Source organism: Canis lupus, chromosome 30, assembly GCF_011100685.1.
Source record: "Canis lupus familiaris isolate Mischka breed German Shepherd chromosome 30, alternate assembly UU_Cfam_GSD_1.0, whole genome shotgun sequence".
NCBI lineage: Eukaryota > Metazoa > Chordata > Mammalia > Carnivora > Canidae > Canis > Canis lupus.
The window spans coordinates 5,478,087-5,712,926 of record NC_049251.1 but is presented as its reverse complement, the minus strand read 5'-3'; the positions used below and the strand labels follow the sequence as shown (position 1 = coordinate 5,712,926).

The 234,840-nt window shown below is 38.0% G+C and overlaps 2 protein-coding genes, 1 non-coding gene and 1 pseudogene across 10 annotated transcripts; 1 reads left to right on the top strand and 3 right to left on the bottom strand.

Moving 5' to 3' along the window:
* Positions 1-18,544: 18,544 nt before the first annotated feature.
* On the top strand, positions 18,545-204,287 carry LOC111093264 (translation initiation factor IF-2-like). The gene is made up of 9 exons (XM_038581101.1): positions 18,545-18,963; positions 20,106-20,179; positions 38,335-38,468; positions 40,167-40,223; positions 142,698-142,775; positions 149,047-149,151; positions 200,744-200,793; positions 203,275-203,367; positions 203,852-204,287. Exons 1-7 carry the CDS (start codon positions 18,545-18,547, stop codon positions 200,789-200,791), a joined length of 915 nt encoding a protein of 304 aa, XP_038437029.1. The 3' UTR covers positions 200,792-200,793; positions 203,275-203,367; positions 203,852-204,287.
* TMCO5A (transmembrane and coiled-coil domains 5A) lies at positions 80,206-99,899 on the bottom strand. Of its 8 annotated transcripts, none has more exons than XM_038580009.1 (12): positions 99,771-99,899; positions 99,160-99,204; positions 98,018-98,167; positions 97,471-97,594; positions 97,045-97,095; positions 96,230-96,301; positions 92,876-92,932; positions 92,427-92,486; positions 91,934-91,998; positions 90,369-90,426; positions 88,542-88,582; positions 80,206-80,465 (listed from the first exon to the last, which is right to left on the bottom strand). In XM_038580009.1, the coding sequence occupies exons 1-12, from the start codon at positions 99,881-99,883 to the stop codon at positions 80,441-80,443; spliced, it is 861 nt and encodes a 286-aa protein (XP_038435937.1). In that variant the 5' UTR covers positions 99,884-99,899; the 3' UTR covers positions 80,206-80,440. The 8 variants fall into 8 exon arrangements, with proteins under 8 accessions (XP_038435937.1, XP_038435930.1, XP_038435932.1 ...); XM_038580002.1 differs by lacking the exon at positions 80,206-80,465 and adding an exon at positions 84,743-84,970; XM_038580004.1 differs by lacking the exon at positions 80,206-80,465 and adding an exon at positions 84,743-84,970 and having other exon boundaries at positions 99,775-99,881.
* On the bottom strand, positions 88,061-88,161 carry LOC119866997. The gene has a single exon (XR_005381941.1). It is a non-coding gene; the product is annotated as a small nucleolar RNA U13 (small nucleolar RNA).
* On the bottom strand, positions 114,632-120,925 carry LOC100687592 (annotated as a pseudogene).
* Positions 204,288-234,840: the final 30,553 nt, after the last annotated feature.

The window sequence follows — 234,840 nt, the reverse complement described above, 5'->3', positions numbered from 1 at the left end:
TAAGTTTATTTATTTATTCATATGGGGGGTGGTTTCTATTAGAATCTCTGTTTTTTCTAGAAAAATGAACAATTAGGACAATTGGATATTTGCCTATCAATACTTGGAACATGTTATTGGAAGTGAGTAATTTTCACTTATCAGAAAGAAAGTTGAGTTATCGTAATGAAAAATAATATAATAATAAAATTAAATAGTATAATATTAAAATATATACTCATGTATTTATATACATCAAAATGCGTATTTAAAGGACTCATTAAAAATTTCCCCTATTCTTGGGATCCCTGGGTGGCTCAGCGGTTTAGCGCCTGCCTTCAGCCCAGGGCGTGATCCTGGAGTCCCGGAGTCCTGGAGTCCCATGGAGCCTGCTTCTCCCTCTGCCTGTGTCTCTGCCTCTCTCTCTCTCTGTGTCTCTCAGGAATAAATAAATAAAATCTTAAAAAAAAAAATTCCCCTATCCTTTCATAGTCTCTGGCTGTGAAATCTTTATTAGGGAACAGTGCTAGTATAATAACGGGATTTCTTTTCCCTTTTGAGGATAAAGTTTCACATGAATATTATACAGTCACTATAGCTTAGGACATTATCATATGACTGCTGGATGATGCAGGATGGATAACTTCATGAGCTGTCCAGCCCTAGCTTATTCATTTTCCTAGTCATTGAAATGAATAGATTTGATATGACTCCTGTTGAGATACTTCCAGAGGCAACCATCCTTGTAATGGATTCTCTCTTTCAGAAAATTGGTCCTGATTTGCCTGTTTTTATTTTCCCTATATAAGAACTTCAGATGGGCTAGGGATTTGTCCTCCAATCAAGGGCCATCAGCTTATAGAAAACGATAACTGAGGACAACAAAATAGTGTTAAGCTGTGGCTTGAATTAAGCTGAACGTTGGATCTAGTTATGAGAGGGACATTTTCTCTTTCTTGTCTTTCTCCATCCAAACCCAGGCATTCACCATTGAGGATGAGGGACTAGTCAGAAAGGATAATTGCCAGAAGTAATAAGTTACTTCTGATTAATAAGAATTATTAACAATAATTAATAAATTAAATAATATATAATTAATAAATCTTTATTTATTCCATGATGTTTAATTAGGATTGAAAATTAGTTGAGAATTGCTTTTCTTTAGACTTTACAAACCACAGTTAACATAAGTGTGTCAAGTTGCCCCAAAATTCTTTGATAATTTCAGTTGTCCACACATGAGTTTTAAATTCCTTATCAAAACTTTCAAGGCCCACCAAATCTGGCTTCAATTTACCCTTCTAACTATTTTTGACTACTCTGGACCTACCTTTCTAACTGTATTTCTCACTTCTCCACCTCACAGACAGGATGCTCCAGCTAATCTAAGTGACTCCATATTTTCAAGGCTGCTTTCTTTAGATATTATCTTCAAGTTCTAGCTCTACAAAGCCTTCCATTATTACCCCTACCCGCAAGTAATTATGTCTAACTGAACTCGCATAGCACTCAATCTATAATTTCTCCTGAGGCATCTCATGACATGATTTATGTTCAAGCCTCTCCCATTTATTTACTCTAAGTTCCTTGAGGGTGGAATCCCTGTTTGATTCATGTTTTGTCCACAGACTGCCTTATATTCTGCTTATCCATATAGAAATCCCATAAATATTTGCAGAAGGAATGAATAAAATCTAGCTACAACATTCAAAATACTTAAATTTCTCTGGACAAGAGAGAACCTCTGTTTTTTTGGTAAAATGAAGATGGGATTTTGACTCCAGATAACACCATTGTTTCTCCCTAAAATGGACTGACTTGTGCCTACCACCCATCCTCAGAACCCAGACAGACTCAGAACCTAGTGCACCATGTCAGGTAATGAGGAATTGTTTTGGTTCTATTACTGGGATAGGGATGAGAATAAGGATGAAGTAGGTAAATTCTTGTGCTAGACGACGAGCAGGTCTGTAGCATTTAGTTTAAAAAATTTTTTAGCAGAATTGCCACCAGATTTACTGTTTGTAGTCTTTTGTTATCTTTTCTTTCCTTTCCTTTCTCTTCTGGCAGATTTTGTCAACTCTGGCCAGCTACTTTGATTTGAATGGGGCCCTGGATAACGAGCTAAGTCAGGAGAATTGGCTTCTAACATTGGCTTTGCTATTGGCTGTGTGGTTTTAGGAAAGAATAAATAAGAATTAATTTCCTCATCTATACAATACTGACAATAAATTCTCTTACCTTTTTCACAGTGTTGTTCTTAGGATTCAGGATAAAAGTTTGTAAGAAACAATATTGAAAACTACGAAGTGTTGTATATTTATACAGGGTTATTATAAAAATTCACAATATGAGAGGTTTCCTCTTGGGATGTCTATTAAATCACTATTCCCATTTGGACTGTTATTACTTAATATGTCTAATTAGGCAAGGTAAAGAGATTTGGAATTTTGGCTCTGCCATTTACTAGCTCTGTGATTCCAGGCAAGTTACCTACTCTCACCCAAACCTCATTTTTCTCAATTGCAATTGGGGATGAAATATCTAGCTCATATGGTCGTGAAAATTATTAGTGTCATATGTCAACTTAGCTAGGTTGAATTACTTTTCCTAGAAATCCCTTCCCTGAATGTGTCTGGTTGGGGTTTGGTCCACGATGGGTTTGGAGGTTGAAAGTGAAACAGCAACCATTCTGTGTTTTAGCTTGGGAAGTTGGGGCAGGAGCTTTTGGAGCTCACGCTGACACACATTGTTGCTCTCTGTTGGTATACCTCCTTGGCACAGAACAGCAGCCACCTCCCCTGGGATCCTGCTTTAAGTTCTCTGACTCTTGGGCCATATGCGTATTTAGTTCTGTGATAAAGGGCCGTGGCTTCTTCAAGGCGTCATGCTTACATCATCAAGGTTAGAGGTTGCTATAAGTGATATAGGTTTCAGTTTGTCCCTATCCTTGTGGGTTCCAGATTGTACTTGCTCACCCATAGTTTAGATCTTGTCTTCTCTTCCTAATGACCTGCACTGTGGACTTCAAGCTCCAGCATCAGATAAAAGACTTACAGAGACTATTTAACCAGTTTCCACCATTGTGAAAGCTCTCCATGACGTCTATTCACCTCTATCACCAAAACACATAACCCCTACCTTCTAATGCTGTGATCATCATTATTAGTGTTGTCATCCAGATGTCAGAGAACTAAGGATCGTCTAAAGGCTCTATATATTCCCTACAGAAGCCCAAAGTCCTCTTTAAGATTTCTCCAAACTCCTGTGGAGTTTATATTTTCATGGTCACTTCTGGCTCACCAAAGCCTTCCCAATCTTCACGAGAAACTTATTCATACAAAGCACTTGTTAGCATAATTGTCCTTACTAAAAATTTTACTGGCATGGGCAAAAGAAGAAAGGTTCATGGTACAACAAAACAATTTCCAATTGAATGTCAGGCACCCTTCTGCAAAATGTTTCTCCATCAGCTCATCCTTAGAGAGTATGCCTAGTTCTCTCACCCTGTAAAAGCCCTAGCCTCACAATATCTCCTTGGGTCCTCCCTCCTCCTTCCCCCTTTTTCTTTTTCTCATCTGCTTTCCCTTTTCTTCCAATCCCCTACCCTCCCGTTTTCAAGTGCAGAGCAGTGCAGCCTAACTAGCTCTCCTTTTTTTTTTTTTTTTTTCCTTTCTTAGATTATTGTAGACATGTGTCTGTGCCCTTCGGATTTCGCTTTCTATTCCCAAAGACTGTTTTTCCAAGAGGGATGCTATTGCAGTTAAGAAAATAAAATTTTGTACCTGGTTACAACAGTGACAAGAGCAGGAAGCATGTATTTAGCACTTATTGTGACCCACGCTCCAAGGACTCTTCATTTGTCTTATCTCATGTGATTTCCACAACACCCTAGTAAGGTGGTCTGGTTTTAGCCTTATTTTTACAACGTTGAAATCAAATCCTAGAAATAACAATAATAATAAAGCAATTAGGAAACCTAAGATGTAGTGAAATTGTTTAGGTCACTGTTCAGACACTGTTTTAAGCATTTGACTTTGGTTTCTTCCTGCATTAATTTCTTACAACTGTACAAGTTCAGTATAATTATCCTCATTTTATAAAGAATTTAAGACATAGAAAACTTGGGAAATCTGTTCAAATTCACACAAGAAATCAAGAGTGCAGCTGTGAATGGAAGACAGGCTGTTGGAATCTAGAGCTCAGGATACTGTTTGAGAAGAATGTGTTTCAATGTTCTCAGATAGCTGGCCTATCTCATCTTGATACCTTTCTTGACTAACCTAATATTTTAACCCATCCCTTACATTTTATATCCTTCATCCCTGTTTTATTTTGCCTCTTTAGCACCTAATACTATTTAATATGTTGTATTTTAATTTATTTGTCATTTTTATTTTCCTACCTCCATCACTAGAATATAAGCTCTGTGAGGGCAGGGAAATTTTTGTCTGTTTTGTTCACAGCAGCTTTCCAAGGGCCTGCAAGAGTGTCCCACACATAGTAGCGCTCAACAAATGGTTACTGTATAAAGAATGAATGAATGAATGAATGAATGAATGGGACTGCTTACATAGAGGTCAAGCCTTCTAATTAGATCATGGAGATACTTAAGTAACTAAACTCTTTTGGATAGAATATGCAAAGGTTCTAAATTGCTGAACTCTAATTATGATTAAACTCTTGAGGAGGCCACCAATACTGTACTTCCTCTCTGTTCCTTTCCTCCCTGTCCTCCCCCTTACGTCTCCCAAGTGCATCTGTTTAACAGTCTTCATCAGTTGAACTGGTTGTATTCAGAAGACAGGTAGGTTGAACTGCCTACCTTATGAGCCTACTCTCAAATACTGAAGAATACTCTGATTTGATAGTTTACTTTCTCCATTTGTGAAATGGAGCTAATTGTATTTCTAATAACTTCAGCAAGATTTGAAAGAGATCAGTAAGATGATGATAGAAAAAAAAATAAGGGGGAATCCCTGGATGGCGCAGCGGTTTAGCGCCTGCCTTTGGCCGAGGGCGCGATCCTGGAGACTTGGGATCGAATCCCACGTCGGGCTCCCGGTGCATGGAGCCTGCTTCTCCCTCTGCCTATGTCTCTGCCTCTCTCTCTCTCTTTCTGTGTGACTATCGTAAATAAAAAATAAAATAAAAAAATTAAAAAAAAAGAAAAAAAATAAGGCATTAAATCTTAGGAGGGTTTTGACTATAGAAACATACATGAAAACTCAAAATATTTTTGTAATGTCTCCATAATTTGAGGCTTTTATCTTAAGAATATAACTTAGTAACATTTGTAGAAATAATGACTTTTGTGGCTTATTGTTTTTTTTTTATTTTGTTTTATTTATTTATTCATGAGAGACACACAGAGACAGGTGCAGAGACACATGCAGAGGGAGAAGCAGGGTGGAGCTTCTCCGATATGGAGTCCGATGTGGGACTTGATCCCGGGACTCCAAGATCACGCCCTGGGCCAAAGGCAGATGCTCTACCCCTGAGCCACCCGGGCATCCTGGCCTACTGTTACTTTGATCTTAAATTTTTTTTTAAACAATTATTAGGAATTACCTAGCATATAAATGTAGATTTATTTATTTATTTATTTATTTATTTATTTATTTGAACTATAGTTGACATACAATATTACATTAGTCTCAGGTGTACAACACAGTGACTTGACAAGTTTATAGGTTAAGCTATGCTCACCACAAGTGTATCTGCCATCTGTCACCATACAATGCTATTACGATATCATTGACTATATTCTCTATGCTGTATCTTTTGTCTCTGTGACTTATTCATTCCACAAGTGGAAGCCTGTACTCCTCCCTCCCCACTACCCTTCATCTATTTTGCCCATCTTCAACCTCCATCTCCCCTGGTGACTACTGGCTTGTTCTCTGTATTTGTGAGTCTGTCTCTGCTTTTTGGTTGTTTGCTTATTCAGTTGTTTTTTTCTAGATTCCAACATATTAGTGAAATCATTCTTATTCAGTTGTTTTTTTCTAGATTCCACATATTAGTGAAATCATAATAGTGTTTGCCCTTCTCTGATTTATTTCACGTAGCATAATACCCTGTTCGTCCATTCACATTGTCACAAATGGTAAGATCTCATTCTTTTTTATGGCTCCATTGTGTATATATACCCCACATCTTCTTCTTCTTCTTTTTTTTTTTTTTTAAGATTTTATTTATTCATAGAGACAGAGAGAGAGGGGCAGAGACACAGGCAGAGGGAGAAGCAGGCTCCATGCAGGGAGCCCGATGTGGGACTCGATCCCGGGTCTCCAGGATCACGCCCCAGGCTGCAGGGGGCACTAAACCGCTGCCCCACTGGGGCTGCCCTACTCCACATCTTCTTAGATCATTCAACTATCAATGGATACTTGGGTCATTTCCATATCTTGGCTTTTGTAAAAAATGCAATAAACATAGGGATGTATATATTTTTTTGAATTGGTGTTTTTGTTTTCTTTGGGTAAATACCCAGTAGTGGAGCTATTGGATCATATGGTATTTCTTTTTGTTATTTTTTTGAGGAACCTCTATACTGTTTTCCATAGTGGCTGAACAAATATATTTTACCCCAACATTCCTTTTTCTCCGCATCCTGCCAGTACTTGTTATTTCTTGTCTTTTTGATTCCAGCTATTTTGACAGGTGTGAGGTGATAACTCACTGTGGTTTTGATTTTCATTTCCCTGATGATTTGTGATGTTGAGCACCTTTTCATGTATCTGTTGAACATCTGGAGGTCTTCTTTGGAAAAGTGTCTATTCAGTTCCTCTGCCCCTTTTAATTGGATTGTTTGGTGTAGATTTTCCCTCTTTAATGGAGAAGTTACTTTTCCAGTTTGATTTTCTACTTGGGTTGGTTAATTGCATTAGAGTTATAACTTGAATTGGGATGCCTGGGCGGCTCAGTGGTTGAGTGCTTGCCTTGGGCCCAGAGTGTAATCTTGGAGCCCCAGGATCAAGTCCCACATTGGGCTCCCTGCATGGAACCTCCTTCTCTCTCTGTGTCTCTGCCTCTCTCCCTCTCTGTGTCTCTCATGAATAAATAAATAAAATCTTTTTAAAAAGCTATAACTTGAATTAACTAAAAAGATTATGTTCACTCATTAATTCAACAAATATTATTGAATATCTATTGTGGCAGACACTGCTGAAGTGTGCAAAACAGCTAATGCTAGTAGCAAAACAGACAAAACCCCGTGTTTTTGTTGTATCATTTGAATGTACCACTCAGAGATGTTTTTAGAGGTTGCCTATTGTATAGGTTTGCTAGGGCTACCATGACAAAATACTACAGACTGGGTAGCTTAAACACAATTTTGGAGACTAGACATCTGAGATCAAGGTGTTGCCAGGGTCAGTGTTTTCTGAGGTTTCTTTCCTTGACTTATTGGATGGCCATCTTCTCCCTGTGTATCCACATGGCCTTCCTGCTATGCCTGTCAGTATCCAAATTTCCTCTTTTTATAAGGACACAGTGATACTGTATTAGGAACCATTTAATGACCTCATTGTAATTTCATTACCTCTTTAAAGGCTCTACAAATACAGTCACAGTCTGAGGTACTGGGAGTTAGGACTTTGACATGAATTTTGAGGGGACACAATTTAGCTCATTATAGATATTCTAAAATATTCCTGAACTCTCTTATAACACATCTGTTATAAACACTGTAGTTGGTGTTTTCTTTGTGGAAATTGATATGTAGAAATATATCTAGTTTTTGGAGAGATGATAATATTATCAAAGGCCATAGATGGACCAAAATTTGCTCAGAGCTACACAAAACCAGCTAGATGGAGAAGACAACTCTTTTTTAAGATTTTACTTTTTTTTGGAAAATGGGTAGCATGTAGCTGGGTATTACCTCAAAGGACTACCAAAATTATTGGATCATACTATACTTTAAACCAGATAGGATTAAAAGTTAATTTTCTTCTGTCAATGAATGTCTAGAAAGTTGGAAGACAAGACAGATGAAACCAGAAATTAGATGAGATCCTGCCCAATCACCATCATCATATCATCATAACTGTGACCATAATTTTTTACCATGTCACATTGGATGTTTTCACTCTTTTATCCTCTAATAGGTCTGGGAACTCTCTGTGGTTAGGAAATATGTCTAGGACTTTTTATCTGTATCCTTTTGTGTCTTGCATGGTGCTGGGCACAGAGCTGGGGCTTGGTAAGCACTAGATGGCCAATTGCACTGACTTCCAGGACTAGTTCCTGAGTGTATCAGTCAGAAGACTGGTGATGGGAGGGTTATAGGGGTAACTGACTGCCATGGCACAGCTGAGAGTGGATACCCAGCTGGTGACGGTACTGTTGGCATTGATTAACCTGTGGGTAGAACTATAGGGTTCTGATGAGGGGAATGGACAAGTGCAATCACATGAACAATGGGCTTCAGAGTTGGATTTCTAAAATTCTAGAAATTATAGACTTGTTATGATTTGAAAAAGAGCCAAGTTATTAGTCTTTTCTCAGCAATGAGGAATACACTGCCATGGGAAATGTAAATGATTTGGTGGTAGGGAGTGGGTAGGGAGAGGAATGGGATCAAAACACAGTTTCTACCTAATTTCCTTTGACAATGGTTATTGTAAAAACATTTTGGCTAGAAAAAGATTAATTTCTGTTTTCAAAAACAAAGCAACATGTGGAAAATATTATGTTGATGCATATTTTGCTGAACAGATGGTGACAGTCCCCAAACTTCTCAAGGATTTCCCTTATAGGATGAAGGGGAAACATTTTAATTCTACCAAGAAAATAAGAGTCATTGAATCTCTATGATTCTGTCTGTTTCTTCTTTTAGAAATTCTCTTTTTATCATCAAACCACAGATTTTTCTTACCAATAATTTTTAATAAGTTCCTTTAAACTGGGCCATCCAATTAGCACCTGAATGTGAATGCTAATTTGCTAGTCTAGCTGTTCCCTGCAGGGAACCCCTTGGCTTTTCATTAAAGATGGGGAAACTGGGATCCCTGGGTGGCGCAGCGGTTTGGCGCCTGCCTTTGGCCCAGGGCGCGATCCTGGAGACCCGGGATCGAATCCCACGTCAGGCTCCCGGTGCATGGAGCCTGCTTCTCCCTCTGCCTCTCTCTCTCTCTCTCTCTCTCTCTCTCTGTGTGACTATCATAAATAAATAAATAAAAAATATAAAAAAAAAAAAAAGATGGGGAAACTGAGGGCTGAAAGTTTCTGTGACCCTCATCAACATTATAATGAGTTGCGGCTGAAGTAAACAATAGACATGGGTTTCTTGACTCTCAAGTCCTTGACCTTTCACTATCCTTTAGCAACTTTGATTCCTACCATACTTGAACCTATTTCACTTATGTATTTTCCTATGTTCTCCTTTTAGAAGACTATAAAGAAGACAAAGGGGAGAGATTTTCCTATATGGCCTCCTACCCTTCCATCCATGTGTTTTGGTTTCCTCTGAAATGAAACCATAGCTTCAAGTAGAACCTCCCAAAGGTTTTCAAGATGAGCCTGTTTCACAGCGGGAGACTGAATGATTGGTTATTAATCAAGCATTTTCTCATGTCATCAGTCATTTCTACATCAGGGGACACTTTTCTGGCTAGAAAAAGTTAAAATCAAGTATAGTAAGCAACAGCCAAACTGTTTACCATTCATTGACTAAGGTTCAGGGATAGAAGTTTACATTTTTAATTACTCCTCTGATTCCAAGCAACTGCCCCCTTTAGTTTTTTAAGATTAAAAAAATATCTTAATGCATCTATTCCCTATCTAGATTCATCTAGACTGCTTAAATAAGTTAGGCAGCCTAATGGACCTGAGTGGACCTGAGCCTGTGTCTCTTATGGTGAGGTTCAGGATCCAGTCCTAACCAAGTAGTGGTGACTTTAGTACACAATAATTTGTGACTCCAGTGCAATCCAAACCTGTGGAGAGGTAGGGAGACTGTGACCTGGGGCTGTGCTAGCCAGCTGATTCTTCTTTCCCTATGTAATGATCCTTACGGATAACTGGAAGATTGTTCTAAATACAATTGACGCTTTTCAATTATTTTATAAATCCCTTTGGCCTTCATTTTTCTTTTTCATTCCTTCTCGCAAATATTCTTGCATACATTCACACTTTGTCTCTTGCAATTTCTACTGAAATTCATTGCTGAAGGCTTTCTAACATTAAGGGTAAAAGAAGAAAGAGATGTTTTGTTGCTATTAAGATAAGCAGCTCAAAATGAATTCAAAGTGCAAGTGTATTAAAACCGAATCACTCTCAAAAATCTCTTTCTACCATCAATTTAGAGTGAAAATATCAGGAGTGAAATGGATAAAAATAGCTGATTTACTGAGTGGGTAGGATATGGTAGGTTATCTGCACAGATCATCTGAATTCAACCTCACCTCTGAGGTGGTTACTATTGTTGGCCTCATGTTTGTAGTCAAGGGGACTATGGTTTAGAGAGATTCAGTGATTTGCCAAAGTTATACAGGGAAGTGGGCTGAAACTAGAATTTAAACCAAGGAGGTCTGATTTCAGAGACCATGAACTTAGGAATGGTGCTATACTTTCTCATGGGAAATTCCATACATTTCTTAGAGTATATTTTAAAAGGTTTAAATGATAAAACCAATATTTTGAGCATATTTAGTATATTTATCATCTGACCCAGATGGTAAATCACGGTAGCTAAGGAAATACTCCATCTTGGAGGCATGCCTTTGCATTTGTTCAAATTACTTTAAAATTGTTAAAACATTAGTCTAGAACCCTATATTTTCCTTTTAGGTCTACATTTGAGTCTTTAAAGTTGCTTCACTCTTAAGGCAAATTGTTCTTTATGCTCAGCATGTAGTAAAGGAAGCTGCCTTTTTTCCCCTAATGTTCAACTGTTAGGAAAGCCAGAACAACCAATTCTGGGTCCTGAGATTGCTTGTAGACCTGATGACCTTTTTTGCTGCAGGAGCACTGTGCATTCCATGCCCTCCCATTGAGTCAGAGGCTAATTATTACCTAAACCTTTCTCACTTCTAGATTTTTAAATTCTAAAAGCAAAGAGGCACTGTGACCTGCATTGAATTCCACTAAATTGCTGTCTTGTCCTAGTGACTTCTTTTGATTTTCTGCTGCTGTTCAGAGGGGAAGTAAAGTGGGATAAAATGCAGGAACCTTACTGGAAACTTCCAGGGTTTCTACACAGCATATAATGTTTCTACATGGTGGGACAGATAAGCACTTCAGAGTGGGATCTCAAGTTGGTTGTCCTTACAACTGAAATGGAAAAGCAAGACACTTTTAAGTCTTGATTAAAGTGAGCTTAAAAAAATAAGAATTTTCTCTGATTTTCCATGTAGCTTTTTTACTGTATGACTTTAAGAAAAATTATTTAATTACCTACTAGGTTGCTTGTTTTTAAAATAGGTATCCTAAGGAACACAGATTTTAGGTATCAGTAATGTTTAATATTTCTGACACAGTACCTGACAGACCCTTCCCCTCTCTGCCTGGCAACCCTCCCCTCATTTTCTGAAGTCAGCACAGATATCACCTACTCTCTAAGGCCATCCCTAACTCATCCAGGTAGTCTTAGTTGCTCTCTTTGCTCCCACAGATTTCATGACTCTTATAGTACCTGTTACATGTAGTTTTTCAAGTCTGGTGTGCATGCCCATGGCCACTTTATTGCACAACTCTAGAGGACACTCTGTACTTCTGCAACATGACACCCTGTCTCCATCAGCTCCAGATACCACCTTGGCAGCCCTCTCGACTTTGTACCCCTAGGACCTGGCATGAAATTTCTAGAACAGAGTTAGCATTTAAAAAGTAGTTAATGGGGCAGCCCCGGTGGCTCAGCGGTTTCCTGCTGCCTTCGGCCCAGGGTGTGATCCTGGAGACCAGGGATGGAGTCCCACGTCGGGCTCCCTGCATTGAGCCTGCTTCTCCCTCTGCCTGCGTCTCTGCCTCTCTGTGTCTTTCATGAATAAATAAAATCTTAAAAAAGTGGACACTGCTGCTATAAACATTGGGGTGCAGGTGTCCCAGTGTTTCACTGCATCTGTATCTTTGGGGTAAATCCCCAGCAGTGCAATTGCTGGGTCATAGGGTAACTATTTTTAACGCTTTGAGGAACCTCCACACAGTTTTCCAGAGTGGCTGCACCAGTTCACATTCCCACCAACAGTGTAAGAGGGTTCCCTTTTCTCCACATCCTCTCCAACATTTGTTGTTTCCTGTCTTGTTAATTTTCCCTATTCTCACTGGTGTGCAGTGGTATCTCATTGTGGTTTTCATTTGTATTTCCCTGATGGCCAGTGATGTGGAGCATTTTCTCATGTGCTTGTTGGCCATGTCTGTCTTCTGTGGAGAAATGTCTGTTCATGTCTTTTGCCCATTTCATGATTGGATTGTTTGTTTCTTTGGTGTTGAGTTTAATAAGTTCTTTATAGATCCTGGATACTAGCCCTTTATCTGATAGGTCATTTGCAAATATCCCCTCCCATTCTGTAGGTTGTCTTTTAGTTTTGTTGACTGTTTCTTTTGCTGTGCAGAAGCTTTTTATCCTGATTAAGTCCCAATAGTTCATTTTTGCTTTTGTTTCCCTTGCCTTCATAGATGTATCTTGTAAGAAGTTACTGTGGCCAAGTTCAAAAAGGGTGTTGCCTGTGTTCTCCTCTAGGATTTTGATGGAGTCTTCTCTCACATTTAGATCTTTCATCCATTTTGAGTTTATCTTTGTGTCTGGTGGAAGAGAATAATCCAGTTTCATTCTTCTACACGTGGCTGTCCAATTTTCCCAGCACCATTTATTGAAGAGACTGTCCTTTTTCCAGTGGATAGTCTTTCCTGCTTTGTTGAATATTAGTTGACCATAGAGCTGAGTTCCCATTTTGGGTTCTCTATTCTGTTCCATTGATCTATGTGTCTGTTTTTGTGCCAGTACCACACTGTCTTAATGATCACAGCTTTGTAGTACAGCTTGAAATCCGGCATTGTGATGCCCCCCCCGACTCTGGTTTTCTTTTACAATATTCCCCTGGCGATTGGGGGTCTTTTCTGATTCCACACAAATCTTAAGATTATTTGTTCCAACTCTCTGAAGAAAGTCCATGGTGTTTTGATAGGGATTGCATTGAACATGTACATTGCCCTGGGTAGCATAGACATTTTCAAGATATTAATTCCTCCAATCCATGAGCATGGAATGTTTTTCCATCTCTTTGGGTCTTCCTCAATTTCTTTCAGTGTTCTGTAGTTTTTAGGGTAAAGATCCTTTACCTCTTTGGTTAGGTTTATTCCTAGGTACCTTATGCTTTTGGGTGCAATTGTAAATGGGATTGACTCCTTAGTTTCTCCTCCTTCAGTCTCATTGTTAGTGTAGAGAAATGCCACTGATTTCTGGGCATTGATTTTGTATCCTGCCACATTGCCGAATTGCTGTATGAGTTCTAGCAATTTTGGGGTAGAGTCTTTTGGGTTTTCTAGGTACAGTATCATGTCATCTGTGAAGAGGGAGAGTTTGACTTCTTCTTTGCCAATTTAAATGCCTTTTATTTCTTTTTGTTGTCTGATTACTGAGGCTAGGACTTCTAGTACTATGTTGAATAACAGTAGTGAGAGTGGACATCCCTGTCGTGTTCTTGATCTTAGGGCAAAGGCTCCCAGTGTTTCCCCATGGAGAATGATATTTGCCATGGGCTTTTCGTAGATGGCTTTTAAGATGCTGAGGAATGTTCCCTCTATCTCTACACTCTGAAGAGTTTTGATCAGGAATGGATGCTGTATTTTGTCAAATGCTTTCCCTGCACCTATTGAGAGGATCATATGGTTCTTGTTTTTTCTCTTGTTGACATGATCTATCACATTGATCGTTTTACTAGTGTTGAACCAACCCTGCATCCTAGGGATAAATCCACTTGGTCGTGGTGAATAATCTTTATTTTTTATTTATTTTTTTATTTATGATAGTCACAGAGAGAGAGAGGCAGAGACATAGGCAGAGGGAGAAGCAGGCTCCATGCACCGGGAGCTCGACGTGGGATTCGATCCCGGGTCTCCAGGATCGCGCCCTGGGCCAAAGGCAGGCGCCAAACCGCTGCACCACCCAGGGATCCCCGAATAATCTTTTTAATGTACTATTGGATCCTATTGGCTAGTATCTTGTTGAGAATTTTTATGTCGGTGTTCATCAGGGATATTGGTCTATAATTCTCCTTTTTGGTGGGGTCTTTGTCTTGTTTTGGAATCAAGGTGATGCTGGCCTCATAAAATGAATTTGGAAATATTCTGTCTCTTTCTATCTTTTGGAACAGCTTTAGAAGAATAGGTATTATTTCTTCTTTATTTTTTATTTTTTATTATATATATATATATATATATATATTTTTTTTTTTTTTTTTTTTTTTTCTTCTTTAAACGTTTGATAGAATTCCCCTGGGAAACCATCTGGCCCTGGACTTTTGTGTCTTGGGAGGTTTTTGATGATTGTTTCAATTTCCTCTCTGGTTATTGGCCTGTTCAGGTTTTCTATTTCTTCCTGTTCCAGTTTTGGTAATTTGTGGTCCAGAAATGCATCCATTTCTTCTAGATTGCCTAATTTGTTGACATATAGCTGTTCATAATACATTTTAAAAATTGTTTGTATTTCCTTGGTATTGGTTGTGATCTCTCCTCTTTCATTCATGATTTTATTAATTTGAGTCTTTTCTTTTTTCTTTTTAAGGTTAGGTAGTGGTTTATCTATCTTACCAGTTCTTTCAAAGAACTCACTCTGATTCTCGAAGTAGGTTTTACTTACTGTTCTTTCTCCAATTCCTTTAAGTGGGAGTTTAGCTGGTTAGCTTGTGTATTTGAGTTTTTTCCAGTTTTTTTGAGGGATGCTTGTATTGTGATGTATTTCCTTCTTAGGACCACTTTGCTGCATCCCAAAAATTTTGAACTGTTGTATCTTCATTTTCATTAGTTTCCATGAATCTTTTAAATTCTTCTCTAATTTCCTCGTTGACCCATTCATCTTTTAGCAGGATGCTCCTTAACTTCCATGTATTTGAGTTTCTTCTAAATTTCTTCTTGGGAATGAGTTCTAGTTTCAAAGTACTGTGGTCTGAAAATATGCAGAGGACAGAGACCAGTATGTGGTCTATTCTGGAGAAAGTTCCATGTGTACTTGAGAAGAATGTGTATTCAGTTCCGTTTGGATGTAAAGTTCTGTATATATCTATGAAATCCATCTGGTCCTGTGTATCATTTAAGGCCCTTGTTTCTTTGGTGATGTTCTGCTTAAAATATCTGTCATTTGCAGAAAGTGCCATGTTGAAGCCTCCTACTGTTAGTGTATTATTATCTAAGTATGTCTTTACTTTGGTTATCAATTGATTGATATACTTTGTAGCTCCCACACTAGGGGCATACATATTCATGATTGTTAGGTCTTCTTGTTGGATAGACCCTTTAACTATGATACAGTGTCCCTCTTCACATCTTACTAGTCTTGGGGATAAACTTTAATCTATTTGATATGAGGATTGCTACCCTAGCTTTCTTTTGAGGACCATTTGAATGGTAAATGGTTCTCCAACCTTTCATTTTCAGGCTGGAGGTGTCCTTACGTCTAAAGTGAGTCTCTTGTAGACAGCAAATAGATGGGTCTTGCTTTTTTATCCAGTCTGATACCTTACGTCTTTTGATGGGGTCATTTAGCCCATTCACATTCGGAGTAACTATTGAAAGATAGGAATTTACTGCCATCGAATACCTATTCAGTCCCTGTTTCTGTGGATTATTTCTTTGGGTTTCCTCTTTCTTTTACAGGGTCCCCCTTAATATTTCTTGCAGAACTGGTTTGGTGGTCACATATTCTTTCAGTTTCTGCCTATCCTGGAAGCTCTTATCTCTCCTTCTATTCTGAATGACTGCCTTGCTGGATAAAGTATTCTTGGCTGCATGTTCTTCTCATTTAGGACCCTGCATATATCCTGCCAGCCCTTTCTGGCCTGCCAGGGCTCTGTGGAGAGATCTGCTGTGAATCTGATATTTTCCCCCATATAAGTTAAGAATCTATTGTCTCTTGCTCCTTTAAGGATTTTCTCTTTATCTTTGGAATTTGTAAGTTTGACTATTAAATGTCGAGGTGTTGAGTGGTTTTTATTGATTTAGGCAGGGGCGGGGGTGTGTGGAGGAAACCTCTATATCTCCTGGATCTGAATGTCTGTTTCCCTCCCTAAATTAGGGAAGTTCTTAGCTATGATTTGTTTAAATATACTTTCTTGCCCTCTGGCCCTCTCAGTGTTTTCTGGAACCCTAATTATACATAGATTCTTCCTTCTCAGGCTATCATTTATTTCGCTTAGCCTTTCCTCATGGTCTTGTTTTCTCCTTTTTTCCTCAGCTTCCTTCCTTGCCATCAACTTGTCTTCTATGTTTCTCACTCTTTCTTCCACCTCATTAACCCAGTTTGGATTGCATCTCATTTAATTTATTTTTATTTTCAGCCTGATTAGATCTAAATTCTGCAGTAACGAAGTCTCTAGAGTCCTTTATGCTTTTTTCCAGAGCCACCAGTAGCTTTATAATTATGCTTCTGAATTGGCTTTCTGACATCAAATTGAAATCCATATTCTGTAACTCTGTGGCAGAGAGCACTGTTTCTGATTCTTTCTCTTGTGGTGAATTCTTCCTTCTAGTCATTTTGTTCAGTGCAGAGTGGATTTATGAGCGGGCTGAATCAAAAATATCAACCATGACCCAAGTAAATTCCACCCTAGGTGATTCTGATGAGGTCAGAGACCAGAAAATGAAAACAAAGATCAGAACAGGGGCAGCCCAGGTGGCTCAGTGGTTTAGCACCTGCCTTCAACCCAGGGCCTGATCCCAGAGACCTGGGATGGAGTCCCACGTTGGGCCCCCTGCATGGAGCCTGCTTCTCCCTCTGCCTGTGTCTCTGCCTCTCTCTCTGTGTCTCTCATGAAGAAATAAATAAAATCTTAAAAAAAAAATCAGAACAAAATAAAAGGACCACTAAAGTCAAAAACAAATTTTAAAACAAAGTAGTAAAAAATAAAAGGTCAAAAACCGCAAAGAAGAAAAAAAAAAGAAAAAGAATAAAAGAAAAAAATTAAAGAGGAAAAAGAAAAAAAATAAAAAGAAAGCAGGGACTGGGGCATGGTGGTGGTGAGGAAGTGGTAGTGGAGGGAGAATGTAGTCTACCTGAGGGATCCTAGAGGCTGATCCTCTTGGTTCTGAATGTAATTTGTTCTGTATATTAGAAGATGCTCAATCCCAAATATATATAAACCAGCAATACTTGTAGAGAGCCCCAATATTGACCACCAAAACATGAACAAGATAAACGAGTGGGGCAGAATGGGAATGAAGAGAGAATATAATCTCACAGAATGAACTGGTACGGTATACCACTTGGTTCTGGGTGCATGCTGGTCATGTTTTAGAAGGTATTAACTTACACCATTGTAGAACAAAACGAGGCAGAAAAAACAAAAAACACAAAACAAAAACCCATATCTCATATATCTCCCCAAGTTAAATTGAATATGTTGAAGGGAATCCAGAAATGAAAACTCTAAGACTTGTAATTGAGAAATATGAAATTCAAAAGGAAAAAACTTAAAAATGAAGAGCTGGTAAAATATTGTAGTTAAGGTGGGAAACTAGAAAAAATACTGGAAATTTTTAGTCTCATATAAAAGAGTTGTAATGGAAAAACGGAAAAAAAAAGGGGCGGGGGAAATCCCTGGGTGGCTCAGCGGTTTGGCACCTGCCTTTGGCCCAGGACACGACCCTGGAGTCCTGGGATCGAGTCCCAGGTGGGCTCCCTGCATGGAGCTTGCTTCTCCCTCTGCCTGTGTCTCTGCCTCTCTCTCTCTCTATGTGTGTCAGGAATAAATAAAAAATCTTAAAAAAAAAAAAAAAACCAACAAAAGGGTTGTGGGGGGACCCTCTAGTTCTATATACTATATTCCCTTGGCATTCCCTCGGTCCTGGAGCTTTCCAGTGCTGCGGGGTCAAGAACTTGCTCTTCCCCGTCCTTCCAGCGGGTCTTCTGGGGGAGGGTCTGCTGTGCCGACTCTCAGGTGTGTCCACCTGGGGAGATGCCCCCCCCACCCCCCGCCCCAGGTGCCGGGCTCAGGTGAGCTGTTGCCCCTGAGGCCTCCTCCCCGGAGGCCCCGCCCCTCCCGGTGACCAGGGGAACCAGGAGGAACAGCCCCACCGCGGCCAGGTCTCCGGCTCTGGAGTCAGCTCCGCCCGGGGAACTAGCACAGCTCCCGGCCCCACCGGCCTAGGGGCTCCCGGGGCGGCACGGGGGTGCTGCTCTGCACAGCCTGGGGGGCCGCGGCCCGGCGCCCAGGGCCCTCCCTGCCTCCCCCCGTCCCCGCGGCGGGAGAGGCCTCCCCGTCCCGCGCCCTCCCTGCCTGGCCCCGGCCCCGTGGCCTCCCCGCCCGGCCTGGGGACCACGGGATCCCCGAGCGGCGTCTCCCCAGGCCCCGTGGGCTGTGCGCTCCGGCCCTTGACCCCGACCCCGGGCGGGCGCCCTCCCCGCATGGCGGCCCCGGGCCCGGAGGCTCCCCGCCCGCCCGCGCTCCCGCCCGCGCTCCCGCCCGCGCTCCCGCCCGCGCTCCCGCCCGCGCTCCCGCCCGCGCTCCCGCCCGCGCTCCCGCCCGCGCTCCCGCCCGCGGCCCCTGCTCAGCGCTTTCCCGCCCGGAAGTCCCGGCGCCGAGCTTCGAGTTCCGCTTCCGGGGCGGGGCTTTCCTGCGCAGGCCCCGCGCTCGCGCTCGCGCTCGCCGCCGCCCAGCGCCTCGGGGCCTCGGGGCCTCGGGGCCTCCCCCGCCCGGGCCCTCCGTGCTGTCGGCCTTTCCGTCTCGTTAGCAGCCAGACGTCCTCTCCGCCGCGGCCCGGGCGTTCTCTCTTCAAACCCCAGGTCGACTTGGTAGCGGCTCAGGGCGCCCTGCGAGTCCCCCGGTGAGCCGGTGGGGCCGGGCGGTGCGCTCCCTACTCCTCCGCCTTCTTAGATTGATAATCTTTAAATATTTGTTTACACTTAATTGTGATCTAAGAGACGTCTGATTTTCTGTTTATAAACACTATGTGTCTCCTTTCGAACTAGGGGACTTACACAAATGAAATGAAACACTTAAATGTATTGAAATGATCTTTCGTAATTTTGTGACTCTCCTAACTGAATATTATTATTATTTTTTAATAGTATTATTTTGAGAAAACATTCAACTTACATAGAAACACTTCCCCAATTTTTTTTAAAGATTTTATTTATTTATTCATGAGAGACACAGAGAGAGGCAGAGACACTGGCAGAGGGAGAAGCTCCCTTTGGGGAGCCTGCTGTGGGACTTGATCTGGGTTCCCAAAATCATGCCCTGAGCGAAGGCAGATGCTCATCTCTGAGCCATCCAGGGGCCCCATCAAATTCTTTTTAACATATGTTTAAATCTTTTATTCCCTAACTTCTGCGATGTTAAAACATCACCTGCTTTGCAGAAGCACTTATTCTTTATTCAGCTTTCTTTTGTAGTTTTCAAGAATAGATACCTTTTTTTGAGACACAATATTATTAAAATTAGGTAATAAGATAATTCATTTCTAGTAAATGGGAGCAGTCATAAGTAATTTTTTTTTTCAGAATTGCTGCTGTGACAGCTTGTGTGGTAGGCGGAATTCCAGGATAGCTCCTTTGACCTTTGCCCCCCTGGAGTTACCCTGGTGATTATATTACTTTACGTGGAGAAAGATATTTTGCAGATGTAACTAATGTTATTAATCATCAGACTATAAAATAGGGAAATTATCAGTGTGGGCTTGATCTAGCCTGTTACCATTTAAGAGTTTTTCTCCAGCTGGTAGCAGAAAAGAAAGTCAAAATTTAGAAGCAAAAGCAGGATTTGACATGTCATTGTTGGCTTTGAAGATGGAAGAGGTCACATGTAAGGACCAGAGATCAATTTTTAGTTGCTGAGAGCAACCCTGAGCTGATAGTCAGCAAGGAGACAGAGACCTCAGTCTAAAAGGGTGGAGCACTGAATTCTACCAACAACATGAATGAACCTATAAGTGGGTTCTTCCCTAGAGTCCAACCTTGATTTTAGCCTTGTGAAACCTTATGCAGAAAAACCAATCAAGACCACTTGGACTGCTGACCTACACAACTGTGAGATGATAAGTGAGTGTTGTTTTAATTTAAATTTGTGATAATTTGTTATGTAGCAGTAGAAAACTAATATAGCTTGTTTTAGGAGTTATAGGTGCAGCCTATAGTTGCACTATGCAATTTGCAAATGGCATGAGTAAAGGTTGGAGAAGGTTGAATTTATTTTTAATTTTTAAAATTTCCACTGGAGGCTCTTGCCAACTTTGTTGGGACCAGTACTGTGACAGACACTGTTGGTTGACTACCCAAATCATTACCTAGCCTTCTTTGCTACCAGGACCCCCATTTTTCCCCCTTAGACATCCTTTGATTTCATTCAAGGTAGACCCAGCCAAGGGTCTCCAGGCAAGCAGGCTTATGATCTAATTCTGGCCAATGTAATTTAAGTAGAAGACTGTTGGAGGGCTTTGGGAAGGATTTTACTTGATACAAAAAGCAGAAGCTGAAAAGAAGTATTTGGCCTGACACTGCTATCGGCTGCCTGCCTTTGAATGTGTTGTGATTTGCTGCAGTCAGGGTGAAAGGATCACAGAGATGCCGATTCAGGCCTTGATGCCTTTGAAGCCATGCCACTACTTACATCTAGATTTCTTATATGAGAAAAGTAATTTTTATTTTATTTTTTAAAAGATTTTATTTATTTATTCATAGAGACAGAGAGAGAGAGAGAGGCAGAGACACAGGCAGAGGGAGGAGCAGGCACCATACAGAGAGCCTGATGTGGGACTCGATGCAGGGTCTCCAGGATCACGCCCTGGGCTACAGGCGGCGCTAAACCACTGCGCCACTGGGGCTGCCCCGTTTTTATTTGTTTAAACTATAAACTATGTCGATTGAGTTTTTAAGATTTTAAATCAAAATCATATATAACTAATATGGAATTTGGGTCATGAAAGTGGAGTGTTGCAAGTAACACCCTTTAAGAGGTTAGAGTGGGCTTTGAGGACCCAGCTATCTTAAGCTGGAAACTTTCGACGTGGCAAAACATTTAAGTAACTAGTTGCCTGATATATCTTAGAATGCAGACCACATGTTGACAGAGGTTGTAGTGGCATGGGAAATAGAAGGAAAAATTCAGGATGTTTATGTGTATTGGCTTTTTTTAGTGGTTGTTAACAAAAAAGCCCTATTTGGAAAGGCAAACTTAAGCTAGATAGCTCATCTTTTAGCAGAAAGGAAGAGTTTTGCTTAGAAAGGTACTCACTGTGACCTCCAATCTCAATGAGCAGAGTTCTGTAGTTTAGGGTTGGAGAAGCTGTCTTTGGTACTTCAAGTTAAAACAAGCAGAGGCGAGAAAGTGGCACCCTTAAGACTGATAAAACTGGAGTGTCTTACCACAAAGACCTGATTATGTGTGTGAAATGCCAAAGGATTTGGAAGAACACAGGATCTAGCAGTAGGGAGATAAAAATTCTTAGCCTCAAAGACTATGTCTAGACAAAATCTTTAGCTGTGGTTTCTAATGCAAGGAATTGACCAGAAGCAAATCGACTGAATCTATCAAGTTTTTGAAAGGAACTTTATTGTTAAAGTTAATGCAAGCCTCATCAACTGCATATAATTGTTGAGACTCGAAGGCAATCCTTATGTGTCTGAACTTGTGATAACATGCAGCGGCTGCCAAAATTAGAGAACTTTCTCCTGAATGCCCATCTCAGGCATGGGGATTGAAAACAATGATGAAAGAATATCACTAGAGGGAGGAACCAGAGGCTAATGGAAGCACAAATAGAGAAATTTTCACAAACAGAACTAAGGACAGATTGCCTAACCAGGGAAATTTCTCCATTGAGAGCATTTTTCACTATTTCTTTCCAATAAGATAAAGCATATGCTAGTATTAACTATTAGTCTTTTCCCACCACTGTGTATTAGATGTGTTTGAGGTAGATAACCTATTCTTTAGAGAAAATTTCCAGGCTATGAGAAGATATATCTGGACCAAAAGAAGAAGATAGAACATCATAGTTTTAACGCCATATTGAAAAGGCAGTTTATACTACAAGGTTAGGATATTGTGAAAGGAATGTTATCAATCAGTAGGAATGGGCCTCAATCAGGGCTAATTGGTAAAAGTATAACTCACCTGGTTTACCTTCTCAGAAAGAGCTCTGTGTGTACATGGCTTAATTATGTGCCCTCAGTAATGCTTGAACAGATTCTTTATTTTGGCCTCTTTTTATACAACTATAAGGTTTGCTTGAAAAGAGCTAAAATTCTGTTCTCCAATGAATAAGATATCTTTTATCAAACTATGAAATATATATAGCAAATTACAAACAAAATATGATAGGCTATAATCTGGTCTTATATATCCTCCTAATTCCTTTAAATTCAGGGATTCACTCATTTATTCTTTTGTTCATTTATTTACTCACTAACAAATAATTTTAAAGAACTAACTATGAGCCAGAAATTACTCTAGGCCAAGGGATACTATAGTGAATAAGAGTCTGTATTGAAGTTTACATTCTACTTGGGTAAATTGGTAATCAACAAATAGCTATTTAAAGCACTAAGTGGTGCTAGTTGTTAAGAAAATAAGGCAAGGAAAGATGATAAAAAGTGATGGGAGTTGGAGGGCAGTGCTGTTTTCTAAGGGTCATCAGAGAAGTCTGCTCTGTGAAGGCCATACTTTGGCAGCGCCCTGAAGAAAAGTAGGAGAAAAGTCATGGTGATATTTAGGGAAAGAGCATTTTAGACAGAAGAAATAGTCAGTGCAAAATTCCTGTGGCAGGAATGTATTGAGTGTGACCCAGAATTATCAAGTGGCTCTAGTGGCTTGAATGGAGCAATAGGGTGGAAAGGCTGAAAATGAGTCAAAGAATAGCAGAACCATAACCAAGGGCATCATATTTAACTCTGGGAGTGAAGGGTATATCCAAGATTGTGGAGTTTGAAATTTTACAATCTTATGGGCCTTCTATACATAAAGGAATACAACATTAGGTACAAACCTAAAGACGATTGGGAATAGAAATGAAAGTTACAAAAAACTACCAGTTTTAAAGCAGTGACAAATACCAATGTAGGAGATCAGAATATGCTGCCCCCAAATATGCTACTTTGGCATAGGATTATTTTGAACTGAAGATAGTGAGAAACAGCAGAGGCAAAAAAAAATCTCTTTGCCTTCCCAGCTCTCATAACCAGGAAGGATATATCATATCAGGAAGGGTAAACCTCTTTTTTGTTTTTAAGATTTTGTTTTTAAGACAGAGAGAGAGAGAGAGAGCCAGAGACACAGGCAGAGGGAGGAGCAGGCTCCATGCAGGGAGCCCGACGTGGGACTTGATCCTGGGTCCCTGGAACCATGCCCTTATGTGAAGCTGAAGCCAGACGCCCAACCGTTGAACCACCCAGGCATCCCTAAATTAAATAAAATTTGTGAATATATTTCCAGGGCCTCAGAAGGGCTATGTGCAAGTGAGGGCCCTGAATCAGCTTTATTAGCTTCAGGTAAAATCTTCCTCTGGTAAAATGTTAAGAGTTGGAGAGTTTTAAGCAAAGTAGTAACATGATATAAGTGATGTTGTAAAAGGACCATTTATTTGGAGAGAAGACTATAGGGGAGCAACCTGGAAGCAAGGAGATCAGTGCAGAGGCTAAAGTTCAGGCTGCAGAGGAAAAATAAGAAAGCAGATGTAACTCATTCTGTGAGTTTCAGGAATACTGACTGTGACCCACTAAGCTATGGATGTTTTTTCCTGAGAATTCATGCCTGCTCATGTCAGACTGGTTTCCTTTCTCAGTTATTGCTTACTCAGTGATTATAGAGAACTTTCTTAATATTTTCTGATGCTCCAAATCTTTAAAGTTCAAATTTCATTGACAATATTTTTATTACTGTAGCTATTTATGTTCCTATTTGCAGCTGCATAGATACCTGCAGTACTGGCTGAATGATCCTTCTTTACCAATACAATTTCAATTCATAATATCAATGTAATCTGGATGTGAGCTGAGAACTACCCAGAAAGACTCTTTACTATTTAGAAACCTTAGAACCTAGCAACTTATCACTTTATATTATCAAATATTCCTTTGCCTGATAAAGAACTTCCTGATTAACATCTTCAAGGCCTTTGGTATTTAATCATTTTATCCCATTTACTTGGGAGTTAATTTTGTGGTGTCTTGCTTTAAAGTGGAGGTTAGTAAACGTATAAATATGTTAGGCTTTGCAGGTCATATGGTCTCTGTCTGAAATATTCACCAATACTGTTGTAACACTAAAATAGCCATTGACATTTTTGCAAAGAAATAGATGTGGCTGTGTTCCAATATAATTTTACTTGCATACACAGGGCATGGGCTAGATTTGGATCTATAGGATGCAGTTTGCTGACCCTTAGAATTTTCCTCTGTTTCATGTTATGTGTCCCAAACCTTAAGCTCATTTAACCTTGATAAGCCTGGTGTCTCTTTCTTCAGAATAAGGATCCTAATAGTGTCTCTATTTTTACAGTAAGGCCCTGTCTACCACATAGCATTGTCATAATGGTCAAATGAGATATTGGTTGTGGAAATCTGTTTTAAATTTTAAAGTAGCATACATCTGCATATTTCTTTCTCTTCTTGTCTGCAGTGCAATACATTTTCTTACTGTCCCCTCCACCAAAAGTACACACATAAACACTCAATCACAAAGGAAAATTATGGTTTCCTACTTTATCTTTACTCCTGGGACTTATGTCAAATACTGGCTTCCTAAAATGTCACCAGAACTACCTCTGATAGCACAAAGCTGAGTTTGTTCTTACCATGGTGAGGGAGAACATAGCCTTGGTAGTCTTAATAGAACCTCAGGAGAGGAAGGGCAAAGTTAGGATATCTGTTGAGATTTTGAAGACATACCTAGGTGAAGATGCAGGGACTTTCAGTGCAGGGGCTTGGTTGGAGTGGATAACAATCATAAGATACTAGTCTACGATTGGTGGACATCAATAAGGTGAAGCTTTTGAAAAGGGAGCTCAAGAGTCTAAGCGTATATACTCTAATACTTTTTATTAAAGAATTGATTCATCTTTCAGAAAGTTACTGGAATGAAGAGTAATATTTGTAACTTTTATTTTGGGGGAAGGTTTTCTGGAATAATAAAGTTATATTGATAAACAGAATATTAGAGTCATACTAAACAGTATGCTGTGTATGTGTAGATGGTTTTGATTTTCACTTATAAGACATAAGTGGTATTTTGTGAGAATTGGGAAAAGTAGATAGGACAGCAAGATTTACTTAGGAGAGCATAGAGAATAAAAAACAGAAGACAACAGATACAGAGAAGACTGCAAAGGGCTTCTCAAGCACTGCTTAAAGAAAATTTTGGAAAAGGACAAAATTTGGGGGATTGTAAGTTATATTGGAAGGTCAACAATTGGAAAAAGGTGACAAACATGCATTGCTTTCAATTAATTGTTCTGACTGGACAGTTTTATTTTTGTATGTGAATCTGTGTCAAGACTAGAAAACGTGTTTTAGAGAGGTTATTATTTTATTTAAAAAATACATACATACATACCTGGGTGTCTCCGTTGGTTGAGCATCAACTCTTGGTTTCGGCTCAGGTGGTGATCTCAGGATTGTGGGATTGAACTCTGTGTCAGGCTATGTGCTTAGTGTAGAGTCTACTTGAGATTCTCTCTTTCCCTCTGTGCCCCTTCTGTTTGCATGCTCACTCTCTCTCAAATAAATAAATCTTTAAAAATATTAAATATATATATTCATAATAGAACATTTTGAATGTACACATAAACAATTAGAATACAAATAACTCCTTTTTAAAGAAGATTTTATTTATTTGAGAGAGAGAGAGAGAGAGATCACAATCAGGGGAGAGAGGCAGATGGAGAAACAGACTCCCTGCTAAGCAGAGACCCTGATGTGGGACTCGATCCCAGGACCCTAGAATCACGACCTGAGCCAAAGGCAGATGCTTAACTGACTGAGCCATCTAGGTGCCCAAAGATAACACTTAATAGGAAAGTGAAATGCCAGTGAAATGGATATGTAAGAATCAGTCAAGAGGAAGAAGAAAGGTGACTTTCATAAAAAATAAATAATTTATTTGGAGGAGAAGAGTAGAGACATGGTATAGAATGATAGAAAAGAAAGGAAAAGAATAAAGACTGACCATGTTGGGAAGCTATTGGCTGGTTTGTTAGAAATGGTTAAAGATTTTTAGGAAGAAGAATCTCTATCTTAAATTTTATTTTTTTTTTCCATTGCCATGATAGTATAGAGAATTTAGGCCAACAATAAAATAGAGGACATGTCCCCATGGCTGTCCTCCCATCTGATACCAACTGCAAGTTTGGAGGATCCCAAAAACCATCTTCAGATTTGATAATTTGTGAGGACTCAGAACTCAATGGAAGTTATTATATTCATCGTTCTGGCTTATTACAGATTAAAATCAACCAAGGGAGGAAGCTCATATGGCAGATTCTAGAAGTACCACATACAAAGCTTCTGTTGTCCTCTCCCTGTGGAGTTGAGACACATCACTTGGCTGGCATTGATCTGTGATAGTATACACAAAACAGTGCCAACCAAAGAAACTCATGTGAGCCTCAGTGTCCAGTTTTTAACTTTTTTTTTTTTTAATGGGTATGACCACATGGTTGATCTCAGTCTCTAGCTCATCTGATAACCCGAAGCCCCCACCCTAAATCACAATGTTAGTCTTTTGCCAGTCTCTCCTCTTACCCCAAGGCTATTTGAGTGGGGCCACCCCCTGTCCTAAATCACAGTTAGCTATCCAGTATGACCCAAGGCTTCGGACAAAGACACTCCTATCTGGAGGGCCCAGAGATTACCTCTGAAGCCAAAGGCATGGACCAGATGTTTTCTTTGAGCAAGGCTAAATTCTTTACTACACAGGTACAAATCCCTTTCATCATCTCAGTATTCAGTAAAGACATCTTCACACATGTGAGGAAAAAACAATTCATCTTCAGTACCATCAGCTTGATGGAAAAACTGAACATTGTGGTATAGATCCTTCTAGATAGATCTTAGATAGGCTAGGCATAAAAATGTAAACTCATCTTTTCTTTATTCTTCCTCAAATTAAAATGAATAGCTATTAGCACAAGTTAGAAAATTATTCAGTAAAATCAAATCACCAAATGTTAGGGTTAGATGAGACCTTGGACTACAGTTGGTCTTTTGGAAAGGTGAAATGATTTGTGCAAGACTAGTGGAGTTAGTGAGGCAGAACTGATGATTCCAGGTCCAGTGGCTTTTCTCTTAAATAAAAGGAAACTCAAGAGACCTCTTTTTGGATCCAAAGGATGTTACTTTTTGAAAATAGTATTGCCTTGTTGACATATGGTAAGATAACCCTAATGGCTTTTTGATTGATTTGGTTTTGCCCCAGAATTTGGGATGCTTTCCAGATCCACATATTAAAGGGTTGTCTAGAAGACAGCTGCTCAACTGCTTGCATATTTTTCTGATTAGTTGTATTGTATATGCTGCTGAAATTGTCGACTGGATTTCATGTTGTTGATAGGAACAGCAGGGGATCTTAAACTGAACACTATCTGTATTTCTCTAGTCCTTTGGAAAATTTTCCCTCCCATTTGCTGCCCTTGTCCTTATTAGTAAGCTATTAAATTTTAATGTTTTTTGGATTCAAACCTGGAACCTAGTTTTCAGCTGATTTCTTATTTCCTCCCAAATTTTATAAACACTTAACTTCAGGAAAAGAATTTTCCTGTGTGTACTTGTTACAGTTAGAGATGGGTCTAAATGACATGAAAAAAGCCAGCACTTATCCTTTTGTTACACAAGTGTGTGGCTTGGGAGGGCACCATAGACTAAATGTTCATGTCCCTGAATTTCATATGTTGAAACCTACTTCCCAATGTGGTATTATTTGGAGATGGAGTCTTTTGGAAGGATATTAGGTCATGAGGACTTTCAAGTATAAGAACCCTTATAAAAGAGACCCCAGAGAACTCCCTTGCCCCTTTTCTATGTGTAGTCACAGCAGTAAGATAGTCATCTATTAGCTAGGAAGCAGGTTCTCCCCAGACACTGAGTTTTCTGGTGCCTCGTTCTGGGGTTTCCCAGCCTCCAAAATTGCAAGAAATAAATTTGTGTTGTTTTTAAGCCACCAGTCTATGGTATTTTTGTTATAGTAAACTGCATGGTCTAAGACAGGGGAAATTAAGCATGGGCACTCATTTTCATGAGCAGAAAAAGCATCATGCATAGGGGTAAAAGCTTACCTGATCTCATTTCAGCTGATGGAAATGACCGACTGTGCCAAACCATTTACACTCTCTTGTGTAGCTTTGCCTTAGCTGTGACATGAACAACGAGCAAATCATTTGGGTTAACCTGATATCTGTTTTAAAAATGCAGAATGCAAAGATGCCTGAGGGGAATTTTTGCACCTTCAGTTTGGTTATCGCTTTTGTATACTTAACTGAGATCAGCTGCAGTGAAGAGATAGAATTCTGATGATGTAAACTTGGAACTCGATGTGGGGTCAAGCCTAGGGTAGAACATCACAGGAATCATCAAGAATGCAGAGAGCATCAGGAGACCAAGGTGGAAGAGACTTAGGGTAGTGGAGATGGAAAGATGTTCTACTTTTTCAGGTGGTGTAGTTTTGACCTGTGAGCTTAATGTAGCATCCTAGTGGAGAATTTATGAAGAGGTGGGCATATGTCCCTTCAACCATTGAGAGGAAAAACATTGTAAATGTTGGAAAAGTGAAAGAAAGGACTAACGTGAGATAAATCAACTATGTACATTATGAAGTACAAGTTCTGATTTTGTTTTCCAAATGCATAGAAATAAAAGTCAACATAGAAATGTAGAAAATGTGAAGAAGCTTCATTGGTGCCATCTCATGGAGTGAGCCACCACTACCATGTCCTAGTATCTCTTCCTTCCTCTTCTACTTTCCTAGTAGAACTAAATACTCTGTGGCTCTGCCTTTCGATTCTAGACAGTGCTGTCCAATAGAAATACAAAATGAACCACATACATATTTTAAAGTTTCTAACAGCTGCATTAAAAAAGCAAACAGGTAAAATTAATTTTAATAGTGCATTTTATTTAATCTAATATACCCAAAGTATTATTTCATTAATAACAAATTGTTAACAAAATATTTTATCTTTCTTCCTCTCCCCCTGCCTTTTGTACTGTCTTTGAAGCCAGGCACTTACACAACATCCTAGTTTGAACTCTGTACTGTTCAGTTGCTCAGTAATAGCTGCATGTGTCTAGTGCTTGCTGGATTGGGCAGTACAACTCTAGATGGAAGATATTAATGCAGGGACACTGTTTCTTAAAGATCATGAAAATATAATAGCTGTAAACGACAGAGTAACCTATTGAGGAAGGGCTGAATTGTAAGGGCATTTACTAGTTACTTAGCAAGGATACGGGAGGTTAGGCATTGTTCAGAGGATTAAAAATGCATCAGGGATCCAGGCTCTTTCTGGCCTTTTACCTCGTGGGTATTCCTTTCCTTCCCTTTCCCTTTCCTTTCCTGATTTTATTTATTTATTCATGAGAGACACACAGAGAGAGAGAGGCAGAGACACAGGAGGAGGGAGAAGTAGGTTCCATGCAGGGACAGGCTGTGGGACTCGATCCCGGGTCTCCAGGATCACGCCCTGGGCTGCAGGCGGCGCTAAACCGCGGAGCCACCCGGGCTGCCCCTCATGGGTATTCTTCAACACACTGGCATTCCTTCTTGTGCTTGTCATTTCATGGTCACAAGATGCCTATAGCTTCTGATATCAAGCCCTAATACCTGGAAAGAGAAAGAGCAGAAGTCTTTCTCTTTTAAGGCTCTTTTCATCAAGGAGGGAAAAGACCCCTCCCCTCCCCCTCTCCTTCCCCCTCCCCCTCCCCCCTCCTCCCCCTCCCCCTCCTCCCCCCCCCCCCCCTCCTCCCCCTCCCCCTCCCCCCTCCTCCCTCACCAGCAGACATGCTCTGACATCTCATTGGCCAGATTTGCATCACATGGTAACTCTTAGCTGTAAAGGGTCTTGGGAAATGGAAAAGTTGCAGAGGAGAAGAGAATGGCTGGGAGGGCTTTGCATTAGAAGATCAGTCTTGATAAATTCCTGCCCCCAGACAAAAATCAAACTTCTATTAGGCTAGATGGAAGAGGCCGGCAGCCAGTGATGTTTGCCCCAGGGGCATTCTCTCAAGGAGAAGCGGACAGAGGATCTTATATTCAAAATGATCTTATATTCAAAAGGATCTTATAATTAAATAATAATAACACTGATAATTGTTTCCATTTACTGAGTATTTATGTGCTATATGTGTTTAATGGATTACCTAATTCACACACACACACACACACACACACACACACAGGTTACCTGTCAGTTGTTGCTGATAGTAAAATCAATGGATAATTGTTAGATTATACTGTGAGCTACCCAAGAGTAGAAATCAATCCATCCTTCCTTTTCTTTCTTTCTTCCTTTCTTGGTTTTCATATCCCATATCACACTATTCATCAATATTTTCTAATGAATGACTCCTCTTATTTACTCAAAGTATTTTATGTCTTTCAAATTTTATTTCTAATCTGTGTCACCTTTTCAAAGGCTAGTGTGTTAATCTTTTTGAAATCACTGGTACCTCTACCCACATTCTAGCCTCAGGCACATGTTCTGGCCCTCACTTCAAACTCCCCCTGACCCCGCAACTCTTCCCACAAGTTGCCAAATGTTCCTATTTGGAAGGTGGTCATGAGTAGAAATCATGACTAGCCAATGACTCAGCAATCTCTTCGCTGGAGTTTTCTTTCTACCTAAACTTACTATGAAGACAATAGGAAAATAAAACTAGTTTCTTCCACACAGAGTTGATGATTCCTGGGCCTGTGTTCTATGATCTCTCTCAGTCTTACACTTTGCTAGTCTCTTTCAGTTGGTAAGGAAAAGGGATAAATCAAGTTTCTTCAATTATTGGGAATTTGTTACATGGGAAAAAAAAGAAAAAAGCTCATCTTTCCACCCATCCAGACCTCACAGAGAATGGGAGTGTTATTCAGGATAAATCAATAACAATAGCTGGGGTAGCTGTAGCAATTTCTGTATTTCATCCCCTTAGAAATAGACATTCAGTGCTTGACCATTGTGGTGACTCAGCCATTTTCTAATTCTGCTCCAATACCACATAATCCCTTTTTCTCCTGCTTACCCCATGGTTTCTGTTTAGTCATAGCTTCCACTGCCTTCAGGTCTCTATGTCATTGGGCTATATGCTGAATTTCTCTGAGGTCTCTCTTTAGTATTCCTCAGGAAGGTATATATATTTGCATTAACCTTCCAGGATTCTTCCATGATCAGTAGTCTTCATTGGTTAGAGAGGCTCCATGCCAAGTTATATATCACTGATAATTATAGATTATGTTTTCTATCAGGTTCCTTTCTCTAGTTTAATCTTCTAACTTCACAGTGATGGAGTCCTAGGGTAAATAATGTATGATCTGTGTATAAATCAAGTATCTTAAAGTTCTGTAGCCTTCAGGTTTACCTAACCTATTATGCCCAATTAAAAATAACTCTGAGGGCAGCCCTGGTGGCCCAGCGGTTTAGCACCGCCTTCAGCTCGGGGTGTGATCCTGGAGGCCCAGGATCGAGTTTCACCTCAGGCTCCCTGCATGGAGCCTTCTTCTCTCCCTCTGCTTGTGTCTCTGCCTCTCTCCCTCTCTCTCTCTCTCTCTCTCTCTCTGTGTGTCTGTCATGAATAAAAAAAATAAAAAAAAAATAACTCTGAGCCTTTTATTTTAGGTGATTTTAGGAAGTCAAATCATTTATTATCTTCCCTTCTCCAGATTTTAGGACCAGAAAGGATACTTATTAATTCTATGAATTCTTTCTATTTGTTATATGTCAATTTTAATCAGCCATATCTTGTTATTGATGTTCCTCTTTCTATTTTGTGAAAGTGGTTTTTATCCAGTGGTTGCCTCTTTGGGATTGGAGGAAGTGGCCCTGAAAGGAACATGAAGGTATATTTTTGATTATAGAAGTTTCATTTATCTTCCAGGGTGTTAGTCACATGGTGTGTGCATCATCAAGAGTCACTAAATTGGACTCTTAAGATCTGTGTGTTTTTAATCTGTGGAAATTATTCCTTAATATTTTTAGTTAACAATAACAACAACAATGAAGTGGTTGTTAGAGCCCTCATAGGAAACAGATAAACATTCATTTTAGTATTTAAAGAGAGTTTAATAAAAGGCCAACTTACAAAAGGGTCAATAGGGTATAGCGCTCTAGAGCTGGGAACTAGGTTCCCATTAGTACTCCTATAATGAAGAGGCAAAGGAAGGGAGAAATGACCAGAATGTTATGTGCCAAATGGAGAAGACCATGCTGGCAGAAGCTGGGATTTTTGGCAATGGATGTAGCCAGTACATCTCAACCCTATGGTGAAGGAACTGGGGGAAACACTGCTCTAATCTCATGTTCATCCTTCCCTCCCTCTGATCTCCTTGGATATACTCAGCCAGAAGCCTGAAGAAAGGAAGCAAATAGACATAGTCTGTATAACTCAGTTTCATAGGGCATAGAGATAGAGAAGGATGGAGACCAGATCTGGAGGGGCAATCAGTAGACAGTATCATGTTTTCTTTTTTCCCTGACTTATTTCACATGTGTACAGTGTCCCTCCTATAATTCTTTAAAACATAAGTGATGTTAAGTAAGGCAATATAATGGCATGTACAATATTTTATGGAAAGCCTGAGGAAAACAGAGGGGTCATAAATGAATAAAAGGCAAATTTTAAACCTCAGGTTGGCTTTCTCAACTCCTGAGCCCATTGGCCATGCCTTGTACAGAGAGTTCCTCACTGCTTTCTTCCTCAGCCCCAGCCATGTCACGTTGAAAGGGCCAGCCCACCTTACCCCAGCAGTAGTTTCATTGATCACTTCCTTCATGTTCAAAATCTGATCCTACTTTCCCAAGAGAGAGGGGGATTCTTTTCCTTTTCTGTTTTTCTTTCTTATCCAGGATGATCAATAGTGGGTGTTAACCTTAAAAGTAAAGCAGCCAGTTATTTTACCAATGACATGGTTTATATGTGAGTAGTAAAGATAATGCAATTCAGGATGAGCTATGGCAAACCTTGGGAGATCTGGCAATCAAAGGAGAGAAGCATAACTTTATAGAGAAAAGCAGGAAGTTGGGAGGGCCGCTTTGAATGAAGTTTGTTGGAGGGAAGCAAGAGTTCAGGGTGGTGATGGTTTTCTCATTGGCCAAGTTTTGGTATTTTCTTATTGGCTAAGCTTGTTACTGGAGAGGGAGAAATTCTTCCTTTCTCCTGCTGGAGTAATAAAGTAGGCTTCCTTCTGCTGGGGTCTGCAATTGACCATGAATGTTAGGGTGTGACATCTCCCCCTTTTGGTCTCCTGACTTCATTTTAAATGAGATATATATTCAGGTTCACACGGGAATATTCATTTCATTTGAAGAAACCATTATCCTCACTATAGGTGATGGTCTGGCAATGGTGCATATTCTTCCAGTCAGCTGTGGTCAGAGTGGTAGTGTCATGAGCTCCAAAAGTTCTGGGTGATGGAGAGTTATGTCAGATTTTGGAAGAATACCAGCACAGCAAGACTGGACCAGGGCCTAGAAGAAGGTAACTGGGGCAAGGACTGTTACTTTGAGGTCTACAGGTAGGTATTCATGGCCTCTCAAGAGTCCCAGGTTGGAAGACCTTGAATTGAATTCCATGTTTATCATTTGGCAGCTATGTGACCTTGGGCAGGTGATATAATTACTCAGAGCTATCATTTCTATTTTCTTCCCACTTCCCAACCCCCTTTTTAAAAAGAGATGATGATGTGAAAATGTATATGAAAACACTGCAAACCTCTATGGTCCAAATGAACATAAGGACTTGCTTTTTTATTAATAGCTGTCAATCTTTTTCTGTTGCCACAATATTCACAATGTTTAATATACTCTCATCATGTCATGTGATAATTTTCAGGGACAAAAGCAAGCACTGGGGAGAGGAAATATGTGTCTAAAGGTGTGTTATGAGTAGGAGCTTGAAAAAGCCCTTCATGGAGATTTTGACATAAGGCTACTCTCCCATATTGCCCTGAACTGGATCATTTGCAGTTGAGAGTCACTTTCTAGACAGAAGGTTACAAACTGGTAGAGGTAGAGAGGGCTAGAAGTCTTGTTTTGTTTGGCTTGTGAAGATTTAAAATTAGATGTCAAAATTTTGAAATCAGGAGATTTCACATAAAAAAAAGTGTCTTCTCTTGAAATAGAGAATTTTTGGCAGAACCAAGACTATACCCTCAAATGCCAAAATTTGGCTGGAGCTAAATAGTGGCTGCCCCTGAAGAAGCAGCATAAGTTCTCCAGCTGTTGTTACCTATTTGTGCCACCTGCCCCTTGACAATTAAGTTTGCCATCCTTGGTCTAGACTGCCCAGGAATCATTGCTATTGCAGCTGGAAGGAACCTCAAGATGTCACTGAGACCTGGCTTTGCTTTTAGTCAGGTCAGATTTTGGTTTCCCCATTTAAAGCAGAAGCCTCCTGGGTCAAATGATATGCCCAGTCTTACCCAGGTTGGGGCAGTGGAGGAGACTGAGCAGAATTGAGGTCAACTCCCTCCCAGTGAAGAGCCTTTTCCTAGCACAGTGTGTTCCTTCTCAAACAGCGTATCACAGTTTCTGAAGTCCAGTCAGTGGAGCCATTGTGAGGAAAGGTCAAACCTTAGATGAGCGAGGTTTCTGGAGTGCAATGCTTCCAACACCGGAATACACACAAGCTCTCGTGTGGCTGACCTTGAGCCCAGCCACCCAGCTCCACTGGAACAAACGTGAACTTCAGAGCAGCGACGGAAGGGCTGTGAGTTTGGATCAACTAGTGTCCTTGACCCCTTGGCAAGGATCCCAGGCTGAAGAAACCCTCTGGGTTTCTTTGGTGTGGGATGGGAAAGAAAGATGAGGGTGAGGAAGGAGGGGAGAAAAACAGGGATACAGAGCATAGCTGTTTTCTTTTCTCCCAGAAATTGAGCTTTTGTGTTCCTGGGCCACATGTGCGCTGAGAGGTTTTCATTTTCATTCTTTATTTCCAGCTCTGGGATTGGTGTGTTGCTGTATTGCTGAGTGTTTGTTTTGGCTGCTAGAGGAAGTATTGACAAAGGAAGTGGGAGAACAAACATAATTTTGTAAGCAGCCGGCCTGAGAGGAACAATAAAGCAGAACTGGAGACAGTATGTCGGGGTTGAGATTCTCAGAGACTGTTTTAATGCCAGCATCCTGGGGCTTACAGCCACCAAAGAGTGGGAATGTGGGGGCTTTTAGAGTAACAGGGGATTCTGTAGAGCTGTGCTTTGCAATTCTGTTTCTGTGCTATGGGGGATGCCTTCTTTGGGCCTCAGCTCCCCCCCCCCCCCCCCATTTCCTCCCATGTGTTAAATAGTAGAGCCACAGGTCTTTTCCAAGGAGGGGATAGTCTATACTAGCAAAATGGTGTGTGTGTGTGTGTGTGTGTGTGTGTGTGTGTGTGTGTATGTGTGTGTGGTTAAATAATAAGATTACGATATGGGATTATGAAGAGGATCCCATAAAAATTTGGTTTTATCTTTAGGAATTTTAAAAACACCTGAAGACTGTCAAAATCCCAAGTGATTATTATTAGTGAAATCTGGAAAGAATACTTTTTTACTTACCACCTCTCTGGGAGGAAATAATTCACACCTTCAAGTGATGGCACCAAGGGACCTTGGTGGGCTTGAGAGATAAGTTCAGGAACTCACTTGTGAATGTAAGTGTACACACAGCATCATGAATATATGATTGAAGAAACCCCCTTTGTTATGGGTTTAGAAAATGGATCAGGGCACATCAGAGGTGGCTGAGGTGCAGTCCACGCTAGAGACAGGGGACAGAATGACTTACCCTTTAATTCTTCCCATAGATAGGAAATGAAAAGGTGGATGAAATCCTATGTGCATGACTGCTGGGAGTTTTAGGTGCTGGAGCCTTGAATTAGGCTGAACTCATTCTCTGGGACTCTGGGTACAAATGTTCCTTAAAATGTTTATGTTTTCTGAAGTATTTTTCTGCAGCGAAGAAAAAGGTTTATTTTTTTCTCTGCAATACACTCAGTAGAAGGCTACCTAGATATTGGGTAACAGCTCTGCATGAAAAGGTGTATTGTTATCTTTGAAAGGCTAGATTAGCTCAAGGTTTATAACATACTTTTATATTTCTTTTGCTTTCATAAGGTAATAAGGGAAGACGGTGAGGTGGTAAGGGCAGACACCAGAGCACTAGGGCATTTACAGTAAATATCATTGCTTTGTAAAATTATAGCATGTTTGTGGTGGCTTAGGCCCCTCAGATGTGTAAAGCCTCTGGTTCACTACTCTTTCTAAGGAGATAATCTTTTTCTCCATATGGGTCTGGGCAAGTGAAAAGATGGATGGATGGAGGTTGGATGGAGGGGGAGGTAGGTTGTGGATGTACAGGTTAATAAATGTGTGGAATACATCTCTCTAAACGAGTATCAGTTTAAATTCATCTCTATATGGTATGAGGAGGTGTGCCCGGCTGACTATGATTTCTGGCACTACTAGTTCTCTGCATCTCTGCTGAAAATGTCACCTTGCAGAGCAGCTGTATCTTATGCTTAAAGGTATTTGGAGCTACTACTGCCTATTGTCCTGCATGAGGAGAGGATAACTTTAGTATGGTCTCTTGACTGTTCTCTTGAATTTTCTCCCCCCCATCTTTTTGAGGTCTAATTTACAAATAAAAAATCGTGTATAGTTAAGATTTAAGACTTGATGTTTAGATACATGAATACTCTTTGAATTTTCGTATTATAAAACACAGAGAAATATCTTTTGGAAAATTACTATTTTTCTTAAAGTGTACTGGTGTCTATTTAATAAGTTAATGGGGGTCAAAGAGGGGACTTCTACCAAAGAATGTGGAAACAGATTCTGGCCCAGCATTGGGGAAAGAAAAAAATGTACTTTTGCGGGGCTTTTGGAAAAACCACTTGCCATCTATATACTTGTTTTCACCTTTTTCATGTCTATGTCATGGAAAGATCTTATTGCAGCATATATTTTCTGAGATGGTCCCAATTTTGAGCATTTATAGTACCTATGAATCATTTAAATACTAGAGAAATGCCAATATTTTGTAATTTCAGTGTATAAATGATATGGCTTAGGATAGTTTTTTAAAATGATATTCTTCTGGGCCTTTAAATTTTTTTAAAAAAATCAGCTTTATTGAGATATAATTCACATACCATAATATTTACCCACTGTATTTAGTATATTCATAAAGTTATACAACTATGATTATAGTCTTAATTTGAAACATTTCATTATCTCATAAAGAAATCTATTAGCAGCCATTCACCATCCTCCCCTCCCTCCAGCCCATGGTAACCACTAATCTAGTTTTTGTCTCTATAAATTTGCCTATTCTGGACATTCCATATAAATGGAATCATACAATATATGGTCTTTTGTGACTGGCTTCTTTTTCTAAGAATAATATTTTTGAGGTCCCTCCATGTTGTAGAAGGTATCAGTACTTCATTTTTTATTTCTTTTTCTTTTTTTTAGAATTGTATTTATTTGACAGAGATAGTACAGGTAGGGGGAGCAGCAGAGGGAGAGGGAGAAGCAGGCTCCCTGCTGAGCAGAGAGTCCACTCGGGGCTGGATCCTGGGACCCTGGGACCCTGGGATCATGACCTGAGCCAAAGGCAGACAGACATTTAACCGACTGAGCTACCCAGGAGCCCCTATTTTTAATTTCTGAATACCATTCCATAGTATGGCTATCCTACATTTTTTTTATCCTTTTTTTTTTAATATTTATTTATTCATGAGAGACATAGAGAAAGAGGCAGAGACACAGGCAGAGGGAGAAGCAGGCTCCATGCAGGGAGCCTAGTGTGGGACTTGATCCCAGGTCTCCAGGATCACGCCCTGAGCTGAAGGCAGACACCCAACCCCTGAGCCACCCAGGTGCCCCTACATTTTATTTATCTTTTCATCAGTTGAAACACTGGATTGTCTTCACTTTTGGGTGTTGTGGATAATGCTGCTATGAATATTCATGTATAGGGTTTTGTATGGACATATATTTATGTTTCTCTTGGAAATTTACCTAGGTGTGGGCTTGCTGGATTATATGGTAACTACATTTACTTGTGGAAGAGTTTCTAGAGAATGCCAGGACCTGCCACCTGGTGACCTCCTCAGTCATCAAGAACTTCTATGGAAGCTGTGTCAGACAGACCCTAAGGTGACTCCTAGTTATTCCTGCCTCCTAGTGCTCACATTTTTTGTCATGTCCTCCCTTTGAGTTGGGTAGGAAATTTGACTTGCTTCTAACCAGTAGAATGTGACAATCATGGTGGATACTCCTTTGGTGACACTGTATTAGGTAAGACTCCATTTTAATAGACTAGAGCTTTTCCCTAAGGGTTTGAAATAAATAGAGATGCTCAAGAAACCCATGTAGCATGGAACTGCAGGTGGTCCCTAGGATGTAAGGGCAGCAGTCAGCAAAAAGCCGGGGCCCCCATCATACAGCTGCAAGGAGATGAATTCTGCCACAACTGGAAGGAACTTGGAAGTAAATTCTTCCCCAGATGAGCCTTTGATGAAGATGTGGCCAAGGTAATACTTGATTTAAGCCTTATGAGATGTTAAGCACAGGACCCAGTTAACTTGTGTCCAAACCCCTGATCCATGGAAACTGAGATAATGAATATGCAGTGCTTTATGCAGTTAAGTTTGCACCAATTCTTATGCAGAACACTAATTCAGGTTTAGGACTTGGTTCCATTATATAATCTGAGCTGGGTGCCACTGAGTTTGTCAAGGCAAGTATCCTCTTTATTTATCTGTATGATTATCATGAAAGGACGAACTGCTATAAAAGTTCAGGTATGTGCTTGGTGTCTATGAAGTAATTGTATTTAAGGTATAATTTCTAGAATGGGGAAAGCATAATGGCAGAAATGAGAAATAGTTCCACTCTGCCTTCTTGACTGATATGGGATACATGCATCTCTAGAAATTTCCTTCTAAGGAGAAACAGTAATCAGAATAATAGTAACTTATACAAAGGAGTGCTGCTGTTTATTAGGGACTATGGAGGTGGGAGGATGAGGATGAACTTGAGGTCATGGCCTAATAGAGTTACGGAATCTCTCTAATTTGTCTAGCTCTCTATGCAGACATAAGCTTAACTTTGATACCAGCTTTCCCTTGCACTTCATTAGCCACATAATAACCAAACAATCCCAGCATGGTGAGCATCACTTCTATTTTTAGAACCCACTAGGACTATTCCATCTTTCTTAGTCATCCCTTTCTATATTTAACAACTCTTACAATCAGAATTTTTAACTTATAGCTCACATAAATCCTTTCTTCTTCAGTTAAAGCCTGCTCCCAAACAGATGGGGACAGCTGATTATGTGAACCTCTTGTCTTTGTAATACCATTTTGTTTTGTTACATTTAATTGCTTACTGACTTAAGTGAAGAGATTGAGTTTGAGGTGGGTTTTATTCTGTAGTACAGACACATGTTAAATGCCTTTTTACTTCCTCTGTGTTCTGACTTTTAATTGCAAACACTGTATGGATGATTCAATGTGCAATAACTAATATAAAAAGTCAAGCCACTTGTAACATACAGCTAGATAACTAACCAGACTTATATCAGATGACTTAGAAGTTTGCTAGTTAGGGGGGAAAAAGCAGTTGAAACTGACAGGAAATGTGATAACCCGTGGAATGAATGATAGAATTATCACTGAAATTTCCATCTTCCCATGTCTCACACTAGTTGTCTCCTACAGAAGCAAATAATTGTTTTGCTGAGAATGGAATGAACTGTGTTTCTCCTTAGATTCACAACAGTGCCATCCATATTTGAGCCATAGGAATAGAGATAAAATGGATAGAATCTTTTTTTTTTTTATTTTTTAGGTGAGGTACATCATAGAAAAAGTTTGCTGGGAAGCAACCAAAGATTACTTCGACATGGTAAGGGTAGCTTTTTCCACAAATAAGATCTTATCATTTTTCTTTGTTTTTATTTTTTATATTGATAAAAGAAATGTGTAACTGCACTCTTACAGAACAAATAGGGATGATGTTTGTATTTACATAGTTGATTTCATTTACTTTTGACAATTATTTTAATTTACAGTTATCAAAAAAACTCTAACAAACCATATTTTTACCTCTCTGCAGCACTGGGACATTATGTTGTGATATTGTTTTATTTCCCCATTCCATTACCCATATCTTTACAATACTCTACAATAGAAGTCCTTGGGTCTGTACTTGCTGTTCTGCATTTATTCCTCTTGGTGACTGGTGGGTGGGAATTTTCCGGATGGTAAATACTATCTTGGCTGCTCTTTCTAGTGTCTGGCTCCTTGGCCCTCTTGAGTTGGGAATATCAGTCTGCCAAGCCCTGTCTCTGTAATTGTAATTCCACATACACTTCACAGATCCTTTATATAAAGGCATATTCTTGTTCATTTGGACTGAAACAGAATTAGTAAATGTAGCATTACAGTTATAAATTATAAAATGTAAAGCAAGGTTTTAAATAAGTAAGTGTACAGGGCATACATTGTAATGAGGATTAAACTGAGATAGCTGATTATAAACATCTTGCTGTTTTTCTCTTTGTCCTAAATATAGGCTGTGTTAGGTAATTTTCATGCCATTAGCTTTGCCTATTCCAGTTCATTCTTTGCTGTTACTTGTTGTTCATGTGTTAAATACCACATTAACACCTCCCTGCTACTTCCACAAGAGACACCAATAACTTAGCTGGTTTTCAACCTGTTTCACCTCTTGGGACCTTCTGGGCCTCAGATTCTGTTTAGCACTATTTTGCTTCTGAATTGCCCTTTTAAGTGTCTCTGCTCAAGTGTCTCTTAAATTAGAGGCAAGTGAGATAGTACATGCCCCAGTTGTTCTTGTTTTACTAAGAGTTGCTCATTTTTGCATTCATCTAACAATCATGCCACTTTGTTTTGTGCCAACCATTGTGCTGGGTGCTCAGAATACAAAGATGAATAAAACATTATTCCCTGACCTGGAAGAACTTTTAAAGGTGGAAAGAATCATGCATGCACCTCATTATGACATGACTTAAGTGCTCTAACAGGGCTAGGAGCCCTGAATCAGCCTGGAGGAGTCAGAAAAGGCGACATGTCATTTGGGTCCTGACAGATGCATAAGAATTTAGCAGATGTGTAGGTATGAGGGGGTGGCAGCTGTAGAAATAATTTCTAGACTAAGGAAACAGCATGAACAACAGTGTGGAGGCATTGAAAAGACATGGTTGGCTTGGAGAAGAGTGAGAAGTTGGGTGTGACTACAGTGTAGAGGGTGTGTGTGTGTGTGTGTGTGTGTGTGAGAGAGAGAGAGAGAGAGAGAGTGAGATGGACTCTAGGAGATGAGCTGGGATGGGGGAAAGTTTGGAAAGAGAGATGTTGTAGGTGGGGTGTGGAATTTCTAACTTGATTTTGTAACAATGGGGGACAGAGGGAGTCTTAAATAGAGGAGTTAAGTTACATGATAGGGAGACAGTGCACACAGAGGTATAGAGGTGAGACATAGAATGGCAGAGATGGGTCAGAGGGAGACTCTAAAAAAGTCAGTTAATGCAGCAGCCATAGAATACTCAGTAATAAAATCTGGCTATGAGGCTCTTGCAGTTGGGCTGAGACTTAATCAAGTCTAGGGAAGAGCAGGGCAGAGGAGGGGCTCCAGCTGAGAAACATTTCAGAGATAGAATAGTCAAGATGTGACTGATGGGGTGAGAAAAATGAGGAAGGGATAGTGAGTGTAAAAATAATATCAAATATATATAATCAAGTAAGTGTTAATAATTAGAGAATAATTCCAGATTATAAACTTTATGAAGGCAGGATAATGCTGGTTTTGATCCTATGTTACATGGTACAGCATTTGGCAAATAGTTGATGTTCCACAAATAGTAACGTAAATATATATGAAAATGGCTAACAAGGAAAAATGCCTGCTATCCTGAAGACATGTGAAAAATGGCCTAAGCTGGTCTGGGGGACAGGGAAAGCTCTTGAGGAAATGCTCTTTCGGCTGATCTATAAAGCAGTTGTCACAGTGACTATAGGCAAAGGAACAGTATGTGAAAAGGCAAGATGGAAGCTGGCATGATTCTGCAATTGAGAGAAGTCTAACAATGGGACCAGAGTGTTATATTAGTTATCTATTGTACTACATCACAGATGACTCTAGAACTTAGTGAGCTACAACATTAGACACTTATTATCTTAGTTTCTGTGGGTCAGGTATCCAAGAGTAGCATAGATGGTGATTCTGGCTCAGGGTCCCTCTTGGGGTCATCTGGAGGGTTGACTGAGCCAGAAAGCGCTTGCCTATGGCTGTTGGTTAAAATTTTGAGTTTTTCACTGACTATAGACCAGAGACTTTGGTTCCTCACCATATGGGTCCACAGAGTTGCTCGTAACATGGCAGTTAACTTTTTCCAGGTAAGTGATTCAAAAGAGAGAGAGAAAACTAGAAGATACAATGACTTTTATGATCTAGCCTCAAAAGTGATATGTTCTCACTTCTACTGTATACTGTTGGTCACACAAACCAATACAATGTGGGTGGACTACATAAGGATGTGAATATCAGGAGGCTGGGCTTATTGGGACCATCCTGAGGCTGGCTACCACAAGTGGTAATGAAACAAAGGCTAGATGGAATAGGATTTGTAGGCCATATTATGGGTCTTAGACTTTAAGAACAATGAGACTTAGAGGGATTTCCAGCACGGTCCAGAAATAGGACTGGAGATTTAGGGGCAAGACTACTCTCCCTGAAGGGTGTAACAGAGTGGGAAGGTGGAAGCATGATCTTATGCCTAGGGCCTAGGTGTGTATTTGTTCATTCAACCAATATTTATCGTAGAGCTTGGATATGCCAGGGTGTGTATCAGATACAAGAATGCAGAGGTGAGAAGACCTACTCACACCCTGACCTCCTGGGGCTTACAGCCCAAGGGCAAATAGAGGCTAGTAAATGAGAGTTACACTCCAGCACAGTGTATTCTATAATAAAGCACAGGTTTCTATGAGAGCAGTTAGAAGGGCACGTTACTCATTTGGGAAAGGAAAGGACTCCTGGAGGAGTTACCATCTAAATAGGGACCTAAAAGATGAGTAGGCAAATGCTAATGTTTCATGCATGAACATAGACCAGGAAATGAGAAAGCAAATGGCTTGTTTGGGGAACCAAAGTAGTTCAATGTGTCTGAAGTCTTGATTGGAGGTGGATGTGGGTGGAGGGGTGAGTTGTATGAAGTCAGTGTGCTAAGGGGAGTTACATCAGGATGAGCTCTTGATTCTTGTTAAGGAGTTTGGACTTTATTTGGGGAGAAAGGGGAATTTACTAAAGGGCTTTAAGAAGAGAATGGGTACTTGAGAATGAATACTTTGGCTGCAACAGAGAATAACTTGCAAGCGTCAAATTTGGAGGCTGGGAGAGGAAACCTGGAGGTTATGATAATAATGTGCGAATTGATGATGGCCCAGGTTGGGGTGAGATTTGGACTTAAGAGATATTTAGGAGGTAAAGTTGCTGAAATATGATGCTTATTCAGTTGGAAGGTGAGGATGCCCAGGATCATGCCCAGGATCATGGCTTAACCTTCTGAATTAAGAGACCAAGACTGACACAAAAGAAGCCAAAAGGGATACAATGATCAGAAGTTTGGTACAAGTTCTGGCCTGGGTGTCTCTGATCAGTTACTGAGATTTAACTATCAGGGGAGAAGGAGATCATCAGTTAAGATTGGCTTTCTTGAAATCTTCTGAAAGTTATATCACAGACCTTGGGAAGAGTGAAGCTTACAAATATAGAGTAACTCCTTCTTACCAGGGAGTTTGGAGGGCAGGAAATAAAATAGTTCTTAAGAGTTATAAAGACTTTGTCCAACTCAAGGGCAAATGAGTAATGAACTCTTATATACCCCAGAAGATAATGGACTGAATTTTTTATATGATGGGAAAGGGAAAGTCAGTTCTTATTTGGGATATTTTACCAAAAACATTCTGTAACAGCAAATTTTCTACAATATGAAACGATGTCCTTTTTATTGGTATAAAATGCACATCATTTCCAGGCATTATGGATGCATAATCAGTTATTCAATACTTTTCTCTTCAAGCTTCTCCATTCTGAGAGAGTCGAATTAGTGTTAAAATCCATTTTACAAGACTGATTTCCCAATTAATACTTCTTGAAATAGTGAATTTTCAGTAGGAAGCCACTGTGTGTGTGTGTATTTGTGTAGATATACATAAACATAATAGCAGCTCTAATTGAGACCTAATTGACATTGAGGGTCAAGAGTTAACATGTTAAACACAGAGAGCCAAATAACTTATTTGACTCCCTCTTCTCTCCACTTTATCCTAGATCATTACTACTCCTACTACTCCTTTTATATATCCAAGCTAGTCTGATTCATCTGCTTCTCTTTCCTTCTTTCCTCCTACAGAAACTGCTAAAATTATTTTCTATTGAGTTATAACAGTATTTCTTCAGAACCCGAAGCTCCACCTTTTAATTCCATTGAGTATAGGCTCAAAGATAAACCTTCATTTTGGATGAATTTTCTGACTTTCTTGCTTTCCTATCTTGTTTGTGTCAAAGAAATTCTTTATGGTCCATTCTGTGATTTTATGAAAGAAGTTTTTGGAGTCCATTAGGATTTACTGTTTTGCACCAAGTGAGCTGAAGACTCTTTACAGGAACTAAAGGCAGTTTTCTTGAACTATTTGCTGTCCTGTTTTTTGCCTCTCACTTTCTCACACCGCTGCTCTGTGGACTCCATCTCCTACTAATTGTTAATGCTTGACTTCCTGCCCTTTTGGAGGAAGCCCTTTATGCAACCAGAATTATCTGGACAGTTTTTTTTAATTAACTCTGCAAATAGACTCTGTGCTGTACTCTCTTCCAAAATATTTGTGTTTGAGATGTTTCATAGAAAAATTAATCTGTGAGCAAAACGAGTTTGCACAGGTAGATGCATTTGCTGATAATTGAAAGGAATGTCAACACTGGCTGAGCCAGTCACTCAAGTCAGAGGCTTGTCCCATGCAGCAGCTGCCATATAATGAGGCTCAAAACAGGATGAATTAATGTGGAGTTAGCAACTCATTTCTGAACTCTTAAGCTTACTTGCTCAGCCTGTTACTATGAAACTGGTCATTTGAGCTATCTTTAACAAATGCACAGACAAAAACAATTCTGTTAAACGCCGCTTAATCATAATCACCACCGACCTTAAATGTCTTTTATGGTGTCTATATATGATGAGGCTTTTTCTCGTTTTACTGTTGAAGAAAGTAAAAAATAGGGGGTTAAGTGACTGGATCTAGTTACTATGTTACACTGAATAAGGAGATGAGATAGTTGGAGAAACCAGTTTGTAAAACTTGCTTAATATTGGATTCCCTAAAACATCCTAAATTAAAATTTTTCTTTTCTTTCAACAATAAATGTTTATTGAGTTCTTATTTGTGAGATATTATGTAAGATACTATACCATATGTTAAGGACAAAAGATGTAGATCCTATCTGCAGGGATCTTATAGCTGTGGAGATCCTGGGGATAATGATATATTTAGAAATAAAATAAGTCAGTATATGTTAAAGATGGTTCTAATGTACAAATACTGTGATCAAGCATATCAGGATGATTAGGAAAAGGATTCTAAAAAAGGTGGAGTGGAGATAAGACATGAGATAAAATCCTTCTATACCATCTTCACACTGGTAGATAGAAACAGATGTTGGTAGGAGGGTTCTGGAGACAAGGTGACTATTTTGGTTGAAGGAAGGATTTACATAGGTTAATTGTGGGAGCTTCTCATCTAGAGGTTAATAGGCCTGACTGCAGAGTCTTCAGTAACAAACAGTGCAAACTTTCCTGTGGAAGTTACTAACAAGCTCCTGAGGATTTTGGACAGCAAAATGATAGCTTTTCAAAATATATTTATGAAGTGACAATTATATATTAGACACTATTCTAGTATAGGGATGCAACATCAAGTAAGACAGAGTTGGGCACTTTTACCAAGCTTGCAGTTTAGTGGAAACAGACAAGTAGACACGCATCTACAGAATAGCATGATAATTCTACAATGAGACAAGTATAGGTAGACCTGGGAACACTTAGAGGAAGGAACCCTAACCCAGATTAAAGGATTAGGAAAGGATTCCTGGAGGAATGTATTAACTGAACTAAGTTTTTCAAAAACACATATTTTACTTTCTCTGAAAAACTAATACACTCATGTTTTGAATATCAAACTTGTCAGGACAGCGAAGTAGTTGTATATCTGCCAGTAATGAGCTGGTGATACCTACACCTGACCTCTTCTCCTGCTGAAGTGCAGAGCCAGGTAAAATAGAGTGTTTCATTAAGATTCAGAGTCTCATAACATCATATCCTAGATACCCAAATTAAAAAAAAAAAATCACATGTCCTATCAACAGCCAGGAAAATCTACTGAATGAGAAAAGACAATCGATACCAAAACTGAGATGAAATATTAGAATCATCTGCCAAAGATTTTAAGGCTGTTGTCATAAAAATCCTTCAGAATAATTATGAACATGCATGAAATAAATGAAAAAAAAACCCTCTCAACAAAGAAATGGAAGATATAAAGAACTAAATAGAAGATATAAAGAAGAACTAAATGGAAGATATAAAGAAGAACTACTGAAAAATACAGTAACTGAAATGAAAAGCTCAATTGATGGTATTAACAGAAGAATGTGGAGGTCAGAGGAAAGAACCAGTGAGCTGGAAAGTAGATCAATAGAAATTGCCTAATCTAAACAACAGAGCACATTGAACAGCATAAATGGAGTATCAGAGACCTGTGGGACTATAACAAAAAATCTAACATTGTATCATTAGTGTCCTGGAAGAAAAGGAGAAAAATGGCAAGGTTTTAAAAGTACTTGAAGAGATAATGGCTGAAAGCTTTCTAAATATAGGGGGAAAAATAAGCTTACAGATTCAAGAAGTTGAACTAACCTTAAACAGGATACACCAGAAGACATACTAACATATGTCATAGTTGTACTTGTGAAGGGCTAAGAGCAAAGAAAATACTGGAAAGCAGTGAGAGGGAAATGATGCCTGACCTGTGAGGGAAGAGCAATTTGAACGATGGAGGTTATTCATCAGAAACTGTGGAGACAAAAGAAATGAATACATTATCTGTCTTAAGTGCTGAAAGAAAAGAACTGTCAGCCCAGAATCCTATATCCAACAAAAATAAAAATACCCTTTAGGAATGAAGTGGAAATTAAAACATTTTTTTGTATATTTTTAATTGAGTTTTATTTGCCAACATATAGTATAACACCCAGTGCTCATCCCGTCAAGTGCCCCCCTCAGTGCCCATCACCTAGTCACACACACCCCCCACCTCCCCTTCCACTACCCCTTGTTCGTTTCCTAGAGTTAGGAGTCTATCTTCTGTCACCCTCTCTGATATTTCCCACTCATTTTCTTTCCTTTCCCCTATAATCCCTTTCACTATTTTTTATATTCCCCGAATGAATGACATCTAAGAGAACTTATTGTCAGCCAACCTAATGCAAAAGAATAGCTTAGTTTTAGTCATCCTTTCTTTTTCCTTTCTTTCTGCCAGAGAAGTGATTAAAAAAAATCTTAGAACATCAGGAAGGAAGAAAGAATATGTGGTAAGCAAAAATATAGGTAAATACAATAGACTTTCTTCCTTTTCTAGAGTTTTCTAATATATTTGATGGTTGAAAGAAAAATTCTGATAAGATTCTCAATGTCCAGAGAAGAGTTATGATAATTATGGTAAGAAGAGAATAAAAGGATAAAATAGTGGTAAGGTTTCTATACCTTACTCAAACTGGTAAAAGGACTAGTAGACTATGTTGTGTATATATCATGTAATATATGTTGTGTATATAACATGCAACCACTAAAAAGGTCTACACAAAGAAATATACTAAAAAATACTATAGATCAGAATGGAATTGTAAAAATTGTTCAATTCGCAGGAAGGCAGGAAAAATAAAATACATGAAAAATAAAGCAGAAAACAAAAAATGATATGGTAGATATAAGCCCTAATATATCGATAATTACATTAAAATAAGCTGTCCAAATGTATCAGTTAAATAATAGATATTGATAGAATGAATTGGAAAACATGACCCAACTACATGTTGCCTATAGGAGATTCACCTGAAATATGACAGTATAGCTTTATTGAAAATAAAAGGATGGAACAAGAGATCTTATGTAAACATTAATTGTAAGAAAGCAGGAGCAGCTATATTAATATCAGATAAAGAGGATTTCCAGCAAAGAAATTTACTAGAGAAAGAAAGGGCCAAACACCAAAAAATCTTTGGCAACCCTAAATATGTATGCAACCCTAAATATGTATGCACCAAACAAAAGAACTACAAAATGTGTGAAACAAAACCTGATAGAACTAGAAGAAGAAATTAATAAATCTATAATTATAGTTGGGGACTTTAACATCTCTCCTTATGATTGATAGAAAAACTAGACAGAAAATCAGCCAAGATATAGAAGAACTCATGAGTACCATCAATCAATTGGATTCAATTGATATTTATAGAACACTTCTCCCAACAACAGCAAAATGCATATTCTTTTCAAGTGCCCATGGAACATATGCTAAGATGGATCATATCCATGGCCATAAAAGAAACCTCAACAAATTTAGGAGACTGGAGATCATACAGAATGTGTCCTCTAGCCACAAAGTAGACATCAATAACAGAAAAATAAGCATGGAAAATAGGCAACATACCTCTGAATAATCTGTAGGTCAAAGAGGAAGTCTCAAGGGAAAAAATACTTAAGAAGTAAACTGAATAAAATGAACGGAATAAAAATATTTAACTGAATAAAAATGGAAACGAAACATTGAAATTTCTGAAAGATAGCTAAAGCAGTAAAAGGGGAATTTATATCATTAAATGCCTACATTAGAAAAGTAGGATAGGTTCAGGGGTGTCTGGCTGGTTCAGTCGGAGGAGCATGCCACTCTTGATCTTGGGATCATGAATTTGAGCCCCATGTGAGAAGTAGAGATTATTTAAATGAATAAAACTTTAAAAAGAAAAAAAAAAGGAAAATAGGATAGGTTCAAATCAGTTATCCAGGCTTTCACCTCAAGAACTCTCATGCCTCCCCACCTCCTGCCAAGAAGAGCAAAATAAACCCAAAGTAAGCAAAAGGAAGAAAAAACAAAATAAGAGCAGAAATAAATGAAATTGAAAACAGAAAAAGAAAGGGGAAAACCAATTCAATAAAAAGTTTAGTTTTTTGAAAAGATGCATAAATTTGATAAACCTCTAGCAAAACTGATTAAGATATAGAAGAAACAAATTAGCAGTAACAAGGATGAAACAGGGGACATCCCTGCACATATTGAAAGTATAATAAAGGAAAACTATGAACAACTGTACAGATAGATTTGACAAGTTATATGAGATGAACAAATTCTTTAAACACAAACTGCCATCCAATATTAAATAGTTATAAACATGGCCTATAACTAATAAAGAAATGGAATTTTTAATGGAAAATTAAAACTAAAACCAACACTCTTCAAACAGAAAATTTCAGGTCCAGATGGTTTTAATGGAGAATTCTACCAAACATTTAAGATTTTTAAATAATTTATTTGTTCATGAGAGACACAGAGAGGCAGAGACATAGGCAGAGGGAGAAGTAGGGTGGGACTCGATCCCAGGCCCTGGGGATCAGGCCAAAGGCAGACAGTGGCTCAACCATTGAGCCACCCAGGCACCTCCCCCACTTTGATTATTTATTCATGAGAATTTACCAAACGTTTAAGTATGAAATAACATTATTTCGATATCATCTTTTCCAGAAAATAGGAGAGGAGGAAGTATTTCCTAATTCATTTTATGAAGCTAGAATTACCCCGATTACAAAACTGGACAAAGATAGTACCAAAGAAGAAAACTATGGACAAGTGTCCCTTATAAATATTGATGTAAAAATCCTCAACAATATATTGGCAAATAGAATTCAGCAATATATAAAAATTATACACCATTTCCAAGTAGAGTCTATTTCAGGGATGCAAACAAATCTGGTTCAATATTAAAAATTCAATCAATGTAATCTGCCTTATTAGCAAGATAAAGAAGAAAAATCCTATCAATTGATGTAGAAGAAACATCTGACAAAATTCAACATTTATTCAAGATAAAAGTTCTCATAAAAGTAGTAGATGTTAAAGAACATTTATAAAAAACCTATAGCTATCATTATACTTAATGGTGAAAGACTGAATATTTTCTGGCAAAGATTAGAAACAAGACTAAGATATCTGCTCTCACCACTCTTACTCAACATAGTGATTAAAGTTCTAACCAGTGCGATAAGGCAAGAAAAAAAGGCATGGAGATCAGAAAAGAAGAAATAAAACTGTCCTTATTTGCAGGTGACATGATTTTCTATGAAGAAAATTTCAAAGAAATTTTCCCTAAAGTTCCCTGGAACTAATAAAGGAGTTCAGCAGGGCAGCAGGTACAAGATCAATATACAAAAATCAATTATATTTCCATATACTAGCAATGAACATATCAAGACTAAAACAAAACATTATAATATTTTAAATCATCTAAAAAAAACACTGAAGGTGCAAATGTAACAAACACATACGAGACTTGTATACTAAATAAAACTACAAAATGCTAATGAGTCAAATCAAAGATTAACTGCATGGAGCAGCATACTCTTTTTATGGATTAGAAGATTCAACAAAGTAAAGATGTCAATTCTTCCTAAATCAATATGCAGATTTAATGTACTCCCTGTTAAAATCCTACTAAGATGTTCTTGTAGAAATAGACAAGATTATTCTAAAATTTATATAGAAAGACAAAAGAACTGGGTAGATAAGACAATTTTGACAATGACAAAAAAGCTGGAGGATTCAGTCTATGTGATTTCAAGACTTATTATTTAATAATAGTAATCAATATGTATGGTATTGGTGGAGGAATAGATATATAAGTCAATGGAATAGAATAGACAGAAAAAATACACATAAATATGTTGAACTACTTTTGACAAAGTGGAAAATGAATTCAGTGTAGGAAAAATAGCCTTTTCAACAAATAGTGCTAGAGTGATTGGTTATTTTTAGGCAAAAAATAAACCTTGAACTAAGTCTCACACCATATACAAAAATGAACTCAAAATGGATCATGGAGTTAAATATAAAATATAAAAACATAAAGCTTTAAAGAAAAAAAAGAAAATCTTTGGGATTTAGTTCTAGGTAAATAGTCCTTAGACTTGGCACTAAAAGCATGATCTATAAAAGGAAATTTTGATAAATTAGGATTAATCAACATTAAAATTTTTCTCCATGGAAGAGCCAATTGGTAGAATGAATAGGTAAGCTACAGAATGAGACAAAATACTTAGAAACCACGTATCTGACAAAAAAACTAGTATCTGGAATATATAAGGAACTCTGAAAACTCAATGGTTTAAAAAAATCCAGTGAGAAAAAAGCCCATGAAGAGACATTTCACTAATCAAAAAGATATACAGATGAAAATAAACTCATGGAAAGATGTTTAACATTATTAGCCATTAGGGAAATGCAAATTATAACCACAATGAGGTATCACTTATACCTATCAGAGTGGTTAAAATAAAATGACATCACCAAATGCTGGTGAGGATGTGGAGAAACTGGATCACTCATTTACCACTAGAGGAAATGTGAAATGTCACGTTCACCCTGGAAAATATTTAGACAATTTCTTAAAAAAGTTAAAGCAAAAACTAAACATGCAACAACCATATGATCCGGCAATTATACTCTTCAAAATTTATCTCAAAGAAATGAAAACTTGAGTTCACATAAAAAGCTTACATGAATATTTGTAGCAGCCATATTCATAATAGAAGAAAAAACTTTAAATAACTCATATAATGTTAATGGGCTAATTGACTGAAAAATCAGTCAATGGATAAACAGACACATCCACTCCATGTAATGCTATTCATCAGTCAAGGAATGAGCTTTTGATACCTGCAACAACATGGATGATTCTCCAGAGAATTATGTTGTGTGAAAGAAGCCAAGTTTTCAAAAGGTTGCAAACTATATAATATCTTTTAAAAAAAGATTTCATTTATTTATTTGAGAGAGAGTGAGCGAGAGAGAGACAATGAGCATACCTAGATAATATCCTTTATATAGCATTCTTAAAATGACAAAATTATAAAAAAGAATAGGTTAGTGGTTGCCAGGGATTTAGAAGGGGCCAGGGGTAGGAAAGAAGTGAACATGACTATCATGGAACAATATGAGGAGGAATCTTTGTGGTGATTGAACTCTTCTGTACCTTGATGGTATCAGTATCAGTATCTTGGTTCTGATACTATACTATCCTTTTGCATGATGTTACCATTGGGTAACACTGGGTAAAGGGGTTATCTTTACTTGGTTATCTCTGCATTGGGTTATCTTGAGTTATTTCTGTATTATGCCTGAAACTGTATGTGAATATACAACTAGTTTAAAAAGTTTAATTTAAAAAATTAAGCTGTTTTGAGATGGCCAAGAGGAGACAGTAGAGAAAGACTTTCTAGAGGCTGAATAAATGGAACTTCAACTAGGTCAGCAAAACTGGATGGAGTGCAGGACATAGGTTGAGGTAGGGGGTGAAATAGGGCTGGAGTGGTCAGGCCAGGCCAAGTTATAAAATTATAAAGAATTCTTTGTCTAAGGAATTTTGAAATTTTCATATTTATTTATTTATTTTAAGATTTTATTTATTTATTCATGAGAGACAGAGACAGATTGAGAGAGAGAGAGAGAGAGAGGCAGAGGGAGAAGCAGGCTCTATGCAGGGAGCCTGACATGGGACTCAGTTCTAGGTCTCCAGGATCAGGCCCTGGGCTGAAGGCGGTGCTAAACTGCTGAGCCACCCAGGCTGCCTGGAATTTGAAATTTTTAAAACATATGAAGAGCCTTTGAAGAATTTTAAGTAGGAGAGTGACACAATCACATTTTTGTTTTCAGTGATAATTGGAGGATGACAGGAAATCCAATTAATAGAAGCAGACAGACTAGGGGAGATGAGAGATTAAAGGCTTGGAGATATTGATGAGGTATAAGAATAGAGGTTGAGAATAAAGAGTAAGAAAAGGTGGGAAGGTGCAATTTGGAAATGGATATGAGGGTTTTGGTTTAAAAGGTGGAATAGTTTTAGAAATAGCAAAGAACTGGATTTGGAATAGCAGATTGCTGAAATAGAGCGGAGAGTAAGGAACTATGACGCCAGATAGGTTGTGCATGTGGACATCAGATTCACCTAGAACCTCAATGATGACAGCACTAGAGAAGAAAGAAAGGAAATAAGATGATCCAGATGCTCAAATCCATAAGAAATATAAATAGTAACTAGAAAGTCAATGGGAACAATGGCAAGGGAAAGAGTGGGAGCTACAGACAGATGATGTAATCCTCAGTGGAGGTGTGTTTATAAAGGTGGAGGGGTAGTAGTATAAAGGCAGCAGTGTAGAACAAGAAAAACATGATGGATCTCCCCTTCCCACACCTGTCCCCCATCATAGGGGCAGTGGGACGATGAACAACCCAGGATCAGTAAGTGGAAGCACACAGGTAGAGGGAGTATTTGAGGGAAAGGTAGAAACTCAGGGATGGTTGGCAAAGAATAAGGATCCTAGAGAGTAACATGAGAAGGGCTGATGGATTTGTCAATAATGGAGGATGAAAGATGGGTCTGGGGTGAAGAAAGAACTGAACTGGGAGGAGAATAGAAGAAAGAACAAATGACCAGAAGAGTTTGCACTTTGGGGCCTGGCAAAGGATGATGATTAGTGACAGGCACAGCTGAACTAACCGGCTTCAAGATGCTCCCTGGATTTCTGCCATGAAATGGTTTTTTAGATTGGCAGAGGCATTAGGCCCTGGTGATGTCTGAGACAGGATGACATTTTTTGTTGGTGTCTTGATCAGTGGTCTGTAGCCTTCAGAAGGCAGTTGGTTTCTGCTGCAGTAAAGCCCAATTCAATGGATGAGAAGTGCAGTTAGGCCAACATGAGATTGAAAAGAATTACCAGCATTGGCAGAACTCTGACTTTGGTAGAGAAGGTAGCTGTGGTCAAGTTCAGGCAGGCTTACCCCTGACATTTGAGGGACCTGGACCAAAAGGACAAATGGAGGTCTCTGGCCTGTGGTTTACCCTGTTGTCTTCTCAGCCCTGGCTTTGCTCTGTACCAGGAGGAATCCTGGGGAATCCCCAGCCCACACATCCAAGTTTTGTCCACTAAATCCTGACAGCTGTCTTGTGGCTGCCATTTAGGTCCAGAGGGAAGGACTCTGTTGGCCCCTGTCTTTGCTCGGAAGGTTCTTCCTGGGAAATCATCCAGACAGTCTGAGTACCCAGAACCTCAGAATTCCATAGTTAGTGGATCGTATATTCTTCCAAATATTTGCATATATTGCACAATAATTGCCTTTTTTTTAGCATAAACATATCTTGGCATGTTTATCAGTTGGTATGCATAGACATAATTTGTAAATTATGCTAAATTGTAGCATAATTTTTGCTGACCGATGGGGTTGCCATTATTTATTTAACTAGCGTTAAGATTACTTCTATTTTTTTCCACTATTACAGTGTTGGAATTTGTTTTTTTTTTTTTTAATTTTTTTTTTTATTTATTTATGATAGTCACAGAGAGAGAGAGGCAGAGACACAGGCAGAGGGAGAAGCAGGCTCCATGCACCGGGAGCCCGACGTGGGATTCGATCCCGGGTCTCCAGGATCGCGCCCTGGGCCAAAGGCAGGCGCCAAACCGCTGCGCCACCCAGGGATCCCCAGTGTTGGAATTTGACCATTCATTTCACATATACTTATTGAACAACTACTGCTTTAAAACTATAATAAATTTTGTGTCCTTTAAGCAAACTGAAATTTTGACATTTATCTGTTACAGCAGCTTAACCTTCTCTAATTAATGCTTTTGGTTTTCTAGGCAGATAATCATGTCATCTGGTAACAGTATTTTAGTTTTATAAGAATAATCATGTCATCTGGTAACAGTATTTTAGTTTTATAAGAAACTGTCAGACTGTCTTCTAAAGTGGCTGTACCATTTTACCTTTCCACTGACAACAAATGAGGGTACCTGTTGCTTCATACCTTTACCAGCAATCGGATTTGTCAATGTTTTGGAGTTTGACCATTCTAATAGATGTGTGGTGGTATCTCATTGTTTCCTGGTCCCATTTTGATACTCTCTGTTCTAATTGAAAACTATCTTTGTCTTGAGAATCTTTAAATACTAGAATTATGTATTACACTTTCCCTCCTGCCATATACTGAGAAGCAGAATGAGAATAAGGAGAACTTGGACCAGGGGGAAATGCAATACGTAAGTTTAGGCTTGTGGGGCAGGACTCTGTGTGTGTGTGTGTGTGTGTGTGTCTGTATGTGTATGCTGAATGGCCATTGCACCTCTGTTTGCACCTCTGTTTATTAATTCAGAAATCCCTCTAACTCTTGGAAGACAATTCAAATAAATATAGGGAGGTTGGTAGAGTAATTGACAGTCTGAAAGAAAGCTTGTGTCTAGTGAATTCATAAACTAATGTATCATCTCCTTTATTATTTAATGAATAGGAATTACAAGGAGGATGAAAGTTAATTAAATAAGTTTCTTAGGAAGAGTAAGAATAGGGGGGCTGAAGAAAAACCAAGGGTATCTTGTAACTTATTTCAGCATCTTAAAAACTGGGTACGTTTTGAGACCCTTTTGTATGAGAAAACATTAATCAAAAATTAGGTAATATTCAAGAGACTTTAATTTTAGGAAGGATTGTATGATGGAATAATAGCCTCCCAAAGACATCCATGCCTTAATCTCTAGAACCTATGAATATGATACCTTCCATGGCAGTAGATTTTGCAGATGTGATTAAGGTCTTCAGGTGGGGAGGTTATTTTGGATTATTTTGTGGGTCCACTGTAATCACAAGGGTCCCTGTAAAAGGGAGGTAAGTGGGATGAATCAGACAGTAAACGTGAGGACAGGAGCAGAGGTCAGAGGGAGAGATGATACACTGCTGGCTTTGAACATAGAAGAAATCGCCATGAGCCAAGGAATGCAGCTCACCTCCACAAGGTGAAAAAGAAAATGGATTCTCCTAGAGCCTCCAGAAGGAACACAGCCAGGAAAAACCCATTTTAGACTTCTGACCTCCAGAGCTATAAGTGAATAAATTTGTGTTATTTTAAATCACTAAGTCTGTGGTAATTTGTTACAGCAATAATAGGCTGTTTTACCCACAACACTTCTATCACCAAATGTGTGGGTTTTCCACACCAAGCAATTCTCCAATTCTCTGTGGACACCAGTTGAGTGTCCTACAATTTAGTTCATTTCTGACACTAACTACTCAGAGTTACTACAGACTCCACAAGTTCAGGGCTCAGACTCAAAGACTGCTGCCGCTTTGGATGCCACTCTCAAGTCCCAGCTACATGTGCTACAGACCAACTAGCTATAAATTGGGGGTTTCCATGACCCTCTCCCCAGATTCCGTAATTTGATAGAATGGCTCACAGAACTCAGGAAAGTACTTTACTTAATAGTACCAGTATATTTTATAGAACGTATTATAAGGCAGGTGAACAGCCAGGTGAAGAGGTGCATTGGGCAAAGTCTAGAAGGGTCCCCAGCACAGGAGCTTCTGTCCCTGTGGAATAGGGGTGCACCACCCTTCCTATGTGTGTTCACCAAATCAGAAACTCTCTGAACTCTGTTGTTTAGAGTTTTAAAGGAGGTTCCATTACACAGGCATGGTTGCTTAAATCAGTGCTCATTGGTGATTAACTCAATGTCTAACTGCTCGCCCCTCCCTTGAGATGGGGGAATGGTGCTAAAAGTTCCAACCCTCTAATCACTTGATTGGTTTCTCTAGTAAAACCAGCCTTCATCCTGAAGCTATCTAGTAGCCCACCAAGAGTCACCTCATTAGCATTAATTCAGGTATGGTTGCTGAAGAGCTTATTATGAATAACCAAAGATATCCCTTTTACCTCTATCACTCAGGAAATTCTAAGAGTTTTAGAAACTCTTATGGCAGGAGGGGGGATGCATATATGTATTTCTTATTATAATCACAATATCATAAACCACATTAGGACTCAAATAAAAGTTGTCTTAAAGATTGGTATCTGGCAAAATAAAATAGAAAAATCTATTAGTGTGAGCTCTTGGAATCTTGATAAATATGTTTTGTTTAATTGCTATTTTCAGGTATTATGTGTTGAAGTAATAGAATGGCACATTGTAACTATCAAACTCAAAATGTTTCATAGATTGAATTAATCAAAGTAGAGAGATACCAAGGCATCATGAAGGAGATCAAGTGTCTGAAAGGTCCCTAGGTGTTAGTGAGTTGGTATTGCTGAGACTAGAGCTCAAGCCTCTTCACTTGGTCATGACCATGTGCCTGTTATTGATGTATTGTTTCTCAGCTCCAAATCTACCTTTTGTTGTCATGCTTGATAGCTAAGATGGATCTTATAAACGTTTCTTTACTTCCTGGCACCATGTTAAATTTTGTCAGTAGGGTGCAAAAGAGGAACAGTGCAGGGAGGGACTTCTCTTCCAGGTTCGGATGTATTTTTCCCTCCTATTTGTTCCTGTGGTGCTTGGCCATCCTGTTGCAGGACAGCCCATGGAAGTGACCTTCAACAAGTGTCAGTGGTTTTAGCTGTAGGCAGCTTCCTGGAAAGCTGCTTTCCAGTGAGCTTTGTACCCCTCTAGTGGGTGCCTTCTGGGTAAGTTCTGTTGGTGCTTCCAACAGCTTCCCAGTGAATTCCTCAGCAGCCTCTGATGGCAGCTTCCTAGTTAGTTTCATTGGCACCCCATCATGGTTCCCTGCCCAGTAGCCTTAGCTACTTCTCTGCCATTCAGCAGGCTGCAACCAAAGCCCTCTAACCAGGTGATTTCAAGCATTGAGGAGGGGACCCCTTCCAAAGTGTGTTTCTTCCTTGGATTCTCTCACTCAGAATTAGGGTAATCTTTAAAGTTCTCTGTTGGTAGCTAATTTCCTATAAGTAGTTAATAATTATTTATATTAAGACTTCTTTGTTCAAATTTCTGTGGAGTTTCTATCTCCCTTGATTGATATTGGACCTGAAGCCAAGAAAAGAATTCATGTTCCACATGGGGCTAAATTCACACTTATCATCTCTTCTCTTCAACATCCTTATCACAATGTTATGTTTCTTTTAGATATTTTTGTTGTTGTTCTAACATGGATTTGGTCTTACAAATGTTTTGTAGTAAGCTGAAAAATAGCTCTTCAAAAGATATTTACATCTGAAAATCTGGAACCTATAAGATGTTACCTTATATGGAACGAGCATCTTTGAAGATGTGATTAAGTTAAGGAGCCTGAGAAAACGTTATGTATGTTTTCGCCAGTACATATTGTGTACTTGGGAACTAATCAGAGTGTCTAAATGCAGTGCACAATGAGCCATAATACACACACACACACACTTACTGCATTAGGAATTGAGATAGTAGACCCTACTCTGACACTAACTAGTGCAAGAATATCAGAGAATGTGAGAGAGAAATTGCTCAGAGCCTCTTCTCTTAGAGGGTTGATTAGGCAAATTTAAGATATTTTCAGCTAGGAGCACCTGGATGGCTCAGTTGGTTGAGTGTCCAGAGTGACTCTTGATTTTGACTCAGGTCCTGATCTCATGGCTCCTGGGATCAAGCCTCTAGTTGGGCTCACATTCAGTGGGAGTCTGCCTGGATATTCTCTTCCTCTGCCCCTTCCTCCATTCCCCCTTCAAATAAATAAATAAATCTTTTAAAAAGGGAGATTTTTCAGCTCAAAGGTTCTATGATGTTTGATCTAAGTGGTATGAACATTCAAACAGCAAAATGTTAGTGAAACAAAAAGGGCAGTTTTGAAAGCTAGTCACAGATTCCAGGGCTGAAGAGAGACATGGGACAGTGAGACATAAGGAATAACTATTGAGAATGAAAAATGTTCTGGGCTGGAAATTGCTCTTTTTGTGCCAAATTCATGGAGATCTAGAAAAATCCTCTCACTACCACTGTGGCAGGTAGAAGCCATTCCTAGGCAACTACATAGCAGATAGTTTTTTCAGAATTAGAGGAGTTACAGAAAATCACACACGGGAATGACATAAAGCTACAGAAATATGGTTGATGCTTCACTTTCATTTTAAAGTCTGTGCAGACCAAAAGCCTGGAGATTTTTAAAATTAACAGTCCTACGTTATGCAACAAGCTAACCAATGTGAATTAGCTGAGTTTAGTACTCAAAAGATCAGCTGATGATGTAAAGCTAGGAAAGCTATAAATAAAAAGATTGTTTGCAATAATTATTCTGGGCAGTTATGGGTCTTAGACCTGGTGAATCACTTCCAACAAAAACAATGCAGCAAATGTAATGGGATGTCACTTCTGAGACTTGGTTGTAAAAGAAGTTGACTTCTATTCGCTTTCTCTTTTTTGATCTCTCTCTGGCTCATTCCGATAGTCAGCTGCCATGTTGCGTGCTGCTCTGTGGAGAGACACATGTAACAAGGGACTGAGGGCAGCTTCTGACCAATATGCAGGGAGCATCTGAGGTCCTCAGTCTGGTAACTTGTGAAGAACTATAACCTGTGTTATAGATCTTTCCTTATCCATGCCTGAAGATGAAACCAAAGTCCACACCTTGACTCTAGCCTTGTGATAGACTTTTGAGTTAGTGACACAGCAAAGCTGTGCTCGGACTCCGCATCCACAGAAACTGTAAGGTGACAAATATTTTCGCTTTAAGCCACCGAGTTTTGGTAAGTAGCAACAGAGAATCGATAGAAAGCTATAATAGCAATGTATTAATTTCGTATGACTGCTCAAAGAAATTACTAGAAAGTTGGTGGCTTAAAACAACAGAATTTATTCTCTCACAATTCTGGAGGCCAGAAGTCCGAAATCTTTATCAATAGAGGTAGAAATCAAGATGTTGGCAGGGCTGCACTTCCTCTAGAAGCTCTAGGGGAAAATCTTACCCTTGCCTCTTCCAGCCTATGGTGTGCTGACATTCCTTGGCTTGTGACCCTATTACTCCAGTCTTCAGGCCAGCACCTTCAAATCTCTCTCTGCTTCACCTTCACATTGTGTGTGTGTGTGTGTGTGTGTGTGAGAGAGAGAGAGAGAGAGAGAGAGAGAGAGAGAGAAGTGTCCCTCTGACTCCCTCTCATAAGGATACTTGTATTTGGGATCCTTGGGTGGCTCACTCAGGTAACTCAGGTAATCTCATCTCAGGTTCCTTCACTTAATCACATCTTCAAAGATGTTCCTTCCATATAAGGTGACATCTATAGGTTCCAGGTTTTCAGATGTGAATATCTTTTGGAGAGCTATTTTTCAACCTACTACAAATAGCTAATGTTTAAACACTCTTATTATGTACCAGATTCCATGGTAAATACTTTACCTGTATTTTCATTTATGTGCATTTTATTAACTTGTACTATTACTCCTCATTTATACACAAAGAAACTAAGTTTTGGAGAGTTTGAGTGACTTGACTCAGGTCACACAGGTGGTAAGTGGTGAAGCCAGGGTGAACTCAAGCAGTTTGATCTCAGAGCTTGTACTTCTAACTGCTCAGCTGGATTGTCTCCCTCCAGATTCATATGCTTACCTAACTAATTAGAAGAGGATATACCTATCTCACTGCATATGATATATTCAGTGAGCTCCTATTATCAGTGTATCTTTGGGTACCTTTGTAATTTCAAAACCCCATTTAGTTATTTTTAAGAAGAGACATTTGAACTGGAAGGAACTTCTATAACATTTAGAATCAATATCCTATTGCTAGAGAGGACAGACCAAGTAAATAGCCTTTTTTACAGAATGGATCCTGGACAAGGTCTATCCCTCTTTGGGTGGGCCACATTTACATAAACCCAGTTTCTGGTATGGAGGATCTAAAGAGCTAGAATAGCCAAACTGTGCTCTCCCTGCAAGGCTCTCCAGGAGAACCGATTGCTTTGTGAACTTGGAGGTACTTCTCCATAATTAGTTTTGGATGGATTTATTTTAGCTTTCCTGGGAAAAGTGAGTCTAGAGATGAAATCTGAATGAAGGTAGAAAAGAGGTGACTCTTGTATGGATCAAAGTTCAAAATGAGAATATGTATAATGGATTCCAGATTAGTTTCTGCTTAGCATTTGCTATGCTATTTCTTTAACAATTTGCCGATTTTTTAATGTATGACCTGGTAGTCTAAAAATTCAACTCACCCAGAAACTTTAGCCCTGTGTAGATTTCAGCTTTAGGTTGAATCTCTTTTCCATATGTTTTTTTTTTTTTTTTTTTTTTTTATGGGAACATATTCCAAATTTAAGGAAATAACGATGTCAGAGGCCTTAGAGCTATTTCCTGAGCTTTTGTTTTTATTGCCACTGCATTAATGATGGTACGGCCATCCCTGCTCCAATGTGACATGCCTGAGCAGGTATGCAGATGGCTAAAGGGCTGGGGAGATGGGACTCAGATGGCAGATGGTGATGCCTTGTCATGCTTCCAACTACACTTTGAACATTCTGTCCCTCCTCCGACATGCATCACTTCAGATGGCAACCTCATTTGGAGGTGAATGTTCTTTACTGTTTTTTTTTTTTTTTCTTCATGTTGGAATTGACCTCATGCCTGGCACTGTATGAAATGTATTGGCCTAGTTTCTGCCCTGGAGAGGACAGAGGCTTACTGGTATTTAGTGTATGCTTTGTCATATTGATTTTAGAAAATAAGGCCTGAAAAAATATTCTAATTTTATCAAGATTACTGAGTCACTGGCACTATCATATTTAGTTGAAAACAGTATCTCTCCAAGGACATGTTTCATGTATAAAGGAAATCCTCAGTCAGATTAGTTGGGATGATTTGGGGAAGATAGCGTTTTTGAGTGCAAATGAGGTGAGAAAATATTGATTTCTATCCTTCCCCCCTTCATCTTTATAGTTAACACTCACACCTTATCTCCTCAACCCCTCTCTGAATTTAGCCATGGTCTATGTTTCTGGAATGTCATAGCTTCCTACCTTTTTAAAATTATTTTTATTTATTTTTATTTTTTATCTTCCTACCTTAAAGAGAGAGTTAGAGAGCCTAACTGGCTCTCTTCTTTGCCTTAGGGAACTTCTTTAGCACTCTGGGAATTTCTGGGCCCCCTGTAGGTACAATTGGAAGTGTGGGAGTGTTCACACCCTCAGGACAACTCTTATCCATTTAGAGGCTGGACTTGATAAATACCTAATTCTCTCCACTCTCTATGGAATGTTCTGAAGCCACATCATAGTTTCCCTGAGAGTTTCCAGCAGAATTGAGCTCCAGTTGCTCACTGCAGTAACTTGTTTATTAACATAAGTGATATGTCTTTTCTAACTTCCCTATCAATTTTTCCTGTCTCATTTGTGTTTTCTATTTTTGCTTCTTATATAAACTACCTGCACCTGAGTACTTGTCTGAGAGTCTGTTTTTGGAAGACTCTTCCTTTGGATAGCCCTAATGCATATTAGGTTTGAAAAGTCCTGGAGTAGAGAAATTGATTTAATCCTATTCCCTAAACTTATCATTTCATGAATATATATATATATATATATATATATATATATATTTTTTTTTTTATCTTTTTTTACCTTAAAGTTTTATGTATCTAGGGATGCCTGGGTGGCTCAGTGGTTGAGCATCTGCCTTCAGCTCAAGGCGTGATTCTGGGGTCCTGGGATCGAGTGCTGCATCGGGCTCCCTGTGGGGAGCCTGTTTCTCCCTCTGCCTATGTCTCTGCCTCTCTCTGTGTGTCTCTCATGAATAAATAAATAAAATCTTTAATGAGTAAATAAATAAATAAAATTTTATGTATCTAATATTCTTTATAATTCCTGAATGACTTTGGTTCTTGGAATTTCCTTAACTCCAAGAGAGGCATTTCTTAATAATGTCCCATGAAAGAGCCCACAGATTCCCTTTTATAACACATTTTTGTCTTTGGGTACCCTTATCAAAAACCTCAAGGTCACAGCTCTGAAAGGGTCCTTAGAGTCTAGCTGCCTCATGTTCTATCAGTGGAGAAGACCTAGAGTGTTTCACTGTCACCTGGTTCAGTCATCTGAGACTTTATAAGGAGTGTACAGAGAAAAAGTGTTAGGAAACTGTAGCTCATAGGTAAAATGTAGTCTAGTGCCTATTTTTGTACAGCCTGCAAGCTAAGAATAGTTATTACATTTTTAAATGGTTGAAAAAAAATTTTAAAGAATATTTCATGATATGTGAAAATTAATATGAAATTCTAATTTTGGTGTCTACAAATAAAGTTTTATTGGGACACAGACACACCCACTTATGTATTGTCTGTAGCTGCTTTAGTGCTACAATGACAGAGTTGAGTGGTTGTGACAGACTGTATGATCCACAAGCCTAAGATATTTACTATTTGGTGTTTTCAGGAAAAGATGCCTATCCTTCCTTTAGATTCACGAAACCAGATGAAGGGAAGTACACAGTCAATATACATATTAGCATAAGTCATTAAAGTATAGCAGAAAATCGGGATCCCTGGGTGGCGCAGCAGTTTGGGGCCTGCCTTTGGCCCAGGGCGCGATCCTGGAGACCCGGGATCGAATCCCACGTCGGGCTCCCGGTGCATGGAGCCTGCTTCTCCCTCTGCCTGTGTCTCTGCCTCTCTCTCTCTCTCTCTGTGACTATCACAAATAAATAAATAAAATTTAAAAAAAAAAAAAGTATAGCAGAAAATCACTGAGTGGGGAGTTGTGCATGACAATTCTACTCTGTGCAGTGCTAATAACAAGCTTCACTGAATTTTGGATAAATGACATTATGTCTTTAAATATCAATTTCCTTATTTATAAAATGGAAGGACTGGACTGAAGGGCTTTTTAAACTCCCTTAATGATTGAACCGTGTTTTCTTAGATTCTCTGTTTGTGGCATCTATTAATCACAGGACCATACTAATGGCCAGAATTGTTTACACCCCCTGTGATGCAGCTTTCACAGGTGTGCAAAAATCATATTATAACCCCCCACAACCAATCCCAAATCCACTCCTCCAAGCCCCCCCTTTAATTCTTATATCCCAGGCCACTATTTCCCTCTTCCAATTGGTCAGAGCCAGGTACCTGCACAACTAGAAGCCACCCCTTTATAGTCCAGAGGTTGCCAACATTACTTAAATTACCAATCCTAAGCTATTTTCCCTTCTCTGCCTTGCCTCTTCCATGGCAAACACAATCAAGGCTCTAGACCATACTTTCCCCCCTCCTTCCTGCTTCTGCCTCCTGATCACTCTGGTGCCTCCCCATGTGTCACTGTGTACTTTGCCCTCCTCTCATATCCAAGGGAATCAAGAGTATCAATAAGCTTTTTTTTTTGGCTGGCGGCGGGGGTGGTGGTGGTGGTGGCTTTGACCTCATTCTGTTGTCACTTAGTCACCCATATAAATTAAGACTGGGCGCAAATCACATAAGCACAAATAACTTACAAATCTGTGCAATTATCTCAGAGTTCAATGTATATAATTCAAGAAAGTGATTTGTTCCTGATGTTCACCCCAAGCCAAACCTCCTTTATTGCAGCTCAGTTCTATCAGTCCTCATCCATGAGTTGTGAGAAAGCAAACACAGGCTGCATCCTTGCCACACAGGAGCCTGACTACTTCTAAAGTTCATATGACTTGTTAGTAAGTCTTGTGGTTTGCCTCCTCATAAATCAAAAGCTGAGATTCAAGAAAACTTTCTTCTCTCATCGTAGAGTTTTCAGTTGTCTCTCCTTCTCATACTGCTCTGAGTCCCTGGAACCTCTCTGCATTCTACTTAGCTGAGTATGAGCTGTGTCATATTTTCTCTAGGTATTACCCTTAATTCTCAGATATGACCATATTATTTTCAGAAAATTGTCTTTCTTTTGGTACCTCCCCATGCTGTTGGCATTATCACCTTCCTTTTAAGAGTTTTCTCTCTAGGTATGCCTTACCAAGGTCAATTACTACTTACAGGGCATGTGTGTAGCACTGATGAGATCAGGTTTGATACAGTAAGAGTGATGGGGACTGTGGTAAGCAAATGGCCATATAAGTCTGTTGACTTAATTGTTATTTTTCAGCTTCCAGCAATTATTGTCCAATGAGAATCCTGTCTAGTGATGACAAAACTTTTAATTTTTTAAAAGGAATCTAGATTTTAGAGGGCATCTCCAGGATTTTAAATACTTACAACAAAGGTAAATTTTTAAAAAACACAATGAGAGGAACAAAATGCAACTACAAATTTGATTAAACCTATGAGCCATCACTTTGTTATGTCTGATCTATGATAAATGGAAAAATATCTTCAGACTCATTCTTGCTTGTACCCCAAGTCATTCCTTGGCTCCAGAACTTATGACTGCTGACCTCTTTAGCCTATGTTGACATTTAGTTGTCCCAATCTTTTCAGGATCCTGCTTCTTGCTATTCTGAGGGTAAGTTATCCAATCTAATGAACTTATTCATTCTAATGGGAATTTTTCTTTCTGTCTTTCCTTCCTTCTCTGTTTAGATGTTTATCTTATGAACAAAGTTTTAGGGATAAGATGCTTAGCGACTCTTGTCTAAAGTTGGAGATTTAAACATGAGAAAGGATCACAAGTCCTTGGCAGTTCAGAGGCAGATATTTGGGTACAATGGCAAGTGGCACCTGTGCTATCTCCCAAATCATGGGTGTTAGCAATCTGCCTCTAGGGCCAGGTCTGAAAACCCTCTGGATATGTATTATACTCATGGTTATCAGTATCAGTGTCAGGTAAGGACTGATTTACAGAGGACCACTAACAAACTTTCATCAGTTCTCCCTTTCTAAAGTTGAGAATGTTTTTTGGTGTTGACAGGTACTGTGTTATTTTATTTATTTTTTGTTGTTGCTAACGTCCCATAGGTACTGTGTTTCAAAAATTGTTTGTATACCTGGTAATTGGTTCCATTTGGCATCTTCTATGTTATGCCTAAGCAGGCCTTATGTTGCCTAAGCAGTATTTAGCATACTTAATGAGGTTCCCTTGAGCTTTTAAGACATTTATGTTATTTTATTTTTTATTTTTATTTATTTATTTATTTATTATTTATTTATTTATTTATTTATTTATTTTTAATAAATTTATTTTTTATTGGTGTTCAATTTACCAACATACAGAATAACACTCTGTGCTCATCCCGTCAAGTACCCCCCTCAGTGCCCGTCACCCATTCACTCCCACCCCCGGCCCTCCTCCCCTTCCACCACCCCTAGTTCGTTTCTCAAGTTAGGAGTCTTTATGTTCTGTCTCCCTTTCTGATATTTCCCACACATTTCTTCTCCCTTCCCTTATATTCCCTTTCACTATTATCTATATTCCCCAAATGAAAGAGAACATATAATGTTTGTCCTTCTCCGATTGACTTACTTCACTCAGCATAATACCCTCCAGTTCCATCCACGTTGAAGCAAATGGTGGATATTTGTCGTTTCTAATGGCTGAGTAATATTCCATTGTGTACATAAACCACATCTTCTTTATCCATTCATCTTTCGATGGACACCGAGGCTCCTTCCACAGTTTGGCTATTGTGGACATTGCTGCTAGAGACAGCGGGGTGCAGGTGCAGGTGTCCCGGCGTTTCATTGTATCTGTATCTTTGGGGTAAATCCCCAACAGTGCAATTGCTGGGTCGTAGGGCAGGTCTATTTTTAACTCTTTGAGGAACCTCCACACAGTTTTCCAGAGTGGCTGCACCAGTTCACATTCCCACCAACAGGGTAAGAGGGTTCCCTTTTCTCCACATCCTCTCCAACATTTGTGGTTTCCTGCCTTGTTGATTTGCCCCATTCTCACTGGTGTGAGGTGGGATCTCATTGTGGTTTTGATTTGTATTTCCCTGATGGCAAGTGATGCAGAGCATTTTCTCATGTGCTTGTTGGCCATGTCTATGTCTTCCTCTGTGGGATTTCTCTTCATGTCTTTAGCCCATTTCATGATTGGATTGTTTGTTTCTTTGGTGTTGAGTTTAATAAGTTCTTTATAGATCTTGGAAACTAGCCCTTTATCTGATACGTCATTTGCAAATATCTTCTCCCATTCTGTAGGTTGTCTTTGAGTTTTGTTGACTGTATCCTTTGCTGTGCAAAAGCTTCTTATCTTGATGAAGTCCCAATAGTTCATTTTTGCTTTTGTTTCTTTTGCCTTCGTGGATGTATCTTGCAAGAAGTTACTGTGGCCGAGTTCAAAAAGGGTGTTGCCTGTGTTCTCCTCTAGGATTTTGATGGAATCTTGTCTCACATTTAGATCTTTCATCCATTTTAAGTTTATCTTTGTGTATGGTGCAAGAGAGTGGTTTAGTTTCATTCTTCTGCATGTGGATGTCCAATTTTCCCAGCACCATTTATTGAAGAGACTGTCTTTCTTCCAATGGATAGTCTTTCCTCCTTTATCGAATATTAGTTGACCATAAAGTTTAAGACATTTAAATGAAACATTTAGACTCCACAAGAAGAGGCAGCTGGTGAGACTTGGTCACATGATCAAGGTGAAGAGCATAATTTTGGATTTAGAAGTTAAAAACAGATTTTCTGGTCTTCTCTGCCCATTGGCCTGGAAGGCACCTGCATTGAACCTGTCTTTCATTCCCTGACACCAATGAAATGTCTGCTGCTCCCATCTTCTTTGACTCCAGCAGTAGTTATAAGAACCCAGTGAAGAGCTTTAGGTGGCTAATTGACCAGCTCTCTCCAGACCACTTCAGCTCCGTCTCAGGAATAATAAGTTTCTGTGCCAGGATTGTACACATGTAACAGCCCAGGATGAATAATCTCCCCCTCTCCCCAACCTGGGAGTCAGTAAAGATTGAATCAGTGAAATGAAAAGAATGGTGATTTGGTTCCATTTATTCCCCCAGGGAAGCAGGGTGGGGATGAGGATTAGGACAAACTATTTTAGATGCTTATTTGCAGAATTAATGTATAGTCCTCTTAGACAAGTGATATCTTTCTTGACTACAGTGCTCAGCTTTATCATTAATGAGAGGAAAATGGACTCTTTTCATTTCCTTTTTGGGCAATTTTTTTGAGGTTAGCACCATCATGTGGATAAAGTGGATAAAGCTTGCATAACAAGCCAGCATTATGCCTCTGGAAATGTGTGATTTTTGTATCTTGCCTCTTTGCTTCTTTGGTCTTTTCTTTTCTTTTCTTTTCTTTTCTTTTCTTTTCTTTTCTTTTCTTTTCTTTTCTTTTCTTTTCTTTTCTTTCTTTCTTTTCTTTTCTTTCTTTTCTTTTCTTTCTTTCTTCTTTCTTTCTTTCTTTCTTTCTTTCTTTCTTTCTTTCTTGTTGACATACAATGCTATATTAGTTTCGGGTGTATAACGGTGATTCAACATTTATCTATATTACAAAGTGATCACTATCCTAAATCTAGCTACCACCTCTTGCCCATTTCTTATATCTTTTCTGAGTCACCATAGAGCAGAATAATGATAAAAATATTTTTTGCAGCAGTCTCCAACTCTGCTGGGTTCTTAAGGATCTTGTGCTTCTACAAAATGACTAAATTGCAGGCAGGAAGATGATAGTGGGAGATTCATACAGCTCTGTGCCAGGCAGAGTCTAAATTAGAGACCTCATTTGGGATCAGCTACTGGGCTTTCAAATAGAAGTTAACTGATTTGGACTCTGAGAAACACCAGAGCCATTACTCAGGCAGTTTTCTGATCTGTATTGCTTAAGAGATACAAGCTGAGTCAGAGGAAAGGAAGAGAAAATCTGGTTGACAATGTGAAAGAATTTTACCAAACCACATGATTTGCCTCCTGTGGCATAGGAAAGTGAGGTGGAATTTTTTCGGACCTTTGGAAAGAAGAGAAAAACTGTGGCTTTGAGTCTTAACATGGTGGAGGAGTGGTTGGCAAAGATAGGAGACAGAATTTTACTTCCATTGTGTGTACCCATGCTTCCTTTTCTGTATAGCTGGCATCAAGATCTACAGAGAGGGGCAAGGCTTGCTTCTTGAGGGATTAGTTCTTCATTTCTAAATTGACTCACATGTGTATGTTGGGAGTCAGCCGTAATAGGTGGAGGTGGAGAGAGCTGTTGGTTATAAAGATTTGGCACCATTTAGCAACTACTAGGTCACTTTTCTAGCCTTATTCTTCCCTTTGCATACTCCCCTGACCTCGAAAGGAGAAAATTTTACCAGCACTTAGTAGATGAAGCTGTGATTGTAGCAATCAGAGGAGTAAAAAACAAATCAGGTTGTGCTAATATTTCTTCTCATTGATGAACTACTAAAGTGATAAGAAAATGTATAGAATAGTACTTGCCACCCACTAGTTCCTGTTGCCTCTACACATCCCTTTATACCCCTTCTCATACCATGCTGGCTCCTACAGCTGTGGACATTAATGTGACTGGAATTTCAGATTGGAGGGGCTTCTTGTGGTTGAATATGGCTGATGCCAATCTGGAAGGAGTTTCTAGGGATGAGGTTTGGAACTCTCTGTAGAAGGCCTTTTATCAAACTTAAGTGTGACAGGAAAATAGGTGAGTCAGCTGATCTGTGAAGTGCAGATGTAGGATTAGATTAGGATTAGAGCAAAGAAAAATAGAAAAAATAAAAATAGAGAAAACTAATAAAATTGAAAGCTAGTTCTTTAAAAAGGTCAACAAAATTAACAAACTTCTAGTTAACCAAAAAAAACGAAGAGCTGAATAACTAAAGTCAGAAATGAAAATGGAGGCATTACTACCGATGTTACAGAAATAAAAATGATTATAAGAGTTCATTATAACTATGAACAGTTGTATGGCAACAAATTGGATAGTCTAGATGAAATGGACAAATCCTAAAAACAGAAAAATCTGCCAAATCTGGATCAAGTAGAAGTAGAATCCCCTATGTAAGGGGATTGAATCAGTAATTAAAAATCTCTCAGCAAAGAAAAGCCCTGGACTTGATAGCTTCACTGGTTAATTTTAACAAACATTTAAGGAAGCACTAATATATTTTTTGAAGATAGATAGATTTATTTATTTATTTATTTATTTATTTATTTATTTATTTATTCGTTCATTCATTCATTCATGAGAGACACACAGAGAGAGGCAGAGACGTAGGCAGAGGGAGAAGCAGGCTCCCCGCAGGAGCCTAATATGGGACTGGATCCCAGATCTTTGGGATCACGACCTGAGCCGAAGGCAGACGTCCAACTGCTGAGCCACCCAGGTGTCCAAGGAAGCACTAATATTAATCTTTATCAAAATTTTCCAAAAAGTTGTTGAGGGCAAATGCTTCCTAACTCATGCTATGAAGCCAGCATTTCCCGAATGTCAAAGCTACACAAAGATACTCTAAGAAAGCTATAGATAAATTTCTTTTGTTAACATTGATGCAAGAATTCTCAAGAAAATACTGGCAAATCAAATTTGGCAACATATTAAAAGAATTTTGTACCATGATCAAGTGGAATTTATTCCTGGAATGCAACATATGAAAATTGACCAGTATAATACAATACATTAACAGAATGAAGGAAAAAACCCACATAATCATCTCAATTGATACAGAAAAAGCACTTGACAAAATTCAGCATCCTATCATGATAATAACATTCAACAAACTAGGAATACAAGGAAACTACATAATTGAAAGCTATACATAAAAACCCTACAGCAAACATCATATTATGAGGTAAAAGAATGAAAGCTTTTCTCTGAAAATCAGAAACAAGGCAAGAATGTGGCTTTCACCACTTCCATTCAATATTGTACCGAAAATTTTAGCCAGAGCAATTAGACATGAAAAGAAATAAAAGGTATCCAAATGGGAAAGGAAGAAGTAAAATTATCTCTGTTCACAGATTGTAAGATCTTATATATAGAAAACTCTAAAGATCACACACATACATACCCATTAGAACTACTAAAATGAGCAAAGTAGCAGGATACAAAATCAACACACAAAAATCAGTTGCACTCCTAGACACTAAAATGAACAATCTGTAAGGAAAGTTAGGAAGATAATTCTATTTACAATAGCTTCAAAAATAATAAAATACTTAAAATTATCTTAACCAAGTAGGTGAAAGACTTATACAATGAAAAATACAAAACATTGCTGAAATTAATGAAGACATAAAAGTGGAAGACATCTCATGTTCATGAATCGAAAGACTTAATTTTATTAAGATTCCAATGTTACCCAAACCCAGAGGGATCTACAACTTTAATGCAATCCCTACCAAAGTTCCAATGATTATTTTTAAGACATACAAAAACCCATCGTAAAATTCATATGGAATCTCAAGGGATAGTGATAGCCAAACTAATATTGAAAAAGAAGAACAGAGTTGAAGGATTCAGATTTCCTGATGTCAAAACTTGCTACAAAGTTATGGTATTCAAAGCAATGTGGTACTGGCATATAGACTAGACGTGCTATAGACCAATGGATCCAGACGGAGAGCCCAGAAATAAACCCTTGCATATATACTCAAAATGATTTTCAACAAAGATGTCAAGACCATTCAATGGGAAAAGTTCAGTCTTTTCAACAAATGGTGCTGGAAAAACTGGATACCCACATGTAAAAGAATGAAGTTGGGCTTTTACCTAACATGATCTACAAAAATTAACTCAAAATGGATGAAAGATGTAAACATAAGAGTTAAAAATATAAAACTTTAAGAGGAAAATATAGTACAAAAGCTTCACAACATTGGATTTATAATGATTTTTTAGATATGATACCAAATGCACAGGAAACAAAAGAGAAAAAAATTGGACTTCATGAAAAAATTTTAAAATTGTACATTAAAGATGATTAATACCATTAATATACACTATTAACAAAATAGAAAAAAAATATTTGTCATGTTTGTCAGTCAAATATCTGGTAAAGGGTTAATATCCAGAATATATAGAGAATTCCTAAAACCCAACAGAAAAGCAAACAGCCTGATTAAAAAATGGGCAAAAACCTGAACAGATGTTTTTCCAAAGAAGATATATAAATAGCCAATAAGCACATGAGACTATATTCAACATAACTAATTTTTAGGAAAATGCAAATCAAAACAAAAAGAATACCACCTTGCAACCGTTAGCATGGCTATTATATAAAAAACACTAATAGAATATAACAAGAGTTGGAAAGGATGTGAAGAAATTGGAACCCTTGTGCACTCTTGGTGGGAATCTAAAGTAGTACAATAGCTGTGGAAAACATGATGACAGTTTCTTAGAATTAAAAATAGAATTACTACGTGATTTAGCAATTCCACTTTTGAGTATTTATCCAAAAGATTGGAAAGCAGATTATTGAAAAGATATTTGTGTACCCATGTTCATAGCAGCATTACTCATCATAGCTAAAATGTGGAAGCAAACCAAGTATCCATTGACAGGTAGGCAAAATGTGGCATATCCATACAGTAGAATACTATTTAGCATTAAAAAGGAAGGGTATTTTGACGAATGCTACAACATGGATGAACTTGGAGAGCATTATGCTAAATGAAATAAACCAGCCACAAAAAGACAAATACCATATGATTCCAGTTATATGAAGTACATAGAGTAGTCAAAGTCATAGACATAGGAAGTAGAATCGTGGTTGTCAGGGGTTGGGGAGAGGAGTAATAAGGAGTTATTGTTTAATAGGCATAGAGTTTCAGTTTTGAAAGATGAAATATGGAGTTGGGTGGTGATTATGGCTTGTACAACAGCATGAATGTACTTAATACCACTGAACTGTAGACTTAAAAATGGTTAAGATGGTAAACTTTAGGGGCACTTGGGTGGCTCAGTAGGTTAAGCATCTGCCTTCAGCTCAGGTAGTGATCCGAGGGTCCTGGGTTTGAGGCCCACATTGGGCTCCCTGCTCTGCAGGGAGTCTGCTTCTCCCTCTGTCCTTCCCCCTGCTTATGCTTTCTCTCTGTCTCTCTCTCTCAAATAAATAAAACCTTTTAAAAATGCTAAGTTTTATGTTATGTGTATTTTACTACAATAAAAATGTTTTATTTTTTATTACTGAGTTTCTATGATTCTCTGAGTTCTGCTATGTAATACTAATTATCTATATAAACTGAGGCCTATCATTTTACTTCTCTGGGACTCAGTTACCTTGACTGCTTTTATAGCCCCCAAACTCTACAAATTTTGGAAGCTCAAGGATTATAAAAGCATATTACCTTTTTATTGATTGGTTTATTCAGTACAAAAGTTCCAACCAAGACATGTTCTTTCTACAGAGAATATAATAAAATGTTAGCTGTGGGAAAGTTAATGTGAATTAGTGAGACGCTGAGTTACAGGATGTATTTTATTTATTTTATTAAAAAATTAAAAAAAATTTCTACACCCAGTGTGGGGCTTGAACTTACAGGCCGAAAATCAACAGTCATGTGCTCTACTGACTGACCCAGCCAGGTGCCTCTCAGGACATGTTTTAAATAAATGCAGTTTGGAAAACAATTTGATTTTATTGGAGGTAACAGAGATAGCTGGACTCAGGCCATGTTTCAATTAATAGGTAAGAATGAGCAAGTCAAAGCTTCAGCTATACACATCTGAACGAGCATAGATTCTAAGTTAAGGATACCCAAGATAATATGGGTTATTATTCTGCCTTGAAATTCATATTTTCATGATTTTCTGTGGTCTGTAAAGATGAAAAAGTCAGCCTACTTATTTTCTTAAAAATAGAATGAAAAAAAATGTTTATGTTTCCTAAAAAAAAATATTTAGCCATGGTAGACTACAGCACTTCCCATATGATCCACGGGACTTTAAAAAATCTAGTGTAGGGATCCCTGGGTGGCGCAGTGGTTTAGCGCCTGCCTTTGGCCCAGGGCGCGATCCTGGAGACCTGGGAATCGAATCCCATGTCGGGCTCCCGGTGCATGGAGCCTGCTTCTCCCTCTGCCTATGTCTCTGCCTCTCTCTCTCTTCTCTCTCTGTGACTATCATAAATAAATAAATAATTAAAAAAAAAAGTTAAAAAAAATCTAGTGTATTGGGATCCCTGGTGGCGCAGCGGTTTGGCGCCTGCCTTTGGCCCAGGGCGCGATCCTGGAGGCCCGGAATCGAGTCCCGGAATCGAGTCCCACGTCGGGCTCCCAGTGCATGGAGCCTGCTTCTCCCTCTGCCTGTGTCTCTGCCTCTCTCTCTCTCTCTGTGTGACTATCATAAAAAAAAAAAAAAAAAAAAAATCTAGTGTATTGCTAGAACTCCAATAAAAACTTACAAACATTATGTGCTTTGGATGAAAAAAGATGGAAATATATACAATTTTGGTTCATTTGCATTAAAGTATTTTTATAAGAGAATGGAACCCAGTAATAAAACCAGGAAAAATCATTCTAATTTTTTAAAAGGTAATCTGTTTTTAAAAGTTTTATTTATTCATGAGAAAAACAGAGGCCGAGACACAGGCAGAGGGGGAAGGAGGCTCCCTACAGGGAGCCCGATGTGGGACTTGATTCCAGGACCCTGGGATCAGGCCCCGAGTGGAAGCCAGACACTCGATTGCTGAGCCACCCAGGTGTCCCCATTCTAATTTTAGAATAAAAATTAAAACTACCTTTCCGTATAACCTCACAATTAAAATCTGGTGGAATTTTACCAAGTGGTTTGCCTTCTATGTGGTGGGGAAGTGATAGGCAGTACATTTTCTGACTATTTTTAAAATCTCCCTTTTCTCCCCATGGTGACCACCATTCTACTCTTTGCTATTGAGTTCAACTTTTTTTTTTTTCTTTTTAAGATTCTACATATATGTAAGATTATGCATATAATCTTTATGTGTCTGGCTCATTTCACTTAGTGCAGTGCTGTCCAGAGTCATCCATATTATCTCACATAGGCAGGATTTCTTTTCTTTTTCTTAAGGCTGAATAGTATTTCATCATATGTATGAACACATGTATACATATATATGTGTGTGTGTGTGTGTGTGTGTATCCCACATTTACTTGATCCATTCATCTGTCAGTCAGCATTTAGGTTGTTTCCATATCTTGGCTATTATAAATAGTGCAATGAACATGGGGAGTTCAGATATCTATTTCAAATGGTGATTTTATTTCCTTTAAATTTATATCCAGAAGTGGGATTGCTGGATCATATGATAGTTCTAGGATTTTTTTTTTTTTTTTTGCTTTGTTTGGGTTTTTTGTTTTTTGTTTTGTTTTGTTTTGTTTTGGAAGAATATCCATACTGTTTTCCATGATGGCTGTATCAGTTTATATTCCCATCAATAGTGTATAAGTATTCCATTTTCTCCACATTCTCACCACTACTAATCTATTACTTTTCTGATTATAGCTATCCTAACAGATATGAAATGATAACTTATTGTGGTTTTGATTTTCATTTCCCTAGTAATTGATGCTGAGCATCTTTTTGTATACCATTTGTATGTCTTCTTTGGAGAAATGTCTATTCAAGTCCTTTACTCATTTTTAAAACAGGTTATTTGTGCTTTTTGCTCTTGAGTTATAAGTATTCCTTGTAATTTTGGATACTACACTCTTATCAGGTATATTATTTATAAAAATTTTCCCATTCTGTAGGTTACCTTATCATTCTGTTGGTTGTTTTCTTTACCATGTAGAAACTTTTTAGTTTGATCAAGTACAACTTGTTTACTTTTGCTTTTGTTATTTGTGCTTTTGGTGTCTCAAGGAACTAGGAAAAGAACAAACTAAACCCAAAGTTTGTAGAAGGAAGGAAGTAACAAAAATCAGAACAGAAATAAATGAAAAAAGTGACTAGAAAGACAATAGGATAAACAAGACTAAGAGTTGGTTTTGGAAAGATAAAGTTGACGAACCTTTAGTTAGACCAAGAAAACAAAAGACTCAAATATTATCAGAAATGAGAGAGAGGACATTACAACTGATACCATAAGAACACAAAGGATGTTAAGAAACTGTGAACAGTTATATGTCGGATAACAGAAAAAAATGGGTAAATTCCTAGAAATACCCAATCTGCTAGGTCATGTATAGAAAATCTGAACAGACCAATAAGAAGGAAACTGAACGAGTAATTAAAACTCTCCCAACAAAGAAATGTTCAGGACCTGTTGGCTTCACTGGTGAATTCCGCTAAGCATTTAAAGAAAAATTTATACCAATCCATCTTAAGCTCTTCCAAAAAATTTAAGAGGCGTGAGTACTTCTAACTCACTTTATAAGATCACAATCACTGTGATACAAAAACCAGACAAAGACACTATAAGAGAACAAAATTAGAAGCCAAATCCCTGGTGAACACAGATGCAAAAATCCTCGACAAAATACTAGCAAACCAAATTCAACAGGACTTTAAAAGGATCACACATCGTAATCAACAGGGATTTATTCCAGGGATGCAGGGTTGTTTCAACATATGCAAATCGATAAATGTGATACCACATTAGCAAAGTGAAAGATAAAAATCATATTATCATCTCAACAGATGCAGAAAATGCTTTGACAAAATTCAACATCCATTCATGATAAAAACTCTCAGCAAAATGGGTACAGAGGGAATATATCTCAATTAAATAAGGCCGTGTATGATAAACCCATAGCTAACATTACACTCAATGGTGATGAACCAAAAGCTTTTCTTCTAAAATTAAGAACAAGACAAACATGCCCACATTTACTACTTTTATTTACCACAGTACTGAAAGTCCCAGGGAACTATTAGGTAGGAAAAAGAAATAAAGGAATCCAAATCAGAAAGGTGTAAGTAACATCATCGCTGTTTGCAGAGGATATGATCTTAAATATAGAAAACTCTAAAGACCCCACCAGAAACCTCTTAAAACTATTAAATTCAGTAAAGTAGCAGGATACAAAATCAACCTACAAAAATCAGTTGTGTTTCTATGAATTAACAATGAATTATCCAATAAAGAAATTAAGAAAATAATCCAATTTATAATAGCATCAAAAAGAATAAAATACTTTGGAATAAATTTAACCAAGGATGTGAAAGATCTGTATACTGACAACTATAAAATGCCCATGAAAGAAACTGAAGAAGATACAAATAAGTGGAAATATATCCTGTGGTTATGGATTGGAAGAATTAATATTCAAAGCAATCTACAGATTCACTGCAATTGCTATCAAAATTCCGGTAGCATTTTTCACAGAAATAGAAAAAGCAATCCTAAAATTTGTTTGGAACCACACAGGATATGCTCAAGTAATATTGATCAAGAAGAATAAAACTAAAGACAGCACACTTCCTGAGTCAAGCTGTATTACAAGCTGCAGTGATCCATACAGCATGGTATTGACAAAAAGTAGACCTGTAGATAAGTGGAACAGAATAGAGAACCCAGAATTGATCCCATACATATATAGTTAACTAATTTTCAACAAAATTCCAAGACTGCACAATGGGAAAAAAGATAGTCTCTTAAAAAAATGGTACTGAGAAAACTGGATATCTACATGCAAAAGAATACCCCACCCCCCAAAATCAAAATCAAAATGGATAAACTGAAGACTCAAATATAAGACCTGAAACCATAAAAGAAGAAAACAGGGGAAGGAAGAACTCCTTGACATTGGTCTGACTCTTTGGAGAGAACTAGGAGGAAAGAAGAGATGTAGAAGTTTCTTCTATAATCTAATTGCCCCCAAGAGCCACCAATGCTTTGACACTAGCTAAGATTGCCTTTCCTGCCATCTTCTACATTCCATGTAGTTCAAGTTTTTGTCCTTTTCCTAGGGATTTCTGCAAATCTTTTCTGCTACTTACTTTTTCCATTCTATAACTTATGGCTATTTCTTTTTTTAATAAAGATTTTGAGAGCGAGCAAACACGGAGAGAGAGAAGCAGATGAGCAGAATGCCCTATGCAGGGCTGGATCCCAGGACCCTCAGACCATGACCTGAGGCAAAGGTAGATGCATACATAACCTATTGAGCCACCCAGGTGCCCCCTTATGGCTGTTTCTTTCACTCTGATCCAGCATTGACTCAAATTTGAGTCAAAATAATTGGTTTTATACGAAAATTCACTTGTAAGAGTCATCAAAAGGCAACTTGTAGAGGCAAATATCTACAACCATGTGTGGTATATTTTAATGGTGACTGAAGCAAGCATGTGGCTGCATACATTGCATAACCACTTAGGAAATCATCTAAAATTTTCTGGTCTTCTAAAAGTCTCATGTCCATTTCCATGAACTTGGAATTCAGGGTATCTTCATGTCACTCAGCTTTCTATCCTTTTTCCAGGTGTGACAAAAACTCCTTGTATTTTATTATGATAAAGAATATTTCAGCTCTAGCACTTATCACTCCCCCATAATTTACACTTTGCCTAACTCAAGATTTATTAATGTGCTCTCCTAAAAAAAGGTTCATGTAGTTCAAGTGTTACACTTTCTTCTCTCCCCTTCCCTATTAGTTTTTATAGGAGCAGGGAGAGAAATATAGAGACTTATTTCCCCAGAGTTAAGAATTATGACTTTACCTTAGAAGACAGGAGGGTACAGCTGATTTTGTTTTTAAATAACAATCGCAACAGAATCTCCATTATGTTAATGCCTCACTGCAAAGAGTTGGGAAATGCTAGTTTACTAGAAGCGCCACTGAAGGAAGACCCAAGAGATTAGGTTCTATCATTAAAGAGTTGTATGATTTTGGGGAAAGTACCTCACTGGGCCTGAAAGATCAGTCTCTAAATTCTCTGCCTGGTCTTCATGAATCTATGAGTTGTCTGAGAGTCTCTCTGGTGCCTAATTCTTCTGTAATTGCAACTATGGTTGGGATTTCCCTCTTGACAGGTGGGTGGACATCCCACCTCTCTGGAGTATGCCCCACGCTTGGCCAGCTGTCTGGGTCAGTGTCTGCCGTCAGAAACAATAGAAGTTTTATAGGCTAAGCTTGGAGCCAAACACAGGCACAGATTCTGATTTTTTTTCAACTTAGAACTTCAATTTCTTTTGCTCTCAGAACTGGCTTCCTTATTTGTATGCCTGGCCATAATATCTACCTTAGAAAATTGTCTTTAATACAGTAATGCATGTGAAACTCACAGTAAAGTACCTGATGTATAATGTGCCCTCAGTAAATGAAATTAATTTTTAAATATTTTATTTACTTATTTAGAAAGAGAGAGAACAAGCAGTGCCGGGAAGAGGGAGAGAGAGAGAGAGAGAGAATCTCAAGCTGACCCTGCACTAAGCATGGAGCCTCACTCCGGGCTTGATCTGAGCCAAAGTTAAAGAGTCGGATGCTTAACTAACTGAACTATGTGGGTGCCCCAGTAAATGAGATTTATGATCATTAACATCATATCTGTTACAAAGGGGTTGGGTGAGGGTCTTAGCCCACTCTTTCTGAGTTTGCTGATACATCTTAGTGTGTATGGTAGGATGTACTCAGTCTAATGTACAGGTTAACTACCTGACTTTGTTTTTGATGAGTGGTAAATATGATCTGAGAGGGAGAGCTGAATGCCTCTGAGCAACAATTTTTTTTTTAAAGTTGTGTGAAAGAAGAGGAAGGTAGATTGACTAAAAAGTTGGGAGAAAGGAAGATTTTGAACAGGAAAAATAAACATGACCAAGCAGGAATGTGCATCCTTTACCTCTGTCTCAATGAATCTGTTTTTTTTTTCTTATTGATGTATAATTAACACACTGTTAAAATGGTTTCAGATGTACAATATAATGATTTAACAATTCTGTGTATTACCCAGTGCTCATCACAAGTGTGCTCTTAATCCCCTTAATGTATTTCATCCCTTCATGAAGCTTAAATTTATATATTTTATAACACCCCTAGAAGTAGCACTGTAGAGTGTGAAGGATTTTGGGGATTTATCAAAGTGTGGCATCCTGCTTCATGGTAGGCAGAGACCATGTAAGGAAATCTTCCACTCAAAACACATAGTCTGAAGATTTCAGGCAGATTGTAATTGTCTGTAGTGATTCAGCTCTTGGGATAGGGTGCTTTATCGTCTCTGTGCTCTTGATGTTCAAACATGGCTCTGGTCTATGAACCTGTGAAAAATGGGACAAATTTGCCATTATCCTGACCTTCCTGGGTCTGGTCTGTGTCCAGTAAGGGTATACTTTTCCATGTACAGAAATGGCTTCTGGAGATGCTGCGTGCTCCGTGGAGCAGTGCCCTCTGCTGTTCCTGAGGGAGCCATGCAGTCGCGGTCAAACTGAGGGAAGCGCCCGGCTCCAGAGCCAAAGCAAGGTGCTCTGTTTTCTGCAGTGATTGACCCCCAGACCTGCTGCACCTCCAAGCCAGTCTCCACTGTGAATATCCAGCAGGAGAAGCAACAGCAGCGGGCTTCCCCTGTTCTTGTTTCTAGACAGGCTTCGACCTCACATTACATATGATGCCCCCTTCCCCTTTTCACTGCAAACACAGAAGGGTTTCTATTAGTTTTGTTCTTTAATAGAAAGAACTGTTAAAACAGTGATTTTTAACCATTGAACCTTGCCTTTGGAAGAACCCTGCTTCTCAGTATTATCAAATTTAAAAAGTCGATACCACTTTAAGAAAGTATAGTTGATAGCTGTGATGATATAAAGGCATGTAACATAGAAACCAGCAGTTCATGGTCAAAAGTTTCTACCAGTAGAGGATCAACATATTTTTCTTTCTTCTTTTTTTTTCTTCCTCCTTCCCTTTTCTCCTGCTCCCTTCTCTCCTCCTCCTTCTCCTTTTTAATAAAATCCTCTTAATGAAATACCACAGAATCTCTTACAGTAATGATAATACGTGATGAAAACTGTTTTGCTGAATTTCTCTACCTTCTGGGAACAATTTTTTTTTAGCTGGCTCTCTGTACCTTCTGAGCAGACATTCCTGCTCTAAATCCTCTCAGCTACTGTCTTCTGGTATAACCCCAAACAACACAGTCAACATTTACCATTACTTAAACAACAAACAGGGAATTTCTATGGATTTCAAGCTGGCGTTCGGGATTCATGTCCTCTACAATAACTTTTGAACTGTTTCCTCAGCACTATTCCACTTGGCTACAGCAAAGAAAATATAGCGAATAATGAAATATGCATGAAAGAAAACTTAAAAAATGTTTTTTCTTAAAATAAATGACTCTGAAACCACATTATGGGAGAGTACTTTTTTTTTTTTTTTTTCCTGATGATTCCAAGTTTCAAAATCAGGAGTTTAGAAGGTGTGGATATCTTGCTTTATCATGTGGTAGGATACAGTTAAGTGGGAGCTGGCCCAACCTGATCTTTCCCTTCTGCCAAGAATGAAATCCATTTCAGTTAATGTGGCATCAGCCACCCAGCGGGAAGAAACTGCTAGATTCCACTAGATCCCAGAATTCCAATGCTATTCAGTGTGGGACTAAATTTCCATTTAGCGGGCTGTGCTGGGTAAATAATGCAGTTATTTGTAATGTCAGATTATAGGTATTTTGTGTTTTATCTTAATAACTGCCAGAAGAAACACATAACTGCCAGAAGAAACACGTTTGGTTTTTTTTCAGAAGCCTGGGATTAAGAACTAATTTACTCATTCTAGGTAATTTGTTGAGAAAGAATGTTGCTCAATCTTATGGTTATTTCTATTTGGTTACTTCTGTTTAAAATATCTGTCTAGGGTAGAAGAAGCTTTTAGCCTTTCAATAGAGAATGGCTTTGTTGATGCGTGGTCGGTTTATTTAGTGCTTGGCCTGCCATTCTTCCTCTCAGGCTAGAATAATCCTTGGATCTGATATCAGCTTCTATTGGACATAGGCATGGGGAATTACTCCCCCCCTCTTTTTTTCCATTGTGGGACTCATCATGTATGCACATGATTTATCTGTCTCTTCTTTTCACCTTCCCAAAGACAGATGCTATGTATATCCCTGACGCTACATGGTACTGGGAATTTTTATTTTTCTTCCTTTTCTCTTTTCTCTTCCTTTCCCTCTGCTTCCAAATCTTGAGCAATATAAACTCATCATTTTGAGGAATGAGTATTTTGGAATGTAGATGTATAGAGATGTTGCCCAAATAGACTAATAGATGCCAAGTTAGAAAACACAGTTTTGACCATAGAAAAGAATGGCAGGTTAAACACTGACTTTTATTTAGTAAACTAATGCTGCTCTTTCTGGCAGAAATTCCAGAAAAGCCTGAAAAGTATCTGAAAGTGAAGGTGTATTCCTTAGGTCCTCCCTTAGAGTTTCTTTGGGCCTTTGTATTTTGAGGGTTGAGTCTTGAGACCAGCCCCCTGACCTCCAGAGTGTGGGTGTCCTGAGAGTAGTCAGACTTTCCAGACTAATAGGCTTCCTGGGGAGGCAAGGGTGAGGCTGGCAAAAACTGTATTTAATCTTGATCCTTTAGAAACTGACCCTGGAACCAAGGGCTCAGTATAGGGATGGAAGGAGGGGTGCACCTTGATCCCTGGTACTGGGACCTTAAGCATAAGATACCCTTGACTGAACTTAACACTGAAGCATGGGACCTGCTTCCCTCAACAAACACACTATGCCAGGCCTTAGACTGCACAGAAGGCAATCCTTTGTCCTGGTCTGTTGAGACAACCCTGTTTGGTTTCTCTTGTCCTGGCATAATTACTAATAGTGTCCTTTTCTATTCTCACGTGTGTCTTGGTTTGGATGATAAATTATTTGATCAACCTGTGCAGAACTAGTTTTCAGTAGTGCCCTTGTGTGGCCTCAAGAAGCAATGAACTGAGGGGTCTTTATGTTTGATCCCTGCTGGTGTGGAAGCCAGAATGACCCCTCCCTGCCCTTGGATTTCAGAGCTGTCAAGGCTCCAGATAATTTAGAAGGGTTGGGAAGCTATAACAGGGAATTTGAATATACCTTGTTAATAAGGCATGGGGATGATTCAGTCACTAATGGGAAAAATAAGAGGTCTGACCATATGTAGGTTACCCCAAGGTTGTGAAGCAGTTTGTATTAATCATAGGCTATTTAGTTTAGAATCCTTGCTTTAGCCCTACAAATCTGATTCTTTATATGGTACTTTTACTGAGTTTTTTACAGTAGGTTTTTGATCTTGAGAAGATGAAATTGATCTTGAGAAGATGATCTATGATCTTGAGAAGTTAAAATTTTTACTGGCAGGAATACATATGAAGTGAACTATAGTTTTAAGAGTTTGTTTAATTGAAAAAGTTGGATATTGGGGCACCTGGGTCAGTCAGTTAAATGTCCAATTTTTGGTTTTGGCTCAGGTCATGATCTCAGGGTCGTGGAATTGAGCCGTGCATTGAGCTCTGTGCTCAGTACGGAGTCTCCTCCGGATTCCCTCTCTCCACTCCCTGTGTCCCTCCCCTGCTTGTGCATGTGTGTGCATGCTCTCTCTCTCAAATAAATAAATCTAAAAAAAAGAGAAAGAAAAAGTTGGATGTTTAAGTATAAGGCTAAAACTAGTGATTAGGTGGACATCTGCTCTTGCCTGCCCAGTGTCCCTTTTCCTTTCTTTGGGAACTGAGCCCCTTCTTAGAGAAATTCGTTCCATGTAGTTTAGGTGAGGTTCACTTCCTTATTTATCTCTTTGCCTCTTATCAACCTCCCCAAGAGGTTGGATTCACACTTGACTAATCCGAGTATTCCCATTCCTTTGGCCACACTGAATGTGGGGCAGGGTTAGGCACATGGCCCCAGCTGAGGCAGTTTCTCTGAAGTTTCCTGTTAGAGTTGTTGAAAAGACTGTTCCATTCTCCCAAGGCTGCTAATCTTGTACTATGGGACTTAGGCTGTTGGCAGTATCTTGCCACTCAAAGGAGAATGCCAATTTAAAGAGAGAGAGTGATGAAACCTCAGTGATATTGCTTTGAGACTTCTGAATCCAGCCATGCCGGGAACCCCAGAGTTTTAGTTCCATGAGGTAATAATTCTCCTTCTTCCCCCACCTCCCCGAGCTTTTTTTTTCTTTGCTATGAATTTATAAATTAGTTTAAGTTAAGGTCATTTGTAACCAAAGGATTCTAATATAAGTAGTGAGCAATCTTCTGTATTATAGGCAGGGATCCGGTCTTTCAGATTTTAAAGGTTTCCTGGAAGAATTGGTCAACTCTAACTTTGCTTAGCATCTATGACAGTATTCTAAAAATGGTCTAGTTTGTTCACTATCTGGTACTATTTAGCTCATCCTATAGCCATAGAAATCTATCGACAGAGCTTTTTCCTGGGCAAGGTCAGTCTTGGAAAGACAGCATGGAAAGAGAAGGTAATTAAGTAGACAGACCTCAAGGCAAACACTGAGGAAAACCTTTTCCCTTCGCAAATTCCGCCGCCTCTTAGTCTACAGACTCAGACTCATCACTTGCCTTCTTTTGCTCAAGGATATTTCTTGGGGATCAGTGGGGTAACATGTCCTCTGTCTCAAGTGTCAGAGATGGAAAGAGGAAGCATCTTAGCTTCCACAGGATGCCCCTGCTCAAGATCTTGGGCAGTATGTTGATAAGGAGATCTGGATTTATAAAACTTATATGGAAAAACAAGTAGCCCAGCAGTCTGATGAAAAATAGGGTGGTGAAAAAGACGTATTGAAAAATCCTGAAAAGAGAAAGTCAAGAAACTGTTAACCAGGGGTTAGAAAACCAGAAACAAAATAAAACTTCTGCCTAAATGTATGTCTTGCTCCTCATTGATATTCAAATGTCTTCCACTAATTGTTATCTTCATTACTGAAGAACTCCTTGTAAAGGCAGCTCCTTCCAGTATGCTGGCTTGTCTGTTACTCTCTTTCATCACCATGTTTTATTTCCTTTTAGCATTTATGACTATCTGAAATTATCTTGTTCTTTTATTTTTTTATTTTTGTTTTTGTTTTGTAAACTTGTTTACTGAAGCATTTATAAAAAGTTGTAACCGATCAGCAGGGTATATGTTTCTGTGAATCCGTATTTCCCCAACACTTGATATCAAGAGGTTTTAAAAATTTTGCCAACTGGATATAAAGTAATAGTCTTAATTTGCACTTCTCTGATGAACAATGATGCTGAACATCTGTTCACAGGTCTTACGTGCTTCCTCTTGCCCATTTACTAGGTTGTTTGGGCTAGTCTTATTGATTTGCAGGAGTTCTTTATATGTTCTCGATATCAACCCTTTTCCATTGTGTGTACTGGGAATATATTCGCTCCGCCTTACAACTTTCACTTGCTCTAAGGTGTTAAAGAACAAAAGTTATTTTTTAAAAAGTCTAGTTTATCAATCTTTAATTAGAATCACTACTGTTTGTCACTTATTTAAAGAACTGTTCCCTACACCAAGGCCTAAAAGATGCTCCTATTTTCTAGTAACAGTTTATGGTAGTTTAAAATATGTCCACACATTCTTTGGTATTACACCCTTCAAGAGGCTCTTCTGCCTTAGAGTGTGGCCTGGACTTACTGACTTGGTTCTAAAGAGTAGAGTGTCATGGAAGTGACAGTGAGTGGCTTGTTAGATTACATACTAAAGGCATTGCAGTTTGTTCCTTATTCCCAGGAGGAAGCCAGCTGTCATACTGTGAGGATACACAAGCAGCCTTGTGGAGTGCTCCATGTAAGGAGGAGCTGAGACCTCCTGCTAACAAGCAGTAAAATTTGCCAGAATATGAGTAAGCTACCTTGGAAATAGATCCTCCAGCCCATCCAGGCCTTCTACTGACTCTAATTTTGGCCAACATCTTAATTGCAACCTGATATCAGACCCTGAGCTAGAAGCACCCAGCTAAGTGGCTCAAAGATTCCTAATCCACGGAAAACGTGAGATGATAAATGTTTGTTGCTTGAAGCCACTAAGCTTTGGGATAATTTTTTATGTGGCAGTAGATAACTGATGCCAAGTTTTAAAGTTTTTTTTTTTCTTTTTTTGGACATTTAGTCCTTAACACATCGATCCAATCTCATTTTTTCTCAACTGGTTAACTATTTTTTTCCCCTACCATGTTTCTTGAACAATTCTTCCTTTTCTCTCTGAAATACCACTGTCACATATCAGAGTTCTATATATGCACTGTTTCTATTTCATTGGTTGATTTTCCTATTCTTGTGACAATATCATTCTATTGTAATTACTGTAGCTTTATAGGAACTTGTGATATCTAGAAGGGCATGTTCCCCACTCCTTGCTCTTCTTTAAATTTGCCAGGGTTATTTTTGACTCTTTATTCTTCTACATAGAATATATTTTAGAGGGACGCCTGGGTGGCTCAGTGGTTGAGCATCTGCCTTTGGCTCAGGGTGTGATCCTGGAGTCCTGGGATCGAGTTCCGCATCGAGCTCTGTGCAGGGAGCTTGCTTCTCCTCTCTCTGCCTGTGTCTCTGCCTCTCTCTCTGTGTGTCTCATGAATAAATAAATAAAATCTTTTTAAAAAAAGAATATATTTTAGAATAATTGTATTCAATTTAATTAAAAAAAAAACCCTTCTGGGCAGTTTGGTTGGAACTGAACTGAGTCTATCATCTGAAGAGAATTGATACATCTATGATACTATGGCTTTCTATCTATAATCATGGTATTTCTCTTCTTTCATTCATATTACTTTTAATGTTTCCAAATGAATTTCTATAAATTCCTCTGTGATGGTTCTGATTTCTTCTTTAGCTTATGTATTATTTTGGCCTTGTGGTTTTACTATGATTTGTGCAAGCGAATCTTTACTTTTTCTTTTCCTGTATTACCCTTGTCCAGCAGTGGTGGGCTGCCACCAGCTGAGGAATAAATTCCCTACATATCTCTACCAACCAGTGAAAAACAGATTCTTCCCCACTAGTTTCCTTAAGATTTTCTCTAGAACTGATCTTGGTGACAGGAGCCAGGGTCTATTAGAGTATAGCATCTTGGTCAGAATTAGAATCAGAAAGCTTCATAAACTTCTTCCTAGTATTCTCCTTGAAACTAAACAGTATTTATGAGAAAGTTCTGGGATGACATTCCCAGAGAAAATCTTAGGAATAATTTAGCTTTCTTATCTCTTGGGCCAGACCCAATATACCAGTGGCTGACAGGATGTTGGAGCAGAGCAAGAGGAGAGACCTTTGTTGTTTGATATGAAGAACTAGACTTTTAGGGTGTTGTCAGGTTCTCTTCGGGATAATAACTCTTTTTTAAGGCAGACCATTCTTCTCCTGGGAGCCCACGTGGGCAGTTCATGTGAGGCATTGATGTCAAACTATAGGTGAAGGCAGCCTGGCAGTTCTAGGGAAATTCTGCTGGCTGTCCTGGGAACATTGTGTTTAGGGATATCCAAATATGTAACACTTATCTGGTATGAAGGGGTATCCCCCCTTAAGCAAATTTTATAGATAATTGGAGTAGCCTTTAAGCACCAATAATTTTACCATTTTGGTGGAACTATTTCTAAATCTTATTTCATACCACTTTGAAAATATGCTTCTCTATTTCTTCTTAAACAAATTCTAGTGAACATAATCTGATCCTTCCTTGGAAATGCAGGGGCTTCATGAATGCCAATTTTATTTTGCTATCACAGTAATTCCCTCAGGACTAATATCCACTTGGTTATTTGAATCTTGAGCTCTTATTCAGTTTAACAAGTATTTTCCAGCAATTATTATGGGCTGGGTACGATCTTTCACAATCATCTCTCTTATTTATTTAGGCAGGGGTGTACTTGAATTTGCAAGTTCTCTACTATTTCTAATGTAACATGTTGTTACTGTCACAAGATTTGAGGTAGCTACATCTCACACATAGTGTGAAAACCCTATTCATCATCTTATGAACCACAAAAAGATACCCCCCCCATTCATAATCTACTGATGTCATTGGAGAACCAGATCCATCAAGCTAATTCAAATTGTTAAAGGGAAAAAGGAGTAAGTGTAAGTTTGCCATCTCTCTCTTAGGTGATAAAATTCCTGTTTCTGATTACTGCTAGACTATCGGCTTCTAAAACTGGAAAGTTGAGATTAGGAATTGTCTTTGGACAAGGAAGTCATATGTTAGAACTAACAAACATATGTAAAAAAAAGTCATCAATGACATTAGTTTGTTGACTTCACTCTGGGTGTGTGTATGTATATAAGGTTCTCCTTGTCTAGACTTTGTTATCTGCCAGGATAGCTAAGTGGAACTCCCAGTTTTCCAGGAAGTTTATTCAATAATGTCTACTTACCTTTTACAGAACCATGTTCCCTTCTTTTGGAGAGAATGATCCTGGGAGAAGAAAGGATATGGATAAATAAGCAATTTCTGGAAGCTATCATCACTGTCAAATAACATTCAGTGAGCCAGTAGTTAATGTTATATTTAGATAATATCTTATAATTTTTTATATGCTGTTTAAACAGATGGAATTTTCAAAGACAACCATATATGCATGCGAGTGTGTATGTATGTGTAGTTTTATCACTTTTAAAATATATTGATAGGAATAAATGAAGGCATAAAAAGGTTGCCCAAGGTCATAAAGCTAGCAAGAGGCAAGGCCAGGCTTGGAACCTGGGTCCTCTGAATATGCATTCAGGGCTCTTTCAACTACACTGTTACCTCCTACTTAACCAGTAACCTTTAAAGAACTTTACAGGCTATGAAAACCACACAAATATATTCTAAGAGAAATTTTAAAAGCTATAAAAAATGTAAAGATGAGGATGTATCCTGGATTGCTGTGGCATCTCTCTTCCAAAATATTTTCTCAGTCATTTCATTTTCCTTTTAGCTTCCTTGTGGAAAAAAAAAAAAAAACGAAGAGGAATTACAGTCACATTTTAAAATTGTGGAAATGACACGCACAGAATTGGAATTAGAAACTTTCTGGGTTACAAATTTGGTTCTATAGCTTGAGTGAGTTTAAGTGGCATGTCAACAGGCCAGTTACTCAGGCAGACTCTGTAAAGATTGTTCGAACATTATAGGTCATTGAACCATCATGGGACTTCGGTAATCTTGATGAAGACAACTCTGCTTTTTCTTTGAGAGGTGGTGAGAAGGAATACTTTGATGAGTCACTAAGGGGTAGATGGTGGGATATATCAGTGAGCATACCAAGCTTGGTTCTTAGAGAGGTGGGATCTAAGTAATTTCAGGAGTTTTGTTGTTGCTATTTTTGTTAGTTATATAATATGCAAGCTTGAGGCCAGAATGACTTGTTCAGAATAATGGGAACCATGGTCACTATGAATGTGGTCTAATATATATCCAAACATCTGAATGACTCCAGGACAATGATTGGTTGTTGATATTTGCTTTTTAGGAAGAGGTTATTTCCCTTTTTCTGAAATTATGAGGACCATATATCTCAATGATAAAATTTCTGGTGAACGTCAATTTTGGCTCTTAAACCAATATAAATGATAAAATTAAAGTCTAACAAAAGTTTATCTTTTTGCCTTATAAACTTGCTGTCACAAGATGCTAAGCAGGTCAAGAAGCCTGGTGCTTTACATCTAATTCTGTGTCCTTTAGACCTTTGCATATCTGCTAATGACATCATGATGTTAAATATGAGCAGACACTGAAGCTGTATCATAAAGAAGAAATGACTTCTCATGTTTTAACTCATGGGCCAGCTCTGATTAGATGATGATAGGTGCCCTGGTGCTCTGTGTAATAAGAGTTTTGGGACCATGTTGGAATCACCAGGAAAGAGCATCGTGATTCTGGGAGATGGGAGGAGTGGTACATGTGTCTTGTATTGACCTCCTCTCATACAGTGTGTCCTCAATTAGTGTTTCTTCTTGCTTCCATCGTGAACTCTGTGATATATTAGGCTAGTTTCTTTGAGAATACATAATTTGCATGGCACCAAGAGAGGAAAGACCATTGTTTCATAGGATCTTCTTTGTGTGTTAGGGTTAGAATGCTTTAGAAATATGTCTGGTACTATTCTTGGAAAATGCACATGGGAAGATTGGTATGTGTTTGGTGGCTGATAGTGTTTTGGAAACTCCCTTGAAGGCAATGACACTGAGAGAAGCTGAAAGTAGAGTGAAATGCTTACTTTATTATTTTGGCTATTAGACTCTCTTCTTGCAGAATTCATGCTCAAGACTTTTGATCTAGGGGAAAAAGAACATAGGGGTTGAATAAAGTACCTTCAGATATTCATACTATGTCATGGTATTTATAAACAGTTTTATATTCTAAAGCTATATTGTGCACTATGGTAGTCAGTGGCTATATGTAATTGTTTACATTTAATGACAATAAAAAGATAAGTTCCTCAGTCACAATAGTCATCTTTCAAGTACTCAATGGGTAGCTAGTGACTACATTTTGGATAGCACAGAAACTTCTATTGAGCAGCCCTATTCTAAAATCTTGGCTTACCAATGGAATCATACTTAATGTTCAGGAAGGATCTCAGAAGATTTGAAGGTGTTCTTTAGAGGCAAGGACCTCCAAGTTCTGGTGTCCTGGCCTCCAGGCCACAGTGTGAACTGAGCCTACTTATAGGCTATATACAGTTTAGATCTTTTTCTTGGTCCCCAGATTCCAAAATATTTAATAAGTGGAAAAACTTCCCAACTGTTTAAGATTTAACTTCTAAAGAGGGTCAAGAAATGCAAGTGAGGTTTTTGGCTTTAGTTTCTCACTATTTAGACTCTTCTGACAAACTCAAGGAGTAATTTTTTGGAGGGGGATTTTCTCTATCATCTCTAATTTTTATTTATTATTTATTTATTTATTTATAAATATTTTATTTATTTATTCATGACACACAGACACACACACACACACACACACACACACACACACAGAAGCAGAGACACAGGCAGAGGGAGAAGCAGGCTCCATGCAGGGAGCCTCGACATGGGACTCCATGATCAGGTCCTGGCCTGAAGGTGGCGCTAAACTGCTGAGACACCCAGGCTGCCCTATCATTTCTAATTTTTATTTTTATTATTATTATTTTTTAAGATTTTATTTATTTATTCATGGGAGACGCAGAGACGCAGGCAGAGGGAGAAGCAGGCTCCATGCAGGTAGCCCGATGTGGGACTCGATCCTGGATCCCAGGATCAGGCCCTGGGCTGAAGGCGGCGCTAACTGCTGAGCCACCAGAGCTGCCCTCATTTCTAATTTTTAATGTTCATAGTTACATCTAGTATAAGTTTGGTTTCATAATATTATAGCCCTAGTTTGTATCTGGAGATTAGTTTCACGTCTAGCCCATATAGTTGAGTTTCTGTATATTTTGGGGGAGTGGGAGTAATATTAATTTTAAGACCTTTTTTTGTAAAATATAAGGAATGCCCTTTTTATCAAGGTGCCAGACCACTAACTTTTTAAAGCACATGTTCCTGCCTTTAATATAAACCCAAATAATTGGTAAGGTGATAAAAGTATGAAGGAAGGTGTGTTTCTGCAGTCTTTTAAGACTGCATTTAAAAATGGATGTGGTTTAGTAAGGGTCAACCAGATCGATAACAGAGGGGAAGGTTATATAGTGTAGGGGCTCAATCAGTTCCAAATAGGAATTGGTCAGAGGGAAGTTTGCTCTGACCCCATCTGAAATGGAGTTACCACTAAAACCAGGATGTTCCTTTGTTTGCCAAAGCTCACACTTCTCTTTCAAGGAACCGAATCTCTAGTTCTTCTTCTATTTTCCTCAAAGTTTCCTGGTACTTCTTCGAAGAGAAATAAAAGAAACTACAGTTATTAGCCAGAAACTTTATGCTCTTTCTAATCATAATATGTACGTATTACTACATTGTCACATGAATGGTTGGTATTCCCACTGCCATTTTGTTTCCTTTCCCAGTCCCTCAGCCTCCCACAACTCCAGATCTCTCACTGCACTTCACCACTGGGCAGGTGCCTACAGTTGTTGGGATTATAAATAGGAAAAATGCTCATTATTAATTTAAGAGCACAGAGCTTAGGATAGTAGGGCACTAGTAGAGTGGTTTTTGTGATGGAGTGTCATCCTCTCTAAAGGTTTTTGCATTGCTATCTTGAAGAATTAAAATTGTTGCAGTGTTCTTTGAAGAGCTTGGTTTCATTTCATTCTGTACCTTAACAAACCCATTGCTATCCATTTACTGAGAAACTGTACCTTTATGCAGAGGGCCTGATCTTCACAGAGCTGGGCCACAAATGCATAGTCTTCCATGACCTAGGAAGCCAAAATTCAGTCTTAAATTTTGCTCGGTAAATTGCTATAACAACAGTAGTATACTAAGTTTCCTCTTAGGTCCCAGGCCCTAAATGTGTTTTTCTAATTGTTCTAAATATGTATTTGCTGTATGTGTGAACTCATATCTTTTTTTAAGGATAAACAAGCTATATTTTATAGTCCCAATGAGAATTATTTGGGGACAGTTGGGAGAAAAATAGATAATGATTTATTGATGATATAGTTTATGGAAGGTATCCTGTAAAAAATGTTAAACAGAAGGTGATCCAGGGGAATCTATTCACATACTCTAATACATTCCTTCAAATCTTGTGACCAGGGATCAAGTTTTCTTTCCTTTGGGAAAACATTGAAGTTATTGTCATTACCTTGGCTAGTTCTTTCTCTTGGACTGCACAGGAAGCCTCCAGCTGTTGTAATTTAGCCTGGAGAAAGGGAAGGATATTGTAACTCAGCCAGGCAAAAGCAGGATTCCATTCTGAAATGGGATCTGACAGGCTATCTTACAGGTGGTTCAAGAACCTCAGGACCAATTTCAGATGCTTTTTTAGTGGAGGGGAGTCAAACTTGAGGTGAGATGACTCTTAGGTTGAATTTAAATAATAAATATTAGCCAAATAGAGATCTGGAAGAAATATTTCCCATGCAGAAGTACAGCAAGGACCAAGGCTGTGAAATAGCACAAATTTGGTGTTTATGAAGAAGTTATACGGCAGAAGCATAGGGGAGATTGATAAGAATGAGATGAGTGGGGAAAGGTAGACACATATGAAATTATGTAGGGCCTGATAGCTTCTAGAGAGTTTGAGTATTTATTCTAATTACAGAGAGAAGCCAGGTGAGAGCTTCAAATTGTAAAGACATAGTCTGGTTTGTCTTCTTTCTAAAGAACAGTGTTTTCTATGTGTGGAAGGTAGATTGTTTGGGGTAAGTATAAAAGCAAAAGGACTAGTTAGGAGGCAACTTTAGCATGCAGATGAGGGGTTGTGGTGGCTTGCAAAAGAGTGGTAGTAATAGTAGTAGTAGATAGGAGTAGATGCATTTGGCATATAATCTGTGGGCAGAGAGGACATATTATAGTCATTCTTCCTTTTCCTTTTTCAGTTCTGTTTCATCTAGATACCATTATTTCACATTTGGACTTCTAACAGTTCCTTTCCTTTCCAGTCAATTACATCTAGGGCCAAACAACTAAATGTGCTAAGGGCTGTATTTTACTTATTTTATTTTAAGCAGAAAAAAATATATTTTTTTCAAATTATTATTAAATTTCTGATTTGTTAACATACAGTTCGATATTGGTTTCAGGAGTAGAATTTAGTGACTTATCACTTACATACACTTGGTGCTAATCATATCAAGTGTCCTCCTTAATACTCATCCCCCACCTATCTCCTTTCATCAGCTTTCAGTTTGTTCTCTATCATTAAGAGTATCTTGTGGTTTGTTTCTCTCTCTCTCTCTTTTTTTTAAGATTTTATTTATTTATTCATGAGAGGCACACAGAGAGAGAGAGAGAGAGAGGCAGAGATGTAGGCAGAGAGAGAAGCAGGTTCCATGCAGGGAGTCCGATGTGGGACTCGATGCTGGGACTCCAGGATCACACCCTGGGCAAAAAGGCAGATGCTCAACCACTGAGCCACCTAGGCATCCCCTTCCTTTCTCTTTTTTTCTGCCTCCCATATGTTCATTTGTTTTGTTTCTTAAATTCCACATATGCGTGAAATCATATGGTATTTGTTTTTCTCTGACTTATTTCACTTGCTAGGGGCTATATTTTAAAGATTTATTTATTAATTAGAGAGAGAGAGAGAGAGCGCACAAGCACAGGGGGGAAGGGCAGAGAGACAGAGAGAGAGAGAGAGAGAGAGAATCCTCAAGCAGATTACACACAGCATGGATCTGACTTGGGGTTTGATCACAGGACCCTGAGATCATGACCAGAGCTGAAAGCCAGGGTCAGATGCTTACTGAACTGAGCCTCCCAGGCACCCCTGAAGGCTGTATTTTAAAGACAGTGGTTTGAGTTACAAGGAGTTGAGGCAGACATCCTATTAAATTATTGAACTGATCACCAGCATGCAAGAGGAACAGAAACAAAATTAATGATGTATATTTCATATAATTCTACAAAATAGGTGGATAAAATGGAAGTGATCCAAGGGCTGATAATACTCTAGAATTGTTCAGGCTGGGCTGAGTGCTGCCAGGAAAACAATGGCCAATGTTGTGCTGCAAACTCTCTATCTAGAGTCTATTTCACCTGACATGGCCAGCCTAGCCATACTTAAAGCATCACCACTAGATCTTGGCAGGCTTACTATTAGAAAAGCTTGTTTTGGGCAGAAGGAAGAAAATCAATCTCCTCATTGCTGCAGTTTTATAGCAAGGATAGTAAGGGAGCTTCATATTCCTTCCTAGTCTTAGTTCCAATTTATTCTTGAGATACACATAGGCTCCAAACTTCTTTCTTTCCTGGTAAGTTTCCTGGATGGGCATGCCCAACAGCTTACTTGGTGGCTTTGGGTTTCCTCTTTTTTTATGGCTGTCAACCCTAATTTGGCTAACAGAACATAGGGCAGTAATGCTCTCTTCTTTCACTTTCTATTTCTATTTTCATTGTGTCCATATCTTCAGAGGCTTCATGCACAGTGTGAGCCCAAGTATGGGCTTAATATAGGTTTAAGAAGCAGAAGAGATTGAGAAATAGGGACAATGCATTTAAAAGCCTATTGTATATTATGCTGTTAGGTAGTAAAACATAATTTTTATCTTTATAGAGCCTGAAAAATTCTTCTGTTTGTTCTTAAATGAAATACATAAAAATAACTATCAATTTAAGAAAAAACAATAAGCAAGGGGCACCTGGCTGGCTCAGTCAAAAGAGCATGCAGTTCTTGATCTCAGAGTTGTGAGTGTGAGTCCCATGTTGGATATAGAGATTACTAAATAATAAAATAATAATAATAACAAACAGCTTTAAAAAAAGCAAAAGAGAAATCAGGTAAGGCAAAGACATAATCTTACAGAAATGATCAAGTAAGAATTTTATGTGCTGAGTAAAAGTGTCTAAACCTTGTATTTTTGAGAAGACGGATTGTGATTGTGCTCACGTTTTTAGCTCTAGAACACAATTAGAGAGATGCTAAGCACTGTATGGTGCACTTAGTAGGTAGAGGTCACTATATATTTGAAAGACCAATAGAATGAATTCTTTTCTGAATTGGAGTCAATGACAAAGTGTGTAAATTACCTAGCACACAGTAGATTTACAAATCCAAACTCTGCCTCTATGAAGTCATACATATGCTTCAGCTAGACTTTTAAATGATCACCTTAAAATTGTGACTTTTTAATGTTTTAGAACTCTAGAAAAAGAATATTTTATATACATAATTTCATTCAGTTTTCAAACAGACTGAGAAGGACTGATTAAATTGCCCAACTTCATGTATTATACTAAGTACCGCTGGGGGCAGGATTGAAACGAGGGACTTCAATGCTATATATGCATTTGAGCATTTGTGTTCTGTTCTTTTCATGGAGAGAACAAAATATAGGCTTCAGAGTGAAATTCCTTACAAAGGGTAGAAGAGAATTCACCACCTAGCAGTCCATGCTGAAGCCTGGAATGGCTGAAACTGCAAAGAATTTATCCTAACTTTGACAATTGTTTACATGTCATACAGCCCAAACCCATTTGAGATTGCTTTTTTGTTTACCTTTGACTCTTCTGGGGATCCCTTTGGATTGTCTTGTTCACACTTGGTTGCCTTATGTGATTTCCTTGTAAGCTATGGGTTCAAATGGAAAAAAATATATTTCAAATAAAAGTTCTATCAAATTAAAAAATATAGAAGACAAAGACATTCTCTGGTGTGTGGAGCCAGTAACTTGGCCTTGATTAGAGCTACCAGGAGATGGTCCCTTGATGGAAACTTGGTGTCTTTGGGAACATCCTTATTCTACCTCCATATCCCTCCTCTTGTTAGTTTTGACACCCAAACTAGAGTCTGCTTAAAGCAGGAGTACTTCCCTGAACCCCCTAATCCATGCCAGATTATACAGGGCTGCAGGCATGGGTCAGAAAGTAGGGTAATCATAAAGAAGCCCACTGTATTTTGACTAGGAGTTGAGGTAGAGAGAATACCTGGACAAAGAAGAGGGAACTTTTTGGCATTAAATATTTTTAGCAGTCTCTAGTGAAAGTAAAATTAACCTCTCACCACAAGGGTCTCAGTCAATCCCTTCAACAAAGTATCTGTTGGGATCCATTTCTTTGTGACAGAATGAAGAACTCATGGGATCACTGAATACCTGGAATACCCTATGCACTCCTATCACCTGATGCTTGCAGGGAAAATCCATGGCACCTAGGTCATGAGGTTCAGCCTCAGGACAGTGGGTAGGATTAGTATCCACTCCCAGAACAGGTGTCTCTGACATGTGGGATCCTCTGTGATCATTTTTCCTCCCTTGCCTCTTAGATGATTGGGGCTGCTTGGGGACACCCAGGAACACAAGAGCCTCACCCCACCTTTCTTTGAAGTTCTTCTATACTGTGGACCAGAGTTTCATTCTTCCTATCCTGTTGAGAGAAAGAAGCAGAGTATTAAGTGTGTATCTGCACACTACCATCTGTTTTTATTCAGTTGATTGTTCTCCATTTCACCCCAGTGATATTTTCCTGTAGTAACCATACCTTCCTGCATAATGTCAGATAAAAGATCTGTGGTTTGGTCTCTATATGGACACACCAACTTACTAGAGGTTGAGAGGTCCACATGCAGGGCTTCCTAATATTAAATATTATCAGAGAAACCCTACCGTCCACACATGCAAGAACATATTCTGCTATGACTTTGGGGCTGACTTTTCTTTGTATGCAAAAGGGGAGATTATTTTATCTGACAGGGATGAGGAATACAATCTATCAAATGGCTCTTCCCTGCCTCTTGCTTACAAGTCTAGCTGTTTCTTCTTCCAGCTCCTGCAAGGCTTTTTCCCTCTCCATTGCGATGCAGTTCTCCTTCTCCCACTCCTCATCTTCAGCCAAGTCTCTGGTCTGAGTGATCTCACTTTCCAGCCTGGAAAATGTAAGCAGGCACTATGAAGAATGACAACCTTAGAACTGATAAAACACATGTCAATTTTAAGGGTACTTCAATGACAATAAATCCAAATCCCAAGTTGGAAACCCTTTCTTTCCTGGATTCTTAGGATCAGAATGACTCTAAAGATAAAACAAGTACGATTCCGGTGATTCCTGCTTCAAACACCCCAAAGTTCTTTTAACTCAGGTAAGAACCACTCATTCTTTTAAGATTTTCTCTGAAACTTGCTGTATTTCAGGATTTGAACCATAGACCAACGCCAAAGAATGAAGAAGAAACTTTTTTTGTTATATAAGATACAGGTCCCTAGCATAAGCTGGGATATTGAGTTTTGTTTCTTTTCCTCCACCCAGTTCTTTGGATCAGGAAGGTCCCTCACCAAGCCCCAAAACTTACCTCTGAATCTCATTTTCTTTCTCGTGGATTTTGAGAAGAAGTTCCTGATTTGCTTCATCTATTCTCTGCATATCCCTTTCAAGATCCATGTTCAAACTGTTAATGTTCCTCTTTGACTGGACCAATCTTAAGATTTCCACTTTTTCTGACCTATAGACTCAACCCCCAAAATGAACAAGGGCCAGTTATCTTAAGATCAATAACCTTTGGACTAAAGAGGATATCTAGTAGACATATAACACATTAGCTTGGCTATTTCTGGGAGTGTACTTTTTCTTTTTCATTTTTAGGGAATTATGTTTCTTAATCATGCTCTATAATTTGTTTCAGTAATTCTTAATTCAGTCAGCAAGAAAGGTTTTACCCAGTATTTCTCGCCCAAAGGGCTCAGGATAATAGTGTACCTCCACTTTGCTTCCAGGGGAAGTTTTACTTCCTTAAATAGCCTTTTGCATTGGAGAGAATGATTTCTCAAATTGTTCACAAAGCCTGCTCATGTGATATACTTTTATCAAGTACTTTTATTCAGGTAGCTGGTACATAGTTGATTCTGCTTTATGCAGAACCATAAGAAATTTCCATTAGCAGTTAGGGCTTCAGTCTTTTCCTGCTTCTCCCCATCTGAAAACTTCTCCATTGCCTGCTAGAAGGCTTGAGAATCTACTATGGTAGTCACTCCATTGAGCACACACAGAAGTAATCCAGGCATTCACTTTCAAGAATGCAGACATCTTTTTTGAAGTAAATTTGAATGAAATAATTGTAACTTAATGCTAGTGCAGTCTAGAAAGTTATCTGGCACGTGGGAAGCTCTCAAACTTTTCATTTTCCAGTTCGCCAATTAATTGGTTTGTCTCTAAAATGATTAACTGGAAATAAGATAGTGAGGCAGAGGGACCTTTGTTTTGAGTAGGCATGAGGGAGGATTCTGGAAAAGGAAAGTCCTATCTTGGAAGGGCTGGCTTGGATGGGGGATTTGCAATGGATATCACTTCAGGAGGGCAGGGGCACTTGGGGCTGAGTGCAGTGATGGATAGGAGCTGAAGGAAAGAGGGAAACTAGAAGATGAAGAAAGGTATCAACAGCAGACATGCTCATACCTTGGTCCTTGGATGTGGCTTTGCATAATTATGACTACTTACTCATAATCTAGCTGCTTGTCCTTGTGTTCTTCCATGGTAGATTCCCTAAAATACCAGCAGAGATGTATCTAATGAATTGGGGAAATAGGTCCACTCTGTAACTACACGAAAGTCCCAAAATATAGAAATAAAATTAACTGGTTTCCTCCCTCCCAGTTCTACATTTTGGACACAACAACAACAACAACAACAACAACAAAAAAGCCTTGTGATTCTTCTGCCCATGATATGATTATGCCTCAGTAAGGATACAGTGAAGAGAGAAGGATAATGCTGGAAAATTCAATATAAATCCTGTTGGCAGGTATACTGAGATGATTCACCAACACAAAATCCTTTGAAAATGTGTACATGACAATAAGAATCAATAGAGGTTATCGATTGTTCTTAAGTCTCTTTTTTTTCCTCTATGCCCGGCTGCTTCTCTTAAGACTCCATGGATGGATACAAGTGCCCTGAAAAATAACCTCTCTTCTTTCTTGTCTGACTTCTATAAGGATCTCCAGATATTAAGATCTCTAGTATTAAATAGGACTCAGAAAAAATAAGCAGGAGTAAATAACTGGCTTTTGTTGGTACTTAGTTGCCTTCTTTTCTCCAATAAACTCTACCTCCCTTCTGATGTATGGTCTTCTTGATTCTGCCCTAGTCTGTTAGCTTCTGAAGAGTCTAAACTTTCCACTGGAACCATCCAATAGAATCTCAGAACTTTGCATAGCGTCATGACTCTGTTATTGACATAAGATGGGTGGGGCAATATGTCACAGTGGGGTGGGTGGCAAGTGGATTCTTATCATTTGTGCCAAGTTCACAGCCTAGAGGGATACATGTTTCAGGGATGAGTCTTCCCTTTGGCGGCAGTAGTTTTTAATGGATCTGATTTCTAGGCACTTTGAAGGGTTAAGCCTCTGTCTTTATTTCTCTGGCAGATTGAGCACTTATCCTGCCTGAGTGTGACTCATATGGGAACTCTGGGTCCTAACACCAGTAGTCCAATCCTATAAAGTAGCCAACTAACTACTCATTCATTCAACAAACACTGAAACTTTGAAAGAACATCTATTTTTGCCAAGCACTGTTATAAGTACTCGGGACAGAGTGAACAAAAGAGTCCAAAGAACCTGCCTTTATGGAGTTTACACTCTAGGGTGTGTGTGTGTGTGTGTGTGTGTATGTGTGTGTGTATGCGGGGTGGGTGGGTAAAAGGGGTAACACAAGTAACAGAATAAATGAGTACATTTATCTTATCTGGTGTGTACATTTTGGCCAGATTCTGCACAATTTGTAACTTTTTGTGTGAGCAAGTCACTGGAAACCTGGAAGTTTCAGATCTTGACTTAATAAGGACTGCATTGAGTTGATTTGTGGGCCAGAGTGACTTCTTACAATACTGTAGTTTCTAACAAACTATTTGTAAAATTAATGGCCTCTGATGACCCCCATTACCATCTCCCTTCTTCCTGAAAGAAGGCATTTCATTGCTTTATGAAGCTGTACACAGAAGAGTAATTAAGTAACAATTCAGGCCAATGGCCTCTCCCAGGAATTAATGGTAGGGAGAGTTCATTAACCCCAGCTGGTTATAGCTTCTCCAGGAAATGCCCTGGACCAAGGTTATCGTAGCGATTAATGTATTGGATAGAGACTTTAACTGGGATAAAAATAAAGCTCCATCTCCTTCCTGGGGAGCTTTTCTCCTTGAGGGGCTACCAAAGGCAAGCCCGTAGGAGCAGCGGAACCCCAAGCTGAGGGGGCCTTGTGTGGGATGAAGACAACAGATTGCCATTAGTGAGAACTGCTAAATCAAGGTAAAAGCAGGGCCTTGGGGGCAGATTAAGGTCCTTGATATAAACCTCCCCGCTCTTTGGGAGGTGGCTTTTGATTAACACCCAGTGTGGCTCTAGGGCAGCTGTTTCCGCCTTGTTAACTTTTCCATGCCATACCCTGCCCCGTGCACAGGAGTCACGGAGAGATGCCTGATTTTGCTGCATTGCTGCCGGGGATACAGTGGCCTTTATGTGGAAGTCTGTTGTGAAAACACCCTCTTTTGACACGCTGGACATTTGGGCTCTTTTTGCTGGGGCTCTACCCTTCTGCAGCGAGGGCCCTGGTCAGATGCATGAGTCCCCGATAAGCTGCCCGGGCCCTGGTCCTTTCTGCTGCCTCAGGCAGATGGAGACCTATTTCTTCTGCTCACTTCAGTTGTCCTCACTTTACTTTGGCGAAATCTTCTCAGATATTTTTATAAATGAGCCTGCTTTTGAGGCTCATAGCCAGGCAAGGCTCTAGAACCTCATTTTAGATCAGTTTTCAAATACAGAATCAAGTACACTATTTTCCTTATGTCCTTACTTATTTTTAGTGACTATTTCTGTACAGTCTTTAGGCTCATAAAATCTCCTCGAATTTCCTTTCAGAATACTTCTCAGAATAGCTTTTTCAAAAGCAGAAACTTGAACTAAACTGAAACGTAAAGCAAAGACAGAGAGAGAGAGAGAGAGAGAGAGAATGTACCAGTACTTAATATGGTTATTATTTAATATCCAGTAAACTACAGTAGTTTAAATTGACAAAAAGTTGTGTATTTTAAAACTAATCCTTCTAAATTTATTGCATCATTGCTATTACAACAGCAAGAAAGAACTAAAAAGGAAAGTTCACCAAGGATTTCACTTCAGCAAAAACCCTGTATTTTTCCAAATTTTCTTCTTTTCTTTTTTTTTTTTTTTGCCGGCTAACCATCTTTTATAGTGATCATAGAATAGATATACTGTGGTGTTTTGCCTTTTCACTTAATATTTTTTATGAACATTTCTCAGGTTGCTACATATTCCCTATAATTATAATTTTAATCTCTACATAAAAGTCTATTGAGTTGATATTTATAATCCATTTCATCATACCCCTCTTTCCATACTGTTTATATTTTTGCATACCCATCTTTTCTCCAAGGCCAGGAAGAGTACTTGCATTAACTTTATAGAGCCACCATAACAAAATACTGCTACAGATAGAGTGATTTAAACAACAGAAATTTATTTTCTCACAATTCTGGAGACTGTGAGTCCTGAGCAAAGTGTTGGCAGGGTTGTTTCTCCTGAGGTCTAGTTCCTTGGCTTAGGTGGCTGTGTTCTGTCTGTGTCCTCACATGGTCTTCCCTCTGTGTGTGTGTCTATGTCCTAATCTCCCCTTCTAAAACAACATCAGTCATATAGGACTAGGGCCCACCCTAATGACCTCATTTAAAGTTAATTACCACTGTAAAGACCCTATCTTCAGATAAAGTTACATTCTGAGGTATTAGGTATTTAGATGTCAACATACGAATATTGGGGAGGGGGAACACAAGTCAATCTATGTGAGATACTCAGCAAATCTTTAACTGTGACTGAATTTATGAACATTTGAATTGTTTTCCCTTCCTCTAATAACAGCCCTTGAATATACATGTATAGTCTTTATATTTTTCAGGTATAACCAGAATGTCAAAGTATACATTTATATTTTTACCAATTTTGAATGTCTATTCATTAGAATATTAGTCAACTGCTTTTTATTTTACAAATGAGGAAAATAAAGGCAGGAGAGATTAAATGTCTTGTTGAGATTAAAAAATATCTGCCAGATGTGAGACCTCATCTCTTACCATTATAAGCCTGGGAAAGTATAAGAAGAAGGCATTTCCCTGATTGTAATACAGGGCTGGTATTAGGGACTAGCAGTTATTCAGGGGGTCTCACCTGTTAGTGACATAATTTTGGTTTTCAATGAGGTCATTTCAGAACTCACCATACTTAATCACTGCTTTATTTCAAATCTGCTTCTCTAGCTTTAATTTAAAAAGTTTGAGGTAAGGAAGTGATCATTAAATGGAGGATTCCTAAAAAGGATAACCAGAACCTCTGCAAGCAAGCTTGCATAAAAATGCTACACTAAAATCTAGTGTAATTTTATACTCCCTTCTCAGTCCTTCTGTGTTCTTTCTGCCCTGTACTGGGAACACCTCTAAACTTGCTGATTGGCCTTTGATCATTACAGAGGAGTCTTTCATGCATTGAGATGTTAGGATGTCTTTTACTTAATAGAAGTAATATTATACTACAATACTTATACTATGAATGACTAACGTTTAGCTCTATATAATTCATCATTCTTCATTTGTTTAGCAGACATTCTTCTGAGTACCTAAGTAGATAATGGTATGTCTCAAAGACAACTTGAGTACTCGGTTTCATAAGGTACTAACTACATCGTGATAAATGTTATGGTGGAGGCAGCTAAAAATTGCTTTCGAGTTCAGATGGGGAGCAACTGTATGAGTTAGGGAAGCTTCAAAGGGAAGGTGCCTTTTGGATTGAGTCTTAAAGGAAGGGAGTAAATTACATATAATAGGAAAGGATATTCTAAGAGGAGGGAATGATAGATTCAAAGGCACACTATGCTCAGTGAGTGGTGAAAGTTCACTGTACTTTCTCTCTAAAGCAACACGTCCCAATGTGTCGTACATGAACAGTTGGTTGTGTAATTAATAGTTTTAGGAGGTAACATTTTTTATTTTAAAAATTAATTTTAAATAATGATGGTTAAATATTTGGTAGTAAAGCTACAAGTAGTACATTAAAACTTAGAAACATTGCTTTGCATGAAAATAAATGTATTGGAGTAAAAATAGTACTTGGTTTAAAGAAAAATATTAAGTAGATAGTTGTTCTGGGGGAAGGTGAATGTAGCAAACATTGTGAAGGTAGAATGTGAGTAATTAAAGTTTGGGGATTAGTGCTCTAAGAGCATATATGGCATGACAGGAAAGGAACCTTGCTGTCCCTTTCCCACCATCCTGAGCATAAGCACTGCATACTTGTGCTCAAGATGTCAGGTTTCATCTTGAGGCACCCCAAGAAGCATGAGAAACTTTTAGGTAGAAAGTGACATGGTCATTGTATTTGAGAAAGATAATTCTGGAGCAGTGAAGGATGGATGGGAGGAAGAAGCCTCCAGTGCTGTCCATACTGTGCATTATGATCAGACATCTCAGGGGAGATATTTTACTTTAGGTTTCCATTTGGCGAGGAAGCTCAGGTTTTTATCAAGCATTTTTTTTCCCACTGGAAGTTGTATATTGGAGTTTTTTTCCCCCCTTTATATTATTTTTGGTTTGGTTTATTTTCTTTAAAGATTTTATCTTTTATTTATTCATGAGAGACACACAGAGAGAGGCAGAGACATAGGCAGAGGGAGAAGCAGGCTCCCTGCTTCATCAGGGAAGCCTGATGTGGGACTTGATCTCGGAACTCCAGGATCACTCCCTGGGCCAAAGGCAGATGCTCAACCGCTGAGCCACCCAGGTGTCCCTTTGGTTAGGTTTACAAAAGTAATATTAAATCTTCTTGGTGAACAATGTCTTACCACACCTGTAATGAGAGAGTTTTTGTCTCTAACTCCTCCACTTTTACTTCTGTAGCCATTGCTTGCAATCTAGAGATAGTTTGGTCTCTCCTTATTCTTTCAAATTGTTTTCACTGGGGCTAATTCTTCCCCTAAATGGAAATGTGGCAATCTCATGACATTTTCTGGTTACTTTCAGTCCCAAAACGATGTTCCAGTTCAGTAATCCAAGGATCTAGTACCATGTCATAATAAAAACTCTGTGCCTGGTGTGGAGTGGAGGTTTCTTCCCTCTGGGAGCTGAGGCCTGCTGTGGGTGGAAAGACTGCACTGGGAGTGGGCTTGTTGACTTCTCTCTTTCCACAGGGAGCACACCTGTCTCTCCTTTCCACCAGGCTGGCTACAAATGAGAGGAGGTAAGATAGGAAAGGGGACTTTAAAGTCCTTACTTGACTGGTTCTGTTGTGTACCGGCACCGTGTCCCTTAGGGCCTGCTTGGAGTGTAGACCTAATGCTTTCTCTTGTGGAAGTTGTTGGAAATTGCCAAAGCACTCTTGTGGCATACCTGGAAATTCTAGTTCTGACCTGGACAATTGCATGCATGTCTAATCCAGTCATTCATTTGCATCTCCCTTAGCCACTAAGACTTTTGTCATCTTGCCAGGTTCTCTTGGCCAATCACTTGGCCTTCTAGTTGGCCAGGACTGGCTATATGATTTGTAGAACATAGTGAACTGAGTTCACGCTGTGTAGAACTCTGAGAATGAGGGCCTTTTCTCAAAAATTAAGAATTTCAAGTCAGTGATAGCAGAATATGTCCATGAAGCTGGCCTTGCAGGTGGCTCTCATGAATGCGACCTAAGTCAATACTGTGCAGGCAGACACACTCACATATTCTTTGTCTGAACAGGCTCTGGAACACAGGCCAGCTCCCACTTGTTTCCTTTGCTGTCAAAGCAGTTAGCTAACCTCTCTCATGCCCTTAGATATCCTAGATGACAGTCTTACAGTGGTCTCTAGTATTCCCTATGCATGTGAGGACACCTAGGGAGATCTAATGGGCTCCCGAAAACCCTTTTCTTATATTAATTTTGTATCATTGCTAAAATAAATTGCCACAAACTTTGCTTTTATTATTTATTGTACAGTTCTGGAGGTCAGAAGTCTGACATGGCTCTCAACAGGTAAAATCAAGGTTTTGGCAAGGCTGCTTTCTTCTGGAGGCTCTAGGAAAGAAGGAATTTCTTTCCTTGGCTTTTCCAGCTTCTAAAGGCAACCTGCATTCCTAGGCTCATGGCTCCTTCTTTCTTCCTGAAAGCCAGAAGTGTAGAATCTTCAGATCTCTCTCTGATTCTCTGACCTTTGCTTCTGTGATCATATTGTCTGCTCTCTTTCTGACCTTCCTGCCACCCTCTTACAAAGTCCCTGATAATAACCTCTGGTTCATCCAAGTAACTCAAGGATAATATCGCCATTTCAAGATCCTTAAACACATCTGCAAAGACCAGTTGTCATGTGAAGTAACATCCCCACAGAGGATGGGGACATGGACATGTTTGGAGGGGGACATCATTCAGCCTACCTCACTTATCTTGAGGCAAAGGGAGAAGCAGCCCTCCCATCCTTCCCTTTGAATTCATATCTCATTAGGCTAGGGAGGGATCTATATGCCACTGTGGGTATAGACAGCACAGCCCTCTGAAGAAATCTTTCCTCCAATCTTGGCTCTACATTAATTCTAAAGTAGGTGAGGAGTTTAAGAATCATATAAGAAGTTCTGTAAATAAACTATTTATATTCAAGTCCTTATCTCAGAGCCTGTTTCAAATTCATCTTTTGTCTTATGCTTTCCTGATTATACTTTTTTTTTTTTTTTTGCTTTCCTGATTATACTGTTAAAGTATTCCAGTACCAATTAGTGTATAAGGACTTTTATAAGGACTTTGGTCCTTATAAAATAGCATTTAAGTAGGAAAACAGTAATAAATCATTTCATTTTTTGAGTTAAATGATTCATTTCCCTTGATGAAAAGTTAATTTTGAAAATTCTGGGAAGTGATTTCTTCTGTGCTCTGTTTTGAGTCCCGATACCTTGCATTTTCCACACTTACATAATTTAGAGTAAAATCTTCAAATGTTATTTCAAAGACAAGGTTTTAATTTTTTTTTTTTTTTTTTTAGTTTTCAAAATGGGATACTGGAATGGATAGCTGTGTATGATCTGTTTGACTTTCTGTTCCACAGCCTGACAGCTCCAAGATTAAACTCTGTGCCAGGCTGCAGGAGCCCTCCCCTCACTGATTATAGGAATCTAACTCGTGGAGAATCTACCCAGCCCCTCTTCCTATTTTCTCTGACTCCGTACTCCTAGTACTAGTTACCTGAGGTAGTACATCGTCCCATGACCAGTTCCTATTTTATTCCTCAGTTTCAGGGTCTGGAATTCTGTCACAAGCCTACCTGGAAATACAGTACTGACTCATCCTGCAAGTAGACTCTCTTTTTATTGGAACTTGATGCGCACATCTCTGACCCTAAATTCTTCCTCAAAGCTGGGCCCCTCCAGTGCTTCCACAATTTTCCAAGGTCCTGCCTGCCCAAGTCCCCATGTCTCTATGGTCTGCCTGCTTACTGGAATGTGCCATATTACCATTTGTTTGGTGTCCTTGCTTCTAATCACCTGCCTTTCCCCGCTCCTTTGTCTCTATACCAGCTCTCTAGATCTCAAATGCTTTTGGCACAACCGTCCTCCATTTTGCTGCCAAAATAGAATCTTAATAGCTGCCCCTTCCAGAAGTTGTATTTTGTCCCTGTTTCAGTAGCTTCTCCTTATGTGGAATATTCTGCTATGAATGGCATGCTTGGTATAATAATATTAATGTATAAATTGGGGTATTTTTGATGAAAGTTGAAAAATGAGATTTTATAATTAGGATATATTTTGAAAATTCTACGCACGGGGTATAGTTTGGTGATACTTAAACACATGAAGCACTTTCGGGAGCTATTTCACAAATAACAGTGTTCTCAATGTCTGAGTTATGCTACAGTTCAGAAAGAGAGGGTGCTCATCTTCAAATTCAATCTTTTTCTTCCAATAGTCATTGATTTTTGTTTGGGTTCTTGTAATTTTAATAGACTTCTTTCCCATAAAAATGTAAATAAACAAAGATAAAGGTGAATGCTTTCTTAAGCAGATTTTAGTTTTGAACAAAACATCTGTGAGAGGTCAAATTTAAGATAATTTCAGGATTCTAAACAGGTTTTATAACCTCTATTGGCAAGAGATCTGTATTTGCAGAATCCATAAAGCTTTTAAGGTATAGTTGATATTGAAACAATAATGACCCTGGAACAGGATATTTCCTGGAGATTAATGACCAGCTGGGAGGGGTTGATGGCCTGAGGTGTAGTTGAGGGCCATTAACCTCAGACAGTCATTAAAGCCCAGGAAATGTCCTATGTCTAGGTCGTTATTGTTATTATAAATTGAAAATGGAAAAAAGAAACAGGCATACAGATGATCTGAAGGGCGCCTCCATTTCCAATGGTTTGAACAGGGAGAGTTCTGGGAGAATTTATTCCCCCATTCATTAGCCAACCAATCTCTCTGAATCCTCTGTCACATTGCCCTTCAAGTGATGGGTCTTTGTGCTGGAAATCCCTGAATTCCCCAGACACCTGGGTAGAGAGAACAGTTCCCTTGTTGTAGCTCCTTTTGCTCAGAGTGACTGGATTAAACAAATAGTAATGGTGAATAGCTTTGCTACTTGCTCTTAATTGTACCCTGCATTACCATCAACTTGCTTCCCATGGGATAAGCTGTTTTCTTATCTATTTAGCTGCAGTAAACTTTGCAGAGCTAAATTTTAAGCCCTTGAATATGTTGTCTGTGCTTATTTCCCAGATTGTTGGGGGTGAAAGTGCATGTTATTTGCTTTGCAGTTGTGCTGTCTTTAGTCAAGCTACATATGGCATCCCAGTTCAATACCTTATTCAATTTCCAAAAAGTACTATAGATATTTTGAATTCCCAACTAAGAAGCAATGGTTAGTTTTGAATGCGTTAAGTTTCAGCTTTTATACTAATCCTGTAGTAGCAAATTCACCTTCCTCTTTTTTTTTTTTTTCAAACAAAATATTCAAAATGGAGAAGTTACCACTTTAGGGTTTCCACTTAGGCTTCATAACACAGAGTTGGATATGATATTAGGCTAGAATATTCTGAAACAACTTGCCAAATTTATTTTATTCATTGGGTATAAGAAATTTCATGTGAGATTTACAAAAAAAAAAAAAAAAAAAAAAGAGCAGTATGACCTGAGGATCATTAGGCTACCATTTCTTTCAGTCAGTATTACATCTGAGGTATGCATTGGATCAACTCAAAATCGTCACAGATGACTGTAAAAGAAAAAAAAGAAAGAAAGAAAGAAAGAGAGGAAGGAAGAAAGAAAGAAGGAGGACAAGAAAGAAAAACTCAAACTATTTCCCTTGATAACATTGATCAAGAACATTAGCTTTATAGAAGAATAGCATTTAACTGTATAGTACTAGGCTGCCAGTATTATTATGAATTTGTAAATATAATATATGGTCCATCCTCAAAAGGCTCCTCTTTTACCTGTAGTGGTGCCTAAAATTCCTGTTACTCATAACTTTGATCTAAGATATTGAAAGTCCCAGTAAAACTACAAATGCTAAGTTTTCAACCATTGATATTTACCCTAATTTTAAGTTATTAAATGTTCCAGACCATAGTTAGCATGTGGATTCAACATAATCAAAAGGTAAGATTAATAAATAATAAAGGGAAGTAACATAAAAGTATTCTTTTTTCAAATCCCTATCAGTGCAATCTATGAAATTCCTTTTCATGGCAGTATCTTCAGAGTAATTCACACTCCCTTTGATGTTCCTTACAGTCTTCCTATTCCACTGTTCCTTCTCATTTTAACACGTTTTTATCAAACATGGTTCTTGTGCTAGTCTGTGCTCTGTTGCTTTCTAGAATCTCTTTATGTTGACATTTCTGGTGAGGTGGGCTGATTTTCATGTGGACTGCAGGATTTGTTGTTGCCTTATGGTGGCACAACTCATGAAATAAATGTTACCCTATAGAGTTGTAGTATTACTCTGGTGAAGTGTGGAAGAACTCTATTTCCACCAGCTACAACTGTTCTGTTTTTGTCATTGTTGTTGTTTGTTTGTTTTTAGCAATAATCTGATTTTGAGTTTTTATTTTCATAGTATACCTGTTGATTTCCTACTTTATTTTAATTTAATAATTCTTCTTCCCACCCCTTTGACTTTCTATATTACCCCATCTAGTGGAATTTGGTGCAAGTTATTATGGAAATAGGTTGGGAGATATTACAAATGATGTTGTCCATGGTGACCTATAAAATCACCCCCTGGCCCTCTACTGAACTAGGCACTTTGAATCTCCCTTTGGGATGAATTCTCTGCGTATTTCACACTGCTGAAAAGTTCCAGGGCCCTCTCTCTGAAGGTTCTGTAACTACATTTTTACACCATCAGTCATTGCTTATTGATGAAGGCCCTGCAGTCATCCTGGGTAGTCTACACAGAAGCATACTGCCATATCTGAATTCTTGCATCACAAGGGTAGACTAGAGACCCTTTGAGGACTCTGACTTCCCATTATTTTTTCAAGTATTTTTAATGTGCTTCTGTAAGGGATACTAAAAAGCATAAGTGTCTTGAGTACACAACCACAATGTAATCTAGGGAAGGGGAGAGAAAATGAGACAACATCAAATAATGACAATCTGGCTGTCTTCATTCTGTTTTTTAAAAGATTTTATTTATTTATTCATGAGATACAGAGAGAGAGAAAGAGACAGAGAGAGAGAGAGAGAGAGAGACAGAGACAGAGACATAGGCAGAGGGAGAGGCAGGCTCCACGCAGGAAGCCTGATGTGGGACTTGATCTCGGGATTCTAGGATCACGCTCTGGGCCGAAGGCAGGAGCTCAACCACTGAGCCACCCAGGCATCCCACTGTCTTCATTCTAAAAGAAGATGAAATCATGAGAAGTTGTAACTATATTTGTTGAAGGGTTTCAACTTATTTGGGTATAATCTTCCAATTTACTGCTCTTCTTCACTGTATTATGATGTAATTATGTATTATAGTACATCATTATAGGTAATTAATAATATATTGACTAAGTTGCAGAAGGTTTCAGTCACTTTTAATTATTAGAATAGTCTTGTGTTATTTCAAAAATTCAAAGCTCTTTTTTCCCCTTCATTCTCCACAGAATTGACTTCTCCTTACTCTAGCTCCTGGCCAGGAGTTTTTCTATCATGCTTAGGCAAGGTAGAAGGAAAGGAACATGCATAAATCCTTCCTATTTAACTGCCTGTGGTAAGGTTGAGTTCAATGACTGGTTAGTTGTCCTCGTGTTTGGTTCAAGGTAATCATTACTGCCTTTTGTGGGCAGGCATGTAGTTATTGGTCCTCTCATATGTAGGTTCTTTGGAGGATTTCCAAAGACTTTCCCTTCTTAATGCATAGTTTCTGATGTGAGAAATCTGACTTTACACTTTCCCCTACCTTAACCTCTCCCAAAAGTTCACCCTAAAATTGAGGACCCCTTTTCTGGTGGTCAGTCGTCATTGTCGTTGTCGTCTTCTTTCTTCTTTCTTCTTCTTCCTTCTTCTTCTTCTTCTTCTTCTTCTTCTTCTTCTTCTTCTTCTTCCTTCTCCTTCTCCTTCTCCTTCTTCTTCTTCTTTCTTCTTTCTTCTTCTTTCGATTTATTTATTTATTTACTCATGAGAGACAGACTGAGAGAGAGAAGCAGAGACATAGGCAGAGGGAGAAGCAGGCTCCTTGCAAGGAGCCTGACGTGGGACTCTATCTCAGATCCTAGGATCACGACATAAACCGAAGGCAGGCGCCCAACTGTGGAGACACCCAGGTGTCCCATGGTGGTCAGCCTTCTTGATGAAGTCTGGAAAGACAGCTAGAGTTCAATGACTTTTCTCCTGTATATTGACCCTTTGGAAAATCATCTGTCTATGACATGTCATATAATGGGGCAGATAGCTTCATGGTTGCATTTTCTCCCACCATCTTCTCCAATTCTCTTTCTATGGTTCAAGTAGCCCAGGTGTGCTGGCCAAACAGACTGCCAACTCAAAAAGAAACTGCCCAACTTCCCTTCATGTGGATACCTCCTGTTTTTAACATGGGTTGATTTTGAACCCACTTGCCTTGGTTTTAGGTAACAAAATGATCTACTTTCCTTCTCCCTCATAGAATAGTGTCTCTTTAAAAGGCTACTTTCCTCATTACCCTCTGGGATCTCTTTTTACATTGCCCAGGGAGAGATGGTAATGCTTGGTATAGTTAAGGCTCATTCTAAACAGAAGTCTGTCAGTAAGCCCTGTAGGGATATTCTACATATTAGAATATGGGAGTCTTAGCATATTTTAGTCTTCAGCTTAGATGCAGTTCTAGGGAACCTAGAAAATTCCCACTTCATATTCTACCTCAGTCCAGAGGAAAAAGAAAAGGGGATGAATATTAAATAAAATAACTATTGCTGTTCCTATCCTAAAAAAATGAAATCAGAGTCAGATAGCCAAAGATTGAAACTAATATGAACCAGTTGGAGAAATTTGCTGGCCCAGAAGGGGTGCAGCTTGCCAGATATCCTATAAAGAGTCCAGAGGGATGAGATTCCTTTCAAGGACAGCTGGTGCAATATTAACAGTTAACAGAGAAAACAAAAGTCACATTCTGCTCCTGTTGGCTCTGAGAAACTGATCTCCCTCCTGGAAAAAGTAGAACTGAAAATATGAAAATAGAATTAAGTTTCAAGGGAGTAGGGGGAACAGGGAATACTGATGTGCTTTGAGTTCAGGTCTTCAGGCTGTGATACATTACACTCCAGGATGCCAGAACCATCAAATGTGATTTCTGATTACCTTTCAATTACCACTAAGAGTGTTTGGTTTTTTTCTGTTGTTGTTTTGTTGTTGTTGTTTCACTTTTTTTCTTAAAAGTACAAGAGTTTACAGAGAAAATGCCTCCCCCCAAAACAAAGTCAAATGGAGAAAAAAAAGAAGGGAAAAGGATTTTCAAAACTATAGCCTAGTAATTTTGATGTCATTGTAAGCATAATTTTTGACTGGACTAGTTGGTGGATGGTTTATGAATGGTTATCAAAGAAAGTGTGATCACTGAAAGCAACATGAGTTCGAGAAGAACATTAGCTGGACTAATCAGATCTCTTTTCCCTTTTTTTTAGGCTAGTAATTCATAGTAAAGCTGAAATATAATGTGTTCTAAATTCCATCCTACATTCTCTCATTGCAGTCTCAAAGATTTGATGGGGAAATGTGGACAGATTGTTGTTTGCATAGGTGGACTCATAACTGTTTGAGAAAAAGCTCATTCACTTAACAAATAATTTTGAATCCTTGTTGTATTCTAGGCAATGTGTGTAGCCCTGGAGGATAAGAGATAAGGATAAGAGACTGGAGAATTGATACTCATTAAGTGTCTGCTGTGTGTACTTACTCTACTTGCCTCACACGTGGGATCTCTTTTACTTGTCTGGGAGGTGGACATCATTATCTCTTTTATAAGTAAGGAAACCAGAGTTCACACTTGTCCAAGGTCACGTGTAGCCGAGATTCAAACTTTGATCTGCTTCATGGTAAAGCCATTATCTTCCCATGACATGATTTTCATTGCTCCAGGAGAATAAACGTAGTTACCAAGAGGCAAGTCAACATAGTAAATTCAGCATCAGATGCTGAGTCACTATAAAGAGGAACTCTCCATCACCTGGGGCTCTGAGGCCTCTGAACTCTGTGCCTGCCCCACCCACTCTTACCACAGGTTTTCGAGGAAAGAATGTCAGAGATGACAGGACGTGATAGCTGTGAGTGGTTGGGAAAGGGGTAAAGATAGGACAAGGAATTGGTCTCAGAGCTCTCACTATCTTAATTTGTTTGGTCACTTCTGATAAAAAAAAATTAAAAATAAAGTTTTTCAAAGATACCCTAAAGCTGAAAACCTGAGTCTTTTTTTTTTTTTTTGGCTAACTCCTTCTGGAATCACCTTTCTAATGGTGACATTGCTGGGACAATGCTGGGCTTTCCCAGAGTGGGTCTCTTTCTGGGCTCTGGCTCTCAGTAAGGCAGGCCCCTGCTGCTTTTCCTCCCTGGTGGAGAGGATAGTATGTATTAAGCTGAAAAGTTACTTTCTAGTTGTGAGGAAGGAGTTAGACTGCTGCTTCAGAACTATGAAATTATTTTCAGTGTTTTACAAATGGTCACTACATCAAAAGCAACAAAAAAGGTAATTACAAAGTGTGTACATCATAAACATACTTTTTTTTTTTTTATAAACATACTTTTTAAAAAAGATTTATTTATTTGAGAGAAGGAGAGACAGTAAGGAGGAAGGGGCAGAGAGAGAGAGAGAGAGAGAGAGAGAGAATCTCAAGCAGACTCAGCTGAGAACAGAGCCCTGTTGTCCTCAGGCTTAATCTCATGACCCTGAGATCATGACTGTGAGATCATGACCTGGGTTGAAATCAAGAGTTGGATGCTTAGCTGACTGACTGAGCCACCCAGGTGCCCTCATTACATTATACTTTTAAAAACACTTCACATTAGGGGCGCCTGGATGGCTCGGTTGGTTGAGCATCTGTCTTTGGCTCGGGTCATGATCCCAGGGTCCTGAGATCAAGCCCTGCATCAGGCTCCCTGTGGGGAGCCTGCTTCTCCCTCTCCCTCTGCCTGCTGCTTCTCCTGAGTGTGCTCTCTTGCTCTGTGAAGTAAATAAATAAATAAAAATCTTAAAATAAAATAAAGACACTTCACATTGCCTTGAATATGACCTCAACCCCAAACCCAACTGCAATCTCTGGGGAGAGGCAGAGACTGGTGAAAAAGACACAGGGGTTGGGGTGGGAAAAGCAGCAAGAGGAGAAAGCAGACCTTCAGTTAAATCAGCCCTCAATTTCAAGGGCAGCTTTGGGCAGGCTGGCCTCAGGCTGGAGCCGGTGTCAGGGGCAAGAGCAGCTGTGGATGGGACTGGGTGCTCTACATATCATTCAGGTCAGGCGGAAGCTGACCTGGCATCCTTTGTGTACAGAAGTGCTCCTCTTTGGTGGATTTCAGCTTATCTTCCAAATCATCAATTATCTTCTCTAGCTTAGCTACCAATCTCTCTGTGAACTCAGCATGGGTCTCTGCTTGAGTTTCTCAGTAAGAATCTATCTCTCCTTCATATCTGTCTTCCTTTTCTTCTGCAGCATTCAGACATTTTAGGTTCTCGTCCATCCGTCTGCTCATCCATCCCCTGGCAATGGGAGTCGGCCAGCTCAACTGGTTCCTCTGTGCATGCCAGGTCCCCCTGACTAATCACCAACTTCTGAGCCACCCCTCATACTTCCCAATCTTTCCCAATCTGCTTCTTCTGCAGTGTGCTCAGCTTGTTTGAGTTGGATTTCCTGGAGTTCCGTCTTTTCTTCATCTCTTAAGGCTCAGTTTTCAGTAACCTTCATATCTTTCCTCCTCTCATCAGTAGCTTTCTCAGCTTCCTCCAGCTTTTGCAGGGCATGGCCCAGCTCCTCTTCAATTAATTGGATCCTATGGTTCAAGGAGGCCACCTCCGGCTCAGCCTGCTCCCAGGCCTGCCTTTCCCTCTCCATCTCCTGTTGCAGGTGCTTGGCCCCCTCCTCTGCAGCATGGGCTGCAGAACCTGCATCTTGTACTTCAATGCCTCGATGGTGGTGATCCAGGCATGGTGCCCTCCCAGCCCTTGCCAGTGCTCGGCTTCCTGCCTCCTCTGCTCAGAGCTGCAGCTGCCTCCTCTGCTCAGAGCTAATGCTGTTTTTGCTTATATGAGACAGAAAGCTACTTGAAACTAGCTTACCGAAAAATCGGAATTTACTGGCCCACTGATGGCTCTAGAGAACTACATTGGGGTAGTGCTGAGTTCAGGGACTTAATAGCATCATCCAGACTCAGAATCTGTCCATCTCTCAGCTTGGATGTCCTCTGGATTGATATAATTCAGGCAGACCTTTCCTCTTGGTGACAAAATGACCACGCAGAGATTCAGTCTTTTCCAGTCATTGTAGTACAGTCTCTCTAAGGTGTCTCACTGGGTGGACACAGCCATGTGCCCATTCCTGAAACAGTCATTCTGCCTAGGAATGTAGAATGTGGGAATGGCCGTATTTCCCTTGTTCATCCACTTTTGGAGGGATAGAGACAGACTCACATAAACCAAGAGGGAACATATTGTTAGCCCAAAGGAAAATTAAGGTTCTCCTACAAAAAAATTAGATGTCTATTATAGTTTTAATTTTGCTCAAGGTATTTTCTGATATAAAAAGAAAGTATTATGTTGTCAAATTTAGGTTTTCCTATAATTTCTTATCCAAGTTTAAAGCTTAAAAAGGTCACAGAATCAATAAGATTAACTTTTCATTTTCTTCAGTTTTTTTATAGTTTATATTTTTTACTTATCTTTTAAATAAACTAGAATTAAATAGACTTAAAAGCTCAATAAATTACTAAATATTTCAATAATATTTATTGCTGAAACTGATTTATCACATTTATAATATATAAATTTTAATGGACACTACTTTCTACTTTTAAGTCATTTATTGACCTTTTTCTGTCTATTCTTTTTTTTTAAGATTTTATTTTTAAGTAATCTCTACACCCAGCACAAAGCTTGAACTTACAACCCCAAGATTAAGAGTTGCATGCTCTACCAACTGAGCCAACCAGGTGCCCCTTTTCTGTCTTGTCTTCTGCCAGCACTATAGCATTTTAGTTTGTAGCTATGTAATAAGCTTTGATATTTGGTGGGACAAATAAATGGCAGGTAGCTTAAATGAGAGGGGATTGAAAGATCTGGAGTCAAGAGTTTTACGTACCACAGTAGAGCCTGTTTTTTACCAGAAGAGGCTGCCTGTGCGTGTGGGCACTCCTGGAGCTGAGGTTAAGGAGTAATTGAAAGGAAGGAGAGAGTAAAAAAGCGAGGACATAGGGCCATGGAATCCAAGCATCACTACTGTTTTAAAATATGGCAATGCCTGTGCATTACAAAAGATGTGGTCTTCTCTAATTGGAGCTCAAGACAAATTATTATGTAGACTGTTTCTTTTTAGCACATTTTAATTTTTATATATTTTTTGGTTCTCATTTGCTTTTGACATCTCCAAGTTAGGCTGTTGATGCCAAAGAATGACACCAGTTAGACATCAGCACTTTATGAGCTTGCTGCTTCCAGGACTATTTATTTGCCAGGCAGAGAAGGTGGTACCTAATACTGAGAAATGACTTCTCACAGTCACACTGAAGCTAGTCATGAGGGCTGCTAGAGACTTTCAGTGAACAAAGGAGCCCCCTGCCCTCCTAATAACATCTCCTAAGCAGTGTACTTTTTATCTCCCTTAAGGCTTATTCTGTCTCTACTATTTTTCAGAAGGGAATCTTAGAAGGAGTATCATGTCTCTGCTTAGCTATCAAATATTTATTAAACTGTTAATATTTTTTGTGCGTTGTGCTTGGGAATTTTAATATAAATAAAATATTATCTCCCCTTTTGAGGAGTTCATTGTCAGGTCCAATAGTTCTTAGTTCCTTGTATTTGCTTTCCCAAAGTTTAGGCTCCCACTCTGAGGACCTAAGGCACTTGGCATTGCCCCAAGTGGTCCATTTAGAGGTCAGAATAAATTGCCTTCCATATTTAAACAGATTCTATAACCTTTAGGGTTTCTACTTATGCCACTTTGTGGCAGGAATGCTCCCCTTCCACCACCCCTCCTTCTCTTATCCTGGGCCTGACTTTGTTTTTAAGCATGCAGTATTAGAGCCTTTTTTGATTATTTTTCATGATAGAATACTTTGCTTAGTGTTTCAAATTCAGTGCTCCCTTTTGCTAATGTTGATGTGACAAGGTTTTCTTAGCCTGGACATTTTAAATCTAGATTCTTCAAATCCTGAGCTTTACCTTACATAGCTCTGTTGATGAGTTCTTGGAGTTTGGGGTACTTATGATTACATTTTGCTCCATTCCTATGAAATTCTGTTGTTAACAGGGGACATTCTGGTGAGTCAGATGAACCTGTGTCAAAACCATTTCACTCTCAAGAAGGCACAGTGGCTCTGGGTGCTTCTCAGTGGCCAGGGATATGCTTCCTTCTTCATTGATCCTGTTAAGTGACAAGATCCTGTCTTTTGGGGTGAAAAATATCCATGTGATTATATGCTCTGATTTATCATTCAGTGATCATATTATGTCGCCTCTTGCATTCTGTCATCTGGGCCCCACTGAGCTGTGAGGCTATTACCCTTCTCAGGAAGGCACTGACTTACTCATCAAGGGGGACTACTTCCTCTCCATACTGCTCTGTCTCCCTGGAAGCCTTCCAACAGGACATTAGCATTTACAAATTAATTTGCACTACCTTGGCCAGAATGTAATTCTAATTCCAATTTCTTTTCCTGCAGGCCTTCTACAATATTCCAGCTATTCCTGTTGGGAGTTTCCCTTTCTTCTTCTCCAATAGTTCCTCTTCAGTTTTATTTATTTGCTGATATTTTGACAAAAATCTACCTTTTACCAAGCTTATGTATCCTTCAAAGCCCTGTTTATTTTCCAGCTCTTCCAAGAAGCCTACCTGAATATTTAGACTGACTTCAAAGTCATAATCAATTATATAATACTAATTTGGCTTAATCATTGAAAACCTTGCATCATAGGGTAGCAGTTAAGGTCATAAATTTTAGAGACAGTTCTTTTTTTTTTTAAGATTTTATTTATTCATGAGAGAGAGAGAGAGGCAGAGACACAGGCAGAGGGAGAAGCAGGTTCCATTCAGGGAGCCCAACATGGGACTCAATCCCGGGTCTCCCAGGATCGCACCCTGGACCCAAGGTGGCGCTAAACCGCTGAGCCACCCAGGCTGCCCTAGAGACAGTTCTTTTCTCTGTTTTTGAGCTGCTTGAATTTGCGTAAATTATTACCACTTCTAGTCTTCAATTTCTTTATTGGCAAAACAGGGTTAAGGATGACCTTTCTTGGTATCACTAGAGTCCATCTAGTGTTCTGTACATTGTAGATGCTCAAGAAGTTAGGAGGAAGTGCTTGCAGCTTCTATTTGCCAATGATAGGTTTACTTTAGGAAGTATTTCCTGGCTGCTCTAGAACAAAGTTTTTTTTATCAGTGATGATTAAGAGTGGTCTATAGGCAAAAACCTTATTGAACTCTTAGATTAAGGATTATAGACTAATGGATCATGATCTCAAAATTTCTGAATTAATATAATGATATTAGTTCAAATAATCTCATTGGAGCTCAATACAGGGTAATAACAATTGTCATATACTTCCTTGACAGATGTCAAAAGAGTGAATAGCACATGGACCAAAGAGTGTGGCCGCATATAAATTATATCACTTACTAAAACATTCAGAGTGGCTGGCTTTTCTCATGATTTTGAAGTGAATTTAAGCAGATTTTCAGGAAGTTTTCTTAATGTACTGGTTTCTCTTAGATTTTCCTAGATATTTTATTGGTTATGTTTAAAAATAGAGATTTAAATGAGGATTGATTTAGTAGCAGGGGTCCTTTTCAGAGAACTTGTTTTAATTTTGTTTCAGGAGTTACTGGCTGGCCCTAATTTGGCTTATTGCATAGATCAAAAGCATTTCATTTCATGCCCTCATGTTCGCCCTCTTATGAAGCCTCTCTACTTATCTCGTAATTTCTAGTTTTTCTGTCACAAGTGAACTGTGGGATCTTAGTTCCTTACTTTCTAAACAAAGGGATGAATTAGATGAATATAGGTTTTATGTATACTTTTTATAATAAATGGTACATATAATTTTATGCCATTTTCATGATTACCACAATCAAAATTTGTAGTACAACATTCAAATTTTCTGCAACATTCAAATTTTCTTAGCCATTGCTTTTATAAATGGCTTACTGGTATACTGCTCCTCTTGCTTTTAATCTCATCCTTTTTAGGACTTAGAGTGTAAGCTTGTTGAGAGTTCAAGGTTTTGTTTGCATTTTCATTTCTTTTTTGGTTAAATTAATACATATGAAATATTACATATATAACATATAAACTCAATACATAATATATTACATATATGCAATGCATAATCCAATTATGAGAATAATTATATTTAATAATATATGTAAATTATACTTTATAACTTCTTAATTGAATTATATATTAAATATAGTATATATTAAATATATGTAATTTAATCCTTAATTGAATTGTATATTGAAAGTCAGCTGGAAGATTTTGTCAAATAGATGTTTTAGCTTAAAGGTCAGTGTTCATGACACATAGAATCATTGTTCCAACCTCTACTAATTTAAAGAACTTTGAATAATTTTGAGTGATTCAGCAGCTTCTATTGCCTCTAATTGCATTGCTAGTGTGAAACAAATTTCTGTAAACGGAACACAATTTAAAAAATCAATGCTATATTATGTGTGTATGTGTACTCCTTTGAAGATTTTTTAAGCCAAAGGTTGGAATCCAAATTTAAGTTAAAAATTCAACCCTATTAGTTCCAACAGTAAAAATGACACAACAGAAGTGGTTGGATGGATGTTTACCTTCAGATGTTACCAGTTTGCACATGTGCAGGCAATAATGACTCTTGGCACTTCACAACTTATTCTGCTGCCTAGAATTTGTCAGATATTTCTTTAGACATGAATTCTGTGGATCTCAATTTTAGAAATGTTACAATAGAAGAATTATATCTTGGGAACAAGAAAGCATGGTATATAACTGTCAATCAAGTATAATTTACTTTCCCTTGCTGCCCTGCTCCCAAAGGCATGTTAGTATTATTTAATTCGTTTACTGTAACTATGGTTTCTAAAAGATTTAAAGGTTTGAAAGCCACAAATAGTGATTATGCTGGGTGTGACCCAAATAAAATCCACTAGATTGTCTGGAAAGCTTGGTGAGAGTTTTGGTATCCTCTCATTCTTCAGGGGAGCCTTTCTGTTATGTTATCAGAAGCTTTCCCTTTGCTTCAGGAAGCCCATTGGCCTGCCCGGAGAGAGAAATTCAGTTGGTAGGGTACTTTATAGATGTCTCTCGATCCTCCTGGACAGAGGAGAAAGCCCAACACCTGACACTTGGAGAGGTTAAGTCTTTGAATGAAAAATTGCCATGAATTTGAATGAAGATAAGAGAGAAGGGGACAGTGAAAGATGTTCCAGTGGTGAGGGATCATCGGTGTTGGCAGCTGCCCATCCCTCTTATCTCACCTAATGGCGGGTGCCTGCCAATGTTTATTTGTCCATTGCCATTCACCAGCTGCTCCTCTGCCATGTTGTTTTCCTTCCCAGATGGCAACACGATGTTCCACGATAAAACTGACACAAAAAACAATGCAAAATTTGTCTAAGAGAGGTTCAGCAAGCATGAGAAAAACATCTGATATCTCTCAGAGCCCGCCAAGTTCGCAGCTTACAGTGCCAGAGTAATTATGGGATGATTTGAACAGAGGCAATGCATGGGGAAGCCACTACCAAATGTAGCAGGTAGGTTTCCAGAAGAGGCAAAACATTCAGCTCTCTCGTTCCTCTGGCACCCTGACAGAATCAATGAGCGCTGCCTGTGGCTCCCAGAAGCCTCGTACATTATGGAATCTGTGCTTTACCCCATGCTGCCTAATTAATGGCCCACTATTTTAAAAACTCTTTTATTCAATTAGACTCTGCTTTCAATAAGATAAACAGTCTTGCTATCAAAATCCTAGGAAACCAACATTTATAGGCTGCCTTCTCGCCAAAGCATCTGCTTTTCTGTTGCCCTTGGTCTTTTATTCTGTCCAGTTTTCATTTGGCTGTTTGATTCTGTAAAAATTGACTGCTATTTTGGGGAATAATATGAAACAAGAGAGTTTCTCTGCCATCCTATTACTCTGAGGGCTATTTCCCCCTTAGCCTCTACACAAGAACACAAACTAAAGAGAATCATTTTATTATTGCAGATTACAAAGAGCCACAGATGTTATTTAAAATGCGGCATTGACTGGATTTCATATTCATCACTATTACTCAAAGTACTGCCTTTTTTATGGGTTACCATTACGACATTTTTTGTCAGATCAGATTTTTAGATGAAACACTAAAGAGTTCTTTCTTCTTTAATATGACCACATGCCTCTTCATTTGACTCAGAATTGTCTCCTAGGGATAATTGCATTCATGTCTGTTTGGCTAGATTTTTTTTTATAGTTAATATAGTTTATTTGACCTACTTTAGAGACAATACTGAGGAAAATAATTTTAAAAATTATATCTAGCATTCAAAGAATCTGCCCCAAACTGGCTGAACTGTGGAATTGTTGGTTTTAAAATATTGTTAGTGAAAACAAAGAATAGAAAATGCCCAGTAGTCTTTGGTGAAAAATATTATTTTAGTGAATTAATTACTTATCTTCTGACTTATGAGTGGTATAACATATTGGTACAATTTAAAAACAGATTTTGCATTTATTTGGTCTGGGGAGGAAGTTTTTATTGTAGGTAGAATCAGGAAAACCAGTTCAAGAAATGTTGACACATTCCCACATAAAGAGAAAGGCTGGGATCCCTGGGTGGCGCAGCGGTTTGGCGCCTGCCTTGGGCCCAGGGCGCGATCCTGGAGACCTGGGATCGAGTCCCACGTCGGGCTCCCAGTGCATGGAGCCTGCTTCTCCCTCTGCCTGTGTCTCTGCCTCTCTCTCTCTCTCTCTGTGACTATCATAAATAAAAAATAAAAAAAAAAAAAAAAAAAAAAAAAAAAAAGAGAAAGGCTGTTGAAAAGGCTCAAGATTTCTTGAGTAAGACCTGAGTTTGGGTGTTATCTGGGCCATTAACATTAGCTGAGTCACTTAACCTCTTATAATCTCCATTTCCTTTTATAGAAAATGAAAATATGAGTAATAGTTGCCAACTACAAATGTTGCGAGGGTCAGATCAATTTACAGATGCAAGAATTTTATAAGTTGTAAAGCATAGTGCAGCTATTAGGTGGTTTCAATGACATGTTTCTCTGTTTAGCTGTATCCTCATAAAGTTTTCCCTCTTCTTAGACAATAACTTTCCTTCAATAAAAGGTTTATTTTTCTTTAGTTTTATAATTTGTTCTTGCAGCTTCAGAAATCCTGGAGGATAGTGCAGTGTAGATTTTATGATGGTTGTGAATATTTGACCTTCTAAGGGTGGAGGAAAGATCTGAATATATTAACTTTTGAGGCCATGCTCTAATTCGGTTTTGTAGGAAACAATGTCATTTGACATTTCAACCTTTTTGCAGGACAAATTGTTGGGCATTTTCCAAGACAGCAAGAGCTGAACTTGAACTTTTTCTTCCACTTGACCATATATATACAGGTAGAATTAATATAATGTCCATATTCTAGTTCATATTCATGTTGGATCAAAATGATTCCAAGGAACAGAGCAAGGTCAGATTGAGAACTCTCAATATTGAGAGAGAGGTTGATTTTACTAATTGATGCCTGTTGGAATTCATGTTCATCCAGAATACAGCAGGAGTTCTCAATCCTGGCTTAAAATCACCTGTATAACATTTGTTGCTGTTTGGTTTTAATTCTTTATGGCTACTGTGGCTTACTTAATTATCTATGATGAAGCAAGGAAATTAACACTGATAGCCAGCAGAACCCATGTCCAAACATTTTGACTTAAATGGTTCTGTGTGACTTTTCATTATCAAAAACTTTTAAGCTCTCCAGGAGAATCTTAAGGTACAGTTAGGCTGAGAACCACGCATTTAGAAGTAAGTGGCAATAAATTATGTACCAGTAGGTATGTACACACTACTTTGGTATTTAGCTAGGTTAGGTTCAGCTAGGCATGATTTTTGAGTGATCACTTGAGCCAAGATTCCATGATAATGTTAAAAGCATGTTTTTGAGTTACAAATATTGACACTAAAATTTTACATTTTTCTGCTCATTAATTTATTTAGTTTTAAAATATTAACTTAGTGTTTCCATTTGAAATGTTAAACATGTGTCACCAAGTTTTCAACTTGGAACAAGGGATAAAATAAACTTCTAAAACAGTAAAGACTGAGAGAAATATAATCCATGTACATAAAAGTTTTTGGGGTGCAACAGGGAAAGGGGTCCAAAGACAAAAATGTTTGAAGACCACTGCTCTAATCTATTATTTTACTTTCTTCAGAACTCTGTGTCTGTCTGGAATTACCTTGTTTATTTGTGAATGTATTGTATGACTTTCCCAATGAGAATACAAGTACACTAAGCACAATCTATTCACGGCTGGCCGTCCAGTGCCTAGAAGTATCTGGTGCAAAATAGATACTAGAGGTTTAATTATGTACCCTAAACATTCATATGTTTAAGTTTTAATCCCCAGTATCTCAGAAAGTGAACTTATTTAGAAATAAGATTATTGCAGACATAATTAGTTGAGATGAGCTCATACTGGAGAGACGTAGGTCCCTAATTCAGTATGATTTGGTGCCCTTATAAAAAAGAGAAGTTTAGACATAGACATGCGCACAGGGACTGAAGTTATGCTGTTCCCAGCCAAATTACTTAGAGAAGCTAGGAGAGAGGGATCTTGAGAAGGGATCCTTCTCTAGCACCTTCACAGGGAGCAGGGCCCTGCTGACATCTTGATTTCAGACTTCTGGCATCCAGAACTGTAAGACAGTAAGTTTCTGTCATTGTAAGCCACTCAGTTTTTGGTACTTTGTTATGGAAGCTCTAAGAAATGAATATAGTAGATATTCACTAAAGGTTGGTTAAATGCATGAATTATCTACTGTTTCACATGTACTACCACATTTTTCATAACAATCTGATCAAGTAGTGCCATTGTATTCTTTTTCTGCATGTGAGGAAACTGAGGCTTACAGAGATTAAGTAACTCGCCCAAGGTCACATCTGTCTGCCTCCTTAGCTGGAGCTCCTCAGCTCTACACTATGTGGTTTGACAGATATACTATATAGGATACATATGAAAACAGGAGGTCACCTTGAATAAGCAGTGCAATGCACAGAAAGAGTACTCAACCTGGAAGCCCAGTATCTGGAATATCAAGCATTCAATCTCAGTCAATTTAAAGATCCTCTGCCATCTTCACCCTGTAACTCCCAGCTTAGAGTTGTAACTTCAGGCTCAGAAGTCAGCTGTGGGGAAAGAAGGTGTGGAGTCTCTCTTTGCCTTCTGTGTTCCACCTTGTCTTATTTCTCAAGGTCAGGGTGAGGTGAGAGAGAAGAGGGAAAGGAGGAACAAAGGTCTTTCTTAATCAGTATAGTGGTCACATGACTTTGTAACTGTCTGAGTGGCAGATGGGATATTATTTTTGGTTCTTTAGAGACCCATTTTTTAAAAAAGATTTTATTTATTTATTCATGAGAGAGAGAGAGAGAGAGAGAGAGAGAGAGAAAGAAGCAGAGACACAGGCAGAGGGAGAAGCAGGCTCCATGCAGGGAGCCTGATGTGGGACTCTATCCCAGGTCTCCAGGATCAGGCCCTGGGCTGAAGGTGGCACTAAACTGCTGAGCCACCCGGGCTGCCCTAGAGACCCATATTATAGCATTGTTCCCTGCCAAAAGAAGATGAACCCTTTGGCTGACTCTGGTCCTGGTTCTTTCTGTTGGAGTCACCTAACCTGGATGATGACCACTTGGGCAAGGCCCTTTGATGGCAACTCCAGTCCTGCTTGTCCTTGGCATCCATTCTGGCTCAAAGGAAACATTTGGCTCTGAAAGTACAGGCTGCTCCTATAGCTCTCTCTTATCCTTGGCCATAAAAGGCAGTAGTTCCTGCAAGCCTCACACATTTACATTCTTTCCAGACTAGAATCAGCCTCTAGGCTTCCTGAAACTTCCCTTACTTGGCTTTAGTGGTTGTATTGAGAAATAACCTGATATATCTGGATTTTAAAGTGAGTTTCGGGATGTTGTTTATAGATCAAATATTGCTAGGAAAATTATTTTTTAAAAAGGCTTTATTTATTTATTTGAGCGAGAGAGCACAAGCAGGGGGAGAAGCAGACTTCCTCCTGAGCAGGGAGCATGATGTGGGGCTTGATCCCAGGACCTGGAGATCATACCTAAGTTGAAGGCAGCTGTTCAATCAACTCAGCTACTCTGGCACTTGCTAGGAAAGTTATTATGACCAGAATACCAAAAATACTGGGTATTTAATACCAAAAATATGGGGTATATAAATGTCCATGTTCTAATCCATGGATCCCTCATTTTAAGCAATTCAACTGCTTTTACTAAATATCCCCTGTATGCCAGGCACTGCCCCAGGATAAGAGACAAATACTATCTATGACTAACACATTCTCACTAGGTCATAAGTAGCCTGAAATTTCTGAAGTGAATATTATAAAATATCATGGAACTGATTTTTAGAATGAAAATCATACTCCAAGATCCAAAGGCCCAGAAGAATAAGCTTAGATATACCTTCTGTTCTTCTGAAGATTTCTTTAGTTCATATTATAGTTTCAGCAGAACTCTTTATTCTGATTTCTCAGTAACTGAATAATTTGGTGCCTGCCTGCCATGCTTTTACCATTCTTTAGGTCTGAAGGATATTAATCTGTTTCCAAAACACGTGACTCTTGTCCCCTTTACTTGCATACACACACACACACACACACATACACACACACATCTCCTCTTATGTGCAATTTAGTATGCTTAATAAATTCTAGTGATCAAATAGGGAGTTATTTAGTCAGTAGGAAATTGTCTAATTTGTCTCTGGAAGAAAAAATTCTTAATTACCTTTCAGAGAATTTGTTTAGTTTTAAATGATATTAGAGTGTGGGTAAAGTTTTCCTTTAGGGAGGTGCAAGGCTTAATATGTTAAGAGCCTATTAGGAGCAGTGCATGATTTTTGCATCATGTATCATTAGTTTATTCAACAAATATTTATTCAGAACCTGCTAACTACCAGTCAGCATTCCAGGCATTGGGGTATATCAGTAATCAAATCATAATGAAAAAGGCAAAAATCTCTCATTGAGTTAACTTTTTATTTGGGCATCAGACTATAAACAAGATATGTAAGTAAAATATGCAGTACTATGACCTAAGGAAAAGAAAGAAAGCACTGGCAGGCAAATGAACCACTAGAGGAAGGGGAGTTCAATTTAGATGTGTGGCCAGGGAAGGTCTCAGGGAAGGTCTCGCTGAGAACCTGCCTTATGAACTGGCTTGTGGGACCGTCCAAGCTCTAGACTGTTCTGGAAGAGCAAGCTCAGAGACCTGAGGGTGGCAGTGGGCCTGGATTAGTGGGGCTGGAGAGCAGCCCACGTGGCTGGAATGGAGTGAGTGAGTGTGATAGTGGGAGGTGATGTCAGAATTAATGGGGACTGAGGGGCAGCCACGGAGGCCTTGTAGGCCACAGCAAGGACATCAACTCATATCTTGGGGCCAATGGGGAACCATTGGAGGGCTTTGAGTGGAGAAGTGATATGATCTCACTGTTTAACAGGATTACCCTGGCTGCTGTACTGGGAATAGACTGCAAAGACAGAAGTGGAGACCATTCAGGTAGTATTGCAATAATCTAGACAAGAGGTGATAGTGGAGATTGTGAGAAATGGTCAAATTTTGGGTGTATGTATGTTCTGGTAGAGCCAACAGGATTTGCTGTGGGACTAACAGATGAGGAGGAGGTGAGTAAAAGGAGAGTTAGGTGGCCCTGAGGCTTTCTGTCTGAGGATCTGGAAGAGTTAAAGTCATGATGGGAAACATTAAGGAGACATGTGTCAACCTCTCTTCTCTCCAATCATCTCTCCCCAGCTCCTACCCCTACATTGTCTCTTCTACCTTCTTCAGCTCTTTATAGCTCATTCACTGAAATCTTGTACCTTCAAACTCAGGACCATTCCATTTCTTCCTGTCATATCCTTTGCCATCTTGTTTACTTTTCCCATTTATTTTTAATTTATATTTACTAAAGAGAAAAAACAGCACAAAATTCCCTAAGAGGTAAATGTAAGATGGTGAGAATTATAGCCTTTTAATTCAGAGCTCCTGTTGTCTTCTCTTCTTAATATATAATGAAGCCAAAAGATTAATGGACTAGATATTAGGAAATCCACGTTATTGTTTAGGCTCTCTGATCTTGGGCAATAAGCAACTATTTTCTGGACCTTAATTTTGTCGTCATTAAAACCAACAAAGGGTACATGGCTGGTGAGGTCATTTCTGGAGCTAGTAAGTAGATAATTACATTTTCTTACTGACCAGCATTTCTACGAGTCATGGCTCCATGAATGATACCGAATCCTTGGAGTTGGTTCATATTGGTGTGTTATCACTGATACTATATAAATAACTTACTGAGTACCTATTATATTTGAGGCATGGCACTAAATGTTGCAGAGAATATCAAATATGAGAAACTTACATTCTTTACCATAAACACCTAATCATAGTCATTTATACAACCAACCCACTGAAGGACATCATGTGGCATGGTGACAAAAGGCCAAAATAGAGGATTATAAATATTAATTCTGACTAAAGAGTGTTCATTAGAAAAGACTCCAAGAAACTGACATTTGAGTTTTATCTTGAAGAAAGAGTGAGATTTGTACAAGTAGAGATGAAGAGAAGATCCTTAAGAAGGGTATAGTATGCTGATGGGAAAGTATGCTAACAATTTAGAGAATAGCTTGGAGGTCAGGTATGTGTTAGAGTCTCAAATCCCACCCAGAGGAGAGTAGCTTTGATGTCCAGGAAATGGCCAACCTCAATATTGTTTCAGGCTTTCACACCTTGTTTCTATTCACCCTTAACTCCACTCCTTACCATCACAATCTGACTCTACTTTGTTCCCCGTGATCTCTTCTTGAGCTAAGCTCCTTGCACAATGTATTCCTTCTATTGTATATGACATTTATTTCACTTGGCTTTCTCAAGCCCTATCTACATCTAGCTCTGTAGCGCTGCTGTTCAATTCCAGATCTGTAGCCATAGGACATTTGGTTACAATGGTTAGTGAATACCTTTGTATATGAAATCTCTAGGCCATTTCCTAAAATCCAGTGAATTTAGGCTTTTACTATTCTATTATAATATCCAGATACATTTGATCACCTTTTCTTTTACGAGTTCCTTCTTTAATTCTCTAATATTCTCTCCTTGTGTTATGAAGTCTAGAAACAATTAAATGATTTACTAATTACCCTTAACAATTCCATTAATAATCTTAAAATGTATAAGATAAAGCACTACTTTTGCTGTGTAAGTTTGGCATTGTAAAGATTTATGTAAGTTATACCAATACCACAGGAGGAAATGTAGATACACATTTTATTCCTAAACAAGGAATATACATTGCTATTGCTTTAACCCAAATTGGACCATTAATGATTTTTGTGTATGTACTGTGAGCCTATATCAGGGGATTTTTAAGATGTGGGAGTATAGGGCAGCCTGGGTGGCTCAGCAGTTTAGCACTGCCTTCAGCCCAGGGCATGATCCTGGAGTTCTGGGATTGAGTCCCACGTTGGGTTCCCTGCATGGAGCCTGCTTCTCCTTCTGCCTGTCTGTGTCTCTGCCCCCTGCTTCCCTCTGTGTCTCTCATGAATAAATAAATAAAATATATTTTTTAAAAAGATGTGGGAGTACATGAGAATGGATGAGAAATAACTTATATCTTACTTTTCACTAATTTTTCACAGAGATTTAATATTTTTTTTAGTTGTCAGTGTAGGCAGTAAACCATATTCACTTTTATCAATACTTGTGGATTTGTCACCAGTAGACATCATAGATTCTTGGCACATTATTGTTGCAGGTCCCTCAAAATGTCATTTATGCTCATCATAATCTACTTTAAATGATGGTAATTATTAAATCCATCATTAGATATAATGTTTAATAAGTTATAGAAGCACATCATATTATTTCATCATAATTTTTAATTTTAAAATGTTTTGATGTCTTTAAATATAGTTGGTTTCCTTGTTCTCTGTGTTTTATTATATACATTTGAGAATATTATTTTCAGAAAGGATACACAGATGTCACCAGACTGCCAAAGGAGTCAGTGGCACAAAAAAAGTTATGAACCCTGGGGTACATAATGTTTTGAATTAGATCTAGAATGATAAATAGGTAGGTAGGTAGGTAGGTAGGTAGGTCGGTCAATACAGATAGAAAGGCCATAGGCTCAGGCTTCTTCCTTTGTCTCTCCTATTTTCATGAATCACTAGATGACCCAACAGCAGTGGACACCCTTAACATGTTGATAATATAGGTATAGGAAAGAATTGAGCATATTTTTCACAAAACTCCTCTTCTGTTTAAATAAATGGTTATGCATGATGATCAAATACAACCCAGAGAGAAACTTTAAAAACCTGGAGCAATCTTGGAAATGCTAATAGGTATACTTAATATCATATTTTCTTTGTTGAGTATGTACTTAACGAAGGGGAAATGCTAACAAATTGTTTCTATGGAAAAAGATTTATTAGTTTCTCTCCTGATTTGAATATTTCCTCAAATAAGTATGCTTTGTGATTATGTATATATATATCAATACATTTATATGTGTAGGTCTATATTTATTATACATACATGGACATACATAGATTTCAAAGTTTTATCTACTGTGTAGTGAGTCATTTTTATTAATATACTTTATAGCTAAGACTTAAAATGGGGGTTTTCCATTGCCTTAAAGACTAATATTCTCTATGTATAAATTTCTCTGCTTCTTATCTATTGGGGTTTTAAAAAATTTATAAAATTTACAAAATCTCCACTAATTAATTACTTTGTCCAATTAGATTGTATTACTATGTCACATTGAAGTTTAGTCAAATATTAGTATAAAAAAGGTAAAATCTTTATTTTAAAATATACCTTTCATACAAATTACTTATTTCTGGTAAAGATATTTGTTCAATTTATATACTACACTATCTATTTATCCAATGACACTTTTGATCCCTTTGCCACAACTTCTGATTGAAAGCAAAGTTCCTATTTTTAGTTACTTTATGAAGCTTTCTTGCACTAGGAAAAGGCAGAGGTGATTTATACCTTCTACATACCCTTTCCAACAAATAGTCATTTAAAAGATTGATTATTTGTTCATATATTTTTTCTTATGCAGGTATTGAATAGACTCGGGTGTATCCTCTATTACTATCTTGCTGTAATAGGTTTTATTCTATTCAGGTATATTAGGTGTCTCTAGTTGGGTTTGTGTTTCAAGTTACTTTCTATAAATGTCAGCTACTCAGGTAGTCAGTTACGTGGACTCAGTCCCTTTGATTGGGTTCCATGGTCCTTGGCATCATCTCTTGTCTTTCCAGCCTTTCCAGTGATATAGATGCTGAGGTGCCCTGGATCTGGCAGGTGCTCAGTAAATACCATCTCATGACAAATGGCCCTGTCTGATCAAGAAGTTCTGACTACATCTTCAAATCTCTTTTGATGTAGGTGCCGATAAAACTTATTTGGTCATGTAATTGGCCATTATAGACTGGTTTTATGCTGTGTGATTTAGGCAATATATGGGATAAAGGCAACTTTGTGTTTTGGAATTTCAGAAAGTCACATTCAGTAAAGACATGGTATAATATCTGAGGTATTTGCCATTAAAAAAATTTCGCTGTACTTTATCAAGCAAGCATCTCCAACACCCATCGCCCATACTTAGCACTAATCTGAATGGTGAAGTTGCTGTGTGGATCACCTGATATTCAGCAATTTAGGATATTGCTGAAGATGTCTTAAGAGTGCTCAAGGACATCTCTCAACAAAGACAGTATTTCCCATGACACTATATTATAAAGTTTGGTGTTGACCTAGTAGGTTTTGTATTTGTTACCTGTGTATAACCAGGTAGAGCTCTTTGCCAAGGTAGAAGTCTGTGGGTTGCAACTAACATTGCATTACATTTTCTACTGGTATTTAAAAGGCAGAGACCTAGTAAGGGGGCCATAGAATTTTTGAGTTTCTCCTCTTGCCCTTGAAAAGCTTATGCTACCTAAAACCTTTCTGTTTGTTTTTGTTTTGATGTTCGCTGTGCTGAAACTCTTGAAATCCTAAAAATTTACCAGGGGATTAAAACAGAATAGCTTGAAGGAAGAAAATCCATTCCAACAACGATGTAACTAAAGATTTTCTCCATACGAATTATTTCACATCCCTCCATCCTTTCAGTTGTTACAGAGTTCCAACAAATGCCAGGCACTGTGCTAGGTGCTAGGGGTAGAGAGATGAACAATATATAGTCCATGTCCTCAAGGAATTGATGAGCTATTTTGTAAATAGTGAACTACAACATAGGACAGAATAAAATAAATACTAAATGGAGAGAGAAAAGGACAGATAACTATTGGCCACAACTTGTCCTAAGAGACAGCTTATATGACAGAGAACCATGTGTTCCTTGATGAATTGCTATTAAAATCTAGTGTTCAGCTGAGAGGTTAAGAATGTGCTGTGTTTGCCGACTGGGCTTGAGAGGGATGTATAATGAAATTCATTTAATGAGGCTCTCTGAAAGCAGAAGTGCTTTTACTAGAGGCAACTTCCACTTGTCTAGTCATTATTGTGGTTTGCTTATGAGTAAAGGGCTTTGTTGTAAACACATTCTTTTTCCAAAGGGCTCTTTGACAATAGAAGGGAATTGCAATTCTCTCTGCCGGCCAAAAGAGGGCATTGGAGCTCTCAGAATGGCTATTACAAACTGATCAGAACAGGCATTTGGCTCAGATTTGTCAGGATGTTTTCTGACTCCCATAGGATAGATCTGATTAAAATATAGTTTTGGGACCTGAACAAGATATGGAACTTGTGGGTAGGTAGGCTCTGACTTTGGTCTTTTGAAACTGAAGACACATATTTATTTAAGTACACCTAATATTAGTGATTCACAGTCTCACTCCCTTTGTATTATAGAGTAGTATGCTAGTCTCAAAACCAGCCACTGTCTTAATAGACACAGAATTTAGCAGCAAAAGAGTAATGTTTCTTTTCACCCTGAAAACTTACCTTTATAGTTCTGTTGCCAAAACTCTGCTCATTTGTGCTTTGTTTGGACATTCGATTGTGGAAACTTCTCTCCTTCCTTTTATCTCCTTTAGAAGTCCTCCGTTTCTCAGCTGGAAATGTTGGACTATTTTGAGGTCTATAGGACTAGAGTAGCTCATAAAGTTCTGAAGATGGGGCTGTTAAGCTTGGAACTAACATCCTGAAGATTGGTTTGTGGAGCCAGTATAAACATGACTGACCAACTTTGTTCACAATTGCAAGGATTAGTTTTATTTTTGTTTTGCCTTTAAGGGCAATCCTGCCTAGAGGCCAGGATGAACTAGGAGATCTCTTGAGGTAAGATCAAGGACGCTATAAGAATTTCCATTAATCCTTTAAAAACAAAATAATGAACTGGCCAGAGCATGAATGTAAACTGGGATTCTTGAGTTTTAGCCTCCATCCAAAGTAGATTGAGTTGCAGAGAGATCTGAAAGCCCCACCATTTTGCATTTTTAGTTGTCTTCCCAATTAAATGGGAACAAAATAGACTTGCCCTCATTCATTTGGACTTTTCCAGGAGGATTAATTTTCACTAGTGGCACTAGCATAAAATCTACAGGAATGTAAGGATTATTTGTTTCTTTTTTATCTCTACCCTCAGTGACCAGCACAGTCTCTGACTTATAGTAGTAACGAATAATGACTATTTGTTGAATGACTGAAGGAAGGAAATAAAAACGATATGATGTTTTCTTAAGACAGCACACTTTATTATCTGATACTCCAATAATAGTGCTGAAACCTTATATGTGTATATTGCTTAAGATTTTACAAATACCATTTGTGTATGTTATTTCAATTTGATCTTCAGTTCTGTAATTGAAGAAACCAGAGTTCGGAAATTGTAAGTAGCAGATATACGTAGGATGACCATGAAGATAGTTTTGAGATGGAATTAATTAAGGATTAATTAGTATGTCACTTCAACAATGTAAACTGGATTGTTGTGGGAGCACGAAGTGAGGACATGTATCTAGGTCTTCTGACTCTGCTTAGTACACTGTGCTCTCAGAAGTGTAATTTCTGCATCTTCCCATTATCAGCAGAGTCATAATAAACAGTGATCATGAAGCATGTGAATATTTACAGAATTGAACTGTATTCAACATGGTTTTGGTGTTATGTGTATTTTTTCCATTTTTTTTGTTTTGTTTTGTTTTATGATTCTTTAGAAATTGGCAAACTATGGAAGACTGAAATATTTGGGTAGTTTAAACACTCAGTATCCTTATTGCACCAAATAATAGAGGGTTCTGTGTATGTTTGCAATAATATTTTACATATACCAAGGAATTTAATAGTCACTTTATAGATGAAGGAGATATATCTGTGATTTGTGCAATATAATCAACCTGCCATTATGATTAGTCTCATTTATAAACTCCTATTAACACACAACTTATTTCATGCAAAAATGTAAAATGTACCTACTCTGCCTTCATGGATAGGTATCTGTGGATATGAACATACTGTCACATTTTCACATTTTCTATTGTATTTTGTACTTGACAGTCCCAGTTCTCTTGTTTGTGCATATCTATGCCTCACACAGTTGGTTTACATAAAGAATCTAAAATATTTTGTGCTTTAATTAGAGTGAAGAAGATCAAGAGAGTTCTCAAGGATATAATAAAAATAGCAACTTAGAGGATAAAAATCATTAAGCACAGGGTACCTGGACTTGTGTTTTGTGAAGATGTTCTTAACAAAGTACTGTGATCTCCATGGGCCCCACTATTCTTTCTATCATTCAGGCTTTATTTCTTTATTTCTTTTTTTTTTAAGATTTTATTTATTTATTCATGAAAGACAGAGAGAGAGAGAGAGGCAGGCAGAGACATAGGCAGAGGGAGAAGCAGGTTCCATGCAGGGAGCCTGATGTGGGACTCGATCCGGGGACCATGGGATCATGCCCTGAGCTGAAGGCAGATGCTCAACCGCTGAGCCACCCAGGTGTCCCAGGCTTTATTTCTTTGAGTCCTTTTTACCTTAATTACAATTATCCATTGCTGTCTGAAATTAGAGTGAATTGGGTTATGTTACAATAACAACCTGGAATTTTCCATAGCTTATAACCACAAAGATTTGGTTTTTATAAATCCATCTGAGTTGACTGCTCTGTGTTGTCATCAGTTTGGGACCCAGGATGAAGGTACAGCCATTATGGATACATGACCAGTTTCATGGAAAGGGAAAGAAGACCTGGCCAATCACACTATGGCTCCAAAAGGCTTGTCTTGGAAGTGATATATGTTTCTTTTGCTTACCTGTATATGTCCCAAGCAAATCCCATGGCCAAGTATAATGTCAATCAGGTGAAGAATGAGGGTGGGGGGTAGACCACAAGAAAGACCACAAATACTCTAGTATTTGACAGATGAGTAATGCAATCTACCATGGTCTCCTTTAGTCTTAGCTGAGATACTTTGTTGGAATCACATCTTGCTTCAGAGAACCATTAGGATTCTTAACTTCTTATCCTTTTATCAATAAATTTGACTTTACAAAATCAGAGATTAAAAATTGGGAGGTTCTAATCTTGCTAAATTTCTGTGCTATTGGGCTTGTCTATTCTCTAATCAATATTTCTTATCAAATAATAATTGCAAATCATCAAGCTAGAGTACCAGCCTTGTCTTAAGGGAAATTATAAAATAGTGGTTTAAAAACATGTACAATTAGCTATAAAAGCATATGTCTTTGTAATTCCAGACTCAAGGAAGCTTTATCTCCTTTAGATCATCAGATAGTTTGGGGTTTTGAATTCTAGGTTTTTGTTTTATTAATTAAAAAAATAGTTATTTCTAAAAGTCACATTATATTTCCTGAATCCAAGGGGTGCTATTAACATTGTCTTATTACAGTATCTAGTATTAAATTTTGTTTTTACTTTTGCCACCTCTAGTATAAATTGTTCCAGAGTGGAAGAAATTAGGTGTTTGCCCACTGCATTACTCTTATACTTTTTTTGGAAGAGGCATAAATTGAGTTTGTGAACTCTGCTTTTGCCCTCTGAATTGAAGAGAAGTTTGCTGAGGTGGCGATGACCAAGAAACAGTGTGTTGGGTGCCAGTGAAGTTCAGAGAAGTTATTTGCTTAAGTATAGATGGAATTTGCTGGAGAATATCTACTTCTGGGTCTCTGTACAGTATTGACCAGAAAGCCACACTTATTGGCCACACTATGTAAGGAGAAAGAAGAAAAAAACAGAATCGGTAAGAGAGGTCATTTGGTCTTGTCCCTCCAGTGCCCTTTACTGACAAGACTTACCATTGTGACATCTGGCAAAAGAGAATGTTTATAGGGTCCAGCTGTAATATCACAAAGCAAAGAAGGATGTAGTTCAGGCTGAGAGGCAATATGTTGATAACTGTCACAATGACTGTAGAATTTATTGTTTAAACTAGAAAGCAAAGAGAGAGCAATTAATATTTACTGTGAGGCAATAGGTAGAAACTAGTGCTGTGATAGAAAAAACTAGAAATATGTTTACTAAGCCTGAGGGGTGAATAGAATCTGGATAGGGAAGAGTAGTGTCGCTGAAGAATACTGTGGATGCAGGAATCAGTGTGACCAAAGAAATGGGTCCTGGGGACATTGGAGTAGCTAAGCTAAATATGTGGCATAAGAGAGAAGCAAATACAAAGACGAAATAACGGTAATCCTTGAATAATGTTTTTTTTAATAAAAGGCTTAACAAACTCACTATCCTAATACTGAGGCCCCTAAATATGAAGGTAGTTTTCGCCAGGATGTGCATTTCCCTTTCTACCATTCCCATCTTCATGACTAGCAGTAGCTTGAAAGGCATTTGTTACACTCTCTACTATCCTAAGAATTCAGTGCCTTTTGAAGACCTACAGTTGAGTTGCCAAAAAAAGTGATTTGGTCTCTCAAAATTAGAGGAAGGAAGATAATTTGGTAGAGAATTTGCTTATTGTCAATCTTTGTGATTTTATTTTGTAAAATTTAGAATCGTTTATTAGGAGAAAATGGAAAAAATGGAAAAATTCACCTTTCTACAGAATGTATATAGTAACATATGGTATAATTCAGGCCAAAAAGAAATCTGTATAGGTTATTTTTCAAGTGTTTGTATGTATGCATATGTCAGATAGAATAAGATTATTCTTAGTGTAAATCTTAAGAACATATATTAAGAACTAACACAACTGATTTTTCTCTGTCTTCCTCCTTCATCACTGAATACAGCCTCTAGTAATAAGATTTCTTGTGAGAAGCCTGTTATTCAAATTCTTTGCACAAATGCTGAAGAAATAGAGGCCCAGAAACGTGAAGTGGTTTGCTCAAGTCACTAGCTACTTAGTGGTAGAGGCCGGTTTTCTGCTTCTTAGGTCAATACCCCTTCTTTTCCAGTAGGTTCTCTTGTTTATCTCCCAGTTTGATCAGAACTTCAGTATGTGCATTTCACACGTAAGTGAAAATAAGCCCCGGAGAGATGTGTCTGGACATTTGCTTTCTAGAAAAGGGATACTGTACTCAATTTTCATGTTTCTTGGCTGACTCCACAAAGCAATGTTTCCTCCCTCCTTACTGTTCTCTGTTCATCTACTTTTGTTCCTTTTATTTCTGGCCCAGCTCCCCCATATCATATCTCAGTTATTTTCTCCTCCTTTGTCCAAGGTCACAGGTTTGGAGAACAGGGACCATGTTCCTTTGGAAGGCAGGGGGTCATATTCCAGACACTAACAGGTCTCCCATGTTGAGCCACTTCTCTATGTCCTCACACAGGCCCCTCCACTCCACAGTATTTTCTGAGCCTCTGGTCCCTAAGCTCCTAAGCTCCCTGGTTTAACTCTGACATCTGGTAAACCATGTTGGAAAAGCTTCTTCTGGAATTTCTGTACATCCTCATACACATTCCAGATAACAAATGAAAAGTATTTGTGGGGGGGGGGGAGAGAAATGAACAGTTCTCAAAAGTTTACTTTAGATTGATTTATTGGCTGACCTCTCTGTACCTTTCTAACAAACTTGCTATTAAAAACAGGCCCATCTATTCCAATTTACCACATGTGACCCCATTAAATTCATGGCCAGCTTCCCATTGTATGGAACTCCATAGAGATTTGGAAGCTTATTTCTAGCATTTAACTTCCCTGGTAAAAACCAGTGACTTTAATGATAACTGAACACAAAGGAAAAATACTTTTGAATCATCTCTCTTTTATAGATGATTTTACAATGTTTGAAAATTTGATTAAAATCAACTTTGTGAATATTTATAAAATATATATCAGTCTCTCCACCTGTGACATTTTTGAGTACTGTCCATGCAGAAAGAACAGAAGTTGCGGTCAGCTTTTTTTGGTGTCTTTGCCCCTGATATTAATCTTGCTTTCTGTGGGGGCAGTCATAATTTCCACCACTCAGTACTAAGTGCAACATTCACAGAAATCTTAGAAATGGAAAGCCATCCCCATTTTCTTAAATTCTTGTTTCCAAATTCTCTAAATAAGTTCATAAAAATTTGTAAAGCAGCTTTATTAACTGAGAAAATTTCAATAAAAAACACAATAATGTTTAAAGAAAAAACAAATCTGGTTTGGCATATAATAGCTGTGTGATCTTGTCAGAAAGTCTTACTTTACAGAAGGCCCATGGTGCAAAAACTATAAATAAAGCAGCATCTCCAAAATTTTGAAAAGAGCCACACCACCCTTTCCTCCTGCCTGTTTTAAAAATATGTAACAAAATAAGAGAATTGGGAAAAAAACCTCTTCCCATACCCTGTCTGGCTAATTCAGACCAACTGGGAAAAATCACATGATGGACAACACATCAAAAATCTAGACTGAAAACGGCCAAATCTATGAATAGCAGATATGGGAACCAGCCCAAGGCTTGTGTGTAGAAGGGTGACAGATAAAAATAGTGCCCTAAATTTTTCAAAGGTGATTTGAAATCTCCCAAGTATAGATGACTTTGCTACTGAAAATAAGATGACAAGGGTAAAGTTGAAATTGTGACTCCTTCAAGGGTCTGTAGACTTAAGTTAATGTTCGAGAAAGAAGGGCTGGTTTCTCCTCCTCATCAGCAAGCTGAACACAGGCACAGAACATTTCTTTTTCTCTGACAAATTCTTAATATATTTATCCTTCCCCTCTGCTCCTTTCAAGAAAGGAAGGCAGCAGCTCAGGATTGTGAATTTTCAAAAGCATCCCATTTTCAGTTCCCTCCTGCTGATAAAAGCAATGTCCAGAAGACAAGAGGTAGGCTTAGCGCTGGGGAAATTATATATATATATATATATATATATATATATATATATATATATATATATATTCTTTCTCACATCATAAACTTTTTTTTTTTTTTTTTGCTGGACATTCTTCATTGTGCTTCTGCCTCCACACTGTGCTTGATATCACTGGGGGTGTGGCTTGTCGCTACTGAAATAGAAAAGTTTCTAAAACTTGCTCTCCCCCATATCAACTAGGTACAAAGATAAAGGCCATATAGTGCTTTTATTATTTTATGTTTTTGAGCGGGGAAGTAGTGCAGAAGGAAGTGAAGTTGTTTTGAATGGCCATTTTTGAAGTTCTTTGCATCTCTTCCGTGCTATGCCATTGATTAAAATATCTTCACATGTCTCTGAGGCTCTCTAAGCTGGATGAGGAGAGTTTGGTGACAGTGTGGAATACCATTAGTAAGATTTCTTTTGGTGACAGACAGATGTAAATGTATCCATCTAATTCTCTACTCTCAGGTCTCTTTCTGCAGATGGATGTTAATAATTAGCAGTTGCATCTCCTCCCTCTTTATCAAATTGGATTCTCCATAAATTCATCATTTCCTTTTTATTTTCTCAAAGTAGCAGCAGCTCTGACAGCCTGCCTTTGTTCTTGTGTTTATAAATAATTTATAACACAGAAATATCTCTTCTTAGTCTTAAAACATAAACTAATGGAATAACACAACACACTGGCCCAAACTACCTTCTACTTAGGAAGAAAGAAAACGTCAGGGTGGGGTGAAAAGCTTCCTCCCTAACAAAGGGAGACTGCAGATCATATGGGAAAAAAATGTTTGTCCAGCTGAATATAGTTTTTTGGTTTTAATATTCCACCCCCCTCCAGATTCTAGCCATGTATGGGAGTTCTAGACAGCACAAGCAAATTCTTTTGTGATTTCCTTTCCAAATAGTATACCTTTGTGTGAATTCCCAAATACACAATGCATTTCATTAAGCTATCCAGAAAGGAGACAATTATTCAATTAAAACATCCACAGATGCTAAAAGCATACCATGGTACATTTATTCAGCAACTTTATGCTCGTAACCCATGCACAATCTTTAAACACCAAATTACAGGGATTTGGTCCAAATTAGCAATAAAATACAATGTGTTTGCCCTCTACTGGGTAGTAATGACTGTGTAGTTTTCCTTACATACCCAGTGGCCTTGTAGACAGCTTCATAACTGTTTCATGTAGTCACTAACACAGTGTTATAAACAAATATGGCTAGGATTTGTGCTAATTAAGGTAAATAGAATAATGTTGCATCCGTTTTTCTAGGCTAAGATCTTGAGTAGAGGTGGTTTAAAATTTTTCCTTATATTGCTCTAGGCTTGCATATCATATCATAGGAGATCGTTTATAAGTCATCATTTGATATCCTGGAAAATATATTCAGGTTGTAGATAAATAACCCGCCTAACAATGCTAATGCAGAATGTCTGGCATGTAATTTAGATAGGAATCTGAACACCTCCTTACATCAGCTGTTAAGATTTTGCACTGAAGCAGAAATAACGTCTTATCTTCCATCTGGAAATGGGACATAGAATAGTGACACAAGTTATTTACAGAGTTACTGCAAAACAAGAGTGGTAACAGAGTAACTACAAAGCAACTCCCTGGGTTACTGCTGCAATATAATGCCAGATAAATAATCATGCCCGGGTAAATAAATTGGAAGACGCCTGATTTTATAGAGCATAAATGTAACTTGCATTCCTATTGGGGTGGAGCTTTTCCTCACACGTTGATTTCTGAAGCTTCTTTCCAAGTCCAAGCTGACCCAGCAGAGCAATAAAAGTGTGCATAGAACACTCAAGCCATTTCTACCTCTCAGGAAGTTGGGGGGAGGAAGCCCTGTCCACAGCCGGGGTTGGGGCCTCAGTATAGTCCTGAAAGACAAACATACCTTTAGATTTAAATTGATTGAACCAAGGGGCTGGGTTTGACTGGAGAGGAATTTGACTGGTATTTCGGGTCAGGTCCTCTCTCATGGTCCCAATTGTCTTGCTCTTGGCAAATGATTTATTTTTCTCTTAAAAATGGGGTAGAATTAATACCTGACTTGGGGCTTTTGGAATATTTTCTTCCTGGAAGCAGCAGCCAGCATTACTGGTCTCAGTGATTCACAAATGAAGCATTAAGGGTAGACTTTTCTTTCTTTTTTGTGGTACAAGGGGACAAAATAATTACTGGCTTGTACCACAGCCCAACAATTACGAAGAAATGAAATCCTCTGTTTGTCTTAAAAACATTTCTACATAAGTACTGGGGCTCCTCCCCCTCCTAGCAGCCCACCCACAGGATATCTTCTGGGCTCTGCCTTTATCTTTGGGGTCCTTCTGGGGCAGGGATATAGCAGGATATCTCAGAGAAAAATATTTGTTTTTATTCAAAGCACAGAATATAAAATGCCCTAGAGTCTCTCTTTCTCTGGGAGAGAGAGTGGAAAGTGACATAAGTAATTGACAGGGTATGTGTAGAGATGGGATTGAGGAGAGGTAAGGTGGGAGGATGAGAGCATTGCCGACTTTGGGGTAGAGATTTCACAGGAGGAAACACAGTTTTGACTTCAGAAGAGACAGTTTGCTGAAACCGAGAGAAGTGAAGGGAAGGAGAAAATCCCACAGAACTCACTTAATATCTAATAATCAATTTAATGTTGGTCAGATGGGCTCAGAGCATCTTCCAAAATTCTAGAATTTTGCTGTCTACAGTGTCATAACAGAAAAGGCAAGGCATTTGTTTCTCTGTTCAGGTCCTTGTCATCTTGCTAAGTCTGTACTTAGCTAAATGGCTGAAGATGTTTTGGTTTGTAAGGCAATTCTTGTTCCCAGCTGCATTAAGCTGCTATTATTAATTACCTCCTTTGGCCTAACATTATGCCTTTAGAACACACATATTGTCAGGCTCTCTGTGACTATTGAAGGCTATGCCATACACAAAGGCATTAAGCTTAAAACAATAGAGGCTGGTTATTTGATAGTAAAAGATGTCAGGTGGAGGCAAGCACAGTTGGCTAGAGCTGACTTGAAGCTCGTCATAAGGAAATAAGGGGTGAGGTGATCACAGCACAGCATTAACTGTGCGTGAGAGACACACAATTCTACATGGCAGCTTCCATCATGCATTTCCCATGGAAGAAGGGGGGAAATGGGCTCTGGGTAAATGATGGGTGAATACAGAATCAATTGTAGTGTATGACAAGACACTTTCTCTCTTTGTTTAATATATAAATCAGGAGCACTTATGAATTGATATTAATTAAAATAATGTATTTGCTTTCTTTCAACAGTAATGTCAGCCTTGTTAAAAAACGGAACACTAAATCTTCATTAGACTTTCAATATTAAAAAACTTGCATGAAATATGAATTAACATTTAACTTGTTGCTAGTTAGATTAAAGGAGAGAGAATGCAATAGGCATTTAGCATGTTGGACAAAGGCAGAACTGGCTTTCCCAAACCCGGGAATCAGTTGGTCTCCAGAGGTCATGCTGGTGAGGGAATCATCCATCATTATCTTCTAACAGGAGTGACTGGGGCCCAAATGGAATTACTGAATGCTATAGCATCCATGGAATTAAGTTCATATCAGAAGGCTAATGCATGGTGAATCAACAAAATGTCTGAACATGAAAATTCAGTTTGTAAAGGTCCTTAGAGTTCTCTTGGTACATATTTGGGGGCATGAGCAAGACAGCCTTCATTTTAGAAGAAAGTATGTAATACATTCACTTTTCCATAATCTTTTCCACACAGAAAAATTATGAAAAGCTCAAAGTGCTGTGGCTTAGCTATGTTAAATTTTGGAAATCTGTGACTACTGGAGGGGAACAGGTGGGTAAAAGCCTTTTTGTTTGTTCTATTCAGATGGATGGATATTTGATGACTTCTGGTCTTCATTGCACTGGTGGCCTGAAATTAGAACAGATGTAATTGGAATGACCAGGCTGAGACCTCATATTGCATTCAAAAATACATTATGAAACTTCAGTGATATTATTGGCAATGTGTTGTCTTAGGTGCAAACAGCTCATAAATGCGCTTGCTTATAAAATACACCATCGATCTTATAATTACATTCCATCTGGATTTATATGTTTTGAAAATGTGATTGAATTTTAGACCGCTCTCTAGGTTGACATGTACATGCACAGCAAAGCCACAAGGTGGTGGTATGGTGTCACCATATCTTTTAAGAACAACAAGAAAAGGGGGTTTGTTTAATGAGCTTGCACTCACAAGCCTGCTCATCTAGTGAACTGTGACTTTTCAAATACCAACCTATTAATGTCAAAGGCAATACTGAAGGGAACAGTTCTGTTTGATTTAAAAAATACAGACAATGTGAAGTCCACTATGGCCCAGTATCTATCACCTATGGGGTTCCACTCATGCCTAATGCTTTATTCAAGCTAAGACCTAGTTTTTATATATCAGATTAATACATATCTACAGCTTTGCACCTTTCTAGTTTGATTTTTTTTTATCATCGGGGCTCACCAGGGCCATTTTCATTCCCTTACTATAGCATCTGCAAGCAGGTGGATTAGAGATAACTCTCATTGTGCTTTGTTTTTCTCCCGACACTGTCATTAATCATTCCTTAAGCCACACTTCAACTTCTAGTAATCAGGACTGGCTGCTCCTGAGCTGCACAAGAATTGCCTCTCACAGTGTAATATGGAATTGGAAGCGAATGGCTGAGGCCAGACGCCTCTTCTGCATTCCCCATCTATCTCATCATTTAGGTATTTATCCATCTCTGGCTTGTACGGAGAGCACCTCTCTCCTTCCCATGAGGACGCAGATTGCAACAGAGGATCAGATTTGTTACCAGGCTTTGGGCTTTGATTGTCCTCTTATAAGTTCGGGATTAAAGTGAAATTTCCCACAGGGCTATGCAGGATTTGCTAGCATTTAACTGTTTAACCTGGCTGTTTGTGAATGAGAATCCTGTGGTCAACTATTCCGTAGAGAATATTATGGTAAGCCGAGCCTGAGTGGTACACATTCCGGTGTGTGCCTGTAAAAATGGGCGCAGTTGATTCCAATTAACTTCATACCTGATATCAGTTGTTTTCATGTACACAGAGAACAGTGATCCCAAGGCAAAAAGCAAGCCAAACCATTCCCTTTTATGAAATATAGATGTCAGTTTTAAATAAATGCAAATCTGCTCCCTCAAAATTAGGATTTCCACTTGGCGCTTTTCACACTGATTAGAGAATTAATCAGTCTTGCATGGTTGTTTTCTACTTTGTGTAGATATTTTACATTCTCTAATTTGTTTACCAGTTCTAATCTAACAACAGTTTGATTCTTTATTCAACATATCTTTGAATATGCCCAAAACAGAAACAGAGTTGTGAATTTATTTACACTTACTAAATTCACAATGATAAATATGTACTTAGAATGTCTTAGGTTAGATGCAGAACTTAAACAGATACAGCTTCCTAATCTTTGTTATTCCTGAAGAGGAAAATTCCTCTAATGTGCTTTTGATTCCCCATAGCAAGGCAGTGTGGAACTGGGGGAAAGATTATTCAAAAATCAAGCCCATATTATCTACTTTTGTTGTTGTGGTTTTTTAGATTTGTGTCTACTTAAGGGAAGGCTTTAAAAGAAGTCAAAATCATTCTGTTACCTAGTATTAAGGGGGTCGTATGCCGACCCACTGTACTTAATATATTTAATGTGAATATGTTAAGTACCTAAAAGGATAGTGCTCATTTTGTGTGTCTCATCAAAAGAAACAGAACAAGAAGGCAACAGAAATATGGAATTTAGCAAATCATTCAAAACTTATGATGAAACCCGTTGTTTGCAAGAAAACCAACCAAATCTTTAAGCCTTTTATTATTCCACAAATCCTCTGTCATATTTTTAGCCTTAATTTTGTAATGTTAAAAAAGAGTGAAATACACAGTTAAGCAGAAAAACTTAAAAAAAAAACCCTTATATTTAAAAAAAATGGTCACAATATATTGAAGCATAAAAAAACAGCTTTAAGCATCTCACTGGAAATCTGTTTGCAGTGGCTCGTGTAGGTGGCAAATTGATCATTTTGGGGGAGTAGAGGAATGGAAGGTTATAGTGGCCCGTAGACTAATTTATTTGTTTTGCTGCGTTCGAGTCAGGCACCCTCTTATTAGGGAACAGCTTTCAAAGCAGTTGTGATGGACACTGATCTTGAGCCTGGTAGGAGCTTTGCTTTGCGTGGGGTTATAAAACAAGAACACTGCAGGTCTTGTTACTAAATATCCTTAACCCCCTTTACTATAGCCCATAAAATTAAGGAGGCAGTGAGTTAGGAGTACATGGGGGGAAAAGTTCTCTTAAATGCAAGAGAAATCTCCAGATTCACATGAGTAATTTTCAGCTGTGTATTATGCTCCTGAAGTAACCTCTTCATTCCCATTGTTTTAGTGTGAAATCATTTCCTCGGGAGATAATTAGAGTTGCTCCATTTATTACATTAAATGATTAGCATGCACTTGAAATGATCCAGTGTATTTTCCTTTATTGCTGATGACTCTTAAATATGGGCCTCTATTCGTAATGGATAAATTAAGGTTGTCTTGGCTCTTTGTAGCCGACCGTGTAGCCAAACAAGAGAGACTTTCTTTTCCAAACATAGGCCAGGTGTGCAGTGGCTGAGATCTAGGTCTGAAGAGATTCTATTCATATGGATGTCCCACCTGGTTCAACAAAGAGCTTGATAACACTGCTTAAAGGGTTTCTCTCCCAAACCCCTTAATAAAAATGCTTTTAATGACAGTACTTTATCTGGCATTACTCATCCTATGCGTGGAGTAAGTAAGTTTAACATAAAGTGACCCAAGATTGCATTTCAAAAAAGTACCTCACAGAAAAAGCATGCACATTATCTGAGTAAGCAATATGCCCTACAAAGCCATGGAAAAATGATGTTTTAAGAATTACCAAATATAGATTTCATTTAAATGCAAGTGCTTCTTGTTCTTTTTGAACTAGCCTGGTTGTGTAGCTGACAGAGTCATCTAAAAAATCCACTGGAAAGTTTGGATCAAGTCGACAGCGCATGTTAAATAGGCACCATTGTATAATTAGAGAAGTGGGAAAGAAATTGATGCATTTTGTAGTTAATTTATATATTCAGATTTTCAGCAAATGATAATTGGGAAAATTTGAGCATGGTATTAGAACAATTTAAACCAATATTTATCTAAAAAATGTAAATGTGCACAGATGTAAGGACTAACCATGATGAAGATTTAACCAGTTTCACATTTCACCTCTCTGCGTAAATATGTGTTGATATTTAATAAATTTCATCAAAAGAGATAGGATTTCACATAAAAGGAAAAAGAGTTTCAAAGGAAATTATAAAAAAAATTCGTCCCAACTTCAAATAGTTTGGTATATTTTGAGGATGAGATTATTTTTCTTCTACCTAGACATGACTCAAAACTGTGTCATTTTGTCTATATTGATTTGTTTATGTAATTATTGTGTTCTAATAGCATTGTTATTTTCAAGAAAACACAGAGTTGCTGTGGAGGTTTATCATGCATGGCAACAGCTGGAGAATTAAAAAAAAAAAGAAGAAAAGAGGCTGGGGTGTGAGGTCGACTAGGTAGCTTTGCATTTTGGCAACAATGATCCCTTTGCCCTGGAAGGAGTGAGGCCATTTAGATTTCCACACCCTGATTTCTCAGGTATAGTGAATGGAAGAATAAGTTACCAGCAATCAGGTATTCCCTTAGCAAGTACAAAGAGGAATTTAATACTTCTCTCATATAACTGGTTTACTACTTCCCTCTTATAATTCATATTCCAGGAATGATCACATAAATTCTCTGTAAACAGTAGCTAGTATTTTACTATCACACAGTCAAATAAAAAGCACTTGTGGAAAAGTTCTTTGTATCTGAACTATGATCTTGAGAAGGGAGGCCTGTCAGTAGTCAAAAGAAACTGTATGTTCCTTTGTGTACTAAAACAACAACAACCACAGACTCTTTATCTGTGCTTTATTTTCTGGGTATAGTTTTAGCTTTGCAAGCGATCTGAGCAGCTATGCAGAATTTCTTATTAAATGTTATTTAAATGTAATCAATTAAAAATGACAATGCTTTGGTTAAATATCTAAATGACCGTAAATAATCTTGGTATATTCCTAGTTTCTTAGATGAAAATTTAGCATATTTGTTCCTTTATGTAATAGCAAAATGTTACTGGGTTCTGACTGAGGCACACTGGCTTTGGGAAAACATGGTTTCTGAAGATCCACCTTATAAATGATATTCTTTCTGCTTACACTCCATGTTGTTTACCCAAAACGCTTTCCTACCAACTTAACATTTACTCAGATGGGACACATCATTATAGGGGAGCAGAGAGTCTTCTAGATCATCTAGTCATTTTTTTATATAAAGAGTGACCAAGATCCACAGATATGCAGGGATTTATCTGGACACACACAGAGGTGATGTTAGGACTTGTATCAGCCCCTAACTCTATGTTCAGTGCTCTTTCTACTTCCACAGCAAAACAAAATCAAATAGAAAAATAACCGAAATGCCTCCTTCAGCTTCCCTAGTGGAAAATATTATTTACAAATAGGGAAGTGGGAGCAATCCAGTATAATTAGGCATGATCCATATTAATGACTATTGCTACCAAATATGATTTTAATTCTATGCAATACAGATTTTATTTAAATTATTTTAAATGGATAATGGCCAAACTACATTAACCTTTAGCTAACCAGACCAAAGGATCTTTGCATGCTGGCAAATTCAATTAATATAAGGGCGTTGGCAATCTATTTATAGTAAACCTATTTTTAATTTCTTTGAGAACTTCTGAGAGCACTGTCAATGCATGGCGTTCTGAACTGGAGGAGACATATTATCCTGAAACAGTACTGAAATGTTGTTTAGCTCTGACAGGAGAATTCTCAGGGTAAGGATGCTTGAAAGTCTTTATCAGTGTCCTTATAGGAAAAATGATCCACTTGCAAATGATGGAGATGAAGGATAGGTTTAAATTGCGCTTCTTTTTATAACTTTGTGAATTTCTTTTTAGTGTATGTCTCTTTCAAAAGATGAAGTTATAACAGTACTAATACTAGTGGTGTGGAAGGTTACAATGGCTGAACACCATCTCCCTCAAACATTTATTCCATTTAAACAAAAATACCTGATAGCATTTCCATTATTCACAAGAAATCACACAATATAATGGTTTCTAGCACTCCTTTTGTAATAGCTTATTTAAATACTTGGGGCTGCAATTCAGATTTCCACTTTGTTCAGACTTCACAGAAATACTTTATTCAATTGATCACATTTTTATTCTTTATTGTACTCTAAATCGCCTTTGATTTCTTAGAACACCAGAAATAAAAATCAAGTCTCTAGTCATGTAAAATAAAAAATTCTTCCCCATGCATTTACTTAGAGTAAAACCAAAACCAAAACCAAACAAAAACAAAGTAATATACACAAAAATAGAAAAACACACTTCCCCACCAATAATTTAATAACAATTAAAGTGTATTATGTAAGAGTGGGGCAGCTATGTTCTCTCTATTGTTTTATGTTTTAGAAATCTGATATTTTGTGAAAATAGGCTTTTCTTAGGTGGAAATTTAATTTCAGCAATCTTTGTGATATCAGACATTTGTGAAGACAACCAGAAACCTCAGTTGATGCTTATAGTGATTGATTGCATCAGATTGAAGATGACCCTACCCCCAAAATAAATCTCGTAAATATACATGAAATCACAAAAACTGGCTAAACTCTTAACTTTTAATAAGCTTATATTTCAGCAGTGTTTTAAAGTTAAAGAAAAATGACTGTAGCCACTGCAGCTGACACATCAGGGTGGCATAACTTCTCTTTATAAAAACTTTATCCCAGAATGTATGGTCTAGAAAAAGCCTGAAAGCACTTTAGGGCACTTTTAGAGAAAAAAGAGAAATAAAGCTAAAAAAAAAAAACCCAAAAAAACAAAACCCTCAATGGTAGCATGCTATATATTAAGTTTATTTAAAAAATGCTTTTAATTTTGCCTTTATGCAAATAAGAGAAAGTCTGTTAAAATTAATCCACAGAACAAGAGTATTCAATTACTACAACGTGGTGACACGAGCCGCCAAGAGAAAGGAATTCAGACTCCAGGGCTGGTACAGTTTGCTTTTTATCCAAGTCCCTCCCAGGTGAAAATGAAGTACCTATAGTAGCATATGGGATATTTGACTTTATTATGATAATGCTGCAGCCCCTAAAGGAAAGATTCATGGAAACATACCAGTGTGTGTCTTGATATAATAGAAGTAAAAGACTCCACTGTTACAATACATAATTTAACTATGCAAATACAGACTTAGGTGTGCAGTGATTTATCCATTTGCAATAGCTTGAAATTTTTTGAGAGGATTCTTAAAAACTTTATTGTCTAAAAATGAATATTTATAATGCTTTAAGGACAGTGGTTACTTAACAGCTAGCTGTAATGTTTGGAATCAATAAAGAATGAAATGAAAAAACATATTTAGAAAAACTTCCAAGTGGGTTTTGGAGAGATTATATGAAGACATGCATCAAATTACTTGACTCGATATAACACCTTTTAGAATATGATACCTGCATATGTATTTTTCATATATGTATGTATATATACATAATACCTATAGAGGTTGGTATCCTTAATGGCAATTAAGGTGCTCTCCTATTTATTGTTCATTTTTCTTTAGTCCCAGGAAATAAAAATATTTCTTTTAAGATCATGTAAAAATGTTTTTATATATTGAAACAGAAACATCAAAATTCATTAAGAACAAAGCTCTGGCATATTAATCTGTCTGCCAGTTCTCAGCCTAGTGTGAATTCATCTGTTTGTAAGTCTTGGAAGTAGATATCAAAATAGAAATGCTCAGTAATGATTCCAGTAGTATTAACCAATTCGCCTTTTATTAAAAACACAATGTTTGATAATCTTGCGATACCTGTGATCTGAGTAAACTGATCAGAAAATTAGAAAAGCAGTTTTCCTCCCTGCGTTTTATCCTAAATCTATATGAAGAAGCATCCGTTACTTGCAAAGTTTCAAATGTTATTTGATTTATGTGCACTTGAAAGAAAGATTTCCCCTTGAAACAACGAGGACAGAATGTCCAAAGACATGGTAAATATATAGTTTCTTAATTGCAAAGCCAAAATAGATTACACACAGCCTTGCAAAAATCTAAGACATCTGCTTTGTTTGAGACAAGAAGAAAGACATCTGGGGGCTTGAATGTTTCTTTGTGACCTGCTCCAGTGTGAGTAACCTTGTAGTTAACTAGGCATTTAGTCAGGTCCCAGAAAGATCATTGCCTGGACTCTGCCTCAGAGGCTGATGGGGACCCAGGCCAAAGCCGAAATGTCATACCCAAAAGATCACTGAAGCCAGGCAGTCGGGGTGGAAGTGTCATAACTGGGGCAGTGTAATACCAGCCATCAACCATTTATCTCCCCGGCAATCACAAACCTACACACATGAAATAATCGATGGGGCAGAAAATTTTTTTTTTTTTACATCTAAAAGTAAAAATGTCAGCACTGAATCTTCTAGAATCATTTTGTTTTCTGACTGATTCGTAATTCTATTCTTATTTTCAAATCTCCTTAAATACTGGGGTCTTTTGTCATGTGGGAAACCTCTGGTGATTTCATATGGCATTGATGGAATAAATTCACTTTAAAAAAATTTCAATTACAGGCTTCCGCAATTACGTTTGACTTCTCTAACTGCAGAGAAGCCACAATAAAGTAGCCCTTCTGCTGTTTGGTTATATTCTTGGGTAATGTTCTGTGTGTTCAGTGTAGCACAAAGTGGTTTATTTGCTCAAAGATGCCTCCTTGATGTTTGGGCTTGCTTGTTCATCGGCCAAAAGGAGCACCCTTCTCCTGGTGTTCCCATCCCTGTGTGACTTTGTAACTGAGTCCAGATGCTGCAGGAGTGCTTCCACTGCCTGACAAAGACACTAAACCCCCAAACTGCCTGAGAGTTGTTGATAAATCTTTCCGTTGGAATTACACTTGTCTCAATGGCAGAGATACAAGATTCACTTTTTACTCACTATTTGAATGCATGGACGGCACATTTAATTACTCCCCATAGGCAGGAATTTGGCAGCGAGAAAGCAGTGTGTTTTAATCGGTCTGTCTAGCTATATTTTAAAACACTCCTTACCACAGTGCCTGCATATTTGTGTTGGCATTAACGGAACAAAAATGTGCATTGGATATGAAAGGTATTTTGATGGTAGGTAAACACATTTATTTTTCACCTGATTTCTGTGTTCTGTACTTACCATGCCAGAAAGCAGACTCGAGAGGATGGTACTTGCAGTAGGGGGAACTGAGAACTGAGGGTTTTATTTCTCAAGTGCTGCCTTTAGGATCTGAAAACAGGGTTAGTTTAATTAAGCAGCAAAATACCCAGTGGTAGAGTTTAGAAAACAGACCAAAGAGTAGAAAAGAGAGGTTTTTGTAGTTAACTGGCAAAGCAGCTGCAAATGAGCTAATGCTTTACTTTAAAAATATTTGATTTCCTTGATTAAGAGAGTGATTCTCTTTTACATGTTCATCATCACTCTTTATGAAAACGTTAATATAAATAACATGTGGCTGATTCTCCAGTGTATAGAAACATAGTATTAATAGCTGGACTATAGATTTTCCTAGGCACCACAATGTTGAAATTCAGTGTTGTTTTGTGAACAAGATCAAGAATAGTTAAATTGGAAAACTTTTTGCATTCCTCTGGGGTAGCACTTTTTCCTGATCTCTCTCTCTCTCATATCGTAGAAAGGTCTCTTTCACTGTAAAAATGCCCTGATATTCAAATATCTTACTTTTGACATCTTTCACATTGTAAATTGTTTCTACTTTTTTCAAAATAGCATCTCACTTGTATCCTGCACTTTACTTTGAAAGATCCTTCTCATGCTTGTCTTGTTTTGAAATAACATGGATTCTAGAGGCAGGCAAAGTGAGTTATGATATAGGCCCCTCTTCTTATGGGTTTGAACGCAGACACACTTAACTCCCACGTAGCTTTTTCCCAGTGACCTTATCTGGCCACTCGCGTCCAAGATTAAAACACAGTCAGATCATTTGGCTTCTACTCAAGGCAACTATTATCTCCTTCCCTGAGATGACATAGCATTTTTTAGTTTGCATCAATTAAAAAAACAAGCAAACAACTCCAGTAGTCTTTGCACAAAAGAAAACAAAGTTTTCTGCCTTGTCAGGAAATTAACAATGTACCAAAATAAAAATAAGTACTAACAGCCTGCAGTGCAAGTTGCTGCTGGAAGCAAGCAAAACTGAGGTTGCTGCCTTGACAGTTGAAAGAGCAGATTCTTGAGGAGGGGGGGGAAGTATTTTTCTATACATTTAAAGAATTTCTCCCAATTATGTCTCTGTAAAGAATATTTTTCTAATGTTTAAGAGCGATATCCTCTATTACCACACTTATTACAGCGAAATGTAGGAATGCATGAGTGGTGGGTGTTTTGTTGTGACATCTGAACTATTTGTAAATATTGTTCACAGCTTTCTTAGCATATTTTAGCGAGGCAACATTTCAGGAAAGTATAATTTATTGCACATGATATAGATGGTGAGCTTCCCAACCCATTTGTTGTAGATGTGTTTGCACAAAAGAAAACTGACACCAGGCATATTAGATTAAAGTAGCAGATTTCTGTCTGCGGGTCTGGAGTCCCTGTAGCGGTTGCCTTGCCTTTATAAAAACATCAGTGAGGCCAAGAGATTGGTCCCAAATAATGTAGTACTTGCACGGTTGGGTAAAGAGTACATTTTTCTCTATTACTGTACCATATTTGCTTGTTGTATGTATGTGTGTATGTGTATATGTGTTAGTATATGTACCTGTGTGTTTGCATGCACGTGGGTCCATATGTGCGTATGCACGTGAGTGCATGCACGTGTACATGTATGTGTGCATGTGTGTGCATACATATGTATATATATGTATGTACATATTATTGCCCAGTCATGCTCCTATGACTGTGGCATGTAACTCCACTTTACATGATATTTTCTTCTTTCATTTCCCACAAGAAAAGAAAATATATATACAGTCTTTGCCTCTGATGCCTTATTTGGCTTTGTCTTATTCTTTTAAATTTTCCTCAAAGAGAGATAAAAGTCTTGAAGGAAGTATTAAGATGGTTTCTTCTTCCTCTCTATTCCCTGCCCATTCTAAGTGACAAGGAAAATAGGTTCTACTTTAGCTAGTTCGTGTATTTGTTTGTTTTCTAAACTGTCGTATTTTTAGAAGAAAAAAGAGTTGGGACTATTTTGAAAAGCTGCTTTGTTTTCAGAATACAAGTGAATTATTTGGGAAGTAAAAGCCTGTTTGTTTTCCCTAAGGAAGGTTTGGCAAACTTGATCCCCCTCTTCTCCTTTCCTCTTCCTCCTTGTACAATGGGGAATTATTAGCTCAACTTCACCTGACAAGCCACAATTATTGAGTGCCTACTGTGTTCTGAATATGTACTAGTAACTTCACAAGAGCTCTATGGGGTCAGTGAGATTATCCTCATTTTACAGAGGTGGAAATTGAGACTTAAGGAATGAAAATAACTTGCCCAAGAGCCCATGGCTGGTCAGAGGCATACCAGAGTGTGAATCTTGGCTTGTCTGGCTTCAGAGCTGGTGCCCTTTCCCTCTACCACAATGCCTTTGAATTAAAGGTAAATGTGGCATCTACTTTTATGGTGGAGCAGTTACCAACCGTGGCTGTGAATCAGAATCAGCTCTATGGAATGTTAAGAAAAACTCTAATGCTTGGTTTTCCACTCCTGAAAATCTCATTTTGTAGATTTAGGGTAGGAAACTGGCATCCATAATTTTTGAAACACCACAGGTTTCTGATGCCTGGCATTAAGAGCCACAGGCCTAGAGTGTCCCTTGCTCTCTCCCAGATAGTCATAAGACAGTTCTGATAAGACAGACGATATTTCTGTTAAGTTGGCACTGGACTCAGTATTTGTTGGTTCTTAATGTAGCTGATACACTGTTCCACCTAAGTTTCTGTTCTTTTTTACTCCTTTTTCTGGAATAGATAATCCAGAATGGACACTGATAAATTCTGGTAGAATGGCAGATAGTATGCTTTTTTTTTTTTTTTTTTTTTTGATAGTATGCTTTTAAAGGCGTTTTATCTGTTAAGGATAGCAACCAGCACAAGCCAAATGGTGACCTGCGGGCTGAGGGCGCATGCCAAGTCACCCTTTACAAGTGACTTTACAATTTCCTCAGCTGAGGATATTTGTTTAGTTTCTATCATTCTCAGAGGTTAGGGGAGTCCACACCTGATTCTCAGTGGCATCAATATCAGTCCTAGGTGCCCTGGGTGAGAAAGCCTTGTTGGCCTAGTAAATTCAAATTTGCTATTCAGTTAACTCATTTCATATAATATATTTTAAAAGAATATTTATTTAATTAATCTCTACACCTAACATAGGGCTTGAACTCATGACTCTGAGATCAAGAGTCATGTGCTCTTCAGACTGAAGTGCCCCAATTTCATGTAATATTGAAATGAAGATCAACTAGAGCCCCTCTTCAAACTGCCAGAAAGTCTTGTACATAGCTTGCAGTATGCATTACTAAATCATTTACAGTTTGAATTGCACTATTCATGCCCTGTTTACACCTGCTTCTGGCACTGAACCATCATAAATACTATAGTGTACCTCTATAATGAATTTTCTGAAAATAGGCTAAAATACTTCTTTTCTACAATCTTTCAGCTAATGGTTTGTGCCAACAAATTGACTACCGTGTAGAAACCAGCAGGATATGAAAATGTTCAGCTTATGGCTTACTAAAAATGGAAAAATGACACATATTGCTGATTTCATTTACCTGAGAACACCTCCCAAGTCTCACAAACCATTTGCAGGCATTTTGCCATCGATGAATATAACTGATCTCATGAGGATTACCCAAATAAGAATGCAGAAAAACATCTTTAGGGAAATCTGATCTCAGCCCCAAAGTCTATTTACCAAGCATTATTGAAATTAAATTAAAATGGAAGTATTTTTAAAAAGTCAATAGCCCAAAGGTACCATTCCTAGTCTGATTCATGTATTTGCTGTCTTATAAAATAAAATACGCTCTTTTAAAACATATTCCTGCTATTTTCAAATGTCATGCCTATGTACATTCCATACACATATCTTAGTTAAATACTATTCAATGAGTTTTTACAATGAAAATGTTCCATCCTACTCTTTACCTCCTTTCACTGGTGCCTTACCCCCTACCTGCCTAGAAACAAAGGCATAAATGCTAAAGCAGCCCAGACACATCTATCTCTGTAACGGAAAAGCAAGTGATTCTGCATGACTGTCCCTAATGGTACCAGCACGATCTCTGCCTGGCTGACCCCAGCAAAGACCCAGTGATTCATGGATGACTTGCAAACGTTCCCTCTTGCTCTCTAAGTGAAAACATGTTGAAAAAGACCCTCAGTTTATATATAAAGTATAAGCAGCAAAGGTGTGCTGTCTTAATTTTCAGTCTAACCCTCAAGACATCCTCCATGGCATCAGTATTAAAGCAGGAACCAGGACTACATTTTCCTACTTGATAATAAGCTATGGAAGTTGCATGGGGTCGAGTCTCTAGGAAATCCCCTCTTTCTTTGAAAAAATGTCATTGGTAAGATAGGAGATTGGCACCACAATGAGCAAAATATAGTGCAGGCTGATACGCATTGTCAGGTAGAATTTGGTTTGAGACACTGACTTTTGTCTGCGTGGTGTCTCCGTTCCAAAGAAGATGGAAGATGCAAAATTGCAAGTTTCCAATCTCTGGTTAATGTGGTCTATACAACTGAATAATGTATAAGGAGATGTTCCTTTGATAATGTCACAATTATTCATTGTACAGCCATAAACTCAAATATTCACATTAACAGCTAGGTATTATTTTTCTTCTCTGAAATTAAGTGAGCGGCATCAGTGGTCATAAATGAGAGCATTCATCAAAGGCGGAGCCATGGCAGAGGATTAAGAGAATGCTGATGAAGTGTCCAGATTCCCATAACTTGGAATGGAGCTGCATTCAGCATTCCTTTATTATCCATCTGCCACATAACAAAAAGTCTCCTATATTTAATGCAGGTTTGCCCTAGGCCACGTAATAGGATTAGGAATAATTTCTACAAATTTACAAAAACAAATCACATGGGAAGGCTTAGAATTTGCTAATAATTTCTCCATAGCTGGGAGATCAAAGGGTTGTAAGAGTCCCTAGCCAGGCGGTAGTTTGACCCTGGCCAGGCTTTTTTAATGAAAGGGTTAATCTTCTCCGAGGTGACCATAGAGGAGCAGATAGTGTGACCAAAGGCAGATTCAGGCCCCCAAAAAACAAGGAGGAAAATGGTCTGCAAAGTACAACAGCAAGAAAACATTTACAGAATCACACTACATTTTCTGGTTAGAAAAAATGAAACTGCAGAATCTCATTGAAAGAGGCGAGACAAAGGAAGAGGGCTGGCTGAGAAACAAACCCAGAAAAGATCAAAACCCCTCACCATTGCCTTGAAGGAAAAAGAAAAATTGGACTGCTTGCTTCTCCTTTTAAAGGTTGACTCCTTTGTGGTCAGGTGAGGGCTGCCATCTCTTGTCCTCTCTCACTGTTCCTGTTGGTGTGGGAGGAGAAGCAGCCCGCCTTGCAGGGTCTACTAGCACAGGAAGCCAGGGCCTTACAAGGTAGTCCAATTTCAGGTACGCTACTTTATCTTGGTATATTGGGACAGAAAATCATGAATTCTTATATGAGGACTTGCCCTATTCTTAAAGGGAAATGAAGGTGAACAAAGGCATATTAAAAATAACAAGGGCAGCTAGGATGAATGGCATTGCTCCAGTGTCTTCCAAGTTCTTTATGATGAATTTTGACGAGTGGCAACCTGTAGCCAAAATCTCCTGTCCTGCCTTATCTTCATCAGTGGCTGGAACAATGTAGCCAGGATTTGCATGTGTCAAGAGCCCCATCTGCTCTTTTTTTCCTAGCAATGGTTAGGGGATCCCATTGCCAGATGCATGACTTGTTCTCAAGACATCCTGAAGAGAGTGCTGTGTTTCTCCTTTATCTGTTGTGCCACTCATCGAATGGAGAGGTTAAATATAGAATCTGTCTGATGTAGAAGAGATGGTAAATAATTTCATAGTCTCTCTGAAGGGGGAGTTAGCTCTTTGATAGGGGTGAGAGGTTTCTGTTACTAAGCCTCTTAATCTGGGAGTTGATCCAGTGAGAGGAAGATCAAAGTTGCCTGCTCACCCACTTCCATTACTTGTTGGTCTGTTAAGACTGAGGTATCGTGCTTCTTAGAAAGCTCACTAAAGGAGACTGGCTTGAGAGAAAAGGAAGGAGATTGATTGAAAAGCTGGTAGCAGTAGTCAAAATGATGACTTCAAAATGAGGAAAATTATTTTTTTTTGGTTATCCCTTTCTTTTCCCTCCTAGCTCCTGATAAGAAGCAGGCTTATGATATAGATCCACCTCCTGTCTGGAAAGAAATCAGAATGCATCAGCTTCTTTCCTCTGGGGCACTGTGGTCCTCTCACTGCTTTCCTTAGAATGGAGAAAAACTGATTATGGATTATTTCTGGGCCTCACTGATGTTGGTAGAGGATAAATATCAAGATGGACTTCCAAAAACTTAGTATTTTGCATTGCAGTGTCTTGCAATGCCAAATTCCTTTCTATTGGCAGTATGAAAGAATGATTTTTTTTTTTTTGGCAGAAACAGCAGATCTGAGACATAAAAAATAGACTTTCTTGGCACTCGCACACGTGTTGACTTATAAGACGTAGGGAGTCCTAAGGTCATAGCTAGTCAACACTGAAGTAACATGCTGAGAAGTCAAATATAGGTTCAATTCTTGGTTTCTCTTTTACTTTGTGAGTGCTTTGCACGTATTTGGTGCTGTCCTAAATGCTGTACATGTATCAACTCTTTTAATTCCCCCATAATCATATGATAGAAGAATATGTATTACTTATACCTTCTAGATGAGGAAACTAATTCTTAAAGAAGTTAGCTCATTTACTTAAGAGATGAGAGGGATCTTGGAGGTAACCAAATTTTGTCTTTATTTCATTTTTCACATGATTAAATTGAGACTCTGAGGCAGTAATTTGCTTAAATTAGGTCACATAGTTAATAGGAGAGCTTGGGCAGGAGAACCTAAGCTCCCAATTACCTGCTTGTGCAGAATCCTTTCCATGAGAACATACTGTTTCCCTGCTGTAAGGATCTTACAAAATCCTAACATGGATTTCCAGCACTTCTTTTAATCACAACAGACAAATTTATTTAGTCAGCAATCGTTAAAAACCTACTGAAGAGACAAGCACTGTGTTAAATTTGGGGGATATGAAGAGGAATAGAACATAGTCTCTCCCTACTCTTGAAACACTATAGGGAGAGAGATGTAAAGGGAAAGTTGTAAATTGGCAAGGAACAATGCTATCTGTGGAGATATATATCTAGTATGCTATGGTAGCTTGAAGGAAGAAGACAGAACTCTTCATGGTAAAAAGTCAGGGATCACTTCATGGAGGAACTTTTATGTGAACTTTGAGGTCTCTAAGGATAAATGGTATTTTACCAGATGAACAAGGAGAAAGAAGATATTTGAAGAACCGAATGGGTGAAGGGAAGTGTGAGAACGAATGACCTACTGAAGAACTGAATTCAGGTCAGAAAAAATATATTGGACAATACTTCCATTGATGCTATGAAAGTGTGAAGTTGAGGCCATACAGGAAATGATGAGTATCTGAACTGTGGCGGTGAGAATCACAGGGAGAGAACAGATCTGAGAAATAAAAAGTGAGATTGGCAGGACCTTGTAACATGGGAGGTTAAGAGCAACCTCCTAACCCTGTAGGATTCTCCAGTGACTAGGCACATAGTGGTACTTTTCGCTAAAATAAGACAGATGTATCAGAGTAGGTAGGGAAGAAAATTACTTGAAAAGTAGAATTTGAGTGTCTGTTGGACACCTAAGACACACATGTACACCTGACTGTTAGACATATGGATCTGGAACTCAAGGGAGACAACTAGGTGGGCAATAAAGATGTGGCATCTTCAGTATATAGGTAGGAAATGAACCCATGAAATAGATGAGATTTTTTCAAGGAGAGTGCATGAAGTGATAAGTGATAAGCACTGGCAAAGTCCCAGCACTTCAGGAGCAGGCTAAGTATGAGATGCCTGCGAACAAAATAGAGAGGCAGCATTTGGCAGTGGAGCAAGAAAATAACCAGATGACAAGGTTTACGGCACTGAAAGGAAAGTGGAGGGAAAAGCATGGGTCAATATAGAGGGAATGGCCAGCAGTGTTGCCAAGAGGTCAAAGAAATGAAGGACTGGAAAGTAGCCATTGGGTCTGCCAAATATTAAGAATGAGGACTGGAATAGAAGAATTTTAGAAGCCTGAGTGCAGGAGCTATGTGAGTGGATGAATGGTTGGGAGGAACGTTGGAGGGTGGAGTTTGAAAATGAAAGGAAGGTGCGAGAGAAGGCATTCTCAAGATCTAGCCAAAAGACCAAGATGGGAGGAGCCATCCAAGAGGACTGGGTTGAAGACATGTAGCAAGTTCCCAGAGAAGGAGTTGGGATGGAATGGAATCAAGAGCTCACAGAGTCAGGTGGCCTCAGTCATGGCTTAGCCTCAACAGTCATATGAACAGAGGTGACATCTTTCCCCAGACTATCTCTTTGAAGCCAGTGATTTACCTGGGGGGTTTGTGGAACCTCCTGGTAGTGGTCTGGGGAAGATTTAAAAAATTTTTTTTTATTGGAGTTCAATTTGCCAACATATAGCATAATACCCAGTGCTCATCCCACCAAGTGCCCCCCTTAGTGCTCATCACCCAGTCACTCTGGGGAAGATTTGACTGATAGAAGCTAAAGATGAAATGGGGAAGGGACTGTTTAGAAGTCATATTAAAGGGGAAATATGTTCAGATGGTGGAGGGTAGGGATGGGAAGAGGGACTGAATAAAAGTCATGTTTTAGGGATAAGGTGAGAGAAAAGAAAGAAACTACTCTCCATTATGACAGAGGGAGTCTGACACAAACCTAAAACTAGCAGCAGGGCCTCAGAGCAAAATGCAGTCTTGGTGGCAGTGTTATAGTTTTCATGATATTTTTGTAACTCATTCTCCCATCAGGTATGTGTAAACTGATGGATGAACGGGATGTGTGGGCTTGTTGGAAGAGCTCTTTCTCAAAATACCAAAACATTTTGGGACGAGGCCATTTAGCCACATTCTGGGGCTGTCAAAGTACAGAGATAAGGAAAGTGGCTTCTTTCTCCTTTTTTTATTTATTTTTATTTTATTTTATTTTATTTTATTTTATTTTATTTTATTTTTTATTTTGATTTTATTTATTTATTTATTTTATTTATTTTTTACCAACACCAGAAAAACAATGGTGTTATTTCTTCTTCCTTTGGTGGGTACTGCGAGTACAGGATTCCATTTTGGTGGATGGCAAGGCAGCAGCTACAGATTGACTGGTAGCAGTAATGGCAAGGTTTGTCTCACAGGAAAAATCAAAAACAAAACCAAAACTGTCTGACAGAGATCTGGAACTCTCTGAGAGATGAAGCTCCCATTCACCATCATGCAGAAGCAATGAGGGAGTCAGCAGTTTTTCTCACAAAACTTGTCACTGGCTGCTCAGCAGGAATCAATAGTCAGGCAAATGGTGACTGTGAATGGTGACAGTGTTGGTGGTGGCCATGGTGGCTTTATTGGAGGAGCTGGTGATAGGGTGCTGGTTTTCAGTATTTCTGTCAAAACTTCAGGTTCAGTTTCCCAGGGCCAATCCACGGAAACACTGAGAACAAATGTTCTTCTTTAGGTGTGGAGTAGAGTATTTAAATCGACACAGTTCTGAATTCCAGTCACTGCTCTCCCAAGTACTGGGGCAAGTTCTTGAACTTCCCATAAACCCTAGTTTCCCACCTGAAACTGCCTCTTCAGGCAGTTCTGATACTTCCTTTAAATCTTTCAGATAATGTAGGTAATCTAAAAGTGGCTAGCAATAAAACCCTTACTAACAGCTAGGTCACTGGAAGTTGTAGCATTTTTGTTACTGGCTTTGAGGGTGGGACCTGAATGAATGGAGGTTGGTGATACTGAGATCTGAATGTTGATGTTAATGGCTACCTTGATGTCATAGTTTGGGGGAACTTGGGCCTTATAATTAAATTGTTTCCCATCTTTCCTCTTGAGCATAGTAAGCAAGTTTACTCAAAGTTAAGAAGAAAGGAGAGACAATTGATTACATCAGGATGCTGCTGAGCTTTCAAAAACACAGGAGTTCCTGGATCGGTACTCTTAATCTGTAGCATATCCTGTTCAGATACATATTCTTCCCTTTTTTGCTTTCTCTGATTTCATTAATTCTATTTGCAAGCTGATTTTCATTGTTCTAAAGAAAGATAGAGATATATGCACTTACTATTGACTTTGCTACTTATTTTAATTCTGTTCATGTAAACAATTTCACAGAGGTAGAAAAGATAGCACATTTTGGTTGATTCAGAGCTGTTCTTATTCTTCTTAAAGTGTGTTTTGTGGGGCTTCTCATTGGATGTTAATGCATGATGTGGAATAAAGACTCATATTTCAACTGGGAAAAGCCATGCTAAAGAGGTTTTATTTCTGTAGTCAGTTTTCTAGAGACTTATGCTCACATGTATTTGGATCTCCCAAACTTATTTGATCCTTGGAATATTTTGTTTCAGCATTATTGCAGAACTTGTGTTCAATGGGTCAAGCTTTGGGAAAAGTGTTTCTAGGAAAGCACAGGCAACCAAGACTCTTGGGATCTGAGATGTTATAGTGGAAAGAGTCCTGTAGAATCTTCTAGAGGAGTGAGAGAAGGAAAAAAAGAGATTTGAGGAACTAGCTTTTGGTGTTCTGCATTTTCTCTTTGAGGTGATCCCAAACTATTCCTTTGGTACTTAATCACAACCAGGAAATTTGGAGTGGGGGAATTAAGTGGTAACTCTCAGACAGAATTCTTTGTTATTCTTCCATGAGTGGTATGGCAGTGCAATACTGTATGTAGGTTTTTTTTTTTTTTTTATCTATATACCAGTGATTAACTCTGTCTTTTTATTCTATTCTACAAATGGCAGTGATTTCTGGCAACAGCCTTTTCTATAGTAAATACTCTGAATAGTGATCAGGACCAGGGGATATGATGTATTTTATAATAGTAATTAAAACACATCATAAAAGGTTGCTATGGATATATTTTTAAAAAGGACTTTTGTATAGGATTTAACTCTTTCATCTCTTCTTAATAATTATCTCTTAACTATGGCTTGGTGGGAATTCTCTTTTTCAGGGTACATAATCGCTCACTATTTTAATCACACTAGATAACCCATGTGAAAACTTAGTTACTTGGTTAATGATTCTTAACCAGAGATCAGTAGGCATAAAAAGTTCTGTATACCTTTTAAAAATAAATGAGATGGGGCCCACACCCACAAGTCTGATGGAGTTTGTGAGGGGCTCTCAAGTTTCTGTTTTTCACAGTGCTCCTTGGGTGACTCTGCTACATACCTTGAGTTGAGAACCCTTGAGATGACTACACCTAAAAGAACAGAAATGGATTATTTTTCATTTGAACCAGCATGGTGTGATAGACTTCACACAGTTCTCACTGATGATGGTGCCTATCAAGAGTGTACATATTAAAGTCAGAATGAATAGCCAACAGCCTTATTTGCATCTGGGTCTCTTATGATCTAAGCATTCCTTTGGAGGCAAATTTGGTTATCAGAGGTCAATCGAGTGGGAAAGGCAGGAGATGGGCTCATCTTCTTGTAGACTGTTAGGTACTAGATTCCCTTTTTTGAGGAAACTTCCTTAAGACTGTGGTTTGTAGGTACTTTTGATGAAGGGAAATGTGATATTTCAGGGTAAGGAAAATAAGGAGCAGTGGAATCTCTGGGGGTTGCTATATCAAGAGACATGGTAATGAGAAGGTAGTAATGGAACTGAGTTTTCATTTCTTGGCTTGATGTCCATACCCAGCTCATTCTACTCACATTTTTGGTACAACTACCAATGATGATATTTTGGGTTTGAAATAACGGAGATATTTCAGCCACACAGTGTTCCCATGAAGATGTTGCTTAAAAATGACCATGAACAATTTTGCAGAAAAATGGAATGTTTGTCAAATTAGGGGATCAAATTGTACTATCCTTCAGTGCGGATAGGAGGAGATCCTGGTTAACAAAGTATTACAACATCTGTAAATCTCCTTAGGAAGCTTTCTAGGATGGAATGATTAAATGATAGCTTATTGTGCAGAGTGGAAGATCAAATTATCAACATATTAACAATTTCACCTTTTTTTTTTTTTTGACCTGCTAGCAAGCTAAGAAATGGCTCTTGAGAGAAAAAATTGGGATTTCACTAACTGCTTGTGGAATGGATGAAAGGGTGATGTGTCTATGACATCTGTCACCCTACTGATCTCCTGGGTTGATTCAGAACTGTCCTGGAATGGAATCTGAGGATAAATTGGACACTGTGTGGATTAGGGCATGAGTTTTCTTTGAGTAGCTTGGCTTAACATCTAATTGCCTTGGTCATACAACACCTTTGAGAACCTTGGATTCTCATGTTGTTTCTCTCAAGAATCAACCAACTTAATCCCTACTTGTTAATCCTTCAGGGAAAGTGTGCATGATATTATTACACATTGTGCCTGATTTTGTTTTATATATATTCAAGCCATAGGAGGATGCATGACCCTAATACCTGTTTTATTTAAAATGGATTATTTGCCTAAACTTCTCTAATTAGAACCTGACTAGAATCTCTCATCCCCATCCCATCCCCACAAAATACTCAACCCAAATATTACAGTATAATTGAAATTAGATTAAAAAATTAAATGACATTTTGTGAGCTGTTTAAAAGGGTCAGCAATGTGTTTGAGTGCTACGAGATTAACCTTTGCTCATTTGGGAAAATGCAGACTTCAATAGGGAATCTGTGGCTGGGGTTGCACTTGCTAAAAGTTTAAAACAGTAATTTTTTCCTAAGAAAGGTCATCTTGAGCTAAAATGTCAAATAAATTATTTAGATTACTGAATTAGAAAAGTGAGGATCTGACAGGCTGAATTTTTTATGCACATTAGCCTCAGCCAGGGTCTTTCTATGCTCTTTTTATTAGGTAAAGTGCACCCCCTTGCCTCTTATTAAAAATCTCTCCATTTAGTCCAATACACTTCCTTTGATAGATGACTGCTGCTTTTGAGCATCCAAATACACGAAGCTGCTGAATTCATATGGCCTGTATTCATCTTGTGTGCCTCTAGGCTGGATTCCAGCAAATAGGCAAACGGGAGTGGGGAGGGGGTGGCACAGAGGAAAGAACAGACATATAAGCACATACACCAACAATAAATATTTGTATATATGCATACAAAGATATAAATGTGTATATAAATATACATGTATATATAAAATGTTAAGAAATATATATATACATATATATATATTTTTTTTTTTTAAGCAAGATAAGCTTAGACTTCAGCAAAACAAAAAGGTACTAAGGTACATTCAAGGATAGGTACTAGGTAGTGTGCTTCCAATAGGGAACATGAAATAGTATCAGACTGTTCCCACTTAGGAAATAATATCAAAAATTTAAATGGCTTTATGACTGTGTGATCTGATTCTAGAAATAAGGGTACCCTTTGAAGGAACCTCTAGGTGCCACTGCCACCTTGGGGATATGACAGTTTTCTGATTAGTGCTAATTTTGTAGAATACTCTGAGCCTTTCAGAAAACTTTCTTATTGCAGACAGATGATGCCAGCACTCGTTGTATTTCATACATGAGAAAATTGAGTTATAGAGCTGTCAAAGTTAGAGATAGGGCTTGGTTACTATTACAGATCTGCAGACTTGAGTCCTAACATTGTCTCTTGGCTCCTTCTTCCCAAGGATATCTATGTCAAATCTGTGGTATCTTAAGCAAAGAAGTTCTTTAGAATGTTTAGTTGAATGTTTTGGTGCCCATGGGTGGAAATGGCATTTTCAAGAGTATTCTGCATTTCTGTGAGACTTTTAGCTTCCATGTCTTATGTTTCTGACATATATGCATATACCCAGTTCCTATTCAGCAAACTTTACTCTCTAGAATAATTATTTTTCCAAGGGGCTTTTCACATCTTTCTCAAGAAATTTTCCTATATGGCTAGGGATCCTAAGGCTTGGGAGAACCTAAATATTGTATAAGAATGGGGTAAAGTTGAGATTAGGACTCAGAATTTATAGATTCTTGGTTCTGAATCTGTGGTTAAATTTCATCCATTCCTTTTCTTCCTCTTCCTTCTATAAGTTTATTTTTTTCCCATTTTTTTCTTTATTTCCTTTTCTTCCTTCTGTCTTTGGCTGTCTACCAACCACACTCTTATTTGGATATTATTGGTACCTTGTATTTTCAGGTCTCCTTGCAGATGAGCAGGTCTTAATGACCAGTTCTGGCTAATGGAGTGGGTAGAAATGATGTATGTCACTTCTGGAATGAAGAACTGAAAAGCTATCATGGACCCCTCTAGCTACTTCTATTCTCTTGGCAATTGTGAAGGAGGACCTGAATTGTGATGATAAGATTAAAACGTTGGAGTCAACCGTGTGTAGATGCTCTGGAGAGGAACTGTTATCTGTAACGGGTTTTCTATGAGGAAGACATTAACTCTTCTTGGTTAAGTCTTTGGGGTTTCAGGGTTATTTATTACCACCGCATAACCTAGCTTATTCTGACTAAAACAGATTAAGGGTGGCTCTTTGTTCAGAATTTTATTTTCAATAAAAGTTCATCACATTTTTTGTTCTTTTTTTTTCCTGTAGACCCTTTATCCTAATTATTTTACTTTTATACAGGATCTTTGAATATCTAAGTTCATATAAAGTGAGCATTCTTTTCCTTTGTCCTAACGGATTTTTCTCTGTACATTCTTAGATAATGCCTATACTTGATCTCTCCATGTGTAATAAGAAAGTGCCAATACAAAAAAAATTATGTCCCAGTACTTCTTATATGTATTTGAAGAGAAGAGTCCCTGGCAGTTTTGGAATTTACAATTGTCCAGTTTTAGAGAAAGAATTCAAAAAGAAGAAAATGAAAGGGTTTGAAAATGTCTATTTCTTTTCTATCACTGTAAAAATAAAGACATACTGCTTTACCCATGGCCCATTAGATCACTGAAATTTGGAATGCATGACTGTGGTTTTCAATTGATCTTTAATTTGAAAGCATCTGAGAAGTGCTCTAGGAATTGCTGGGCCCTAAATAGAATTTTCCAAATATCATCTAAATTTTTGGCATTGAAGTTACACTAACTTAAAGAGCTTAAAAAATTGGCTGATTCAATACAAAGGATAGCTCAAACTTTCTCAAGCTTAAATTCTTTGTAGGGGGTAATAGTCTCTCAGGGATAATGCATTTCCAGGCAACTTTCTCAAGTTAAGAAAAGGCCTCTGGGACTAAGAAGGCTTTTATTTGTGGTCCAAACTTCTGTAGGTTCTAGTATGTGTATGTACCTGGGTGTAATTCTGATTATCCAGCATTCACTAGAGGTTGAGGTGAGGGTATGTCATGCCATTTATTCACAGTTCCATGCCCAAACAACATTTCCAGAGTATTCCTTAGAACAAGAACTTTCAGTGACTCCTGAATTAAGTCCAAACTCCTTTGCCTCTATGTTTCTCTATAATTTAGTCTCTTTCTCTATAAACTGCTTTCATAGGATATACTCTCTGGTTCAGTTGAACAGCTTATTCTGAGCTTAGAGACTTTGTTCATCTTTTTCCTAACTTGAAGTTCTCTTTCTCCCTCCTCTATCTGGATGTACTCATTTTTTTGAAAGCCAATTCTTCCACTAAGCATTCTTTTATAACTAAAGGCAAAAAGTTTTGAGTGACTACCCTTGGGACTGAATTATGCTTTATTTGCCTTATCTAATGAATTATAAATCTCATGCAGGAGGTCTAGGAGAGAAATCCATGATTTCAATAAAATGGTATATTCTAAGTAGAATAATAAATGATTGGACTAAGCTAACCCTGACTTGAGACATTTGTAAGAAAGAGGAGAGCTGAATCTGAGATGGTTTTGCAATGCACATCTTACATATTTCATCTGGTTATCAGTCTGATATTCATGGTGTGCAGCAAAGAGGTGGTTCTTTGTCCTTAAGGGGTCTAGAAAGGCTTATCTGAAATTGGGATATAAACAGAGGTTCATGGTTAAAATAGATCATAGGATCAGTACATTTTACACAGGAGTAGGATAATCCAGAGAATCTAAATTCTCTCCACTTCAGCTATTAGAAGTTCCTCACCATTTCCACCTGACCACCAGGGCTTATCTTTCAATTGCTTGTAGAGAGATAGCCTATCCTCCTTTGGTGTCTAAGCTTTTATTGGAAAATGGGGGACAGATTTCTCTGCAAAGGGTCTGAGGAACCTAGTGACACTTTTTTTGTTTGTTTTCCAGGACTCTGTTATCTAAATGGGCTAACATGGCTTCCATTTATTGGCCTCTCTGTTGTTTATTTCTTTATAGCAGGCTAGGAGAGTTAGCTCAAAGCCTACCAATGCCAAGCTAAAAATCTTACATATCTAGTTACCTTAAGTATCACCCAAGTAAGCGTATTTTAAGCCTTTGAGAGTACATACTCCACAAATTTACATCTAATATATGCTACTTACAGATAAGACAAACCCTGTAGCTGTAGAAGACCCCAAACTACTGCTGCCTGTTAGAACTCTTTGGCTCAGAGACTGCAGAGTGACATGGCCTAGCCGTGGCCCTATCTCTGATTTACCTGTCCCCCAAGAGTTCTATTGCCTTCCTCATCTTCTGGGTGTTGGCCCTATGCTGCTGTCTCTGAAAAGTCTTCTACTTTTCTTGGAAGGAAGAGGGCTTCTCTCATGCAACCCTGTCTTATTGTGCAATACTGTCATCCTAGTACTGTGTTTTTCTTGAGCCGGCCTGAAATCCCCAAACTTATCACAGATGCCTCTATATTTTCCCCAGGAATAAGCAAAAATGCTATTACCAGTATTTACCAATTTATTGGCCTCGAGCTCCACCAATCAGAATGGATATCAACCTAAGTCACTTGACAGTGGTATTTGTACAGCACTTCACTTTGGTACAGGGCCACCAGGTATCCAAAGGATTAGGTTTATTCACTTATTTATTCATTCATTCAGGAATGTATTGAGTACTTATAATATGCTTGGCATTGTCCTGAAACTCCACCAACCATTGCTAACTATAGGTGTTAGAACACTATTGAGTAAATCAGATAAGACAGTAGAGATAACTGGGGTGGCATAGCAGTGAAATTCTCCTGGCAGGGATCTCATAGGGAGCATGGCCTTCAGGCCTGGGTATTTTGGGTAAGGTGCTGGGATAGTGGTCTGGATCCCTAGAATATATAAGAGCTGTTGGCCAAATTGTAGAGGGTGCAACCCCCAAAACTTTGAGGAAGCCCATGGTTACTTGGACCATGGCTTGACCAGAAAATCTTTAGGTGGTGAATTTAGGCTTCTAGAATCACCTTGATAGCCAAAAATAAGCATGTTTCAGTAAGGCCCTTGTTTGGGAGTTTTCTGAGATAAAACAGTTGTTACTCTAACTATGGAAGCCTAAGGCTAACATAAATTGATTTCAGATACTGGAAGACTTAGACTGGTTTAAAGATACATGACATCTTCAGCTTAAATACTTCTGCCATTTCTGGGATCCCATGGAACCCAAGGTCTTCCTGTAGATGCTATTATGAAGTGAATCGTGTCTCCCCCCAAATGTATGTGTTAAAGCCCTAATCCCCAATGGGACTGTATTTGGTGATAGACCCTATAAAGAGGTAATTAAGGTTAAATGAATTCACAAGGTTGGAGCCTTAATGTAATAGAACTGGGGTCCTTATAAGAAGAGGAAGTGACATCAGGAATGTAACAGAAGAAAGGCCACATGAAGACATAACAAGAAGGCAGCCATCTGCAAGCCATAGAGAGAGACCTGAAGAGAAACTAAACCTGCCGCTGATCTTGGATTTTTACCTACAGAACTGTGAGAAAATAAGTTTGTTATTTAGGCCACCCAGTCTGTGGTGTTTTGTTGAGGCAGCCCTAGCAAACTAATACAGGTGAGTTGTCAGCAGAAGGCTAGATTTGTGGCATATGTATATAACAGTTATAACATATCTGTTATATCATATGTGATATCTTATATCTACTGATATTAAAAAACCTCTGAAGCATGAAGCATGAAGCCAAGGGTGATATGTAATAGCTTAGGGACCTGCCATTTCAAAAACATGGGCTGTATGCTAAGTTTTCTGGGTATGAAGGACAGACATCATCTTATAGAAACCTAAGAATAGAGGTTCTAATGGGTGTGGTCTTGGCTTCAAAGAGACTATAAGGATCTTAGGAACAAGGATATTTGGTATTTACTCTAGTTTTCCACCACCAATGTATTTGTATTTTTCCTAATCTATATTTTTTCTCTTTATAAATTCCATTAAACTTCAGTTGGCAAGTGACCCATGAATGGTCCTGATTTTTTCTCAACCTCTCCCATCACCTACCTCTTTGTTCTATAATTCAAGCTTTAGAGTTCTTGAGAGTTCTGGCTAACCTTTGAGCCATGGGAACTGGAACCAAAGAATTATCTGGTCTCATCATCTCTCATAAGAAGTGGATAGACTAGAGCCACAGGAACCAATACCTGGTTATCTAATGGCTAGAAGTGGGTTGTGAATGGGAAGATAATCTGATTCTCAGCCTATGTACTGTTGACACTTTTGTTGGTATTATCCACATCTCCTAAGGGACAAAGGCAATGATCTGGGAATATAACTTCGGGTTACTGAAAAATGAAATGATTTGACGTTGCATGAGGATAACATCTCGCTATTGTCTTAGGCCCATATCTATGAAAGGCTTTTGAAGGCTAGGTTCTGTGAATGAATATATGGGTATAAAACCCCGGTCTAGGAACTACATTCCATTCCTCACCCTCTTCTGACAGAAGTTGTAAAGGTTATTGTTCATTAGGTGCTGAAGCATTGTTTGGACACTGGGTAAGCTAAAGGGCTAAATATAACAAATTGGTTCAAATATTGCTTGGTCCTCTACTCATTACCTTCTTGTGAGAATACATATTGTACCATTGGAGATACAAACTCATTAAAGCCTGACCCCTTGGAGTTGTTACAGCAGGTTGAATATTTGAAGGAGTAGTTATACGTTTAACACTTTATTTAGGACATTTAGGCCATGTTCAGAATATCAAAAATGCTCCTTGTGCTGACTTAGTTGGGAATGGAGCTGGTCATAAAATTGTCCAAATAAATTAGAAATCAAGATAGCATATCCAGATTTCCTAAAAATGTTTTAGGTTTAGTTGTTAGGAGGCATTGTGCCTTGTTGATAAGAGTGAGTCATATGTTTGTATATCAGCCAGTCACACCAAAATGTGCTCAAGTGTCCTGAAAGAAGTATCTTTTCACCCAGAGGAAGTCATCTCTAATGGAGTCTTAATCAATCCAGACTACTAGAGCATCCAGCACACTCACATGCTTCCACACTGTTCTGTTCACCCCACTGTCCTGGGAATAAGAAGCTAATGAAATACAATCTGGTTCCCAACCACGGGGTTGAGTCATAACTGGAATGGGTGATGAAAGTGTAGGAACTCAAACAAATGGGGGTGAATGAGGTGATTTACTGAGTTATGTATCCCAGGGAATGCTTACCAGGGAGAGAATAGAATCATAATCCAAAAATGGAGATACAGACTAGTAGTAGGCAATGTAAACAAAGTGGAAGATCTGAGCAATATAGGGCCTAGAGAATGAGCAACAGTTGGTAAATGAGACCAGCGTCCAATAAGAGGGAGCTGAATATGTGAAAGTTAAATTATTTCCTGGTGCACTTTACATCTTACCAATAGTACTGCTGGGTTGGAGACAGGTAATTAAAAGAACGTAGCTGAGAGACATAGTAGGCATTTCACTGTCTCTGAAATTCTGTTAAATTCATAGCTATATAATTGAGCACTTATTTCATATGTTAGCTCTTTAAGCATTAGTTTTATACCTCCCAGCATATGCTGCAATCCACTAGGAACATTAGTGGGTTGCACAAGGACTGCTCCTTGATTGATTGATGGAGAGAGTCCCTTATTTAGAGAGATTTTATGTAATTGAACCACTGTCTATTCATTTTATGTTTACAAATATTTTTCCAAGTGTGTATTCAACCTTATTCATATATATATATATATGAATGTGGATGCTTGAGGGGAGATATTTAATCTAGGGTTGTTGCCACCACATGACAGGGCATTGGGAAACAATACAAAAGGGGAGGGGGCAGGCAGATGATGGATTTCTTCATTATGTTGTATGTTTGAAAGATTGACTCAGATGGTTTGCTTTAACCACAGAGACATGCAGCCAGTACTCAAATCATTTATTAGTGGACCAAAAAGAGATTCCAGTGATTCAAGTCCTGGAGAATGATGAAAGAACCTGAGGAGAGGTGGGGAGAGTTCATCCATAATTATGAAAGTGTGTGTTTTCCATCCTTTCTCTCCTTCAACACTGAGTGAACACCAACAATCTTTGTGTCAGGGCCTCCCTCGTTCTGTTCCTTGAAAGGCCCTAAGGTGCTCTCCTTATTTTGGGGTTAACAGTCATCTTAGATAATGCCTGATTTTGTAGATACACGCTTTGGGGGAAAGAAAAACAACTTTATGATTACAACTAATCTTTATGATTTCTGGCAACTTGTTTTTTTAAGGACTAATTACCCGACCTGAGCTGGCATACCTGAAACTTTGATGACTAACTGAGGAGGTGACATGGCTATTTCCGTGCACCAGGAACTGGCTTCCAATAGTTTTAAGAGCAGGATAGGAGCTGATCGTTGGGGGAGATGTTTTCTTCATTTTGCAAGGAGCTTCTTTGCAGAACACTCTTAGCTGTGAACCTCTAAGTTATGGACTTGTCATTGACTGTTTTTGACATTGGTTAAAAAAAATCTGAAGGCCACTGCTTGAGACTGGAATGTTGAATTCTTAAGCAACTTAAGAGAGGCTCAATGGAATTTGGCAAAGATATTTTTTTAGTGAAGGAACTTGAGATTTCTTCTAGTGCACATGGATGTGAGATATCTGGACTCAGAGGAAGGAAAATATGGGAAAGGACTCTGTTCCGTGTTAGGGAGCAGGCTCCTAAAACACAGTGACAATGGAGGGGCCTGGGAGGAAGATGATCAGTAAGGTATGTCTGTGACATAAGTGTAAATGAGCTCAAGAGGGAATTACATAATTGGAGGAAAAAATTCTTAAGACAATGGATAAGCCGGTAGCCTAGTAATTTGTTACATAATCCTCTTTGCTTATCAAAAGGTGAATATTACCTTTCTCTGTGCATTTCTTATGTGTCATTTCTAATCTTCCCAAGGCAGAGGGATGCCCAGGCCTTATGGGGCAAAGGTCATCAAATCAACACACTCAAAAGGAAATGTTTTAAATTTTAATATTTTTTAATGTTTAAAAATCACCATCATTATATCATTGTACCTTCTATCCATCAGGAAGAACCCACCATCTCATTTCTAATTCTTAACTCTACCTTCTGTGAAAACATAATGTAAAAATTCACAATTTTTAAAAAGCTTCTCTTGACTTTACACATTATGGTAATTCTTTCAGTTCAGTTTCTATGTCAATAGTAATAGCCTCAACCATTTCTATACAACCATGTCTACAGCAATTAGGCATCAGGCAATGTTCTAAGAGCTTTGCATAAATTGACTGATTTAATCTTTAAGCAATTGTATGAAGTAAGTAATATGGTTTTCACATTTTATGGATGAGGAATCTGAGGTCAAGGTTCACAGCTAAGTAGTGCCAAAGATTTAAACCCAAGCAGTTTAGCTCCAAGGTCTGTTCTTTATGTCTTTATGTCTGGGTTCAATCTGTGATCCTTTTATTATGCTTGCATTTTGTTTTCTACTGATTTAAATATTTTCTCATATTCATTCAAAAGTTTTCATAAATGAATTGGATATTGCCATTATAATCTTCTTGAGATCAAGAACTTGGCTAAAGCTCATGTAAGTTTTCATAATCATTATAATTTCTAGCATAAAGTGGCAGCTCAATGTGTATTTTGTCTAACTAGATTATACCTGATTATTTGATTTCACTCAAGAACTTTTACTAAAATTTTAGTATTGCCTTATTCTCTGTGATATTTAAATACCTTTAATCCTACATGTAAAGTGAATAAGGAACATATTGCAGAATAGGAATATCTATTAATTCATCTAACAAGTATATTCTGACTACCTATAATGTTTTAGGCCCTGAGCAAAGCATTTATATAACTGAACTCTCATGAACTCAGTCTGTATAATGAGGTCCTCCTAATAATCTGCCATGAAGGAAAAAGAATTGTGTGTGATCAGAGAGTAGAAGGGGGGGATTGGTGTGGGCTGAGAGAGTCAGGAAAAGCTTACTGGAAGAGGTGATGCTTGAGATGAGTTCTGAAGGGTGGACAGAAGTTAGAATGTTCCATGGAGCTCAGGGTAAGCCTGACTACTTCTCTGCACTTGTGTTATACTCTTTTCTTTCTTTCTTTTTTTCTTTCTCTTTTTCTTTTTCTTTTTCTTTCATTCCTTTCACACCAGCCTTATTTAAGATCATCAAATAAGCCACGTTCCTTTTTCTCAGATTCTTTTATGTGTTGTTCTTTCTGTCTACAATAAATTTTCCTACTTTTTCATTTCAATTTTTTTAAAGATTTATTTATTTATTTATTTATTTATTTATTTATTTATTTATTTATTTATTTATTTATTTTTTTATTTAGAGAGACCAGCAGAGAGAGAAGCAGGCTCCATGCAGGGAGCCGGAAGTGGGACTCAATCCCAGGTCCCCAGGATCACACCCCAGGCTGCAGGTGGCGCTAAACCGCTGCGCCACCGGGGCTGCCCTTCATTTCTATTTCTATCATTTCAACTGATGTACGTTCGTTCGGCATTGGTGTTCTTGAAGCATTCTATTAGGGTTCTCCAGAGAAACAGAACCAATAGGTTGTACCTCTCTCTACCTCTATCTCTACCTCTATCTCTATCTCTGTATCTATTGGTATAGATACACACCCATGCAAACACACACACACATTTGTTTTCAGATATTGGCTTTTGCTGTTGTGAACGCTGACAAATCTGAAACCTATAGCGCAACCAGGAGGCTGACTACTCAGCAGGAGTTGATGCTTCAGTCTTGAGACAGAACTTTTTCTCTAGGAAATCTTGTTTTTCGCTCTTACTACTTTCCACCTGATTGGATGAGGTGCAACCACATTATGGAGAGTAATCTTCTTCACTTAAGGTCAACTTATTCCAGATGTCAACCATATCTACAAGGTACCTTCACAGCAAAACCTAGATCCACCTTTGATAAATAAGGGGTACTAAGGCCTACCCAAATTGACACGTAAAACTAGCCATCACAGGCATTAATATGTATGTTAATAGTTTGTGATAATTTTATGGCCTTCAACTTTACTCCTGACTTACCTTCACCTTTACAGGCCAGGTCTTTCTACACACTCTGCTCTTGGAGGTCCTATTTCTCTATTTTGGAGGTTCTATTAGTATATTTTAAGAATGTCAGTTGAACAATTTCCTCTATTTTAAATTTAAAATCTTTCTTGCTGTTGGGAATATTACCTCAAATTCACTAGTACATTAGGTCTGTTTCTTCAGGGAATAATCTATAATAACTCCTTGCCTTGGCATTTCCCTGAGTTCAAACTGATAGCTTAGTTGGAACCCATTATTTATTGTTTCATTTAATCCTTCATTTATCAACAATGATTTTTAGTACCAATTGTGTATAAATGCTCTATCCTATATGCTCTGATACATATATAAAGTTGAATAAGACATCTTTATATTCTTTTTATTCCCTGCATTACTATTTAGCTGACCACAGAGAAATACATTTACCACCATTCAGCTCACTTTGAAAAAAGCCTTTTCAGTCGTCCTGCAGTTTATCCCTATTGAATGGGTTTTCTACAACCTGAAAGATACTGTCTACAAGTATGGGGATTTCATTAGATACTCTCTCATGTAGATTATTTATAAACATGCCTTGGCTTTGATCCTTAGGAATTTTCAATACTTAAACTTATCTGGCTGAAGAAGTACTTATTTATGCCTCCCCTTTATAATTTAAGTTAGCTTCCTACTTTTAACCAAAGGCCCCTTTTTTTTTTTAAATTTTTATTTATTTATGATAGTCACAGAGAGAGGGGCAGAGACATAGGCAGAGGGAGAAGCAGGCTCCATGCAGGGAGCCCGACGTGGGATTCGATCCCGGGTCTCCAGGATCACGCCCTGGGCCAAAGGCAGGCGCCAAACCGCTGCGCCACCCAGGGATCCCTAACCAAATGTCCTTTTAAGCCCACTGTGACTTTTATTAAGTAAAGTTTTTACTAGATTGTAACATATACAGAGAAATTAAGTGACAAGTTGTCATAAAGTGGACACACCCATGTAACTATCACCCAGTTCAAGAAATAGTTATCAACACTTCAAAAGTACCCTTATTCCCTTTATCTCATTATCCATTCCTGAAGGTTAAAAGAAACTTTCTGATGTCATAATTAATTAGGTTTGCATGTTTTTAACTTTATACAAATGGAATTACACAGTTTGTGCTATTGTTAGTTTGGTTTCTTTCTCTTAGAATTATTATCTGAGAGATGTAACGTAGTAGACCCATATTGTTTGGAGTAACAATAGTTGGTTCATTTTTAGTGCCATATAGTATTGTACTGCATGCACATATACAGTTTATTTGTCCATTCTACTGTTGGTTGACCTATTTAATGGTACTGTGGACATTTAGAAATGTCCTTTGATGCATATATGTATGCATTTCTGTTGGGTATATGTGTAAGAGTGGAATTGTTGAATTATAGGGTGTGGTTATGTTCAGCTTTAGTAGATATTGGCAAACAGTGTTCCGAAGTGATACCACCAATTTATGAGCATTCTTATCGTTCCATATTCTCACTAGCAGTTAGTATAGTCAGCCTTTCAATTTCAGCCTTTCATCGTTTTGTTTTGAATTTCCTTTTCCTAATAACTAAAGATGCTGAACACTTTATAGTTTTCTGGCTGATTTTTTTCTTTGCAAAATACCTGGTAAGTCTTTTGCCATTTTTTTCTGTGGGCTTTTACTTTCTTATCAGTTTGTTGGAATTATTCTTATATGTTAACTACAAATTCTTTGTCAGGAATATATCGCAAATACTTCTACTTTGTGACTTGCCTCTTCAAAATGATGTCTTGATGAACAAAAATTATTTTTTAAAAATTTTTAAAAAATATTTGATTTATTCATGAGAGAGAGAGAGAGAGAGAGAGAGAGGCAGAGACACAGGCAGAGGGAGAAGCAGGCTCCATGCAGGGAGCCCGATGTGGGACTCGAACTCGGGTCCCCAGGGTCAGGCCCTGGGCTGAAAGCAGTGCTAAACCCCTGAGCCACCCGGGCTGCCCCCCAAAATTCTTATTTTTAATGTAGTCAAATTTATCAATTTTCTCTTTATGATTAGTATCTTGTATACTGTTAAAATATATTTGGCATCCTAAAGATATCCTGTTTTGTTTTAAAAGATATATGGTTTTAGCTTTCATATTTAGATCTCCCACATATCTGGAATTACTTTTTATGTATATGTGAGGTATATATTAATAGATACATTTTTTCTTTTTTAAAAATATTTTTATTTTTAAAAAAATACATATATTTTTCTATATGGACATTTAGTTACCCAATAACACTTATTTAAAATATCATCTTTTCCCCATGGGCTTCAATGTAATCTTTGTCATTAATCAAATGACCACATGGATTTATGTACAAATTTGAGTATGGATTTTCTGTTGTATTCCATTGCTCTATTCATATTTGTTTGGACCAATATTACATTTTTAAAAAAAAATATTTATTTTGAGAGAGAGAGAGAGCATGAATAGGGAGAAAGGCTGAGGGAGAGAGAATGTCAAGGAGACTCCCCACTGAGCATGGAGCATGATATGGGGCTCCATCTCACGGCCCTAAGATCATGACCTGAGCGGAAGAGTCAGATGCTTAATTGGCTGAGCAACCAGGTACCCCAACATTACAATTCTTAATTATTATAGTTTTACAATAACTTTTGATACATCTTAATGTAAGTCCTTCAGTTTTGGTTTTGTTCTACATTGTTTTCATTATTCTCAGTTTTTTATACATCTGTATACATTTTAGAATCAGCATATAAAATTACACACATGCACAGAAATCTGTTAGGAGTTGTTTGAGATAACAATAAAACTCCACAGGTCAATTTTAGGAGAATTGACACTTTTTCAATATTGAGTTTTTCAGGTCTTCAATATGGCATATTTTGCAATTATTTAGATTTTTTTGTAAAATTCTCTTAATTCTTGTTCCATTACTGCTATAAGGAAATATAATTAATTTTTGCATGTTGACTTTGAATCAGGGAAATTGCTAAATCAAATTGGTAATTTTAATAGTTTATAGGTAGATTCTTCTGGATTTTTTTTGTCATTTTGAAATAATTATAGTTTTGTTTCTTCTCCATTTATTATATCTTATTTTGTCTTGCCATATTGACTACTAGGATTTTTAGTAAAATTTTGAACAGAATTAGTGATAGCATACATCTTCATCTTGTTCCCAACATTAGGAGGGAATCATTCAATAGTTTGCTATTATTATATTTGCTAGATGCTTTGTGTAGATATTCTTTACAGTAGTAAACATTCCTAGTAAACATTCCAATTTTGAAATGGTTCAAAATTTCAGTGTAGAGAGATCCTAAATTCATCTCATCCCACAGACACAACAAATCTATAGCTGCATAAGAAACAATACCCCTCTGAAAAGAACCTAAGAAATAGCTAAACAGCTAATCTACAATGAAGGATAAAAGGGCCATATCAAGACTGGTAGGAGATGCAGAGGCATGGTCTCACAAAAACCGCACCCCAGTGAAAAGACCACAAACAGAAGGGACATTTCACAAAAATAGAACTTCTCCATGAGCAGGAAGGGATTTGTGCTCCACGTTAGGCATCTCAATTCTTGGGACATTCACTGGAAGGAAAAATCCCCCAAACATCTGACTTTGAAAACCAGTGGAGCTTTTGTCTGGGAGAACCAGTGGACCTTAGGGAATGGAGATTTCTCTCTTAAAGGGCTTACATGCAGACTCCTTTGCCCCAGACCCAATGCAAAAGCAGCAGTTTAAAAAGAACCTAGACCTTCCATAAAGCGATTCATTTGCTAATTTTAAAGCATCTGCCACAGGGGCTACTGAACTACTAAAGAGTCAATAAAAAAAATCAAAGGAGAAATAAAAAAAATAGCTTGAGACATACCTATCCTCTGAACACTATATGACATTGATGAAAGAAATTGAAGGCAACACAAACAAATGGAAAGATATTTGAAGAATATATATTTGAAGAATTAATATTATTAAAATGTCCGAACTACTAAAAGATTACAGATTCAGTGCAGTCTCTATCAAAATACCAATAATATTTTTTTACAGACTAGAACAAAGAATTCTAAAATTTGTATGGAACCACAAAAGACTCCAAAGCAATCTTGAGGAAGAACAAAGTTGGAAGTATTACAATTTCAGTTTTCAAGATATACTACAAACCTATAGAAATCAAAATAGTGTGGTGCTGGCACCAAAATAGACACATAGATTAGTGGAACAGGATAAAGAGTCCAGAAATAAACCTGTACTTATGTGGTTAATTAATCTATGACAAAGGATGCAAAAATACACAATGGTTGGGATCCCTGGGTGGCGCAGCGGTTTGGCGCCTGCCTTTGGCCCAGGGCGTGATCCTGGAGACCCGGGATCGAATCCCACGTCAGGCTCCCGGTGCATGGAGCCTGCTTCTCCCTCTGCCTGTGTCTCTGCCTCTCTCTCTCTCACTGTGTGCCTATCATAAATAAATAAAAAACTTAAAAAAAAATACACAATGGGAAAAAGACAGCCTCTTCAATAAATGGTGCTGGGAAAACTGGACAGTTATATGCAAAAGTATGAAATTGGGCCAATTTCTTATACCATACACAAAAATAAATTCAAAATAGATTAAAGAACAACCGCTGAACTCTTAAAACATTGGACTTCTAAAAGAAAACTTAGGCAACGATCTCTTGGACATTGGTCTTAGCCACATATTTATGGATATTCTCCCGAGACAAAAGCAAATGAACTATTGGGACAGCATCAAAATTAAAAGCTTTTACATTGTAAAGGAAACCATCAACAAACAAAAGTCAACCAACCGAATGGGAGAAGGTATTTGCAAATAATATATCTGATAAGGGGTTAATATCCAAAATATATAAAGAACTCAATCCAATTACAAAATGGGCAGAGGATCTGAATAGGCATTTTTCCAAAGAAGACACACAGATGACCAACAGGCACATGGAAAAATGCTCAAATCACTAATCATCAGGAAAATGCAAAGTAAAACTTCAGTGATATATCACATCAAGCCTGTCAGAATAGCTATGATAAAAAAAAAAAAACAAGAAATAAGTGTAGGTAACAATGTGGAGAAAAGGGAATAAGATCTTGCATACTGTTGTGAGAATATAAATTGGTGCAGCCACAATGGAAAACAATATGGAGTTTCCTCAAAATTTAAAGGAAGAACTTCTATATGATCCAGCAATTTTACTTTAAAGTATTTATCTGAAGAAAATGAAAACACTAATTTGAAAAGATATATGTACTGCCATGTTTATTACAGAATTATTTACAATACCTAAGATATGGAAACAACTTGTTTCCACTGATAGATGAATGGATAATGAAGATGTGGTGCACACACTATACAACTGAATACTACTCAGCCATAAAAAAGAATGAAATCTTGCCATTTGTGATAATATGGATGGATCTTGAGATTATCCTAAATATCATATGATTTCACTTGTGTCAACTAAAAAACAAGCAAAACATAACTCAGTTACAGAGAATAGATTGGTGGTTGCCAGAGTGGGGTGGTGGTGGTTGGAGGATAGGCAAAATGGGTAAAGGGGATCAAGAAGTACAAACTTCTAGTTATAAAATAAATAAATCATGATGTATGACATGGTAGAATATAGTCTGTAATAATGTGTTACAAATTTGAAACTTTCTTGGAAGTTGTCTTAAAAGTTTTCATCACCAGAGAAAAAAATTATGTAACTTTGTATGGTGGTAGATGGTGAGATTTATCACTTATATTTATATAGAAATATTCTCCTTTATGCTCAGCATCATATGTTAGCAGAGAATTATAAATTCCCTAAACGGCTATTGATATGGTAAAAATGCAAAACATTGAAACATCAAATACTGGTGAGGATGTGGAGCAACAAGAATCCTGATTCATTGCTGATGGGAATGCAAAATGGTGTGATTGTTTTTGGAAGCAGTTTGACAGTTTATTGCAAAACTAAACGTGCTTTTACTATACAATCCAGCAATTATGTTCTTTGGTATTTACCCAAAGGAATTAAAAATGTACATTTACAGAAAAACTGGCAAAAGATGTTTATAGCAGATTTATGAATAATCATCAAAACTTGGAAACAACCAAGTTGTCCTTCAGTAGATGAATGGATAAACTATAGTACATCCAGACAATAAATTATTTTTCAATGCTAAAAAGAGATGAGCTATTAAATCATGAAAAGACATGAAGAAACCTTAATTGCATGTTACTTAGTGGAAGAGACCAACCTGAAAAGGCTACATACAATACAATTTCAACTACCTGACATTTTGGAAAAGGCAAAACCATGGAGACAGTCAAAAATCAGTGTTTTCTAGGGGATGAGGAGGGAGAGATGAATAAGCAGAGCACAGAGGATTTTTAGGGCAATGAAACTATTCTGTATGATATTATAGTAGTGTATACATGTCACTATACTTTTGTCAAAATCCATAGATTAAAAGACACCAAGAGTGAATGCTACTACTGCAAAGTGCAGACTTTGCCTGATAATTGTGTTAATACTAGTTTATCAGTTGTAACAATGTACCACTCTGGTGCTGAGCGTTGATAGTGGGGGGGGTGTGTGTGTGCATGTTGGAGGGAAGGGGGGTATTTGGTAACTGTATACTTTCTGTTCAATTTGGCAGTAAACATAAAACTAGTCTAAAAAATAAAGTTTATTAAAAATACATTTGTTTTTTGTTTTTTTTTTGTTTTTTTTTTTATTGGTGTTCAATTTACTAACATACAGAATAACCCCCAGTGCCCGTCACACATTCACTCCCACCCCCCGCCCTCCTCCCCTTCCAACACCCCTAGTTCGTTTCCCAGAGTTAGCAGTCTTTACGTTCTGTCTCCCTTTCTGATATTTCTCACACATTTCTTCCCCCTTCCCTTATATTCCCTTTCACTATTATTTATATTTGTAAATACAAAGTTAGAGTTCACCTGGTCTGGGTGACAATTAATCTTTTCAGTAATAAAAGAAGTTCTCTCATGGCTTTTTATCAGATATAAAAGTTTTGTGTGACTATCAGGAATGGGTGATAATTTTAATCAAATGTTTTTGTTGTGGGGATAATATTTTTCTCCTTTAAAAAAAATTTTTTTTAATTCATTCATGAGAGTACACAGAGAGGAGAGAGAGAGGCAGAGACACAGGCAGAGGGAGAAGCAGGCTCCATGCAGGGAACCCGACGTGGGACTCGATCCCGGGTCCCCGGGATCACGCCCTGAGCTGCAGGCGGTGCTAAACCGCTGAGCCACCGGGGCTGCCCTCCTTTGTTCTTTATTCATTTTGATTACCTACACTGACTTTTTAAAATGAAAATTAACTGTACATACCTACTGATAAACCCTACTTGGTTATGACATTTCTTCCTAATATTTTGTTTAGGTTTTAAAAAATTTATGTTTATTGTTAAAAATGGTTTATAATTTTTATTTTTTGTAAAGTACTTGTCAGATTTCTCAATCAAGGTTATTCTGGGCTGATAAAATGAGTTAGGATGGAAATACTTGTGTATGTTTGGTATTTAATTTTTTGATATAATTTTTGATATAATTCACTAGTGGAAGTCTAAGGTTTTGTTTGTAGGTATGTCTTCGATTAAAGATTTAATTTTTTAAAATGCAGAATTAAATACATTTCCTATGTCATTTTGGTTAATTTTTTTTTCAGGGAGTTTGCCCATTTCATCCAAATTGTCAAATTTATTGGCACAAAATAGCTCAGAATATAGTTCATATTCTTTTTAGTATGTGAAAATCTAGTAGTGGCATTCCCTTTCAAGTATCTAATTTTAATAAATAGTGTATTATCTTTTTTCTTGAGCAGTGTATTAGGAAGTTTAACAATTTTTATCATATTCTCAAAGAATCAAATGTTGGTTTTTCTGTATTTAAATTTACTTCTGACTTCATTAATATGTTTTTATCTTTTTGTTTAACTTGCTATTCAGTTTTAGAGTTTTACACTTAACTCATTGATGTAAGTCTTCCATGTGTTTAAAAATATACAAGGCTTTAATTTTTCCTTTAAGTTTATCTTTAGCTCCATTCCAAATTCCTTCAATTAATAATTTTCTAATTTCCATTGTGATTTTTCCTTTGTCTATAAATGATAATTATATTTCTTAATTTTATAAATAATTGAAGATTTTCTAGTTACTCATTTTTGCTTTTCATTTCTAGTATTATATCATTCTTTCTTTCTTCTCTTTCTTGGGTTCTAATTACATGTTTGGTAGATCCTCCCCCCTCCATCCTGCTATCCCATGTGTTTATGCCTCTTCCACTGCTTCCTGTATTTCCCATACTCCCATACCGACTTATCTTCTAATTCTTTTTTTTTTTTAAGATTTTAAAAATTTATTCATGAGAGACACAGAGAGAGGCAGAGACATAGAGGGAGAAGCAGGCTCCCTACCTTGGGATCACACCCTGAACCAAAGGCAGACGCTCAACCACTGAGCCACCCATAAGGCGTCCCCTTATCTTCTAGTTCGTTAGCTCCTTAGCTTTTAAATCCATCTACTGAATTCTTATTTTTAGTTATTATATTTTTCAGTTTTAGAATTTCCATTAGACCATTTTTATAGATTTCTGGAAAGTTTTTATTTTTATTACCTATTTTTCTTGACTAAATCATAATTATGAAAAAAAATCCTTGTTTGATAATATTTGGATCACCTATGAGTCTCTTTTTATTGTCTGACTTTTTTTTCTCTTTATTCTATTTCTTAGAAGGCTTGGTTATTTTTGATTGGGTGCTGGACATTTTGAATGGGAACTTTTTGACTCTGGATGTTTTCTTTCTCTAGGATACATTTATCCTATAGTCTGGCAGAAAGCAAAAATACAAGCCACTCATCTGAATCCAGGCAGGGACAAATGTAGTTCACGGATAATTTTCAATCCTTCTAAGGTTTGACTTGAATACACACTGACTCCTGGATATATAGTAACAGGGAACTCAGGGTCTTTCCTGGGGTCCTGTCTCATTGTTGGGTCTTAATATTCTGCTCTTGTCTCCTGTATACTGTGAAACGTCCAAAAACTCCACCCTGCTTCTTACTTCTTTTTTCTGGTTTCTTAGTTTCTTGTGTTGCCCATTTGATTAGCAATGCTAGGGGTGGAGGATGGGGAGGGAGAGAGAGCAAAACTGTGCAGAGTGCTTGGCTTACTTCTTTGGGCCTCCCTTATCTCTGGGTTTTAGCCCTTTGGTGACCCCAGTTGTTACCCAAGTCCATGTTACTGCATAGGCCTTGCTGATTTTCTGCTGCCAAATGGTGGATCTTCTACCCAATTTCTTTTCCTCTCTCTGGGCAAAGATTGGCAAGCTCTCTAAGGAAAAAAAAGAAGCATGCAGAATATGGATTTACCTCAGTAAAATTTTCTTCTCTCCAGGATTCTTGTCCCCAACCCCAGTTGCCTTATTAGCCCTCTCACCTTAACTGGAAGGGAAAATCTCATGGCCTTTTATTTTGTGAACATAACCTTTGTTATAAAATGCTGAAAAACATTTAGGAAGATCACTTACCCTGTGATTATTTAATTCTAATGAAGCCGTTTGTAAGTGCATATGCAAAAACACAGATACTGGGGTTTGATCACTTTAGCAATAATTCAAATGCTTTTTGGACATTTCCTAATTCTGTTATAAGTATAAGGAAGATAAAAATCATAATTTGCCCTACTGTTTACAAAGAAAAATAAGACATAATTAGTGATAATTTCATGTTTCTATAAGCAATTTGCTATGAAAAAAATTATAGATTTTATGTTTGTATCTTACAATGTGTATATGGTCAAGAATTTAGATAAATCCTAGAAGTAGGGTAGGAGATTGCTATGTGGACAAATTAAAAATTAGTAGGGGAGTCTTCTGTTTTGGCCTTGGGCCTTTTCATTGCTAAATAGTTTTTAAAAACTTTTTGCAAGGCAGTATTTCCCATAGGGAGATTCTTAGGCAGATACATGGAGCCTTGACAACAGATGATCACAGGAAGTATTTTCTGGTTGTGTCGCTCTGAGGAAGACTATAACCTCAGCAACCCTGAGTTGTTGTCATGTGACAGATTGGGGGATAAACGGAGAGAATAAATCCTGCTTTGCTTATCGCGTGGGAGTTTTGTGAAAATTGAAAAAGATGGTGTTGCAAACACATAGTTTAGGGACAAGAAGCTACTATATAGACAGGTGACACAGCAGATTCATTGACTCAGATATTCAAAGCTTCAAGCAATTTCTGAGCTCTGGATCCTTCTTTAGGACTTGTTTATCTGTCTATTCCATATAAAAGTTTATCAGATTCTCTAAACACAAAGAGTAAACCAAAATCTCTTGTGCACCCAAATTTCACAATTAAATCTTAGCTAAACAAAACTCCTTTCTGCCTCCTTCCTGCTGTCTTATTGCTCTTGATGCCCCATGATTACAGTGAACAGTCCCCATCTGTAATCCTTTTAACCTCTCTTTGGCTTTATTTTACAGCCTTATGTGTCTCTGCCAGCCAAGTAGTTTATTTTCCTCCTCCTTTCTGGATTAAAGGGGTTAAGCTCCATGGACTTCTTTAGGACCTAGCTAAGACACTGTTTGTAGCCCTAGCCAATAGTACTCAATTATATTTGCATGGGGAAGCCTTTCTCTACTGCTCCCCTCAACTGAAAGAACACAAACAGCACAGGGAGCACCCCTTGGCATTCCTATCACCTACTCTGTTTTCTTTTTCTTCCTGTCTAAGCATGACTTTGCTTATACAAGGCTAGCTTTTTCCACCTGCTCCCTGGATGATTTTGGCCCGTTTTCAACTCTCATTCTTTCTGTGGCATTGGGAGTAGTTAGTCATTTGTGCATCAGTGAGAGGAGGGATTTAGTGAATAGGAAGACCATAGACTTTCCTCTTTGGTCCTTCCTTTCTTGACAAAGTAAATCCCACTGAAAAACAGTATTAATAGAGCATGACGGTTTGAAGAATAGAGCCCTAACTGTTGACATTTCTGTTGTCAAGCTAGGTATTATGCTGTGATAAAGAAAAGACACATTTTTAAAAAAGACAATCTCCATGGCATTAGGTTTATTAGTGCAATATCATTGTCATTGTCCTCGACTCCCCAATACACTTAAGGGCCTATCAATATTTCCATTAAAAAATCCCATTTGCTGTCATTTAAAAGTAGCCTGGCTATGTCAGATCATTTAAACTGAAATTATAGATCAATTATTTTTAAGTTTATTATTGAACGTCAAGGGTGGTTAAATTCACTGAATTGGTAGGGGTTGAATAGTTGCTGTTCTGAAGGAAAATGGTCAGTATAAAGATATTATGCAAGCCCTGGAAAAAATTTGAGACATTTAACTCACTTTAACATGAATCACTGTTAGTTATCCATGTGTATCAATGAAAGAATAGATTTACTTCTTCATGATTGGGATTAGAAATGACCTAAAATAACCTTAGTTCTTCATTTGAGAAATATGAGACCTAATTGCTAGCAAAATACAATAAAAAGGGGTCAGTACCCTCTGGCCTCAGGAAAGACATGCTATCTCTTGAACACTCAATGTGCCATATTGTGTTAGGTAATAAGCACAGTAACCCAACAAGTTAGGGCCATAGTATTTTAGAGATAAGGAAACTAAGATTTACAGAGATTAAAAAACTTTCCAAGTTCAGCAGCTAATGAATTGCTAAGTTTGGGGCTCTTGGATTCCAAAAACCTTAATTTTCTTGTGTACCACTTGACGCACAGGATGATTTTTTTTTTCAGTGCAATCTACTAGTCACCTGGCCATAGTGCTGTCAATGTTGAAAGCTGCTTTCTTCTTCGTGAAGCAATGTGTGGATTATGCTGTATGTTTTTAGTCATTGATCAGATCTAGGCTGGCAAAATTTGAAGTTGGTCTAGGTTTCTTTTTTCTTTTTATCTTATTGACTCATTCATTTGGCTAAAATCCTCCCACTCAACCTAAAATGGGTGTTACTGCTTTTTTGTGTTTTTGTCAGTCTGATTTTTGTGCAATGATGTCTCTTGTTAAAACATTTTCCTCACCACCAGTGAATTTCAGTATCTTTTCAGCATATTCTGTAGGTTATTTAGATTGTTCACATACTTTATGTTTATATTTTTCCTTGATGGGGCTGTCTTTTATTTTGAATTTTAATTTAAAAATTGTTGAAAAAAGGTAGGCTATTTGGTTGTTTGTTAATTAAGCACAGCTATGTGAGTTATCGCTAAGTGATACCATACATTAGAGTCACAGATCTTGAGAAAATTTGCTTTGGAGATCCTCCATGTCATGCAGACATGTCAAAAAGTGAGATTTTGAGCATTGAGACAAGACTTTTCTCTCTCATCCTAGAAACTAGGGGGGATTGTGATGGTGTCTATGAGTTTTAAAAGCTGCTTGTGGGGGATCCCTGGGTGGCGCAGCGGTTTGGCGCCTGCCTTTGGCCCAGGGCGCGATCCTGGAGACCCGGGATCAAATCCCACGTCAGGCTCCCAGTGCATGGAGCCTGCTTCTCCCTCTGCCTATGTCTCTGCCTCTCTCTCTCTCTGTGTGACTATCATAAATAAATAAAAATTAAAAAAAAAAAAGCTGCTTGTGGTATATGCATAGGAATGATAGCTTAAACATTGGCTATGATAAAACTAGCAAAATATCTATTCAAGTCAATAATATTACTTTCACAATATTTTTGACATTGCAGTGATACAGTTTGAAGCCAACTGAATGGAATTCAAGTCAGTATTTTTTATTTCCATTGAAGAGCATGTTTCTTCATTGAAGACCACTTTCTTGCTAAATTGGGTATTTTACCTTTGAGTTATTAAAATGTTTTATGTTTTATCTTATAAATGAAGAGGATTCTTTTAATATTTCAACACAAATAAAATTTATTCTTTCTTTCTAAAATATAAGATCTTCAAGCCGAAAGCAAATAGAGACTATTACTGAAGGTAAATGGTTTTATCCTTATGTATATCATATAAAGTTTGCTATCATTATATTTGAAGGCTTTATATAAAACATAATACCCAGATGCTAATCCTGGGACTCTACTGGAGAGCTATTCTTTCTTTTTCTTCTTGTTTCAGGTTTAAATGTTTGAGAGAGATTTTATAGTTTCCCAGAAAATAGGGATTAGATTTTTTTTTTTAGATTTTATTTATTTATTTATTCATGAGAGACAGAGACAGAGAGAGAGAGAGAGAGAGAGAGAGAGAGAGAGAGAGAGAGAGGCAAAGACATAAGCAGAGGGAGAAGCAGGCTCCATGCAGGGAGCCTGATGTGGGATTTGATCCTGGGACTCCAGAATCACGCCGGGCCAATGGCAGGCGCTAAACCGCTGAGCCACCCAGAGATCCCAGGATTAGATTTATATTTATTTTCTTTCTTTCTTTCTTTCTTTCTTTCTTTCTTTCTTTCTTTCTTCTTTCTCTTTCTGTAGTGGGCTAGGCAGGGCTGGGAGGGAAGGGAGGCGGAGGCGGAGGGAGGAGGGACGGAGGGAGGGCGGGAGGTCTTTCTTTCTTCGGAGGGGAGGGGAGGAGGGGGGAGGAGGGGGTCTTTTTTCTTTCTTTTTTTCTTTCTTTCTTTTTCTTTCTGTCATTCTTTCTTTCTTTCTTTCTTTGTTTCTTTCTTTCTTCCTTCAATTCCTTCCTTCCTTCCTTCCTTCCTTCCTTCCTTCCCTTTCTTTTCTTTTCTTTTCTTTTCTTTTCTTTTCTTTTCTTTTCTTTCTTTTCTTTCTTTCTTCTTTCATAGGGCCATTTAATCTATTATTCCATAGTATCTACTGTTACCTTCTTTAGGGTGTTATAGACTCCTTGAATAACAATGCCCCCCTGCTAAAGAAAAAAAGTTAAAAAAGATATCTGATACCCTGAATGTCTCCTGGTTCCCAGATACTATCCTAACCATTTTACATGGATTGTTTTGTTTAATCCTCACACGAGGTATAGTGACTCTTTTTTTCTTTATAGGGCACTCTGACCTTAGGGAAGTTAAATAGCTTGCTCAATGTCAACAAAAAGAGTTAGTGTTCTAGCTTTTTAAATTTGTGAACAGCATACTTTTTTTTAAATAGCAAGTTTCATTGTAAACAATTACTAATCTAAATCTTTATCAAATTATGTTCTTGATAACTTTGCGATTTAGACTGATTAGTATTGATTTTACCTTACATTGAGGCTACAAAAAAGCTCATATAGGAGAATAAACATCAGCTGTGCCATTTTCTCATTGTTAATTTGTGCCTATATTATTATTTTATGTTCTTCACATCTTGATTTTTTGCAGGAAACATTTTAACTGCTTTCATGTTTGGCAGGATAATTTAGTTAGTGTCTTAGTTCAGGCTACAGGCTGAGAAGTCCAAGATCAAGGTAGTGGCAGACTTAGTATCTGGTGAAGTCCTGGTTCATAGATGGCTGTCTTTTTCCTGTGCTTTCACATAACAGGAGTGAAGGAGCTCTGTGGATCTCTTTCATAAGGGTAGTAATCTCATTCCTGAGGGCTCTACTCTCTTCATCTAATCACCTGCCAAAGGCCCCACCTCTAAATACACATCCTAAATCACATTAGGATTAGGTTTCACCATGAATTTTTTTTTTGGGGGGGGACACAAACATTTAATCTATATAATTAATAATAGATAATATAAATATACAAATCTAGCCATAATAATCTGCCTGGAATTCATCATAATTGCTGAAGGGAGACCCATCAGTGAGGACTAGACTTTCTGCAAGGGAACAGTCCCTTTCCTGCTGCCTCTAGGACTTAATGTGATCTTGGTCTCATAAATACTGAAGGGGAGAAAGGTGGAAATCAGTTTATTAAATATTATCTTTAATTTTATAAAATATATATACAGAAAAATGTGTGAAATAGAAATGCAAAGTTAGTGAATAATCACAAAGCAAAAGCTGACAAACACCATGGTCGAAAAGTAGAATAATACCAACTTTCCAGAATCCCTTCTAGATCATAACCTCCCCTTTCCCCTAGAGATCATTATCCTGACTTTCATGACAACTGATTTGTTTCTTTTCTCTTTATTTTTATCACCTCTGTATGCTTCTTTAATCAGTGTGGGCTAGTTCAACCTCTTTTTGAATCTTATGTAAGTGGAATTACACACTATAAAGTCTTACTTAAAAGAAGCTTGCTATGTGTCTTAGTTTCCCCAACATTGATTTTGTAAGATTCATCCCAAGTGTGTGTGAAGCTGAAATTTATTCATAATTATCATGATACGGTAATAATTTTTTTAAATAATAAATTTATTTTTTATTGGTGTTCAATTTGCCAACATACAGAATAACACCCAGTGCTCATCCCGTCAAGTTCATAATTAGTATACTATAGTATTCCATTGCATGTGTATTCCATTTGCGCTGAGTGGTGTTGTGCCAATTTGGATAAGCTATAAACTACATTGTCCAGAAATTGCTTCCCGTGGGGTTCTGAATTAGAGTTGGTCAAAAGGAGAATGTGCATGATACTTTAAAGGCAGAAATAAAGCAATCATTCTCTGAAAGTTTGCATAGTGATAAAGGTATGGTGACAGACAGAAGTGCCCAGAAAATTCCAGTTTGTCCACACTCTTCTCTTTGTCCATCTTTTCTTGACGTTGGCCTTGTTCACCAGGAGACCCTCCATATCCTTTTGGTTATGGACCCAGAGAGGTGACAGCTACCCAGAAGCAGCAGTTGACTACAGACATTTCCTGGACTTCTCATTCTTTCCACTTCAGCTTGGCTTTAAGATTGCATGGTTGGTAACTCCTTCTCTGATCCTCCAACTCCCCCTTCTGGGCCATTATTTCCTTAATTTGTTCCACAATTGTATAAGGTTGAATTCTTATAAAAAATCTTTTTCCAGTTAGAATTTCCTGACTCATATGCCATTCAACAATTGATGGTTATTTGGGTTGTTTCTAGTTTGGGGCTATTAGGGAAAATGTTGCTTCTTAGAGCTATATCCTGAACAATTTTGCCCAGGTAAGCGTGGATCCAGGACTTTTAGAGTCTTAAACTCATAAAATTTGGGGGACTCACTTTAAAACACACATACACAAATTAGGTACCAGGACTTGTAGAGGATCCATGCCTCCAAGCTTAATTAGTTTCATGATAAATCTGCTACATCCTTAAAGTATATAACCAGGAGTTGAAATGTTTAATTCTAAGATGTGCAAATATTCACCATTATTAGATAATGACAAATAGTGTTCCAAAGTGGTTGCACCAGTTTGCACTCCTACTAACAATATCTGAGTTTCTGTTTTTCCATAGTCTTGTTAATGCTTGGTGTTATCAGAATCTTAATTTTTGTAATCTGATGGGTGGGTTTAGTAACTCATTGTGGTGGTTCACTGATTATAAATGAGATTGAATCACTTTTCATATTGCTTTAACTTGAGTTCCCCAGAAAGTAGAGCTTGAGGTAAAGGCTTAAGAGCTGTTGCTTTGGGATCCCTGGGTGGCTCAGAGGTTTAACGTCTGCCTTCCACCCGGGGCGTGGTCCTGGAGACCCAGGATCGAATCCCACATCGGGCTCCCTGCATGGAGCCTGCTTCTCCCTCTGCCTGTGTCTCTGCTTCTCTCTCTCTCTCTCTGTGTGTCTCTCATGAATAAATAAATAAAATCTTAAAAGAAAAAAAAAGAGCTGTTGCTTTAATAGGGGGTGTAATCCACAGGAACATTATTGAGGGCCTGAGGAGTGAGGCAGAGGAGAAATGGCAACTGCAAGGATGCGTTTTAAACTAGCCACTTCTTGGGCAGCCCAGGTGGCTCAGCGGTTTAGCGCCACCTTCAGCCCGGGGCCTGATCCTGGAGACTTGGGATCAAGTCCCGTGTCAGGCTCCCTGCGTGGAGCCTACTTCTTCCTCTGCTTGTGTCTCTGCCTCTCTTTCTCTCTGTGTCTCTCATGAATAAATAAACAAAATCTTAAAAAAAAAAAAAACCTAGCCACTTCTCTTATCAAATACAAATGACTGTGGATCTCATGGAACTATCTTCTAAGTGTCTGTGAAAGGGGTTGTTTTCTCATGACTATCTGTGGTTAATAGGGTGGAAAGACAGGAGGAAGAGAGAGATCATTCATTGGCTGCTATCCTCTATTCAAAGATTGATTACATGGGACATTGAATCTCATACACATCTGGACTCTACATATATGGCTGTTAAGTAGTCCTAACTATCAACCTAGAAATCTCTAGGGAAAGAGGTGAGAGGTGCTTGCATGGTTTGAAGTTAGGTGCTGTTGGCTTGTATCTGCACGAAGTTGGTCTCCTCCTAGTTGGTAGCCTTGGCACTGACTGGGGCTGGAAGAAGTGTTTAGGGGACCTGGAGACAGGTTCAAGGCCAAGAAGATCTGACATTGTGTATATGAGGCACACATGTTTATTAGCTACTTTGGATTTCTTCTTTTGTGAAGTATCTGTTTACTATCTTTTATTTTTGGGCCTAATTTTCTATTGAATTGTCTGTCTTATTTATTTGTAGAAATTCTTTTTATATTTTGGAGACAAGTCTTTGGGGTACATGCTTTGCAAAAAACTTTTCCTAATCTCTGAGTTGTCTTTCACTTTTTTATTGTTTTTCATAAAGAAAATAATCTGAATTTGAATGTGATCAAATATATCAATCTTTTCCTTCAGGTTAGTATTTTGGTGTCTTATGTGAGAAGTCCTTCCCAAACATTGAGGATACAAAAATATTCACTTGTATTACCTTTTAAAAGCTTTAGAGTGTTATTATATACACTTAGAAATGATTTTTGTGCTCACTCTGAGATATAGATCCCTGCATATGTATGCCATGTTATCAGCATATTTTATTTTAAAAAGAGTTATTTCCTAATGCTCTGGAATACCATCTCTGTCATAAATCAGATCCCCATACATATGTAAAACTGTTTTTTGGTTTTACTTTGGGCCATTTGTTTATCGCAAAGGCAACGATATGTTAATTACTGTATTTAAAAATTACTTCATATCTGGTAGAGCACGTCTTCCATCTTATACATCTTCCACAGTATATTCCATCTTGCAATTTTATCTGTGAATATCCATGTTAATATTAGAATCAAATTGTTTCTACAAGAAACCTGTTTGGATTTTGACTGTGATTGATTTGTATTTGTTAGTTAATTTGGGAGAATTGATGGATTTATAATATTGAGTCTTCTAATATTTAAATATTGAATGTCTCTCCATTCATTTAGGTTCTTTAATGTTTTCCAAGATACTTTATTATTTTCCTCTTTCCTAAAGGGAAACAGAAATTTTTGGAATCTTCTGTTATATTTATTTCTAGGTAGCTAATATGTGATACTATTTTAAATGATCAATATTTTATATTGACCCTATATCCTGACGACTTGTTAATTTTTTAAATTAGTGCTAAAATTTATATGCATATTTTGAGTTTGCATGGTTACATCTGCAAATAATGACTCCCCACCAGTCCCCCGAGTCCCTTGCCACCCTCTTACTGTGCTAATAGGGCTTCCAGACCAATGCTGAAAAGAAAAAATAATGTGGAATTTTATAAAATGCTTTTTCTGTATCTGTTTAGATGGTCCTATCATTTTTGCCTTTAATCCGTTAATGTGGTAAATTACATTAATTGATTTTCTAATGTTAAAGCAACTTTACCTTCCTTAGATGAACATAACTTAGTCATGATGTGTTATCCCTTTTGTATATGGCTATATATAGTTTCCTTTTATTTTATTTTGGCATTTTGAATCCAGGTTTATGACTGAAGTTGTCTTTTAATTTTTGTGTCATGTACACTCTTTGTCAGGTTTGGTATCTATGTTATTCTCTTTAAATGAGTTAGAGTGGTTTTTCTTTTCCTATTCTCTGGAATACTTCATATAAGTTTAGAATTATATTAATTATTTTTTTCCTTGAATGTTTGGCATATCTCAATAGTGAAGCTATTTGGGTTTTTTTGCAGGAAAGTTTTTTGATTCAGTTATTTCATGGATATGGGTCAGGATGATATTTTATATCATTAACATTAGATAGAAAATTGGCATAGGTCAACAGAGTGGACACCTGATTGATCAAATGGATGCCAGATATAAATAAATGATGTAACTCAATGGATGCTTACAGGATGAATATCAGCCCTGATTATCATTTTAAGGACTTCTGTTTCTTTTTGCATAATTTTTGGTAAATTATGTTTTTCTAGGTATCTGTACATTTTGTTTAAATTTTCAAGTTGATTGGCATAACGTTATCCATAGTTACTTTCCTTATTACGTCAATTATAGGACCAGACAGATATGGAACATATTTCAGGAAGTATATGTTGTATTGATAGAGCTGAAAAGTAAAATTCCTTGTAGTGTAAAGCCATTGCTTAAAGAACATGAAAGTTTTCTGTACCATGTGTGAAATGGGTGTATTCCCTAGATTAGTTTTACTTTGTTTTTTATGTCTGTATTACTGAACCATCATTTCCTAAAATGCAAATGTCAGTTTATGCCCCTTGTGAAAATATAACTTTTGTTCTAAACCACAGTAGTGTTTGTTAGTGTTCTCAAAGTGTGGCCTGTAAACCCCTAGAGGTCCTTAAAATTCTTTCGGGGGATCTGGAAGGTCAATTTTTATAATAATCTTAAAGCAGGGGCACCTGGGTGGCTCAGTGGTTGAGCATCTACCTTCGGCTCAGTCTGTGATCCCGGGGTCCTGGCATGGAGTTCTGCAACTGGCTCTCCATAGGAAGTCTGCTTCTCTCTCTGCCTCTCCCTCTGTGTCTCTTATAAATAAATAAAATCTTTAAAAAAATCTTAAAACATTGTTTATCTTTTTCACTCCCATTCTTTCATGAAAGTATAGTGAAATTTACCAGTGTTCTGATGTCACACTATATCATAATAGACTTAATTCTCTTAATAAGAGAATTTAGCTGTCTTTTAACTAAGCCCGAGATTAATTAGATTTGCAAAAAATAGGTAACTAAATTTTTCTCACTTTCTTGAGAAAATATGGTTATTTTTCTATAAAATATTTGTGTTGCTATGCAATGAGTTTATTACCATGTTAAATAAATAATATATAGTTTAAACATTTGTCAGTTTAATTTTAATATGATACATATTGATAAATATAACTTTATCATCAGAAGTTTTGGGAGTCATCAGAAGTTTTTGGAGTCGTCAATAAATTTTAGGAGTAGAAAGGGATTTGGAGACTAAAACTTTTGGGAACCAATGGCTTATAGGATAAAATCATGCTCTTTAGTAAGATAGATAAGGCCCTGCTAGATCTGGTTCTGTTCTTCTCCAGCAGTATCCCTCCACTAGAACCTGTACAGAAATACTCCACTCTTCTGAGCATTTGCTCTTGGTGATTCACTCAACCAGAATACCTCTCCTCCTGGTCTTCCTATAGACTCCTACCCATCTTTTCCAAAATTCACTCTGGGTAATCTTTCATGAGCTGAACCCCTTGCCCCCCTCTAACCCTCTCCTTTCCTTGTCTCACTTGTACTTTGTACGTATCTCTGCTGAGTACCATATCATACTGCAATTTTAGACACTTTTCTTGTTATATGAGTTGGCTTTAAGTGTATTTGGAATAGCAAGACCTTTCTATTTAGACTTCTTTTTAATCTGCATGAGCTGCAGTTGGGAATAGAGTGATTGGCAATGATATTCATTATTCTTTTATTACCACATGACACTTATTTCCTAGAGCTTTGGATTCCTACTGTGTTTGTGTTTACCTTGCAAGATTCTTGCGTGGGTATCTTAGCTTTGTCTGAGGTCAGGAAAGAATGATTTTCCTGCTGGGGAGCAGAGTAGATGAGGTAGTACGTGTTCAGTAATTCCTAAATGAATCAGTGGGTTAGAAGGATGGATAAATGAATAAAAGAAGGAATGAATAAATAATGAGAGGTTTAACCTTTCTTTATGGAAACATTATCAGCTTTGGGCATTAATTTTTAAAATCTTGTTGCATGCATCAGCTATACAGTAACTAAAAGGGTAGTTACTTGCCAGTCAGAGGGAATTCCTAAGGTTTTCAACACAAAATACAGATTGTTTCCAAAAGGCTTGAGGGAATTTAGGAGCTCAAATTCCTGATTGGGGTCAGATTTTCTTTACAAGTTTTTCTGTGTTTATTTATTTAGTTGAATGGGTCACTTATGAAAGTGGAATTCTTCTTTAAAAAATATCTGAAAACATTTATGTTGTGTTCTAGTCATCCTCTGACATAATTTTGACTTAGGAAATTTTCCTTCAAGAAGCCCAGAGTTTTTATGGATCTCACTGGACGGGTATTAGCCCCACAGATCCCAGTGCAACAAAGGTGGTCAGAATGTCCCTGACACAATACTATTGTCCTCGTCTGAAAGGTTGTCTTAAATATTATTAAGCATGTGGGTTATTAGAATTTTAGAGGACAAAGATATATCTAATTTACCGCTGCCCTCGTTTCACCATTTCAAAATGGTCCATTTTTTGGTAGTGCCATTTCCCTGTTTTCCCTTCTATTCTCCCTGCTTGGAAGGCTTTGTTTATTCTAAACCTCATTAAATAAGTTCTCAATTCAAAATTCTGCCTTGCCTTACCAAATTAAGGCTGGAACCCCCTGTGGTTACATAAACAAAAGATATGGGAAAGTGATCATTTTTCTTAATACTGAGACATCCCAATGATCTGCCTTGGTGGTTATTGCTATGGAAGAAGAAGGGAGAGGGAAACCTGTTGGAAATTGCAAATCCTCAGCCGAGGTATGTGAATGTGTATGAGAGCTTTCAGAATGAATTGTGGAATTCCAAATACAGACCTCCCTCTATCCCAAAGTCCAGTTAACCACACAATCCTTTCTGAAAGTCTCCTTGATGTATGAATTGAATGACATATTTGAATTCTACATAATTCTTTTTCTAAAACCTAATTAAAATCAATTCCCTGGCATTTTGCTGCTGTTAGAAGAGATGATGCTGTTAGATGTTTCAGTCGTTAGCAATATGTTCACTGGATTAAAAACAAATTTCTGAATAATATTGTAATGATTAGTGAATCTATGATAATCTAAGCAATTATTAAGGAACAATGCCTGCCCTGACTTGGTATCTTGATTATTTGTTGATGACATCTGAAAATGGAGATGTCAGGAGGCAATATTGTATTGTTTAACTGTGTTAATTTATTTTATGTATGTAAATTTCATGCTTCTCGGTATTTCACAAGCTTGAATACTGGCTAATTGTCTAACCAGAGAAGACAGAAAATTGGGTACAGAAAGTAAATGACAGTCTAAACACACTAAAGACTTTCTTTAAAACCTCGGTTCCTAAGATTAGAAAGACTCTTATAATTTTAATGAGATTTATTTTGATTTCTAAAGTGAGAACAGTTGTTAAATGTACCTTAAAGTTTGGCTGGATTTTGGGGTTATGATCATTTATAACGAAAGGAACCTTCAGGCTGATAAATGTGAATTATGCTATCAAAAAAGAAAATAAGTATCTGTGGGACTCATACTGTTCACTCTAGAATACTGAAAATGTCTTGATATTCCAACCTACTTTTTCTTTATAGGTAAAGATGTATTCTTTAGAATTCATTTCAGATTATTTCTTTCATGTACTTGCTGTTCTCCTGATTGTTGTAGAGATTTTGTGAAATTGTGGGAAAATGAATCTGCAAAATTAGGTTACAAGAGAGTGTACTTTGAAACCGTGGATGGGAATAGAAGTAACTCTGCGTATATTTTCATGCACCATCTTTGTATCACTAAGCTGCACATGGCATAGGAGTTTAGCAAAGGCTTGTACCATGTGAAGTTGATGACTTAATAGATTCCGAAAACTGAGTCACAGTCCACAATGAAGCAACACTCACCATCTGCTAGTTTACAGAGGTTTATGACATACTTGCATTAGCAAAATTGTCGCCCCCATTATTTTTAAAAAACACCCACAGACACTTCATGTTTTAAACAGACCTTCAGTGGAAAGCCACATGTCTACAAGTGTTCTGCCGTGGGTTTCTGCCATGGGCTAGCTTCACTGGAAGCCCTGCCTCTGTGCAGGAGGCATCCAGAGTTGGGGATGTGGGATGGGGAGTGCTGCACATGACTCTGGGTCCCTAATCTGTGGCAGGACTGTTCCAATTAGAGTGAGGAGCCAGAAGTCCCGATGTCAATGTGTGGTGGGACAAGAAGGAAAACACTAGCTCAGTCTAGGCTGGCTGATGCAGACAGGGCTGAGATAAAGTCATTGGTGCCATGAAATAGGAAGAGGCTCCTGATAGAAGACAAGGAGAGAGGAGGCTGTCATCACTGCTCTTCTGGGTGGTCCATGCAGGACCGCCCAGGACCATGGTTTGTGTGGAGTGGGGGGGTTTTAGAGACATAGTCTGGCCTTTAGGGAAGGTTGAGGCAGGGTGTGAAGGTCTCAGCTAAGTAAGCTGAGAGGTTCAGTGCTGTACTCCCAGTCAGGAATCCTCAGAATGCTGAGCAAACGTCTAGTCATGAGAGCTGGGGAAGCAGGCTCGGGCAAGGAGATAGTGGCAGCTGGACAGACATACCCAAATAGGATTCACATGGACCTTGGGGTGCAGGATTCAGTCCAGATGCCGCTGGCCAGCGGGATTGGCATTGCTGAAGGTTCCCAGTGCCAGAAGCTTACCAGGGCAGGGGCTGAGACACAGTTACTTCTGCTGGAGGACAGAATTTGAGATTTGCTCTTGAAGTGTCAGATCTTGTAGCTTTATTTATTTTGCAATGGTCTGATATTTGAAAAGGACTGATTTGCTTTGGGCCTAATGTTTTTCATTCATTCATTCATTCATTCATTCACCTAACAAATACTGATTGATCAGTTACTGAGTGCCTTCTTAACTAATTCTTACTGTAGGGCTCACAAGTACTTTTAAGTGGACTTTATGAGTTATAACTTATCAGTCTCTCTCTATAATGTTTTTGGAAGTACACTTGAGGTCAAAATATATCATCTTCTACATTTTTGTTCATCTTTGAACTATCTTGATTTTTTTCCTTTTCTTTTTAAAGTTTATTTATTTATTCATGAGAGATACACAGAGAGAGAGGCAGAGACATAGGCCGAGAGAGAAGTAGGCTCCATACAGGGAGCCTGATGTGGGACTCAATCCCAGGGCCATAGGATCACGCCCTGGGCCGAAGGCAGATGCTCAACCGCTGAGCCACCCGGGTGTCCTGATTTTTCCCTTTTGATTAGATAGATACATATTGCCTTCAGGGAGTCTCTTACTAGAGCTTAGTGGGGAGAAAAAAGCAAGTGCCGTGTAATTAATTCTGAAATGAAGGCTTTCACAAGGTACAGTGTGGCACACCAGAGAGTATGCTCACCTCAGCCCACCAGGTATCTGGGCACGCATCACAGTGGGGTTCTTTACCTGCCTTCTCTGTTCTGTATAGATGTTCTCCATCCTTGCCAAACTCCTACTCACCTTTTAAGGCTGAGATCCAGTTTCCCTCGTTGTTGAGGTTGCCTCTGTCTCAGGTTCTTGACCAGAATGGAGGTTCTTCTCATTTTTCAAATTGGTCAGTTGAAGAATCACAATTTACTGGATCTCTATATAGCCGAAAGTGCCATTACTATTGAATCTATAATGATGTCTGCTTGGGAACAGGCGATTTAATCCTGGAATTGGCACTACCAAGCTGATGTGACAAATGGACTCATGAAACAGAAATGTGTTGCATTTAGAAACTCTTCTCTTTCTCTCTTTTTTTAATCTTGGGAATTTGATGGAATAAACCTAGATGAAAGGAGAAGTCAAGTCACATTAGCACTGGGCTTCCTTTTATGGAATATATAGGAATAAATGAGGGAAATGTCCTCTCAAAAACTGTAGCAGTGTAGCATTACAGGTAAGATGAACCTGAACAAAAGCAAGGATGTCAGCTTGCCAATTTACAGTGGCCTTTTCTTTGCCTTATAAAGATGCCTTGGCAAGGGGGGTGGGTACAAGGGCTGATCTAGCATCTACCAAGTGCCAGGCTTTATGTGTATTGTATTTCAGCTCACAAAAAGCTTCATACATTAAATATTGTAATTCCTATTTATGGTGCTTTAGAGCTCACAAAGGTAATCGGCCCAAGGTGTCAGGATTCAAACCCTGGTCTCTCTAACACCAAACTCCACTATATCAGTTGCTTCTGATGTAAGACTTAAAAATATAACCACCCCTCCCAGTCTGCCTTCTTTTCTACCCCTACAAAATTATCCTGATTGTAGGTAGACTCAGACATCTTTAGGTAAGAGGAGTATTAAGATCACAGTTACTTATTATTTATTTTGACCAAAATGTGTAAATATCTGGATATAAAGGAAGGGATATGTGATTGTTAAGGTGTGTATGAATTGAGTAATACTACTCAATGGATATGAATGCAGCACATATCCAGAGCTAACATATGAGTAGTAGATTCAGTATATTGAAGATCCTCATTTCTATTCTTGGTCACCTCACTTTATTGTCTTTGTGTCTAGGGTTTCACATAGCAGTGTTCCGTTACAAATCAGGTAGATGCTTTGTCCATTGTTTGCCTCTTGAAGTGTCATAAAAGTCAATTAGGTTATAAGTATAAGGTGGTGCACATAGTTTAGAAAAAATACCTGTATAAAATATCTGTAACAGTCTGATTATGACAGCATATGGAGTTATGAGATTCTGTGCTTTCTCTAGGCCAACTCTTGGCAAATTATAGCCCAAGGGCCAAATTCCACTACTGTTTTTGTACAATCTACAAGCCAAGAATGGTTTTAAACAAGTTTAAGCATTTGAAAATATAATTTTTTGGTCAAATATCAAAATTATACAAAAGTCGATTTTCAGTGTCCCTAAATAAAGTTTTATTGAAACACAGCTACATTAACTTACTTATGTATAGTTTATGGCCATTTTCATGCTAGGATGGCAGAGTTGAATAGTTGTGACAGAGAGTCTGTGGAAACTCAAGGCCTAAAGTATTGATTATCTGGCTCTTTCCAGAGAAGATTGCCCTCCTCTGGCCTAGGCAGGAAAGCGGTACTTCTCTGAAGGTACGTGGCAGCAATTACGGAATCTACCCACTAGGTATGTATTTGAGCCCAAGTGTTGAGTGTACGAAAGGAATTACTCTCCAGATGCATACCCGAAAACTGGGGAATGGAGATGTTGCTGAAAAAAAAGTAAGATTTAAAGTTGCATCCTATCCTCAGACAGTCTAGAAACAGAAAAGAGGAACATTTTTAAAAAAGATTTCATTATTTATTTATGAGAGACACACACACACACAGAGAAGCAGAGACAGAAGCAGGTTCCATGCAGGGAGCCCGATGTGGGACTCGATCCCGGGACTCCAGGATCACACCCTGGGCTGAAGGCTGCGCTAAACTGCTGAGCCACCGGGGCTGCCCAGAGGAACATTTGTTTTAGTCAGTCCGGCTTACACAGGGACTCCACAGTGTTAGTATAAACAACGCAGAGCAAAGGTTAATTTTAATTGCTTTTGTTTTTCCATCCTTGCTCCTGTGTGAGGGCAAATGATTACCCGTACATTTGCTTGGAAGGGCTTTTTCATTTCTCTATCGTTAGACTTACATGCCTGAGAAAATACCAAATCAACATCCCTTTCATTGTTACTTTCTTTGTAATAATAGCCTCTTTGCCAGCTAAGCCTTCCAGTGTAGGGGAAGGACTTGACTCCTTGGTCCAGGCAGCTTTGCTTTTCTCTGCCTCCTTGAAAAAACAGCCTCAGTGGGAAAGACATTCTGGTCAAGAGCCCTCAACCCAGGATACTGCCAGTTTCCTGAGTGGCACTTCCGACCCACCCATCATTATTGAAATACACTTGGCTGCTAATTTCCTGGAAGATTCAAATGCTCCTACTTCAAGGTCATCTCAAAGGAGAGTTTAAAGAGCATTCCTCACCCCCTCCCTTCCCTTGTAAAATATGTATATTTACAAGAGCATGCATAAATGGTCACCAGGGAAGATAAGCTATCAGAGAGTTGGGAGATGTCTTTCCTCATACAGTTCACACATCACTGAAGCAGATAAAATTGGTTTTGTACCTAGCCTCCGAATACACTGTTAAGAACTCTGTCCTGAAAATTGATCTATACCACTACAATAAAATTCAGAGCATCTCTTTCATAAATATCTAACTGTGGCATCAACGGTTGCTGCTCCTGCCTGGCTCCCGGAGACTCTGCTCGGGCAGGCAGAGAATGGCCTGCAGCTTGTGGCCTCCATGTGCGCCATGGTTGTCATTGGCCGCATTGAAACTTAAAGCATTAGGTTTGCTGCAGTACAATATATGCCTCAGTTTACAGTTATAAAGTCAGTTGCATGACTACCCATGGAATATTGGATTACATCTCTGAATAACAACAACAACAACAACAACAACAATAATGGCATCCAGATCTGCAACTTGTCATTTTCCAAATGCTACTATTTTCATTCATGCCTTGCTGCCTATGGCCCTGAAAGCTGCCTGTGTTATTATCAGGCTTTGTAATTCACTAAAAGAAGACAGGACTACAGATTTCTTTGTTCTATTTTATAGTACTAATGCTATTTGAAAAGTCAATGCACCCTTGTACCGAGATTTTACAAAGACCTCACTTAGAAGCCATATGTGTACCATATGGGGCATCTATGAGAAACAGTGGTAATACGGTAGATAAAAAGTAAGGAAGCATAAGGTCAGTTCTTCAACATTATCTCTAACTGGCCATTAGATCCTGATTGGACAAATATGGGAAAGTTGTACCCTAATGTAGGAAAAATAGGAAAAAATCTTTAAGTAATAATAGATGACCCCAGGATTGAATCCGAAGCCTGGTACATGGCAGGTAACTTAGTAAATATTTATCAAATAATGGAGTGAAGGATAATGAGAAATGTCCTTGGAGCCAAAAGATGTGGGTATGAGACTCTGCTCTGTTGTCCACAATCTCTGGTAGCTAAGACAAGGAACTTAGTCTCAATTTCTTCTCAACAGAGGAAAGAAATAGCTGCTTTCCAAGACTTCTGGACAGGCTGAATTGGATAATTAATATGAAAGTTCTTTGAGAACTTGTTTAGATATATGTAATGTATTGTTATTCTTTAATGAAATTGCTACTCATGGCTTACTGTTTAAACAAGTGTAAGAGGGTCTAGGATACTATGAGACAAAAGACATTATTACCAATTAAAAATCGGATTTTTGAAAGAAAGTCACCATGTAAATTAAAAAAAAAGTGATACTTTAATGATAGGATAATTTTGGTGACATAAGAAAAAAAGACTGAGAATCATGAGATCTAAAACCTAGTACTGGCTTTGCTAGTCCTTAAATATGTGATTTTTGGCAAGTCCCTCTGTTTGCCTCATTTGATCAGGAGACTGGACTAAGTGATTTTGAAAAGTCTTTTCCAGTTCTTTGATTCATTGATGCAGATCTGAGCAGACTCAAAAACATGTCAGGTTTTCTGTTTTTAAATCCATATGCTTGTGTTTCTGTATACCTCAGAGTTTTATTTTGTTCTTAGTATTTGAGAAATACTAAGTCTCCGCTTAAAGGAGCCTCAGGAGTTATAGAAGGGGAGTCAGAAGAGAAGGGACATCGGGAAAGTACGGAACAGGTAATTTGGTTTTGTGTGGCCCATCATTTTGCAGAATTAGATATATCTTTAAAAATATTTTATTTATTTAATTGGCAGAAAGAGAGCACAAGGAGAGGGGAGGGATAGAGGGAGAAGTAGGCACTCCAAGGAGCAGGGACTCTGATGCGGGATTTGATCCCAGGACTCTGGGGTCATGACCTGAGCCGAAGGCAGTTGGTTAACTGACTGAGCCCCCCAGGTGCCCCAAATTAGATACTTTAAATGCAACTGGAAGTCTCTGAGTGACTGCAGGGTTCCTGAGGTACTGTCCTGAACTTTCTTCCTTTCCTTTCTGTCGTTAAGGGACTCTCACAGAAGAGTAGTGGCATCTAGGCTAGGAGCTACTGGCCTGCCTGGATATTGCCAGTGACTCTCCCTGGGCTCTTTGTTCTGTTTGAGGAATGGAAAGAAAGCTCTCTAGTAGTCACAGCTCATGGAGACTTTGTTTACCTTTCAATGACAGGTGATTTGTGAAGAGCCAAGAGAGGCAGCGATCCTGACCTGAGCGAAGAGCAGTTAGCCAAGCGTTTTCTGCAGGAAAATGACCTGACTCTGTCACTGTGAGAAGGGGATTGTGGGGACATCAGCAAACCTATCACTGTCATCCTTCTCACTGCTGCCTTAGAAATGCACTTCTAAAGTTTTGAACTTACCCAACCAAATTTGCATTTTGAAATATTTCTGTTGCTTGAGTTTCTTATGTGGTTTCCTTACTTGTTAGGAAGATAAATCTTGCATATATAGCAGTGGGGGGTAAGGGACTGGTGGTTTATTGCATAAATTTAGAAAAATGCTACTTTTTTCTAAAAAAAAAAAAAAACCTTCTATGACAAGGGCTTTCCTCTTATTTACTACTACTACCGTTACTATTATTTACTTTAAAAGATTTGGAGATCAGAGGTGCCTGGGTGGCTCAGTCAGTTAAGCGTCCCTTGATTTGGGGTTAGGTCATGATCTCAGGGTCGTGAGATGGAGCCCTGGGTCAGGTTCTGTGCTCAGCAGGGAGTCTGCTTCTCACTCTCTCTCTCTCCCCCTCACTCTGCCCTTCCCCCACTCTCTCAAACAAATAAAATAAAATAAAAAAATTTGGAAATCATGTTCATCCATATATACTCCATCCAATTTCAATTTATTGGGCCTCTTCCTGCTTAGCAATTTTAGTTCATGGCTCTTTCTTGAGGGAGGTTAACAGTGAAATAAACTATTATGCTCCCAAGAGGGGAAAAAATAGAAACCCAAATAAGACGTCACTATCATACCTCGTTTAGGGTTTCCTCTGAAGTCTCTTTCACCTAGAATTCACTTCTGCTAACCTGAGGCCTGTGATCTTATTTAATATCAGCTGGTAATAAAGAGCCCTTCAGCTAACTACGGCCACATTCCACTATTAACTGCAGCTCTTGAAGCAGTCATCGAGGGAAGGGGAGTCGGAAGCCTTCAATGTCAAGACGTTTAGAGGTACTCTAGCATCAATCAAGATGCACGTCGCTAAGTGCCTGCTTTCATTTACATGAAATATTCATACAGCATTCCGTTTTGCTTTTCTCTCTCCTAATCATCACTTTTCGGAAGAAGCTACAATCATCTCAGTTAGGGGAGGGTGTTATGGGACGTGCTGTACCTTTCAAAGTCAGGCTTCCTGCAGATAGCTAGTTCTGTAATGAGGCAGCAGACTGCATAGACCACCAAAGGTCTCCCTCACAGAGGCTGGCCTTGTTATCATGTACTATTCATCTTCAAGTATACAACTTAGTGCAAATGAAAGTAATTAATTAACCATAACAAACCTGTCAAAAAGCTATTTAGGATTTTGACAGAAAAAATTTAACATTTGCTTTAAGTGGAAAACAAAAATCGTCTAGCTCAGAAAATTCAGAAGCAATTCTATTTACACAAGCTTTCCTATTACTGCCGTCTGTTAATTACATGATAAGTAGCATTTAAATTAATTTCTAGTTCTTTTGACTTATATTAATTGTATGATGCTTTTATAGTTGATACAGATTTTTAAAAAAAGAAGTCCTAGGTGGGAAAATTTGCTGCTAATAAGTAATTTCAAAAAGTAGGTATAAGATACATTGGTCATCTAAATAATAATTATGAGTATATGGTATTTGTGGCAACATGGATGGACTTTGAAGACATTATGCTAAGTGAAATATGCCAGAGAAAGAGAAAGACAGTGTATTATCTCACTTATATATAGAATCTAAAACAAAGCATAGAAACAGAGATTAGCATGTGGTTAACAGAGGCAGGGGTTGATGGCGAGAGGATTGGAGGAAGGTAGTCAAATGGTACAAACTTGCAGTTAAAAATAAATACTGAGGATATAATGTACAGGATGATGGCTAGCTAACACTGCTATATGATATATAGGAAAGCTAGTAAGAGAATAAATCTTGGATTCTCATCACAAGGAGAAAAAATTTTCTTTCTTTAATCATTTCTTCTTTTTATTGTATCTATATGAGAAGATGAACCTATTATGGTGATCATTTCACACAATATATGTAAATAAAACCATCATGCTGCTTGCCTTAAACTTACGCAGTGAAGTATATCAACTACTTACTACTTCTCAATAAAACTAGAGGGGGAATAATAAAGAGTACATGGTAACTGGAGAGTCTCTCCTTCCTCTCTCTTTCCCTGCCTTTCTCCATTCTTTACTCTTCCTTCCTTCCTTCTAAAATAGTGATTTACTTGTATATTGGATTTCTCCTCCTCAAACAGTAAGCTAGGTCCCTAGAATGGCATTCATTTGATACAATCCTTTGGAATGATACACCAATGATGAAATTGTTTCCTTATGAAAGGAGTATTTCATCTGCCTTTGTTTCTGATAGGTAAAGAAAAAGGGTAATGATCTACTGTGCAAGATTTCTGATCCATCATCTAGAAGTTAAAATTTCTTTCCAAAGATTTTCCTGTGTTATATCTATTCCTACTTGTCTATCCAGGTCTGGTCATGGCACAGGGAGATATAGGAGTTGGTCTTTGCTTGTGGAAATAGCTTTTGCAAATGTTTTTTTACATTGAACAAGAAATGTCAGATGAATTGTTAAAGTCTAATGGCATTGAATAAACGTGCAATGTTTTTACTTAGAGCACTATATTTTTAACAGGAACATTTCATAATCGGTACACACTAGAAATGTACTCATTTTCAAAGTTAGAAATGTTAATGGCCCTGAAACAGTTCATTCTTCTTGTCCGTTTAACCCTTCATGCTATATAGACTGAAACAGCAACCTGAGTGGGCAGGATGAGGTCAGTTTTCATTTAGGTAGGCCGTTTCTGCTTTAGAACAGAATGTCAAAATTGTAGCTGATTGCCCAGAATTGGAATATAAATGACAGATTGGTAAAACCTTTGAAAAAAATTCTCAAATGCTAGTTGAATCCTTATACATTTTACCACACAATTCTAAACGTATTTGTCTCCCTTTTGACCCATTTTACATGGAGTCATCTTTTTAAAGTCATACTATATTTCTCTAAATAACACAAAATACACTAAAGATTATATTTTAAGAAAAAAGAAGCCCCTAAATTCCAATGATTTGTGCTCAGATGGATTAAAGTGGGTAATATAAAGCAATTTGGAATAATTCAGATCAATGATCTTTAGTTATCTTAAATAAACAATCATACTTAGTCACATATAAAGTACAATTGTGGTTTTTCAAAGTGAAAAAAATGCCGAAGATAAAAATTTAAGAAAATTGTATATGCTGCTTCTTCATTGTCAAGATGGTTAGGAGCTTTGTTCCAAATGAAAAAACAACAACAGAAATAATAATAAAGAGTTTGAATACATTCCCAGTGTTGCTCTTCACTGTGTGATCAATGTTTATCAATAAACAAGTGGGGTAAAAATTGAGGTAATCAAGAGTTTCATAGTAACTTTGTTTTAAATGTTATTTTGTGGCTATTTTTTTTATTTACTCTGGATAAGAATTTTTTCCCTTCTCTTTGCTATTTAAACTTGATAACAATTTGAAGAAGTTTTGTCTTTGTTTATTCCTCTAAAAGTGCTTTTCTAGGAAAAAGAAACCCTGAGAGTAATAGAAATTGATATTTCAAACTACAACAAAAGTTGACACAAGAATTGTAAACAGAACACAATTTGCCAGTAATTTTAAAAGATGCTGGAACATGGAATAAAAAGAAAATACCATGGGGTTTAAGATCCAGTATATTAAGCATTCAAATACAAATAATGACTCTAGAATAAGCACCTTTTTAACATTAACGAGTTGCTGAGCATGTTAACACCCACGGTTCCACCCATCTTGAATGAATTTAAAGCCATTTGGAGTAGTGCAATTGCGTTATTTTGTAAAACTGAGTCATAAGTGGCACAATCCATTACTTACTCCCTCCTTTGTATGTGACTTCTAAAGTTGATGTGCTTCTACTTTATGGCCTGACACTATTGTGCACGTATTTAAACATTTCAAGTAACTAACGTAAAACAGGTCATTTCCCTTTCTTCTTCCCACCATAACATATGGGTTGGCTCAAATTCCAAGTTTGCTGAAACCTGCTGAAGTTTGCAGGGTTTGAATCAGATGTAACCTATCATACCTGTGGGATATCATTAATCCCTGGAAGTAGTGGGAACTTTTGAGTAATTGTTAGCTTTTGATTTTATGACAGTGGTTTTGACTGTAGCTCACTCACTAGGCAGATTTAAAAGAATTGGTTCTCCTTGTCCTGTGTCCCTTTGGGTTCTCAAAATAGGAAATACTCTGAAATATGACATTAGGGATGGGTCTTGTGGAGGTAAATTTTCATGGATAGAAGGAAGGGTGTGTGTGTGTGTGTTAATGACTCGTGCTGGAGTTTTACAGTAATATGGACAGGCTATTGGTGAAAAATTGTCTTTGCTTTTCTTTTCAACCTAGCTGTCTGATGGTTACTTTTTCTGAAAATGGCTCAGCTGCTTTGCTTGGGTTGAGACCTCATTTCAAGGCAATAGTAACCATTAGTAAGCCATTTAAGGCAATAGTAACCATCCATATGGCAACACACAAAGGCTCATAAAAAAGGTAATGATTGCTATTTCAAATTAATATCATTCCCATCAGCAATCACCTTAGGAAGTGTTAGTAATGCTAGTTTCTCAAAGGCCCTCTTTATAATTTGCCTTCCTATTCTGTTCTAAACTGTTCTTGCCTTTAAAAAATATATATCTCATTTAATTTTTTTCTTTCTTGTTTTAAAAGAGCTTTACGGGGGTATAATTTACACACCATAAAATTCAGACATTGTAAGTGTAGAATTCAATGAGTGTTAGTAAATTTACAGAGTTGTGCAACCAGTACCACAATTGAATTTTAAAATATTTCCATTACCTCAAAAGGAAATCTCACACTCATTTGGAATCAATCCCCATTTCCACCCCTCTCTCCAGGCAACCCCTAATTTGTTGTTTGTTACTATAGATTATTCTTTTCTGGAAAGGAAAATCATATAAATAGAATTATACAATATTCATATGTATGTATCTTGCTTTTTTTCACTTAGTAAAATATTTTTGAGATTTATCCACATGGTGGCATTTATCAGTAGCTGATTCCTTCTTATTGTTGAGTGGTCTTCCATTGTATGGATGGATATACCAAGTTTGGTTTATCTGTTCATCAGCTGATAGACATTTGGATTATGTCTATTTTTTGGCCATTATGCATAATGGTGCTATTTAAATTCACTAAAGAATATTAGTAAATCTTTAACAACTTAAGGTAGCTTTGGGTTTGGAAAACAGAAAAACTCATTTGAGGGCTAGTGGATAGGCAGATAAAGAGTGAAAGTATTGATTGTTATTAAAAGTAAAGTGTGATTATAGGAAAGATGTATGTGATTGGCCAGTTGTTCTGGAGGCATTTCCTAAGAGCACCTATCAACGTATTTTTAGTAATGTCAGTCTCTTTATCATTTAATTATTCTCCCTATAGATTAGATCTAGTATATTTATTTTTAAAAATGAATCTGATTACTGTGTAGTCAGGTCCTGAGCTATGTATTCATTTTTTCCAAGTTATGTTTCAGAGAACAAAGTTTAGTCATTCTACACTTTTTCTTGAATAATAACTCTGACAGATACTCAAAGTAATATTTATCATCCAAAATTTTTTTTTTAATTTTTTTTATTTTATTTTTATTTATTTATGATAGTCACAGAGAGAGAGGCGCAGAGACACAGGCAGAGGGAGAAGCAGGCTCCATGCACCGGGAGCCCGACGTGGGACTCGATCCTGGGTCTCCAGGATCGCGCCCTGGGCCAAAGGCAGGCGCTAAACCGCTGCGCCACCCAGGGATCCCATCATCCAAATTTTTAAATCAGAAATTATAATCAGATTATTAATACATTGATAGTATGATCATTATTCTTTAAGCACTTTGTTACTATGGGATAATTGCAGATTTTGAAAGATGAAGCACCCTGTATTTACTCTTTTTTGCTACGTATTTGTACATAGATATCTCATGACATGTATCATTTCTGTACAGTGTGGAATAGATATGTGGGTCTGTGTTGGAATATTTCATTAACATAATCACCTACAGGTATAAAACCGGTGAAAATCATCTCACTTTAGCTGTTTATTAATACTCTGAAAAATCTATGGTCTCTGGTTAACAATTGTTAGTTTAGGGACGCCTGGGTGGCTCAGCAGTTGGGTGCCTGCCTTTGACTCAGGGCGTGATCCTGGAATTCGGGATCGAGTGAGTCCTGCATTGGGCTTCCTGCAATGGGAGCCTGCTTCTCCCTCTGCCTATGTCTCTGCCTCTCTCAGTCTGTGTCTCTTGTGAATAAATTAATAAATCTTTAAAAAAACCAATTGTTAGTTCATATAATTGTCAGCCACAAATAGTTGGTTGATATCATTTATTTAGCCATTCAAAATTATGGAAACTATGCTTAATTTAGAAATTGTACATTTGTATTTCTGGCTCCTGCAAGATGAAACATAAACCCATTAATCCACCTTAGAACTTTTAAACTTCCCTTCTTTTACATCTGTAGTTCTCATTATCCAGAAGTTATTCTGTCCCTTCTGTTAAATTACTTTATGGTGCAGCTTATACGAACATGTCTTGCTTTCATCTAACATTTCAAATAGGGCAAAGACTGCTGTACAATTTCCAAACACAACTGTGCTAACAGAGATGAATTACTAGAGTTTATATAATTTATATTAGGAATTCATAGACCTAGCAAAAGGGATTAGTACATTTTATTTCAGGGTAGGAGATGATCCTGTCATTAATGGTCGATACTTTCATCATCTTTTAAACCTGAGGAATTTCCTGGGTGACAAGACTGTAAGGACATATCAGAGATTCACAGCTGTGAGCTTTATCTGGACATGCACTGCTTTACTCGCAGTATGTGGACTACGTCCCATCAAAACTGGATTAGGCTGTCAATCACATCTTCCGATGTATATTGTATTATGATTTTTTGAAAATGTCACTGAGATCAGAGTAATTTCTTGGCTAATTGCATCTTGTCTCTTCTTAATACCGTGCATTTAATGGTTTCATTACCTGACGTGACAATCACAGTTTCTAGTCTAGTATTAGGGGCAGTTTTATTCCCCTTCTTTTCTGCACACACATGCACACACTCACACACATCTAAGGCACTTCTTTAATAAAAAAGAAAAAAGATATATTTAAGACACTTCTGTTTTTTTGTGAAATAAAATGTATGTGTAGGATTCCTTGTTTTCTCTGTGGTTTAACAAATACATAATACTTGAAATTGTTTCTGTAATCCCCAAAGCATACCCAATGCTTAATACAGTATTTTCCTTCTCTGTTATGGAAATATATTAAGGAAGATATTAACCTTTAAGAAACTGTCACTCATTACTCACGTTGCCTGTGCTTTCCTCTAGAGAATCTGCTCCAAACACAAAAATATTTGTGTTTCAGTATTACCTATTTAGCCATGAGAGATTCATTTGGATGAACATTAGGTTTCATTAAATCCTACTTCGGTGCATGCAGCTCTAGTACTACCTGTTACTGGTAGAAAAATGGGCAACAAGAGATATTAAAATCCCTGTAATCATGAGTTGCTCTGAAAAGGTAGTTATTAAGTCTTCCTGAATATACTCAGGTTTAGATTAAAATAGGTACAAGAGACACATGGATGAATAATGTAATGTGCTAATCTCACATTAGTATGGACAAATAACTGTGATTTCTGGGTAGAGAGAAAAACAGAACTTCGGTTTTGTTTTATTCTGTAGTTGTTAAAGATCATCTTTAGTACCATAGTGTGATATCACGGTCTTTAGGGGTTTAGCTATAGGCCTCATGGGGAGAGGGTTTCAAACAAAGGTTTATGAGACATTGTTCCAGTCATTAAAATGAAGTAACTTCCAATGGGTTCTGTTGATTATGTACTGCAAAGTAGAATGATGGTGGTGGTGGTTGGGGAAAACAAGCACTAGCTGGAAAGCAGTGCAGAAGCGTCTTAGGGGTGGATTTTGTTCCGTTGGTGCCTCTGGCAGCTCTCATGTCCATCAGTGGCAGGGAAGGGTTGTACTTCTGGTGTCCTTTGATTTTCCTGTGCCACTGAAAATACTAATTGTGAGCTACAGGGAAAGAGATATGGATGAAAGATGGGCAGATTTTGCCTGGCTTTCATGGTAGGGGGCGGCAGCTGAAGGATGCACTTGTGTTTAGATCTGACAGCAGCTGTGGTATCCAATTCAAATTCACTGTGGCAGGAAGAAAGAGTGTGAATGCTAAAGTATCCAAGGTGTTTGTAAATACTCTGCTTTGCTAACCATTCAAATCTGGTTTGCATAGATTGCTGCAGTTGCCTGTATAAATGTAGAATGACATTTATAAAAAAATAATGTGCAACCGGTGATGAGTTTTCCTTCTAAATGTTTTTTAAAACAGTACTGCACGATTCATTGGTATTCATATAAAATAGAGGAAGAGTGATGATTAAGAAGCAGCTTCTGACTACTGTGTATTTCAGGGGAGAAAATTAATTGTGATTTCAAAAACCTTCCTCCACATGGGTTCAAGGATCACCTTTTTTTTTTTTTTTTTTTTTTTTAGCTTCGGGTAGATTTCAAAGTTAACGAACTACTCACTTGTCTTGCAAAAAGGACTTACTAAACTGGTTGTGATTTTTTTTTTCATTGAATGGGTAGTGCAATGTCCCAAGAGCTTTAGACATTGGAAAGTCACATAACAGTCATCAGGTACCCACTCTTAAGTAGGTGACTTTATTAGTATACTTACTTCAGTGCATCTCTAAAGGGACTTCTAAGTGATTCATCCTATTTGCTTCTAAGTACCGGAATGTGGAACTTATTCATATGAGGCACCTTCTGAGGTGACAAGTGCCCCTCTGTAAATCTTCCCATGTCTGTTTTCTCAGAGCCTCCTGGAGATGTCATCATTGTAGATAATGTTACCAAGAAAATAGGTAAGAATAAAGGTAACTTGGAATCCCATTACCCATTTTGTTTTGTGGTAGCAAAGAATAGATTAGGGAGAAGTAGCTGAGATTTAAAAAGGGGGAGAGAGGGACAAGCATAGACACGTTGTAGTTTTGACATGAAAAGAAGAGTCAACAGCTGCATTTTAGAGCCGTATTTACATTGAATTGTGTCATTTTTTAAAGCACATTCAGGCAGATGTGGGCTTAGGTTGCAGTTGCCATTGGGTACTTCTTTTATTTCACTTGGACTTCTGTGGCCCTGTGCAGAAAGTCTCCCGGCCTAGTCTGTGGCAATGCAGAACATCAGATCTCAGTGTTGAATAGCTTGGATTTTCAATTTTTAACCTGTCCACCTGGGATTACCCTTGTTGCCCTGGCTTATGAATGAGACAGCAGTCCCACTTTGGCCTGAAGAATCCACGGTGATAGATGGTTGGGTGACCCTCGACTGTTTTTCATACTGTCTCCTGAATGGATAAATGTGTCAGAATTAAAAGATAGTTTATGCCTTGACATCAGAGAGGAAAAATGAAATAAAGCTGTGTTGTCACCTGCCTGGTAATGAATAAACACCAGAGATCGATGTCTGTGCTCCTTTGGAAAAGATCACCAGTGACATTGGGGCTTTACTTAGGAGAGGGCAAGAAATGCCTTGATTGAGAGGAATTACTTAGGCAATATTTTGTTGTTATACTTGGAATTATAGCTGACAACCCCAAGTATGTCATCAATAGAGTCTTGGGCTATGCATATAACTAAGGGCAGCCTCCTTTAAATTAAAGGACCCTTCATGTGAGCTTCAGCAGGCTCAAAACCCTTGTGAAACGGTGTGCAAATTCTGTGCAAACTCTGGATTTTCCTGTGTCTGTGTGTGGGGAGACTCTGAAAGAGTCTGTGATTGAAAAATAGATTAAGAACACCTCTGATAATGAAATGTCAAGATCATTAATAGAGGAATACACCATCAACACTGAATTTTTATTATACCTAGTGGTTGGTACCAAAGTCATTGAGTGAGGCGAAGATCACAAGAAGCCGAATTTTCCATAAAAATTTCTTAGGAAAGCACATAATAAGACTGATACACTTTCTTTGGAAAACGCCAAGCAGTTGGTTTTCCTTCTTTCCAGGTGAGCCCCAGATTTCTCTACCAATTTCAGTCATCATAGGATACAGAAGATGAAAAAAAAAAAACAAAAAAAAAAAACACCAGCACAGTTTAAATTGTTCTCTCAGCCTCTAAACTTTGGTTGAACATATTTAGTTGAGTTCAAGCAGAATAACAATGCATTTGTTACATGATTTGATCATCCTGGTAGTTTTTGAAGATGGCCAAGCAGATGTAGAGTTATTCCTATTTTACATATCAGGAAATTGAGACTCAGAAAGGGTGACTGAACTAAATATCTTAGTTTTTAGATGGAAAATCTTATTTATTACCTCAACTCAGAGGTGAATTATGTTATTTCCTATGGTTCCTATAGTAAATGGCAGAATAAAGACCAGACTTTATTTCTCAATATCTAAATCAAAGATATTTTCACTAGAAGGAGAAAGTAAATAATGCTAACCAGTAAAAAATGTTAATAATGATAGAAGTAGCAAAGATATTGTAATTACAATATGATAATATCCCAGGGTCCTTTAGAAAAAACTTTTCCCTCGAATGTGTTTTTTTTTTCAGTAATCTGATTTTCCATTTTCTAATTTTTCTGTGAATTACAAGTTCAAGTATCTATGAAAACACTAAATATTAGCCATCGGGTTAATCCTGCTATTGGAGTCTTTGTAGGTGTCTAGTGAGATATGATATACATGAAGGTCTTTTGACAAATCCATAAATATGAGCATGATTGTAAGGTCAAATGTTATGAACAACATTATTGTTATGGTTATTACTACTACTATAGCATATTAGCTACTGTATACATTTGTGCTTCTTAACAGGAATAAGGGGTGAGGAGAACAGGATATATTTGAATTATCCAGGAAGATTTTTTTTCAAAATACACATTATGCCCTTATTAATCCTAGGTCTTCTTCCACCTTCCTCCATTTTTCAAGATGTATGAGAATCTTAGACTTGTGTGCATATTGTAAATAAGCAAACAACAAAAATAAACTCCCACATGATTGTGGCTTGTATCTCTTGGTTGTTAACCAGTAATACTCTCGGGAATAAATTTATTCATTTACTCTCTTGCTCAGCCATCACATACTTTTGAGCATGTACTGTATGCTAGGCACTGAGCCTGCTGGGCGATTCATGTACTAGCTTAAAAGATAGTTTCCACTTCTGCAGCTTTCCATTTATATTTGCTAGTAGAAGCATGTTGTAGAGACACTGATACTTATCCTGATATCAGTTTTCATGTTACTGAGGAGTTGATAAGACAAAGAGACACATTTAAGGGCTACTATCCTTACTAGAAACAGTGGACTTTGGCAACTGCCAGGTATGTGTCCAGTCACCTACATCTATGTCATTTCAGAGAAGAGATGTAGAAAGGAAGAGGTCAGAGGAGTGTTCAGTGGGCCAAGGATACTATGGCTCTTTTAAAAATAGCCCTTATTATGATACGTGGTGAATATCAAAAGCAATGATGTACTATTGCTATGTGTACTCTTTTGTTGGGCTTAAAGATAGATTTTTATTGAAAATCAACAGATGCGGAATACATTACAGGTACATGAAATAACAGGTATTCACTTGATGCTATATATAGCATGGGAATCTCCTTGGCCAAATTGTAATGCTAAGGTAGGCAAGGTCTGAGATTCTAAGAGTCATATCAGTCGTTGGTAGCCTTGTCTTTATGTACACTGATTTCTATTTTACTTAAAATCTCCTTTCCCTTTTTTCTAAATTCTTTTTTTAAATTTTATTTACTTATGATAGTCATACAGAGAGAGAGAGAGGCAGAGACATAGGCAGATCCTTTCCCTTTTTTCTATGGCCTTCCCAGCTTGTATGGCTCATTTGACTTGTACTTGTCCCTGCAAGAAAGTATCAAATAACATGGGTGCTCCATACTTCACAGACCTAGCACTGAATCTTATGATATCTTATGATTTATCCAGTTCTCTCCTACTTCAGAACAGGTTATATACTGAGATCATGTTTTTTATCTTATTTTAAAATCACTCTGTACTTTGTTCTGCCTATTAAAAACTTTAGCTCCCCTCAGTGTGGCTATGCTACTTACTATGAGAAAATAACCCTTTCATCTGGATTTGGCCCTGGTACCCTCAGTACAAACATAATTCTTATACCTAATTTCCAACTGCCTTTCCAATTTCTTTCATTTCTGTTTATGCTTCACTACTACATATTTCAGTGATTCCTAAATCTGACTCTACTCTGGAAGTACCCAAGGAGTTTCTAAAAATATAGATTCTAGGGCCAGATACTAGATTTGCTGATTGACCTTTCCAAGGTGTCAGTTTCTGGGATGATAAAAATGATTTATGTCTGTACTGTGTCATATGGTTGCCACTAACTGCATGTGGACATTTAAATTTAAAGTCAAGAAAATTAAAAATGCAGTTCCAAGGTTGTTTCAGCCACATTCAAGTGTGGGTCCCAAGAAACTAACAAAATGGCCTTGCTTTGTTCTTCACAGAGAACCATGATGTTGGATGACCAGTAACTTCCCATTGATTTTAAACTAATTGATTTACTTAATTTCACACACACACACACACACACACACACACACACACACACGTTTAAAAATGTCTGCTGAGTCTGGTCCAGGGGTTAAGGAAGGAAAGATCTTAAAAGGTGAGGAGAATGGAAGGGAGGTAGCTGACTCCTGTCCTAAGACAGGAACTTGAGTAGTCTAGAAAAATGCTGATATGAACCCAGTGGGTTTATGGTAGCGTCTATGACTCAATATTTTAAAACATGAGGAATCAAAACAAATATAAGAATGGCTCTGTCACATAAGTGAGAGGATACAGTTGGTCACCCTCAGATAAGTAACTAATTAATATGTCAGAAAATGGTGGCAGGATATTTTGCCCAGTAGTATGTATACACACATACACACAACCCACATATATGAAGATACTCCGAGATGTTGTATTTAACAATGAAAAAAATGGTACAAAATTTTGTGCATGTTAATTAGGAGAAACACGAACCATAGCAGGTCAATTGGACCATATTAGAGTCAGGTTAGATACTATCACTGAGTGGAAGAATGACACATTGAAAGTGCTGAGATATGTAATATCTGTTCTGATTTGCAGCTGAAGGTGGTAGCCATAGTAGGTGACACAAGAATGAAACAGTGAAAGTTAAACTAGAAGTCACTGTTCCCATGAACCGAAGTGATAGGTTCATGATAGACTCAGTGTTAAATGTAATGATGTTGATATGTATGAAACCCATTTTTAAGGCATAAGATTTAGGGTTAACTTATTTATTCTTTGGAACACAGACACACATTTACAAAATGGGTTTCATATTTAACACAATGTCTGATTTGCTACACAGGGCCACTGTCTTTCCAGCCAGCAAACTGTGACACAACCAATGTTTGGAATTATCATGGGAAGAGATTTATACAAAAGGGGAAAAATGGGATTTCTACCAGTAGAGAGGATCCCAGGAACCAATCAAGCTCCTGTGAGAGTCTCCAGAGTAAAAAAAAATCCCAATAAAAAATGGAATCCATTTGCCATATGGATTATTTCCATCTTAGGCATGATATTTAGGTAATGTCTACTCTTTTTCACTTGGTTCTGATGAGATCAACATAACTACTAGTTCTGCAAATTGTAAACCTCACTAGGGGATAAAATTATCCACATCACTTGTCAAGCAACATGGCAAGGAAACAGTTTTCAGATGTAAATGTTAACTTTCCTTTTCATCTGAGACATTTTCTCTCTATATCCTCTACCACATTGCATGGCAATCTCTTAAAAATACAGAAGATGTGCCTATTTGAAAAGTGTTCCTGGCTACCATTTTATTTATAAAAATTAACTGAATCACTAAATATACTAAAGGTATTTTATTGCTCAAATTCAGTAGAATATTCTAAGACCTGTCATAGTACAAAAAGACAGAATGACAAGTTTAAAAAAAAGAGGCTATACTTAGTTTGGTAAAATTGTTGAATTGTAGTATAAACTAAATATTATAAGTAGCTTTTGTTGTTAACTTAATCAGCAAGTTTTAGTAGAGGATCTTATTTCACCAACATTGTAATTATCATCTGAAATATTTAAATCTATTTTTGTTTATACAATCCTTACCCTATGTAAAGACACAATTTAATGATGATTGTAATTCTGGTGAAAGAATTACAGGTCACAGTTTATACCAGGACCTAAACTGAATCAATCATTATTACCAATATAGGTACAGATTAGCCAGTAGGCTAGGAAGAACATAGAATTTGCAAATGTAATGATCCTGTAAAGTTAGCTGTATCTCCATTATGTTTGGAAGCAGTTAAGTTATGGTTAAAAAATGTTCTTTGGAAACACATGCACTGGGATAGAATTGAGGCTCTGCATGTGAGTCTGGACAAATTATTTATTGCCTCCAGTTTCAGTTGCTCTATCTACAGAATGTCCCTACTCTAGAGCATTATGAGGAATAAAGGAGATTATGTATATAAAGCAATTGGCATAGTGCCTGGCACATATGGGTTCAATGAATACTAAAACGCTGTTGTTGTTTTTTAAAGTATTTCAATTGATTTGGATTCTTAACTCCTGTTACATAACTTTTACTTTTTTTGAAGACGTATTTACCAATTTTAGAGATTTTGTTTTTTGTTTTGGATGGATGTTAATTGAAAAGCACCTAAATAGTATGTGAGCATAAATGGTGAAAAGTGAAGAAAAAGGTGAAAAAGTTATGGGCAGTTTCTTCAAAGTATCCCTGTAGATACATATAGAATGATTTTTACTTAGTTCTGTATTGTGTGTGTGTGTGTGTGTTTTAAGGTTTTATTTATTTATTCATGAGAGAGAGAGAGAGAGACAAGGCAGAGGGAGAAGCAGGCTCCATGCAGGGAGCCCGACGTGGGACTCGATTCCAGAACTCAAGGATCATGCCCTGGGCCAAAGGCAGACGCTAAACCGCTAGGCCACCAGGGCTGCCCTGTGTGTGTTTTTAAAAAGACTTTATTTATTTGACAGAGAGAGAGAGAGAGAGACAGAGAGACAGAGAGAGAGAGCACAAGCAGGGGGAGCAGGAGAGGGAAAGGCAGGCCCCCTGCTGCGCAGGGAACCTGATGCAGGTCTTGTTCCTAGGCCCCCAAGATCATGATCTGAGCTTGAAGGCAGGCACTTAACCAACAGAGCCACCCAGGCGCCCCTCTGTATTGTTTATATAGTTCTGCAACTTACTCTTACAAGTACACTGGATTTACTTTGTTTTTTTTTAACCACTGCATAGTATACTATGGCAGCCACAAGTTCCATACTTCAATCATCCTCTTTAGTGAAAGGCAATTAGGATACTTCCAGTTTTTCAGGATAGGTTTTTTTTTTTTTATTTCCCAAACAGATTTTTTTTTCCAGAATATGTGGGCCTTTGGGAGGTGCTTAGGTCAGTGAAGCCCTCATGAAGAGGGTAAGTGTTCTTATAAAAGAGGCCCATAGAGCTCCCTCACCTCTCCTACCATACAAGGAAAATGCCCTATGAACCAGGAAATGGGTCCTCATTAGAATGTGTCCTTCTGGTGCCTTGATCTTAGACTTTCTAGCTTCCAGAATTATGAGACATAAATTTCTGTTGTTTATAAGCTATCTAGTCTGTGCTAATTGGTTTAGTATCCCAAATGGACTAAGACGACTTAGAAGTTTTCTTTCTTTTCTTTCTTTCTTTCTTTCTTTCTTTCTTTCTTTCTTTCTTTCTTTCTTTCTTTCTTTCTTTCTTTCTTTCTTTCTTCTTTCTTTCTTTCTTCTTTCTTTCTTTCTCTCTCTCTTTCTTTCTTTCTTAGATTTTACTTATTTGTTCATGAGAGACACAGAGAGAGGCAAAGACACAGGCAGAGGGAGAAGCAGGCTCCTCACAGAGAGCCTGATGTGGGACTGGATCCCTGGACCCGGGGTCACGCCCTGAGCCAAAGGCAGACGCTCAACCGCTGAGCCACCCAGGAGTCCCAGTTAGAAGTTTTCTGGAGACTTCTATGACCCTATGCTATAGGACATAATTCATTGATAAATATGTTTTAAGAAGTTTTCTCCTTCTGGATTTCTTTTTACCTTAAACATATGCACTGACAGCCATTTGTTGAGTATCTACTATGTACCAAGTGCCTTTTGTTCCCATTTCTGATAGTTACAAAAACATGCCCAAGGTTAAAAATTTAAGAATTGGCAGAGCTCATATTTGAAGTCAGGACTCAGAAACCTTCTGTATTTTCAGCAGGCTAAAAATGGTCAAATGACAAGAAACCAATCAGATTGAACCAGAGGGATTTATATAGCATGATTAGATATATTTTAAATATTCATTATATGTCATTGTAGTCCTGGGAGCAGAATCTCAAACCTCTGTTTTCTAATTACATCCTTCTACCCCCCTGCTCAAAATTTTCCAGTGACTCCTAGCACGGTAGGAATAAAATTCAAGCTTTACATGATGCCATCCACTGCATGTTTGATTTGGCCACTCATCAACAACCATGTTTTCAGCCCACTTTTCCACAGCCATTCTGGCCTTTATGAAATTCCAGCAACTCCAGAGATCTCCAAACCTTTGCATTTGCTTCTCTGTACCTGGACCCTTTCCAGCAGATCTATTCAGGGCTTGCTCCCTTATTTCATTCAGGTATCTCTTCAAAGTTCACCTTCTCTTGGGAGGCCTTATGGCCTCATCTGATCATCCTAACCCACCACTTCACTCTGATTCCTCACCCTGCCTTACATTTCTTCCCAACGCTTGTCCCTCCCTCATGTCCTCGTGTGGACTTAAACGTTTTCCTTAGGTATCACCTAGTTGCTGGCCTTCCCCAGTGGAATGTGAGCTACCAAATGCAGGAGCTTATTTCTCTGTACTCACAGAGCCTAGAACAGAGCCAGGTGCAGGGTGTACATGCAGGAAGCTTTTGTTAAAAGAAGGAGTATTGGATTGCCTCAGCGTAGTTTTGCTTGTTTCCTAATATTCATTTTTTAAAGAACTAAATGATCCCATACTTTACCTGTGGCCATGTGTTATTGTGGGTATTTCTTGGGAGCCCAATATTTAACAGAGGCTGGTTTGAATATTAAAATAGAACCAAGTTTATTTTTTCTATCAATCTATCATCTCTCTCTCTCTCTCTCTCTCTCTCTCTCCTCTCTCTCCCTCTCTCCCTCTCTCCCTCTCTCCCTCTATCTATCTATGTAGGCACCGTGCATAATGTGGAGCCCACCATAGAACCTAAACTCACAACCCCAAGATTAAGACCTGAACTGAGATCAAGAGTAAGATGCTCAACTGACTGAGCCACCCAGGCACCTCTATTTTTTAATATTTTAAACTTTTATTATTTTTAACTTTTACTGAAGGATCATTTTTTATTGAATATTGAAGTTTTATTGAAACATATTTCAGAAAAATGCATAAAGTAGAAGGGCTCATTTTCACTAACTGTACGGCTGTGTGACTACTACCCAGATGAAGATAAAAGAACATAACTAGTACCCAAGAAGCCCACTCTTGTTCCCTTCCATTCACTACTCACCCTTTTGCCATGGGTATTATGTCCTTGGCTCCTGATCGCATAGGTTAATTTCACCTATTTTTTCACAAATCTTTATTTTAATATTTATTAAAATCTCTGTTCATAATGTTTATCCCTTGTTTGGGGCCCGTTCTCCAAAGTTCTAGAATCTTTTTACCAAGAAAAAATAATTAAGTCCTTTAACATCTTTTATCCTTTTAACAGTTTTGTAGGAGCAAAACTGCAAAGCCTCATAGTAATTCTCAGTAGACACAGGAAATTCAAGCAATGAGCTGAGAGTTTGAGTGCATTTGATCTGTGAAATGATTTGGGCTCAAAATACATTGGGGAATAGCAACTTTTTGTGTGTGTTATTTTAAAGGTAAACAATATTTAGTGGGATATTGAGCAAAATGATGAAATATATCAGGAATGGTAATATGTTTAGAAAAACATATACAGCCCAACAATGCACTTTAAAGAGATGAAAATTATCTGAAAAACATGATTCGTGATTTTACTACCTTCCAGGAAAAAGGAAGGAAAAACACAGGAGAAAACTATAATGAATTAATGTATTTAAAATACAGTAGTAACTTTCAAGAGCATTTTCATGGAAATTACAGTGTTGTTCAGGAGCATCCATTATAGGATTAAAAAAAATGAACAAAAGTGTGTTGCTGATTCATTCATGATGGCTACTGCACAGATGGCGTTAATATCATTATGTTCTTGAATCCTTTATGTGAACATCTTAATATTTTTTTTGCCAAAGTCAATTATTTTAAGCCCAACATATGTTTTTAAAACATATCACTTACCATGTAAATTTATATCATTTGTATCTTTAGTCGTTGGGAGCTTCTGTGTTTGAATACACAGTTGTACTGTTTGGATACCATGCATGGTGTCGTGGTGAGAAAAAAAACCTGTCTTGCTAACAACAGCCTCTGTGTTTATCATTGGGGGGGGGTGACAGCAGGGAAGATGGTTTCAGTTTTGGTCATTTTCTTTTTTTAGGTTTACTCTTCAAGGTGGCTCATTTCCACTTTTTATTCAAGCACCTGTAATACTCAGTTGAGGCAAATATACCATGTGGAATGGGCAATGTGTTTCACTGCAATGATCTGAAAGAAGAATCAAACCTGAGAAGTGTTTTTTTCAGGTGATTGCAAACAGGCTAGAGAGAGATCTTCTATCTAGAATAATTCCCTAGTGTGTTAAAACACTGATGCATGGGTCCATCCCCCAGAGTTTCTGATTGAGGACGTCTGAGGTGGTGCTTGAGAGTTTGTATTTCTAGTTCTAACAGGTTTCCAGGTGATGCTGGTGATGTCTGTACCAGGGACCACACTTCTGAGAATCACTGAGCTAAATGAGAGATAGATATGACTCAGAGAACAGTGGTCTGGCCTCAGATACTTAGATCCATTTTGGGGAAGCCTACCTGCAGCTATATATATATATATTTAATGCTTCCTTAACACTGTTCACTCAGTTAGGTCCTGATCCTTTGGTAGCTCAATCCCTTTGAACCTCTCCAAGCATCTTTTTGATGTGGATTTACTTGGCTGGGGGTGGGGTAGTGTGAGGGAAAAAAAGTTAGTTTGGGGAAAACAAAAACTTACCAAGTGATTTTTACCTCTTTTCCTGTTTTAGAATTACTAGATTTACCTTACCTGTCCTATTGCCTTAGGGGTTTATGTCATGGAACAGCTTAATAATGGAGGACATTTCATTCTGTCAGCAACTCTTAAGCAAAAACTCTGCTTTTTTTTTTTCTCCTATGCAGGGAAAAACCCAGTTTGTGCCTACCTCACTGTGGGTCTCCTTTACTATTTATACAAAACACTTCCAATACTTCTGATTACAAAATACATGGAAGTGTTTCCCTCCACCAAGCAATTCTCTGGGATACCAAGTGGATGTCCTACAAATTCAGCTCGGTTCTGACCCTATGTACCCAGAGATAGCACCAGATTTCACAGGTTAAGGATTCAGTCTTATTAAATTGCCTCCCATCTCTTCACTCCCACCCCATTTCCCATGCCAGTTGTAAGTCCAGGATGTTTCTCTGACCAGTTGGCTATAAACAAGAGGTTCCCATGATCCCCTCTTCAGGTTTGATTAATTTGTTAGAGGAGCTCACAGAATTCAGAGAAACATTTTGCTTGCTAGATTACCGGTGTATTGTGAAATGATATAACTCAATAACAGCCAGACAGAGGAGATACATAGAGCAAGGTATGAGAAAATGATGGGGAGCTGCCATGCCGTCTCCAGGTTTGCCACTCTCCCCACACTCCACCTGTTCACCGATCTGGTCCTGATCCCAAACTGTATCCTCTTGTTTTTGTTTTTGTTTTTGTTTTTTTCTTTTTTAAAGAATTTATTTATTTATTCATGAGAGACAGAGAGAGAGGGGCAGAGAGACAGGCAAAGGGAGAAGCAGGCTCCATGCAAGGAGGCTGACTCAGGACCCAATCTCAAGACTCCAGGACCACGCCCTGGGCGGAAGGCAGGCGCTAAAAAGCTGAGCCACCCAGGGATCCCCTTATCTTGGTTTTTTATAGAGGCTTTATTACATAGGCATGATTGATGAAGTCATTGGTCATTAGTGATTGATTCAAACTGTAGACCCACTTTCTTCCCTTGTGGTCAGTGGGGTGGGAAGGGAAGTTCCAACTTTCTTATCACATGGTTGGCTCCTCTGGTGATCAGCCTCCATCCTTAGGCACTTTACAGAAGTCACCTCATTAAGATAACAAAACACACCTTTGGGATCCCTGGGTGGCTAGCGGTTTAGCACCTTTGGCCCAGGGCGCGATCCTGGAGACCCGGGATCAAATCCCACATTGGGCTCCCGGTGCATGGAGCCTGCTTCTCCCTCTGCCTATGTCTCTGCCTCTCTCTCTCTGTGACTATCATAAAAAAAAACAAACAAAAAAAAACCAAAAACAAAAACAAAAAACCAAAACACACCTTTAAAGTACTCTTATCACTTAGGAAATCCCAAGGAGTTTAGGAGGTCTCTACTAGATACAGGGAGAAAGACTATATTTCTTATAAATCTCAAAATCACAAAAACCGTTAACATCTTTAGATTGGGCTAGCTATTCAGTCGTCCAACATTTTCTAAGCACTCTTTTCATGATTGTTGAGGTAAACTCTCAGTTCAAGGAGACTTCCATCTATTGTGAGAGGGAGGTATGTGAGCCCGTAGAGAATAAGTGCTAGGGTGGGGAGGCCCAGGCCTATGTGCTTTATGGCAGCTGAGGAACTAAAGCATGCTGTATTTTTCCAAAAATTTTTGATCATGGGGATGGCTTTTGTTCAAGAAACATCTCATTGAGCTTCCTGGGTTCTGCAAAACTTTGAGAAACTCTAGAGGGTGCTGTTAAGGGATGCTTTCCTAAAGGAAAGAGAGCAGATCTCTAAGTAGTCTCAAAGATCTGCAAGGAATTTCATTCTGGGAATTCCTGCCCTTATAGAACAGTTTCTGTGGAGAATTCCTACCCACATCAAAGACTTTCTCAATACAAAGGAAAACATGTCATGGGTCCAGTACTGGGGCAGTTGGGAAATATTGCTTACACATATGAATTGAGTATAAAATTTTAGATCGTCTGATAACGCAAAAAAGACACTGGAGTTAGAGTAGGTAGCAAATAAAAGCTCATCTTTGTAAGTCATTAAAATGGCAATGAGGAGGGTTGTCAAAGTAGACGTGGACTGTTAAGGTTTACCACTGTTTAGAGGAAGGTTATAATGGTCACTTGAGCCCTCCTGGTCTCATCAAAATTCCTGCAGATCAAGTACAATAGCTAGGCCTGGGTGCCTAAGCGGCTAGTCATGAGAAGGTCCATCACTTTGTCTTAAGAGAAGGCACCAGTGACAGTAAACTGGAAATAATTCATTCATCAGTGAACTAGTTATGTGAAATAGACTCAAGCAGGTGCCTGGTTTTCCAAAGCTTAATAAGACCTGCTTCTGCCATTCCTGGCACTGGTTTAGAAGCCCAGTAAGATCTGAACATTCTGTAGAGTTGTGAATGTCCCTAGTCAAACCTTCAAAAGGACTGTGTATAGTGTACCATGTTCTTCCCTAGGCTCTGGGCTTCTCCTGACTATGGGAGGATGGGGGCTGGAAATTTTGGGGGGATGGTACTAAACACCTGATGACTTAATGCTAGCCATCTCCACTTGCAGGAACTCAACCCCACAGTCCCGGGCAGAATAAGTGCTAAAGGCATTCGAAATAAGGACCTAACTCTCTCTATCCCTAAAGTACTTTACCTGTTCAGAGATAAGAGACAGCATGATACTTTCTCCTAAGGAATTTGAATTTTCTTCTAGAGGCAATGGGGACCTATTGAAGGATTTTAAACAAGGGAATTTGCATAATAATATCTGCATTTGGAAAATTCACTCCACTGATGGTATTGAAGATGCATATGGAGGAGGTAGAAGCTAAGCACAGAATCCCTTTATACTAAATTTTGTTTCATAATGAATAGTAGATGACAAGGATTCCAGTGAATCCATAAAATAAACTTTGATCTATTGAAAATATAAATTTAATTCCCATACTTAAAACTCCATATGTGAGTTAACTCCCATATTTAAAACCCTCCATAAGCTCCATATTGCCTAGAAAACAGTCTTCAGTCTATTTGACCCTACTCTTATCAGTGAAGAAAAAAAACTCACGCATTTCGCACACCAATATATCCATATTTATTTAGTTATAAATACCCACGTGCCAAGTAGTAGTGTATTAAATGTTTTAAAAAACAGATATACAGATAATTTTAAAAGCACGGAATAAAGCTAAATATAATCAGAAATTCTATTTTTTTTTTTTCTAATCTCCAAATGATCGTTGTATGTCCCTTTGGAGACCCAGTCCCATAGCATAGAGAAGTCCCTCTTCAGCATGACACAGAAGCTCCTTCATTAAGTGATACACAGTCACATCTCTCCAGGCTTACTTTCTCCAGTGTTGACCACCAATGCCTCTACAGCAGTTCCCCTGCTTTGGTCCAACAGATTTTCCCCCTCTGGGTCTTTGTTCATCTTCATTTTTTTCATTTGAGCTGTTATTCTCCTATAGCTTTCTCTCCTTTGTTATTGTCTCTGAAGTATCTCTTCCCATCCAATGTGGATGTTATCTGCATGTGGATCTCTTTTCCTCCCCTCACTGTGAGCTCCTTGAAGACAAGGACTCTATCTGAGGCTTGGCTGTATTTCCAGTGGAACTGAACAGACACATCTGACACATCCCCAGCTACAGCTTTAATCAGATGCAAATAGAAGATATGTTTGGAGACATGGAAAGGACCAAATATAGGATGGGGGTAATTATGTGACTATATTATTTTTTTCCTCCTCAACTATATTTTTCTGCTAACTGTGAACATTTTATAGTTTATAAAAAGTATTTCTAGTGGTAATAATAATAAAGGCTAATAATTCTTCATGAATAGGAACACTAGTTTAATTACTAGTTAATAATACTTGGATCTTCCTTTCAAATAATAATAATAATTCCTTACATTTATATTTTGCTTTATAATACGTGGTTTAATCTGGAATATTTACTTCCAAATATATTTCCTTTAAGGATCTAACAGGAGGGGTAAAATTCTTTTCAATTGAAGCAGGCTTTCCAAAAACATTATCTAAGTATTTTGCACGAGAACAATTATTTGGGAAACACTGGGTTAAATAGTGAAAAATGCCTCCTACTGTAGGATTGTGAAACACTTATCCTGTAGGGATCTATATAAGCATGCTATATGTTTCCAAACATTTTTGATCATGGGGAAGGCCTTTGTTCAAGAAACATCTCATTGAGCTACCTGGGTTCTGCAAAACTTTGAGAAACTGAATCAAGGTGCTGAAGACCTCTCTTAGAAGGTACAAATGGTTTGGTACTGACTACTTCAAATCAGTTGCACCTGTTAATATTGTACCACTATCACAGTTTAGCCACTGGCTTTTTTTTTTTTCTAACTCCCAGAGTGTATGACTTCAGGAGAGAAAAGTTTTGGTTTATAAATGCCATATTTTTTTACCTCATAGATTTTCAATAAATATTTGTTGGTTAAAGTTGGTTACAAGGAATAAGTACGTAGGAATGATAAAGCAAGGCAACAGATTCTAGGTGTGTTGCAGTTGAGGGGACAATGTAGTGGCATTGGTGGGAGAAGGTGAGGATGGGATACAAAGAGGGGATGGAGGAGCTCAGAAGATTTAAAGATACATGCTACACTGTCAGTCTGGCTGTTAATATAGGTACAGGGTTTGGAAAGTTGTCATATTCCTAATACTACTGTCTAGAAACTTACTCCAAGAAACTCAAGTAGCTTTTTCAGGTAATCCTTCTGACTGCTATTTCTGATCTGCTTGCAGTTGTTCTGTGAATAAGTAATGGATGAGTAAAGAGAACCTTCTTTATGGCTACCCTGTTTTGTTGGCATTCATATATGACTTGCCTCCTCAAACGGACTATGAATTCTTAGAGAGCTTAGGTCATGTCAAATGCATTCAGATATTTACCTTATTGACTACCATGACTCCTTGTCAAGTGGGTGCTGTATCAATTCATTAACAAATGAATACATAAACTGTTTTTTTTTCATAAACTGTTTTATAATAAAGAATTTGATGGGCCTTTATCCTTGGTTGTTGAAAAGGAGACTAAATCCTTAGAATTTCCTGGTATCTGAAGTGAAGGACTGAGGACTGAGTTTTATGGAGGACTGAGCCCTTAACTTATGGGGTTTGTGCTAATTCTAAGTAGTTATTGCTGGAATTGAGTTGCATATCTGCTGGTATCAGAACATGAACTGACAAAAGAACACTGGTGTTCTGACTCCCAGAGGAGTGCCCTAGCTTCTAGTATGTTCTATATAACCTAGAGTGGATATACACTTATTCCTGTTGCTATCATTCCACCCTGGCATCTTACACATTGCATTACTTATTCATGATGGTTGCTTAATGCATGCATGCTGTATAGAGTTAAATTTGTTCAGCTGTGATCTCATGATCAAGGACTTACATACTCTAGTGAACACACACACTTAAGCCAGTATAGAAAGCTGACATTGTTAACAAGTTCTACACATCTGACTTTCGAAGTGATTGGAAACTAGTTATACCACACTTAGTGTGTCTCAGTATTGATTCCATGTACATCTCTGCTTCACAGTTTTGTTGCTATGGTATATACTCTTCAAAATGGTTTGGAAAAAATATTAAACACATCTGAGTAAGATTCAGGATTGAAATTCATTTCTAGGTTTTCTAGTCTGAGAAATGATCATTCAAAAAAGTCAGGTTGGGGTTGTATGTTGAGTCCTTCACTAGATTTTTTAGCTAGTTAGAGACTATGCTGAACTGAAGTATAAGTTCCCAGAAGTCAGGCCCCAGGGAATAACTCCTAGGAAGCCATCAAGTCCAGCATCACACTTTAAGTATAAGATTCAAAAGGTGTCCTTCCCTTTTTAGCAGCGTCCAGGGAGATTCCACAAATTACCAAAATTCCCTTTGATTTGCTTGTTTTCCAGAAATGAATCATACTTTTAAAGAACTCTTGTTTTGATCTCAATAATCTCCTTTTAGCTTCCTCCTTTTTCTTCTCCTTGTTCTTTTTTCTCCTCTTCCACTTTTGCTCTCTCTTCTTTTCTCTTTTTTAAACCTCTTGTCATAATATCTTTTCTTGCTTCCATTTTCCTTTTCATCTTGTCTTTTTGTCCACATGTGTACTCAAGAACACTACACTTAGGTTCTCTTCACAGGCAGATTCCTTTTTTGTTTAACAATAGGAAATACTCCCTCCAGGTTTTGAAACAACTTTTAGAGGACACTTCCTAGAATACTCATTTTCATATTTGTGGCTTAACAAGAATGAAGGAATATTATTCAACTTTAAAATTGGCATTTGTTTCATTGGCAAAGAACCAGAACCTGACTGAGGTCAGGACATGTTCTTTATCCTATGACCTCCTTAAATGCATGGAAAACCTCAAGCTTTCTCCAATTGAATTGCTTTGCTAGTGTAGGGGTAGAAAATTTTTCCTTCTACTTTATGGGTTCTTTGCCTGATCTACAATTAAATTGACATAAGACAAATTAATAGGAGAAAAATAAATTTAATTTTGCTCGTATGGGAGTCCCAAAGATATGACTCAAAGGCAAGTTGAGTAGTGAGGTTTATATGCCATCCTGAGCTAAAGAATGAGATGAGAGTGTGGGGCTTCAAAGGGGAGGAGGGTAATTCACAACACATAAAAAGAGCAGCTGTTTGGTAATTAGATGTTTGCCCTGCCATACAGATAGGTCTTTCAAATAAAAGTTATCTCTGGTAATAGCTCTCTTTCTGGGATAGGCCCCCTATCTAAATTCTTGTAGGTAGTTAAGAGAGAAGTAAAAGGTTTTGGGGTTTTGTTTGTTCGTTTGTTTTGAGTCTGCTGCGTCTTGATTGCCTTCAACTCAAAAGGATCCTCATACCAAAGTGGCATATTCTGGGGTCGCGTATTTTCCCTTTCAACGGGTATATAATCCACATTAAACCTACATATAGCCTGACAAAAATATATAGTAAGAAGTGCTTAATCACCATGCCTTTAAAGCCAATTAAAACTTCCTAAATTGTTCACTGAAGGATGGTGTACTTTAGAGTCGTGAATTCTGTCCCTGTAGGTATCACGAGAGGGGTTTAACTGGGCACACAGCATTTACAGATTCTGATTGGCATTTCCTTCTTTGTTGAAAAGAGAACCAAGCTCAGTTTGCAGCAAATATGACAGTAGGCTGTACAAATGTACATCTGAAATGCAGCTCTGGGAGGGTTAAACCTTCAAGCTTATATGAGACAGCATCCGTTTCAGGTCAAAGTGCTGTTCTTAAATGATCAGCAGAGAACAGAAAAAAGGCATTGAAGTGACCTTGCTGAGGTTCTCAAACTGCACCGAAGCCTTTTCTGCATGATTAAGTGAGCGGAATCTTAGATTAGCTAAAAGCAGTGCAGAAACATAATGAGTTCACTTATTTTGGAGCATTTAATAACAGTTATAGACAGTTATGTGATCAAGCGGAGTTATGACTTATTCATTCTTTCATTGCTATTAAAATTACTGCATTTGAGGTTTTTAAAGTCATTGAAATAAAAAAAAAGTCTGATTTATGTTAGGAGAATTTAGCTTGCCCTTTGGTCTCTCAGTTTTTAAATGATATAATTAGACTTTTTAAAGACCATTCTAAAAGCATTATTAGCATTTTGTATAGCAGAAAGTAAATGCATGTTTTGTGGATAGTTTAATTTTAAAAGGGATAATAATACTTGATTCAGACAGTGATATTCATAGATTATTAAGGAAGGATTTTTTTGTATGAAATTTCTCAAAAGGCAATTGTATAATTTTAGTAATAGACCTCACAGAATACGTGTGGGTTTTGCTGTGTGTACACACGGATACTTTTTCTAATGCACTCTCTAATTTCATTTTGAATGGACATTACAAAGACGTGGAAATAATACAACACAGCTTTCCTCCCATTTGGGAAAGCAAGGATGGGAAGAGAAAGTACCAGAGGATGTATTAACTCATGACCTTTAGCATATTTCCTCCGAAATTACAGAGCCATCTATCAGCCTGGGGGGAAAAAGCTCACTTTAATCATAACAAAGAGATTTGCAGGTGGTTTGAATTAGCAGTAAACAACAATCATTAATAAATCATTTTCGAGGAATATGGAAATGTCATGGATGCATCGACATTTTTAATATGATTCTACTCTTAAACTTTTCTTACACAGCTTATTGTATGCAAATACCATTCCCTGTCCAAATGGTTCCAAATTAGACATTGCTTCCATTTTCAAGTGGGTTATTGCATAATGCATAAAAGCACAGAGGAAACATATCTCCCCATAAAACTGTGAAATAAAGTGCTGATTTTACTTGGACACTACAGTAGGATTATTTGATACACACATCTTTGCTCATAAAACCGAGCTGACTGCAATCTCCTTAAATAACAGCTATTTGTGCCACATGTGTGTTCTGTAAACTGTTTGGATATCTCTTTTGAAGGCTTAAAATGCAGTGGACTATGCTATTGAAGGATGGAAACTGAAAAACACATTACTAAGGGGTGAACACAAAGAAGCCCTTCAAACAGCCAGCAATGGAGAATTATCCATGTGAACAAATGGATGGTCCAGGTTGTATGTGTTAAAGCATGACTACACAGCCTTTTAGGAATATACGTGTTTGTACATGAGTACATACACATGTGTAGTTATACCTCACCATTTTATTCAAAAGTATTTGAATTTAATTATTAAAGTTTGCCTTCCATGTGAGTAGCCATCCTCTGGTAAGTGAGTCCTTAGGTAGTCTCAAATAGCCAAGTGATCAGTTCTGTTTGTTCTAGTTTGTTAATTGGCAGGAAAAGGTGTCACTCAGTCTATAGGAGGGGAAGGCCAGGTTATTTGGGTGGCAATGAAGGGGGCATGATGGCAAAGCAGCAACGGTAGTGCTATTTGAGGAGGCTGCTCTGGAAATAGTTTCTCGACAGTGACCTTAGTATCTACTTGGACTGTTTCTAAAGGGACATGATGGCCTGGAAACACAAAGCACATCCATCCCACTGATGAAGGTCAATGGTGCATGGGGCAAGGGTTATTGTGGCAGCCTCCAACTCATGCAGTGCAGATCTTTGTCCACTAGAGACTGATCTTTGCCCAGTAAACATGTGGGTTCAGGCTTCACAGTTTAGACTTGAACTATGGTCTCTGAGGTGAGAGGCTAGCATTTCATCCGCTAAGCCATTTAGCCTTTTCCTTTGAAGGAAGATTGATTTTAAAAAAGCTATTAACCTTCAGTGATTTATCTCATCAGATCATCTTCATTTTCTTCTGCTTATAATAAGACTATATTATATAGTTTTATTGTTCAGTTAATTCAACAAGATGATCTGAAAGGGAAAATGCATGAGAAACATAAAGAAGGCAGAGATAATAGAAAATTATCAGCAACACTGAAATGAAAATGTTAACAGGAAAAACAAAAGAAACTGAGCAAATGTTATTGCATATCTCAGAGATGCAATCACATAAGACATTATGGTTCTACGTAACCTAGTTTTACAGAAAAACTTTCCATGTGTCACATTGATTCTAGGGCCACACACCATGCTAATGACATAGGCACTACTTTTTCTAGTGAAAAGACAAAGAGGACATGTTTCTTTTCTTTTCTTTTTTTTGTAGTGACTAAAATATAAGCTAAGGAACCAATGGTAATTAATTCACATTGAGTATATTTTCAGAGGTGCACAAGAAACAGCAATTTTCAAGGAAATTGCATTAAAACACATTCTGTTCTGAGCCTGAAATTAGACATTTTATCTATTTTTAGTGAAAAATGTGAAAAATGTGTTAAACAGTAACCTGTTCTGCTGCCTTATCCTGAATCCCTTTAAAGTGAACTAGAAATCGGTTGCTTCCTGTACTGAATCATGTTTGATTTATTGCATTGTATTGATTGAGTTTCTACTTTGGAAGAAGTGTTACATTTTGTGAATAATGTGTTAGCATTAATGACTTTAATTCATTCCCCATAACTTTATGACAGACACTAATTTACATTTCTTCTGGAGTACCTGAGAGCAAAAGAAGTTCTGGCAATTTAATTTTTTTCATGTATACTGCTGGGCTGAGCCATGAGTGGAAAATGTAAGAACACAGCATTTGGAAAGTATCTGCTTTGGGGAGTGTGAGCTCCCCTCACCCCAACCCCACCCCGTCCCACCCCCGACACTCAGGTATGTACATTGACAGTTGAAGTGAAGGCTATGATAACATTTCAATATTTGATGAGACTAAGCAGCAGTAGGCATTAGGTCTCTGCCATTTTATGGGCTTACTTATTTCTCATGGTTGAAATCCCTTTTGTTTCAGGCACTGTTAGTTTATTTAAGTTGGTGTTTGGGCAGGTGAGGCTCACTCAATCCTGGCAAGTTCTGACAACTTGATTCCAAAGAAATCAAAGAAGCTGAGCCTGTCAAGCTCTTGTTCTGTATTTACTGAACTGTCCAGTAAGGATACAGAGGAAGGAGATTTGAAACTGGAGAAATAAAGGCTGAAAAAATATTTGTGGTAATAATGTCACGTTTGCATTTTTTGAGCAAATGACAAGAGATGATGAAGTAATTCTTTGGTAGCTGGTTGTAAATGCCCTTCCTAGCTATTTCATGGTATATCATGACAAGAGTTTATAATATCTTTTCTCTAATTTTTCGCACAGTTCTAATTTCCTCACCCCACTTTAGTTACATACAAAGACACCTCTTAATTGCTTTTTCTTATCTGGATTAACTCTGGGATTGATATTTGCAAAGTGAATTTTGATGGGATTTTGAAACTCAGGGTTGATATTAAAGGTGAAGGAAATAACAAGGAGATAAAAGCAGTGATTCATGAAGCTGATGTGGTTCAGCCTCATGAAAAGGAAAATGTTTGATTTTAAGAAAAGGGAAGAATAAGGAGGTGACTGCTGCCCGCTACTGTCAGCTTTGATTCAACTCAAGTTTGAGGACAGAGTTTTGGGTTGCAATCTGTTGTTTCCTTGGCTCTTGATTCCATGGTGTGCAGAAATCTATCATTTCTGCCCATTTTCTATCCCAACCCCAAGCCCACAGAAATATCCATTCCTACTGGGCTTCCTCAGTTGTGACACTTTTCTTTTTCTTTTTTTAATAATAAATTTATTTTTTATTGGTGTTCAATTTGCCAACATACAGAATAACACCCAGTGCTCCTCCCGTCAAGTGCCCCCCTCAGTGCCCGTCACCCCCACCCCCCGCCCTCCCCTAGTTCGTTTCCCAGAGTTAGGAGTCTTTATGTTCTGTCTCCCTTTCTGATATTTCTTCTCCCTTCCCTTCTATTAGTTGTGACACTTTTCATGTGGTTATCAAAACCACAGTGTTCTGATGCTTCTTGGTTATTTCCTTTACCTCACTGATTGGGAAAAAGGAGAAGAAAAGGTAATAAGCAAAAATAAGAAATGATCAATGGCTCTAGATCTGTGAACTTTAGAAAACTCTGGAACAATCTTTGGCATAGTGAGCTCTTTCAGATTTGGCTACTTATGGTAAAGTGTCCTATCAAAAAATTTACAAGTTGCCCTTTCCTACAATATTCATATTTTTTTCTATGTTCAGATTGCTCCCTAATATAGAGAAATGCAATAGTGACAATAGGAATAACAAACAAAATCA

Excerpts from the sequence above, each read along its gene's own strand:
- LOC111093264 (XM_038581101.1), top strand. The coding sequence starts at position 18,545 with ATGGCGGCCCCGGGCCCGGAGGCTCCCCGCCCGCCCGCGCTCCCGCCC. Across the intron at positions 38,469-40,166 it reads TGTGTCAGACAGACCCTAAG|GTGAGGTACATCATAGAAAA; the intron begins GTGACTCCTAGT and ends TTTATTTTTTAG. Across the intron at positions 142,776-149,046 it reads TGACTACTGGAGGGGAACAG|AACAAGAGTATTCAATTACT; the intron begins GTGGGTAAAAGC and ends ATTAATCCACAG.
- TMCO5A (XM_038580002.1), bottom strand. The coding sequence starts at position 99,883 with ATGACGCTATGCAAAGTTCTGAGATTCTATTGGATGGTTCCAGTGGAA. Across the intron at positions 96,302-97,044 it reads TAGAAGAACTTCAAAGAAAG|CTTACAAGGAAATCACATAA; the intron begins GTGGGGTGAGGC and ends TTGAACCCATAG. Across the intron at positions 92,487-92,875 it reads AAGAGAAAGAACTAGCCAAG|GTCATGGAAGACTATGCATT; the intron begins GTAATGACAATA and ends TTGGCTTCCTAG.